At 51.7% G+C, this 235,279-nt stretch overlaps 2 protein-coding genes across 17 annotated transcripts; both read right to left on the bottom strand.

The window, feature by feature from the left end:
• Positions 1-44,038: 44,038 nt before the first annotated feature.
• Positions 44,039-192,289, bottom strand: GTF2IRD1 (GTF2I repeat domain containing 1). 16 transcript variants are annotated; one of them, XM_001150523.8, is made up of 27 exons: positions 191,986-192,289; positions 137,811-137,939; positions 133,042-133,183; positions 130,410-130,565; positions 127,658-127,841; positions 126,260-126,570; positions 124,702-124,791; positions 121,846-121,929; positions 116,234-116,417; positions 111,021-111,046; positions 109,886-109,994; positions 107,970-108,007; positions 107,383-107,463; positions 106,177-106,266; positions 101,334-101,381; positions 100,341-100,406; positions 98,866-99,049; positions 90,921-90,970; positions 90,650-90,706; positions 88,422-88,505; positions 87,114-87,297; positions 86,503-86,531; positions 56,582-56,659; positions 55,494-55,686; positions 51,613-51,650; positions 45,472-45,608; positions 44,039-44,281 (listed from the first exon to the last, which is right to left on the bottom strand). In XM_001150523.8, exons 2-27 carry the CDS (start codon positions 137,931-137,933, stop codon positions 44,213-44,215), a joined length of 2,835 nt encoding a protein of 944 aa, XP_001150523.4. In that variant the 5' UTR covers positions 137,934-137,939; positions 191,986-192,289; the 3' UTR covers positions 44,039-44,212. The 16 variants fall into 16 exon arrangements, with proteins under 16 accessions (XP_001150523.4, XP_001150464.4, XP_054511754.2 ...); XM_001150464.8 differs by having other exon boundaries at positions 90,650-90,751; positions 191,986-192,256; XM_054655779.2 differs by lacking the exon at positions 191,986-192,289 and adding an exon at positions 191,651-191,784.
• On the bottom strand, positions 112,867-113,555 carry LOC100609507 (uncharacterized). The gene is given in 2 exon segments (XM_063814511.1): positions 112,867-113,004; positions 113,006-113,555. Coding segments are annotated over 2 exon segments (516 nt in total). The 5' UTR covers positions 113,461-113,555; the 3' UTR covers positions 112,867-112,943.
• Positions 192,290-235,279: the final 42,990 nt, after the last annotated feature.

Genomic DNA, 235,279 nt, shown 5'->3' on the forward strand with positions numbered 1-235,279 from the left:
GCAGAGGCGCGATCTCGGCCCACTGCAACCTCTGCCTCCCAGGTTCACGCCATTCTCCTGCCTCAGCCTCCCAAGTAGCTGGGACTACAGGTGCCCGCCACCACGCCCGGCTAATTTTTTTATATTTTTAGTGTAGACGGGGTTTCACCGTGTTAGCCAGGATGGTCTCGATCTCCTGACCTCGTGATCCGCCCGCCTGGGCCTCCCAAAGTGCTGGGATTACAGGCTTGAGCCACTGCGCCTGGACGATTTTTTTTTTTTTTTTTTTTTTTTGAGATTGAGTTTTGCTGTTCTTGCCCAGGCTGGAGTGCAATGACATGATCTCAGCTCACTGCAACCTCTGCTACCCGGGTTCTAACGATTCTCTTGCCTCAGCCTCCCGAGTTAGCTGGGATCACAGGCATGCACCACCTGGCTTGGCTAATTTTTTTATTTTTAGTAGAGACGGGGTTTCACCATGTTGGCCAGGCTGATATCGAACCCCTGACCTCAAGTCATCTGCCTGCCTCAGCCTCCCAAAGTGTTGGGATTACAGGCGTGAGCCACCGCGCCCGGCCATGAATATGATTTTTAAAAGGGGGAGTGTACTCTCTTAGTCCTCTAGTACCTGTAATCAAAGACATCCTTTCAGGAAACAAACAAACAAAAACCTGTACTGGCACACACACATCCTTTTAATGTGTATAAAAATGAGATCATACTATGCATATTTTTCTAACCAGTCCCCTAATGATGGACATTTAAGTTGTTTCTTATATTTTTGCAATGTTAAGTGGCTTGGCATTCTCTTATATCTTTTTTTTTTTTTTTAAGACGGAGTCTCACTGTGTCACCCAGTCTGGAGTGCAGTGGCACAATCTCAGCTCATGGCAACCTCTGCCTCCTGAGTTCAAGCAATTCTTGTGCCGTAGCCTCTTGAGTAGCTGAGATTACAGGCATCCGCCACCACACCCAGCTAATTTTTGTATTTTCGTAGAGATAGGGTTTTGCCATGTTGGCCAGGCTAGTCTCAAACTCCTGGGCTCAAGTGATCCTTCCACCTCAGCCTCCCAAAGTGCTGGGATTACAGGGGTGAGCCACGGCATCTGGCAATGAGTATATCTTTTTTTTTTTTTTTTTTTTTTTTTGAGAGGGAGTCTTGCTCTGTTGCACAGGCTCGAGTGCAGTGGCATGATCTCAGCTCACTGCAAGCTCCGCCTCCCAGGTTCACTCCATTCTCCTGCCTCAGCCTCCCGAGTAGCCGGGACTACAGGTGCCTGCCAGCACGCCCAGCTAATTTTGTTTTTGTATTTTTAGTAGAGACGGGGTTTCACTGTGTTAGCCAGGCTGGTCTCAATCTCCTGACCTCGTGATCCGCCCGCCTCGGCCTCCCAAAGTGTGGGGATTACAGGCGTGAGCCACCGCACCCGGCCATCCATGAGTATATCTTTAAAGCAAATTCTTAGCATCAACATTATCAAAGGATCTGTGCACCTAAAATTTTGATACACATTGCCAATTTTCTTTCCAAAAAGATTGGACCACTGTACAATGAACAGGGTATGAAAATGTCCATATTGGCCCAGCGCGGTAGCTCACACCTGTAATCCCAGCACTTTGAGAGGCCGAGACAGGCGGATCACGAGGTCGAGCGTTAGAGACCAGCCCGGCCAACATGATGAAACTTTGTCTCTACTAAAAATGCAAAAATCAGCCAGGTGTGTTGGTGGGTGCCTGTAATCCCAGCCACTCGGGAGGCTGAGGCAGAAGAATTGCTTGAACCCAGGAGGCAGAGTTTGCAGTGAGTCAATATCATGCTGTTGCACTCCAGCCTAGGTGACAGAGCAAGGCTCTGTCTTAAAAAAAAAAAGAAAAGAAAAGAGAATGTCCATATCCTCCATACCTTCCCATTTCTGGGGGAAAGCAGCATTTTATAGCAATTCTGACATGTACATTAATTGTGAGCAAAGTTGGGCATCTTTTTATATTTTTATTAACCATTTGCATTTCTGTTTCTGCGAACAATATCCATGATGTCTTTTGCATTTCACAATTTGGTCTTTTGCTTTTTTTGTTTGTTTTTTGAGACCGAGTTTTGCTCTGTCGCCCACGTTGGAGTGCAATGGTGTGATCTCAGCTCACCACAACCTCTGCCTCCTGGGTTCAAGCAATTCTCCTGCCTCAGCCTCCCGAGTAGCTGGGATTACAGGCATGTGCCACCACGCCTGGCTGATTTTGTGTTTTTACTAGAGACTGGGTTTCTCCATGTTGGTCAGGCTGCTCTCGAATTCCCGACCCAGGTGATCCACCCACCTCGGCCTCCCAAAGTGCTGGGATTACAGGCGTGAGCCACCGCGCGCAGTCCAGGTCTTTTGCTTTTTTCCCTTACTCTCTTGTATAAGCGCTTTATAAATGAAAAAAGAAAGGCCCAATGCAGTGGTTCACACCTATAATCCCAGAACTTTGGGAGGCCGAGGTGGGTGGATCACCTGAGGTCAGGAGCTTGAGACCAGCCTGGTGAAACCCCATCTCTACTAAAAATAGGAATATTAGCTGGGTGTGATGGTGCATGCCTGTAATCCTAGCTACTTGGGAGGCTGAGGCAGGAGAATCGCTTGAGCCTGGGAGGCAGAGGCTGCAGTGAGCTGAGGTTGCACCACTGCACTCAGCCTGGGTGATAGAACAAGACCCTATCTTTAAAAAAGCCTTTTGTTTGTTATGTGTAGCTGTTTGTCTTTTGACTTTTTGTGGCTTTTTTTTTTTGAGACAGAGTCTCGTTTTGTTGTCCAGGCTAGAGTGCAGTGGCGTGATCTCAGCTCACTGTAAACTCTGCCTCTTGGGTTCAAGCAATTCTCCTGCCTCAGCCTCCCGAGTAGCTGGGATTACAGGCGCCTGCCACCACGCCCAGCTAATTTTGTATTTTTTTTTAGTAGAAATGGGGTTTCACCATGTTGGCCAGGTTGGTCTCGAACTCGTGACCTCAGGTGATCCTCCCACCTCCACCTCCCAAAGTGCTGGGATTACAGGCATGAGCCATCGTGCCCGGCCTTTTTTTGTATCGTTATACTGAAGTTTCATTTTTACATAGTGAAACTTACCAATTTTTTTCTTTTTCTGTTTTTTGAGACAGAGTCTCACTCTGTTGCCCAGGCTGGAGTACAATTTTTTTTTTTCTTAATGTCTTCGGTGTTAAAAATCAACAGTGAGAAATGCCCTCCCCACCCCAATAATTAGTCTCTCTCTCTCTCTCTCTCTCTCTCTCTCTCTCTCTTCCAACACCGAGATCTTTTTCTCTCTCCTGCGTCAGCCTGGCTGTCCAGGGCTATCCTTTTCACGGTGGCTTTAGGGCTGTCCCTCCTGGCCCCAAGCCCTTGCGCCTGCTGTGGCCTTTGGTGGCCTGTGGGCACCTTCCCCCGCCGCTGCCCTCCTCTGAATGGCCACCTCCCAGGGCTCCCTGGCAGCACAGACACTGGTCACTTCCCCTGCAGCCCCAGGCCCTCGGTTTCCAGGTGGCAGAAGTCCTCCTCCGCCCTGCACTCAGAGCCGTGCCCTTCCCCACTGGTTCTGAAATCCCACAAGTATGTGGGGCAAGGGAGTGTTCGGGAGGGTACCCCAGTATGAGGAGGTGGGGGACAGGACCGATGACATTGCTAAATCCTAATGCAATCCCTTCCCTGGGTAGCTGCCGCCCTATGGGGATTTCCATGCATGCAGTTGGCAGACGGAGAGAACGTAAACAGCTTAGAACGAAAGCTCTGTTAAGTCCAGCTGACAATTCTGTTTCCCCTTATAAACTGTGCATGGGGGAAAGGTGCTCTAGTTTTATAGTTCAGTCTGTAGGAGCTTGGTTAGCATGAGTTACCTCCGTAATCCCGATCTCAGTCGTGTTGAGCCAGCCAGCCTGCCTCCATGCGCAACCACAGGGCACTGGAGTAAACCGTGAAAAGGTTTCCCTTTAACTTAATCTCATTCTAACTAGTTGAAGAAAAAGTCTCAGTTTGGTGTGGATTTGTTTTCCTTTTTGCAAAATATACATGACATGAAATTTGCCATTTTAACCTTTTTTTTTTTTTGAGACGGTGTCTCGCTCTGTCACCCACGCTGGAGTGCAATGGCGTGATCTCAGCTCACTGCAACCTCTGCCTCCAGGGTTTAAGCGATTCTCTTGCCTCAGCCTCCTGAGTAGCTGGGATTATAGGTGCAAGCCACCATGCCCAGCTAATTTTTGTATTTTTAGTAGCAATGGGATTTCACCATGTTGGCCAAGCTGGTCTCGAGCTCCTGACCTCATGATCCGCCCACCTCGGCCTCCCAAAGTGCTGGGATTACAGGCGTGAGTCACCGCGCCCGGTCCCTAATTCTTTTTTTTTTTTTAATTAAAAAAATATTTTTCTAGCCTGGCCAACATGGTAAAACCCCGTCTCTACTAAAAATGCAGAAATTAGCCGGGCATGGTGGTGCACACCTGTAATACCAGCTATTTGAGAGGCTGAGACAGGAGAATCGCTTGAACCCGGAGGTGGAGGTTGCAGTGAGCTGAGATCACGCCACTGTACTCCAGAGTGAGACTCTGTCTCAAAAAAAAAAAAAAAAAAATTGAGATGGGGTCTTACTATGTTGCCCAGACTGGTCTTGATATCCTGGCCTCAAGCAATCCTCCGACTTCAGCCTCCCAAAGTGCTGGGATTACAGGCGTGAGCCACCATGCCCAGCCTCACATGACATTTTTCTTTTTCTTTTTTCTTTTTTTTTTTTGAGACAAAGTCTCTCTCACTCTGTCACCCAGGCTGCAGTGCAGTGCCTCAACCTCCCAAGTAGCTGGGACTGTAGTCCCACCTACAATTCCACCACGCCTGGCTAATTTTTGTATTTTTAGTAGAGACGGGATTTTACTATGTTGGCTAAGCTGGTCTCAAGCTCCTGACCTCAAGCAATCCTCCCACCTCGGCCTTTCAAAGTGCTGGGATTACAGGCGTGAGTCACTGTGCCCAGCCTCGCATGGTAATTTTATATTTAACTTTTTGAGGAACCATCAAAGTACCACAGTGGCTGCATGATTTTTCCACTCCCACCAGCAATGCGCTAGGGTTCCAGTGTCTCCACATCCTTGTCAATACTTATTTTCTGCTTTTGCTTTTTCCTGTCTGATTGCTATGGGTATGAAAGATATCTCACTGTAATTCTGATTTGCATTACCCTAATAACAGACGAAGTGGAGCATCTTTTGCTCATTGGTCATGTGTGTTTCTTGCCCATTTTGTGAAGGTTGCTTGTCTTTTTATTATTCAGTTATCATAGTTTGTTTGTTTGTTTTGAGAGACAGGGTCTCACTCTCTCTCCCATGCTAGAGAGCACTGATGTGATCACAGCTCACTGTAGCCTTGCCCTGGGCTCAAGCACTCCTCCTGCCTCAGCCTCCCAAGTAGCTGAGATTATAGGTTGCCTGCCACAATGCCCAGCTAATTTTTGTATTTTTAACAGGGACGGGGTTTCACCATGTTGGCCAGGCTGGTCTCGAACTCCTGACCTCAGGGGATCCGCCTGCCTTGGTCTCCCAAAGTGCTGGGACTACAGGCATGAGCGGCCACACCTGGCTTGATAATAGATTTAATTCTTATAAAAACCTATATTGCCCGGCGCAGTGGCTCACGCCTGTAATCCCAGCACTTTGGGAGGCTGAGGTGGGCAGATCATGAGGTCAGGAGATCAAGACTATCCTGGCTAACACGGTGAAACCCTGTCTCTACTAAAAATACAAAAAATTAGCCGGGCGTGGTGGCAGGTGCCTGTAGTCCCAGCTACTCAAGAGGCTGAGGCAGGATAATGGCGTGAACCCGGAAGGCGGAGCTTGCAGTCAGCCGAGATCGTGCCACTGCACTCCAGCCTAGGCGACAGAGGGAGACTCCGTCTCAAAAAAACAAACAAACAACAAACAAACAAACAAAAACCTATATCATGTTACTGAGGTAAGGTAAGAGGACTGCCTAAGGTCAGGAGTTAGAGGCTGCAGTGAGCCATGATTGCACCAGTATACTCCATCCTGGTGCTAGAAACCCTGTCTCAAAAGAAAAAAAAAAAATCTACTTGTGCATAAAAAATTTAAAGAGAGGAAAAAAAGAAACTAAAGTAAACTGGCCGGGCGCAGTGGCTCATGCCTGTAATCCCAGCACTTTGGGTGGCCGAGGCGGGCAGATCACGAGGTCAAGAGATTGAGACCATCCTGGCCAACATGGTAAAACCCCGTCTCTATTAAAAATATAAAAATTAGCTTGGCGTGGTGGTGGGTGCCTGTAGTCCCAGCTACTCGGGAGGCTGAGGCAGGAGAATCACTTGAACCCGGGAGGCGGAGGTTGCAGTGAGCTGAGATCATGTCTTTGCACTGTAGCCTGGGCAACAGAGTGAGACGCTGTCTCAAAAATAAATAAATAAATAAATAGAAACTAAAGTAAACTAAACTAAAATAATAAAATATAGGCTAGGCGTGGTGGCTCATGCTGTAATCCCAGCACTTTGGGAGGCAGAGGTGGGAGGATGGCTGGAGCCCAGGAGTTTGAGACCAGCCTGGACAACATAGGGAGATCCTGTCTCCACACACACAAAAAGTGCAAAAAAATTAAAACAGGTGTACTCATTTCCAAATTGCATTGTTCTGGGCCATACCATGAAGTAAAACATAAGGCACAATTTTATCTCTTCTACTAATGAATTGAAAAGTAGTAAACAAGCAACACTCCTCCCCAACTGAAAGCTTATACTTTGTTTCAAGCAAAGTGAAATGAGCTGTGAACCACCTCCTGACATACTGCAGACACAGGAAATTAAAGATTTTTAAAGAAACCTCACTAGGAAAGTTCATTCCCTGAAAATCAAGTTCTTTTTTTTTCTTTTCTTTTTTTTTGAGACAGAGTCTCACTCTGTCACCCAGGCTGGAGTACAGTGGTGAAATCTAGGCTCACTGCAGCCTCCAACTCCTGGGTTCAAGCAATTCTCGTGCCGCAGCCTCCTGAGTAGCTGGGATTACAGGCGTGCACCACCACGCCTGGCTAATTTTTGTATTTTTAGTAGAGACAGAGTTTCATCATGTTGGCCATGCTGGTCTTTTTTTTGAGATGGAGTCTCGCTCAGTCGCCCAGGGTGGAGTGCAATGGCGCAATCTCGGCTCACTGCAACCTCCGCCTCCTGGGTTCAAGCAATTATCCTGTCTCAGCCTCCTGAGTAGCTGGGACTACAGGCGCGTGCTACTACGCCGGGCTAATTTTTGTATCTTTAGTAGAGACAGGGTTTCACCGTGTTGGCCAGACTGGTCTCAAACTCCTGACCTCATGATCCGCCTGCCTCAGGCTCCCAATGTGCTGGGATTACTAGCGTGAGCCACCGTGCCCGGCCTGGCCATGCTAGGCTTAAACTTCCGGCCTCAAGTGATCCTCTTGCCTTGGCTTCTCAAAGGGATGGGAAAATCAAGTTTTGGCAAACAAAACGAACAAAACTTATTAGCAACAGATATCCGAATACATGAGAAATTTCAGCACTGTTCTAGGCACCAAGGAACCAGGAAAGCCATTACATTTAGAAGCTGACAGGGGGCCGGGTGCAGTGGCTCAATCCCAGCACTTTGGGAGGCCAAGGCGGGTGGATCATCTGAGGTCAGGAGTTTGAGACCAGCCTGGCCAACATGGTGAAACCCTTTCTCTACTGAAAATACAAAAATTAGCCGGGCGTGGTGGCGGATGTCTGTAATCCCAGCTACTTGGGAGGCTGAGGCAGGAGAATGGCTTGAACCTGGGAGACAGAGGTTGCAGTGAGCCAAGACCTCACCATTGCACTCCAACCTGGGCAATAAAAGTGAAACTCAGTTTCAAAAGAAAAAAAAAAAAGCAGCAGCAGCTGACAAGGAAACTTATGTTTGGTTCTTTACCCACATGTATGGGGGTTAGGTACTCCAAATGCGAATTTAAGTGAAAATGCAGGCTTGGTATGGTGCGCCTGTAATACCAGCACTTTGGGAGGCCAAGGCAGGAGAATCGCTTGAGGCCCGGAGTTCGAGACCAGCCTGGGCAAGATAGTGAGACCCCCCGACCTCTACAAAAAAATTTAAAAATTATCCAGGTGTCGTGGTGCACCCCTGTATTCCCACCTACTCAGAAGGTTGTGGTGGGAGGATCATCTGAGCCCAGGAGTTTGAGGCTGTGGTGAGCTATGATCACAGCACTGGAATCCAGCCTGGGTGACAGAGCGAGACCTTGTCTCAAAAAAAAAAAAAAAAAAAAAAGCAAACGATGCCAGCATAACCCTAGTTTTTTTGTTTTTTTGTTTTGAGACGGAGTTTCGCCCTGTTGCCCCAGCTGCAGTGCAGTGGCATAATCTCGGCTTGCTGCAACCTCTGTCTCCCAGGTTCAAGTGATTCTCCTGCCTCAGCCTCCTGAATAGCTGAGATTACAGGCACGTGCCACCATGCTAGGCTAATTTTTGTAGTTTTAGTAGAGACGAGGTTTCACCATGTTGGCCAGGATGATCTTGAACTCCTGGCCTCAGGTGATCTGCCCGCCTCAGCCTCCCAAAGTGCTGGGATTACAGACATGAGCCACCGCACCCGGCCCTCAACATAAGCCTAGTTAATAAAATCCACTAGATTTTGATAATAAAATACAAAAACAGCCGGGTGCAGTGGCTCACCCCTGTAATCCTGCCACTTTGGGAGGCCGAGGCAGGTGAATCACTTGACGTCTAGAATTCAAGACCAGTCTGGCCAGCATGGCGAAACCCCGTCTCTACTAAAAATACAAAAATTAGCCGGATGTCCCAGCTACTCGGGAGGTGGATGCATGAGAATCGCTTGAACCCAGGAGGCAGATGTTGCAGTGGGCTGAGATCACACCACTGCACTCCAGCCTGGGTGACAGAGACCCTGTCTCAAAAAAAAAAATAAATAAAAGATAATAACATAATAAAATAAAATAGAGAGACACAGCTGTGACTATTAGCCCACCAAAAAAGTACAAATCCATTGGCCCAATGAATCTTAGATCCATAGCTGGCCATCTATGAGATACGCTAAGGTGTCCTAGATTAGGACCCTCCAGAGCGGACGTGGAATGGGACGGGATAGGCACCTGCCGCACATACTGCGTGATCACCCAGACAGCAGTGGAGAGGAAGGGCAGCTTGTATTCACTCATTCATTCATTCATTCGTTCATTCATGTTTCCATCCAAAAAGCCCACTGTTTGTGAGTCTTCCTCTTATATAAGCTCACTAAGGGTAGGGACCGAGCCTCATTCATTGGCCTGGGGCATGCCTAGTGTGGAGCAAGTATTTGGTGTTTGTTGACTGAATGACTGAAGGTGAAGGGGACTTGAGTTGCCCAGGCACAGTGGCTCACACTTGTAATCTCAGCCCTTTAGGAAGCCAAGGCAGGAGGATCACTCGAGGCCAGGAATTTGACACCAGCCCAGGCGACATAGGGAGACCCCATCTCTACAAAAAAGAAAAATTTTAAAAATTAGCTGGTTCTGGTAGCTCATGCCTATAATCCCCACATTTTGGGAGGCTGAGGTGGGAGGACTGCTTGAGCCCAGGAGTTTGAGATCAGCCTGGGCCACATAGGGAGACCCTCTGTCTGCAAAAAATAAATTTTTAAGTTAGCTGGGTTTGGAGACACACACCCATGGCCCCAGCTACTCAGGAGGCTGAAGTGAGAGGATTGCTTGAGTGCAGGAGCTCGAGGCTGCTGTGAGCTATGATCACACCATCACACTCCAGCCTGGGCAACAGGCTGTCTCTAAATAAATTCCGTCAATAAATAAATAAATAAATAAACAAAGCGTGTAAAGGGCTGACACCATTGCTTGACAAGGATGCAAGGAATGTTTTATTGCTGTGTTTTAGGGAATGCGTTAGGTGCTTTGGGGATGCAGAGATAAAAATGGTACCATCTGTGACCTCAAGAAGTTTACAGACTTGTGGGAGGACAGCGTTGTGAACAGGTTATAATACAATCTGACTATGGCATCTGTAATAAGAGCCCAGAGGCCGGGCATGGTGGCTCCTGCCTGGAACACCAGCACTTTGAGAAGCTGAAGTGGGCAGATCACCTAAGATCAGGAGTTTGAGACCAGCCTGGCCAACATGGTGAAACTATGTCTCTACTAAAACACAAAAATTAGCTGGGCGTGGTAGCGGGCACCTGTAGTCTCAGCTACTTGGGAGGCTGAGACAGGAGAATCGCTTGAACCTGGGAGACAGAGGTTGCACTGAGCCGAGATCACGCCACTGCACTCCAGCCTCGGAGACAGAGTGAGACTCCGTCTCAAAAAAAAAAAGAAAAAGAAAAATAGTTTACAGACTTGTTGGGGGACAGAGTTGTAAACAGGTCATAATATAGTCTGACTAGGGCACCTGTCATAAGATCCCAAAGGCCGGGCATGGTGACTCATCGCTGTAATGCCAACACTTTGGGAGACCAAGGCAGGCGGATCCCTTGATGTCAGGAGTTTGAGACCAGCCTGGCCAACATGGTGAAACCCCGTCTCTACTAAAACTACAACAATTAGCCGGGTGTGTTGGCACATGCCTATAGTCCCAGCTACTCAGGAGGCTGAGGCAAGAGAATCACTTGAACCCGGGAGGCGGAGGTTGCAGTGAGCCGAGATTGTGCCACTGCACTCCAGCCTGGGCTACAGAGTGAGATTCTGTCTCAAAAAAAAAAGAGCCCAGAGGAGGTGGGGAGTGGGGGCATTTGAACAATGCATAGAACTTTCCTGGTGAAGAAGGTGGAGGGTAGGGGGTAAGGAGGCAAAGAGAAGGGCTTGTGCAGAGATCTACTGTGTCAAGGTGCACAGGGTGCAGAGGGAATGGCACACAGCCAGCGCTGGCCGGGGCGCAGGGGAAGGTGCAGCTCTGTCTGGAGAGTCTGTGGTCTGATCACAATGGGCCCTCTGTGCCAGTTGACTGGTTTGTGCTGAACACGTTGGCCAAGATGCCTGTCATTCCAGCCTCCGCTTCCAGGCGAAATTACACCACCCACTCAGGGAAGCTGGACTAAGCTGCTGCTGCTTTTTTTTTTTTTTTTTTTAACAACTTTATTCAAGTATTTTATTTACACAGAATAAAATGCATTCGTTTTTATGTGTTTACTTAAAGGAGCCTTAGCAAATATTTTCACTCACCCGTGTCACCCCCACCATAATCAAGATACAGGGCTGGGTGCGGTGGCTCATGCCTGTAATCCCAGCACTTTGGGAGGCCGAGGCAGGCAGATCATCTGAGGTCAGGAGTTTGAGCCCAGCCTGGCCAACATGGTGAAACCCTGTCTCTACTAAAAATACAAAAATTAGCCGGGCGTGCTGGCGCATGCCGTGCCTGAAATCCCAGCTACTCAGGAGGCTGAGGCAGGAGAATGGCTTGAACCCAGGAGGTGGAAGTTGCAGTAAGCCGAGATCGCAACACTGCACTCCAGCCTGGGCGACAGAGTGAGACTCCGTCAAAAAAAAAGATATGGAACACTTCCATTGCTCTAGAAAGTTTCCTGTGCCCCTCTTCATTAGTTAATTTTCTTCACCACCCACCACCCCAGGCCCTGGCAATCACTGACCTGCTTGCCTGCTTACTTTCTTCTTTTTTTTCTTTTTTAGACAGGGTATTGCTCTGCAGCCCAGGCTGGAGCGTAGTGGCAAGATGTCAGCTCACTGCAACCCTGACATCCCAAGCTCAAGTGATCCTCCCACCTCAGCCTACTGAGTAGCTGGGACTATTTTTTTTTTTTTTTTTTGAGATGGAGTCTCACTCTGTTGCCCAGGCTGGAGTGCAGTGGCACGATCTCGGCTCACTGCAAGCTCCGCCTCCCAGGTTCATGCCATTCTCCTGCCTCAGCCTCCCGAGTAGCTGGGACTACAGGTGCCTGTCACCACACCCGGCTAATTTTTTGTATTTTTAGTAGAGACAGGGTTTCACCATGTTAGCCAGGATGGTCTCGATCTCCTGACCTCGTGATCTACCCGCCTCGGCCTGCCGAAGTGCTGGGATTACAGGTGTGAGCCACCACGCCCAGCCAATTTTTTGTATTTGAGAGTCAGGAGTTCAAGACCAGCCTGGACAACATGGTGAAACCCTGTCTCTACTAAAGATATAAAAATTAGCCAGGAGGGCTGGGCATGGTGGCTCATGCCTGTAATCCCAGCACTTTGGGAGGCCGAGGCGGGTGGATCACCTGAGGTCAGGAGTTTGTGACCAGCCTGGCCAACATGGTGAAACCCCATCTCTCCTAAAAATACAAAAATTAGCTGGGTGTGGTGGCGGGTGCCTGTAATCCCAGCTACTCGGGAGGCTAAGGCAGGAGAATCACTTGAGCCTGGGAGATGGAGGCTGCAGTGAGCTGAGATCGTGCCAGTGCACTCCAGCCTGGGTGACTCTGCCAAACACACTAAAATAAAATAAAAAATTTTAAAAATATAATAATACAACTTTTTATAGGCCAGGCGTGGTGGCTCACGTCTGTAATCCCAGCACTTTGGGAGGCCGAGGCAGGCAGATCATGAGGTCGGGAGATCGAGACCATCCTGGCTAACACGGTGAAACCCCGTCTCTACTAAAAAATATAAAAAAATTAGCCGGGCATGGTGGCGGGCACCTGTAGTCTCAGCTACTTGGGAGGCTGAGGCAGGAGAATGGCGTGAACCCGGGAGGCGGAGCTTGCAGTGAGCCGAGATCATGCCACTGCACTCCAGCCTGGGCGACAGAGAGAGACTCCGTCTCAAAAAAAAAAAAAAAAAGAGAAAAATAAGAGAAAATTAAATACAAATTAAGCAGGAGAGAGGAGAGGGACTAATACTGTATATAAAATAATGCAACTTTTTTTTTTTATTAAAAAAAGGACACTTAGTCCAATGGCCAGTACTGGTTCCCACTCTGGCCCTGATACCAGCAGGGCAACCAGCCACGCCTTCCAGCCCAGAGCAAAGTTTTCAGAAGATAAGAACTCTGTGGTTTTCAGCAAGGAGACAATAAGAAGTTGTTCCTAATTGGCTTCCTGTCGCAGTCCTCAGGGCACCTGCTGGTTCCAGCCTGGATCCAGCCTACCTTGACCTTCGCCAGTTGGCACCGATGTGCAGATAACCAGTGAAGCCCAAGAGCAAATCCTCAAATCCAGACCTGCAGAATGGGACGAGTCTTGTGTGAAATTCTCAGGCGAGAGCTCTGAGCCCCAAGGCCTCCTTCGCACACCCCGGCCCTGGGTCTGATCTGGTTTCACGACCTGTTTCAGCTCCACGCTGTGCCGTGAGAACCCTCTCTGCAGGTCCCTACTTGAACTTGAAAGACTTTGACCCTTCCCAGTGGCCACAAGCACATCTCACTCTGCTGTCCAGGCTGGAGTGCAGTGGCGTGATCTCGGTTCACTACAACCTCTGCCTCCCAGGTTCAAGCAATTCTCCTGCCTCGGCCTCCCAAGTAGTTGGGATTATAGGCACGTACCATCACACCCAGCTAATTTTTTTGTATTTTTAGTTGAGATGGGGTTTCACCATGTTGGCCAGGCTGGTCTTGAACTCCTGACCTCAGGTGATCCACCCGCCTCGGCCTCCCAAAGTGCTGGGATTACAGGAGTGAGCCACCGCGCCCAGCCTAATTTTTGTATTTTTTAGTTTTATTTAAAAAAATTTTTTTTTGAGGTGCAATCTCGTTCTGTTGCCCAGGCCAGACTCCAGTGGCACAATCTCAGCCCACTGCAACCTCTGCCTCCCAGGTTCAAGCGATTCTCCTGCCTCAGCCTCCTGAGTAGCTGGGATTACAGGCACGCGCCACTATGCCTGCCTAATTTTTGTGTTTTTAATAGAGATGGTGTTTCACCATGTTGATCAGGATGATCTCAAACTCCTGCCCTCGTGATCTACCTGCCTAGGCCCCCCCCAAAGTGCTGGGATTACAGGCGTGAGCCACTGCGCCTGGCCCACAAGCATATCTTTCTCTTCTGCTCATCCAGATGAAAAAAAACTGGAGCAGCCGTTTTGCAAAACAGGCCTTCAGTGGCCCCCACAGTTGGATTTTGTCCTGAGCTCAGTTCTATAGGAAGTGTGTGTGTATATGTGTGAATGTGTGTGTATATGTGTGAATGTGTGTATGCATGTGTGAATGTGTGTATGTATGAGTGTGTGTGTGTGTGTGTGTGTGTGGTTTACGTACTTATTGCTAAGCTTCGAATTTTCAGATTTCTGCTTTCTGGCTGTGAATTTGATACAACACAATTATGGTTAAAAATATTTCCTGGCTGAGCACGATGGCTCATGCCTTTAATCCCAACCCTTTGGCAGGTCGAGGTGAGAGGATTGCTTGAGGCCAGGCATTTGAGACCAGTCTGGGCAACATAGTGAGACCCTCCATCTCTACACAAAATTTTTAAAAATTAGCTGGGGATGGTGGCATGTATCTGTAGTCCCAGCTACTCTGGAGCCTGAGGTGGGAGCATCGCTTGAGACCTGTAGACTGAGGCTGCTGTGAGCTGTGATTGCACCACTGCACTCTAGCCTGGGCAACAGAATGAGACCCTCTCTCTCTCTCTATCTCGAAACAAAAAAAAAGGCCAAATCCCAGCACTGTGGGAGGCCGAGGCAGGCGGATCACGAGGTCAGGAGATCAAGACCATCCTGGCTAACATGGTGAAACCCCATCTCTACTAAAAATACAAAAAAAGTAGCCGGGTGTGGTGGGGGGCGCCTATAGTCCCAGCTACTCTGGAGGCTGAGGCAGGAGAATGGCATGAACCTGGGAGGTGGAGCTTGCAGTGAGCCGAGATCGTGCCACTGCACTCCAGCCTGGGCACTGCACTCCAGCCTGGCCGACACAGTGAGACTCCATCTCAAAAAAAAAAAAAATAATTTGCTTGCACAAAAAGACAAATACTGTGTGATTCCACTTATATAAGAAGTACCTAGAATAGTCACGTTCATAGAGACAGAAAGTCTCTGGTGGTTGCCAAGGGGTAACGGGAAGGAGGATGGGGAGTTGTTCAATGGGTATAGAGTTTCAGTTTTGCAAGACGAAATGAGTTCTGAGGGTCGGTTGCACAACAGTGTGAATGCACTTAAAGCTACTGAACTGTACACTTAGAAATGAGTAAGATGGGCCGAGTGCGGTGGCTCACGCCTGTAATCCCAGCACTTTGGGAGGCCGGGGTGGGTGGCTCACGACGTCAGAAGATAACCATCCTGGCTAACACGGTAAAACCCCATCTCTACTAAAAATACAAAAAATTAGCCAGGTGTGGTGGCATGCACCTGTAGTCCCAGTTACTCGGGAGGTTGAGGAAGGAGAATCGCTTGAACCTGGGAGGCAGAGATTGCAGTGAGCCGAGATTGCGCCACTGCACTCCAGCCTGGGTGACAGAGCAAGACTCCATCTCAAAAAAAAAGAAATGATTAAGATGATTAATTTTACATGTATTTTACTATAATAAAAAAATTTTTTTAATTGTATGGTGTACAAGAGCATATGATTATTTTGCGGTTTTGTAAGACCTAATTAATAGTGGATAGTGGATGGCTTTTTTTTTAGAGTCTCGCTCTGTTGCCCAGGCTGGAGTGCAGTGGCACAATCTCAGCTCACAATCTCAGCTTGAACCGTCTCCCGGGTTCAAGCGGTTCTCCTGCCTCAGCCTCCTCAATAGCTGGGATTACAGGCATGCGCCACCACGCCCAGCTAATTTTTATATTTTTAGTAGAGTCTCACTCTGTCGCCCAGGCTGGAGTGCAGTGGCACGATCTCAGCTCACTGCAACCTCCGCTGCCTGGGTTCAAGCAATTCTCCTGCCTCAGCCTCTTGAGTAACTGGGATTTCACCATGTTGGCCAGGCTGGCCTGGCACTCCTGACCTCAAGTGATCTGCCTGCCTCAGATTCCCAAAGTGCTGGGATTACAAGAGTGAGCCACAGCACCTGGCCAATGGTGAATGGCTTTGTAAATAGGGATAGTGGTCAAACCCAAGGACTTTGCAGGCACAGAGTATGAATTATAAGTTAGGATGGTCATAGATGTGGTTATGATGATATAATAATGGTGCTACAGATACACAGTGTGGCCTTGGAACTAGTGGACGTGTGATCCCTAATAGGGAAATACCTGGCCCATAGCAGCCTGAGTTTTGCTACCAGTGACTTCCCCTTGGTTTCCAAGGCAGCACAACAGAGGGCTCCTGTTTTTGGGGTGAAGTTCAGTGTATGTTTACTTTATTTATTTATTTATTTTTTGAGACAGAGTCTCACTCTATTACCTAGGCAGGAGTGCAGTGGCTTGATCTCGGCTCACTGCAACCTCTGCCTCTCGGACTCAAGCAAACCTCTCACCTTAGCCTCCCAAGCAGCTGGGACCACAGGCACGAGCCACTACACCTGGCTAATTTTTGAATTTCTTGTGAAGATAAGATTTTGCTATGTTGCCCAGGCTGCTCTCGAACTCCTGAGCTCAAGCGATCCTCCCTCCTTAGCCTCCCAAAGTGTTGGGATTACAGGCCACTGTGCCCGATCTACAGAATAGTTTGTTTTACATTTGAACTTAGCCAAAAGGCCGAGAAGTGATGAGAATAGTTTTTGTTTGTTTGTTTGTTTGTTTGTTTGTTTTTGAGACAGAGTCTCGCTCTGTCGCCCATACTGGAGTGTTGTGGCATGATCTCGGCTCACTGCAAGCTCCACCTCCTGGGTTCACGCCATTCTCCTGCCTCAGCCTCCTGAGTAGCTGGGACTACAGGCACCTGCCACCATGCCCGGCTAATTTTTTGTATGTTTTTTTTAGTAGAGACGGGGTTTCACCGTGTTAGCCAGGATGGTCTCGATCTCCTGACCTCTTGATCCGCCCACCTCAGCCTCCCAAAGTGCTGGGATTACAGGCGTGAGCCACCACATCCAGCGAGAATAGTTTTAATTTAAGGCTTATTTTGAAAAATTCTGAGTTCAGTTCAAATGTACACAGATATTTCGCAGAAAAAGGTAATGTTAGAGATGTTTTTGTTTGTTTGAGACAGGGTCTTGTTCTGTTGCTCAGGCTTCAGGGCAATGGTACAGTCACGGCTCACTGAAGCCTCGATTTCCTGGGCTCAAGTGATCCTCCCACCTTCGTGTCCTGACTAGCTACAAGTGCCTGCCTCCACACCTGGCTAATTTTTCGTATTTTTTGTAGAGTGGGTTTTTACCATGTTGCAATCCTGCTGGTCTCAAACGCTTGGCCTCAAGCAATCCACCCACCTTGGCCTCCCAAAGTGCTGGGATTACAGGCATGAGCCACAGCACCTGGTGTCCGGCCTAGAGAAAATTATTATTTACTCTTTTTTTTTTTTTTGGAGACAGAGTCTCGCTCTGTCGCCCAGGCTGGAGTGCAGTGGCACGATCTTGGCTCACTGCAACCTCCGCTGCCTGGGTTCAAGCGATTCTCCTGCCTCAGTCTCTCGAGTAGCTGGGATTACAGGCGCCCACCACCACATCCGACTAATTTTTGTGTTTTTAGTAGAAAGGGGGTTTTACTATGTTGACCAGGCTGGTCTCGAACTCCTGACCTTAAGTGATCCACCCCTGCCCTCAGCCTCCCAAAGTGTTGGGATTACAGGCATGAACCCACCACGCCTGGCTAGAGAAACTTATTCTTGATAATTCAGATGGCATGGAGAACATTTCTGGAACACTCACATTTGAAGATTCCTTATTAATGAATGCCTCTGACTTAAAACTAACCAAAAACCAGTACTATTTTCTTTTTTCTTTTTTTTTTTTTTTTTTTGAGACAGAGTCTCGCTCTGTCGCCCAGGCTGGAGTGAAGTGGCGTGATCTTGGCTCACTGCAAGCTCCGCCTCCCGGGTTCACACCATTCTCCTGCCTCAGCCTCCTGAGTAGCTGGGATTACAGGCATGCACTACCACGCCCAACTAATGTTGTATTTTAAGCAGAGACCGGATTGCTCCATGTTGGTCAGGCTGGTCTCGAACTCCTGACCTCAGGTGATCCACCCGCCTTGGCCTCCCAAAGTGCTGGGATTACAGGTGTGAGCCACCATGCCCGGCCAAAAACAAGTAATATTTTCATTACAGAAGTTTAATAAGCTTAGTTGCAACCGATAAATTGCCTAATTAGTTAAAAAAAAAAAAAAATCCCCCAAAACCCAAACTTCTGAATTTAAGCATCATTTTTGGGAAGAGACACGGAAGAGGAAAGGGAAAGGAGAAAGGTGCTGAAGTAATGTATTTGAGTAGTCATCTAATGGTTTTGGTTATGTGGACGTTTGTTTCAGGAGTGTCCCTCTAATTATATTAAATTAAAGATCTCGCAAATTATGGGTCACAGATAACCACTTTCAATGTTGAAAAACTCCATAACATTGCTAGTTAAAATGCTGCAATCATACCAGAATGAAAGTATGCCCATTTAACTCCATGAGGGCAGACAGTTTCATACCCCAGGGATCTGTGAGGTTGAATTTGAAGCAGCTGTTTAACAGATTCATTTCAGCAAAAGCTTTGGTTTCTTGGCTGGCAGTAGCCTTAGCACGAAAACCACGTGACCTCCCAGGGTATGGCAGAGTCCTTTCAAGGACGTTCAGAGAGAGGGTTTATGAAGTGGTGGCTTCAAGCCCATGCCCCACCCCGGAGGGATTGTTGCAATGGCCCTGGGGTGGGGCGAAGCCTCCCCGGGGTCTCTGATCTGCAGCCAGGGATGAGAACCAGCCAATGAATTGATTGAGAAGAGGATGAGGACTTTGGTTTTTACTTCCTTTGTCTCTCTGGTATGGGAGACAGGCAAAAAGTAGGAGGAGAGAAAAGCTGGTGGGTAAAAATATTTAGGTGACTTGATAAATACCTGATCTAACTGCAGCCGACGTGTGCGGCACGGAAAATTTTTTCAAGTATTTTCATGGATATTTTTTCTCCTCTTTGCATTCCCAAATCCTCTAAGTAGGTATTGTTGTCATTATGTTTGTGCTTGAAAAAACCGGCTTAGAGAGATCAGGTGAGGAGCCCAGCTGGTAAGAGGCTGAGGCTGGACTCAGGCTGTCCTAATCCATCCACACTCCTTTGTTCTCAGCCTGAAAACAAGTCTCTTCTGTAAGGGCCCATCCATTCCACGTTTTGCTCTCTGCTGTAATTTACTTAGCTTGATTCTTTTCTTCTTATTATTATTACGGTGTAAATTGAGATCAGTGTAATCCCTGAGAAAATGGAAATTAACAGGGCAGCCAGCCTCAGAGTGGAAAGTAAAGGACAACGAACTCAATCGGTCTGAAGCATGAAACACTTCCATGTGCCACAATCACTTACCGCTTGCTTCATTTTGTCTGGCAGGACTAAAATTAAATACTGCTTTCCAGTAGCTGGAGTGGAAATTGAATTTTGCATCTTTCCTTAGACTGTTTGGAAATGGACTTGAAAGATAGAAGAACCTCAGTTGGCATTAATTGGTAGAAAATACTGTTAAGAAAAGAGTGACACTTAAAAAGACTTTAAATATTTTTAAATTGTTCCGGCCGAGGTGGCTCATGCTTGTAATCCCAGCACTTTGGGAGGCCGAGGCAGGCGGATCACTTAAGGTCAGGAATTTGAGACCAGCCTGGGAAATACGGCGAAATCTCCCATCTCCACACACAAAAAATACAAAAATTAGCCAGTTATGGTGGTGTGCAGCTGTAGTTCCAGCTACTTGGGAGGCTGAGTGGGGAGGAGGCGGAGCCCCAGAGGCGGAGGTTGCACTGAGTTGAGATTGACCCACTGCACTCCACCCTGGGTGACAGAGCAAGACTCTGTCTCAAAAACAAAAAAAAAACCAAAAAAAAAAAAACCCAAAAAAAAAAAACTGTCTAAAAAAACAAAAAATATATATATGTATATATGTATTTTTGAGATGGAGTCTTGCTCTGTGGCCCAGGCTGGAGTGCAGTGGTGCAATCTCGGCCCACTGCAACTTCCTCCTCCTAGGTGCAGTGATTCTCCTGCCTCAGCCTCCTGAGTAGCTGGGATTACAGGAGTGTGCCACCACACCTGGCCAATTTTTGCATTTTTAGTAGAGACGGGGTTTCATCATGTTGACCAGGCTGGTCTTGAACTCCTAACCTCAAGGGATTCACCCGCCTCGGCCTCCCAAAGTGCTGGGATTACAGGCATGAGCCATTGTGCCTGGCCTTTATATATATATTTTGAATCATAGGTTTTATTTAAACAGACAAATCCAAGTGTATGAAAGAGACCTCTGTGGTGGAGAAAGAAAAGGCAAGCAAAGCAAAACAAAGCAAAGAAAAGAAAGAGAAAGAAAGAAGAAAGAAAAAGAAGGAAGGGAGGGAGGGAGGAAAGAAGAAAGGAAGGACGAAAGGAAAGAAAGAAGGAAGGAAGGAAGGAAGAGAGGGAGGGAGGGAGGGAGTGGGTGGATCACCAGAGCTCAGGAGTTTGAGACCAATCCAGCCAACATAGTGAAACCCCGTCTCTACTAAAAATACAAAAAGTAGCCGGTCGTGGTGGTGGGCGCTTGTAATCCCAGCTACTTGGGAGGCTGAGGCAGGAGAATTGCTTGAACCCAGGAGGCAGAGGTTGCAGTGAGCTGAGATTGTGCTATTGCACTCCAGCCTGGGCAACAAGAGCGAGACTCTGTCTCAAAAAAAAAAAAAGAAAAAAAAAAGAAGAGAAAGGAGGAAGGAAGGGAGGGAGGGAGGGAGGGAGGGAAGGAGGGAAAAAAGAAAGGAAAGAAAGAAAATCTAATTGAGAGGCCAAACTGGGAGGATCTCTTGAGGCCAAGAGTTTGAGACCAGCCTGGGCAACAGAGCAAGACTCCATCTTTACAAAAAAAATAAAAAGAAAATTAGCTGGACATGGTGGCTTGCATGTGTAATCCCAGCTACTTGGAGGACTGAGGCAGGAGGATTGCTGGAGCACAGGAGGTCAAGGTTGCAGTGAGCTATAATCACAGGACTGCACTCCAGCCTGGGTGACACAGCGAGACCTTGTCTCTAAAAAAAAAAAAAAAAAAGAAAGAAAATATAAATTTCAAACAAGATCATTTTTCACAAATACTTGAAGAACTGCTGCCACCTCATGGAAAATTTTTATAAACTTCCAGTTTAGGCAAGAATCCACATTCGCTGTCTTCCAGAGTGTTCCTCTAGTCAACAACGTTGTGTAAAGTTCCCTTAGATCACCATTGTGTAAAGTTCCCTTATTTCCCCTGGGAATCATTGGCCTGAAACTGCAGTTTTATCATCGTGGGTCAGTTTGAAAGTGGTTAGAATATTCTAACAATGTGCTTAGAAATAAAAAAAAATTTTTCTTTTTTTTTTTTTTTAATTGAGATGGAGTCTTGCTCTGTCACCCAGGCTGGAGTGCCGTGGTGAGATCTCGGCTCATTGCAATCTCTGCCTCCTGGGTTCAACTGATTCTTGTGCCTCAGCCTCCCAAGTAGCTGGGATTACAGGTGTGAGCCACCATGCCCAGCTAATTTTTTTTTGGAGACAGAGTCTTGCTCTGTTGCCCAGTCTAGAGTGCAGTGGCATGATCTTGGCTCACTGCAAACCCTGTCTCCTGGGTTCAAGTGATTCTCTTGCCTCAGCTTCCTGAGTAGCTGGGATTACAGGCTCCTGCCACTGCGTGTGGCTAAGTTTTGTATTTTTAGTAAAGATGGAGTTTCACCATGTTGGCCAGGCTGGTCTTGAACTCCTGACCTCGTGATCCAGCCACCTCAGCCTCCCAAAGTGCTGGGATTACAGGCATGAGCCACTGCGCCTGGCATGCCTGGCTAATTTTTGTATTTTAAATAGAGACGGGGTTTCACCATGTTGGCCGGGCTGGTCTCGAACTCCTGACCTCAGATGATCCACCTGCCTCGGCTCCCAAAGTGCTGGGGTTACAGGCATGAGCCACTGCACCCGGCCCAAGATTTCTTTTTATTTTATTTTTTAAGTATAGAGACCAGGGTCTCACTATGTTGCCTAGGCTGGTCTTGAACTCTTGGCCTCAAGTGATCTTCCCACTTGATTTTCCCACCACACTCAGCCTCTTTTTTCTTTTTCTTTCAATTTAATTAATTTTTTTTTGAGACAGGGTCTCACTCTGTTGCCCAGGCTGGAGTGCAGTGGGGCCATCATAGTTTATTGCAGCCTCAATCTCCTGGGCTCAAGTGATCCTCCCACCTCAGCCTCCAGAGTAGCTGGGACTTTGGGCATGTGCCACTTCACCTGGATAATTTTTAAATTTTTTGTAGAGGCAAGGTCTCCCTATGTTGCCCAGGCTAATCTCAAATTCCTGGGCTCAAGCAATCCTCCTGCGTTGGTCGCCCAAAGTGCTGGGATTAATTAAAAAAAGAAATAGTATTTCTGTTGTAATTCAAATTGGCAAAGAGGAGCTAAGGATTATGAAAATTGTTCTTTACAGAACTTCATCTCTGTTATTTATTTTATTTTATTTTTTGAGACGGAGTCTCACTCTGTCTCCCAGGCTGGAGTGCGGTGGCGCGATTTCGGCTCACTGAAACCTCTGCCTCCCGGGTTCAAGCCATTCTCCTGCCTCAGCCTCCCGAGTAGCTGAGATTACAGGCACCCACCACCACACCCACCCAGCTAATTTTTTTTTTTTTTTTTTTGGTATTTTTAGTAGAGATGGGGTTTCACCATGTTGGCCAGGCTGGTCTCAAACTCCTGACCTCTAGTGATCTGCCTGCCTCAGCCTCCCAAAGTGTTGGGATTACAGGCGTGAGCCACTACACTTGGCTCATCTCTGTTATTTTAAGAACATTTCAGTAACAAACATACTGCCACATGCCAGACAGGATATTTCATGCCTGTGTTCTTTCACGCACACCTGAAAAAACCTTCCTACGGCTGAATTCCAGATAATTCTTGTTTCTTTTTTTTTTTTTTTTTTTTTGGAGACAGATAAAAATAGTCTCTCTGTCACCCCGGCTGGAGGACAGTGGTGTAATCTTGGCTTACTGCAACCTCCGCCTCCTGGGTTCAAGCAATTCTCCTGCCTCAGCCTCCCGAGTAGCTGGGACTACAGGCGCCCACCACCACGCCCAGCTCATTTTTGTGTTTTTAGCGGAGATGAGGTCTCGCCATATTGCGCGGGTTGGTTTCGAACTCCTGACCTCAGGTGATCCACCTGCCTTGGCTTCCCAAAGTCCTGGGATTACAGGCGTGAACCACCGCGCCTGGTGGAGAATTCTTTTTTTCAAGGCTCAGCTAAGGATAGGCTCTTCCTTGGAAATGTCCTTCAACTCATCCTGGCAGGGTGGGCTGTGTTCTCCTCTTTGTTTCTGCAGGATTTAGTGCCTGCTGCTAGGGTCGTATTTATTATTACCGTATTTACTGATGTAGCACCGTATCAGTTTTTTGGTAATAATTGCGTGTGTGTGTTTTATTATTATTATTGTTATTTTGAGACAGAGTCTCACTCTGCCGCCCAGGCTGGAGCACAGTGGCACAACCTCAGTTCACTGCAACCTCTGCCTCCCAGGTTCAAGTGATCCTCTGGCTCCAGCCTCCCGAGTAGCTGGGATTACAGGAATGCGCCACCATGCCTGGCCATCCTTTTTAAAGAAGTTTACTATTAGCCAGGCATGGTGGTGCGCGCCTAAAATCCCAGCTACCCGGGAGCCTGAAGCACGAGAATCGCTTGAACCAGGGAAGCCGACGTTGCAGTGAGCTGAGATTGCGCCACTGTGCTCTAGCCTGGGCAACAGAGTGAGACCTTGTCTGAACACACACAAAAAAGTAGTTTATTGTCTTGCAGGTCTGGAGGCCAGAGCCCAAAAGTGAACATGTCAGCAGGGTTGATTCCCTGTGCAGGCTGTGTTAAGTGGGTGATGATGACAAGGATGATGGTGAGAATCTGTCCCATGCCTCTGTCCTAGGGTCTGGTGGTTTCCTGGCAACCTTTGGCATTCGTCAGCTGGTAGATGCATTGCTCCAAACATGCGCCTTCACATGGTGTTCTTGCTGAGTCTCCCCACCTAGTCTTCCTTTTGCCTCTGTGTCCAAATTTTCTCCTGTTTTGCTTTCTTTCTGAGAGAGGATCTTGCTCTGTTGCCCAGGCTGGAGTGCAGTGGCGTGATCATAGCTCACTTCAGCCTCCAACTTGTGGGCTCAAGAGATCCTCCTGTCTCAGCCTCCTGAGTAGGTGGAAACACAGGGATGTGCCACTGCGGCTGGCTAATTAAAAAAAAATTTTTTTTTTGTAGAGATGGAGTCTTGCTGTGTTGCCCAGGCTAGGCTTGAACTCCTGGCCTCAAACAGCCCTCCTCCCTCAGCCTCCTAAAGTGCTGGGATCACAGGCATGAGCCACTGTGCCTAGCCTGTAGATGCCCTTTATCAGGTTGGAAAATGATAACTTACGCTTAATAGTAATTTTTCTCCTCTCCTCTCCTCTTCTCTCCTTCCCTCTCCTTTCCTCCCCTCTCCTCCCCTCCCCTCCGCCCCCCCTTCTTTTTTCTTTTTTCTTTTTTTGAGACAAGGTCTTGCTCTGTCACCCAGGCTGGAGTGCAGTGGTGTGATCTTGGCTCACTGCAACCTCCACCTCCCAGGCTGAAGAGATTCTCTTGCCTCGGTCTCTGAATAGCTGGGACTAGAGGCACGTGCCACCACGCCCAGCTAATTTTTGTATTTCTTTTTTTTTTTTTTTAATTTTTGTATTTTTTGTAGAGATGGGGTTTCACCATGTTGCCCAGGCTGGTCTCGAAATTCCTGAACTTGGGTGATCCGCCCGCCTCGGCTTCCCAAAGTGCTGGGGTTACAAGTGTGAGCCAACATGCCTGGCCGATAATTTTCATATAAGGTCATTTGAACAGTGTTTGGCACAGAATAAGCCATGAGGAATATTTGTTGTCATCATCATCATTGTCATCAACATCCACTTAACCATCTCCTACTGTGGAACATTTAGATATTCCCGCTATTTGATTATTATAAATAGCCCAGTGATGAACATCTGTGCTGATCAATGTGTCCTTTTAAAACCAAACAGGGGGCCGGGCACGGTGGCTCACACCTGTAATCCCAGCACTTTGGGAGGCCCAGGCAGGTGGATCACCTGAGGTCAGGAGTTCCAGACCAGGCTGGCCAACACGGCAAAACCCCATCTCTACTAAAAATACAAAAATTAGTCAGGCGTGATGGTGCATGCCTGTAATCCCAGCTACTCGGGAGGCTGAGGCAGGAGAATCACTTGAACGTGGGAGATGGAAGTTGCAGTGAGCTGAAACTGCGCCACTGTGCTCCAGCCTGGGCGACAGAGCGAGGCTCTATTTAAAAAAACAAAAAACGCTGGGTGCGGTGGCTCATGCCTGTAATCCCAACACTTTGGGAGGCCGAGGTGGGTGGATCACCTGAGGTCGAGAGTTCAAGAACAGCCTGACCAACATGGAGAAACCCCACCTCTACTAAAAATACAAAATTAGCCGGGCTTGGTGGCACATGCCTGTAATCCCAGCTAGTCAGGAGGCTGAGGCAGGAGAATCGCTTGAACCCGGGAGGCAGAGGTTGTGGTGAGCTGAGATTGCACCATTGCACACTCCAGCCTGGGCAACGAGAGCGAAACTTCGTCTCAAAAAAAAAAAAAAAATTATGCTTTGAAAGACACCATCAAGAAAGTGAGAAGAAAATCTCAGAACAGGGAACCATTTTTACAAATCATATATCTGATCCAGGACTGTATCTAGAATATGTAAAGAACTATAACTCAATAGTAAAAAGACAAGGATTGCCGGGCGCAGTGGCTCTCGCCTACCATCCCAGCATTTTGGGAGGCTGAGGCGCGCAGATCACGAGGTCAGGAGTTTGAGACTAGCCTGACCAACATGGTGAAACCCCGTCTCTACTAAAAATACAAAAATTAGCCAGGCACGGTGGCAGGAGCCTGTAATCCAGCTACTCGAGAGGGACAGGGAAGGATCCTAATGCTAAGAGAAAAAAAAAAAAGAAAGAATGAGGGGACTGCATGGAGAGCTTTTTTTTTTTTTTTTGAGACAGAGTCACGCTCTGTTGCCCAGGCTGGAATGCAGTGGCACAATCTCGGCTCACTGCAACCTCTGCCTCCCAGACTCAAATGATTCTTGTGCCTCAGCCTACCAAGTAGCTGGGACTACAGGCAGCTGTCACCACGCCTGGCTAATTTTTTTTTTTTTTTTTGAGACTGAGTCTTGCTCTATTGCCCAGGCTATAGTGCAGTAGTGTGACCTTGGCTCACTGTAACCTCTGCCTTCTGGGTTCAAGCAATTCTCATGCCTCAGCCTCCCGAGTAGCTGGGATTACAGGCGCCCTCCACCACGTCTGGCTAATTTTTGTATTTTTAGTAGAGATGGGGTTTCACCATGTTGGCCAGGCTAGTCTCGAACTCCTGACCTCAGGTGATCCGCCGGCCTTGGCCTGCCAAAGTGCTGGGATTACAGGCATGAGCCACTTCACCCGGCCCATGCCTGGCTAATTTTTTTGGGGGGATGGAGTTTCTCTCTTATCGCCCAGGCTGGAGTGCAATGGCGCGATCTCGGCTCACTGCAACCTCTGGCTCCCGGGTTCAAGCGACTCTCCAGCCTCAGCCTTCCAAGTAGCTGGGATTATAGGCGCCCACCATCACGCCTGGCCAATTTTTTTTTTTTTTTTTTTTTAGTAGAGACGAGGTTTTACCACGTCGACCAGGCTGGTCTCAAACTCCTGACTTCAGGTGATCTACCCACCTCGGCCTCCCAAAGTGCTGGATTACATGCATGACCCACCTCGCCCGGCTGCCTGGCTAATTTTTATATTTTTAGTAGAGACGGGGTTTGCCCATGTTGGCCAGGCTGGTCTCAAACTCCTGACCTCAGGTGATCCATCCGCCTCAACCTCCCAAAGTGCTGGGATTATAGTCGTAAGCCACCGCGCCCAGCCTCCATGGAGAGCTTTTTTTTGTCGACGATGTTAGGGCCACTGCAGCCAGTATCACCTGTAGGCAGCCCCTGCAGATCCCTGAGTGGCTGCTGGCACAGGGGAGAGAACAGGTGCGGGGCTCAGCAGGGACTAACTCTCTGTCTAAAGGAGAAGGCAGAAATTCTGCCCCCTTGGATCTTGGAGATCTGTTTATGGGTCTGTATCTGCCTGCTAGCCAGCTGCTCGGGGGCCCAGGAGTCTCACTCCTCTCCCAGGGCCTGACCTTTGCAGACAGAGGGAGTGCTGGGAACTAGTGCGATGAACGACAGCACCTGGGACACCGGGGCCTGTGAATCTTCAGCGAGGAGGTGCCCTGGAGCTCAGGGAATCCCAACCACTTCCCGGGGATGACCTACAGGGAGGTGGGAAGTTGGTGGCTGAACCAGTATTAGCACCTAAGTGTCTCACACAGCCTGGCCCTCTCTCCTGGGGCATCTGTGTCTGGGCCTGCGGGAGGAGGCCCCTCAATTGCTCAGGCACACGGAGTGATTTCTTTCTTTAGGGGGTAATTTGTTCTTTTGTTCCCTCTCCTTCTCCTTCTCTTTCCTTTCTGAGAAATCTGATTAGAACTTTGAAAGCTGAGCCGTTTTAGGATCAGGTTGCCACATTTAGCAAATAAAAATAGGGGATGCTGTGTTGAATTTGAATTTCAGATAAACAACAAATAATTCTTGAGTGCAATCATGTTCCTTGCAATATATGGACATAACTTACACTAAAACAATTATTTGTTGTTCATCTGAAATTCACATTTGACTAGGCTTCTTGTATTTTTTTTGGCAACCCTACTTTCGGAGCCATGATTCTGTTAACAATTGCTTTTTTTTTTTTTTGGAGCTGGAGTCTCACTCTGTCTCCCAGGCTGGAGTGCAGTGGCATGATCTTGGCTCACTGCTACCTCCGCCTCCCAGGTCCAAGTTATTCTCCTGCCTCAGCCTCCCAAGTAGTTGGGACCACAGGTGTGTACCACCACGCCCAGCTAATTTTTGTATTTTGAGATGAAATTTCACCATGTTGGCATTTAATCAATTCTTTTTTTTTTTTTTTTTTTTTTATGAGACGGAGTCTTGCCCTGTTGCCCAGGCTGGAGTGCAATGGCGCGATCTCGGCTCACTGCAACCTCTGCCTCCTGGGTTCAAGCGATTCTCCTGCCTCAGCCTCCTGAGTAGCTGGGATTGCAGGCACCCACCACCAGGCCCAGCTAATTTTTGTATTTTTAGTAGAGACGAGGTTTCACCATGTTGGTCAGGCTGGTCTAGAACTCCTGACCTCGTGATCTGCCCGCCTCGGCCTCCCAAAGTGCCGGGATTACAGGCGTGAGCCACCGCACCCAGCGCGATTTTACCATGTTAGACAGGCTGGTCTCAAACTCCTGACCTCAAATGATCTGCCACCCGCCTTAACCTCCCAAAGTGCTGGCATTACAGGTGTGAGCCACTGCGCCCGACCCGTGTTAGCAATTTCACTTGGTCCCTGTGCAGAAGCTGCAAAGAGAAGACTTTTACTGGGTCAGAAAGGAGGAGGGGGCACAGGAGTCAGTCCAGGTTTCAGGAATTTGGCCCCAAAAGGCAGGAGAACCTCTTGAGGACAGGAGTTTGAAACCAGCCTGGGAAGCATAGTGAGACCCCATTTCTACAAAAATAAAAATTAGCCGGGCATGGTAGCGTGTGCCTGTGGTCCCAGCTACTCAGGAGGCTGAGGCAGGAGAATCATGGATCACTTGAGCCTGGGAGGTCGAGGCTGCAGTGAGCTGTGATTACGCCACTGCGCCTCCACCTGGGTGTTAGAGCAAGGCCCTGTCTCTAAAAACAGAAAAAAAAAAAAAAAAAAAAAAAAGCAGAGAGAGAAAAGAAAGAAACCCTTCTCTCTGCTGGCTCCCCCAGAACCTAGCTGGGTCCTGCAAAACTAACCCCACTGCCATTTCCCTCTGCCATCTCTCCTTTGAACAATCCCCATGGATCTCTGCTTGGTCCCAGCCTGTCTGAGTTTCCAAGAACAGAAGCAATGATGGCACCTGCTGCAAGATGTTGAGAGATAAATGAGGAAGCCGCTCAGACAGCCAGAAAGACAGGAAACCCTTGGCTGCCTCGAGAGAGGAAATAGGAGCAGGGTGGCAGGGGTGTGGGAGGGGGTTTGGGCCAGCAGCACTGTGATCCCCACCCCCGTCCCCACCACGTGGCTTCACAGGGCAGGCGCCATGAAGGCTCTGAGCAGCAAAGAGCTGCTGACCAAGAAGACATGGATCATGTGCAAGCATGGCCACATGGTTTTGTTTGTTACTGGGCACACGCCTGGCTCCTGTGTGCCCCAGCCCAGCTCAGCTGCATGTAAGGTGGGATCCAGCCACCATCTCAGAGCCCCAGAGCAGGGCGGGTAACTGGGTCTGCTCATGAGAGCCAGGGCACACCTCTGGGGAGCCTGGGGCCAGCGCAACATGCCACAGCTGTCACTCTGCTCCTCTGCCAGGCTGCACTTGCCCCTCTGGGTCTCATGTCCCCAGGCAGGGCCCTGCCGGTCTCCTGGATGCCTGCTGCATTAGGCTAATGGAACTGGAGCCTGACCCTTTGCACCAAGGAATTTGGAGCAACTCTGAATCTGGTGGCCTGGGCTCAAACTGGAAAACTCCACCGAACCTTCCATGTCCTCAGTCTCCCTAGGCCTGCACCTACCACACTCTGCCACCACGCCCGGCTAATTTTGTATTTTTAGTAGAGACTGAGTTTCGCCGTTGGGAGGCTCAGGCAGGAGAATCGCTTGAACTTGGGAGGCAAAGGTTGCAGTGAGCGGAGATCACACCACTGCACTCCAGCCTGGGTGACAGAGTGAGATTCTACCTCAAAATAATTAATTAATTAATTAATTAAAAAATAGAAACCTCATAATCTCTCCATTGTCTCTAATCTTATCCCTTGATATTGACTATCAATGTTAATGGCAAGATATGTATCCTTCAGCATCTTTATGCTCATGTAAGTGATCACACATACACACGTAATTTTTCTACCTTTTCTCTTTTATTTATTTTTATGAAACAGAGTCTTGCTCTGTGGTTCAGGCTGGAGTACAGTGGCACGATCATAGCTCACAGCACCCTCTACCCGCTGTGCTCAAGTGATCCTCCAGCCTCAGCCTCTGGAGTAGCTGGGACCACAGGCATGCACCACCACGGCTGGCTAATTTTCTAGCTTAATGAAAATGGAGCATATGGTGATCAGTCAGGATTGCATTCAGCTCCTGCAAACCGTGGCTTAAATAAGAAATGAGTTTCACTTTTCTTGGGTGACAGCAGCTCAGGGTTAGATGGTGCAGTCTGCAGCAGCTGCTGAAACACACACTCTCTCTCCTTATGCGCCCTATTTCCAGAGTGTCACTTTGGTTCCCACGGTCATAGATGGCTTCTGCCTTCTAGGCGCTGAGTGCATGGTCGGGGCGAGAGAAGACAAAGGGAAAGAGACATGTATCAGCCAACTCTGATTCAAAGCACAATATGTGCTATGGGAAAACAATAGTTGGCCATGCATGGTGGCTCACGCCTGTAATCCCAGTGCTTTGGGAGGCTAAGGCAGGAGGATCGCTTGAGGTCAGGAGTTCAAGGCTGCAGTGAGCTATGATCATGCCACCAAACTCCAGCTTGAGTGACAGAATGAGACCTTGTCTAAAAACAAACAAACCAAAAAACGCTCATTGATTTTTGCCTGATTAGAAGTGTAATATGTGCTAATTTTAGAAAAATGTAAAAAAAAAAAAGAAAAAGGAAAAAGAAAAGTATACAAAGAGAAAAGCATGAGGAAAAAATAAAAACACTCATAATCCCACTACTGAAAGATAATTACTACTTATATTTCTACACTCCCTTCCACTCTTTCTTCTACGCTTGCTTTTTTTTTGAGATGAAGTCTTGCTCTCTTGCCCAGGCTGGAGTACAATGGCTCAATCTCAGCTCACTGTAACCTCTACCTCCCAGGGTCAAGCAATTCTCATGCCTCAACCTCTCCATTAGCTGGGATTACAAGCATGTGCCACCAGGCCTGGCTAATTTTTGTATTTTTTTAAAAATTAATTATTTATTTTTTGAGACAGAGTCTCAAATTTTTTCTTTTTCTTTTTCTTTTCTTTTCTTTTTTTTTTTAATAGAGACGGGTTTCGCCATGTTGGCCAGGCTGGTTTTGAACTTCTGACCTCAAGTGATCCACCTGCCTCAGCCTCCCAAAATGTTGGGATTATAGATGTAAACCACTGCGCCCGGCCCCAAACAGAAACTCTTTACCCATTAAACGCTAACTCTCCATATCCCCTTCTCCTGATCCCTAGTAGCCTTTATTCTATTTTCTGTCTGTGTGAATTTACCTTTTCTAGATATATCACATAAGTGAGATTATACAATTGTTCCTTTTTTTTTTGAGACGGAGTTTTACTCTTGTCACCCAGGCTGGAGTGTAGTGGCTTGATCTTGGCTCACTGCAACCTCTGCCTCCCGGGTTCAAGTGATTTTCCTGTCTCACCTTCCCAAGTAGCTGGGATTACAGTTGCCTGCCACCATGCCCGGCTAATTTTTTTTTTTTTTTTTTTTTTTGTATTTTTAGTAGAGACGGTATTTCACTGTGTTGGCCAGGCTGGTCTCGAACTCCTGACCTCAGGTGATCCACCCGCCTCGGCTTCCCAAAGTGTTGGGATTACAGGCGTGAGCCACTGTGCCCGGCCATTGAATTGTTCTTGATGGCTTATTTCCCTTAGCAATGGGCTTATGGCCTCCTGGGAAGACAACGTGGTCACTTTTACTTCCTGGCCCTGACAGCCAACCCAAGTATCTTAGTCCATATGGGTTGTTACAACAAAAATACCATACACTGGGGGGTGACTTATAAACAACAAGCATTTTCTTCTTACAGTTCTTTTTTTTTTTTGAGACAGAGTCTCGCCTTGTCACCCAGGCTGGAGTTCAGTGGCTCAGTCTTGGCTCACTGCAACCTCTGCCTCCCAGGTGCAAGCGATTCTCCTGCCTCAGCCTCTCGAGTAGCTGGCACTACAGGTGTGTGCCACCACACCCAGCTAATTTTGTTGTATTTTAGTAGAGACAGGGTTTCACCCTGTTGGCCAGGCTGGTCTTGAACTCCTGACCTCAAGTGATCTGCCCGCCTTGGCCTCCCTAAGTGCTGGGATTACAGACGTGAGCCATTGCACCTGGCCGGTTTCTGACAGTTCTGGAAGCTGGGAAGTCCGAGGTCAAAGTGCTGGCAGATTTGGTGTCTGGTAAGGGAACCGTTTCTCATAGATGGTCCCTTCTCACATGTCCTCATATGGTGGAATGGGCAAACAAGCTTAAACAGGTCCCTTTTATAAGGGCACTAATCCCATTCATGAAGGCTTCACCCTCACCACCTTATCTCCTCCCAAAGGCCCCACCAGTTTAAGAAAATTTTTATGTTAGAGATGGGGTCGGCCGGATGAGGTGGCTCATGCCTGTAATCCCAGCACTTTGGGAGGTTGAGGCAGGTGGATCATGAGGTCAGGAGTTTGAGACTAGCCTGGCCAACATGGTGAAACCCCGTCTCTACTAAAAACACAAAAATTAGCCTGGCGAGGTGGCAGGCACTTGTAATCCCAGCAACTCGAGAGGCTGAAGCAGGAGAATCGCTTGAACCCGGGAGGGGGAGGTTGCAGTGAGCCAAGATGGTGCCACTGTCCTCTAGCCTGGGTGACAGAGCAAGACTCCATATCCAAAAACAAATAAATAAAATAAAATAAAATAAAAATACAAAAATTAGCCAGGCATGGTGGTGCATGCCTGTAGTTCCAGCTACTTGGGAGGCTGAGGCAGGAGAATTGCTTGAACCCAGGAGGCGGGTGCCAAGATCACACCACTGCACTCTGGCCTGGGTGACAGAGTGAGACTCTGTTCTCAGCATGAAGCCTGAAGGCTATGAAGAAGAAAAGAGCATTCTGGGCCAGGGGTGGTGGCTCACACCTGGAATCCTAGCACTTTGGGAGGCCAAGGCAGGAGGATCCCTTGAGGCCAGGAGTTAGAGACCAGACTGGGCAACATAGTGAGACTCCTGTCTACAAAACATTAAAAAAAATTAGCTGTGGCCAGGCGTGGTGGCTCATGCCTGTAATTCCAGCACTTTGGGAAGCTGAGGCAGGCAGATCACTTGAGGTCAGGAGTTTGAGACCAGCCTGGCCAACATGGTGAAATCCTGTCTCTACTAAAAATGCAAGAATTAGGTGGGCGTGGTGATAGGTGTCTGTAATCCCAGCTACTTGGGAGGCTGAGGCAGGAGAATTGCTTGAACCTGGGAGGTGGAGGTCACAGTAAGCCAAGATTACGCCACTGCACTCCAGCCTGGGTGACAGAGTGAGAGTGAGACTCTGTCTTAAAAAAAAAAAAAAAAAAAAAAAAGGCTGGGTGCGATGGCTCACGCCTGTAATCCCAGCACTTTGGGAGGCTGAGGCAGGAGGATCACCTGAGGTCAGGAGTTCAAGACCAGCCTGGCCAACATGGTGAAACCCCGTCTCTACTAAAAATGCAAAAATTAGCCAGGTGTGGTGGCGGGTGCCTGTAATCCCAGCTACTCGGGAGGCTGAGGCAGGAGAATCACTTGAACCTGGGAGGCGGAGGTTGCAGTGAACTGAGATCGTGCCATTGCACTCCAGCCTGGACAACAAGAGTGAAACTCCATTAAAAAAAAAATCTGGGCACAGTGATGTGTGTCTGTAGTCTCAGCTACTTGGAAGGCTGAGGTGGGAGGATGGCTTGAGCCCAGGAGGTTGAGGCTGCAATGAGCTATGATGGCCCCACTGCACTCCAGTCTGGGCAACTGAGTGAGACCCTGTCACACACACACAAAAAAAGGAAGAATAAAAAAAGAAAAGAAAAAAAGAAAAGAACATTCTTTTTGCTCGGGAGGCATTTAGACGGTATCATGAGCTTGTGTTTCAAGCTGTGTGTTCAATAAACCATTTCTGCAGGGACAATGACACATTGTGTGACATGCTCTGAGAGTGCCTGCTGGGCCTGGGCCGCTGGGGGAGGCTGCAAGGGACAGAAGACATTTCAGCTGGATCGTGGCCAGGCAAAGGAAAGGCAAGAACCAGCCAGGCAAAAGGCCTGGAAGTGTGAGAGGCTCTAGAATGATCTGAGACTGGTGAGTGGGGGAGGTGGCCTGGTTTGGCTGGAACCCAAGGCTCCCTGGGGGACAGGGAAGAAGTGAGCTATTGGGGCCAGGTCTATGATGCCAGACTCACGCCTGTGGGTTTCCTCCTGGAGGCAGTGGAGGCTTGAATGGCTGTGCTTAAGCAGGAACGGGCAGGTCAGAGCTGGGGAGGAGAATGTCTTCTTACTGCTTCGTTTTATTTTTCAAGTGCCAACTTCTTAGTATCTGTGAGTCAAGCACTGTGCTATTATTGGGATTGTGGCAACACCTCTAATTGACAGGTTTTTTTTTTTTTTTTTGGTATGTGTTTTTGAGACAAAGTCTTGCTCTGCTATCCAGACTGGAATGCAATGATGCGATCATGGCTTACCGCGGCCTCGACCTCCCAGGCTCAAGTGATCCTCCTGCTTCAGCCTCCCGAGTAGCTGGGATTACAGGCACACACCACCACGCCTGGCTCATTTATTTTTTGTAGAGATGGGATTTGGCTACATTGCCCAGACTGCTCTTGAACTGCTGGCCTCAAGGAATCCTCCTTCCCACCTTGGGCTCCTGAAGTGCTGAGATTACAGGTGGGAGCCACGGCACCCAGCCCTAATTAACGGTTCTTTTTTGCCAGGTGCAGTGGTTCCCGCCTGTAATCCCAACAGTTTGAGAGGCCGAGGCAGGCAGATCACTTGAGGTCAGGAGTTCGAGACCAGCCTGGCTAACATGATTAAACGCTCTCTCTACTAAAAATAGAAAAATTAGCCAGGTGGGGTGGTGGGTGCCTGTAGTTTCAGCTACTCGGGAGGCTGAGACAGGAGAATCCCTTGAACCCAGGAGGCGGAGGTTGCAGTGAGTGGAGATTGCACTACTGCACTCCAGCCTAGGCAACAAGGCGAGACCTCTGTCTCAAAACAACAAACATATGAACAAACAAATCCCCACAAAAAGTTTTGTTTTGTTATTTATTTATTTATTTATTTTTATTTTATTTTATTTTTTTGAAATGGAGTCTTGCTCTGTCACCCAGGCTGGAATGCAGTGGCGCGATCTCGGCTCGCTGCAAGCTCTGCCTCCTGGGTTCACTCCATTCTCCTGCCTCAGCCTCCCAAGTAGCTGGGACTACAGGTGCCCGCCACCACGCCCAGCTTATTTTTTGTATTTTTAGTAGAGACGGGGGTTTCACCCTGTTAGCCAGGATGGTCTCGATCTCCTGACCTCGTGATCCACCCGCCTTGGTCTCCCGAAGTGCTGGGATTACAGGCGTGAGCCACTGCACCTGGCCTGTTTTGTTTTTTAAAAGCAGGCTGAGCACAGAGGTTCATGCCTGTACTCCCAGCATTTTGGGAGGCCGAGGCGAGAGGATCGCTTAAGTCAAGGAGTTTGAGACCAGCCTGCAACATAGTGAGACCCTGTCTCTACTAAAAAAAAAAATTAAAAAGTGTGTGTGCCTGTGTGTATGTGTGTGTACACAATGTGTGTGTGTGAGTGTGTGTGCGTGTGCGCGTATTTCTCTGATCTTTCCAGCTGAGATCTTTCTTGATGTCCCTTTCCTGTGCAGGGGAGGTCTGGTCTGAGCAAACCTGACTCGTCGGGACCCATTTCTGTTCTTCTTTTCTTCTTCTTTTTTTTTTTTTTTTGAGACGGAATCTTGCTCTGTCGCCCAGGCTGGAGTGCAGTGGCACGATCTCAGCTCACTGCAAGCTCCGCCTCCCGGGTTCCCACCATTCTCCTGCCTCAGCCTCCCGAGTAGCTGGGACTACAGGCGCCTGCCACCGGCTAATTTTTTGTATTTTTAGTAGAGACGGGGTTTCACCATGTTAGCCAGGATGGTCTCAATCTCCTGACCTCATGATCTGCCAGCCTTGGCCTCTCAAAGTGCTGGGATTACAGGCGTGAGCCACCGTGCCCGGCCCTCTGTTTTTCTTTTCAAATGTACCTCTGTCACTCTCTTTCAAACACATTAGGGAAACCGAAAGAGAAGCTCTGCCCAGCCCCAAGTTGCGGGGTTCGCCTGGGGCAGTGCTCAGCGGCCTGAGTCAGTCTGGCGGTCTCTGAGGCCAAGCCTGGTGCTTCATCTTTTCTAGTTGTGTAACCCTGGACTCAGCCCTTCATCTTTCTGAACCTCAGATTCTTCATTTGTGAAATGAAGAAATAATATTTACTTTGCAAGGCTGTGAGGATTAACAGAGCACATAAAAGTTCTTGCGTAATGGGCCGGGCATGGTGGCTCATGCCTGTAATCCCAGCACTTTGGGAGGCTGAGGTGGGCGGATCCCTTGAGGTCAGGAGTTTGAGATCAGCCTGCCCAATATGGTGAAACCCTGTCTCTACTAAAAATACAAAAATTAGCCGGGCGTGGTGGCGGGTGCCTGTAATCCCAGCTACTCGAGAAGCTGAGGCAGGAGAATCGCTTGAACCTGGGAGGTGGAGGTTGCAGTGAGATGAGATTGTGCCACTGTACTCCAGCCTGGGTGATAGAGCAAGACACCGTCTCAAAAATAAATAAATAAATAAATAAATAAATAAATAAATATAGGATTTCTATGGAGTTCCAATTTATGACCAGAAATAGAGAAAGCAAATTCTACTGATGGAGGCACAAGTCATAGTTCCCCTACAGATGGATTCTGGGGCTGAGGTTGGGGGAAGGAGGTTACTGGAATCACTGGAGCAGGAGGATTTAAAGAGTTAAGGCAGGCCTGGCGTGGTGGCTCTTGCCTGTAATCACAGCACTTTGGGAGGCTGAGGCAGGCAGATCACCTGAGGTCAGGAGTTCGAGACCAGCCTGACCAACATGGAGAAACCCCCATCTCTACTAAAAAATACAAAATTAGCCGGGCGTGGTGGCACATACCTGTAATCCCAGCTACTCGGGAGGCTGAGGCGGGAGAATCACTTGAACCTGGGAGGTGGAGGTTGCTGTGAGCCAAGATTGCACCATTGCACTCCAGCCTGGGCAACAAGAGTGAAACTCCGTCTCAAAAAAAAAAAAAAGAGTTAAGGCAGCTGGGTGCAGTGGCATGTGCCTGTAATTCTAGTGCTTTGGGAGGCTGTGGAAGGAGGATCACTTCAGTCTGGGAACTGGAGGCTGCAGTGAGCTAGGAGCGCGCCACTGCACTCCAGCTGGGTGACAGAGTGAGACCCTGTCTCAAAAAAAAAAAAAAAAAAAAAAAAAAAAGATTTAAGGGCCCTCTTATTTTCCAGGAGACCGGTGTAGTTTATATTCTTTCATCCAACTCGCTCACATTTAGTGAGTACCTTGTATGTCCTGGACGTAGGCGCTAGGATAGAACGGTGGATAAAATGGACACAGTCCTTGACATCATAAAGCATAAAGCAGGCAGAGAAGCAGAAAATAATGACAGAAAAAATAAGTTATTGTAGGCTGGGTGCAGTGGCTCACGCCTGTAATCCCAGCACTTTGGATGGCTGAGACAGGTGGATCACTTGAGGTCAGGAGTTCAAGACCAGCCTGGCCAACATGGTGAAACACTGTCTCTACTAAAAATACAAAAATTAGCCAGGCGTGGTGGCGCAAGCCTGTTATCCCAGCTGCTTAGGGGTCTGACGCAGGAGAATCACTTGACCCTGGGAGACGGAGGTTGCAGTGAGCCAAGATCCCGATACTGCACCCCAGCCTGGGTGACAGAATAGACTCCACCTCAAAAAAAAAAAAAAAAAGAAAAGAAAAGAAAAGAAAAGAACGAATGATACTTGATATTAATAAAATGATATTTATTTACTTGAGATAGGGTCTTGCTCTGTCGCCCAGGCTGGAGTACAGTGGCACAATTATAGCTCACTGCAGCCTTGAATCCCTGGGCTCAGGTGAGCCTCCCACCTTGGTCTCCTTAGTAGCTGGTACTACAGGTGCCCACCATCATGCCCAGCCATGAGTTTTAGGAAGATGATGAAATTTAAAAATTACAGGGCAGTGGCCAAGTGCAATGGCTCACACCTGTAATCCCAGCATTTTGGGAGTCCCAAGTGAGAGGATCCCTTGAGGCCAGGAGTTTAAGACCAGCCTGGGCAACATAGTGAACTTCTGTCTTTACAATAAGAAAAATTAGCTGGGCATGGTGGCATGTGCCTGTAGTCCCAGCCAGTTGGGAGGCTGAGGCGGGGGGATCACTTGAGCCCAGGAGTTCCAGGCTTCAGTGAGCTATGATCGAGCCACTGCATTCCAGCCTGGGCCACACAAAGAGACCTTGTCTCTTTTTTTTTTTTTTTTTTGAGATGGAGTATTGCTCTCTCACCCAGGCTGGAGTGCAGTGGCACGATCTCAGCTCACTGCAAGCTCCGCCTCCTGGGTTCACACCATTCTCCTGCCTCAGCCACCTGAGTAGCTGGGACTACAGGTGCCCGGCTAATTTTTTGTATTTTTTTTAGTAGAGACGGGGTTTTACCATGCTAGCCAGTATGGTCTTGATCTCCTGACCTTGTGATCCGCCCACCTCGGCCTCCCAAGGTGCTGGGATTACAGGTGTGAGCCACCGCACCCGGCCTTTTTTTTTTTTTTTTTGAGATGGAGTTTTGCTCTGTTGCCCAGGCTGGCGTGTGCAGCGGTGCAATCTCCACTCACTGCAACCTCCACCTTCTGGTTTCAAGCGATTCTCCTGCCTCAGCCTCCCAAGTAGCTGGGATTACAGGCATCCATCACCACGCCCAGCTAATTTTTGTATTTTTAGTAGAGACGGGGTTTCACTATGTTGGCCAGGCTGGTCTTGAACTCTTGACCTCGTGATCTGCCCGCCTCAGCCTCCCAAAGTGCTGGGATTACAGGTGTGAGCCATCTCGACCGGCCGAGACCCTGTCTTTTAGAAAAAAAAAAAAGTAATAATTAATAATGAAGATAAATAACGCTTTGGTTCCTTAAAAAGAGGTACCTCGCAGGGCCGTTGGAAGCACCAGCCAGGAGAGCTCAGGACCAACCCTCCCCTGAGTGTACCAAGCCAGGCACCTGGGCGGTGCGGGAGGGTGGCCCGAGGGGAGCAGGTGCCCCGTCTCGTTTTGTGGCCCGTCCCTGCGCCAATTATTGCTTTATTACTGTTTTCAGTCAGATATAATTCCAGCATTTTCTATAATCTTGATCTTTTCATTGATACCAGATTTTTGTACAATGATTTGTATATAAAATGACTGTGTACCCACCAGAATACATTCCCCGGCAATTAGAACGTTTAAGATGCAGCTCCTAACCGTCCTTCATTTATTACTTTTGAAAGTGTTTTGTGATTTTTTTGGGGATGTGTTTACAAATCCAATAACAATTCTCATTTAGAGTTGCAAAACACGAAGCCATTTCGAACCGAGACAGATGGCAGCTAAATGAAGTTTAATTAAAGAATGAGTGCTTTGAATCAAATCACTTTTTAAAAAGTACAGTACACTGAGATTCTGGAGAGGTTGCATAAACAGCATCTGGGCGCTTCTGCGAGGAAAACAGTCAGTAAGGCTTTCCCATCGGATAAGGGGCTGGGCGGGCGCAGGGTGGGCGAAGGGAAAAGCGGCCCTTTGCACAAGACCTCTGTCCTCTGCCTGGACACACCTCCCAAAGCCCAGGCCTCCAGGGACTGGGGGAAACTCACAGGAGGCAACTTCTTGCTTCAAACGCTTTGGCTTGGAGCAGGGGAAGGGGGTGGGAGAGGGGTCCCCACTTCTGCCCTTTCTTTAAGACATAGGGTCTCGCTGTGTTGCCCAGGCTGGAGTGCAGCGGCTCAATCCTCTGCTTTTAGGGAAGCGGGAGGATACGAGGGTTTGCTGCACCGACCCACTTAATTGCACGCCATCTGCACAGTGAGCCTGAAAGAGAACAGATGGGGAGCTTCGCGGGCCTTTGCGCGGATGAAAGAGGATCGGGTTCCCCGGCCCGCCCTACCCCCGGGCTCTGCGCCCTCTCCATGCACGGGATGGCAGTGCCCGCGGGCACAGTCTCAGCCCCGCCGCTCCCGGCCAGGGCAGGAGCCACTTCCGGCTCTGGCCGCGGATCTGAGCGGTGGAGCGGGGGCGGCGGGTCTAGACGACCGACAGGCGCCAGCGGGCGGTGGCGGGCGGGAGGGGGCGCCAGGTGGGCCGGGCCCGGGGGACGGAACGGTGGGACAGAAGGCTGGGGACCCGACACCCTGCGATGCGCCTGGAACGTCGCACCTAGATGCTTGCACTTGGTGCAAGGAAAGCAAAACAGATTTTAAATCCAGAGTCACAGGATCGGGGGTGGGGGATGGGTTACAGGACGGGAGGGTTGAAGGCAAGGTGGCAGCTGCAAGGACTCTTCAGATCATCTTGACTTCATAGGCAGTTTCTGCTTGGAGGTGGTGGCCAGTTGAGGAGGTCACCCCTGCCCCCATCCTGGAGTGGAAAAAGTGGGCCCGGCCCAGGGCAGGGGCTGAGGGTGGAGTGGAGGCGCCTGGTGGCACTGGGAGCCACTAGGAGGTGGGAGGGAGGAAGGTGAGGCTGGCAGCTGACTGGGTGGGGGGTTTGCACCAGCGGAGAGGGGGTGGCTGTGCCAGGCACGTGGTTTCTAGCGTCTTTCCAGGAGGAAGCGTGGTCTGGAAGGCTGGGATGGGGCCTTCCTCCCAGCTCTGGGCATGGATGGGACTGACCCTGAGGGCTGGAAGAAGCCCTGGACTAAAGTTTTGACCATTTCCTCAGCTGATTCAGAACTCAGTCCCTCCAAGCCACAGGCCTCATTCTGGGCCCTGGGTGGACGGTTAGAGCCAGATCCTGGGACCACCCTGACCCCTGACTCTCCAGAACCCCTCGTCCACCCGACTGGCTGACCCTCTAGTTATATTCTCCACCTGGCCCAAACCACTGCCATCTCTCTCTCTCTCTTTTTTTGAGATGGAGTCTCGCTCTGTTGCCCAGGCTGGAGTGCAGTGGTGCGATCTCAGCTCACTGCCAACCTCTGCCTCTTGGGTTCAAGAGATTCTCCTGCCTCAGCCTCCAGAGTAGTTGGGATTACAGGTGTCCACCACCATGCCCAGCTAATTTTTGTATTTTTAGTAGAGACAGGGTTTCACTATGTTGGCCAGGCTGGTCTCGAACTCCTGGCCTCAGGTGATCCACCCACCTCAGCCTCCCAAAGTGCTGGGATTATAGGCATGAGCCACTACGCCTGGCCTCTACTGCTATCTTCTGTTGGAGCCTCCCAGGTGGTCTTCCGATTTATTCCTCCCTTCCTTCTCCGACGTCTCTCAGCGGGCAGGGGCACCCTTCCAAAATGCAGACCTAGGCCTGGCTCTCCCCCAGGTACTTCCTGCTGTGGGTCTCATTTGCCTTCTGGAAATTGCCTTGGCCCGGCTTATGAGGCCTTCCACGTGGGTCGGTGAGAAAAAGTACGCAGCTCTGTCCCAGAGTGCATGGCTGGGCAGATGTAACCCAGGCTGGATGTCCGCCTCTGCCCACCACTTCAGCCCGGCACCATGTGTAGGAGACACCTGCTTAGCGTCCTTGGGAACCCTAAGTCCACACCTGCCCTGACATGTCACCTCCAGCCACCCTGTGTCTGCTCTGGTGACACCTTCTTATTCCTGGAACGTACCCAGTCCCTGTCCAGCTCCGTTTTTGCCCACATCGCTCTCGTCTTAAACACCCACCTACCTCAGCCCTCCTCTCTTTGTCCCCCCAAAGCCTCACTTGCTCTTCAAGCCTCAGCTTCAAGGACTCTTCCTACTTTCTGCACTAGGTGAGGCCCCCTGCTTTGTTTTTTCAGAGGCAGGGTCTTGCTCTGTTGCCCATGCTCAAGAGCAGTGGTGCAATCACGGCTCACTGCAGTGTCAAACTCTTGGTCTCAAACAATCCTGCCTCAGCCTCCAGAGTAGCTGGGACCACAGGCACACACCACCATACCCAGCTAATTAACATTTTTTAGAGAAAGGGTTCCACTATGTTGTCTAGGCTGGTCTTGAACTCCTGGCCTCAAGCGATCCTCCCACCTTGGCCTCCCAAAGCACTGGGATTACAGGCCTGAGCCACCGCACCAGCCTTACTCTGTTTTGTACTCCCTGGCAGCTGCCTCCCCAATTAGGACACTCAGCTGCTTGGCCTCCCCAGCCAGAAGGGCAGGGCTCAGTAAATATGTGTCACCCAATAAGCAGGGACTGGGTGCCAGGCCTTGGATGCCTGCCACGCTCTTGTGACTTGTCTTTCTGCCTTCAGTGTTGTCCCTTCCTTCAACTTCCCACCTGCCCCTAAAGTGGTCTTTCTGAGACACAGCTGGGACTCCATCACTCTGCTTGTCAGGTATCCAGAGCTCTATCCAAAATCATCCCAGGCCGGGCATGGTGGCTCACGCCTCTAATCCCAGCACTCTGGGAGGCTGAGGCAGGAGGATGGCTTGAGCCCAGGAATTTGAAGCCAGCCTGGGCAACATAACCCAAGACCCCATCTCTACAAAAAAATCAAAAAATTAGCTGGGTGTGGTGGCTCACACCTGTAGTCCCAGCTACTCTGGAGGCTGAGGCAGGAGGATTACTTGAGCCCAGGAGTTTGAGGCTGCAGGAAGATATGATCGTGCCGCTGCATTCCAGCCTGGGGACACAGAAAGAACTTGCCTCTGAAAAAAGAAAACTTGTCCTGCCCCCACCCCACCCCCCCTTTTTTTGAGATGGAGTTTCATTCTTGTTGCCCAGGCTGGAGTGCAATGGTAGTCTCGGCTCACTGCAACTTCTGCCTCCTGGGTCCAAGCAATTCTCCTGCCTCTGCCTTCCAAGTAGCTGGAATTACAGTTGCGCGCCACCACACCTGGCTAATTTTTTTGTATTTTTAGTAGAGATAGGGTTTCATCATGTTGGCTGGGCTGGTCTTGAACTCCTGACCTCAGGCGATCTGCACACCTTGGCCTCTCAATGTGCTGGGATTACAGGCGTGAGCCACCGCACCTGGTCTCCAAACCCCTTTTTGAAGAAGCCTCCCATCCAGCCACAGTGCTTCACTGGGATGGGCCCCTCCCTCTCTGACATTTACCATATTTAACACTTTTTTTTTTTTTTGAGACAGGGTCTTGCTTTGTCGCCCAGGCTGGAGTGCAGTGGTGTAATCATGACTCACTACAGCCTCAACCATCTTTACTCAAGCAATCCTCCTCCTGCCTCAGCCTCCTGAGTAGCTGGACTCCAGGCGTGTGCACCACCACGCCTGGCTAATTTTTGTGTTTTTGTTTTGTTTTTTTGAGACGGACTTTTGTTCTTCTTGCCCCAGCTGCAGTGCAATGGCGTGGTCTCAGCTCACTACAACCTCTGCCTCCCAGGTTCAAGTGATTCTCCTACCTCAGCCTCCTGAGTAGCTGGGATTACAGGCTCCCGCCACCACACCTGGCTAATTTTTGCATTTTTAGTAGAGATGGGGTTTCACCATGTTGGCCAGGCTGGTCTCGAACTCCTGACCTCAGGTGATCCACCCGCCTCGGCCTCCCAAAGTGCTGGGATTACAGGCATGAGCCATCATGCCCGGCCTCATTTTTGCATTTTTGTACAGACGGGGTCTCCTTATGTTGCCCAGGCTAGTCTCAAACTCCTGACTTCAGGTGATTCACCCGCCTCAGCCTCCCAGAGTGCTGGGATTACAGGTGTAAGCCACATTTAACATTTTCTAGAGAAAGGGTTCTACTATGTTGCCTAGGCTCATCTCAAACTCCTGGTCTCAAGCAATCCTCCCACCTTGGCCTCCCAAAGCATCAGTATTACAGGCCAATGAGGTCGAACTCCTGACCTCAAGCAATCCACCCCAAGCAATCCACCCACCTCGACATCCCAAAGTGCTGGGATTCCAGGCGTGAGCCACCACGCCCGGCCCCGTGGCACATTTTCCTTCCGTGGCTTTTCTTCTTGAGGTCACGTGCTCCCAGGAGCACAGAGAGCTCTGGGGTCTTCCTGGACACTACCTCTGCTGTGATGAAGAAGGAGGGCCTTGGCAGGCCACCTGAGCTGCGTTTCCTGACTCTGTCCCCGGTGACAGCTGCGGCCACAATCCAAAAGAGAACATGAAACAGTGACCGTAAAAGTAAAGGCAACACTCTTTTTTTTTTTTTTTTCTTTTTTTACTTATTTAAAAAGGCCTTGGTGGCAGGAATATAGTGTAAAAATCATTGGAAAAACTAAAAGGCATCGATACATATCCGAATATACATTTTGTACATAAATTACATTTCCTTTAGTCTTTCTGAGTGAGGTCCTGATTCAGTACTGAGGTCTAGTAATTAAGAGGTCCCGGGAGCTGCACGTTCAGGCCGGCATAGTCCACCATGTACATTGGCCATTGCTAGAGAGAGGGACAAAGGGACTGGATTAGGACTCCAGGTGATGCGGAACAAACCCAAAATGCTTAGTTCTGCTTTTGGAAGAGCTTTCTCAGAGGCTATTTATTTATATTTTTTATTTTTTTGAGATGGAGTTTCACTCTTCTGCCCAGGCTGGAGTGCAGTGATGCAATCTCGGCTCACTGCAACCTTGGCCCCACGGGTTCAAGCGAGTCTCCTGCCTCAGCCTCCCGAGTAGCTGGGATTATAGGCGCCCGCCACCATGCCCGGCTAATTTTTCTATTTTTAGTAGAGACGGGGTTTTGCCATGTTGGCCAGGCTGGTCTCGAACTCCTGAGCCTCAAGTGATCCTCCTGCCTCGGCCTCCCAAAGTGCTAGGATTACAGGCGTGAGCCACCACACCCAGCCTATTTATTTTTGAGATGGAGTCTCGTTCTCTTGCCCAGGCTGGAGTGCAATGGGACGATCTTGGCTCACTGCAGCCTCAATCCCCTTGGGCTCAAATGATCCTCCTGCCCCAGCCTCCCAAGTAGCTGCGACCACAGGCACGTGCCACCATGCCTGGCTAATTTTTTTTTTTTTCTGAGACAGTGTTTCACTCTTGTTGCCCAGGCTGCAGTGCAATGGCGTGACCTCGGCTCATTGCAACCTCTGCCTCCCAGGTTCAAGCGATTCTCCTATCTCAGCCTTCCAAGTAGCTGGGATTACAGGCATAAGCCACTATGCCCCACTATGCCCGGCTAATTTTGTATTTTTAGTAGAGATGGGGTTTCCCCGTGTTGGTCAGGCTGGTCTCGAACTCCTGACCTCAGGTGATCCACCCGACTTGACCTGCCAAAGTGCTGGGATTACAGGCGTGAGCCACTGCACCCGCCAGCCAGTGACATGTCTTTTCATGTCTCCAGCTCTGGTGCGGCTGAAGGGTGTGGGCAGGTGGACCTCAGCCGGCCCATCTGCCCAGCGAGGATGTGAATTCCTGCCTGAGTGCCTGTGAGTACCCCACGAGAAGGATGGGCTACCTCTTGGGTGAGACAGGTGGATGCATCTATAACCCCCAAGGCCGGAAGTTCCCCCCTCAAAGCCCAGTGCCTCCCCGTCCCCTGGGCCCACATCCCAGAGTAGACGGCCCTGCCCGACAGAGGGGTGAGGGCCACAGAGATGAGTGCCGGAGTCCAAATCGGTGCAACTTTACCACGAGTGAGATCTGGTTGGCCGATGCCACTGAATCCGGGTTAGAGGACGAGGAAGAGGAAGACGAGGAGGAAGAGGAGACGGAATTTCCTTCCGAGACCCGCTTTCTCTTGCGCTTGGGAATGCTGCTGTCTTTGGCTGGAAGGAGGGGAAAAGGCTGTTGACACTGGAAGCTGAGGCTTTTCTGTCTCAGCCTCCTGAGCTCCCTGGAAAAGTGCTCTGTCTTAAGGTTTCGAGTCCCCCTTTCAGGATTTCAGGCTCCTGATCCCCTGGGGGTCAGGGCCCACCTGTCCAGAGCCCACATGTCCAGCCTCCTTCCCAAAGCAAGCCCGAGGGCCCACTCTCCCCGGCCTCCTGCTCTTGCTGGCCTGCCTGCCTTTGCTAACACCGTATCCTCATCCCCATGTGTCCCTCCTCCTCCCCAGCAAGCTCACCCCTTAGGCCCTAGGTCCTCTCTCTTTCTGGTTTTTTTTTTTTGAGATGGAGTCTCGCTCTGTCACCCAGCCTGGAGTCCAGTGGCGTGATCTTGGCTCATTGCAACCTTTGCCTTCTGGGTTCAAGCGATTCTAGTGCCTGAGCCTCCCAAGTAGCTGGGGTTATAGGTGTCTGCCACCACGCCCAGCTAATTTTTTTGTATTTTGAGTAGAGATGGGGTTTCACCATGTTGGGCAGGCAGCTCTTGAACTCCTGACCTCAAGTGATCCATCCACCTCGGCCTCCCAAAGTGCTGGGATTATAGGCATGAGCCATCGAACCTGGCCTATATTGTTTTTTAGGGTCTCACTCTGTTGCCCAGGCTGGAGTGCAGTGGTGCAATCGTAGCTCACTGCAGCCTCCAAGTCCTGGGCTCAAGCAATCCTCCCACCTCAGGTTCCCGAGTAGCTGGGACTATAGGTGCGCGCCACCATGCCTGGCTAACTTTTTGTATTTCTGCATCATTATGTTGCCCAGGCTGGTCTCCAATTCCCAACCTCAAGCAATCCTCCTGCCTCAGCCTCCCCAAATGCTGAGATTACAGGCATGAGCCACCGTGCCTGGCTCATGGCAACAATATTAATTGCATTCTCAGTTTCTGAGTATTTTCTGGGTGCTGGGCACTGTGCTAAATGCTTTGCACATTGTCTCCTGGGATCCTCCCAGCAACCCTCCAAGATCCTATTCACATTTCACTCACGAGCACCCGAAGGGGCAGGGCTGTTAAAGGACTTTCTCCAAGGCCAAGTCTGCGTGGCTCCAGAGGCCACATTCTTTCCTGGGCTCTTTAAGGCTGTGAGGGGATGTGGGGACCCAGGAGAGGCTCTGGGAGTTCTGGGGAGGCTGGGACTGTAGGCTAGGTTGTCCAGGGAGGGTATAAAGAGGACCTGGGGCCAGGCGCAGTGGCTCACACTGGTAATCCCAGCACTTTGGGAGACCAAGGTGGGTGGATTGACTGAGGTCAGGAGTTCGAGACCAGCCTGGGCAACATGGTGAAGGTGAAACCCTGTCTCTACCAAAATACAAAAAAATTGTATTGCTATGGTTATCACTAATGTATGGTGGTCCTGAGTGGAGAGTTCACAGGTCCAAGTAGACAGGCAGTGCCCCAGTGAAAGAAACTCTGGTTTAGAATCAGAAGTCCTAAGTTCAAATTTCACTGTGGCCACTTACTATTATCACTGTGTGAATCTGGGAAAACTGATGAACCTCTCTGAGTCAAATGGGGAAACCAGTGTGATGTGAGACTCAAAAAACACCGCATGCATAAAAGAACCCAGCACCTAGTTCAGCACGGAGCAGGGGTCAGCAGGTGTTTTGTGGTTGCTGGATTAACTTGAGGTGAAGATGTAAGACTTTGAGCAGCACGTCCTGATTGGATGGATTACTGCATGGAAACCTCGCCCAGCCCAATAAAGAAGGGCTTTTATTGTCTTTTTGAGACAAGGTCTCACTCTGTCACCCATGCTGGAGTGCAGTGGTGTGGTCTTGGCTCACTGCAACCTCCACCTCCCAAGCTCAAGTGATCCTCCTGCCTCAGCCTCCCTACAGGTGCACACCACCCTGCCTGGCTAATTTTTTGTAGAGACGGGGTCTCTGTATGTTGCCCAGTCTGGTCTTGAACTCTTGGGCTCAAAGAATTCTCCTGCTTCAGCCTCCCAAAGTGCTGGGATTACAGGCGTGAGCCACTGCACTCAGCCCACCGGAAGGGTCTTAATGACACAGAGTAAGGGCAGGCTGGGTCCATGGGGCAAATGTCTCTTCAACTGGTGGAGAAGTCAGAAACTGGGGGTCTGTGGTGAGGCATAGAGACCCTGGGAAAGAGAAGACCCTGGAGGCAGGAGGAGCCCAGGCTATGAGTCAGAGGGATTTTTGTGGGAGATTCCACATGAAAAAGAAGTCAGAGGCTGCCCCACCCTCTGTCTCAGACTGGTCCATGGGCTGTGGCCATCCTTGAGTCACCATGAGAGATGGCCACATTGGAGGGAGTGGTGGATGTGGGTGACAGTATCCACCCTCTGGGCATCTGTCCCAAATCCTCCTGAGGCTTTCATGTGGCCTTCTGTGTCTCTGCCATGTTTTGTTTTGTTTTTTTTTGAGACAGAGCCTGGCTGTGTTCCCCAGGCTGAAGTACAGTAGCGTGATCTCAGCTCACTGCAACCGCCGCTTCCTGGGTTCAAGCAATTCTCCTGCCTCAGCCTCCTGAGCGGCTGGGATTACAGGCGCCCACCACCACCCCCGGCTAATTTTTTTTTTTTTTTGGATTTTAGTAGAGACAAGGTTTCACCATGTTGGCCAGGCTGGTCTTGAACTCCTGACCTCAGGTGATCCACCTGCCTCCCTGCCTCAGCCTCCCAAAGTGTTGGGATTACAGGCGTGAGCCACCGCGACTGGCCTCGTCTCTGCCTTTGACCTGAGAGTAAACCAAATCGCCTCCAGATCCGTGTGTTCAGTGCCAGACCTGACCCTTGTAACTGGCTCTTTTTTTTTGGAAACAGGGTCTCACTCTGTCGCCCAGGCTGGAGCGCAGTGGCACAATCATAGCTCACTGCAGCCTCCACCTTCCGGCCTCAAGCACTCCTCCTGCCTCATCCTCTTGACTACCTGGGACAACAGGTACGCGCCACCATGCTGGCTAATTTTTAATTTTTTTGCAGAGACGGAGGGAGGGTCTCACTTTATGGCCCAGGCTTGTGACCAGCTCTTGATGGAAGGAGGTGGCTTCTAGCTGGGCTGTGCCACCCCAGGCTGTGGAGTTCCAGGTGAACCTGGTCCTGACAGGAGTCAGGGCCTTGGGTCTCAGGTAAGGTTGTGGCGTGGACTTGCTGAATCCTATCACTGTCCCTGTTGAGCAGCCATACTGGGCCGTGTGGCCCACGGTGGTCTATGGTTCAGATGGGTGGTCCTGAGAGCAGGGTCTACACAGCGTCTGACTCACTATGTGGCCTGGGCAAGTCCCTGGGCATCTCTGTGCCTCAGCTTCCCAGCTGTACAATGAGGTGGGGTAAGATTAGATCAGTATTTTTTCTTCTTCTTTTTTATTTCTTAGGAGACGGGGTCTCGGCCAGGCACAGTAGCTCACGCCTGTAATCCCAGCACTTTGGGATGCTGGGGTGGGAGGATCACTTGAGGTCAGGTGTTTGAGACCAGCCCGGCCAACATGGTGAAACCTCACCTCTACTAAAAATACAAAAAATTAGCTGGGTGTGGTGGTGCATGCCTGAAGTCCCAGCTACTCGGGAGGCTAAGGCATGAGAATTGCTTGAACTCAGGAGGCGGAGGTTGCAGTGAGCCAAGATCCAAAGATTGACTCCAGCCTGAGTGACAGAGCGAGACTCTGTCTTGAGAAAAAAAAAAAAAAAAAAAAAAAAGGCCGGTAGCAGTGGCTTACGCCTGTAATCCCAGCACTTTGGGGGGCCGAGGCAGGTAGATCATGAGGTCAGGAGTTCGAGACCAGCCTGGCCAATATGGAGAAACCCCGTCTCTACTAAAAATACAAAAAAAATAGCTGGGCGTGGTGGCAGGCGCCTGTAATCCCAGCTACTTGGGAAACTGAGGCAGGAGAATCACTTGAACCTGGGAGTCGGAGGTTGCAGTGAGCCGAGATCGCGCCACTGCACTCCAGCCTGGGCGACAGAGCGAGACTCTGTCTCGGAAAAAAAAAAAAAAGAGATGGGGTCTCATTCTGTCATCCAGGCAGGATGGCATAATCATAGCTCACTGCAGCCTTAAACTCTTGGGCTCAAGTGATCCTCCAGCCTCAGCCTCCTGGGTAGCTGGGACTACAAGTGCCTACTACCATGCCTGGCTAATTTTTAGAAAAACCTTTTTGGTCCACAGCCATACCACCCTGAATGCACCCGATCTTGCCTGATCTCAGAACTGAAGCAGGGTCGGGCCTGGTTAGTACTTGGATGGGAGAAAAAACTTTTTGTAGAGACAAGATCTCACTATGTTGCCCAGGTTGGTTTCAAACTCCTGGACTCAAGCAATCCTCCCACTTAGGCCTCCCAAACTGCTGGGATTAGAGGCGTGAGCCACCACACCTGGCCAATCAGTGTTTCTTTTTCTTTTTCTTTTCGAGACAGAGTCTTGCTCTGTCACCCAGCCTGGAGTGCAGTGGTGTGATCTCGACTCACTGCAACCTCTGCCTCCTGGGCTAAAGTGATTCTCCCACCTCAGACTCCCAAGTAGCTGGGACTGCAGGCGTGCACCACCATGCCAGGCTAATTTTTTTTTTCTTTTTCTTTTTTTTTTTTTTTTGAGACAGAGTCTTGCTCTGTTGCCCAGGCTGGAGTGCAGTGGCATAATCTTGGCTCACTGCAACCTCTGTCTCCTAGGTTCAAGCGATCCTCCTACCTCAGCCCCCAAGTAGCTGGGATTACAGGCACGTGCCACCATGCCTGGCTAATTTTTGTATTTTTAGTAGAGACAGGGTTTAGCATGTTGACCAGGCTGGTCTGGAACTCTTGACCTCAGGTGATCCACCCACCTCAGCCTTCCAAAGTGCTGGGATTACACGCGTGAGCCACCGCGCCCGGCCCTGATTTTTCTATTTTCAGTTGAGATGGGGTTTCACCATGTTGGCCAGTCTGGACTCGAACTCCTGATCTCAAGTGATATGCCTGCCTCGGCCTCCCAAAGTGCTGGGATTACAGGTGTGAGCCTCTGCGCCCGGCCCAATCAGTGTTTCTTAATCGGGTGCACATCATAGTCACCCGGGAGTACTTTCTCCCAAGTCCCATCATACACCTTAATCAGAACCATCATGCCAGGCGGCCCCCAGGTGCCTAGTGAAAGGTTCTGTATACCCTGCAGATGCCAGCAGAACAGAGGGGGTCCGGCCAGTCTCGGGCAGTGCCTGCCTGCCTCACCACTGTTGGTCACGTGCTACCCCTCTGCTACCCAGGAGGACTCCATGATCCTCCCTGAGGCCCAGCCTGCCTCTTGTCCTTCTAGCTGACCTCGTACACTCATTGGTGCTACGGCAAGGCCTCCCCTCTGCAGGGCACCTGCAGGTTTCTGGAGGCCTCTTGGGGATACCTGGCTCTGTTCATGGAGACCTCAGGCTCCCTGGGGAGGCCCCAGAGTGGAGAGGGGCTATATTTTTCTCAAGGTGGTCAGCCATCTATTGCATGCCCACCTGGACCACATCTATTTCTGCCTTTAAAAAATTTTTTTATGAAATTTTTTTTTTTTTAGAGACAGGGTCTCGCTCCGTTGCTCAGGCTGGAGTGCGGTGGTACAATCATAACTCATTGCAGCCTCCAACTCCTGGTGTCTCTGCTTTTTTCTTTCTTTTTTTTTTTTTTTCGAGATGGAGTCTTGCTCTGTCACCCAGGCTGGAGTGCAGGGGCGCGATCTCAGTTCACTGCAACCTCTGCCTCCCGGGTTCACACAATTCTCCTGCCTCAGTCCCCTGAGTAGCTGGGATTACAGGTGCCCACGACCATGCCCAGCTAATTGTTGCATTTTTAGTAGAGACGGGGTTTCACCATGTTGCTCAGGCTGGTCTTGAACTCCTGACCTCAAGTGATCTGCCTGCCTCGGCCTCCCAAAGTGCTGGGATTACAGGCATGAGCCACTGCGCCCGGCTCTACCTTTTTTCAAATGGAACAGTCTCTAGTCCCCCCGGGGCAGAAGGGTGGCTTCTTCACCTCTGACTCACCTGGCACCTTGGCATCATTGCAGATTTCTGCAAAGGGTCTGAAAAAGAAAGAAATGAGGTGGCAGTTAGAAAATGAGGTTTTCCCCTCCTTTATTTTTTTGAGATGGAGTCTCACTCGGTTGCCCAGGCTGAAGTGCAGTGGCGCAATTTCAGCTCACTGCAGCCTCCACCTCCTGGGTTCACGCCATTCTCCTGTCTCAGCCTCCCGAGTAGCTGGGACTACAGGCGCCCGCCACCACGCCCGGCTAAGTTTTATATTTTTAGTAGAGACGGGGTTTCACCATGTTGGCCAGGTTGGTCTTGAACTCCTGACCTCAGGTGATCTGCCTGCCTCCACCTCCCAAAGTGCTGGGATACAGGCATGAGCCATCGCGCCCGGAGAATCCAGGTGTCTGGCTGTTTTCCCCTCCTTCTCACCTGCTCCCTGAGATATGCTGCTGCTGCTGCTGGGGGAGCCTGGTAAGACCCAAATAAAAATGGGGGGCACACCGTCCCAACAGAGCATCCCCCATATAGGCCCTGGATGATGGGCCTGTGCTGGCAAATCTTTCCTCTGGGTCTGCTGTCCTCATCTATAAAGCGAGGATGTTGTCTGACCAAATGATCAGAAATGTGTGCCCAGATTTATGCAAGTGGATATTCATCACAGCATTATTATCAATTATTATTTTTGAGACAGAGTCTCACTCTTTTGCCCAGGCTGGAGTTCGGTGGTGCCATCCTAGCTCACTGCAGCCTCGAACTCCTGGGCTCAATCGATCCTCCTGCCTCAGCCTCCCAGTAGCTGGGAAGGCAGGTGCACACCACCACGCTCGGCTAATTTTTATTTTTATTAATTAATTTTTTTTTTTGAGACGGAGTCTTGCTCTGTTGTCCAGGCTGGTGTGCTGTGGCATGGTCTCAGCTCACTGCAACCTCCACCTCCTGGGTTCAAGCGATTGTCCTGCCTCAGCCTCTCGAGTAGCTGGGATTACAGGCGTGTACCACCATGCCTGGCTAATTTTTTGTATTTTTAGTAGAGATGGGATTTCACTATGTTGGCCAGGCTGGTCTCGAACTCCTGACCTCGTGAACCGCCCGCCTTGGCCTCCCAAAGTGCTGGGATTACAAGCGCGAGCCACCACGCCCAGCCTATTTTTATTTTTTGAGACAGAGTCTTACTCTGTCGCCCAGGCTGGAGTGCAGTGGTGCAATCTTGGCTCACTGCAACCTCTGCCTTCTGGGTTCAAGCAATTCTCCTGTCTTAGCCTCCTGAGTAGCTGGGACTACAGGCACATGCCACCACACTTGGCTAATTTTTTTTTTTTTTTTTTTTGAGATGGAGTCTCGCTCTGTCATCCAGGCTGGAGTGCAGTGACACTATCTTGGCTCACTGCAAGCTCCGCCTCCCAGGTTCACGCCATTCTCCTGCCTCAGCCTCCCCAGTAGCTGGAACAACAGGTGCCCTCCGCCACGCCCGGCTAGTTTTTTGTATTTTTAGTGGAGACGGGGTTTCACCATGTTAGCCAGGATGGTCTTGATCTCCTGACCTTGTGATCCGCCAGCCTTGGCCTCCCAAAGTGCTGGGATTACAGGCGTGAGCCACCAGGCCTGGCCGTTTTCCTGCATTTTCTAGTTGTTACTTCAGGGGGTGAACTGTCTGTGGGAGAAAGGAAACCTCCACTTTTTGATTTTGAACAATTTGTTTTTTTTTGACACACGCAAATATTATCGTAATTTTAAAAAAACATGTAGGCCAGGCACAGTGGCTCATGTTTGTAATCCCAGTACTTTGGGAGGCCAAGGTGGGCGGATCACTTAAGGTCAGGAGTTCCAGACCAGCCTGGCCAACATGGTGAAAACCTGTCTCTACAAAAATACAAAAATTAGCCAGGTGTGGTGGCGGGCACCTGTGATCCCAGCTATTCGGGAGGCTGAGGCACAAGAATTGCTTGAATCCAGGAGGCAGAGGTTACAGTGAGCCAAGATGACGGCACTGCACTCCAGCCAGGGCGACAGAGCAAGACCTCATCTCAAAAAAACGAAGAAACAAAACACATAATATAACATTGAAGGCGGGCCGGGTACGGTGGCTCAAGCTTGTAATCCCAGCACTTTAGGAGGCTGAGGTGGGCAGATCACCTGAGGTCGGGAGTTCGAGACCAGCCTGACCAACGTGGAGAAACCCTGTCTCTATTAAAAATACAAAATTAGCTGGGGTGGTGGCACATGCCTGTAATCCCAGCTACTCGGGAGGGTGAGGCAGGAGAATTGCTTGAATCTGGGAGGTGGAGGTTGCAGTGAGCTGAGATCGTGACATTGCACTCTAGCCTGAGTAACAAGAGCAAAACTCCATCTTAAAAAAAAAAAAAGAAAGAAAGAAATACACCACAGGCCAGGTGTGGTGGCTGACCCCCATAATCCCAGCACTTTGAAAGGCCGACATGGGAGGATGGCTTGAGCCCAGGAGTTCGAGACTAGCCTGTGCAATACAAAAAAAAAGGGGGGGGCTGGGTGTGGTGACTCATGCCTGTAATCCCAGCACTTTGGGAGGCTGAGGTAGGTGGATCACCTGAGGTCAGGAGTTTGAGACCAGCCCGACCAATATGGTGAAACCCCATCTCTACTAAAAATACAAAAAAAAAAATTAGCCAGGTGTGGTAGCGTGTGCCTGTAGTGCCAGCTACTTGAGAGACTGAGACAGGAGAATTGCTTGAACCTGGGCGGTGGAGGTTGCAGTGAGCTGAGATCACACCACTGCATTCCAGCCTGTGTGACAGAACGAGAGTCCATCTCAAAAAGAAAGTAATAATATATTAATAAAATAATAATTTAAAAATATAAAGAAATGCATCACAGTGTTGACTTTCAGTAGGAGAGTTACAGCTATCTTCTTTTCTTCTATCTTTTTGTATTTTCCAGGTTGCTGTGTGTATTATTCTGAAAATAATCAAATAATCTATTGTATTAAAAAAAAAAAAACTGGGCCGCCCAGGTTTGGGTGTGGTGGCTCACACCTGTAACCCCAGCACTTTGGGAGGCCGAGGTGGGAGGATCACTTGAGCTTAGGAGTTCAAGACCATCCTGGGCAATACAGTGAGACCCTGTTGAGGCTGCACTGGGCCATGATCATAACTCTGTACTCCTGCCTGGGCAACAGAGTGAGACCCTGTCTCAAAACAAAAACCAAAACCCAAAAGATTGTAAGGATATACAGTATAATAGTAATAACGCAGGCTGGGTGCAGTGGCTCACGCCTGTAATCCCAGCACTTTGGGAGGCTGAGGCGGGCAGATCACTTCAGGTCAGGAGTTCGAGACCAGCCTGGCCAACATGGTGAAACTCCATCTCTACCAAAAAATACAAAAATTAGCCGGTGTGATGGTGCACACCTGTAATCCCAGCTACTTGGGAGGCTGAGGCACGAGAATCGGTTGAACTCAGGAGGTGAAGCGTGCAGTGAGCTGAGATCGTGCCACTGCACTCCAGACTGGGTGACAGAGCAAGACTCTGTCTCAAAAAAAAAAAAAAAAAAAAGAGAATCACTGAGACTATGCAATTATAATTATCCTAAAATATATAATAAATATTCATATTTAAATATAAACATATTTATATTTAAATGTTAAAAATCAGAATTGTATAGTCAGAAAAAGTCAGATTTAATTAAAACATGTTTTGTTTTTGTTTTTTCCCCAGAGAACAAATGTAATATCTAAAAAAAAATCTTTAAAAATAAGTAAATGTCCATGACTGTTGAAGTTGTATGTTTCAGGAGAAAGAGGCAGGAACTATTACAGTACACCTGGGTCTGGATCCCAGCTGACCCACCGTGACCTTGACTTTCACCCTCCCCATGGCCTCGCCCTCTCTGTTCCCCGTTCCAGAGGCCGGGCACTCACTGGAGCTGGTTAATGATGACCATGCGGACATGCTCTCGGGCCTTCAGGATCTTCTCCAGCCGGTGGATGTCGTACGTGTTGGGGTTCCGGAAGGGGATGTCATCAGGCAGACCCGTGACCTCCACGGCGTCTGGGCTGTCCCGGATTAGTTTATAAGGGACCAGCACCGGCCGGTTCAGGCCCAGGGCCTCACCTAGAGGGCACAGGAAGTCACAGTGAGGAAAGATGTCTCCTGTCAATGGCAAAGCCCTCTAGGGAAAGGGCTGGAGTCTGGTCTGCCCTAGCCCAGCAGCCATCACACCCAGAGAGTTTAAAAATCAAGACCCTGGCGGGCGCAGTGGCTCACGCCTGTAATCCCAGCACTTTGGGAGGCTGAGGCAGGAGGATCACGAGGTCAGGAGATCGAGACCATCCTGGCTAACACGGTAAAACCTCGTCTCTACTAAAAAAATACAAAAAAATTAGCCGGGCGTGGTGGCGGGCACCTGTAGTCCCAGCTACTTGTGAGGCTGAGGCAGGAGAATGGCGTGAGCCCAGGAGGTGGAGCTTGCAGTGAGTGGAGATCCCGCCACTGCACTCCAGCCTGGGCGACAGAGCGAGACTCTGTCTCCAAAAAAAAAAAATCAAGACCTACAGGCTGGGCATGGTGGCTCACACCTGTAATCCTGGCACTTTGGGAGGCCAAGGCAGGAGGATCGCTTGAACCCAGAAGATCAAGACCAGTCTGGGCAACATAGTGAAACCTTGTCTCTACTAAAAATAGAAAAATTAGCCGGAAGTGTTGCTGCATGCTTGTAGTCCCAGCTACTTGGGAGGCTGAGGCAGGAGGATCACCTAAGCCCAGGAGGTGGAGGCTGCAGTGAGCGGAGATACGCCACTGTACTCCAGCTTGGGCAACAGAGTGAGACCCTGTTTAAAAAAAAAAAAATCAACATACACAAAACGTGGGTCATGGGCAGAGCAGCCATGTCCCCAGGGAGCAGGCAGCCAGCTGGGGGCTCCTGAAAGCCAGGCTGGCTGCAGAGGGAGGCCCCCCACCACCCCCGGGAGGAGGGCTTGGTGTGCTGACCCTGACCACAGGCACTGACCGTATTTCTCGTTGAAGAGTTCCTTCACCTGCTCCCGCAGGATCACCTTCTCCCCGAGTCTGTTGGCGTCATCTTCATCTACAAGAGGAAGACAAGGGGGCATGAGAGTTGGCACCAGCTTAGCCACTGGACCTGCTGCTTCTCCCACCAGATGTCCCTGATCTGCCAAAACATTACATTCTCTGCAGGGCCGACCCACTCCTATATAGCTGTTTTTTTTTTTTTTCTTTTGAGACAGAGTCTCGCTCTGTTGCCCAGGCTGGAGTGCAGTGGCATAATCTCAGCTCACTGCAACCTCCGCCTTCTGGGTTCAAGCGAATTCTCCTGCCTCACCATCCCAAGTAGCTGGGATCACAGGCACGTGCCACCATGCCCAGCTAATTTTTGTATTTTTAGTAGAGATGGGGTTTCACCATGTTGCCCAGGCTGGTCTCAAACTCCTGGGCTCAGGTGATCCACCCGCCTCAGCCTCCCAAAGTGCTGGGATTACAGGTGTGAGCCACTGTGCCTGGCTGCAGCTGGTTTCTAGCATCAGTTGTTGGTCTGTCCATCCATCCATTTTTCTTTTTTTGAGACACGGTCTTGCTCTGTCACCCAGGCTGGAAGGCAGCAGTGGATCATAGATAGCTCACGGCAGCCTCCAACTCCCAGGCTCAAGTGATCCTCCCGCCTCAGCCTCCTGAGTAGCTGGGAATAAAGATGTGTGCCACCATGCCTAATTTTTTAAACTTTTTGTACAGATGGAGTCTCGCTATGTTTCCCAGGCTGAAGTGATCCTCTTGCTGGCCTCAAGTGATCCTCTTGCTTTGCCCTCCCAAAGTTCAGGAATTACAGATGTGAGCCACGGTGGCCAGCCCATCCCACATTTTTTTATCAGTGTCCCCAGCGCAGGCCCTGTGTTGGGCACAAAACAACCTAAAGAGAAGAGGCAGGGCTGCTTCCCTGAGGGGCTCCCAGCCAGAGGGGGTGTCATCTGGTCACTAAAGTACAACAGGACACACTTAGGAGACAAGGGGCATGAATGAGGGTGCCCACCCTGTGTGGGCAAGTCTGGGGAGACCTCCCCCAGGAGAGGATGCTTGAATGGGCTCTCAAGGCCTGACATGGTGGCTCATGCCTATAATCCCAGCACTTTGGGAGGCAGAGGCAGGCAGATTACTTGAGGCCAGGAGTTCGAGACCATTCCGGCCAACATGGTGAAACCCCGTCTGTACTAAAAATACAAAAAGATTAGCTGGGCATGTGGCAGGCACCTGTAGTCCCAGCTACTCAGGAGGGTGAGGTAGGAGAATCGCTTGAGCCTGGGAGGTGGAGGTTGCAGTGAGCAGAGATCACGTCACTGTAGTCCAGCCCGGGAGACAGAGACCTATCTCAAACAAAAATGAAAACAAACAAACAAACAAAAAATGGGCTCCAAAAAGGCAGGTAGGAGTTTGTGAAGGACGGAGTGGCAGTGGGAAGCCACCGGGACAGAAGGACCAGCCATGCATAGGCACTCACTCAAGTGTGAAAGATCTCGTGTTGGCTGGGTGCGGTGGCTCACGCCTGTAACCCCAGCACTGAGGGAGGCTGAGATGGGCAGATCACCAGAGGTCAGGAGTTCGAGACCACCCTGGCCAACATAGCGAAACCCCGTCTCTACTAAAAATACAAAAATTAACCGAGTGTGGTGGCGGGCACCTGTAATCCCAACTACTCAAGAGATTGAGACAGGAGAACTGCTTGAACCCGGGAGGCGGAGGTTGCAGTGAGCTGAGATCGCGCCACTGCACTCCAGCCTGGGCAACAAGAGCGAAACTCCGTCTCAAAAAAAAAAAAAAAAAAAAAAAAGAAAAGAAAAGAAAAAAAGAAAAAGATCCCATGTCCTGGAAGTGGCTGAACTTTGGGGTGGTACAGGGGAGATGACTGATGGGCCTAGTGGGGTCCATGCACAGGGGCCGGTGTGACTGTGCTGGGTTGTTGGAAATCCCCTGACCGCTTGCTGACCAAGGTCTGTGAATGGGAAACAGACTGTGTCTGGGAGTGTGGGGGCCGTGCATTCTCCCTGCTCACTGCCCAGGTAACCGTCACGGCCTATCTGCTGCTTGAGCCCTGGTGTGCTCTGCTCTCCCCTCCCTGTAGCCTAGAGGAGCTGCTGGAGTCAGTTAGCCCTGGAGATGGGGCCTGAGCTGGGCTGTAAGGCTGAGGGGAGGTTGGGCTGGAGATGGGGTCTGGGGCAGAGCTCTGCAGCAGCCTGTGGGCTTGTGCCAGGGTTGAGGACGGGGCTGGGATTGCAGGAAGGGTGGTTTGCATGTCCAACAGGAAATCTCCTCTCTGAGAAGCGTGGGGTCACATGGGCTGGGCCTCTTGGGGCAGGCGGGTTCGGTAAGGGTGAGATGTTGTGGGGTGGAGCTAGAAGCAGGCAGGGAGCCAGGGCTGGATGATTCAGGGCAGAGCAGACTGATGGGTCTTTGGAGCAAAATGACTCCTGTTTTTTTTTCTTTTTGTTTTTCCAAGACAGAGTCTCACTCTGTTGCCCAGGCTGGAGTGCAGTGGCACGGTCTCGGTTCACTGCAACCTTTGCCTCCCAGGTTCAAGCCATTCTCCTGCGTCAGCCTCCTGAGAGCTGGGACTACAGGCGCCTGCCACAAGGTCCGGTTAATTTTTGTATTTTTAGTAGAGATGGGGTTTTGCCATATTGGCCAGGGTGGTCTCGAACTCCTGAGCTCAGGTGATCTGCCTGCTTCGGTCTCCCAAAGTGCTGGGATTACAGGCGTGAGCCACTGTGCCCGGCCTGACTCCTGTTTTTTGAGACAGGGTCTCACCCTGTTTCCCAGGTTGGAGTACAGTGGTGCCATCATAGCTCACTGCAGCCTTGAACTCTTTGGCTCAAGCAATCCTCCCCACTCAGCCTCTCAAGTAGCTGGGGCTCCAGGCATGAATCACCATGCCAGACTTAAGTTTTTAAAAAATTTTTTGTAGAGAGAGTCTCTCTCTGTTGCACAGGCTGTTCTCGAACTCCTAAGCTCAAGCGATCCTCCTGTCCGCAGCCTCCGAAAGTGCTGGGATTACAGTTGTGAGCCACTGTGTCTGGCTCTTTTAATCTTGAAAACTCTGGGAAGAGCTCACTTCTGTTTAGGAGGCTGCCTTGGGAACTGCATCTCCTGGCCTGGTGCTCTGTGCTGCTTAGAGTCTGCTGACCCCGTCTGGGTGGCTTGGCCTCCCGTGCGCAAGCTGCCAGAATGGAGGCCCTGTTCCCCATGTGGGGGTTGCCCCAAAGAGCAGGGAGCTTCCCACAGGACAGAGGCTGGGCACCTGCTTGGCCTGGTTCCTCCTTTTCCCAGGGCTCCAACACCCACCACCTCAGGTCCTCCCAAACCCTGCAGGTCCCTGGCCTGGTCCATCCACACCCACACTCAGCAATCTCCGCACATCTCTGAGTTGCTGATCTGTCTTCAGGCACGGCCCGCCAGCCACCCTGCGTGCCCAGAGACACTGCAAACATCAGCCACTCCAGACAACGTCCTCCTCCCGTGTCCCTATCTCGTGGAGTAATGCCTCTAATTCAGCCACACCAAGACCCCACGCTCCACATCCCCTAGAACCCTCGTCTTCTCCTGTGACCCAACACGGGCCTTCCTTTCAGGACTAGGATGTGGGAAGAATCAAGGCCACCCTTGTCCAAATCCGTGCAGACAACAGTGATGGAGTCCTGGGCCCAAGGACCAGCTCCTAGAGCCTGCAGGGAAGCAACAGCACATTCCATCTGTCCCCATGCCACTGAGGAATCTTTGGTGGCAGGATTCTCAGCAGGCATGGCCATGCATGCACAGAACAGAGAAAGGATGGCCTGGATCACACACATCACTGTGTGCAGATGCTTTCCTAGACACTGCAGCCAAAGACACAGAGGCTCAGAGAGGTAAAGAAACTTGCCCAAGGTCACATAGCCTCTAAGCACCAGGAGTACTCTGTGTCGACCCCAAAGCCCTGGTCTTTCCACTCTACCATGAGCCCTGGGTTTCCTGAGGTCTCAGATTCCTCTACAGTTTCTTTCTTTTTCTTTTTTTTTTTGGAAGAGTCTTGCTCTGTCACCCAGGCTGGACTGGAGTGCAGTGGTGCGATCTTGCCTCACTGCAACCTCTGCCTGCTGGGTTCAAGTGATTCTCCTGCCTCAGCCTCCCGAGTATCTGGGATTACAGGCACACACCATCACACCTGGCTGATTTTTGTATTTTTAGTAGAGATGGGGTTTCACCATGTTACTCAGGCTGGTCTCCAACTCCTGGCCTCAGGTGATTCGCCCACCTCGGCCTCCCAAAGTGCTGGGATTACAGACGTGAACCACCATGCCCAGCCTCCCCTACAGTAGCTGTAGAAAGAAGGCTTAATCTTTAAGATAGTTTCCTCTAATCTGTTGCTCTCAGCCCACAATGCCACACCTCTGTCTTCTCCTGTGTCGGGACAGAGCGAGACTCAAAAGTCAGAGCTCTACGAAACCTGCAGGACAGAAAGAAGCTTAGCAGGCCTCTCAAAGACGAGGCCCAGACCGGGCACGGTGACTCACGCCTATAATCCCAGCACTCTCAGAGGCCGAGGCAGGTGGATCACTTGAGGTCAGGAGTTCCAGACCAGCCTGGCCAACATGGCGAAACCCCGTCTCTACTAAAAATACAAAAAATTACCTGGGCGTGGTGGTGCATGCCTGTAATCCCAGTTACTCAGGAGGCTGAAGCAGGAGAATCCCTTGAACTGGGAGGTGGAGGTTGCAGTGAGCTGAGATCGCGCCACTGCACTCCAGCCTAGGCGACAGAGCAAGACTCCGTCTCAAAAAAAAAAAAAAAAAAACCAAACAGGCTGGGCGCGGTGGCTCACATCTGTAATCCCAGCACTTTGGGAGGCCGAGGTGGGTGGATCACCTGAGCTCAGAAGTTCGAGACCAGCCTGTCCAACGTGGTGAAACCCCGTCTCAACTAAAAATACAAAAATTAGCCAGGCGTGGTGGCAGGTGCCTGTAATCCCAGCTACTCCGGGGGCCGAGGCAGGAGAATCGCTTAAACCTGGGAGGCGGAGGTTACAGAGAGCCAAGATCGCGCCATCGTACTCCAGCCTGGGGGACAAGAGCGAGACTTCATCTCAAAACAACAACAACACACAAAAAACCCAAACAAACAAAAAACATGGGACCCCAAACTTACTATGCCAAAGGGAAATGTTAAGCTTGGGAACTGAGTCACGCAATAGCCTTTTGTTCCTAAACAGATGGCTGCAAGATAGAAGGCCACCTAGCTCCCCTGGTGGCCTCCCTCACCCTGGCCATGTAAATTCACAGCTTATCTTCACAGGCAGGGGACAAAGATAAGAATAGAAATCATTGCTCTGTCTACCCAAGACAAATGCCTATATGACTTCCTCTACTCTATTTACTTTATCTTATGTAAAAGGCAGATTTACTGAGCACAGGATAAATACATCATTAACTATTCCTCTTCCCCCTTTATTTTTTTATTTTTCGAGACAGAGTCTCCCTGTTTTCCAGGCTGGAGTGCAGTGGCATGATTTTGGCTCACTGCAACCTCCGCCTACCGGGTTCGAGTGATTCTCGTGCCTCAGCCTCCAGAGTAGCTGGGATTACAGGTACCCGCCACCACACCTGGCTAATTTTTTGTATTTTTAGTAGAGATGGGGTTTTGTTATGCTGCCCAGGCCAGTCTCGAACTCCTGACCTCAGGTGATCCACCTGGCTTGGCCTCCCAAAGTGCTGGGATTACAAGTGTGAGCCACCGTACCCAGGCCCTCTTTCCCCTTTAAATACCAAAGTCCTCAAAACTCTGGAAAAAAGCACAGGCCACAGACCCTATTGCAGCTTGAGTCTCTTTTTCCTGGCTGTGTCCTCCACCATGGCAAAATAAATCTTTAAATTGATTGAGACCTGTTTCAGGCACTTTTGGTTTACATGGCCCACGGGAGTCTATAGCAGGGATCCTGACCCAGCTGGGAGTCAGGGAGGACTTCCCAGAGGAGGTGACCACCACACGGGGCCCAAAGCTCCAAGGATGTGGGCTCATCTGCACGCTGGGGCTCATCACACGGACCTCCAAGGCAGTTGTGAGCGGCGAGTAAGACACAAGGAAACTTGTAGTATCCTGTGATTTCAGGTGCTCAACATGCTTTAGCCAATCAGGAAACTTCCCCTCTTCCTTCCAAGTCTTGCCTGGTCTGGGAAGAAGTGCAACCCTAAACCAGGCTGCAGCTAACCAGGAGTGACACTACGGGGCAGTCGATAGGACACTATGGCAATTCTATATGGGGCACAGGTCCCAGGCGGTGGACCAGAAGTGGTGGGAGTGTGCATGTCAGGAAAGTGGGGCCGGGCTGGCTGAGGGGGCTGGCAGTTTGGGGAGGTGTCCTGACCACCTCCGGAGTGTGGGAGGGGTGGAGTGGGGCTAAATGCCTTTGTCAATAACACCAAGAACTGGCCGGATGTAGTGGCTCATGCCTGTAATCCCAGCAATTTGGGAGACTGAGGCCGCGAGTTTGCAACCAGCCTGGGCAACATGGCAAGACCCTGTCTCCACAAAAAAAAAAAAAAAAAAAGAGAAAAAAAGAAAAATTAGCTGGGCATGGTGGTGTGTGCCTGTAATCCCAGATACTTGGGAGGCTGAGGTGGGAGGATTGCTTGAGCCTGGAAGGTCAATGTTGCAGTAAGCCATGATTGCACCACTGCACTCCAGCCTGGGTGACTGAGCTAGATCCTGTTTCAAACAAACAACCAAACAAAAATTAAAAAATAAAAAACAAGCTTGGCACATACTACGTGCAGACACTGTGCAAGGCCCACAATATACCTTGTCTGTGGGATTCTCTAGCTCAGTCAACATCAAGCTCAGGAAGAACACTGATTTTTCTCTGTAGCTGTTCTTGCATTTTCCTACCTCTTTCTTTTTATTTAATTTAGAGTAAAGAGAATTACGTGGTGTTTTTTTTTTGGTAGAGACAGGGTCTTGCTGTCATTCAGGCTGGAGTGCAGTAGCTGGGACTACAGGTGTGGGCTACCACACCCAGCTAATTTTTCCATCTTTTGTAGAGATGGGATCTTGCTATGTTGCCCAGGCTACTTTTTTTTAAATCGTGAGTTTTTGAAGGAAATGGAGTAGGGGAGGCTCTGGTGGGAGCTGGATTGGACAAGCCCCTGCTTGAATGCCTGCATACAGTGGGGAAAAGGGGGATCCCCAGGGCCAGGGATGGGGAAAGTCCCTGGCTCATCAGACTGGAAGGCAATCTTGATTCTAATCCCTAATGCTGTGTGGTGTATGGAAAGTCACTCAACCTCTCTGAGCCTGTTTCCACATTCCTCAACTGGGACTCTGGGCCTGCTGGATCTAATCTCACATATCAAAAAGCACTACAGGCTGGGCACAGTGGCTCATGCCTGTCATCCCAGCACTTTGGAAGGCTGAAGTGGGAGGATTGCTTGAGGCCAGGAGTTCAAGACCAGTCTGGGCAACAGAGGGAAACCCTGTTTCTACCAAAAAAAAAGAAAAAATGCTGGGCATGGTGGTGCACACCTGTAGTCCCATCCCAGATCTTCTGGGAACTGTGAGTGCACCAGAGGCAGCTCCTTGGGCACATAAGTGACTCACTGTCTGGGAGGGAACCTGAACCACAGGTGAAGACCGACTCCCCTGTCCCCTGCCGTGTCTGGGGACCTGACACTGGGTTTGTGTCTGTGCTCTAGCCGTGCCCTGCAGGGGAAAGGGCAACGTCTCGATCTGAACAGATATTCCTGTTGGGCTCTGAGGTGTGCAGGCTGGCACCAGTCTTGCCCGACAGGAATTGTGGCCCCTGCTGCAACCGAGACAGCTCGCCCACGCACCCTGGTTAGCCCCGAGGGAGAATGCTAAGATCCTTGCTAACCCAGATGGCCCAGCCAAGCTTTATTTATTTATTTATTTATTTTTTGAGTTGAGATGGTCTGGCTCTGTTGCCCAGGCTGGAGCGCAGTGGAGCAATCTCAGCTCACTGTAACCTCCGCCTCCTGAGCTGAAGCCATCCTCCATCCTCAGCCTCCTGAGTAGCTGGTGCTACAGGTGTGTGCCACTATGTCTGTCTACTTTTTGTGTTATTTGTAGAGACAAGGTCTCACTATGTTGCCCAGGCTGGTCTTCAATTCCTAAGCTCAAGCAATCCACCCACCTTGGCCTTCCAAAGTGCTGAGATACAGGCGTGAGCCATCGTGCCCAGACCAGCTGAGCATCTCGGAGAGCTGCAGGTGGGGTCATGAGTCCTCTTTCCCAACAGAGCCAGGCTCCTGCCACCACCACCAGGTCGCCACCAGGGAGTTCCCCAAGGACTGCTGTGGGCAGTGGTGGCCTCGGCCTCAGGTGGGGCAGGGCAGCTCCAGCATGCCCGGTCACCTTTGAGTCTAATCTGCTCACGGGAAAAACACGGATCAGAGAATCGCCTCAGAGAGCTGCTGAGGACACTGCGGGGGCAGGAGCAATACCGGGCCCTGCGAGGCCAGGGTCACAAGCCCAGTGGTCTACCCAAGACTGATTGCCTGGGTTCAAATCCCAGCTCTGCTATCAGCTCGCGACCCTGGGCAAGTCCCTGAACCACTCGATGTCCTCATCTGTAAAGCAGCAATGGGCCGGGCATGCGGTGGCTCATGCCTTTCATCCCAACACTTTGAGAGGCCAATGTGGGTGGATCAGCTGAGGTCAGGAGTTCAAGACCAGCCTGGCCAACATGGTGAAACCTCATCTCTACTACTACTAAAAAAAAATTAGCCGGGCATAGTGGCGGGTGCCTGTAATCCCAGCTACTTGGGAGGCTGAGGCAGGAGAATCACTTGAACCCGGGAGGCGGAGGTTGCAGTGAGCCGAGATGGTGCCACTGCACTCCAGCCTGGGCAACAAGAGCAAAACTCTGTCTCCCCCCAACCCCCCCCAGAAAAGGGGGTTTAGTTTACCGTCCGGAACACCAAGTCAGCAAACCTATTCTCGGGAGGACCTGCCTGAGCTCCCCTGAACCCAGGCTGGCTGTAAAGACACCCACAGTTGCAAACATTTCAGAGTGTTCTCTGTTTGGAAATGTCATAGTTAGGACTCAGTGTGTGTAGGGTTTCACCTTCATGTTTCTGCCCCCAGTGCTGTGCAGAAAGTCCTGCTGAAAGAACCCATCCCCGCAGCAGCGACCTCCTGCCCACTGCCCCTGGACAGTGACACCTTTGGTGGACAGGCCTTCCCTTGACATTTTTCCTGCCCCCTCCTGCTTATTCTGTTCTTCGGTCTCCTCTCTCTCTTTAACGCTGCCTGGACAACTCTCATCTTATCTTTACCAGTCTGCTGTCTGTTAGCCCAAGGAGTAACTGAAATTTGCCAAGGGGGAAAAAAAAGACAACCAAGCTCACTGAATCACAGCCATACTATGTACACAATTTCAAACCAACTGGCTCGGGTGATGCCTGGGCTGGCTCCACGGCTCTCTCCCGGGGCAAAGTGCAAGAGCCCTGGCCAGCCCTGACTCTCCCCGCCTAGTTAGAGGACTTCAGCTCAGACTGACGACCTCACGTTGGTAATTACGACCATTCACAGCAGGGAGATGCAGCCAGTGAAGGGCAAGGGCAGCTTAGAGGGGAGAGACTGTGATTTGTAGCAGAAGCATGGGATAATGGTCCTTCTCTCCCCTCCTGAACCACTTCACAGAGCCCCAACTCCCTGCCAGGCCCGGGCAGAGTTCACGGCTGCAGCGATTGCACCACTGCATTCCAGCCTGGGTGACAGAGCAAGACCCAGTCTCGAAAAAATAAAAAAGGTACATTCAGGTTCAGCTTTTAACCCCTCGTAGGGCCTGTGCACAGGTTTAGCAGGAATTCCATCAGCTCCATTTCATGGATGAGATAACTGAGGCCTGGAGAGAGGAGGGCCAAGCTGCAGCTGGGCAGAGACCTGTGGACCTGTGCCCAGGCCAGTGCTCATGAGCCTGTGGTTCTTCTGCCATCCCAGACCTGCACCTGGACACTGCGTGCAGGAGGGACCCTTAAGGCTTGACCCATTTTGATCCCCCTTTTCCCCACTGTATGCAGGCATTCAAGTAGGGGCTTGTCCAATCCATCCCCTACCACAGCCTGCCCTATCCAATTTCCTTCAAAAACTCATGATTTAAAAAAAAAATGTAGCCTGGGCAACATAGCAAGATCCCATCTCTATAAAAATGGAAAAATTAGCTGGGCATGGTGGCCCACACCTGTAGTCCCAGCTACTGGACTCTAGCCGGAATGACAGCAAGACACTGTCTCTACCAAAAACCCATTTTACAAAGGGAACTGTAGTTTTTTTTTTTTTTCTTAAGATGGAGTCTCGCTCTGTCGCTCAGGGTGGAGTGTGGTGGCGTGATCTGGGCTCACTGCAACCTCCGCCTCCCAGGTTCCAGCAATTCTCCTGCCTTAGCCTCCTAAGTAGCTGAGACTACCAGCACGAGCCACCACGCTTGGTTAATTTTTGTATTTTTAGTAGAGACGGGGTTTCATCATGTTGGTCAGGCTGGTCTTGAACTCCTGACCTCAGGTGATCCGCCTGCCTCGGTCTCCCAAAGTGCTGGGATTACAGGCATGAGCCACTGCGCCTGGCCTTCTTCCTCTTCCTTTTCAAAAAAAAAATTTTTTTAGAGATGTAGTCTCATTTTGTCACCCATGCAGTAGTGCGATCCTAGCTCACTGCAGCCTTGACCTCATCCTCCTGCCGCAGTCTCCTGAGTACATGGGCCTACAGGTGCATACCACCACGTCTGGCTAATTTTAAAATTTTTGTAGAGACAGGATCTTGCTATGTTGCCCAGGTTGATCTCAAACTCCTGGCTTCAAGCAGTTCTTCCACCTCAGCCTCCCAAAGTGTTGGAATTACAGGGGCGAGTCACCAGGCTGGGCCTTAAACTTTTTAACAGATCTATGCTTCTCCTCCTCTGCTTTTTTTTTTTTTTTGAGACAGGATCTCGCTCTGTTGCCCAGGCTGGAGTGCAGTGGCATGATTTCAGCTCACTGCAACCTCTGCCTCCTGGGCTGAAGCGATCCTCCCGCCTCAGCCTCTTGAGTAGCAAGCATGCCACCATGCCTGGCTAATTTTTTTGTATTTTTAGTAGAGATGGGGTCTTGCCATGTTGTCCAGGCTGGTCTCAAACTCCTGAGCTCAAGGGATCCTCCTGTCGTGGCCTGCCACAGTGCTGGGTTTACAGGCATGAGCCATCGTGCCCGGCTATAAGTGTTAATTGCATTCTTAGTAACAGCAAAACAATGGAAGCAGCCCAATCCCCAAGGAGAGGAGAGAGAGGAATTGCATCATGGTAAAATTCCACTCAATGGAAGATTATAGAGCCATGAGAACTAAGAGGCTACAGCTACACACTTCAGCATTATGTCAACCAAAGCTAAGTGGAAAACAGCAAGTCCCAGACTCTATTCAATAACACGCCTTTGTCATAAAAGTAAAATTATAGGCTGGGCGCGGTGGCTCATGCCTGTAATCCCAGCATTTTGGGAGGCTGAGGCGGGTGGATCATGAGGTCAGGAGATGGAGACCATCCTGGCTAACACAGTGAAACCCCGTCTCTACAAAAAATTAGCTGGGCGTGGTGGCGGGCACCTATAGTCCCAGCTACTAGGAAGGCTGAGTGAGGCAGGAGAATCACTTGAACCCGGGAGGTGGAGGTTGCAGTGAGCCAAGATCACACTACTTCACTCCAGCCTGGGCGACAGAGCGAGACTCCATCTCAAAAAAAAGAAAGTAAAATTATAAGCAAAATGAAATAATTTTTGTTTAGGCAAACATTACATGCAATAAAATAATTTTTAAAAAATTAACCCGTGAGCCTGGCGTGGTGGCTCACACCTATAATCTCAGCACTTTGGGAGGCCGAGGCAGGAGGATCACTTGAGGGCAGGAGTTGGAGACCAGCCTTGGGTAACATAGAGAGACTCTGTCTACAAAAAATTTAAAAGTAGCTGGTGCAGTGGCACCCAGCTATAGTCCCAGCTACTCGGGAGGCTGATGCGGGAGGATTGTTTGAGCCCAGGAGTTGGAGGCTACAGTGAGCTATGTGATAGTGTCACTGCACTCCAGCCTATCTCTACAAAAGTAAAAAATAAAATATGAGCTGGACATGGTAGCACGTGTGCTTGTAGTCCTAGCCACTCGAGGGGCTGAGGTGGTAAGGATGGTTTGAGCCTAGAAGGTCCAGGCTGCAGTAAGCTATGACTGTGCCACTGCACTCCTGCCTGGGCAAGAGGGAGACTGTCTTAAAAAAAAAAAAATTAAAAAAGAAATCAACCAGTGAAAAATGATTATATCATGGAGGAGAACAGGCATAGAAGACAGTTTTGGAAATTTGAATAAAGACCATGTATTAGATGACAGGGAATTATTAAGTTGTATAAGTACGATGATGCTATTGTGAGTATGTAAGATAACAGTGTTTTCTTAGGAGATGTGCATTGAAACATTTAGGCACGAAGAGTCAAGATGTTTGCACCTTACTTCAAATAGAGAAAAAGAAAGAGAAATTATGTGTGTGTGCGTGTGTGTGAGAGAGAGAAAGCAGGGAAAATTGGCAATATGCTAAGAATTACTGAACCCAGCTGGGCGCGGTGGCTCACGCCTGTAATCCCACCACTTTGGGAGGCTGAGGCGGGTGGATCGCTTGAGGCCAGGAGTTCAAGACCAGTCTGGCCAACATGGCGAAATCCCGTCTCTACTAAAAATACAAAAAATTAGCTGGGATAGGTGGTGCGCGCTTGTAGTCACAGCTACTCAGGAGGCTGAGGCAGGAGAATTGCTTGAACTCAGGAGGCAGAGCTTGCAGTGAGCTGAGATTGCGCCACTGCACTCCAGCCTGGGCGACAGGGCAAGACTCCATCTCAAAACAAACAAACAAACAAACAAACAAAATGCCCAACCCATCACGGGCACTTGGTAACTCAGAGAATCCGAGCTCTTCTGTGCCAGGCACTGCTCTTTGATCTTTGCATGGATTCATTCATTTAATCCTTAAAACAGGGGGCCGTGCTCAGTGGCTCACACCTGTAATCCCAGCACTTTGGAAGGCCAAAGTGGGCAGATCACTTGAGGTCAGGAGTTTGAGACCAGCCTGGGCAACATGGTGAAACCCTGTCTCTACTACAAATACAAAAATTAGCCGGGCATGTTGGCACATGCCTGTAATCCCAGCTACTCAGGAAGCTGAGGCAGGAGAATTGCTTGAACCTGGAAGGCGGAGGTTGCAGTGAGCTGAGATCGCGCCACTGCACTCCAGCCTGAAGACTCTGTCTCAAAAAAAAAAAAAAAAAAAAGACAAGGAAATAGATTTTCCCCTAGAGCCTCCAGAAGGATCAGCCCTGCTGACATTTTTTTTTTTTTTCTTTTCTTGTAGCCCAGGCTGGAGTGCAATGGCACGATCTCAGCTCACTGCAAACTCCGCCTCCTGGGTTCAAGGGATTCTCTTGCCTCAGCCTCCCGAGTAGCTGGGATTACAAGTGCGCACCACCACACCTGGCTAATTTTTGTATTTTTAGTAGAGATGGGGTTTTACCACGTTGGCCAGGCTGGTCTCGAACTCCTGATCTCAAGTGATTCGCCCGCCTCTGCCTCCCGAAGTGCTAGGATTACAGTCGTGAGCCACTGCACCTGGCCCCTGACACCTTGACATTAGCCTTGGAAGACTCATTTCAGACTTCTGACCTCCAAAACTGTAAGGCAATAAATTTGTGTTGTTTTAAGCCACTACGTTTAGGTAATTTATTTATTTTTTTGAGACAGGGTCTCACTCTGTTTCCCACGCTGGAGTTCAGTGGCACAATCGTGGCTCACTGCAGCCTGACCTCCTGAGCTCAAGTCATCCTCCCACCTCAGCCTCCCTAGTAGCTGGGACCACAGGTGTGCACTACGTGCAGCTATTTTTTTTTTTTTAGAGCTGGGGTCTTGCTATGTTGCCCAGGCTTGTCTCGAACTCCTGGGCTCAAGTGACCCTTCTGTCTCAGCCTTCCAGAGTGATGGCGTGAGCCACTGCACCCGGCCTGTTTTAAGGCTTGAAATACCAGTTATAAATTCATGATTCCCCAAATCATATCTCAAGCCTGGACTGCTCCCCTGAGCCCCAACTTGCTTCCAACTTTGACTGGATGAGACCCCAGATTGAACATGCCTGATCCGCCACCTCCTGCCCCACCAGCTTCTCCTGCATCTTCCCTGTCTCCACCCACAGCACCTCCGTCCTTCCCCAAGTTCAGCCTGAACCTCCGAAGTCAAAGTCAGCTCCTCATTTTCTCACAGCTTATATCAGCACATTCTGTTGGCTTCAGCCAACTCACCTAAGAGTGGGTGACTCACCACCCCACTGCCGCCACAGGCGTCGCCTGGATTATTACAACCTCCTTATGTCTCTCCACCCTTGTCTGTCCTCAAGCCAGCAACCAGAGGGATTCTGTTAAAACAAGCTGGATCCTGTTACCCTCTGCTCAGAACTGCACCGACTCTAAGCTCACTCTGAGCAAAAGTCAAAATCCTTATCTGGCCATGTACCATCTTCCCTGTCCATCTCCATCTCATCTCTCACTTCCCCTGACCTTCCTCCGATACCTTGGCAGGTGACCTCAGGGGCTTTGCAGCTGCTGTTCTCTCTGCCTGCAATGCTGTTCCCTGCTGCCCCTTCAGGCCTTTAAAACTAAGGCCTCCTTCTGGTCATCACCTAAATAATGTTGCAATCTCCTAAAAATAAATACAATTGCTCCCATGGTTTACGCTTTGCAGATTTTCTGTTTATCCCTCCGCCCCACCATGTAAGCTCCGTGAGGCTGGGTTTTTTTGTTTTTTGTATTTTGAGACGGAGTTTCGCTCTTGTTGCCCAAGCTGGAGTGCAATGGCGCAATCTCGGCTCACTGCAACTTCCGCCTCCCGGGTTCAAGCGATTCTCCTGCCTCAGCCTCCCAAGTAGCTGAGATTATAGGTGTGTGTCATGATGCTGGGCTAATTTTTTGTATTTTTAGTAGAAACGGAGTTTCACCATATTAGCCAGGCTGGTCTCGAACTCCTGACCTTAGGTGATCCGCCCACCTCAGCCTCCCAAAGTGCTGGGATTACAGACGTGAACCACTGCACTCAGCCAGGTTTTTTTTTTTTTTTTTAATCAGTGTTGATTAAAAGTCCAGCATAGGCCGGGCTCGGTGGCTCACATCTGTAATCCCAGTACTTTGGAAGTTAGAGGTGTGTGGATTACTTGAGCCCAGGAGTTCCAGACCAGCCTGGGAAACATGGCAAAACCCCGTCTCTACAAAAAAATACAAAAATTAGCCTGGCACGGTGGTGCACGCCTCCAGTCCCAGCTACTTGGGAGGCTGAGGCAGGAGGATCACTTGAGCTTAGGGAGGTCGAGGATGCAGTGAGCCGTGATCGTGCTACTGCACTCCAGCCTGAGTGACAGAGAGAGACCCTGCCTTAAAAAAAATAAATAAATAAATAAAAATTCCAGTATCTAGGCCCGGTGTAGTGGCTCACGCCTGTAATCCCAGCACTTTGGGAAACCAAGGCGGTGAGATCCCTTGAAGCCAGGAGTTCTAGACCAGCCTGGGCAATGAAGCAAGATGCTGTCCTACAAAAATATTAAATAAGAATAATGAGGCCGGGCTCAGTGGCTCACACCAGTAATCCCAGCACTTTGGGAGGTCGAGGCAGGTGGATCACCTGAGGTCAGGAGTTCGAGACCAGCCTGGCCAACATGGTGAAATCCAGTCTCTACTAAAAAAAAAAAAAAAAAAAAAAATTAGCTTGGTGTGGTGGTGCATGCCTGTAATCCCAGCTGCTCAGGAGGCTAAGGCAGGAGAATTGCTTGAACCCGGGAGGCGGAGGTTGCAGTGAGCTGAGATTGCACTGCTGCACTCCAGCCTGGGCAATAAGAGCGCAACTCTGTCTCAAAGACAAAACAAAACAGAAACAAACAAAAAGAATAATGAAATAATAATAAAAGACCAGTATCTGGCACAGTGCTGGCCCCAGTGAGACACCTGGGCCTGTGCACAAATGAGTGACTGCACCTGCGCCCCCAAGGCCTCTGTTGGGGCCACACAAAGTCCGCTGTGGGTGGTGCTGAGCCCTCTCCATGACGCGAAGGTTCTTAGAGGGCTAGGCCTGCATGGCCCCCCACCTCCACCTCCCTCCTCTTTTGTCACCACACCCCTCCCCACAAGGCTGGAAGGATCGGGTACACCCAGTAAACCACATGTGCTGAGCCATGGTTACCGCCCTGCCCCTGCTCTACTTCTATGGCTCAGACACACGCATCAGCTTCTGTTCTGCACAAGGTGCCTGGCGACCGCTCGGTGCTGATCTCATTCCAGCCCAAATAAAGGTGCTGGTTGCTCTTGTCAGCTTGGGTGGTCTTCGCTGGGGAAAGGGTTTCTGGGAGGCTTTCTGGGATGTTGCAAAAGACTCTAAAGGCACCCCCAACCCTGCTCCCTTTCGGGTCTGGAAAGCCCGTCTATTTTAAATTTAAATTTTTTTTTTTTTTTTGAGAGAAGGTCTTGCTCTGTTGCCCAGGCTGGTGGGCAGTGGCACGATCACGGCTCACCACAGCCTCAACCTCCTGGGCTCAAGTGAGCCTCTTGCCTTAACCTCCTGAGTAGCTGGGACTACAGGCATGTGCCCTCCTGCCTGGCTCATTTTTTGTCAAGATGGGATTTTGCCATGTTGCCCAGGCTGGTCTCGAACTCCAGGATTGCTCAAGCAATCCGCCTGCCTCAACTTCCCACAGTGCTGGGATGACAAGTGTAAGCAACTGTACCCAGCCTGGAAGCCCGTCTAATAAAGGCTAAAAACCTTGGAGTTCCCTTCCCCGACGTGTGGAAGGTTGGGGGGCAGAATGGTGTTGCAATGACCCCAGCTAAGTCCCCACCAGCCAGAAAAGGGCAGGGTCTCCCCAACATGCCATCATTTCATGGCCCACTCTGCCACTTCAGAAGAAAGGAGGCGTCGGGCCAACTCTGGGCCCGGCAGTAGGGCGTCTCGTCTGCCCACAAAGGCCTCCAAGCCCCGCCCCGCAGATGCCAGCTCTCCCTGGGAAGGCAGAAGGGAGATCATTACTGAACCCTAATTAACAAAGACAAGCAGAGATAATTCAGTGGAGAAACATGTGGCTGGCGCTGGAATTGTGATATCTTTAGAAACTTGAGAAAGGGTGGCTTTATTTTGAGCTTTCAAGAGCAAAAGAGCTCTCAAGAGCTCAAGACAGAGTTGGAAGGGTGGAGAGGGGGTGGGGAAGGCCGAGAGAGGGAGGCAGGGGCCAGAGGGTGTGTGACTGTGTGTGACTGGCGACAAGGAAATGACTCTCAGGTCTTGGGCAGCAGAAGGGAGGATCATGGAGGATGTCCTTGTTCTGTATCACGTCAAAGAAATGGAGACCCAAAGACAGTTAACTCATCCAAGATCAAAGACAGTAAGTTAACTTATCTAAAATCAGAGACAAGCAAGTTAACTTATCCAAGATCAGAGATAGTAAGTTGACTTATCTAGATCAGAGATGGTAAGTTAACTTATCCAAGATCACAGGTAGCAAGTTAACTTATCCAAGATCAGAGATAGCAAGTTAACTTATCCAAGATCAGAGATAGTAGGTTAACTTATCCAAGATCACACAGCTCAGAAGTGATGGTACTTCTTCCTGAGAAGGCAAAAAGGGACCTGTTCCTGTGCCTGCCGCTCTTCAGTCCCTCCCCATGTCCACCCCAGTACCCTCTGCAGAGGTCAGTCCTACACTAGCATCCAGGCCTGGCTCAGGTCATCCTCTCCAGGAAGCCCATCCCACCATAGCACCCACTGGGTGACAGGAGACCCCACAGAAGAGAGAGGCTTAGCAGGAGATCAAAGAGGACAATGACAAGTGGTGCTACTGTATTTGAGGCTTCTGGCTTTTCTCCACTTGTACCCCCTGAAAAGGGATCACAGCCCTCTGGCAGGCATTTCACCCACAGCTGAGCTTCTCAAAATGGGCCTCAAACAATTCTGGTGGGGGTGAGAGGTGAATGTAAGTGGAATGATCTTCCTCGGTGGCATGTAATTTTTTTTTTTTGAGACAAGGTCTCACTCTGTTGCCCAGGCTGGAGTACAATGACAAAATCATAGCCCACTACAGCCTCCAACTCCCAGGGTCAAGGGATCCTCCCACCTCAGCCTCCTGAGTAGCTGGGACTATAGGCACATGCCACCATGCCCGGCTAATTTTTTATTTTTTGTCGAGACAGGATCTCTTTATGTTTCCCAGGCTGGTTTCGAACTCCTGGATGCAAGTGACCCTCCTGCCTTGGCCTCCCAAAGTGCTGGGATTACAGGCGTGAGCCACTGTGCCCAGCTAGCAGCATGTAATTTGACATAGTTCCTTAAACTGAGATGAAAGTGGAACGTTTACAGAGGAGACGATGTGGGGATGTCCTAGATAAAACTGGAGCCCGCCAAGAGCTTGGCCCCGACCAGTGGGGCTGTACGGGTTCCTCCGCTATGGGGACGTCAGCAGAAGAGCTTACCAGGGCCAGGCCTGAAGGGCCCTGTCCATGCTGCAAAGCCAGGCCTCCGAGGCTGTCCCCGCTCCATCCTGGCCAGTCTCTCTGCCTCACCACCTCCCACTCATGACAGCCCATCCCTCCTTCTCACCTGGTCATGCACTCCAGGGTGGCCCCAGGGGAGGCAGACGTGGCGTGGGCAATTCTTCCCATTTTACAAGTAGGGAAACTGAGGCCCAGGTAGGCAAGCCTGACTTGCTGGAGTCACACAGGAAGTTGGCAGCTCTGCCACATCCCTGGGGTCTGGAGCCCCTGCTCTGGGGAAGGAGAGGTGGGGCGCTGCCTTCCCACAGTCCCCTCAAGCTGGTAGGGACGGCTGTACCCCCAGGGTGAGAGGAGAACTAAAATGAGCGGAAGCTGGCCTGGGTCCGGGGAGAGCCCTCGTGTTTGCCCAAAAGGGAACTGGAGAAGGGTGGCTGGGCCCATACGCAGGGAGGAGCTGTGGGGAGCTGGTGGCGGGGCAGCAAAGAGAAGTGGATTTGGTGGGTAGAGGGGCTCCTCCTTGGTTTTAGTCCTCCCCACAGCCCCTCCAAAACCGGCAGGGCTCTCCTGTCCCTTTCTCCTCTCCTGCAGCAAGCCCTATAGGAAGCGGCCTCTCTAGTGAGTGGCAGCTCAACCTCTGCTTAAATGCCTCCAGTGACGGGGAGTTCACTACCTTCCAAAGCTTTTAAAAAATGTTAACCACTGCTATTCAAGAACAATTCTAGAATTTTTTTTTGAAAGACAAGGTCTCATTCTGTCTCGCAGGCTAGAGTGCAGTGGTGTGATCACAGCTCACTGCAGCGTTGACTTCCTGGGCTCAAGCGATCCTCCCTCCTCAGCCTCCCGAGTACCTGAGACTACAGATGTGTGCCACCACACTGGCTCAATGTTTTCATTTTTTGTAGAGACAGGGTCTCACTATGTTGCCCAGGCTGGTCTCCTGGCTTCAAGCAATCCTCCTGCCTTGGCCTCCCAAAGTGCTGGGATTACAGGCAATGAGCCACTGTGTCTGGCTTTTTTTTTTTTTTTTTTTTTTTGAGACAGAGTCTTGCTCTGTCACCCAGGCTGGAGTGCAGTGGTGTGATCTCAGCTCATTGCAATCTCTGCGTCTCAGGTTCAAGCGATTCTCCTGCCTCAAGCTCCCGAGTAGCTGGGATTACAGGCGTCCGCCACCATGCCTGGCTAATTTTTGTATTTTTTGGTGGAGACAGGGTCTCACCATGTTGGCCAGGTTGGTTTTGAACTCCCGACCTCAGGTGATCTACCCGCCTCAGCCTCCCAAAGTCCTGGGATTACAGGCTGAGCCACCGCGCCCGGCCCTGCTGTTGCTTCTGAGGTTTGAAAACCGCTGCCTCAATGCTCCTGACTCAGCTCTTCTTACCCAAAGGTTCCCCCACCTCGTCTACTCTGTTCCTGCACATTCGCCCTTTCCTCCGACGCCCCGGGCAGGTGTCTCTCTGCCAGCTCCACGCTTCTGAGAGGCCCCCAGCCTGCCTGCCACCCTGCCTGCACTAAATACCACTCAGGTTTCACTATGGGCCCCTGGATGTGTCTCACAAGCCCACAGACCCAGCCTTAGAGACGAGCACCACCATCACCCTTCTGGAACCTTCCGCCCTCTTCACACCCTGCTGCTGCCTCTAGATCCTAACCCCATCCATCGTGGGGCCCAGCTGCCCACTGCCTGGGTTCAGACCTTCTCAACACTCCCTGGCTTCTCTGCCCTAGTTTTGCCTTCTCTAATCCACCCTTGGTGGGTGGAAATATGGTTACCATGGTAACCTGAAGACAGCGCAAATCTGATCGTATCATTACAATGACTGGAAAAACTGCCAGTGCCACAAAATAAAGCTCAAGTTACTAGCTTTGCAGGCTAGGCCCTTTACCATTCCGGCAGCATTTTTGGGGGCTATTCTCCATCCCCCACTCACTGCACAACCCCACCTGGCCACCCCAGGCTCAGGCCGCAGAACAGCATAGACCAGGGAGTGGCTTTGGCCTCATGCTAACTACCTGATTTTTGTCTGTTTCAGGCTGTTTGCTCAGTTACAAAATGGGAAGGAAGGACAACAGCACCCACCTCACAGGCTAAGCGTCTAAGAGGCTGTGTGTGAAAAGCCCACAGCACAGGGTCTGGCACGCGTGGACGTGCGGGATGGGAGGAGGGGATTTCCCAGCTCCTAATCTCTGCAGGGACTGGCCCCTGGCCTAGGGAACACCAGCTCCCCAGGGAGGGGGAGCTTTCCCTGACCCCCCGATGTGTGGCAGGCAGAGGAGAGTGAGCTACTTCTGGGAGGGGAGTTGGGGGAAAGGGCAAGTTAGTCTTTACTGAGGGTGGCAGTGAGCTGGCATTTTGGTCTCACCTCAGCTGCAGAAACCCACCCTGCTCCCGTCTTATTTCCTGGGGATTTCAGCTGTGTGCAGGCACAGATGCGTCATCCAAGTGCCCCACACGTACCTTGACCTCTTCTCCTCCCTCTGGCCAGTCCTGAACCTCTTGGTGATCCATGGCGGCACCTCTGTGTCCTACATCCTTCTCTGGCCATCTCCTTCCCTCCTTCCAGCCCTCCCTCTAGAAACCTGACCCCAACTGTCCTTCATCCCCATGGGGACATTTAGTCCACTGACTCATCACCCTCCCCTGTCCCTCCCTGAGAGAAGGAGCAGGCAGAGAGGAGCTTGCATGAGCCTTCAGCAACCCTCTTCCACCCATCCTGTTTCTTTCTTTTTCTTCTTCTTCTTTTTTTTTTGAGACGGAGTCTCGCTCCGTCGCCCAGGCTGGAGTGCAGTGGCACAATCTCGGCTCACTGCAAGCTCCGCCTCCCGGGTTCATGCCATTCTCCTGACTCAGCCTCCCAAGTAGCTGGGACTACAGGTGCCAGCCATCACGCCCAGCTAATTTTTTGTATTTTTAGTAGAGACAGGGTTTCACTGTGTTAGCCAGGATGGTCTTGATCTCCTGACCTTGTGATCTGCCCGCCTGGGCCTCCCAAAGTGCTGGGATTATAGGCGTGAGCCACCACGCCCGGCCCTTTCTCCTTTTTTTTTTTTTTTAAATAGAGATGCAGTCTTGCTATGTGGCTGGTCTCAAACTCCTGGGCTCAAGTGATCCTCCTGCCTCGGCCTCCCAAAGTGCTGGATTACAGGCGTGAGCCACCATACCCGGCTCCGTTCCCTTTCTAAGCAGGGTGCTCCTTTTCTTGCCATTCCCCCCATCCTCCTTCCTCTCCCCCAGCTCACTTCCCTCTCTACTGAATCTGCTGAAGATCATGCAGCTGCTGTTCCTACCTCTAAAACCCTCTCTTGGCTGGGTGTGGTGGGTCATATATGTAATCCCAGCACTTTGGGAGGCTGAGGCGGGTGGATCATTTGAGGTCAGGAGTTTGACACTGGCTTGGCCAACATGGTGAAACCCCATCTCTACTAAAAAATACAAAAAATAGTCGGGCGTGATAGCACGTGCCTGTAATCCCAGCTACTCGGGAGGCTGAGGCAGGAGAATCACTTGAACCCGGGAGGCAGAGGTTGCAGTGAGCCGAGATCACTCCACTGCACTCCAGCCTGGGCAATAGAGCGAGACTCTGTCCCCTCCCTCCACCAAAAAAATAAAGCCCTCTCTGCAGCCATTCCACTCTCAACTCTTGTTCATTCTCTCCTGCCCTCTAAAAGGTGATCCTTTTAGACCTGACCCCCCCGATGTGTGGCAGGCAGACGAGAGCAAGCTACTTCTGGGAGGGGAGTTGGGGGAAAGGGCAAGTTAGTCTTTACTGAGGGTGGCAGTGAGCTGGCACTTTGGTGCTTGGTCCTTGGCAGATTCAATCACTTGCCTTTCTCATTGTCTCCTGAGCCCACTATTCCACTCTGGTCCCCACCACTTCCCCCAAAATTGCTCTGAACCATCCCACTGCAACCTGTTGCTTAGCACCTCCGTCTACTCTCAGGCATTAGGACTGACCTCCCAGCAGAGGCTGGTGCAACCAATCACCCCCTTTAGTAAGTTTCTCCCTGGGCTTCACCTGCGGGCTTTCCACCTCTCTCTCCTTTTTTTTTTCTTTTTTATTTTTGAGACAGGGTCTCGCTGTGTCGCCGGGTTGGAGTGCTGTGTTGCAATCTCAGTTCACTGCAACCTCTGCCTCCCTGGTTCAAGCGATTCTCCTGCCTCAGGCTCCCAAGTAGCTGGGATTACAGGCACGTGCCACCATGCCCAGCGAATTTTTGTATTTTTAGTAGAGACGGGGTTTCACCATGCTGGCCAGGATGGTCTTGATCTCCTGACCTTGTGATCCGCCTGCCTCAGCCTCCCAAAGTGCTAGGATTACAGGCGTGAGCCACTGCGCCTGGCCCTCCATACATTTTTGTTGTACAAATAAATGAACCCAAAGGATTAACTACAAGCCTAAAGGTTTACACAGGCAGGACCAGTGTAATAGCTGCTGGTAGCCAGGAGGGGACAGCAAAGAGCCACCGTGTGTGGATGAGACCAGAGGGGTGGTGGGAAAGAGGGCGTGGCTGCAACCCACTTCAGGGACACACAACAAGCCCTAGGCTAGTGGTAGAGCCTGCCCTGGGTTCCGAAATATAATAAAATGGTAAAGATTTAGGTTCAAATCTCTGCCACACTGCTGTGTGACCTTGAGAAAGCTGCTTAATCTCTCTGAGCCTCAGTCCCCTCCAATAAGGCCAGCTACTTGGGGAGATGATGTGGTAACGTGAGTGGGCTTTGTAACCGGCAAATCGTAAGTGTGACGTGGTCAGGCGTGGTGGCTCACACCTGTAATCCCAGCACTTTGGGAAGCCGAGGCGGGTGGATCGCCTGAGGTCAGGAGTTCGAGACCAGCCTGGCCAACATGGCAAAACCCCGTCTCTACTAAAATAGGAAAATTAGCCTGGCATGGTGGCGGGCACCTGTAATCCCAGCTACTTGGGAGGCTGAGGCAGGAAAATTGCTTGAACTCGGGAGGCGGAGGTTACGGTGAGTTGAGATCACGCGACTGCAGTCCAGCCTGGGGGACAGAGCGAGACTCCGTCTCAAAAAAAAGTGTGACGTGAGTGTTAGGTGTCTGTGGTGTGAGGGGCTGCTCAAATGTCCATAATTGGGGGACAGGGTAGTTACATAACCATGATACAGCCTGAAGAGGGAACAGAGCTTTTTAAAGACATGGGAACATGTTTATGTTTTAAGGTTAAATGTGTAAATTTATAGAAAGAAGAACAGTGAGATGTAAAATTAATAAGCTTGGGGGGAAATCTGGAAGAAATGTATCATCATAAAAATGAACAGCCATCTGGGTTGTTAGATTTCTGTATTTTCCAAATTTCTACCATGGGAATATATTTGCATTTCTCTTTAGGGTGTGTATGTGTGTGTGTGTGTGTTTGTGTGTCTTTTAGAGAGAGGGTCTTACTCTGTCACTCAGGTTGAAGTGAGGTGATGTGAGCTTTGTGATCATAGCTCGCTGCAGCCTCAAACTCCTGGGCTCAAGTGACCCTCCTGCCTCAGCCTCCTGGGTAGCTGGGACTACAGGCAAGCGCCACCACCCACCACCATGCCCAGCTAATTAAAAAAAATTTTTTTTGTAGAGATGGGTTCTCACTATGCTGCCCAGGCTGATCTCCAACTCCTGGCTTCAAGCAATCCTCCTGCATTGGCCTCCCAAAGCGCTGGGATTACAGGCATGAGCCACCATGCCCGACCCCCTTTAGGTTTTTATGACCTACTAGAATGTTCTTCGGATGGAATATTACAGCAGCTACCTGGGTAGAGGGTTTCTCCCGCCTTAGTCACCACCGCTTCTTCCCAGCATATCCTGAACAGCCCCCGTTAGCTGTCCTGGGTTTTCTTTTTTCTTTCTTTTTTTGTGACCGGGTTGTGCTCTGTTGCCCAAGCTGGAGTGCAATGGCGCGATCTTGGCTCACTGCAACCTCTGCCTCCCAGGTTCAAGTGATTCTCCTGCCTTAGCCTCCCAAGTTGCTGGGATTACAGGCGTGCACCACCATGCCTGGCTAATTTTTGTATTTTTAGTAGAGTTGGGGTTTCACCATGTTGCCCAGGCTGGTCTCGAACTCCTGACTTTACGTGATCCACCCACCTTGGCCTCCCAAAGTGCTGGGATTACAGGCATGAGCCACTGTGCCTGGCAGTCTCCCTAATTTAATTCAGTGCCGCTGCAGGCAGGTGGGTGTGGCCTGGCTGGGCAGTATAGAGCTACCAGCTACCAATGGCGTTCAGCCCCCAGGGTCGAGCGTGGGTTGTCTCAGCCCCTTGCGGGCAGGGCTGGAGTTCCTTCTGGTATGAGTTCAGGGACCCAGTCCCCCCATCCCTCTGCAACCCGAGGCCCCCCACCAGGTCCCCTCCAGTTCAGTCTGGTGCCTTCTAGCACCCCTGGCCCCCAGAAACCCCTGGCCCACAGCTCCCTTGACCTGAGGCCTGAAATTCACCCACTGCCCTCTGAGGCTTGGTCCAAGTCCAAGTATGCCTTCCTCTCAAGCCAGACGCCTGCCCGCCACTCAGCATGTCAGAGCAGGCAGGGCCTCTAGATTTTAGTGGGGAAACTGAGGCACTGAAGGCAAATGTGATGTCCCCAGCTGGGAAAACATTAAAGACATTCTGGGCTTATCTCTCTCTCTCTCTTTTTAGAGACAAGACCTCACTCTGTCACACACACTGGAATTATGGCTCCCTGCAGCCTCCAACTCCTAGGCTCGAGGGATCCTCCCGCCTCAGCCTCCCGAGTAGCTGGGAATACAGTTGTTCGTCCCCACCATGTCTGGCTAATTTAAAAAAATGTCTTTGTAGGATGGGATCTTGCTGTGTTGCCCAGGCTGGTCTCAAACTCCTGGGCTCAAGTGATTTTCCCATCTTGGCCTCCCAAAATGCTGGGATTATAGGTATAAGCCACCACGTCTGGCCTGAGTCATCTCTTTTGACCCAGAACAAAACCAGTCCAGGAGTGGCTGTACTCTCACCCTACACTGGGGAGGCTCACAGCTCTAGGGTGCAGTGGGGCTCTTGCAATTTAATGACTGATTCATCTTCAAAAAAGCACAATCTCAGCCAGGTGCGGTGGCTCACGCCTGTAATCCCAACACTCTGGGAGGCTGAGGCGGGCTGATCACCTGAGGTCAGAAGTTTGAGATCAGCCTGGCCAACATGGTGAAACCCCGTCTCTACTCAAAATACAAAAATTAGCTGAGTGCCATGGTGCACACCTGTAATTCCAGCTACTAAGGAGGCTGAGGCAGGCGAATCGCTTGAACTTGGGAGGTGGAGGTTGCAGTGAGCCAAGATCGTGCCATTGCACTCCAGCCTGGGCAACAAGAAGAGAAACTCCATCTTAAAACAAAAAAACAAAACAAAACAAAAACAAAAAAGCACAATCTCTTTCAGAATTTTTACCTTCTCGAGGTGGTTCTGTTAGGAAAGGCTTCCATGGGAACCTTCAATAAGTGACCTAAAAAAATCTCAGAGCCATTCTTTTTATTTTTATTTTTTTCAGATGGCGTCATGCTCTGTCACCCAGGCTGGAGTGCAGTTGCACAATCTCAGCTCACTGCAACCTCCACCTCCTGGGCTCAAGCCATCCTCCTGCTTCGGCCTCCTGAGTAGCTGAGACTACAGGTGGGTGCCACCGTGCCTGGCTAATTTTTAATTTTTTTGTAGAGACGGGGTCTTGTTACGTTGCCCAGGCTGGACTCAAACTCTTGGCCGCAAGTGATCCTCCTACCCTGGCCTCCCAAAGTGCTAGGATTACAGGGGTGAACCACTGTTCCTGGTTTAGAGCCATTCTTTTTTTTTTTTTTCTGAGACGGAGTTTCACTCTTGTTGCCCAGGCTGGAGTGCAATGGCGTGATCTTGGCTCACTGCAACCTCCGCCTTCCAGTTTCAAGCGATTCTCCTGCCTCAGCCTCCCGAGTAGCTGGGATTAGAGGCACCCGCCACCATGCCCAGCTAATTTTTTATTTTTAGTAGAGACGGGGTTTCACCATGTTGGCCAGGCTGGTCTCGAACTCCTGACCTCGTGATCTGCCTACTTCGGCCTCCCAAAGTGCTGGAATTACAGGCGTGAGCCACAGCACCAGGCCCTAGAGCCATTCTTAACAGGGTTTGTCCCCCTGGAAAGTTCCCGAAGCCTCACCCTCCTGGGAATTCCCTGCTGGGTGCCACAGTCATCTCTTCACCACTCGGTTTTCACTCTCCCATCTTTGCACCGAGATCCCACTGTTAGGCCTTTTTCAAGCACGGACCTTCTCATGCTCAGTCTCTCTGCGGTGTGGAAGTGTCTACTGAGTGGGCCTCACAGAAGGTTCCAGGCCCTAGTGCAAGCTCAAGGGAAACGATGATCCAAAATGGACTCAGATAAAGTTTCTGCCACTCTGCATTAGGGGCTTTTGGTAGGAGTCCAGTTCAATTTTAGAAAAATAAAAATACATGTCTCGCACTTCTGAGTTTGCAGACTAAGGTCCATTCTGTATTTGCAAACGAGGACAAAAAGAAAGGCGGCTGAGCGCGGTGGCTCACGCCTGTAATCCCAGCACTTTGGGAGGTCAAGATGGGCGGATCACTTGAGGCTGGCCAGGAGTTCGAGACCAGCCTGGTCAACCAGCCTGGACTTTCACCGTGTTAGGGTGCCTACAAATACAAAAATTTAGCTGGATGCTGTGGCACACGCCTATAATCTCAGCTACTCAGGAGGCTGAGGCAGGAGAATCATTTGAACCTGGGAGGCGGAGGTTACAGTGAACCAAGATCACACCATTGCACTCTAGCCTGGGCAACAAGAGCTAAACTCCATCTCAAAAAAAAAAAAAAAAAAAAAAAAAAGAGGGCAATTGGTGGAAAATAGTCCTCCCAGCTAACCTAGCACTGCCCATCTTTTCCCATATTCAGATCACATGGCGAGGCAGGTGTGCTTGTCCATCTTAGCAGTAAGGAAGTGAAGGCTCAGATTCCCACGGCTAGTCAGGTGGGTACAGGGACTTGAACGAGGCGGCGCTTTCCCATGGCCCACATGCTGCCTAGGACCCTGAAGGCTGACTCCTGGGCACTGTCCCCAGCCACCTGCCTCTCTGCAACTATCTGCCACCCCTCCACCTGCCCTGGGACACCTGCCTCCAGATGAAGGGGTCTGCTATTTCCCCTGCCTCCCCCAGCAGACCCCAGCTTCCACTCCGATTCACCCTGGAACTGCCAGTGCTGGCCCAGGCCAGGCTTTGGGAACTGTGTGAGGGAGAGTTTGAGAAAAGCCCATTCTGGTGCAGGAGTAGCACTCAGTGACCTCTGGTGAACCCTCAGAGACTCCCAGGAGCCTGGACGTGTTCCCAGCCCAGCATGACTAGTGGCATGAGTAAGTGTGGAGCTGGTTCTCCAGGTGGATACCTGGCTTGGGTGCCAATGCCTGGAAAGGGCATGGCCCTATCCCTGAGGGCTGAGGCCACGGCCACCTGCTAGCCCTGGGACACAGAGTATTAATACATCACTCACACCGAGCCTCACTCTCCCCCTCTGTAAGGTGGGCTCTAGCGTCAACCTCCTAGCTATGAAGACTAAATGAGATGCCTCCTCTGTCTGCACTCTGCTGTAACCCTAGTTCCTAGAATACCGCCTTGTCCCAGCAGGACCTCCCGAAATATGTGTGAAAGGCACCCGCATAAAGCACCAGTGCAGGGCCAGAAACCCAGTGACCTCTCAGCCGGGTGTCCACTGGAGCCACACTCACTGCACTGTGCTGCTGCAGCTTCCACTGTCTCCACCTTTCCAACATCACTCTGCCCCTCCGAGAGCTCCGGAAACACACTTCTGGCATCCAGTGACCCCCCAACCCCTGCTGTTCACCCCGCCAAACCCACCCTCCTCTCTGCCTCTCAAAGTCCCATCTTCCCCTGAGGCCCAAGCAGGGCCATCCTTACTCCAGGAAACCCTCTCCAACTACCCCTCACCCTCCTGATCCCCCTTCTGGGGGTTCCCGTGGCCTGTCAGCAGCCGCCACATCACTGTACCCTAAGTTCTTTTTTTTGAGACAGTCTCGTCCCGTCGCCCAAGGTGGAGTGCAGTCACGCGATCTCAGCTCACTGCAACCTCTGCCTCCCGGGTTCAAGTGATTCTCCTGCCTCAGCCTCCCAAGTAGCTGGGATTACAGGTGTGTGCCACCACACCTGGCTAATTTTGGGATTTTAAATAGACATGGGGTTTCACCATGTTGGTCAGGCTGATCTCAAACTCCTGACCTCAAGTGATCCTCCTGCCTTGGCTTCCCAAAGTGCTGGGATTACAGGTGTGAGCCACCGTGCCTGGCCCGCCCTGGAGGCTCTGGCCAGCCCTTAGTGCTCGCCAAGTGGCATGTCGCCCCGCAGGGACAGCCCCTGCAAATCTGGGTTTGGGATCACCCCACAGGGACAGCCCCTGGAAATCTGGGTTTGGGAGGCCAGGACACAGTCCATGGTGGAGACAGAAGTGGATGGGTGCCTTAAAAAGGGTCAGGAGGTCGGGTGTGGTGGCTCATGCCTGTAATCCCAGCACTTTGGGAGGCCGAGGCAGGAGGATCACTTGAGGCCAGGAGTTTGAGACCAGCCTAGCCAATATGGTGAAACCCAGCTCTACTAAAAACACAAAAATTTAAGGCAGGGTAGGCGCCACCCACATCTTACCAACATGCTTGTGGTCCCCATGCAGACACCCCTCCTTCTGCGGTTAGGAACCCACTCGCCTCCAACCTCACCTATTCACTGAGGTCGACCAGACCCCCTTTATCAGGAGGAGCAGGTGCACTGACCCGGCCTGGCCCCTCCCTCCTGAACCCAGACTGGGTAAAACTCAGAAGTCACTGACGCCACCACCCCTTTCTCTGCCCCAGGATCTGGGGCCACATTCAAGCTTAGCATTCCTCCATCTACCTGGGGCAGGCGCCCAGGTAAGGTGGCTAAACAGAAGGGCAGAGGCCTAGGCCGGGCGCAGTGGCTCACGCCTGTAATCCCAATGCTTTGGGAGGCCGAGGTGGGTGGATCACTTGAGGTCAGGAGTTTGAGACCAGCCCTGGCCAACATGGTGAAACCCCGTCTCTACCAAAAATACAAAAAATAGCCAGGTATGGTGACAATTGCCTGTAATCCCAGCTACTCAGGAGTCTGAGGCAGGAGAATTGCTTGAACCCAGGAGGTGGAGGTTGCAGTGAACCGAGATGAAGCCACTGCACTCCAGCCTGGGTGACAGAGAAGGACTGTGCCTCAGAAAAAAAAAAAAAGAAAGGCAGGGGCCTGGCTTCTGTTCCCAGACCCCAGAACCTGCGCCCCACAGCAGGCTTAGCTCCAGTCCCCAGCACCATGATCGGGCCCTATTCCCAGTGCCCCCTCCACAGCCAGTGCCTCTTACCAGGCTTTGGGATGAGTCCTTGGAAAGGCCTAGAAGAGAAACAGAGGCAGGGGTGTCATGGGGAGGGCCTGGGGGATGAGGAAGACACCCCTGGGATTCAGTGGCCTCGGTCTCCCCTGGGAGCACCCCAGACCTACAGCAGCAGAATCTGCATTTTAACAAGCTGCCCTGGGGCTCTGTGTGCGCGGGACACTGAGACAATGTGGCAGGGTGCTGGCATTGGCAGTGTCACTCTGCAGGACGCAGACCTGGGCCTTGTGCAGGCTTTGCCCTGGCTGGCCCCGGGACCTTGGGCAAATCCCTCTGATGGGGGCTGAATACCTTTCCCGGGGGCTGGGGGTGCAGTGAGCGGGTGTTGCTGAACAGGTTGAAGATGCCCTCAAAGGCTGCTCTTGCCATGGGGGGGTGACCAGTCCCACTTCTGAAGGGCTCCCTGCACTTGGGCTGGCCTGCAGTCCCTCTCCAACCACCCCCAGGACCCAGGATGGTGCCAGGAGAGCCACCTTGTCCAGGGGGGAGGGCAGGACCTAGGGAAAGGCGAAGGATTTGCAGGTGCAAGCTCCCATCTGAGCTAGTCCTGCCTCTTCACCCTCACCCTTCCCGCTGAGTACCTGGTGACTGTGAACTTGATCTTGTCAGCCACAGCAAGAATCCTCTCCAGGTTCTGGGAGCCGAAGGTACAGGGCTTTCGGAACGGGATTCCTGGGGGCAGCCCCTCGATGATCACGGAGCCGGGGTTACTCTTGATCCGCTTGTAGGGGACCTGGACCGGGTACTTGATGCCCAAGGCTTCCCCTGTGGGCGAGAGGCAGGGTCCTGCCCGTCAGGAGTGAGAGGCAGCGTGGGGTGTGTGTACATGGGATTGCAGGGTTGTGATGGAAAGACATGCGTGCAGGAGAGTGAATGGTATGAGAAAGCTCTTATGTAGTGTAGCACTGTGGAAAGGTATAGGCATTACAATCTGAGCTGTTTGATCAGAACATAAAAAAAAGGCCAGCATGGTGGCTTATGCCCATAATCCCAGCATTTTGGGGGACCAAGGCAGGAGGATCTCTTAAGTCTAAGAGTTCGAGATCAGCCTGGGCAACACAGCAAGACCCTGTCTTTACTAAAAATTTCTAAAAACTAGTTGGGCATGGTAGTGCCCGGTGGGGTGTAGTTCCAGCCACTTGGGAGGCTGAGGCAGGAGGATTGCTTGAGCCCAGGAGTTTGAGGCTGTAGTGAACCATGATCACGCCACTGTACTCCAGCATGGGTGACAGAGTGAGACCCTGTCTCAAAAAAAAAAAAAAAAAAAGAAACGAAAGAAAAAGCCACACCAATATGCTCCCATGTCATATGCTCCATTTTTTTTTTTTTTTTGAGACAGAGTTTCGCTTTTGTTGCCTAGGCTGGAATGCAATGGCACGATCTCAGCTCACTGCAACCTCCCCCTCCCAGGCTCGAGCGATTCTCCTGCTTCAGCTTCCTGAGTAGCTGGGACCACAGGTGTGCACCACTGCACCTGGCTAATTTCTTTTTTGTGTTTTTGGTAGAGATGGGGTTTTGCCATGTTGCCCAGGCTGGCCTCGAACTCCTGAGCTCAAGTGATCCACCCGCCTCAGCCTCCAAAAGTGCTGGGATTACAGGCAGGAGCCACTGCGCCGGGCCCTTGTCTATTAAATTCTGGGTGTAGTTGTTGAAAGTGTATCTCACCTCATTGGTCTGCAAGGCTCGTGAGTACAGGGACTGTGTCTGTTTTATTCACAGCAATATCCCCAGTGCCTGAGACAGTGCCTGGCACGTAGTATATGCTCAAGAAGTACATGTAAAGGGGTGAATTGTTTCCCCAGAAATGCCCTCGGCTGGAACTGGGAAGCCTCCCACTTCTCTGTGCACAGCAGCTGCGTGTCCCTCCCCGGGGGTTCTGCACTGCTTACCGTATTTCTTATTGAAAAGGTCCTGGACCTGCTCCCTTAGTGTGTTGGCGATGTCGATCCGTGAGAGCCTCGCGTCATAATTTTCTGCAAAGCGCAAAACGATTATGGGTTTGGGCTGTTGAGTGAAAAAGCACTTGGTGACTTTTAAGGAAGATGATTTTCTAATTATGGGGAACTCCTTCTCCGGCAATTAAAGGATCTTTGGAGTGGGCCCCTCAGGTCCTTCAGCACCGACATGTTGATGGAGATGTGTTTTTTTTCAGAAGGACATGCACTGTTGCCACAACAGTGATGAGTTGGAAATTAAGTTAATTGATGACATTTGAAAACCACCAAACCAATAAATAAGCCCCGGAGGGGAGGGACACCATAGAGTACGGAGAGTCCTGTGCCCTGGGCTGGCAGGCAGGGGGCGGGGGCTTCATGAAGTCACTAGGGGGCTGGAGACAAGCGAGGGAATGGAAGCCCAGCTGATCTAGCAGATGGAGGAGGATGGGCAGTCCCCACAGACACAGGGGATGGGCCTGGCAGCTCCCAGTGGAACCTCCACCTCCCTGGCTCAGGCGATTCTCCTGCTTCAGCCTTCTGAGTAGCTGGGACCACAGGCGTGCACCACCGCACCTGGCTAATTTCTTTTTTGTGTTTTTGGTAGAGATGGGGTTTCGCCATGTTGCCCAGGCTGGCCTCGAACCCCCAAGCTCAAGTGATCTGCCTGCCTCAGCCTCCAAAAGTGCTGGGATTACAGGAATGAGCCACCAAGACACCCTCACCCAGAAAGTGTTCATTAAAAACGCCCAAGTGTGACCGGGCGCGGCGGCTCATGCCTGTAACCCCAGCATTTTGGGAAGCTGAGGCAGGAGGATCACCTGAGGGCAGGAGTTGGAAACCAGCCTGGCCAACGTGGTGAAACCCTATCTCTACTAAAAATACAAAAATTAGCCAGGCATGGTGGTGCGTACCTGTAATCCCAGCTACTCAGGAGGCTGAGGCAAGAGAACCCCTTGAACCTGGGAGGTGGAGGTTGTAGTGAGCCAAGATCGCACCACTGCACTCCAGCCTGGGTGACAGAGCAAGACTCTGTCTCAAAAAAAAAAAAAAAAAAAAAAAAGCTGGGTGCAGTGGTTCATGCCTGTAATCCCAACACTTTGGGAGGCTGAGGTGGGCAGATCATCTGAGGTCAGGAGCTCGAGACCAGCCTGTCCAACATGGTGAAACCCCATCTCTACTAAAAAAATACAAAAATTAGCCGGGTGTGGTGGCACATGCCTATAATCCCAGCTACTTGGGAGCCTGAGGCAGGAGAATTGCTTGAACCTGGGAAGGGGAGGTTGCAGTGGGCTGAGATCACGCCATTGCACTCCAGCCTGGGCAACAAGAGTAAAACTCCATCCAAACAAACAAACAAAGACAAGTGCCAGCATGTGCTGGAGGGATCCCAGACCACCATCTCTCTCTCTCTTTCTTTTTTTTTGAGACAGGGTCTTGCTCTGTCACCCAGGCTGGAGTGCAGTGGCATGATCTCGGCTCACTGCAACCTCCGCCTCCCAGGTTCAAGCGATTCTCCCGCCTTAGCCTCCCTAGTAGCTGGGATCACAGGTGCACGCCACCTCGCCCAACTAATTCTTGTATTTTTTTGGTAGACACGGGGTTTCACCATGTTGGCCAGGCTGGTCTTGAACTCCTGGCCTCAAGTGATCCACCTGCCTCGGCCGCCCAAAGTGCTGGGATTACAGGCGTGAGCCACTGCACTCGGCCCCTGATTTCTTTTCTTAAAAATAGACATAGAGACGGGTTCTATGTTGTCCAGGCTTGTCTCGAGCTCCCAGCCTCAAGCGATCCTCCCACCTTGACCTTCCCAAGTGCTGAGATTACAGGCGTGAGGTGCTGCGTCTGGCTCCTATTCTGATTTCAAAGCACTAAGACCACAGCTGATTGCTGAAAAAGGAGTGGGCGTGTCAGCTACCTCTGGGGGTGGGGCAGGGAGGGGGCAGGCAGGCTTCTGGGCTCCCCCCCACCGTCCACCTGTAGGCACCCCCTCTCCCCTGGAGTCTCTAACACAGAGCTGGCAGGGTACAGCCGGGCCTGGGCTGCCAACCTGGCTTGCCTGGTCCCTTAGGCCCTGAAGTTGGGGGCCAGCTCCTCCCCACTTCCACCCTGGCCCTCCAAACCCAAACCAGGTCAAGGTCCTGGTGCTGGGACAACAGACCTCCCTGTGAGCTCAACCTTACCTTGAAAGCCCTGTCTCTTCAGGCTCTCGTCCACCAGAGGGTCCCCGGAATCCCTCTCTGGGGGCAGGGCAGGGGGAGAGAAGCCAAGTGAGGAGGCAGTTCCTGGGACCCAAGATGGCATCGTTAGGGGAAACCCAATGCGGGGGTGTGGGGAGAATGCCAGGGCCAGGATGGGAGCAGGACAGAGGCAGCAGGAGGAGGGGCTGGTGGCAGAGGCCTGGGGCCCTCCCTTGCCCGCCCACACCATGGCCCACGACCCCGCGCTGGGTACCTTGACTATCCACGATGGGCTCTTTGACTCCCTCAGTGAGCAGCTCGGGCCTGGAAAACACAAGCGGGGCTATCACAGAGGTCCCTCCAAGCATCTCTGGGACTGCTCAGCCCTCCTCTCTGGGCCTCAGTCTGCACATTCCTGCAATGGACCCTTCTGGCTACGCATAGTTCAGGCCTGGAGTCCCTGCCACCCCACATGTGGAATCTGGGGGGCTGCGCTGGGCTTGAAGGATCCAGCTGGGAGTGAGACCCGCCCAGTCCTGAACAGGTCCATCTGATATCTCACTCCTGCTCCAGGGACATTGCACGATTGTCACTGCCTGGGATTGGAGCAGGTGGCCTCAGGGGGCCTCCCGTGGAGCTGGTTTAAAGTGTAGAAACAAGGTCAGGTGCAGTAGCTCATGCCTGTAATCCCAGCATTTTGGGAGGCCGAGGAGGGCAGATCACTTGAGGTCAGGAGTCTGAGACCAGCCTGGCCAACATGGTGAAACCCGTCTCTACTAAAAATACAAAAATTAGCTAGGCGTGGTGGCAGGCGCCTATAATCCCAGCTACTTGGGAGGCTGAGGGAGGGGAATCGCTTGAACCTGGGAGGCAGAGGTTGCAGTGAGCTGAGATAGCGCCACTGCACTCCAGCCTGGGTGACAGAGTAAGACTCCGTCTCAAAATGAAAGAAAAGAGTAGAAACAGTCGGGGCCCACTACGAAGCAAGAACTCCAAGCTTCTGGAAAGGTCTGAGATCTACGGCTCACGTCTGAGAGCTGCTGTGTTACTGCAGTCGGAAGCGCCAGCGACCAAGCCCAGCTTTGTATTATGCTAATGTCTTTAGCTCCACAGACTCCAGAAAGCCCTGCTCAGCCATGAGTCAACCTTCTTTATCATACAGCACTGCTTCTGAAGGCCCCATCTTCAGCACAACTTGTCCTGTTAGAGCAAGCCTGTTGTGGGGCTGGGGTTTGTGGTGGGTAGAGGACACTAGGAGAATCATGCTGGCCAGACAGGGGCTGTTAGGGGATGGCAGGGTAGGCCATGGAGCAGAGAGGTAATGAGCTCTCTGGAGAGGTAATGGGCCTGGAGAGGTAATGAGCTCTCTGTCACAGGGGTAATCAAGCAGCAACTCCGAGGAGTCTCTGCCTGGGAGTGAGCCCAAAGGCCAAACTCTCAGGGAGGGCACCCCTGGGGTCCTCAGTAGATGAGGATTTGGTGCCCGCTCTGGCGGTGGGCATCTCTTAGGCTTCTGTACAGTGCCAGGCACAGAGCTGGGGTCACGGGGCCAGGGCTGGGAGGGGAAGCATAGCCCTGCCTTGAACCACAGTCTCAGGAGCTAGAAAAGGCTTCGGACTGCATTTAGGCCCCTCCTCTTTATGGGAGAACTCAGGTTCTGAAAGGGGAAGTGACTTCCCAGCAGTAACCTTAGAGAGGCAGAAGCTGGGCAGAGCCCCTGAGTCCCAGGCCAGAGTAGCGACAGTGCTTCCCCTTAAATAGCACAGCCGGCTGCCAAGGCCACAGGGAGTAACAGGAGGAGCTGGCCTCAAACCCACCAGACGGCCTCTCCCATCGGCCACTGCGCTAACCTGTCTCCCTTTCCAAATGACAGGTGGAGAAAGCCATCGTGACTTTAAAAAATGCTCAAGGCTGGGTGCGGTGGCTCAACCTGTAATCCCAGCACTTTGGGAGGCTGAGGCAGGGGCATCGCTTTGAGCCCAGGAGTTGGAGACCAGCTTGGGCAACATAGCGAGACCCCTTCTCTACAAAAAATGTAAAAATTAGCCAGGTGTGGTGGCGTGCCCCTGCAGTCCCAGCTATTCAGGAGGCTGAAGCAGGATTGCTTGAGCCCAGGAGTTTAAGGCTGCAGTGAGTTATGATTGTGCCACTAAACTCCAGCCTGGGCTAAAGAAAGACTTGTCTCTTAAAACAAATGCTCACGGCCAGGCATGGTGGCTCACGCCTGTAATCCCAGTTACTCGGGAGGCTGAGGCAGGAGAATCGTTTAAACCTGGAAGGTGGAGGCTACAGTGAGCCGAGACAGCAGCACTGTACTCCAGCCTGGAGCGAGACTCTGTCTCAAAAAAACCCCACAAAAGGCCAGGCATGGTGGCTCACGCCTCTAATCCCAGCACTTTGGGAGGCCAAGGTGGATGGATCACTTGAGGTCAGGAGTTCGAGACCAGCCTGACCAACATGGTGAAACCCCGTCTCTACTAAAAATACAAAATTTAGCCAGGCGTAGTGACATGCGCCTGTTATCCCAGCTACTCAGGAGGCTGAGGCCGGGGAATCGCTGGAACCCAGGAGGCGGAGGTTGCAGTGAGCTGAGATGGTGCCACTGCACTCCAGCCTAGGCAATAGAGTGAGTGAGACTCTGTCTCAAAAAATAGAAAACAAACAAACAACAACAAAAAAACCAACCCACCAAAAACAAAAAACCAATGCTCATGAGCACAAGGTGTCTCTGCACAAAGCCATAAAAAATGTCATTCATGAGGACTTGCTGTTGAATTGGCACCTGACCTCAAGCTGCCCGGGTGCCCCTGGTTTACGGTTTGAGGGAATAGGCATAGAAAGCAAAAACAAAAATAAAAACAAACCAGAATGAGACCCTGTCTCTTAAGACTTTTTAAAAAATAAAATAAAATTCAAACTCTTTAAGCTGGCCCAAAATCCATGTGATCTGGCCCCTGCTACCTTTTTATTTATTTATTTTGAGACAGAGTTTTGCTCTTGTCGCCCAGGCTGGAGTGCAGGGGCGCGATCTCAGCTCACTGCAACCTCTGTCTCCTGGGTTTAAGCAATTCTCCTGCCTCAGTCTCCTGAGTAGCTGGAATTACAGGCCCCCCTCACCATGCCTGGCTAATTTTTGAATTTTTAGAAATGGGATGTCACCATGTTGGGCAGGCTGGTCTCGAACTTCTGACCTCAGGTGATCCACCCTCCTCAACCCCCACAAAGTGCTGGGATTACAGGCGTGAGCCACCTCTCCTGGCCTATTTTTCTTTTTTATAGAGATAGGGTCTCACCATGTTGCCTAGGCTGGTCTCAAACTCCTGAGCTCAAGCAATCCTCCTGCCTCAGCCTCCCAAAATGCTAGGATTACAGGTGTGGGCCACACGCCTGGTCCCCTGCTACCTCTTGGGCCTCAACCTCACCATCCTTCCCTCACTCACCCTGTACCAGCTGCAAGGGCACCTTGTGAGCTTTCAAACACCCAAGCACGTTGTTGCCTCAGGGACTTTGCATGACTTTTTCTCTGTCCCAACAGTCTTTATTTATTTATTTATTTATTTATTTATTTATTTATTTATTTTTTGAGACAGAGTCACCCAGGCTGGAGTGCAATGGCACAATCTCGGTTCACTGAAACCTCCACCTCCCAGGTTCAAGTGATTCTCCTGCCTCAGCCTCCTGAGTAGCTGGGATTACAGGCACGCCCCACCACACCCGGCTAATTTTTGCATTTTTAGTAGAGATGGGGTTTCACTATGTTGGTCAGGCTGGTCTCGAACTCCTGAGCTCGTGATCTGCCTGCCTCAGCCTCCCAAAGTGCTGGGATTACAGGTGTGAGCCACCACGCCTGGCCTGCTCCCACACTCTTTATGCACCTGGCTGGCCCTCTCCCTTCACTGGGTCACCGCTTCAATGTCACCTTCTTATCCAGGTTCCTCCTGTCCCTCTCTCCCCCTCACTCTGCATTATATCCTGTCACAGCAGTTATCTCTACCTGACATGACATTTTGATTTTGTCTGGGTGACATCGGCAACTCCAGGGCAGGACTTGGTGGCATTTACTGCTGGGCAGCAAGCCTGGGACCTGGCAGGCACCCAGGATGGTTTTTTAATTTGTTTGTCTCTTTGTGTTTTATTTATTTATAAACCCTATATTTATTTATTTTGAGAAGGAGTCTCGCTCTGTCGCCCAGGCTGGAGTGCAGTGATGTGATCTCAGCTCACTGCAACCTCCACCTCCCAGGTTCAAGTGATTCTTGAGCCTCAGCCACCCGAGGAGCTGGGACTACAGGTGTGCACCACCACGCCCAGCTAATGTGTGGTACCTTTAGTAGAGATGGTGTTTCACCATGTTGGCCAGGCTGATTTCAAACTCTGGAACTCAAGTGATCCATCTGCCTTGGCCTCTCAAAGTGCTGGGATTACAGGTGTGAGCCACCATGCCCCGGCCTCTCTTTGTATTTTTAAAGGGACGAGGTCTTGCTCTGTCACCCAGACTGGAGTGCAGTAATGCCATCATAGCTCACTGCAGCCTGGACCCTCTGTGCTTAAGCTATTCTTCCGCCTTCCGCCTCAGCCTCCCAAGTATCTGGGACTACAGACACACACCACTGCACCTGGCTAATTTTTTAATTTTAAAAATAAAATAGAGATGGGGTTGCTATGTTGACCAGACTGGTCTCGAACTCCTGGCCTCAAGCGACCCTCCTGTTTTGTCCTCTCAAAGTGCTGGGATTACAGGTGTGAGAATTTTTAAAATTTTTTGTAGAGATGGGGTCTTGATACATTGCCCAGGCTGCTCTCAAATTCCTGGGCTCAAGCGATCCTCCTATCTGGGCCTCCCAAGGTGTTGGGATTACAGACGTGAGCCATCACGCCTGGACGGAATGTATTTTTAAAAAAATTTAAAAAAAAATTTTTCGAGACAGGGTCTTACTCTGTCACCCAGGCTGGAGTGCAGTGGTGCAATCATGGCTCACTGCAGCCTCGACCTCCTGGCTCAAGCGATCCTCCCACCTCAGCCTCCCAAGTAGCTGGGACTACAGGTGCACACCACCAAGCCTGGCTAATTTTTTTTTTTTTTTCCCTAGAGATGGGGTTTCACCACATTGCTCAGGCTGAGAATTTGTTGAAAGAAGCCCTCCTTCAACCAGTACAGTACTATACATGTATATAGTAGAGCCAATTACTGTACTATAATTACACATATTCTCTTGTGAATCTTTATTTCCCTGTTTTCACACATCTGATGGGCTATATGTCTATCATGAGTTTATCCTTAAACCACCTGAAATGTGATCTTCCCTTTTTATTTTTTTGAGACAAGAGTGTTACTGTCCCCCAGGCTGAAATGCAGGAGTGAGATCTCGGCTCACTGCAACCTCCGCCTCTCGGGTTCAAGTGATTCTCCTCTTTGCCTCTTGAGTAGCTGGGATTACAGGTGCATGCCACCATGCCTGGCTAATTTTTTTTTTGAGATGGAGTTTTGCTCTTGTTGCCCAGGCTGGAGTGCAACGGCGTGATCTCGGCTCACTGCAACTTCTGCCTCCTGGGTTCAAGCCAATTCTCCTGCCTCAGCCTCCAGAGTAGCTGGGATTACAGGCACCCGCTACCACGCCTGGCTAATTTTGTATTTTTTAGTAGAGATGGGGTTTCTCCATAGTGGTCAGACTGGTCTCAAACTCCCAACCTCAGGTGATCTGCCTAACTTGGCCTTTCAAAGTGCTGGGATTACAGGCGTGAGCCACCGCGCCCGGCCTTAATTTTTGTATTTTCAGTAGTCCTGATCTCAAGTGATCTGCCCACCTCAGCCTCCCAAAGTGCTAGGATTACAGGCATGAGCCACCATGCCTGGCTCAATCTTCCTTTTAATATGTCCAGACATACCGGGCATGTGGCTGCATTCATCCTGGCCTGCTGAAGCCTTTGCTTCTACTGCACGAATCATGACTCTTGCTCTCCAGCCCTGTTGCATAGCTTTTTGCTATCTGCTCTTTGTGTGTCATGGAGCAGCAGCCTCCCTCCTGGCATAGAGCAGGCCCTGCAGTAGAGCTCCCTGTCCCAGTGGATCTCCTCGCCACTGTATGAAAAATGACGCTGTGAGTCTCCCAGTTTGAGAACCATCTATTCTCCTGGAGGAACAAACCCTTAAGAGTCTCTTCTTTCTTGCCACTTTCAACCAAACCAAGCCTATTTTTTTTTTTTTTTTTTTTTTTTTTTTGAGACAGAGTCTTGCTCTGTTGCCCAGGCCGGAGTGTAGTGGTGCGATCTCAGCTTAGTGCAACCTCCGCCTCCCGGGTTCAAGTGATTCTTGTGCCTCAGTCTCCTGATGACAGGGAGATTACAGCTGGGATTACAGGTGTGAGCCACCACGCCTGGCTAATCTGTGTATTTTTAGTAGAGATGGGATCTCACCATGTTGGCCAGGCTGGTCTCGAACTCCTGACTTCAAGTGATCTGCCTACCTTGGCCTCCCAAAGTGCTGGGATTACAGGCATGAGCCATCGTGCCCAGCCGTAAACCAAGCCTAAATATGTGCTATTACAGTAACACAGAAGTAACAAACACAAAATGGAAATATGATCCTCCCATTCCGTTTTTTTTTTTTTTTTTTTTTTGAGGAAGAGTCTTGCTCTGTTACCCAGGCTGGAGTGCAGTGGTGCAATCATAGCTCACTGGAGCCTCCAAACCCCTCCTGGGCTTAAGTGATCCTCCCACCTCAGCCTCCTGAGTAGCTGAGATTACAGGTGTGCACCATCATGCCCAGCTAATTTAAAATTTTTTTGTAGAGATGGGGTCTTGTTATGTTGCCCATGCTAGTCTTGAACTCCTGGCCTCAAGTGATCCTTCTGCTTCAGCCTCCTGAGTAGCTGAGACTACAGGCATGTGCTGCCACACCAGAGTTAAAAAAAAAAAAAATTATAGTGACACAGTCTTGCCATGTTGCCCAGGCTGGTCTTGAACTCTTGGGCTCAAGCAATCCTCCCACCTCAGCTTCCCAAAGTGCTGGGATTATAGGCATGAGCCACTGTTCCTGAAATCCCCCAACCACATTTTTACTCAATAACTGCCACCACCTTCTCCAAAGGGACTTTTTTTTTTTTTTTTGAGACGAAGTCTCGCTCTGTTGCCCAGACTGGAGTGCAGTGGCACAATCTCCGCTCACTGCAAGCTCCACCTCCCAGGTTCATGCCATTCACCTGCCTCAGCCTCCTGAGTAGCTGGGACTACAGGCACCCACCACCATGCCTGACTAATTTTTTGTATTTTTTTTTTTTTAGTAGAGACGGGGTTTCACCGTGTTAGCCAGGATGGTCTCGATCTCCTGACCTCGTGATCCATCCGCCTCAGCCTCCCAAAGTGCTGGGATTACAGGCGTGAGCCACCGCGCCCAGGCCCAAAGGGACTGTTTATCCCAGCTGGGCACACAGGGTATATCCATGGGTGCTGTCCCGGGCCCTCATTGGCAAAAACACAACATGCTCAAGGAAACAGAAACAGCCTGTAGAAGCCACTGCTGGTCTTTCCCATTCTGGGACGACAGGGCATTGCTCGCAGCCCCCGGCCCAGGACACCAACACGCCAGCCTGGAGAACCCGTGAGCTGATGGGACGTTCCCATTCTGCATCTGGGCAAACTGAACACTGCTCTCCTGAGACTGCGAGAGGGCTTTGGGTCTGGCAGGCCTGGGGAGCCTCATGTCTGCCAACTGCAGCCAAACCCCATCTAACACCTTGCTGTCAAAAAAAAAAAAGAGAGAGAGAAAAGAAAGGCCTGGTGCCGTGGCTCACGCCTGTAATCCCAGCACTTTGGGAGGCTGAGGTGGCCGGATCACTTGAGGTCGGTAGTTCAAGACCAGCCTGGCCAACATGGTGAAACCCTGTCTCCACTAAAAATACAAAAATTAGCCGGGCGCGGTGGCGCGCACCTGTAGTCTCAGCTACTCAAGGGGCTGAGGCAGGAGACTCGCTTGAAGCCAGAGCGGAGGTTGCAGTGAGCCAAGTTCGTACCACTGTACTCCAGCCTGGGAGACAGTGAGACTCTGTCTCAAAAAAAAAAAAAAAAAAAAAAAAAGGCTGGGCATGGTGGCACACACCTGTGGTCCCAACTATTCAGGTGGCTGAGGCACAAGAATCGCCTGATGGCAATTTGGTGCTGCTCCTGCCCCTGGGTGCTGAGCAGGCCCGGTGCTGTCTCCCGTGGACCTGGTCGGGCCTTACCTCTTGATGACAAACTGGATGCTGTTGCTGGCCTCCAGAATCTTCCGGAGCTTGGCGATCCCGAAGCAGTTGGGCCTGCGGAGGGAGATGCCTTCAGGCAGTCCCACCACAAACAGCTCCTCCGGGTGCATCAGAAACTTGGAGTACGGCACCTTGACGGGCTCCGAGATGCCAATGGCCTTGGCTGCAGAGACATGGCTGCTGTAGGGCCACCTGGTGCCACAGGGCCAGGAGCCTCAACCCCTGTGTCCCGTGCCTGTGTCGGGGGGCAAAGCTGCCAGAGCCCTTTTGAGGGCCTGCCAGCTTTCCTGGGATGTGGAAAGAGTGGCCCCCCAGCCTGCAGGAAAGGAACCTGGAGTTCAGAGGGGACGTGACTTGTCTGAGGTCACAGAGCCACTGAACAGCAGAGCCAGGGGATAGGAACTCAACCCAGGGTTACCCCAAGGCCCACGCTGGGTCCATGCCCTCATGCCCAGGCAGTACAGAAGCCACCACTAATGGCTGCTGAGATTCGGCATTGCTTCCCCCTAAGTCCATTGGGCCTCGCCCTTCCAGTAAGGCCCCCCGAGTGTCCCTCCTGCCACCATAAGCAACCCCACACGCTGCTGTGGCACAATACCACGCCTTCGAACGAACCCGATCTCTGCCACTGAGTAGTGTGGGGCCTTGGATGAGTCACACCCCTTTACCAGGCCTCAGTTCTCCTCATCTGTAAAGTGGGTCTTAGGACACGGGGATTTTGTGAGATGGGATACAAGAACACAGGGGGCCGGGTGCAGTGGCTCACACCTATAATCCCTGCACTTTGGGAGGCCAAGGTGGCTAGATCGCTTGAGGTCAGGAGTTCAAGACCAGCCTGGCCAACATGGTGAAGCCCTGTCTCTATTAAAACTACAAAAATTAGCCGGGTATGGTGGCAGGTGCCTGTAATCCCAGCTACTCGGGAGGGTGAGGCAGGATAATTTCTTGAACCCAGGAAGCGCAGGTTGCAGTGAGCTGATATTGCGCCACCACACCCCAGCCTGGGCAACAGAGTGAGACTCCGCCTCAAAAAAAAAAAAAGAAAGAAAAACATGGGGAAGCACCTAGCCTCATGCCCGGCACACCACTGAGGTTATCTTATCTTATTCTTATTATGAGTCTTCTTGAGGACCCTGGATGAGGGTGAGGGCGGAGGGATGAGGGTGAGGGCGGAGGGCTGAGGACTGGCGACATTACAGGGGAGGGAGTGGCCTCTCCAACCTGCGACTGAGGCAGAGTGTGAGTGAGTGAGCCAGGGAGCCTGAGTGACAGCCTCTCTAGTGTCCCCATCCTCATGATGGGTCCCAGCTCCTCCCTTCCCTCTCTCCCTTGTCCCTGCCCAGAGAACAGCTGGGATGGGAACAGGCAAGGGGATGCGACCAAAGCCCTTCTGCAAACAGGGCGGCTGGAGGGGGGCCGGGATGCCCCCAGACCCTGTCCCACTTCTTGCTCACCGTATCGTGTGTTGAAGAGCAGCTCCACCTGCTTCCGCAGGGGCCGGATCACGTCACCGTGGCTGTCTGGAAGGCAAAAGGCAGTCTGTTGAGGCTGGTTGGTGGCAGCTTCTCGGCTGATGTTCCTGCTCTGCTGGTACCAACATTGGCCCTGTGGTGGGATCTTGGAATGGGAGAAGGCTGGGGCTGGGGCGGTGGGTAACTTATTTCCTCAGAAATGGCACACGCAGACAGGTCCACAATTCCTGGGCTCACATTCTTGTTTGCGAAATCAAATCTAGGGCACCGCCAGCCTGAATGAAGATTTGGAAGGTTCTGTGGACTAGGAGTGACCATGGGTCTTTCTAGGTATGTGACTGAGTGTAGCATGTGATAGAACTAGTAGGTACCCACTAAGCCTGCAAATTGAGCAGGCTGCCACCAGGTGGCAGCGGAACTGTGTTAAGACTCATGGTTCCTCCTGCCAGGCTGGGTTTGGGGAAGTGACAATTCTCACTCATTCCATTCCAGGATACTACAGAGATGAAACAGACCCACCCTCACCCTGGCCTCCCTCTCTCTCTGTCCTACTTCCATTCTCAGCAGGGAGGGAATTCTCACGTTCCTGAGAATGGGCGTGTCTGCTGGACACAAAGCAAATTTTGTGCTTTCAGGCCTCTAATCTACTTGCTCAGATAGAGGAGGCTCAGTTCCCAGTCTTAAAACCTTTGCGCAAAGCAGCAGGGTGTGTAATAAAAACAAAGGCTTGCAATTTTCCTTAGCAGTGGGAACTGCTCTCACCTTTGACCAGGAACCTCCTGGTTCTAGAAGACAAATCCTTAAATCTCCTCCCATATCAGGCAGCCCACAGGATTCCCACCCCCACACCAGGGTGCTGGAGAGAGATGAGGTGGAGAGAACGAAGAGACCCAGAGGCCAAGGGGAGGTGGACGGCAGGGGAAGAGAGATGGGGTGGGGGTGGGCGTAAAATGTCAGGGGTAGACAGGGCCTCACCCTCCACAGGCCTCTCCTCGGGCCGCGCGTCCTCACTCAGACCTTTGTCTAAAAGAGAACAGAGGATGCCGGGAAGCCACATTCATCATCTCCTAAGCCATGCACTGCCGACGTCAGGCCAGATAGCTGGGGAATGGCAGGCCAGGGGGCCCCAACTCTGAAGCATGGCACCCACTCCAATGGGATCAGGGACCCCGATTCCATACAGGTGCCTACCCTGGCCTTCACACGAAAGCAGGCTGAGATCATTTTGCATGCACCTCCCAAGCTAGTCTGTTCTAGACACTGAGGACACGTGGGAACAAGACAAAGTCCTCGGCTGGGCACGGTGGCTCACGCCTGTAATCCCAGCACTTTGGGAGGCCAAGGTGGGTGGATTACTTGAGGCCAGGAGTTTGAGACCAGCTTGGCCAACATGGGGAAATGCTGTCTCTACTAAAAATACAAAAATTGGCTGGGCATGGTGGCGCATGCCTGTAATCCCAGCTACTCGGGAGGCTGAGGCAGGAGAATCGCCTGAACCTAGGAGGCGGAGGTTGCAGCGAGGTCATGCTATTGCACTCCAGCCTGGGCAACAGAGTGAGACTCCGTCTCAAAAACAAACAAACAAACAAACAAAAAAACTTCCAGGTGAGAATACAAGGGACAATTTGTTTAAAATAGTCATCACATGAATTAGCACATAGATAAAAACATACAAAGGGAAGATGCTAGGAATACTAGTGGTTGCCTGAGGAGGATGTGACTGGAGCTTTTTCCTGGGTCTTGCTCTGTTGCCCAGGATGGAGTGCAGTGGAGCAATCACAGCTCACTACAGCCTCAACCTCTTGGGCTCAAGCTATCCTCCCTCCTCGGCCACCTGAATAGCTGGGACTACAGGTAGGTACCACCACATCCAGCTAATTGTATTTTTTATTTTTGTAGAGATGGGGTCTTGCTATGCTCCCCAGGCTGGTTGTAAACTCCTGGGATCAAACGATCCACCCGCCTCAGTCTCCTCAATAGCTGGAACTAGGGGCATGTACCACCACGGCTGGCTACTTTTTAAAATTTTTTGTAGAGACAGGGTTTCGCCATGTTGTCCAAGCTGGTCTCGAACTCCTGGGCTCAAGCGATCCTCCCACCTTGGCCTCCCAAAGTGCTAGGATTACAGACATGAGCCACTGCACCTGCTCAATGTATTACACAGTTCTGTATCATTTAACTGTTTCATATCAAATATGTGTAAACAGAAAAAGCACACACATGCAAAATCCACTAATCCATGGTGGTCCTGGACATCTCAGAATTTTCTTTTTTTGTTGTTGTTTTGTACTTTTTGAGACAGAGTCTCACTCTGTCACCCAGGCTGGAGTGCAGTGGTGCAGTCTCAGCTCACTGCAACCTCCACCTCCCGGGTTCAAGCGATTCTCCTGCCTCAGCCTCCTGAGTAGCTGGGATTACAGATGTGACTACCATCAGAATTTTCTTTTTCTTTTTTTTTCTTTTTCTAGACAGAGTTTCGCTCTTGTCACCCAGGCTGAAGTGCAATGGTGCGATCTTGGCTCACTGCAACCTCTGCCTCCTGGGTTCAAGTGATTCTCCTGCTTCAGCCTCCCAAATAGCTGGGATAACAGGTGCGCACCACCATGCCCAGCTAATTTTGTATTTTTAGTGGAGACGGGGTTTCGCCATGTTGGGCAGGCTGGTCTCGAACTCCTGATCTCAGGTGATCCACCCGCCTTGGCCTCCCAAAGTGCTGGGATTATAAGTGTGAGCCACCACACCCAGCCAGAATTTTCTTAATTCATCAGGTTTGACTGGGGTGCCTGGGAAGGAGCCCTGCATGGGAAACATGTTTTCCAGCCCAAGGCTGTGTGACCTTGGGGAGGTGGATGAGCCTTGCTGAGCCTGTGTTCTGCTCTGTGAAACAAACAGCAATGATGCTGTGCTCATCCAAGGCCCCCAACCCCTGCAGTGCCACCCAGCCTCTGGCTGTGAGTGCTGCATGGAGGCTTCTATGGTGTTTTCTAAGGCCACTGCAAACCCAGCTGGGCACCGTGCCAATTCCTTAGCCGCCACGCCATGCTGTCATCTTAGCCTGAGCTTGGCGTCAACCAAACTCTCTGGATAGCTACGCCACAGACTGCTGTCAAGTCTGGTCATGCCCAGTTTGTGCTGGACAAATCATATTTTTTTCTTCATTACCAAAGTATTAGAAGTGCATCATAACTGATGTAGAAAATTAAAAACGCAAATCATTTTGCCTAACACTGCTACTGTTTTGCTCTACCCTTGTTCGTCCCCAGTGATTACGTTTGCAACACAGTTGTAAGCAAAGCACAATCAATTTTTCCTCTTTTGCTTAGTGTTACATCCTAAGCATCCTGCCTTGTTGCCTATTTTTGTTTGTTTGTTTTGAGATAGAATTTCACTCTGTTGCCCAGGCTGGAGTGCAGTGGCGTGATCTCGGCTGCAAACTCCGCCTCCCAAGGTTCAAGCGGTTTTCCTGCCTCAGTGTCCCAAGTAGCTGGGACTGCAGGTGCCTGCCACCGTGCCCAGCTAATTTTGTTTTGGTCTTTTTAGCAGAGATGGGGTTTCACTAGGTTGGCCAGGCTGATCTTGAACTCCTGGCCTCAGGTGATCTGCCTGCCTCAGCCTCCCAAAGTGCTAGGATTATGCAATTCTTCATGCCCAGCCTATTTTTGTTTTTTTTTTTTGAGATGGTGTCTTGCTGTAGCACCCAGACTGGAGTGCAGTGGCACCATCATAGCCCACTGCAGGCTCCAACTCCTGGGCTCAATGGATCCTCCTGCCTCAGCCTCCTGAGTAGATGGGACTACACATAGGTCCTACCGTGCCTGTCTAATTTTTATCTATCTATCTATCTATCTATCTATCTATCTATCTATCTATCTATTTAGTTATTTTGAGGCAGAGTTTTGCTCTGTCGTCCAGGCTGGAGTGCAATGGCAAAATCTTGGCTCATTGCAACCTCTGCCTCCTGGGTTCAAGTGATTCTCCTGCTTCAGCCTCCTGAGTAGCTGGGACTACAGGCATGCGCCACCATGCCCAGCTAATTTTTGTATTTTTAGTAGAGAAGGGGGTTTCATCATGCTGGCCAGGCTGGTTTTGAACTCTGACCTCAAGTGATCTGCCCGCCTCAGCCTCCCAAAATGGTGAATTACAGTTGTAAGCCAATGCACCTGACCTATTTATTCATTTTAAGATAGGGTCTTACTCAGTGGCACCATCACGGCTCACCACAGCCTCAACCTCCTGGGCTCAATCAATCCTCCCACCTCAGCCTCCCAAGTAGCTGGAACTACAGGCACACACCACCACACCCAACTAATTTCTGTATTTTTTGTAGAGATAGGGTTTCACCATGTTGCCCAGGCTGGTCTCAAGCTCCTGGGCTAAGGCAATCCTCCTGCCTTGGCCTCCCAAAGTGTTGAGATTATAGCTGTGAGACACTGTGTCAGTCAATTAAAAAAAAAATCTTGTAGAGATGGAGTCTTGCTATGTTGCCCAGGCTGGTCTCGAACTCCTGGCCTCAAGCAGTACCCTCGCCTTGGCCTCCCAAAGTGCTGGAATTACAGGCGTGAGCCACCTCACCCTGCCTATTTTACTTATTTGCTTACTGTTTATCTCTCCACACGAGGATGTGTACCCCAGCAGGTAGGGACACTTGTTTGGTCCACTGCTTTTTCCCCAGCCCCTTACGCAGGACCTAGTACATAGCAAGTGCTCAATAAATATTTGTTGAGGCAAGGTGTGGTGGCTCACGCCTGTAATCCCAGCACTTTGGGAGGCTGAGGCAGGAGGATCATTTGAGGTCAGGAGTTCGAGACCTGCCTGACCATCATGGTGAAACCCCGTCTCTACCAAAAATACAAAAAAATTAGCCAGGCGTGGTGGCGGGCGCCTGTAATCCCAGCTACTCAGGAGAACTGCTTGAAGCCGGGAGGTGGAGGTTGCAGTGAGCTGAGATCGCGCCACTGCACTCCAGTCTGGGTGACAGAGTGAGGCTCCATCTCAAAAAATTTAAGAGATGGGTCTCTCTATGTTGCCCAGGCTGATCTTGAACTCCCGGCCTCAAGTAATCCCCTCACCTTGGGTTCCCAAAGTGCTGGGATTACAGGCATGAGCCACCTTAGCCTGCCTATTTTACTTATTTGCTTACTATCCATCTATCTCTTCACATGAGGATGTGCACCCCAGGAGGTGGGGACTTCTGCTTGGTTCACTGCTTTGTCTCCAGCCCCTTACACAGGACCTGGTACACAACAGATGCTCAATAAATAGTTGTTGGATAAATGGACAAATTAATTCCAACAGGTGGCTCCTGGGAAGGACGCTGGGCCTTGTTATAAATGGAGCCTATGGCCAGGCACAGTGGCTCACGCCTGTAATCCCAGCACTTTGGGAGGCTGAGGCAGGTGGATCACCTGAGGTCGGGAGTTCAAGACCAGCCTGACCAACATAGCGAAAGCCCGCCTCTACTAAAAATACAAAATTAGCTAGGCGTGGTGGCACATGCCTGTAATTCCAGCTACTCAGGAGGCTGAGGCAGGAGAATCACTTGAACCTGGGAGGCAGAGGTTGCAGTGAGCCGAGATCGTGCCACTGCACTCCAGCCTGGGCAACAAGAGTGAAACTCCGTCTCTAAATAAATAAATAGAGCCTACTTGAGGTTTCCAAAAGGAACCCAGCCTTGGATTGGGGTCAGGCATATATTGGGTTTCCTCTACTAGAGACGGCTGACACCAAGAAACACCTGGGGCCTGCCTGGCCCACCCCTTTCCGTTTGCTCCCTGGGGAGATGAGTCCTAAGCACCACCAGCCCAGGTCCATTTCTTACCTGTCAGCATCTCCATCCCATAACCAGAATCCTCCGATGGCAGGTGCCCAGGCATCGAGTCTGTCATTTCCTCAGAGGTTGGCGAGGGGTCTGAGACAAAACTCCGAATGACACGGGTGTCTTCTGCCTGTCATACTCCTGTCACAGTCCCTCAGGGCCCACCCAGCCCAGTCTCCCCACAGACAAGGGTCCTTTTCTTTCTGTCTCTTTTTTTTTTTTGGTTTGAGATGGAGTCTCACTCTGTCGTCCAGGCAGGAGTGCAGTGGCGCCATCTTGGCTCACTATAACCTCCGCCTCCCGGGTTCAAGCGATTCTTCTGCCTCAGCCTCCTGAGTAGCTGGGACTACAGGCGTGAGCCACCATGCCTGGCTTATTTTTGTATTTTTAGTAGAGATGGGGTTTCACTATGTTGGCCAGGCTGGTCTCTAACTCCTGACCTCAGGTGATGTGCCCGCCTCGGCCTCCCAAAGTGCTGGGATTACAGACGTGAGCCACTGCGCCCAGTCATTTCTTTTTTTTTGAGATAGGGTCTCGCTCTGTTGCCCAGGCTGGAGTGCAGTGGTGGGATGACTGCTCACTGCAGCCTCCAACTCTTGGGCTCAAGTGATCCTCCTGCCTCAGCCTCCTGAGAAGCTACACCGACAGGCACACACCACCACATCTGGCTAATGTTTTGTATTTTTCGTGGAGATGTGGGTGTTGCTATGCTGCCCAGGCTGGTCTTGAACTCCTGGCCTCAAGCCATCCTCCCGTGTCAGCCACCCAAAATGCCAGGATTACAAGCATGAGCCACTGTGCCCAGCACCCTCTTGGCTTCTAACAGTCACCCCGTACTGAGGCTCCAGCGCCCAAATCTACCCTCTCCTCTGAAGATGTGGAAAATGAGGCTTGGCAGGGGGTAGGGTCAAACTCAGAGCCTCTCACACCCATGGCTTTTTCTTCTGTCCAGCCTCACAAATCCCAGGGGAGCCAAGCCAGGGAGGTGAAGTTTTGAGGGGACCTTCTGGAAGGTCAGAGCTGAGAACACTGATTCACAACGCAGGGACAGATGTGGCCAGAAAAAGCATTCACAGTACCCCAATGGCTCTCAGAATCCACGGAGAGAAACAGCAGCCTGGAGGCCACTTCTTCACCAGGGCAGACCCTCAGGAAGCTAACGGTCCGGCCCTGATTTCTGCAGGGGGTGCTCAGATGCCCGTCCCTTACCTGGGACGGTGACCTGAATGATGTCCAGATCCTCTGGCTCAATTTTGATCGGCCTCAGCCCGCCCAGCTCCCCGGAGGTTCCTGCAAGGAGGAAAGGAAGAATCCTGTCAAGTCTGGCATGATCCCGACTGGGCAGAGTGACTCTTTCCAGAACATTCTGGTGTCTGTAACTTGTTAGTGAGGCCCTACCTAGGACAAGTCATGTCAGCCCCCTGGCTCCGCCCAAACTGGAATTGGAGGTCAGGGGAGCCCTCAGGCCAGGCTTAGGGGCTCTGATTTACAGACCCGGTGACTGAGGCCCCCCAGAGGGGAGGCTGCTGGTCCAAGAACCTGCAGCCTGGGTCTGGGCATCGACAGGAGGCAGTGGTGATGCCAGCACCCAGCTCTCCATGTCACCGACCCCAGTAAGCTCCCAGCATGCCTTGCACCTCAGCTCTGCGAGGCCTAGTGGAGGCAGGTGGGCAGAGGAGGCTCGTTAGCACTCCAGGCTCATGGGCTGAGTTGAGCTCCTCCCCAAGGCTGCCGGGTAGGGCTGGTGGTTGCCCTCCCGGCCCACCACACACACAGCGGGCCCTGTTCCTTCTCACCTGGCCCGCAGTCTTCAGACATGCTGCCCTTGTCTGACCTGTGAAGGGAAGCAGGAAATGACACCTGTCAGCCAAGTCCAGGGCCACCCTGCCCCAGCCTTGCCCCTCCAGACAGTCAGGGCCCACCGCGGGTGCCACTGCAGAAGGCATCCCTGTCCCCATCGGCCCCTGGCCCTCCAGGATGGTGCTCCCCACCTCCACCAGGAAGACAGATTCCCCGTGTCTTGTCTCCAGGGACCACAATCTCCAGGGGTGGCCGAGCCAGGCACCTGCTCACTCTCCTGGGGTGAACCATCTGGGGATCCCCCTTCCTCACCATCTGGGAGCTCTGGGGCTCCTGGGCTTGGCACACTGGGGGTTTGATCACTGCTTGTGGGGGACTGAGACCTGCAGGGCCTGGAAAGGGTTAAAAATCTGGGGAAGGGGCTGGGGAATGAAGGTGGCAGGAACCCTGGGACAGATGATTTGGTTAATTCCCTCCCTCCCAGGGAACTGCAGGGAGAGGCCTGATATGATGTGGGGATTCTGGGATAAACGGCCCACCCCTGCCCCTAAGAGGTCAGAATGTGCTTGGGGGGTGTTGGTGGATGGTAACCAAGCTGAGTGCTGGGGCCAGGGTCTGGTGGGCACTCAGGACAGGCATCAGACCTGGTGTTGGTATGTATGTATGCATGTAGGTAGGTGTGTATGCATGTAGTAGGTATGTATGCATGTAGTAGGTATGTATGCATGTAGTAGGTATGTATACATGCATCCATGTTTTTTTTTTTTTTTTTCTTTGAGACGGAGTCTTGTTCTGTTGCCCAGGCTGGAGTGCAGTGGCACAATCTTGGCTCACTGCAACCTCCGCTTCCAGGGTTCAAGCGATTCTCCTGCCTCAACCTCCCGAGTGGCTGGGACTACAGGCATGCACCGCTGCGCCTGGCTAATTTTTTTTGTATTTTTAGTAGAGACGGGGTTTTGCCATGTTGGCCAGGTTGGTTTCGAACTCCTGACCTCAGGTGATCTGCCTGGCTCAGCCTCGCAAAGTGCTGGGATTACAGGCGTGAGCCATCATGCCCAGCTGCATGTTTGTATTTTTGAAACAAGGTCTTTACTCTGTTGCCCAGGCTAGAGTGCAGTGGTGCGATCATAGCTCACTGCAGCCTTTACCTCCCAGGCTCAAGCAATCCTCCCATCTCAGCCTCCCAAGTAGCTGGGACCACAGGTACCAGCCACCACGCCCAGCTAACTTTTTATTTTTTGTAGAGACAAGGGTCTCACTATGTTGCCCAAGCTGGTCTCAAACTCCTGGGATCAAGAGATCCACCCACCTCGGCCTCCCAAAGCGCTGGGATTACAGGAGTGAGCCACCAAGTCCGGCCTGGTGTGGGCATGTATTTATTTTGAGATAGAGTCTTGCTCTGTCACCCAGACTGGAGTACAGTAGTGCAATCTCAGCTCACTGCAACCTCTCCCTCCCAGGTTCAAGCCATTCTCTTGCCTCAGCCTCCCGAGTAGCTGGGATTACACATGCACACCACCACACCTGGCTAATTTTGTTTTTAGTAGAGATGGGGTTTCACCATGTTGCCCAGGCTGGTCTCGAACTCCTGACCTCAAGAGATCCGCCCGCCTCGGCCTCCCAAAGTGCTGGGATTACAGATGTGAGCCACCACGCCTGGCCTAGTGTGGGCATTTAGAGGCTTCTGAGAGAGGTGACATCTGGCTAGATGTTGGGGGCGGGAGAGTTCTCTAGGTGAGAGTTCTCTAGGCAGAGGGAAGTAGGTGGAGTCTGTTTTCCCTTGCCCTCCCTTTGCACCTTCGAGGGGTGGTGGTGTGGTGGGAGCCGCCCTGGGTACCCCCTTGCAGGTAACACTGCCTCAGCCCAAAGCAGGGCTGGCCGTGGGCCTCCGGGGCCAGGGGCGGGGCCTCACCGAGCATTCCCAGCAAGGTCAAGGACGGTGGCCCTAGAGACCTCTGCAGAGGTGTCCTCTGGCGGGCTGGCTGGCTCCAGCTTCGTGGTGTCTTTGGTAAACTTGTTCCCTGTGGGGAGAGTCAGGGAGGTCAGGGTGAAGGCCCTCTGGCCTCCTCTTGCTGCAGAGCCCCTGGGTAAAGGTCTGTGTGTGAAGCTGGGGGAATCCCGGGGATAGGGCCTGGCCTCTGCCTGTCCTTGTGGGCACCACGTCCAGCCAACAGCCAGGAACGTGTCCTGGGGAGAGACTCTGACGCCAGAAGGAGGAACAGCAGCCCTAGTGCCAGAGGTGGCCAGAGATTTGGGAGAGCAAGGGGCAGGAGGAATGGGAGGCAGCAACCAGAGATGGTTCTCCTGCCCTCCAACACACTATGGGGGCTGAGCCCTCAGAAAAGGGCCGGGGCTTCCCCACGGCTGCATCACAAGCCCAGGCTCTCATGTCATCGTGCCAGGAGCCCAGAGGAAGGCGCCCTTATCCTCATCTCACAGACGTGGACACTGAAGCCCACAAGACCTTGCCCAAAGTCACACAGCTGGTGGGAGGCGGGACCGGAACTGGGGTGCCAGGATCACCCCAAGAACTGTGATGCTTTTGCTACCCCGGGAAGAGCCCACATCTTCCTCCTGGGACAGGTGTGCTGGCCCACGGGCCACTGCATGGGCTCTGGAGTCACACTGCTGGGCATGCAGCAGGGACCCGTGCTCACCAGCTGGGCTTCCGTTCCTCTGTCTGCACGTGAGAGTAGGAGTGGAGCCACCTTCATAGGATTGTTGGAATCAGATTAAAATAAAATATGCTGGCAGCTTCAAAGAGAGCCTGGCACAGGCTCAGGTTCACCAACCTGGCACCGGTTAGCGTCCAGCTTTAGTACTCTCTGTCCAGGGCATTTGAAGCTGGGAGGGGTTGTCCTGACAGTCTATCAGCACCTAGAAGCCTGGGACCCATTTCTGTCCCAGGACACAGAAGCCACAGCCCAGCCTCCCTCCCTGCCTGAGGGGAGGCGCTCAGGAGGACCAAGTCCAGGGTGGTGGCAGCTCGGGTTCTGTTGGGGAACCAATCTGGAAACTTCAGAATGGACTAGATGGTCCCCACATACCTGTGAAAATTCGCTCATCAAACATCCTGGGGAGAGAAGAGAGACAGGCATGAGAACAGTGCAGGCTGGAGGACTCTCCCAGGGCTCGGGGAGATGCCTCCAGTCCCCTTTGGTGACGGTCACTGAGTGACACATGCACAGCTACAGACCTGGGCACCCGGCAGACATGCAGGCAGGAGAGGGCATGTCTGGAACCTCAGAACATCCCAAACCGTTTATTTTTATTTTTATTTTTGGAGACAGAGTCTCACTTTGTCGCCCAGGCTGGAGTGCAGTGGTGCGATCTCGGCTCACGGCAACCTCCGCCTCCAGGGTTCAAGCGATTCTTCTGCCTCAGCCTCCTGAGTAGCTGGGACTACAGACGTGCACCACCATGCCCTGCTAATTGTTGTACTTTAATCTAATTAATTAATTAACTTTTTTTTTGAGATGGAGTCTTGCTCTGTGGCCCAGGCTGGAGTGCAGTGGCGCCATCTCAGCAGGCGAGTGGGGTCTCTCAGCGTGAAAACAGAAGTCATCGTCAGCCTCGCTCCCCCAGCTCTGCCTCCCATGACTGGCGTTTTTGGTTCTGTTCTAATTTCCCGCTGGGTTCCCCATGAACCTCCGCCTCCCGGCTTCAAGGGATTCTCCTCCCTCAGCCTCCTGAGTAGCTGGGATTACAGGCGTGTGCAACCACACCCAGCTAATTTCTGTATTTTTAGTAGAGATGGGGTTTCACCATGTTGGCCAGGCTGGTCTCGAACTCCTGACCTGAGGTGATCCACCTGCCTCAGCCTCCCAAAGTGCTGGGATTACAGGCGTGACCCACGGCACCCAGCCTATCCCAAACCATTTTTGCAGTTAGGGAAAGCATGGGCCAACCCCTGGGGCGGTCTTGGAGGGTCTAATCTGCTCACAACTCCCTGGGGGCCTCTTCTGGCCCCAGGTGAGTGACTCAAGCCCATTTCCCACCAGCACCTACTCTGAATGACTTGTTCGTTTATCCTGAGGGCTTTTGCCCAACTTCTCCTGCATCTTACTCAGTGACAGGCACAGGACGGCACAGAGCAGAGCTGCCAACCGATCGTGGCAGCACAAGGTGAACCGTGGGATCCTTTTTTTTTTTTTTGAGTTGGGGTCTTGCTCTATCACCCAGGCCGGAGTGCAGTGGTGCAATCGTAGCTCACTGCAGACTCGAACTCCTGGGTTCAAGCGATCCTCCTACCTCAACCTCCCAAGTAGCTGGTACTATAGGCATGCGCCACCAATGCCAGCTAAGTTTTAAATTTTTCTGTAGAGACAGGGTCTTACTGTGTTGTCCACGTTGAACTCCTGACCTCAAGTGATCCTCCTGCCTCAGCCTCCCAGAGCGCTAGGATTACAGACAAGAGCCACTGTGCCTGGCCTCGTGGGACCCTTCACAGGTGTCTTAGAAATCAAGGGGGCCCAAGCAGTGAGCGGCCAGCCATTCCCTTAGGGAGGGAAGCAGGAGAGACTTTGCAGGAGAGAGAGCAGTGAGCTAGGTGAGGTGACTGGAGGCTGGAGGTGGAGGTGCACGGCCTTCAGTGCTGTCCTCAGGCACCTGGCCTCTACCCTGTGGGCAACAGGTGCCCCAATGGTCATGACAAGGTCAGATTATCAGAGAATGTATTGGAGGAGGGGAGGCTGGGCGCCCAGGGGCCCATTTAGGGACCCAAGTCATCCAGGTAAGATGCATGGAACCAGCCGGGCGTGGCGGCTCAAGCCTATAATCCCAGCACTTTGGGAGGCCCAGGCAGGTGGATCACCTGAGGTCAGGAGTTTGAGACCAGCCTGGCCAACATGGTGAAACCCCGTCTCTACTAAAAATACAAAAACTAGCCAGGTGTGGTGGTGCATGCTTGTAATCCCAGCTACTTGGGAGGCTGAGGCAGGAGAATTGCTTGAACCTGAGAGGCAGAGGTTTCAGTGAGCCGACATAGCACCACTGCACTCCAGCCTGGGCAATAGAGTGAGACTCCATCTTAAAAAAAAAAAAAATGATGCAGGGAACCTCTAGCCAGGAAAATGAGGATGAAATAAAGGTCTGAGAGTCTGAGAGGGCGGGGCTGGGCTCACACACTCTCCTGCCTCCAGGACTGGAGTTCTGGCATTCTTTCCCTTCTAACCTCAGCCCCACCAGGGTGGTGCCTGGTGGTGGATCAGGGGCCCTCAGGCAGCTGATTATGGAGGTACAGCTTCCCTGCCATGGAGTGGCTGGACCACGGACAGAGCCTTGGGCTCTAGGGGGAATGTAGGAGGAAAGAAGGGATGTCCCAGCCTGCATACCTGACAATGTCCAAGGGAGGACCCAGCAGGAAATTAAAACAGAGGCAAAAACACCAGTCCTGGGAGGCAGAGCTGGGGATGCGAGGCTGACGGTGGCTTCTGTTTTCACGCTGGAGGCCCCACTCCCCTGCCACTCCTGAAGGCCCCCACACATCTGGATCCACAGGCCCAGAGGCAGCCTCAGGGAATAATTTTGGGGGAAAACTGGCTTCCTTTCTGAGGCCTGCTTCCTCAGCTCCACCCAGTGATGGAGACACAGTCAGCATTGGTTGTCGTTTTATTATTGTTTTCAGAGACAGGGTCTGGCTCTGTCGCCCAGGCTGGAGTGCAGTGGCGTGATCATAGCTCACTGCAGCCTCCAATTCCTGGGCTCAAGTGATCCTCCTCCGTCAGCCTCCTCAGTAGCTAGGACTACAGGTGCATACCACCAGGCCTGGCTATTTATTTTATTTTTTGTAGAGATAGGGTCTCACTATATTGCCCAGGTTGGTCTCAAACTCCTGGCCTCAAGCGATCCTCCTGTCTCAGCCTTTCCAAGTGCTAGGATTACAAGTGTAAGCCACTGTGCCCAGCCTGCAGTTTTATTATTTACAGTTTTATTTATTTATCAGGGAGAACAGGGTCGGGGAGATGTGGGTTCGAGACAGCATCAGGGACTTACACCATTCCCTGGGGGGGGCATTGGGGGTGGAGGCAGATGTCAGGGAGCGGTCAGATGCCCTCACGGGCTGCCCGGACTGGAAGGCCCACATGATAGGCACTGACCAAGGGGTCGCTAGCCAGCCTCTAAGCACAGTTCTGAGTTCTAGAAATCTTCTCCAGATACTTTCTCCTCCTAAGTTCTGGCTTAGCTAGAACCAATATATCTGCCCCTGAGGTGTGAACCCACAGCCCTGGGGGATTCTATTGTATCCCAGTAGGAATACAGACATGAGAAGTAGGAGGCCAGAACTTGGCATGAGTTGGGTTTGGGGCAGAGGTGGGGGGCAGAGAGCTGTACCACCAATAACAAGACCCTCAGGCCTTGTAGAAAGCACTTCTGACTCCCAGATGGTGCATACCCTGCAGATACCTGGGCCAGGGCAGAGACTCTACCTCCTGGCTCCCCCCACTTTTTTTTTTCTTTTTGGAGATGGGGTCTTGCTATGTTGGCCAGGCTGGTCTTGAACTCCTAGGCTCAAGTGATCCGCCCACCTTGGCCTCCTAAAGTGCTGGGATTACAGGCCGTAAGCCACCGTGCTCAGCCCCTGGCTCCTTTTTAAGCCCTCTTCTCTCCTGACTCACTTTTGCCAGGATGATCTCAGATGGTTAAATGATGAGGCTGGGGTGTGTAATAGAAAAAAGTGTACTTGGAGGCTCTGAAGCTGTAGCCACTGTTCTAAGCATTTCATCCACATCTGGTAATTTACTCTCCGATCAACACTATGAGGCATGGACAATTATCAGGCCTGGTTATTCTATGTTTAATTTATTTATTTAGAGATGGATTCTCGCTGTCACCCAGGCTGGAGTGCAGTTGTGCCATCTTGGCTCACTGCAATCTCTGTCGCCCGAATTCAAGCCATTCTCATGCCTCAGCCTCCCGAGTAGCTGGGACTACAGGCGTGCGCCACCACACCTGGCTAATTTTTGTATTTTTAGTAGAGACAGAGTTTCACCATGTTGGCCGGGCTGGTCTCAAACTCCTGACCTCAGGTGATCCACTCATCCTGGCCTCCCAAAGTGCTAGGATTACAGGCATAATCCAGGCCACCATGCCTGGCCTATTTTTTATTTTTTGAGATGGGGTGTCACTCTGTCACCCAGGCTGGAGTGCAGTGGCACGATCATAGCTCACTGCAGTCTCGAACTCCTGTGGCCAAGTGATCCTCCCATCTCAGCCTCCAAGTAGCTGGGACTACAGGCACCTGCCACCATGCCTGGCTAAATTTTTAAATATTTTGCAGAGATGGGGTCTCGCCATGTTGCCTGGGCTGGTATCAGGCCTGGTTTATGTAAATGAGGCACAGAGTGGTTAAGTAACTTGCCCAAGGACACCCAGGTAGGAAATGTCTTCAGGTGCACCGATGCACTTAATGATGTTTTAATTCACAAGGGAAATAAGGACAATGAAAAAACACCTCATGCTTATTAAACATCTGCTACATGTCAGGTGTGTTTCATCCACTTTTTCATTTTATGTTAGGAAAACTTGGGTCGGGGGGGCCATCATTGTCCCTTCCCCCCACCCCTGCCGCCTTTTTTCTTTTTTTCTTTTTTTTTAAGAAACAGGGCCTTGCTCTGACACTCAGGCTATGCAGGCCTGGGCAATATAGCAAGATCCCATCTCTACTCAAAAAAAAAAAAAAAAAATTACAAAGTGCCTGATTAGGCCAGACACCGTGCCTGCATTTTCCATTCAATCCTCAAAAGGCCCAGAAGGAATAGGCCACACAGCTACGCAAGGAGCTATAACAGAATTCTCTCTCAGACTCGTCTGATTCTCTGTGTTAAGTTAGAGAACCCATTCATTCTGCCCCTGCCCCATCATTGCCTCCCCAGGCCCCTGCTTAGCCCACATGCCCCAAAACCTGGAGCCCAAGCCAAGCCCGGAGCAGAAGGCCAGACCCCTACGCCCACCCGCACCTCTCTTTTTTGAGACAGAGTCTCACTTTGTCACCCAGGCTGGAGTGCAGTGGCATGATCTTGGCTCATTGCAACCTCTGCCTCCCGGGTTCAAGAGATTCTCCTGCCTCAGCGTCCCAAGTAGCTGGGATTACAGGCACCCACCACCACACCTGGCTAATTTTTGTATGTTAATAGAGACGGGGTTTTGCCATGTTGACCAGGCTGGTCTCGAACTCCTGGCCTCAAGCGATCTGCCTGCCTTGGCCTCCCAAAGTGCTGGGATTACAGGCATGAGCCACTGCACCCAGCCCCACCCGCACCTCTTAATGATGAAGTGGATACTATGGCGCTCCTCCAGGATCCGCTTCAGCTTGGGGACTCCGTAAGTGCAGGGGCGCTTGAAGGGGATCTTGTCCGGGATGCCCACGATCTCCACAGCCTCCGGGTCACAGGCAATCTTCCGGTAGGGCACGGGGACCATGTGGTCCAGGCCCAGGGCTTCCGCTGGAAAGACAACCAAACAGCAAGGCTGAGTGTTAGACAGGCTGCTGGACACACAGGACCCGGGAGATGCGGTCCCCATCACCTCCCACCGTCCCCACTCCACTCTGGCCATGTAGCGGCCAGAGGGATCCTGCAGAAATATCAAAATCATATCACTTTTCTGTTAGGAAATTGGCTGGGCTGGGTGCGGTGACTCATGCCTGTAATTCCAGCACTCCGGGAGGCTGAGGTGGACAGATGGCTTGAGCCCAGGAGTTCAAGACCAGCCTGGACAACACAGCAAGACCCCATCTCTGCAGAAAGTAAAATACAAAAAGCTAGGTGTGGTGGTGTACGCCTGTGGTCCCAGCTACTCGGGAGGCTGAGATGGGAGAATCACTTGAGCCTAGGAGTTCGAAGCTGCAGTGAGCCAAGATCATGCCACTGCACTCCAGCCTGGGCAACAGAGTGAGACCCTGTCTCAAAAAATAAAAATAAAAAATGTCCAGTGGCTCCCATCTCATTTGGTGACAGCCAAAGTCCTACGTATGTGACTTCATCACCTCTGACCTCATCTGCCCCCTTCATGCCTCTGTGTGCTCCCCCTACCCCTGCCGCCCCCTTGGTGCTTCCCCTACAGGCCAGGAGCATACACTCGGTTCAATGCCTTTGTACCTGCTCTTCTGTCTGCTCAGATCCCTTTCTCCTAGAGATCCATAAACATCCATCCATCAGTCCATCCATCCATCCATCCATCCATCCATCCATCTGCCCATTCATCCATCCATCCTTTCATCCATCCATCCATCCTTTCATCCATCCATCCATCCATCCATCCACCCACCCGGCTGTCCATCCATCTGCCCATCCATCCATCCATCCATCCATCCATCCATCCACCCATCTTTCCTTCCCTCCCTCCCTCCCTCCTTTCAGGTGTTTGCTCAAATAGCACTTTGGCAGCCTAACACAGCCTCCTCCATCCCTCATTCCCTCCCCTGCTGTGTCTGTCATCCACTGGTCATCACCTGACACTACATCCACACTCATCTCTGTGTACTGTCTAGAAAGGAAGCTGCATAAGAACAGGGGTTTTGGCCAGGTGCAGTGGCTCATGCCTGTCATCCCAGCACTTTGGAAGGCTACAGTGGTTGGGAAATGCTTGAGCCCAGGAGTTCAAGACCAGCCTGGGCAACACAGTAAGAAGCCATCTCTATAAAAATACAAAAAATTAGCCGGGCTTGGGCCTGTAGTCCCAGCTACTTGGCAGGCTGAGGCTGGAGGATCGCTTGAGTCCAGGAGTTCGAAGATGCAGTGAGCTGTGATTGCACCACTACACTCCAGCCTGGGTGACAGAGCGAGACTGTCTGAAAAAGAGTAGGGGTTTTGTTTTCTGCCTTGCCACTGTGACCTCAATGGCGCTGGGCACACACTAAGTGCTTTCTGCGTAGTGAATATACAAATGGCTAAAGGAAGTGCCCAAGCTTGAGGTTAGCTCCTGGCAGGCGAGTAGTTGCACAGGTGAGCACAGGTGTGTGCCTTCTTCCAGGGAGGAGCTTGGCACGCCCTTCATTCACCAGCGCCATAAACAAGACACACCCCAGAAGCTGACGGCTCTGCCAACAGCCAAGCAGACAGAATCCAGGCTCATGCCCAGGCTACTTGCTCTGTTTTCCCAGACTTGTGCCATTTCAGTCATTCACTTCGACCCCAGCTACACGTTTTCATTCATTCATTCATCAAATACTTTTTTTTTTTTTCCCTGATGGAGTCTTGCTCTGTTGCCCAGGCTGGAGTGCAGCAGCACAATCTTGGCTCACTGCAAACTCCCTGACTGGGTTCAAGCAATTCTCCTGCCTCAGCCTCCCGAGTAGCTGGGATTACAGGCGTGTGCCACCATGCCCAGCTAATTTTTGTATTTTTAGTAAAGTCAGGGTTTCACCATGTTGGCCAGGCTGGTTTTGAACTCCTGACCTCAGGTGATCCGCCTGCCTTGGCCTCCCAAAGTGCTGGGATTGAAGGAGTGAACCACAGTCCCCGGTCCCACACCAAATACTTTTTAAGCACCTACTATGTTCCTAATACAAGCTGGTACTTTCTTTCTTTCTTTTTCAGAGACAGGGTCTTGCTAACAGCCCAGGCTGAAGTGCAGCGGCATAATCATTGCTCACTGCAGCCTCGACTTCTGGCTAAAGTCATCCTCCTACCTCAGCCTTTTGAGTAGCTAGGACTACAGGCATGTGTTACCATGCCCAGCTATTTACTTTTTTATTTTTTGAAGAAACGGGGTCTTGCTATGTTGCCCAGACTGATCTTGAACTCCTGGGCTCAAGTGATCCTCTTGCCTCAGCTTCCCAAAGTGCTAAGATTACAGGCATGAGCCACCGCTCCTGGCCGTAAGCAAGTACTTTCACGGGTCACCCTTCCCCTGACCTGAGTATCCACTTCACTCTTGCCTCCCCGTATGACCATGGACGGGGCCTCGACACACTGTCCTCCCTCCAGGCTCCCATATCTCCTGGCTGTTCCTCAGGCCCCTCCCTGTCCTAGCCCTGCTTCTCTGGCCACACCATGCTTTATCTGTGTTCCTGTAAGTGCCAGCCCAGAGCTGGACCTCCCTCCAGCCCTGCTTGGGCCCTCCCTTGGGTGCCTCTGACACTGTTTTCCTGTTGATGCAGCGGCCCAGGTCTGCGTTGGCGGCTTTGGCATCCAGATCCCACTGAGATGTCACACTTAGCTCATTGTCAAACGAAACCTTCGAAATCTCAACAGCTGGCAAAGCATCTCTCCCCACTTCCCCCCCACCTCCCACATCAGCAGCCACCCCCAGCCCCAGCCCTTGAGCAATTGGTCCTTTGAGTGCCTGTGAATTTGTCTCTGTCTGGTTCATCTGGTTTATTGGGGCTTGTCTTTTCAGCAGTGGGGAGATTCAGTGGACAGAGGGCCAACCCCCCAACCCTGCTGTTGCCCCTTGGGAAGGGGCTGCCTTCATGCAGTGCCACCATGCACCCTCCTCAGCCCCTCACCTGGTCCCAGCATCATCCCGGAGGACATGTCCTCGAGACTTCCTGAAGCCTAATGTTTCCCCCAATTCTAATTTTTCTGTTTCTTCCTCCTTTGTACCACCCACACCGTCACTGGCCCAATTCACCCAGATTTGGTGGCTGGTAGAGCTGGGAGCAGGGTTTGCTCACCCACGATCTGTGGAATGCCTTGGGCTGCCAGACCCCGTCCCCACCACCCGTGGGGCCCCCAGTACTCCTGGGCAGCTGCCTTCTCTCCCACGCAGCTCCCAAGAGGGAGCTCCTGCTTTATGGGGAACAAGGTCTTGACCACTCCACACCCAACACTCTTTGGATGTGACTCAGGAACTGACATTTGGAAAAGGCTTGGCATTTTGGAAAGTCCAGAGCGTGGGACAGGCCAGAACACTGGCCTGGGCAGAACCCTCCCAAGGCAGGCAGAGCCGGCTCCTCCCTGGTTCCCCTCCCCCAACCTCCGCCTGGCTCACACCTGCCTGGGGCGGGGAGAGACTCAGGGGCAGGTGCAGACAGCCCTTTGCAGCTCTGAGGAGTGAGGAGGTGTGGCTGGGCCAGGGTGGCCACATCAAAGGTAGCTGGCTATCCCAGGCTCCTCACTAAGGCCTCCAGAGTCTTGTTCAGCCCCATGTCAATGTGGAAGGTCCAGCCCACACGCAGAGGCTGCCCCAGACGTGGTCACAAGACACCTCGTCCATGAAGCCACCCCTGACTTCCCAGCCTATTGAGACTGTTTCTTCCTTGGAATTATCCTCCCTTCTTTTTTTTCTTTTTAAATTCTTTCCTTAATGATTTTCTTTTCTTTTTTTGAGAGAAAGTCTCACTCTGTCACCCAGGCTGGAGTGCAGTGGCGTGATCTCAGCCCACTGCAACCTCTGCCTCCCGGGTTCAAGTGATTCTTCTGCCTCAGCCTCCCAAAGTAGCTAAGATTACAGGTGCATGCCACCATGCCACGCCCAGTTAATTTTTGTATTTTTGTAGAGACGGGGTTTCACCATGTTGGCCAGGCTGGTCTCGAACTCCTGAGCTCAAGTGATTCACCTGCCTCGGCCTCCCAAAGTGCTGGGATGACAGGCATGAGCCACAGCGCCTACCACTTGTGTTTTCTTTCCAGAGTGCGGTGGGCTGACATCTGCTATGAGCCTGACTCTGTCCTGGGTGCTAGGGACAAAGAGAGGGGTTGGGTGCAGTCCTGGCCCTCAGGGAGACAGCGGCAGGCAGGGGGCGTCAAGTTCCCAATGTGTCACAGATAGGGAACCATCAGGGTACCCAGGCCTACCTGGCCCAGGCTGGGGACCCAAAGGCTTCCTAGAGGAGGTGACTCCCAAGACGAGTCTCAAAGAACAATTAGGAATTTGTCCCTAAAATGTGAAAAGACTGTGACAGACAGAGGGCACAGCACAGGTAAAGCTAGGAGGTGGGAAATGGTGTGTTACTGTGGGGGACTTGCACATGAGGCCAACAGAGATTTTTCTGGGCCTTATGGATAGTTCCCCTGATGGGCAATCTGTTTTGTTTGTTTTTTTGTAGAGATAGGGTCCCGCTCTGTCACCCAGGCTGGAGTGCAGGGGTACAATCGTAGCTCACTGTAGCCTCAACCTTCTGGACTCAAGCAATCCTCCCACCTCAGCCTGCAAGTAGCTAAGACCACAGGTGTGTGGTTAATTTTTTAATTTTTAATTTGTATTTATTTATATTTTTTGAGACAGAGTCTCACTGTGTCACCAGGCTGAAGCGCAATGCCACGATCTCGACTCACTGCAACCTGCACCTCCTAGGTTCCAGTGATTCTGGTGCCTCAGGATCTGAGTAACTGGGATTACAGGTGTGTATTACCACACCCAGTTAATTTTTGTATTTTTAGTAGAGACAGGGTTCTAGCATGTTGGCCAGGCTGGCCTTGAACTCCTGACCTCAGGTGATCCGCCTGCCTCTGCCTCCCAAAGTGCTGGGATTACAGGCATGAGCCACTGCACCCAGCCTAGTTAAAAAATTTGTTTTTGTAGAGATGGGAGGTCTCACTGTGTTGGTCAGGCTGGTCTTGAACTCCCGGCCTCAGGTGATCCTCCCACCATGGCCTCCCAAAGTGCTGGGATGACAGGCATGAGCCACTGCACCCGGCCCCCAGATGGGTAATCTCTGCCCCCAACCTGTCCCGCTCCCCGCCACTGAGCCCAGGTCTGGGGCTTTGCCATCAGTTCCGCCCCCTGAAGAATCTGGAAGGGAAATATTGACACAACCACCCCCTACCCAGACAGGAGGAGCCCGCGACGGATGACATTAGCGGTGCCGGCGCGCGGGAGCCAGCATATGGCTCCCGCTGCCGTGTTGGGGAACACGAGTGATTGCCACGTAATGAGATGCACAACACGGCTGCTGGGGCCACACGGCGGGCCGCGCCGCCCACTCACCATATCTGCTGTTAAACAGGATCTGCACACACTCCCGGAGCGTGTTGATGTCCTCGGTTTCCTTTATGAAGGCGTCCCACTTCTCTATCAAAACACAGGAGGCACAAGTGAGCAGGGCCCCACGGGACGGTCACACGCCCTCCACCGGCCATGACCACCGGGCTTTCACCCCCAGAGCCCCCGAGGCCGGCCCCAGCCCCAAGTCCTTCCACCCTCTCCCACCTCGGACCATACACAAATTCAGGGTGCTCTGATGGTCCCCCGTCTGCCCATTCCTGCCCTAACATTTGTCTCTGGCCTCTCCCACAGGTGTGGTGTCAGAACAGGCTCAGCCTGTCCATCCCGAGCCCATCCTGCCCCAGACATACAGGAGGCTGGAAGAGCAGTCCCTTCAGCAGAAAAAGAGGTCGAGTCTTATGTTTTTTTTTTTTCTTTAGATGGTGACTCACTCTGTCACCCAGGCTGGAGTGCAGTGGCGTGGTCTCAGCTCACTGCAACCTCTGCCTCCCAGGTTCAAGCGATTCTCCTGCCTCAGCCTCCCGAGTAGCTGGGATTACAGGCACCTGCCACCACACCTGGCTAATTTTTGTATTTTTAGTAGAGATGGGGTTTCACCATGTTGGCCAGGCTGGTCTCGAACTCCTGACCTCAGGTGATCCACCTGCCTTGGCCTCCCAAAGTGCTGGGATTACAGGTGTGAGCCACCAAGTCCGGCCTGAGGTCGAGTATTTTATTTTTTAATTTAAATTTTTTAAAAAAAATAGAGACAGGGTCTCACTCTGTTGCCCAGGCTGGACTGCAGCGGCGCAATCATAGCTCACTGTAGCCTTGAACTCCTGGGCTCACGTGATCCCTCTGCCTCGGCCCCCCAGGCAGCTGGGATGACAGGTATGAGCCAACACTCCTGGCTGTGTTTTTTCTTTTTTTCTTTTTTACAGACAGGGTCTCACTCTGTTGCCCAGGCTGGAGTGCTGTGGTGTGATCATAGCTCACAGCAGCCTCCAACTCTTGGACTCAAACGATCCTCCCATTTCAGCCTCCTGAGTGGCTGCGACTACAGGTGACTACCACCATGTCTGGCTAAGGGCTGAGTCTTGATCTTGAGAATCTAACCCTTGTACCTCCTACATCTGAGGTCTCACTTAGCACTGGCCTTGTTGGCTTCCCCCAAACTCTCAGCTCTGCTGGTCTCTCTCTCAAAACCTCTGTCTTGATTGAATAATAACAAGTGATCATTGGTTCATTTATAATCAGTAAAAGTAACAACTTTAATTTGTTAAGTGCTTATCTGTGCTAAGTACTTTATATATATAATAATATCCTAATTAATTCCTTATGACAAGTTTTAAACAGAGATATTAGTCCCATTTTGCAGATAGGAAAACTGAGGCTCAAAGAAACTGAGTATCTTGCTTGTGATAACCCAGCGAGATTCTATCCCAGCTTGTGTCCCTGGCCCATGGGCCTGTCATGATGCTGTTCCATCTGGACATTCACATCTCCTCCCTGCCAGGGCTGGACCTTGTTTGGGGCAGTGACGGGCTGGGTTGTTGTTGCGGGGGAGGGTCCTCCATTCTGAACCCAGGGGACTGGGTTTTCTTTCTTTCTTAAAATTTTGTAGAGATGGGGTCTCACTAAGTTGCCCAGGCTGGTCTAGAACTTCTGGCCTCAAGCCATCCTCCCACCTTAGCCTCCCAAAGCACTGGGATTACAGGTGTGAGTCACCGCACCTGGCCTAGGACTGGGTTTTCTTACAGAACCTTTTCCTGGAGGTGAGGCTGAGGCCCTCAAAGCAAAACTGCTGGCAAGTCCTACTGCATTCCTTCTTGGTATAACTGAATCCCAAACTTTCCTACACTCAGGCCTTCTGTGTGATACTTTAAAAATCTGTCCATTTTTTTTTTTTTTTTAATATATCACTGCCTTTAAAAGGTGGAGTTTAATTCCTCTCCCACAGAGGGAAGGCTGGATCATGTTTCTGGCTTCTAACAGATAGAATATGACAGCAATTTCTAAGGATGGGTCATAAAAGCCATGTGGCTTCCTTGTTCCTCTCTTTTGGATCAATAACTCTGGAGGAAACCAGTGGCCATGTTGTGAGGATGCTCAAGCAGCCCCGTCAAGGCTAGCCCACATGGTGGGGAACTGAGGTCTCCTACCAACAGCCGTGTGAATGAGCTCAGAAGCGTCTCCTCCCGCTCCAGTTGAGCTCTTCGATGACAGCAGCCCCAGCCGACATTTTGACTGCATCCTCATGAAAGACCCTGACCGAGCACTGCCCAACTCGGCCAGTCCCGAATTCCCAACCCCCAGAAACTGTGAGGTAATAAACACTTGATGTTTTAAGCTCCATTTTGGGGTTATTTATTTTATTTTTTGTTACAACTTTTTTTAGAGATAGGGTCTAACTGTTGCCCAGGCTGGAGTGCAGTGGTGCGATCACAGCTCACTGCAGCCTCCAACTCCTGGGCTCAAGTGATCCTCCCACCACAGCCTCCCAAGTAGCTGGGACTACGGGTAGGCACCACCACATCCACTAATTTTTCTTATTTTTTGTAGAGACAGCATTTCGCTACATTGCCCAGGCTGGTCTCAAACTCCTGGTTTCAAGCAACCCTCCTGCCTCAGCCTCCCAAAGTGCTGGGATTACAGGCATGAGACACCATGCCTAGTTTGGGGTAGTTTATCACACAGCAATAGATAACTATTACACCCCAGTTTACTTGCAGCCCCTTGAGCAGAGCTGTTCCTCCTTTCTTTCACAAAGACCCAGGAGATACACTTCCATTTCAATAAGCACCACCTCCAACCTCAGATTCCCACTCAGGCCGGGGTGCTTCGTGGGCGCTGTCCTACCTGACTTGTCATGGACGATGGAGAAGAGAATGCGCTTGGAGGCATGGACGTTCTGGATGAGAGGCCCACCAGGCCCAGTGGGCTTCTGTCCTGGACAAGGGAGAGAAGGAAGAAGGTTCCAGGTGGGACCCAAGAGGGTTCCCCAGATCTGGCCCCAGTGCACAGGCCCTGGCTCTGGGGTAACAGCCTCATCTGCCAGGGACATCCAATAACTGATTCCTGTGATCACAAACTCAAGGCAAGGCCCCTGACCAGAGGTCTAAGACATTCTGCACCAGAATCTGCTAGCCGAAAGCCAGGTTAACAAGAAAGGGATGTCGGAGGTTACCTTTTCCAGGTAAGAACACTTGTTTTACATGTATAAGCTCGAAGCCCTGGTCAGCCCACATATTTGGGCTTTTTCCCCCTTATAATAATAATAATAATAATAATAATAATAATAATAATGAGTATATATAACTTACAAGCACCTACTACAGGCCAAGCATTAGACCCAAACGCTTTTTTTTTTTTTTTTTGGTAGAGATAGGATCTTGCTATGTTACCCAGGCTGGTCTCGAACTCCTGGGCTCAAGCAATCCTTCCACCTCAGCCTCCCAAAGAGCTGGAATTACAGGTATGCCTGGCAAGACCCAGCGCTTTAATTCAGCAACTCTCAAACTTGAGCACATTGGAACCACTTGGCAGAGTTATCCAAAAAGACTACTGGGTCCCATCCCCAAAACTTCAGATTCAGCAAGACTGCAGTGGTGCCTGAGAATATGCATTTCTAACCCTCTCTCAGGAGATGCTACTGCCACCGATCTGTCATTGAATCATGATAACACTTCTGGGAAGCAGGTACCACTAGCATCCCCATTTTATAGAGGAAGAAACTGAGGCTCAGAGAGTAGAGATTTGCCCCAGGATGCCTAGCCACTAAGTAGAGGAGCCAGGATATGAATCCAGGTGCTCCTCACCTGCAGTTGTTCCTTTTGTCCTGTCCACCCCAGGACCTACTTCCAGGACCTACTTCCCCCAGTGCCCTTAATCAGGCTGGGTATGCAGTGGGTGCTCATTCAATTGGAGTGGGTCCTCATGGAATGCATGGGGATGACTAGTATGCTTACTTCCTTTATAGCACGTGATGTGGATCTCCCACTTTTGACACCTGAAATATCGCTGGTGCTTTTTTTTGTTTGTTTTTTTGAGACAGAGCTGTGCTGTCACCCAGGCTGGAGTGCAGAGGTGTGCAATCATAGCTCAATGCAGCCTCAAACTCCTGGGCTCAGGTGATCCTCCTGCCTCAGCCTCCCGAGTAGCTGGGACCCAGGGAGTCCTTGCAGGCGTCCTCTTGGTCCAAGGCCAAGGACATCATTCACAGATGGCTGAGCAGAGACCCAAGGTCCAAGGGGGTCTCAGCCAGGACACCATCTGTCCAGTCCCACTCCCATGCCCAGACATGGCTCCTTCCAACCTAAGAGGGCCCAGGCATCCTGACCTGCCCTGGGAGGCTGTCCCTTGCATGAGTGACCTCTGTCCCACCCCCTAGACTTGGAGATCCCAGCAGCAATGTTACCACAACAGTCGGAGAAGTCTTGGGCACCGGTGGCCTTGGGCTCTGGCATGGGCCGACTCAGGCCCAGGTCGCTGGGGGCAAGGGGGCAGGAAGGTGCTTCCTGCTTGAGCTCTCGGATGGCGTGGTTGGGGAGCGCCGTGCTGTACAGGAAGCTGGCCATGGAGGAGGAGGTGGCGGTTGGGGGCAGGTCCTGGGGTGGCACCTTGGGGGCCTGGCCATGCAGGCCACAGTCCCGTGACCCCTTGGGTATCAGGGAGACACCATTCAGCTCCACCAGGGCCTTCGAGTCCCGCCCGCCATCCTCAAGTGGCCTGAGTAAAGGAGAGGACACATGGACAGCTTTGTACATCTGTTTCACACATTGCAGCTCTTCCCCCGAAAACCCCGCATCCCTGCCCTCTGCAGAACATAACAGCCCCATGAGGAGGGCAGGACAGGAGCTGCTCTTCCACTTCACAAGTGGGGATGCAGGCTCGGAGGTGGGAATGGTGTGCCCAGGGCCACAGAGCTAGGCCACCGGAGGACCTGGGCCCTGCCCCTCTGCTCCAATCCACTGTTCAGATCCCGCCAGGTGCGGTTGATTGCCTCCTGTTTCCCGCTGCACCCCTCCCCTTCCTGCCTCTGCATTGCCTGGGGCACTTAGCAGAGATGGGTTCAACCTTAAGCCCTCAGGTTGCCTTCTTGGCTCTCCTGACAACTGGTACTGCCTCAGACCAGCCTCAACAACCTAATCTCCCCTGGATCCCTAATTAACCCCAGATTTACAACCTGAGCAAGCACAGGACATGGTTCTCCCATTTCTGATACCTAAAATGCCATATTTTTTTTTTTAAGAGATGGGGTCTTGCTCTGTTGCCCATGCTGGAGTGCAGTGATGCAATCACAGCTCACTGCATCCTCAAACTCCTGGGCTCAAGCAAGCCTCCTGCCTCAGCCTCCTGAACAGCTGAGATGACAGGTGTGCACCACCACACCTGGGTAAATTTTTTTATTTTTATTTTTTGGCAGAGACAGGGTCTTGGTATGTTGCCCAGGCTGGTCTTGAACTCCTGGCCTCAAGTGATCCTCCCACCTCAGCCTCCCAAAGTGCTGAGATTATAGGCATGAGCTACTGTACCCGACCACTTTGGTGCTATTTTGTCCCAAGTCATGTCTCTTCAAGTCTCTCTGCAATGCAACTTCCCTGGGAAGACTTCAAGGCTTAATGACCTGGCTCAGATCCTGTTCTATGACTTCGCTTTCACTTCACCTCCACCATCAGACTGGGAGCTTTCACCACCAGGGTCCCCCACGGGCATCTCAAGTCCCTTCCCCTCTGGCTAAGTGGCCTCCAGCCCCCGGCCCTGACCCGGCCCTGGCCCAGCCCCGGCCCAGCCCCGGGCCGGCTACCTCACTCACCTCTTGAGCTTGAAGCGGATGCGGTGGCTGTGTTCCAGGATGGCCATGAGGGCCTTGGGGTCATACTCGGCTGGCCTTCGGAAGGCCAGGCCCTCGGGCAGCCCCTGCACGGCCAGCAGCCCTGGCTCCCTGAGCAGCCTCTCGTAGGGCAGTGGCACCACACTGGCCCTTCCCAGGGCCTCGCCTGTAGGGGAGAGTCCAGGAGAGGGGCCTGGTATGAGAGGGCAGCCAGGCTGGGGTCGGGGCTGCTGTGCCCCAGAGTGGGGGCAGTGCTGAGTGGCTCCCCTTGGTGCGGGGTTTCCATGGACCCCTCATAATTGCAGACTTTGTGCAGAATAACCGCCTACAGGCTGGGGGTGGATGGTGTGGACAAGGCCCAATTGTCTGCATCTGCGGGGCTGGGGCTCCCCCACCAAGCAGGTTCCCTGCTGCCCTCCCCGGCCAAGCCCCTCTCCACTCTGGGCACCTGGCTGGAGGGGAAATCGGGGACTACAAGGGCCCAGAGGACAGAGCAGAGGCAGACAATCCGGTAGGAGAAAAGAGGGCAGAAGAGATGGAGAAGTGGGGACTTGCATGAGCCAGGCTGCAAGGAAAAAGCTATAAGGGCTGGGCGTGGTGGCTCACGCCTGTCATCCCAGCATTTTGGGAGGCTGAGGAGGGAGGATCACTTGAGGCCAGGAGTTCGAGACCAGCCTGGCCAACATGATGAAACCCCGTCTCTACTAAAAATGCAAAAATTAGCCGGGTGTGGTGGTGCATGCCTGTAATCCCAGCTACTTGGGAGGCTGAGGCAGGAGAATCGCTTGAACCCGGGAGGTGGGTTGCAGTGAGCCGCTGCACTCCAGCCTGGGTAACAGAACGAGAATCCATCTCAAAAAAAAAAAAAAAAAAAAAAAAAAGGTGTAGGGAGGAAGGGAGAGAGACCGAGAGGGGGGAGAGAAAGTAAGAAGAAGAGGAAGTGGAGAGGGAGCAAAAATAGGGGATTGAGAAAAAGATGGGAGAGGCTGGGCGTGGTGGCTCACGCCTGTAATCCCAGCACTTTGGGAGGCCGAGGCAGGTGGATCACTTGAGGTCAGGAGTTTGAGACCAGCCTGGCCAACATGGTGAAACCCCGTCTCTACTAAAAATATAAAAATTATCCAGGTGTGGTGGCACGTGCCTGTAATCCCAGCTACTCAGGAGGCTGAGGCAGGAGAATTGCTTGAACCCAGGAGGGGGAGGTTGTAATGAGCCGAGATCATGCCATTGCACTCCAGCCTGGGCAACAGAGTGAAACTTCATCTCAAAACAACAACAACAACAACAACAACAACAACAACAACAACAACAAAAGACAGGAGAGAGGAGAAAGAGACAGACTGAGAAGACGCAGGAACAAAGATGGGGGCTCGGGGGCACAGAGGAGGGGAGGCAGGCTGGGGACTGAAGACTGGGCACTGGGATATCTGTTGTCACCTCCATGCTACAGCCCCCACCCTGAGCCAGAAAGAGGCCCATCCTCTCATAGCCTCCTTGAATTCTGCCCAAAGTGGACAAGGGGGGCCAGGGCAAGGCGGGCAGGGGCGCGGGGGGCTCTGTGCATGGGCCCTGCAGCTGGCAAAAGTGTCGACAGAGGCACAGCCAACCATGCGTGGCAAGTCCCCCATCCCCAGGGTGGCCAGTGTGACCACCCAGGGCCTCTGGGTACCCCTCCTTCTGACATAAGAACAGCAGAAGTTTCCTCACAGACCTTTGCTCCATAAAACCAAAGGCTACAGTAGGAGAAGGGATAAAGCCAAATCAGAAATGAATGAGGTGGGACCCTGAGCACCAAAGGGACCTGCCCGATGTTTCCCAGGGCATGTGAAGACCACCACTGGGGCCCTGAGGCCCTCTGCAACCTGACGCTTCCCAAGGGAGGCCAGGTCTCCTCTTCCTGCAGGAAAGACATGGCTGAGCAATCAGCCTTCACTTAGTCATTCAACAAACATTCTCCAAGCACCTGCTGTTGCTGGGCTCTGAACTGTAGGCTGGAGACAGCTAGAAACGGCAGACACAGCCCCTGACCCTGGAGAGCTCTTGGGCTGGAGAGGGGACAGGGCACTGTGGGTGCCAAGAGAGGGGCCTAAACCTACTGTGAGGGGGCTTCCAGGAGCAGAGCCTCAGTGCCACGCAGGTGTCTGCCAGACAGAGGAGGGGAAAGGCAGTCTCAAAAGATGTAACAGCGCGAAGTCCAGGGCATGTGAAATGCACCAGCGAGTGCTGGAGAACTGGAAGTGGTTCTGTAGGGAGGTCAGTAGGGCCCTGTCACCTAGTGGGAGAAGAAGGTGTGGAGGGGATGAGGATGGGTGTGTGGGCCCCTGTGCCATGCTCAGGGAGATGGGGAGCCCCCGAAGGCTGTGGAGAGAAGAGCTTCATTAATGATCAGACTTGTGCTTTGAGAAGATACCCTTGGTTGCAGGGCAGGTGTAGAGAGCTGGTCTGGAAGCAGGGAGACCGTGGCAAGCCTGGGGCTATTTCTAGGCGAGAGGTGGCAGTGACTTGAGCCAGGGCAGGGACAGTAGGGGTGGAGGTTTGGAAAATGGCTGGAGCAGAACATCTGTGTCTGGGAATGCAGAGATGAGGAAGGGCTGGGGTAGCCACTACCCCCATGCCTTGGGGTCCGGCTTTGCCCAGGGCCCATAGTGGGACAGGAGGGGGCCCCCTCTGCTGGGTGGGGACCGAGGCTCCCACCCTCCCTGGGGCCCCCAAATGGAATGAGGAAGGATCTTACTATAAAGAACATCAAACACCTCCTCTACCATCTTCCGCAGAAGGTACACATCTGAGCCATGTTCCAGGGAGGACCGAGGGAGGCTACGGCCTCCGCCCTCGCCCCGCTGCACCTTCTTGGGGTGCTCTGCCTCCGGATCCTTCCACGGGGGCCCTCCTGTGGGACACAGAGCATGCGAGGCCACAGTGAGCACCCGTCTCACCACCCGGCCTTCGAGCTGGGATGTCTCTGCCCTGTGCTGAGCCGCAGAGACTGGCACACAATGTGATACACAAGTGAATGAATGAATGAAGAATTAATGAGTGAGCAAGCCCTATTCCAACCACCCCACTGAGGGCCAGGGCTGGTCATCTCAGAGTTCCCAGTGCCTGGCCCAGGGCTGGGCCTCACCTCTGGTCACCTCTAATTTGCTGTGTGACCTTGGGTTAGTCCCTTCTCTCTCTGAGCCTCAGTCTGTGAATGTTCACGGGAGGCCAGCTATTCCAGCTCAGAACTGAGGTTTGATGAATGTTTCATCTGTGTCTATTTTTTTTTTTTTTTTTTTTGAGACAGAGTCTCGCTCTGTTGCCCAGGCTGGAGTGCAGTGGCACAAGCTTGGCTCACTACAACCTCCACCTCCAGGGTTCAAGTGATTCTCCTGCCTCAGCCTCCCGAGTAGCTGGGATTACAGGCGCCTGCCACCTTGCCCAGCTAATTTTTGTATTTTTAGTAGAGATGGGGTCTCACCATGTTGGCCAGGCTGGTCTCGAACTCCTGACCAAAGTGCTGGGATTACAGGTGTGAGCTACCGTGCCCGGCCCCATTCATGCCTTTCTGTGCTCTGACACGAACACTGTCTTGACCAATCTATGCCACCGTTTTCTGCTCTGCCGGAGGGAGAGAAAACCCTCCGGCAGAGGGTTGGGAGGCACCCCCCAACCCCTGCTCTAAGGAGGCCGTGGGTTGCAAACAGCAGGTTCATGCCAGGCTGGGCCAGGGTGGGGACCGGAGAGTGTTGGTGGATCCTTGGGGAATGTTCTAGAAGCTGCATTGGAAAGGAGATGAGAGGAGGGGCCTGCGGCCCCCTCCCAGCTTGGAGCCTATTCTCCTCTGGGATCTGCGGAGCTTGAAATAAACCAGCCGAGTTCCTGGTGCTATAAATAGCGGCTCTGCGTGGCTCTAGAAGGCAGGTGCACCGCCTCAGGCTCTGGGCGGCTGGGGTGCCACACGACCTGCTGCTGTCCACTCTACCCGGCCCAGTCCCCCATCCTGGCCCTGGAGAAGGTCTAGGCTCTGAGGGCTGAGGGGGGTAGGGGGCTGGCTGGGGATGCGGCTGCACCCCAGTAATGCTAGGCCCAGCGCTGGGGGATGCCCTTCCCTGAAACAGCTGATCTTAGGGGTGTGAGGTGAATACTAATAATAGTAGCAACAGCTGGTGTCTATTGAGTGTGAACCAAGTGCCAGACACTGCCCTAAGTGCTTGCAAGGTACCAATTCGTTTAACCCTCAGACCCACCCGTTCTCCCCTTTCACAGATGAGCGGGTTGAGGCACAGCAGTTGTGGACCCAGGCGGCCCGTTCTCTTAACCTCATGCTATACCATGGTTCTTTTGAGATGGGGACTCACTGTCACCCAGGCTGGAGTGCAGGGGTGCCATCGTAGCTCACTGTAGTCTTGAACTCCCAGGCTCAAGTGATCCTCCTGCCTCAGCCTCTCAAGCAGCTGGGACTGCAGGTGTACACCATAAAGCCTGGTTAATTTTTAAATTTTTTGTAGAGACAGAGGCCTTGCTATGTTGCCCAGCCTGGTCTCCAACTCCTGGGCTCAAGTGATCCTCCCATTTCAGCCTCCCGAAGTGCTAGGACTACAGACATGAGCCACTGCACCTGGCCTAAGATGTTAACCCTGACTATAGCCATGACAGTGCCTGCCCCCTCAGGTTGATGTCAGGGTAGGTGAGTTAGCATCAGAAAAGATGCTATGCACAGCAGGCATTCAATAAATCTTATTGGAACATGGCCAGGCATGGCGGCTCACATCTGTAATCCCAGCACTTTGGGAGGCTGAGGTGGGCGGGTCACCTGAGGTCAGGAGTTCGAGACCAGCCTGGCCAACAAGGTGAAACCCCGTCTCTACTAAAAATACAAAATTAGTTGGGCGTGGTGGTAGGTGCCTGTAATCCCAGCTGCTCGGGAAGCTGAGGCAGTAGAATCACTTGAACCTGGGAGGCAGAGGTTGCAGTGAGCCAAAATTGTGCCACTGCACTCCAGCCTGGGTGACAGGGCAAGACTCTGTCTCATTTAAAAAAAAAAAAAAAATTGTGTTGGCATAAGTGCATTTGGTCCTTGTGTTCAGGAATACATAGTTAAGAGGAAGAACTGAGCAGCAACCTTGGCCTTGGTGTCCCCATCTGGAAAAGGCAGATGGAAGTGGCTGGCTCTGGCCTACCCTGGGGTTCACCCAGCCAGTCTCTATCAACTCAGGGGCTGCCTCAATAACACCACATCGGGAATCTCAGACAACCTAGCTTGTTAGGTTCACTCCCCACACACCGCCACCCTGGCTAGACAGGGTTGGGGACCCAGAGATGGGCTAGAGCGCCTGCCCTCGGGAACTGGCGGGCCCGGCCCTCCGGAGCCCTGGGGTACTCACGGCAGAACCTGAGGAAGTCTGACTGTAGCTCCTTCCGGGCATTCAGGAACATTCTCCCCTTCTCTGTGCCCACCACAAAGGCGCTCTCATCATGCACGGCGACACAGGCCACCTCGGCGTTCAGTTTGGACAGCGCTGAGCACTGTGGGAAGGGCAGGCTGTGTGAGCGGAAGGGCTCCGCATACTCCGAACACCTCTAGTACCCACTTCGGGGGTGGGATGTGAGCTCCCAGCTGCCTCAGACCCCAGCAGCAGCTCCAGGGACAGACGGCCCCTCTACTGTTCTTGGTCTCAGATTCTGTAGTGGGACTGAATGAAATGGCCCTGCAGGGATTGGCGATGGGGGGCTGGAGGAGGACAAGTGTCCTCTGCTCCTCCCTCCAAGGTCCTCCTCCTTGGGGTAGGCCCCCCTTAGCCCCAGCCCCAGGGACAATGCCGTGCTGGGTTTTCTTGGCCCCTCTCAAGTCCTGGATGAGGAGGAGGTGGGAAGAACTGCAGGACAGGCGGGGATTGGACAGACTGGGGCTGCAATCCCACCTTGGCCGCTTCTGCTGTGGGACTTGAGCAAGTCACGTCCCTCCTCTGGGCTCCAGTTTCCACATCTGTTTTGTTTTGTTTTTTGAGACACAGTCTCACTCTGTCGCCCAGGCTGGAGTGCAGTGGCACAATCTTGGTTCACTGCAACCTCTGCCTCCCAGGTTCAAGCGATTCTCCTGCCTCAGCCTCCCGAGTAGCTGGGACTACAGGCGCCCGCCACCACGCCTTGCTAATTTTTGTATTATAAGTAGAGATGGGGTTTCACCATGTTGGCCAGGCTGGTCTCAAACTCCTGACCTCAGGTGATCTGCCCGTCTCAGCCTCCCAAAGTGCTGGGATTACAGGCGTGAGCCACTCTGCGTGGCCAGTTTCCACGTCTATAGAATTGGGGACAAGCAGCCCAGTTCCACAGTGCCACTGGGCTTGGGTATGGGGATTCAATGGTTGGAGGAAAAAGATCTCTAAACTGGGACACCCTATATGGGTATACAGGCAGCTGGCTATCCTCATGGCCCCAGAGTCAAGGTCTGCAGCCCCATAGCCCAGAGGCCTTAATGTAGGGGGTCCCTACAACCAAGACCACCAGCATCTCAGGTCTCTGACCTACCCCACCAGGAAAACCCTGACTGTGAAGCCTGTGGCAGGCAGTTGTGCCTAATAAATGCTGGTTTTCATCTGAGTCAGGTAGTGCTGGCAGCTATAAAGTCTGGCTTCCAAATGCAGTTCTGTGCTGCGTGGCCTGGGACAGGTAACCTCTCTGGGCCATAATCTTGCCTATTGTGCCAGCCCCAGCCTGGAGTCGCTCTGGTTAGGAAGGTGCACGCGGCGTGGGGCCAGGAGGCCTGTCCTCCAGGGTCCCTACTGGAAAATTAAAACACAGGGCATTCATTTTCTTCTAAGATGAAAACAAAAGCTTGCTGTTCCCTTTCTGCGCGGGAACACTGTAGACTATTAACAAAAAATAAAACAAATAAATCCAGCTGTTTCTCATCCATCACAGCTGAAAGAGCTGCTTCATCCCACAGTCACCGCTCAGCTGAAGATGCCGAGACCACGGCAGAAAACTCACCCACCTAAAGGCACCCAGAGCTGGTGGGGAAGAGGATCTGCGATTGGGGGCGGGTGACGAAGGCACATCCCTTCAGCCCACCCTCCCTACAGGTCACCAAAAGACCCTGGCATTTGGAGGAGGCTGGACTTAAGTTACTGCTAAGCAAATATCATTGTCACCCATGAGGGTCCCTCAGGAAACCCTTAAAAGGCCCAGGGACAGGGGAGCCTGTCTTGTTCGCACTGCTAGGATAACTATAGGGTCATGTGCTCCTCCAAGGAGGCTCTGAAACACTCACTAGACCACTGCTGCCAAGTAGAACTTTTTTTTTTTTTTTTTTTTTGAGACAAAGTCTTGCTCTGTCACCTAGGCTGGAGTGCAGTGGCACGACCTCGGCTCACTGTAACCTCTGCCTCCCAGGCTCAGGCGATTCTCCTGCCTCGGTCTCCCGAACAGCTAGGACCACAGGCATGCATCACCATGCCTGGCTAATTTTTGTATTTTCAGTAGAGATGGAGTTTCACCATGTTGGTCAGGCTGGTCTCAAACTCCTGGCCTCAAGTGATCTGCCCCACTCAGCCTCTCAGGGTGCTGGGATTATATGCGTGAGCCATTGCGCCTGGCCAACCCAGTGTAACTTTCTATGACTATGAAAACATTCTACCTCTGCACTGTCCAATCCGTAGACACCAGCCACTTCTGACTACTGAGCACGTAAAATGAGGCTGGTGCAACTGAACAACTGAGTTGTTTATTTCGTTTTAACGAATTCGAATTTAAATGAATCAGGGGCAGTGGCTCACACCTGTAATCCCAGCACTTTGGGAGGCTGAGGCAGGTGGATCACCTGAGGTCAGGAGTTTGAGACCAGCCTGGCCAACATGGTGAAACCCTGTCTCTACTAAAAATACAAAAAAATTAGCCAGGCGTGGTGGCGCACACCTGTAATCCCAGCTACTCGGGAGGCTGAGGCAGGAGAATCACTTGAGCCCAGGAGGCGGAGGTTGCAGTGAGCCAAGATCGCGCCATTGCACTCCAGCCTGGGTGACAGAGCAAAAGCCTATCTCCAAAAAAAAAAAAAAAAAAATTGCAAATAGCCACATGTCACTAGTGGCCATGGCATCGCCCATCACTGCCCACATCAGCCACACCTCCATCACTGCCAAGCTCACAGTACTTTGGGACACAGGGCTGAGCTCCTGGGGCCCCCTCCTCATGAAGGTCACTCTGCATAGGGGAGGGGTCATCATGGAGAGAGTGTGGCACCCAGCCCCTTTTCCAGGGGTGTCTCCCACCGCTGCCCCAAACACCACTTAAGCAGCCCTTGAGCCACCTACAGCAGGAACAGCTTGAAGGAGGTCCTTTATTTTTCGGGGAGACTTTGTACCCGGAAGTTCACTCTAAAAACTGGTCTTGCTGGGCCAGGCGCAGTGGCTCACGCCTGTAATCCCAGCACTTTGAGAGGCTGAGGTGGGCGGATCACGAGGTCAAGAGATTGTGACCATCCTGGCCAACATGGTGAAACTCGGTCTCTACTAAAAGTACAAAAATTATCTGGCCACGTGTGGTGGTGGGGGCCTGTAGTCCCAGCTACTGGGGAGGCTGAGGCAGGAGAATTGCTTGAACCTGGGAGGCGGAGGTTGCAGTGAGTCAAGATCACACCACTGCACTCCAGCCTGGCGACAGAGCAAAACTCCGTCTCAAAAACAAAACAAAACAAAAAAAACTGGTCATGCTGTGTGACTTTGGGCAAGGTACTACCCTCTCTGTGCTTCATCATCCTAAAATGCAGGGGCGCAGCTAACTGATGTTAGACAGATTTTTAATTTTATTTTTATTTAAAAAAATTTTTTTAATTGAGAGAGTCTCCTCTGTTGCCCAGGCTGGAGTGCAGTGGCACGATCTCGGTTCGCTGCAACCTCTGCCTCCCAGGTTCAAGCAATTCTCCTGCCTCATCCTCCTGAGTAGGCAGGATTACAGGAATGTGCCACCATGCCAGTCTAATTTTTTTATTTTTATTTATTTTTTTTGAGACGGAGTCCCCCTCTGTTGCCCAGGCGGGAGTGCAGTGGTGCTATCTCTTCTCACTGCAACCTCCACTTCCAGGGTTCAAGTGATTCTCCTGCCTCAGCCTCCCGAGTAGCTGGGATTACAGGCATGTGCCACCAGGCCCAGCTAATTTTTGTATTTTTACTAGAGATGGGATTTTGCCATGTTGGCCAGGCTGGTCTCGAACTCCTGACCCCAAGTGATCCACCCGCCTCGGCCCCTAAAAGTGCTGGGATTACTTGCGTGAGCCACCGTGCTGGGCCAGATTTTTTTTTTTAACACTTCCATCACAGAACTTCCCCCCAGGAAAAGGCTAGAGGAAAATGGTATTATGATGTCCTCATTTGGGATAAATTGCTATAGGTCTAGGTATGTAGGCAATAGCACCAGGGGAGTGATGTATTATACAAAGCCCGGTTTCTCTCTTCCTGCCCGAGATGCAGTTAGAACTCTTGCTTTAACGTTGGGGATTACATCTTTCTAGTGAATGGCTCCCCACACATTATCCCCCAGGTCACCTGCTAGGAGATAGGCACGTGGTTCATCCCAGGGACAAAGTGGGAATGGCAAGAGGGGTGAAGGGACAAGGGGACGAGGGCGGAGAGCCAGTGTTTATTCCAGGGCTAGATTTTTTTTTTTTTTTTTAAGACGGAGTCTTGCCCTGTCACCCAGGCTGGAGTACAATGGCACGACCTCGGCTCACTGCAACCTCCACCTCCCAGGTTCAAGCAATTCTCCTGCCTCAGCCTCCCAAGTAGCTGGGATTACAGGCGCATGCCACCACGCCCAGCTAATTTTTTGTATCTTTAGTAGAGATGGGGTTTCACCATGTTGGCCAGGCTGGTCTCGAACCACTGACCTCGTGATCCACCGACCCCGGCCTCCCAAAGTGCTAGGATTACAGGCATGAGCCACTGTGCCCGGCCCCAGGGCTAGATTTTTAGGTACTGGATCTCGCTGAAGTCTCACATCTCACACCCTTGATGCAGGCATCGTGGCCCTAGCTGCAGTCAGATAAACTGAGGTTCAGGTCAGTGAAAGCTCCTTCGAGTGGCTGAGGTAGGACTTGAGCTACAAGGCAGGTGGGGACGCTCACCCTGTCCCCTCCTCTTGGGTGGGTGGGGACACTCACCATGGAGTCTAAGGCAGACACGAGGCTGGTGATGATCTCGTCTTTGCGGGTGAACGCGGAGTTCCAGCGGTCGGGTCCGCAGCCGTTGGTGGGGACGTCACAGCGCTTACCCAGCAAGGCCATGGTCGCCTGTGGGGAGGGAGGAGGCAGTGGTGGTGGGCACAAGGCAGGGGGCTTGGCTCATATGGTGGCTGCCCACCCCAATCCACCTGACCCCCGGACTCCCAAGACCGCCTCTGTATCCAGGGCTGACCTTCCCTGGGCCCAAGGGCTTTATGTGTGATGGGATTAGAGCCTGCACAGGCCTGGGCACAGGTGGCAGGATAACTCACACCTTGTGGCACACCCTCCTAAGTCTGCACACCCAAGCTGAGCCCAGCACCAGGACCAGTCTGTTGGACAGGCCCCAACTGCCACCTCTCCCAGCGTGTGCAATTCTGGCCACAGCCCTCCCTCGCTCACACACCCTCCATGGCTCCCTACTGCCCATATTAGCTCTCAACTCCTCAGCCTGGTATTCTAGTTACCTGGTCTCCTGTCCCTCACTCCAGTTCCCCCTCACACTCCATGCTCCAGGCCCTCTAAGCTGTGCCACTCCCAGATGTACCGATGTTCATGCTTCCCTAGTCTGTGCAGGTTCAGTTCCCCCTGCCTGAAGCACCCTTCCTGGTCCTGCCATCATCTGCTGGTTGTCCTTGAAGCTTTTTTTAATTTTAAATTTAATTTTATTTCGAGACAGAGTCTCACTCTGTTGCCCAGGCTATACTGCAGTGGCGCAATCTTGGCTCACTGCAACCTCCCCTTCCTGGGTTCGAGTGATTCTCCTGCCTCAGCCTCCCGGGTAGCTGGGATTACAGGTGCCACCACACGTCTGGCTAATTTTTGTATTTTTAGTAGAGATGGGGTTTCACCATGTTGGCCAGGCTGGTCTTGAACTCCTGGCCTCAGGTGATCTGCCCACCTCAGCCTCCCAAAGTGTTGGAAATACAGGCATAAGCCACTCACCCAGCCTCATCGAAGCTTTTAATTGTCCAACCTGCTTGCCCGCCTCCTGTACCCCCAACCTGAAGCCCAGCTGGGTCAGGAGCCGGTGATGTCCTCCCCTCCCTTCCGCATGCCTCTGAGCTCTGCCGTCACATTTCTGCATCAAGCCACATGCTCCCGAGGCCAATGCCACCCCCGCCGAGGCCTTCCAGCCTCAGTTTCCCTCCTAGCCAGGAGACTTGGCATCAGGGGTATAGAAAGATACAGCAGGGCCTAGGCTGCTTTGTCTCAGGTCAGGGGCTCCCCAGGGCAGGACTGTGTCCTGTTGCAATGGGGTTCCTGGGGGACAGAGCTGCATCCTCCCCCTCAAGTCCAGGGCCCCCAGTTGTGGGTCCCCATGGCATGGCACAGGCTTCCTGGGTATGACAGTGCCCAGCTGGGCACCCATGAGATGCAAAGATCAGCCTCCTTTGGCTCCTGGTTCTACCCTGCCCCTCTCCTTCTTGACCCAGGGGGCACCCACAGGCTGCCCCAGTGCCAGGGCCTGCCCTCAAGGCAGCTGTCCCTGCACCAATCCAAGCAAAGAAGGCAGAGACTAGAGGCAGGGGCCTCTCGGTTCCCCTCTATGGGCTCAGTCCCGGTGCTCTCTGTGTGGCCCCTGCTGGGTGTCGATGGCAGAGAGCAGGGCTGCAGTTCCCAAGGGAGCCTGAAAACCTACCCTCTGTCTCCTACCTGCAGACAGGGAGTTTCTGCACCCAATGGGGGAGGAAGGCCCAGGCAGGAGGACCATGGGGCTGGCACCACAAAGGGCACCAGGCCTGGGGTGTCTTCTGCCGCCATGGGTGCCCCTGCCATCTGTAAGCTCTTTGAGGGCAGAAACCAGGTCTGCCTGCCACTGTTGCACCCCAGGACCCCGATCAGTGCCCAGTGTGCATAAGGCCCAAGGCGTGTGGTCCCAGCCACAGACAGGCCTTCCAGCAGGTCATGATATATGATCATTGGCCAATGACACAGAACAGGAGATGTGAGAGTGCATCACACTTCACAAGGCCAGAGGTGTCCAACCACAGGGACAGAAACATCCTGAGAAATGAGAGATGCATCAGAGCTCGGCTCTGGCCTCAGTTCTGGCTCTCCTCTGCTTTTTGGCTGTGGATAAATATTGATTTAAACAACTGGCCGGTGGGCGTTTGGCCAAAATGTATGTTGAGTTTGCTGCTAAATGTTTATAAAAGACATTTCTTCTTCTGGGTTGCAATTTTATAGAAGTTTGAAATCTGCTGTATTAAGGGATGCGGAGGGGATGACAGGCCATGGATGGGACACAGGCCTTGGATGACACCCGCTGATGAACCACGAGGTGGCCAGTGGCCACGGCTGGGGATGTTCCGTGGCAGGAAGCCCGCTTGAGGGTCTTGCATGCGACCGGACTTCATAAAAGATCCAGCTGAGAGGTCTGCCTGCCTGGGGGCTGGAAGGTGTCCCCCTCCCCCAAGCCATCCCCTGCAAGCCCGTCCCTTGAACCATTCCCAGAAAGGCCTTAGGGCTGCCAGCCTCCCAGCTGCTGAGGCCCAAATCGAATCAGGGCAAAGCAGGAGGCACCAGACAGCCATCTAGCCCTGGCCCCCCGGCTGCCCCAGACAGCGGCCGGCTCCTTCCGGTAAAGGCTCTAATCCATTTAGGAAGGAACCAGGGACTCCAGGAGGGAGGGACACAGAGAGGGAAGAGGGGCTGGGCTGTGGGCCATCCCCAGCTCCTTGTCTCGGTCATCTGGGCTTGTAGGACCCTCTGTCCCGAGCCACAGCCCAGGTGGGTGCACTTGGGGAGCATGGAGAGAGACGGCCACTCCCTGCAAAGGGCCTCAGATGGAGGGAGAGGCAGGTTCCACGTGCCTGGAGCAAGAATGCAGCGGGAGAAGCGGGGGAAGATGAGACCCAGGCCCACGTCTGCTAGGACCACCTCGGGTGAGTCCTGAAAGCCCGAGATTTTTCATTTGTAAAGTGGGAATGGTTCTAAACAGAAAATGAGGGCAGAGGCCGGGTGCGGTGGTTCACGCTTATAGTCCCAGCACTTTGGGAGGCCGAGGCGGGAGGACTGCTTGAGACAAGGAGCTCGAGGCTGTAGTGAGCTATGATGGCAACACTGCACTCCAGCCTGGGTGACACAGCAAGACCCTGCCTTTTAAATAAAAAATAAAAATTCTGATAGCAGGGCCAGGTGCAGTGGCTCATGTCTGTAATCCCAGCGCTTTGAGAGGGTGAAGCAGGCAGATCACTTGAGGTCAGGAGTTTGAGACCGGCCTGGACAACATGGTGAAACCCCGTCTCTACTAAAAATACAAAAATTAGCCTGGCCTGGTGGCGGGCGCCTGTAATCCCAGCTACTTGGGAGTCTGAGGCAGGAGAATCGCTGGAACCCCGGCGGTGGAGGTTGCAGTAAGCCGAGATGGCGCCACTGCATTCCAGCCTGGGCAACAGAGCAACACTCCATTAAAAAAAAAAAAAAAAAAAAGTAAAAATTCTGATGGCAGCATTGGCCCGCATGAGCTACTATCCTTCTTCCAGCATCACTCTATCTTAGAGACAAGAAAGGCACTAGCCCCAGGCCTCAGCCAGTGCACAGCGGGGAAGAAGGCTGTCTGTCTCCAGCCGTGCTGGTGTCCTTGCTGTCACCATGCGGTAGGAAGACCACGCTTCTCACATTCACAGGGATGCAGGGAACAGACCAGCTGCTCACACGCAGAGCTGACACACAGCCAACTGGGCCCAACTCGACATTCCTGGGTTTACACAGAAAGTTCCGTCTCCTGGGAAACCCCTCAGTCCCAGGCCACCTAGGATGGTTGGTCACACCGCAACGCAGGGAGCAATGGGAACAGGAGCCCAGATGCCTCTCTCAGCAGCCCAAAATGCAGACACTCGCAAGGAAGAGAAATATCCCAAATGTCCATCCTTTGGGTTCAAAAAGTCAACTTCCCTTAATAAGGTGAGAGACGCATCTGTTCAGAGCAGCAGTATTCACAATAGCAAAGACATGGAATCAACCCATGTGTCCATCAGCGGTAGAATGGGTAAAGAAAATGTGGTACATGCACACCATGGAATATTATGCAGCCATAAAAAAGAACAAAATCATGTCCTTTGCGGCAACATGGAAGTAGCTGGACATCATTATCCTACGCAAATTAACATAGAAACAGAAAACCAAATATCGAATGTTCTCACTTATAAGGGGAGCTAAATGTTGGGTACTCACGGACATAAAGATGGGAATGACAGACGCTGAGGCCTCCAAAAGCAGGGAGAGAGGGGAAAAGGAGGGGCTGAAAAACTACTTATTGGGTGCTATGCTCACTGCCTGGGTGACGAGACCACTTGTATCCCAAATCTCAGCATCGTACAATATACCTTTGTAACAAACCTGCACATGTACCCTGAGAATCTAAAATAAAAGTTAAAATTATTATTATTTTTGAGACAGTCTCACTGTCCCCCAGATTGGAGTACAGTGGTGTGATCTCGGCTCACTGCGGCCTCCGCCTCCCATGTCCAAGTGATTCTCCTGCCTCAGCCTCCCCCGTAGCTGGGATTACAGGTGCCCACCACCACGCCTGGCTAATGTTTGTATTTTTAGTAGAGACGGGGTTTCCCCATGTTGGCCAGGCTGGTCTCGAACTCCTGACCTCAAGTGATCCGCCCACCTTGGCCTCCCAAAGTGCTGGGATTACAGCCCGGCCTAAAAGCTGAAATTATTAAAGTAATAATAATAATGAGAGAGACATGAAGCCCCCAAAAGGCAGAGCTGGGATGGGTGGAGGGAAGTCCACTGGGAAGATCCCAGGTTACAGTCCGAGAATAGTGGAAGAGCGACTGTCACATCTGTCCCATCACCCAGCTCCCGATTTTGCTCCGCCCACCTGTGAAGCAAGGACGGCTGGTAGCTCAGCTGCTGCCAACACCTGCTGTTCAGTGCCCAGGCTCCTGTGCCCTACCTCATCAGAGGTGACCGCTCCCTGGGCAGCGGGGCCCTGGACACTGTATTTTTTTTTTTTTTTTGAGATGGAGTCTCACTCTATTGCCCAGAATGGAGTGCAGTGGCATGATTTCAGTTCATTGCAACCTCCACCTCCCAGGTTCAAGCGATTCTCCTGACTCAGCCTCCCAAGTAGCTGCGATTACAAGCGTGCGCCACCACACCCGGCTAATTTTTGTATTATTAGTAGAGACAGGGTTTCACCATGTTGGTCAGGCTGGTCTCGAACGCCTGACCTCAGGTGATCCGCCCGCCTCGGCCTCCCAGACTGCTGGGATTACAGGTGTGAGCCACCGCGCCCGGCCCTGGACACTGTATTTTTAAGTTCACAGGGGACTCTTACACCCAGCCAGGTGCAGGGCCTGGGTCATCTTCTAGGGATGTTCCCTATTCCAGACTCCAAGAAGCTCAGCTTCCCTGCCTGCCTGCCGCCTGCCCCGTCTTGCCAGGGACTCCTTGCCCAGACAGCAGCAGATTTGCCGGCCGCCAAGAGCTGGAGGCCTGCCCAGACCCTGAGCCAAAAATTAGCCAAGCACTCGTGGCCACGTCTGAATCAGTGCTGCCCTGACTCAAGGCAGGGCTGCCTCCAGGCTGGGGGACCCCCATAGAAGTCCGGCCCAGAGCGCCCACTTTCTAGCCAGCCCTGGGGCCAGGGTGACAGTGAACTAACAGAAATCCAGCTGTGATTTCCAATCCCAAACACCCTGCACCTGGCGCTCAGGGCCAGTTAGGAGGCTAGCAGAGAGTGAGCTAACAGGTGCGAGCCTATTCTGCAGCCCAAAGCCTGGATGTCTGGAAACAGGTGTTACAGGTTGTTCCCACTGGCTGGTTCTGACCGATTTACCCCAGTGAAGTGCAGCCTAGTGGGAGGTGGGAAAAGGGCATGTAGACAGAAGAACAAGGCTAAGACAAAGCTCCTGGCTCGGCCCATTTAAATAAACTCCCCTTCCTGGCCGGGCATGGTGGCTCACGCCTATAATTCCAGCACTCTGGGAGGCCAAGGTGGGAGGATGGCTTGAGGCCAGAAGTTCAAGACCAGCCTGGGAAACATGGCAAAATCCTGTCTCTACAAAAAATACAGAAATTAGCCGGGTGTATGCCTGTGGCGCCAGCTACTCGGGAGGCTGAGACGGGAGGATCACTTGAGCCAGGAGTTTGAGGCTGTAGTGAGCTATGATTGTGCCACTGTACTGCAGCCTGGGAGACAGAGCAAGACCCTGTCTCAAAACAACAACAAAGGCCAGGCGCGGTAGCTCACACCTGTAATCCCAGCATTTTGGGAGGCTGAGGTGGGTGGATCACTTGAGGTCAAGAGTTCAAGACCAGCTTGGCCAATATGGTGAAACCCCACCCCTACTAAAAATTTAAAAATTAGCCAGGCACTGTGGTAGGTGCCTGTAGTCCCAGCTACTCAGGTGGCTGAGACAGGAGAATCGCTTGAACCCAGGAGGTCGAGGTTGCAGTGAGCAGAGATCACGCCACTGCACTCCAGTGTGGGTGACAGAGTGAGACTCCTTTTCGAAAAAAGAAAAAACCAAAACAAACAAACAAACAAACCCCCCTCCCCCATCCACCACCTTAGATGCCCTTCACAGAGGGGACAGCCAAAGAGGACTGGAGCCAAAAAAGTAAGTGCCAAGGTGGCATGGAACTTGGAATCTGGCCCAGGGGCTCGGCCATGACTCTCGCTGGCATGGGCTCAGTAGAGCTCAAGTACTGCCCCCTCCGGAGGGAAGAGACGGAAGGAGTCACAGGGCTGTTTCCCAAATGCCGGGACCAGTTTAATTCTCACAAGCTCTCATTTTACGGAGGAGGAATTCCCACCTGAAGACCCCACCACAAGGATGTCGCAAAGCCGAAACCTGAGCTCAGGTCATACCAACTAAATCCGGGTTCCCATCACCCCACGACGCAGCCTTCAAGCCCCTTCCCCCGTGGAATGATGACACAGCGGTGGGCTCGGCTCTGCACTGCCCAACCCTGCCCGGCAGTGAACAGGGGAGACCACCCAGCTGGGACCCAGGGAAGAGGCAAAGAGGAGACCCCTCAGCAGGGTCCGTTTCTTCTGCCTGGGCTTGTCCTGCACCCAGGACCAATGTGGCCCTACAGGACAGCTAGAACCCTCCCCTCCTCTTCTCCCCAAGTGTCCCCAGAGCTTCAGAAAAGTCTGTGCTTAAAGGACGATTCAATGAAATAATTTTCTAAAAAGAGAATACATACATACATACATAAAGAAGCAGGAGTGTACCAGCCTGGGCAACATAGCAAGACCCCACCTCTACAAAAATAAAAAATATTAGCCAGGTGTGGTGGTCCACACCTGTGGTCCCAGCTACTCAGGAGGCTGAGGCAGGAGGATCACTTGAGCCCAGGAGTTCGAGGCTACAGAGAACTGTGATCGTGCCATTGCACTCCAGCCTGGGCGACAGAGCAAGACCCTGCCTCCAAAAATAAAAAATTTAAAAAAGGAAGCATCAATGTGTGTCTGTGTGTCAGAGCATGCAAATGCGACGGGTGTGTGTGTATGAGACAGAAAAGACCACACACGTGATGCAAAGAATGAGGACAGTAAAGAAAGGGACACACACACACACACATACACGAACAACCTCAGCCAGGGTGACACTGAGAGGCCTGGCCCGCTGGCTGGGGAGGGTCACTTGTCTGCACTGGCTTGGGGTTGAACCAAAAAAACAAATGTCACAGCTCTCCAACTGGCACACCCATCACCCCACCGAATTTTTTTTCTTTTTTTCTTTTTTTTTAACAAAACAGATAGGGTCTCACTATGTTTCCCAGGCTGGTCTCAAACTCCTGAGCCCAAGCGATCCACCCACCTTGGCCTCCCTCCCAAAGTGCTAGGATTACAGGCGAGAGCCACCACGTTAGGCCTACCAAATTTTCAGAAAAGCACCATGAGGTGGTTCTTCTAATCCATGTTACATCTGGGGAGGCTAAGGCTCGGGAGGGGAAGCGTGCTGCTCAAGGTCATTTGTGGCAGCGGTTCAAGGTCATTTGTGACACTTGATGGGTCGCCTGTGAGCCAGCTCAGCCCAAGCCCAAGCCCTTACACCATGCACCAGCATGTCCAGGCCTCTCAACAGCAGGGGCACACATGGGGGCTCCCTCAGCTGGGGGTCTCTCAGGCTTTTTTCACTCTCCACAAGTGGCAGGTTCATTCACTCATTCCTCTGTGTGTGCATTCATTCACTAATTCCTTGATGTGTACATTCATTCCTTGATGTGTACATTCATTCCTTTGTGTGTATTCATTCACTCATTCCTGTGTGTGTGCATTCATTGACTAATTCCTTGGTGTGTACATTCACTCATTCATTCCTTTGTGTGCATTCATTCATTCACTAATTACTTGGTGTGCACATTCATTCATTCTTTCTTTCGTGTGCATTCATTCACTCACTCATTCCTTGGTGTGAACACTCATTCATTCCTTGGTGTATGCATTCATTCATCCCTTGGTGTGTGCATTAATTCCTTTGTGTGTATGCATTCATTCATGTGTGCATTCATTCATTCATTTCTTGGTGTGTGCATTCATTCATTCCTTGGTGTGTGCATGCATTCCTTTGTGTACATTCATTAATTCCTTTGTGTGCATTCATTTATTCTTTAGTGTGTGCATTCATTCATCCATTCCTTGGTGTGTGCATTCATTCCTTTGTGTATATGCATTCATTCATTCCTTGACGTGTGCATTCATTCATTTCTCCCTTCCTTCCTTCTTTCCTTCCTTCCTTCTCTCTCTCCCTCCCCCACTCCCTTCTCTCCCTTCCTTCCTTCCTTCCCTCCCTCCCTTCCTTGCACACTTTTGAACCCTCAGGGTGATACTCATTCCCTGTGCTTATGGGCTCCCGCCTAGGTCATACTGGGTAAGAACAGTGAGGACACCTCCGCCGGGCCATTGGCTGGGACCTAGTCCAAGGTAGTGAGCTGTAAGTGGGGAGGGGCCACCCTGCAAGAGCTCAGCAGGAGCTGGAGGCCTGGTAGGTCGTGGCAAGGCTGGGAGTGGGAGGAACACAGCCTGGGTGCCTTCCCTGGCCTCCCCTCACCACCCCTACTCATTCACTCAACACCTACCAAGAGGCTGCTCTGTGCCAGGCTCCGCCTGTCCTCCTCCAGCTCACAGGGCCAGTGTGTCCAGAGAGAATTACAGGACCAGGCTGGGTGCGATGGCTCATGCCTGTAATCCCAGCAGTTTGGGAGGCAGAGGTGGGAGGATCACTTGAGGTCAGGAGTTTGAGACCAGCCTGGCCAACATGGTGAAACCCCATCTCTACTAAAAATACAAAAAATTAGCTGGGGGTGGTGGTACACGCCTATAGTCCCAGCTACTAGGGAGGCCGAGGCAGGAGAATTGCTAGAACCTGGGAGTTGGAGGTTGCAGTGAGCTGAGATCTTGCCACTGCACTCCAGCCTGGGTGAAAGAGTGAGAGTCCATCTTATTTAAAAAAAAAAAAAAAAAAAGAACTACAGGACCATGAAAGAAGGACAAGCAGAGAAGCTCGCGCAGGCACAGAGCTTGACACTGGGGAAAGGGGTTATCTATGTTTTATTTAAATGTTTTATTTACTTAGTTTTGGGGGAGGAGGGGCCTGACAAACAAGGCTTCCCTGAGTTGATGACTGTTGAGGTGGGTTTTCAAGAGTGAATAGGAGTTCTCTGGGTACAGGAGTGGAAGGATAATACCCTGTTGTTTCCACAGAGAGAAGCAAGGGAAGAAGCTTGGCTTAGAGATATACAACCTTTGCTCTATGAGTAAAGAGAAGTTTTGGACAGAATCAACGGAATAAAAAGGCAAACCACAGAATGGGCGAAAATATTTGTAAATAGTATATCGGTAAGCGATTAATATCCGGGATATGCAGACACCTCCTAAAACTCAACAACTAAGACTGGATGCAGTGGTTCACGCCTGTAATCCCAGCACTTTGGGAGGCCAAGGTGAGAGGATAACTTGAGGCCAGGAGCTCGAGACCAGCCTGGGCAACAGAGCGAGACATCATCTCCATTAATAATAATAATCCAATTAAAAAATAGGCAAATGACTTGAGTAAACCTTTCCCCTAAGAAGATATACAAATGGCCATAAAACAGATGAAAAGATGTCCAACATCACTAAAGATTAGCAAAATGCAAACCTAAACTCCACCTCACACCCACCAGGATACCTACTATAAAAAACACAAGAAGGCGGGGCGTGGTGGCTCATGCCTGTAATCCCAGCACTTTGGGAGGCCAAGGCAGGCGGATCATCTAAGGTCAGGAGTTCGAGACCAGCCTGACCAACATGGTGAAACCCATCTCCACTAAAATTACAAAAATTAGCCGGGCATGGTGGCACATGCCTGTAATCCCAGCTACTTGGGAGGCTGAGGCAGGAGAATTGCTTGAACCCAGGAGGCGGAGGTTGCAGTGAGCTGAGATCATGCCATTGCACTCCAGGTGGGACAACAAGAGTGAAACTCTGTCTAAAACAAAAACAAACAAACCAAACAAACAAAACCACACACAGGAAAAAAACAAGAGCTGGTGAGAACGTGGGGAAATTGGAACGCTGTGTGCTGCTGGTAGGGATGCAAAATGGTACAGGCACTGTGGAAAACAGCATGGCGGTTCCTCAAAAAATTAAAAATAGGACTACCAGCCAGGTCCAGTAGCTCAGGCCTGTAATCCCAGCACTTTGGGAGGCTGAGGCAGGAGGATTGCTTGAGCTCAGGAGTTCGAGACCAGCCTGGCAAGATCCCATCTCTACAGAAAATACAAAAATTAGCTGGGTGTGGTGGTGCACACCTGTAGTCCCAGCTACTTGGGAAGCTGAGGCGGGAGGATGGCTTGAGCCTGCGGAGGTCGGGGCTGCAGTGAGGTGTGACTGTGCAACTGCGCTCCACGTTTCTGCTCTTGCAAATAATGCTGCTATTAACATGAGTATGCAAATCACTTGGTAAACCTGTTTTCAATGATTTGGGGTATATACCCAGAGGTGGAACTGTTGAATTGTATAGTACTTCTGTTTTTATATTTTATTTTATTTTATTTAGAAAGGGTCTCACTCTGTTGCCCAGGCTGGATTGCAGTGGTGTGATCATAGCTCACTGCAGCCTCAAATTCCTGGGTTCAAGCCATCTTCCCACCTCAGCCTTCCAAGCAGCTGGGACTACAGGTGTGCACCGCCATGCCTGGCTAATTTTAAATTTTTTTGTAGAGATGGGGTCTTGCTATGTTGCCCAGGCTGGCCTTGAATGCCTGGCCTCAAACAATCCTCCCACCTCAGCCTCCCAACCTGCTGGGATTATAGGCATAAGCCACCATGCCTGGCCTTAATAGAATTTTTCAAAATGGGGGGAGGGGGGAAGAGAGGAAGTGTTTGGTTGTTCTCATTGTCCACTGTCGAGTGTCGTTCCTAAGACTAGAGAGGACACTCAGTGACCTTTGCTGGAATGGAGTGGAGAGAGGGAGGGGGCACCCAACAAGCACATCTCTGCCCCAGAGGTAAGTGTGAGCACTAGCAACTCAACACACACATGCATGCACACCCACACGCACACATACATGCACACCCACACGCACACCCACACACATGCACACCCACACCCACCCACACACATGCACACACACATGCACACCCACACGTGTACACCCCCAAACGCACACACCCACACATACATGCACACCCACACACGCACGCCCACATGAACACACACGCACACACCCACACATACGTGCACACCCACATGCACACCCACACACGCACACCCACATGAACACACATGCACACCCACACTCAAATGCATACACACATGCACACACATTGACACCCACACGCACACACACCCACATATATCACACATATATGCACACACATGCACCCACACACGCATGCACATACATGCACACCCCCACGCACACCCCCACCCCCACACACATGCACACCCACATACACACGCATACCCACTCACATGCATACACACATATGCAGACACCCACACACGCATGCACACCCACATGCAGACACCCCACACACATACGCACGCATAGCCACTCACATGCATACACACATACACGTACTTGTGCACACAATGCACTCACATATGCATGCACACTCACACATGCATACACACATATGCACACACATGCATGCAAACTCACATGCATGTCCACACATACAGACACATGTGTGCACACATGCACACTCACTCACACACACGCTAGTCCAAGTCCTCCTGGGGCCAGTCCCAGCACAGTCTGAATGCAGTGAAAACCTTCACAGAGAAGGTGGCTGGCCCCAGCCACAGTCGTGCTGGGACACAGAGACGCGCAGGGCATGACCTCACCCTCTAAAGGCTCACTGTCCCATCAGGAGTCACATCACAGATCAAGCTGAACCCGTCTTCCCTCCAGAGCCCCACACTCCAGTCTGCAGGCCCCTGGGTGGGCCTTGCACTCTCGCTCAGGCCTTTGCACCTGCTGTGCCCTTTTTAAGAAATGCCCTTCCCCGCTGCTGGCTCCCTCTTAGCTCTTGTGGGCTCGTCAACACCTCCTGTTGTGCCCCTCGGTTGGGCTCCCTCAGCCCCTCCTTCCCTCCTCCTCCAGGATGTGGAGGTGTCAGAGCCCCCATGCACTGGCTCCTGGAGAACAGGGCTGATTGCTTTCATCTGTGTGTGCCCGGGCCTGCTACACATAACAAGGCCTGGAAAGGCCTCCGAAGAGAGGGGCTGTTGATGCAAGTTTGGAAGAATCATGAGCCATGAAGAAGGTGAATGGCGAGGGATGGGGCAGTCCAGACAGAGGGGACAGCTCAGGCAAAGGCACTAAGGCACAAGGGAGCCCGATGGGGTGTGACGTCCGTGGTGGGGCTGGCAGGAGTGGAGCAGAACGCCGAAGTGCTCTTGGCACAGACTGCAGTCAGATTCTGGGGCTGTCCAGCGGTAAATGCTCTGAGACAGTCCTAGCCTCAGCCCAGAGCCTGGGCCTGGGCTCTGGAGGGCCCTGTCCCGCCCTTCCCAAAGGGGACACGCCCACCTGGAGCCTGCACCCACTCTCCCACCCCAGACACCTGGGTACTCAGACCCCTGGAATCCAGCTGGCAGATACACCCCCATTCTGGGGCCCCAGGGCCCTCTTCTCTGGTCCATCCTCCTGCAATGGTTTTAAATCTGACAATACATTCTTAGGCCAGGTGTGGTGGCTCATGCCTGTAATCCAGCACTTTGAGAGGCTGAGGCAGAAGGATTGCTCGAGGCCAGGAGTTCAAGACCAGACTGGGTAACATAGTGAGACCCCCATCTCTACAAAAAAATTTTAAAATTAGCTAGGCATGGTAGTGCATACCTGTAGTCCCAGCTACTGGGGAGGCTGAGGCAAGAGGACCACTTGAGCCCAGGAAGTGGAGGCTACAGTGAACTGTGATCACACCACTGCTCTCCAGCCTGAGTGACAGAGTGAGAACCCTGTCTCTAAAAAATAAATAAATAAGTTTTTTGGTTTTTTGTTTTTTTAAAATAGAAATGGGAGTTTCCCTATATTGCCCAGGCTGGTCTCGAACTCCTGGGCTCAAAGGATCTTCCCACCTCGGCCTCCCAAAGTGAAAAAAATAAATAAATAAGTTCTTAATACTTCTCCCAACAAGTGGTGTCATCTAATTCTCTCCTCTTGAATGTGATTTGAATAAAGACCCACTTTGAACCAACAGAATGTGTGGGCAGCGCCAACACGTGACCTCTGCAGCCAGGTCCCCAAAGGTGCTAGACTTCCCCCAGCCACTCACTCACTCTCAGACCCTTGCCCTGGACTCTGAGCTGACACGTGGGAAGCCCGACTATCCTGAGGCCACTGTGCTGGAGGGGCCGAGGGGCAGCAGAGAAGCCCAAGGGGCCCCAGCTGTTCCTCGGCTCAGGCCCCGGGCCAGCAAGTGAAACATCTTCAAAATGACCTCAAGCCCTGCTAACTTTTTATTTAGAGACGGGATCTTGCTCTGTTGCCCAGGCTGGAGTGCCGTGGTGCGATCGTAGCTCACTGCAGCCTCCAACTCCTGCCGGCAACCTTTTGACTGCAATTGTAGGAGAGATTGAGTAAGACCCATCTGGCTGAGCTCAGACAACTCTCACAATGTGAAGAGTAAAAGAAGAAATGACTGTTGTTTGACACTGCTAATGTTGGGCTATTGGTTTATGCAGTCCAAGATAAATAACGGATACACCCTGAGGGCACACCAGGCTGACGCTGCTGTACCCCCCAAGAGGGGGCAGCTGTTTGGGAGAGTGGACACGGCTTGAGTTCAGGAGTTCAAGACCAGCCTGGGTAATATGGCAAGACCCCATCTCAACAAAAAATAAAAAAATCAGCTGGGTGTGGTGGTGCATGCCTGTAGTCCCAGCTGCTTGGGAGGCTGAGATGGGAGGATCCCCTGAGCCCGGGAGGTCAAGGCTGCAGTGAGCCAAGATCACATCACTGCACTCCAGCCTAGATATATGGCTTAGGGAGTCCACATAAATGAGAATAAGGTCCCCTCAGAGGGGACAGAGCCGAGGTGGGTCAGCTGGGATCTTCCATTTGTCTCCTTTACCTGGCCGGCATCTATCACAGGAGAACCTGTCTACTAGAACGGCTGCTGGAGTTTGCCCTTAGAGACCCGAGATAGGCTCAAAAAAATGACCCCCAAAAGACAGCCATGTCCTAATCCCCGGAGCCTGTGTTACCTTGTATGGCAAAATCACTTTGCAGATGTGATTAAGGATCTTGAGGTAGGGGATTATTCTGGCTTACCCGGGTAGGCTCTAAATGCCATCACATGCATCCTTATAAGAAGAGGTCATGGCCGGGCGCGGTAGCTCATACCTGTAAGCCCAGCACTTTGGGAGGCCAAGGCAGGAGGATTGCTTGAGCCCAGGAGTTTGAGACCAGCCTGGGAAACATAGTGAGACCCCATCTCTACAAAAAATAAAAAAAAATTAGCTGGGTGTGGTGGAGCATGCCTGTAGTCCCAGTTACTCGGGAGGCTGAGATGGGAGGATCCCCTGAGCCCAGGAGGTCAAGGATGCTGTGAGCTGAGATCACATCACTGCCCTCCAGCCTGAGCAAGACAGTGAGACCCCTATCTCAAAAAAAAAAAAGAAGAAGAAGAAGAAGAAGAGGTCATGCCAGGCACAGTGGCTCATTCCTGTAATCTCAGTGCTTTGGGAGGCCAAGGCAGCAGGATCACTTCAAGTCAGGAGGACCACTTGAGGCTAAGAGCTTGAGACTAGCCTGAGCAACACAGCAAGACCCCAGCTCTACAAACATTTTTTAAAAATAGGGTAGAGGAAGACTGGACATCCATATAGAAGAGAAGTCCAAGTGAAGATGAAGTAGAGAGAGATTGGAAGATGCTGGCCTTGAAGACTGGAGTGATGCGGCCACAAGCCCAGTAGTGCTGGCAGCCCCCAGGAGCTAGAAGAGGCCAGGAACAGATTCCCCCCGAGAGCCTCTGGAGGGAGCATGGCACTGTCGGCACCTTGATTTTGGCCCAATGGTAATGATTTTGGACCTTTGGCCTCCAGAACTGTGAGAATAGAAATTTCTCTTGTTCTCATAAAAACATGGGCAAAGGACATGAACAGACACTTTTCAAAAGGAGATGTACATGCAGCCAACAATCTTATGAAAAAAGACTCAATCAACATCATTGATCATGAGTGAAATGCAAATCACAACCACAATGAGATATCATCTCACATCAGTCAGAATGGCTATTATTAAAGTCAAAAAATGACAGATGCTGGGCCAGGCGTGGTGGCTCACACCAGTAATCCCAGCACTTTTGGAGGCCAAGGCGGGCAGATCATGAGGTCAGGAGATCAAGACCATCCTGGCTAACATGGTGAAACTCAGTTTCCACTAAAAATACAAAAAATTAGCCAGGCGTGGTGGCAGGCACCTGTAGTCCCAGCTACTCGGGAGGCTGAGGGAGGAGAATGGCGTGAACCCGGGAGGCAGAGCTTGCAGTGAGCCGAGATCGCGCCACTGAACTCCAGCCTGGGCGACAGAGTGAGACTCTGTCTCAAAAAAAAAAAAAAAAAAAAAAAATTAGCCGGGAATGGTAGTGCGTGCCTGTAATCCCAGCTACTCGGGAGGCTGAGGCAGGAGAATTGCTTGAACCCAGGAAGTAGAGGTTGCAGTGAGCTGAGATTGCACCACTGCATTCCAGCCTGGACAACAGAGTAAGACTCCATCTCAAAACAAAAACAAAAACAAAAACAAACGAACAAAAAAATAACAGATGTTGGTGAGGTTGTGGAGAAAAAGGAACACTTATACACTGTTGTAAATTAGTTCAGCCATTGTGGAAGACAGTGTGGTGATTCCTCAAAAACCTAAAGACAGAAATACCATTGGACCCGGCAATCCCTTACTGGGTATATACCCAAAGGAACAGAAATCATTCTACAATAAAGACACATGCACACGTATGTTTACTGCAGCACTATTCACAACAGCAAAAACATGGAATCAACCTAAATGCCCGTCAATGATAGACTGGATAAAGAAAATGTGGTACATATACACCATGGAATACTATGCAGCCACAAAAAAGAACAAGATCATGTTCTTTGCAGGGACATGGATGGAGCTGGAGGCCATTATCCTTAGCAAACTAACACAAGAACGGAAAACCAAATACTGCATGTTCTCACTTATAAGTGGGAGCTGAACAATGAGAACACATGGACACAGAGAGGGGGGCAACACACACTGGGGCCTTTCAGAAGGTGGAGGGTGGGAGGAGGGAGAAGATCACAAGAAATAACTATTGGGTACTGGGCTTAATACCTGGGTGAAAAAAGAATCTGTACAACAAACCCCCATGACACAAGTTTACCTATGTTACAAACCTGCACTTGTACCCAAGAACCTTAAAGTAAAAAAAAAAAAAAAAAAGAATTTTTTTTTTCTCCCTCACTCTGTCACCCAGGCTGGAGTGCAGCAGTGGGATCTCAGCTCACTGCAACCTCCACCTCCAGGGTTCAGGCGATTCTCGTGCCTCAGCCTCCTGAGTAGCTGGGATTACAGGTGCCTGCCACCACGCCCATCTAATTTTTGTATTTTTAGTAGAGATGGGGTTTCACCATGTTGGCCAGAATGGTCTTGAACTCCTGACCTCATGATCTGCCCACTTTAGCCTTCCAAAGTGCTGGGATTACAGGCATGAGCCACCGCACTCGGCCTGAAATTTCTGTTGCTTTAAGGCACGAAGTCTGTGTGGCCCGTGTTACAGCAGCTTCAGGAAATTAACACTGGCTCCTTCACTGGCTGTACCCCACCTCACAAAGACAGTCCACATCCTCAGCCCCTTGGACACTCAGTCCTCAGCTCAGACCTCTGCAAAGCTCAGGCCTGGGTTTGCTGGAGAGCTCTTCAATCTCTTCCCCCTTGGAAGCGCCACTAGAAAGAGCCGGATTTTTCTGGACACCAGAGAAGCGTCTCTGTGATTCAAGTCTCACTGCCCTATGGACCAGCTGGGGCGTTGGAGCTGATGGAGAAAAAAAAAAAAAATACACCCAACCACGTAAAAGGCAAAGGCAGGCACACACCCCACCCAAACACGGCCCCCGCACCATCCGCTGCCATATGCTTGTTTCTTGAAAAAGAAGCTTGAGAGAACAAACAAAAAAGAAATTTCTCCCCTTCTGGAAGGCGGGGGGGGGGGGGGGTATCCTTTCTCCCCAGCAGCCTCAGCCTCCCTCTGAATACTCCCTCTCTAGTCCCAGAGACTCCCCAGTGGGGGTAGAGTGGCCTGGGGGTCCTGGATTCCTGCCTTCCCCCACCACCACTGTCACTGTAGCCGGGAAGAACACTGCCAGTCACAGCCCTGGCCTTCCATTCGTATCTGCTCAGGCCAGGCTCTGGGCTGGGCAGCGGGAGGGGGTCTTACACCCAGCCGCAGTGCAGTAGAAGGCAGTCTGGGGTCATGGTTAAGACACCTGGGGTCTCACTGGGCGCAGTGGCTCATGCCTGTAATCCCAGTGCTTTGGGAGGCTAAGGCAGGAGGATCAAGCCCAGGAGTTCAAGATCAGCCTGGGCAGCACAGTGAGACCCCATCTCTACAAAAAAACAAAAAAGTTAGCCAGGTGTGGTGGTGCGTGCCTGTTGTCCCAGCTACTCGGGGTGCTGAGGCAGGAGGATAGCTTGAGCCCGGGAGGTCAAGGCTGCAATGAGCTATGACTGCAGCACTGCAGTCCAACCCAGGGGACAGAGCTAGACTCTGTCACACACAAAAAAAAAAAAAAAAAAAAAAAAATCTGAGTTCCAGTCCTGGATCTGACCCCAAAAGCTGTCCTCCAAGTCCTCTGCCCCACTCCCTGCTAACAGAATCCCCCCGTTGTGTCCTGGTATCTAAAGATGGGACAAACTTTGCTGGGTTGTCCCAACAACCAGTGCTTGGGGCAGCTGGGCCCTCCCAGTCCCTGGGAGGAACTTTGGTGATTCTCCAAGGCTCAGAGCAAGGCACTCCTTTTCCCCTAGCTGGGACAGGTGTAAGGAGAGGCCCGAACCCAATTCTGGCCACTGAGACATGAGGGACTTCTAGGAGAGCTGTCCTTGCCCTTAGAAAGGAACTGAAACCAGGCCAGGAGTGGTGGCTCACACCTGTAATCTCAGCACTTTGGGAGGCCAAGGTGGGCAGATCACCTGAGGTCAGGAGTTTGAGACCAGCCTGGCCAACATGGCGAAACCCCGTCTCTACTAAAAATACAAAAATTAGCCAGGTGTGGTGGTACATGCCTGTAATCCCAGCTACTTGGGAGGCTGAGGCAGGAGAATCGCTTGAACCCGGGAGGCGGAGGTTGCAGTGAGCTGAGATCACACCATTGCACTCCAGCCTGGGCAACAGAGCAAGACTCCGTCTCAAATAAAAAAAGGGACTGAAACCAGGGATGTCCCCCTTCTCCTGCATGTGACACCCCCGACCATGACAGCCAACTAGAGACATGAAAAGAATCAGCCCGGGAGGTGAGGGTATCTGAGGATGGCAGGGTGAACTCGTGGAAGAACTTGGTCCTGTATGACCCCAGATCTGCCATCTCTAAGCTTTGGGTGAAACAGTAAAAGTCTTTTTTTTTCTTTTTGAGATGGAGTCTCACCCTGTTGCCCAGGCTGGAGTGCAGTGGCACGATCTTGGCTCACTGCAACTTCTGCCTCCTGGGTTCAAATGATTCTCCTGCCTCGGCCTCCTGAGTAGCTGGGATTACAGGAACCCACCATCACACCCGGCTAATTTTTGTATTTTTAGTAGAGACGGGGTTTTGTTATGTTGGCCAGGCTGGTCTTGAACTCCTGACCTCAGGTGATCCACCGCCTTGGCCTCCCAAAGTGCTGGGATTACAGGAATGAGCCACCGTGCCCAGGCAAAAGTCCATATTTCTTAAGGCACTCTTAGTAGAGGTTTCTTTTCTTCTTTCCTTTTTTTCCCCCCCAGGACTAGAGTTTCTTTTCTTCTCTCTCTCTCTCTTTTTTTTTTCTGTCACCCAGGCTGGAGTGCAGTGATGCAATCATAGCTAACTGCAGCCTCGATCTTGATCTCTCCTAGACTCAAGCAATCCTCCAGCCTCAGCCTCCCAAGTAGCTGGGACTACAGGCGCCTGCCACCACACCTGGCTCACTTAAAAAATCTTGTTAGAGACAGGGTCTCAGTATGTTGCCCAGGCTGGTTCTGAACTCCTGGTCTCAAGCAATCCTCCTTCCTTGGCCTCCCAAAGTGATGGGATTACAGGCGTGAGCCACCGTGCCCAGCCAGAGGTTTCTTTCATTTGCAGCTAAAAGCATCCTACTTAAGTCAGTCTTTACCAGTTGTAAAGTCACCCATTTGTTTTTGACTACAGGTCTATTTTACAATTTCCTTTCCAACTGCAGCTAAAGAGCCTACATCCGATTTTGATACCCAGAGCAAAATTTGAAGATTCTGAGTGTGCTACAATTCTTTATTTTGACACAGGGTCTCACTCTGTCTCTAGGCTGGAGTGAAGTGGGTGTGATCATAGCTCACTGCAGCCTCCAACTCCTGGGCTCAAGCGATCCTCCCGCCTCAGCCTCCTGAGTAGCTGGGACCACAGCGTGTGTCGCCACACCCAGCTAAGTTTTTATTTTTACTTTTTAGAGATAGGGTCTCACTGTGTTGCCCAGGCTGATCTTGAACTCCTGGCCTCAAGTGATCTTCTCACCTTGGGCTCCCAAAGTGCTAGATTATGAGTGTGAGCCACTGCACCCGGCTAACTTTATTTTTTATGCTGAGGGCTCCATCTCTAGTCCCACCACCCTCTTACCATGATGTTTGAGGAGGCACAATATTCTGAAAAAAATGGAAGTGATGGAAACAAAATGGAAAATTTGAAAAGATTAAAATATAAGTAATTCTTTAAAAAATGTCCTCTATATTTCTGAAGCATCTTTGTTAGTTTAAAATATAAAAATGCATTATGTATAAGTTGTTTTGTTCAACATTGCCACAGATTTGCTGTATCAAATTCAAAACTACAGTTTATTCAGAAGCCACCAATTTTAGATTTAATCACATTTTAAATGTTTAACATCTTTGTTACCAATGGAATTACAGTGTTTTGGGCTTTAAATAAGCTAGGCTTTCTTGTATATTTTTAAAAATTGTTTAAGTAATGTGGATAATTTATCTTTCTCTGGCTTTAAAAAAAATTTCCTAGAGATTGCAAAAACAGTCTACGGCCCCACCACCCTGAAAGAGCCTGATCTCATCTGATCTCAGAAGCTAAGCAGAGTCGGGTCTGGTTAGTTCTTAGATAGGAGACTGCAAAAAACAGGTGTTACACTTTGGGTGACTTAGTATTTCTTACAATATCAAGTAGAACTGGAAAGCTTTCATATTCAGAAAGGGAATAGAGACAAAGAGAGAAGTTATCCTGGCCAGGTGCAGTGGCTCACGCCTGTAATCCCAGCACTTTGGGAGGCCGAGGCGGTCGATAACCTGAGGTCCGGAGTTCAAGACCAGCCTGGCCAACATGGCGAAACCTCATCTCTATTAAAATACAAAAATTAGCCCTGCATGGTGTTGGGTGCCTGTAATTCTAGCTACTTGGGAGGCTGAGGCAGGGAGAATCATGTGAACCTGGGAGGCGGAGGTTGCAGTGAGCCAAGATCGCGCCACTGCACTCCCACCTGGGTGACAGAGACTCCATCTCAAAAGGAAAAAAGAAAAGAAAAGTTATCTTGTAATTCTCTCATCTACATCACTGAGTCCAACTTTTGAGAACTTTTGTCTAATGCGTCTCATTTCTTTGTTTTTAGAGACAGGGTCTTGCTATGTTGTCCAGGCTGGTTTCAAACTCCTGGGCTCAAGGGATCTTCCCCACGCCACCCTCAGTGTCCTGAGTAGCTGGGATTACAGGAGCACACAACCACGCTTGGCTATTTTTTTTCATTTTTTTTTGTAGAGACATGGTCTTGCTATGTTGCTCAGGCTGGTCCTGAACTCCTAGGCTCAAGCAATCCTCCTGCTTCAGCTTCCTGAGTAGCTGGGACTATAGGCATGAGCCACCATGCCCAGCTGAACGTGCTGGGATTGTGAGGCAGACAGATGCTGTGTGGCTGGTACCTCAATCCCCATATAACCAACTTCTCCCTTGCTCTCCTCTTCTGTAGGGGCCACAACACAAAATCCTCCCATTCCTATACTCTCTTGCAGCCAGAGATGACCACAAGACACAGTCTAACCAGTGAGGCATTCCCAAACAAAAGAGCAGAGTTTCCCTGGAAGCAGGCAATGGGGGGCTCAATCCCTTACTCCCTATGCCCTGCCTGGTGGCTGACATCCACTTTAGGCAGGATGACCAAAGCCCTCAGCCAGAGGAGAGAGAGAGAGATGGCGCAGGCCCCTCAGATGTGCCTGAGCAGCTGCCTGCAGCTGGACCACCCACCCATGCCTCCTGTTACACGAGACACCCCTCTCTCCTAAGCCTCTGTTTCTCAGGTTGCTTGCAACAAACACATTCCTAACAGAAATAGACTCCACGGCGGTGTGGGCGGATCACTTGAGGTCAGGAGTTCGAGACCAGCCTGGCCAACATGGTGAAACCACATCTCTACGTGGTGTTGGGCACCTATAATCCCAGCTACTCAGGAGGCTGAGGCAGGAGAACTGCTTGAACCTGGGAGGCGGAGGTTGCAGTGAGCCAAGATCATGCCACTGTACTCCAGCCTGGGTGACAGGGCAAGACTCCATCTCAAAAAAAGAAAGAAACAGATTCCATGGGAGGCATTTTCTTTTCTTTCTTCTTTTTTTTTAAAGACAGGGTCTCACTCTGTCACTGAGGCTGGAGTGCAGAGGCACGATCATAGCTCACTGCAGCCCCACCTTCCTGGACTCAAGCAATTCTCCTGCCTCAGGCTCACGAGTACCTGGGACTACATGATTGTGCCACCACACCCGGCTAATTTTTAAAAAAATTTTTAGTAGAGACAGAGTCTTGCTATGTTGCCCAGGCTGGTCTCAAACTCCTGCCCTCAAGTGATCCACCTGCCTCGGCCTCTCAAAGTGCCGGGATTATAGGTGTGAGCCACTGCTCCCAGCTGCATCTATTTTTTTTTTTTTTTCTTTGAGATGGAGTCTCGCTCTTTCACCCAGGCCGGACTGCAGTGGCACTAGCTCGGCTCACTGCAAGCTCCGCCTCCTGGGTTCACGCCATTCTCCTGCCTCAGCCTCCCGAGTAGCTGGGACTACAGGCGTCCGCCACCACGCCCAGCTAATTTTTTGTGTTTTTAGTAGAGACGGGGTTTCACCGTGTTAGCCAGGATGGTCTCGATCTCCTGACCTCGTGATCCGCCCGCCTCGGCCTCTCAAAGTACTGGGATTACAGGCGTGAGCCACTGCACCCAGCCAGCTGCATCTATTTTTAAAGGCCTCAGTCTCCAAGACTCATCTGATGAATTCCACTGTCCATCAATCCTGGCCATTGAGGAAAGTGTGTCCAAACATCCATTCCAGGTTTCTCCTGCAGCAGCCCCACTGCTGCCTCCCCTGGGGCATCTGTAGCTAGAGGATGCCTTGATGCACATCCCTCTGGCATGATCCCACTCACAAGCCTCTTTCCTGCACCCTAAGCCACCCAGCTCCGGGCCCTTGGTCAGAGGTGTCGGGAGGTGGCATGTCTCCCACCCACGCATCTGAGGCCAGAAGAAGTCTCAGTGGGATTCTGGAAGGAAGGACTCAAGCATTGGATAAGGGGTTGAAAGAGGCGATTTCTCAGATCCACTCCAGATTTGAGATCCCTCATTACAGCAATGTTGTTAATAAAACAGTAATAGTCTCAAAGACACACCTGTACAGCCATGTTCATAGGATCAGTATTCACAATAGCCAAAAGGCAGAAACCATCCCAGCGTCCGATGATGAATGGATAAAAAAAACACAGTCTATCCATACAATGGAATATTACTGAGCCTTAAAAAGGAAAGACAGGCTGGGTGCAGTGGCTCATGACTGTAATCCTAACATTTGGGAGGCTGAGGCGGGTGGATCACCTGAGGTCAGGAGTTTGAGACCAGCCTGGCCAACATGGTGAAATCTCATCTCTACTAAAAATACAAAAATTAGCTGGCTGTGGCGGCAGGTGCCTGTAATCACAGCTACTCGGGAGGCTGAGGCAGGAGAATTGCTTGAACCCGGAGGGTGGAGGTTGCAGTAAGCCAAGATCGCACCACTTCGCTCCAGCCTGGGTGGGTGAAAGAGTGAGACTCCAACTCAAAAAAAAAAGAAGGATGGCCGGGTGTGGTGGCTCATGCCTGTAATCTCAGTACTTTGGGAGGCTGAGGCAGGAGGATCACTTGAGCCTGGGAGGTAGAGGTTGCAGTGAGCTGAGGTCACACTACTGCACTCCAGCCTGGGTGACAGAGTGAGACCCTGTCTCAATTTAAAAATAAAAAAAGACCATCATGTTAGGCCCGGTGATGCATATACCATCTCTCCAAATCCTTGACTCCACGGCTTTGGTTCCTGAAGACCCAAGTCCAGGTTCATTGCCATTACGCTGACAGAGAATTTAGGGACACAGGCTTTCAGCCAACACAAGGGAACATTCCTAATGGGAAGAACTGTCCCAGAATGGAAGAACAAGCTGCTGTGTGGGCACTGAGTCTCCATCTCTGGGGGCTGCTCAGTGGAAGCTGCCCACTTATCAAGGCCTCTCAGAGGGTCTTTGCACCTGGGAGACTCTGGCTCTATCTACACGGCTCCTTCCTTCCACCAAGAAATCTGGCCTGGAGGTAATTCAGGCAGAGCAGAAGTGAGACAGTGCATTTTTGCTCCACTTAGAAATGAGCCAAGTTGGTAAATAAGATTTTTTTTTTTTTAAAGAGACAGAGTCTTGCTCTGCCACCCAGGCTGGAATGCAATGGCGTGATTATGGCTCACTGCACTCTCAAACTCCTGGACTCAAGCCATCTGCCGGCCTCAGCCTCCCGAGTAGCTCCCTGCTAATTTTTTAAAAAATGTTTTGTAAAGATGGAGTCTCGCTCTGTCACCCAGGCTGGAATGCAGTGGCGCGATCATGGCTCACTGCAGCCTCAAATTCCTGGACTCCAGCCATCCGCCTGCCTCAGCCTCCCAAGTAGCTGGGGTTACAGGTGCATGCTGCCATGCCTGGTTTTTAAAAATTTTTTTTGTAGAGACAGTCTTGTTCTGCCACCCAGCCTGGAGTGCAGTGGTGCAATCATAGCTCATTGCAGCCTCAAATTCCTGGGCTCAAGCGATTCTTTCCCTCAGCATCGCAAGTAGCTGGGACTGCAGACACATGCCACCATGCCCAGCTAATTAAAAAAAAATTTTTTTTTTTTTTTTAGAGATGGGGCCTTGCTATGTTGCCCAGGCTGGGCTCAAATTCTTGGGCTCAAGCAATCCTGCCTCAGTCTCCCAAAGTGCTGGGATTACAGGAATGAGCCACTGTGACCGGCCTAAATAAGATCTTAAGAGCAAACTTCAAACACTTTGGAAAACAACCTCTTAGCACTGAGAAGTATATGCTTAGCATCACAGCACTGAGCTAGATGGGCCCCTCATCTAACCACCTGCATGTCCATCTAGGGAAACCACGGCCCAGAGGGGTCAGACTGAACCCCAGATCTCTGCACACCCAACCCAGGCTCACAACATAATACAACTTGCTCTCCTGTGGGCTTAACAGCTACGCTGATTGCAAATTCTTTCCTATTCACCACAAAACATCCTTTAGGGAAATAAACTTTATTTCTTTGACGATGGGCAGTAATTCAGAGGTATCCGAATTTCAGCGCAAGACCTGATCTGTTTCCACGGTACATGTGTTTCCACTGACTCCTCCTGGGTGCCCCGTCTATTGGAAAAGGCATCAGACGTATGAGCAAACCACAAAGACACGCAACACCACGGCGGAATCTCGCAAGGATGATGAAAGAATCTGAGGTCACACGGTAGAATTCCATTTATGTAAGGTTCAAAAGGAGGCCACATTCTGAAGCCAGGAGATGGAACGGCGGTTATCGTGGTGGGTCAGGGAGAGTGGTAGTAACTGGAAGGGGGTGAGAGGGGCTTGTCAATGCTGTTTCTTGATCTGGGTGCTGGTTAACTGGGTAGTTTAGTGTGTGAACAGTTATCAAGGTGTTTCTCTTACAACAAATAACTTTGTTCTCAATGAAAAGTGTGCATAAGGCCAGAAACAGTGGCTCGCACCCGTAATCCCAGCACTTTGGGAGGCTGAGGCAGGAGGACCACTTTAGCCCAGAAATTTGAGACCAGCCTGGGCAACACAGAGAGACCCTGACTCTACAAAAAATTTAAAATTCAGCCATGTGTGGTGGCGCATGCCTGTCGTCCCAGCTACTCAGGAAGCTAAGGCAGGAAGATCACTTGATCCCATGAGGTTGAGGCTGCAGTGAGCCGAGATTGCATCACTGCACTCCAGCCTGGGATACAGAAGGAGGCCCGTCTCAAAAAAAAAAAAAAAAAAGTTTTAGGAGACATCAGGTATTGGGACACCCAGTCAGATGACAGAAAAAAAACAAACAAACAGCAAAACTGTCCCTTTTTAATCCTGCCCTGCAACTACAGATGGTACAGTTCCGCCTAGAGGCAGGGCTCCACCTCCAGCCTCCTCTGGCCCCCTCACCCCATGCTGTCACCAGGGCAGGGGCTGCAAGAGCCAGCTGGGAATGTCACTGGAGACAAAATCCCACACCTGTGGTCAAGCTCTTCCCAGCCCAGCAGCCATGAGTTTCACACTAAATCCCGGCCCACCCCACAGAAGGGCCCTGGGTGCACACAGTCCTCCCAGCCAAGCGATTTGGTGACGCTGTGACGTGTTTCAGGAAGTTCAATTTTAACTCTGTTCCCATCCTTCGCTCCAGGACTTATAATTCTATAAATTAATCCTGAGTTAATTATCCCAAATGCAAAGATTTACATGCAAAGATGTTTCCCCAAAGCTTTCACTTGGTACATCCACAGATACACACACCCACATATAAACAAGGAGTAGGTGCAGGCAACCCGATGCCCAGCAGAGGCTGATTCCAACACTGGACAGGATGACCTCAGGGGCATACACAGTGCAGCCCGGGATGCAAACTCCAGACCGTGCATCTCAGGGTGGAATCCATGCCTGACTTTGCTTCCCTCTACTTTTCTGTATTTTCTAAGTCACCTAAGGTAAGTATTGCTTTTACAATTTGGAAAGAAACAACGGAAACCTCATCCTTTAAAAACAAAAGCAGGCTGGGCGTGGTGGCTCGCTCCTGTAATCCCAACACTCTGGGAGCCAGAGAAGCAGGAGGATAGCCTGAGGCCAAGAGTTTGAGACCAGCCTGGGCAACGTCGCAAGACCCCATCTCTAACAAAAAATTTAAAATATGAGCCGGGCGTGGTGGCACGCGCCTGTCGTCACAGCTACTCAGAAAGCTGAGGTGGGAGGATGGCTTGAGCCCAGGAGTTCAAGAATGCATCGAGCTGGGATTGCGCCACTGCACTCCAGCCTGGGCGATAGAGCAAGACCTCATTTCTAAAAAAATTTTCCTTTTAAATAAAAAATAGAGCAAAACAAAAAGCAAAACCAACCATCCAACACAGCTGCTCCACCCCAGGACAGGAAAGTCGGCCCCAGGCCGGGGCAAAGGGGCAGTCCAGGAAGTACAGGGATTCATGCTGCCTTCCAAGGGGAAGTGAGGGAGCCGCCTGCCTCTTCCCTGGAGGGGCTGGGGGAAGCCGATCTGAGGCCTGGCCATGCGAAGCCCCATCTGCCCTTCATCTAGGCTTCTGGAAGGTAGGGCGTCCTTCCTCCACGTGGAGGACGGGATTTAGGAAAAGGGGCTGTCTCCTCTCAGCTCGGGCTGTGCATCAGGTACTAGGAGCACTCAAAGAGAGCCCCCAAACTCAGGTTTCTCCATTTCTCTCCCGTCCCCCGGGGCGGGCATGGAGGGACTCTGGCTCCGCCGCCGCCGGCAGTATGCGGGGTCCAGGCCGCCCCATGCCTGCTCTACCAGGAGGGGAGGCCAGGATCCGCCGGGCAGACGGCTCCGCGGTTCAGGTTTCCACCCTTGTTATTTAAAGCCTGAGCCTGGCTCCTGGCAGGCGGGCAGGGGCGGCCGCCTGCCTGCGTGACCAGGATGAGAAATCGCAGTCCTGACGCGGGCCTGCGTGCCTATGGCAACTGGCGTTGTGGCCTTGGAGACTAATCTCCGGGCTGTCAGCCGGCAGGGACTCTCCAGCAGGGCCACGGCTCCCTGCAAAGGCCCTTGGCTGGGGGATCGGACAAGGCTCTCTTCCAGTGGAGGAGGGGGCGCCTGCCCCTGCACTGGGGCCCCTGGCCAGGCTCACAGATCCACATGTTCCCACGGCCACAGCCTCCGTCACACACACACGTGGGGACAATCACAGGGGTGGGGACACAGCCACCAGCTCACAGGCACCAATACTCTCTCACACTGTGTCCCACACCGCACAGGGCCCAACAGCAGGTGCTCCTGCCCTTGAAGGATTCCCAGGCTGGCAGGGAAAATGACCAAAAAAATAGACTACTGGGAAAAAAAAAAAAAAAAAGATTAAAACACAGTGCAAGGATTTGAGCTGAGTGATGGTTACATGAGTATACAAGTGGGGGGAAAATTCATCACACGGGATGCTTAAGATTTATGTACTTGGGCCGGGTGCGATGGCTCACGACTGTAATCCCAGCACTTAGGGAGGCCGAGGCGGGCAGATCACTTGAGGTCAGGAGTTTGAGACCAGCCTGGCCAACATGGCAAAACCCCGTCTCTACTAAAAATACAAAAATTAGCTGGGCATGGTGGACGCGCCTATAAGCCACTCAGGAGGCTGAGACAGGAGAATTGTTTGAACCCAGGATGGGGACGTTGCAATGAGCCAAGACCACGCCACTCCAGCCTAGATGACAGAGCAGGACTCTGTCTCCAAAAAAAAAAAAAAAAAAAAAAAAGATTCATGTACTCATGTACTTTACTGGAAGTAAATTATGCTTCAGTGAAAGATAAAAATAAGTGGCATGGAAGAAGCCCAGGATGGCGGGTGAGGCAGTCAGGGTGGGGCTTCCTGGAGGAGGTGACACCTGAGCTGCCGGGAGCCTCCCAGGGGAGTTGGCGTTTGCAGGTGAGAAGGGGAGACGGGCACTGTGCCCAGGCCCTGCTCTTCTACAAGGGAGGCGCCTTCCCTGCCCCACCGCAGCACCCACCTCCCCTAGAAATAAATGCTGAATAAATAAAGACCTGTTTGAAGGAGTGCCAAATTACTGGCTGCCCAGGAAACCCAACCGCCAGCCTGGGCCGCCCACGTGTCCTGGTCGGGCCTGAGCGGGGCCAGAGGCTGTGGGAGTGGGTGGGTGGGTGGGGAACGAATCCAGCTCTGCATGGCTGGAGTGTGCAGGGCAGGGCAGGAAGTGGTGGGCAGAGACCAGCGTGGCCATTGGGGTGAGGCCAAGGACCTCGGAAGGTCAGCCTCGCTGCAGGGTGTGGGGGCAGGAGTGAGACGCGGGCAGTGTGGAGGATCCCAGGAAGATACGGCGGAGGAACTGTCGGGTCATGCTCGGAGTCGGGGAGCCAGGAGTTGCCAAGTCTCTGCGACAGCCCAGGCCAGAGACAGCCAGGCATGAAGCAGACAGCAGCAGGGGATGGAGGACAGGGCAGAGCTTTGGGACCAGGAGCTGGCGACAGGGGGTCCCAAGGGAGGCACCTGGAATGACCACCAGGTTTCTGATCCCAGGAGTTTGAGACCAGCCTGGGCAACATAGTGAGACCCCATCTCTACAATTTTTTTTTTTTTTAATTAGCCTAGTATGATAGCATGTGCCTGTAGTCCCAGCTACTCCAGAGGCTGGGGTGGGAGGGTTGCTTGGGCCCAGGAGGCAGAGGTTGCAGTGAGCCATGATCACGCTACTGCACTCCAGCCTGGACAATACAGCAAGACCCTATCTCAAAAAAAAAGGTGGGGCTGGTGGCTCATGCCTATAATCCCAGCATTTTGGGAGGCTGAGGTGGGTGGATCACTTGAGGCCAGGAGTTTGAGACCAGCCTGGCCAACATGGTGAAACCCCATCTCTACTAAAAGCATAAAAATTAGTTGGGCGTGGTGGCATTTGCCTGTAATCCCAGCTACTCAGGAGGATGAGGTGGGAGGATCGCTTGAGCCCAAGAGTTCTAGGCTACAGTGAGCTATGATCGCACCACTGCACTCCAGCCTGGGTGACAGAGCAAGACCCTGTCTCTAAACACACACACACACACAATGCTCAAACTTTCCTCTCCCCACTGAGCAAAAGGGTGATGGTAATTCTACTGCTCTCAGCTCTGTGAGAGCCCCACGTGAGAATGTGTGAACAGGGCCTGGCGCTAGGCCTGGGGACACCAAGTGCCCGCTCACTTAACAGCAGTGATGACGGGGATGATTGCTCAAGCTGACATCACCCGCCGAGCTGCTGTCCACCCCTGACATCAGATCCCGTGTTGCTCACAGTATATCTCTGTCCCTCCACGCATGGGGCGGTTGGGGAGTGCTGGGTGGGAAATGCAGGCTTGGCACCCAGCTAGGGGTCAGGGAACCCGGGCATTTGGTGCCCCCAGTTCTGGCTGAGCCCCGGCCGCTTATCTGAGCTCATGTGCATGGTGCAGAAGTATTTATTTGTTCTCAGGCAGGCATCTGAAAAGCGTGGGGGCTGGGTGTCAGGAGACGGTGGGAGGAAACCAGCTCTGGGGCGGTGCCAACCCCTGGGGCCAGGCAGTGCAGGGGGGGCCCTGGGATCCTGTCTCCCAAGAACCCTTCGCTTGCCAGACATAAACATGCCTTCTCAGAACAACACGGATGAGGAACATCAGGCCTTTTCTTGTCGGGAAAAGGCTGGACGGAAAAAAGCCCATTACTCGTGGGTGATCTAATCCTGGGGCGCTGGCTCACGGGGCCCCCACCCCTGCCCGCCTGAGCCGGCTCACTCCCCGACCTCTACCCACCCATGCCCCTGCAACCACTGAGCCAATGGGTGAGGACAGGTGTCCCAGGGCAGGCTATGCCCTGCAGTGGGCTGGGGAACGGCCCACCTGCTATGTAAAACCTCAGCACTAGCACTGCCCCTCCCTGGGCCTCAGTTTCTCCATCTGTCAATGGAGAACCTGGGCTAGAAGTTGTCTGAGGGCCTTGCCATCCTTGGCCCCAGATGGAAGGATCCCCATGCCCCCTCCCTTCCCTGGCATCTGGCCTCCCCACCTGCCCTGACCTACTCCAAAGCATTCATTATAGTCACCCCATTCCAGTCACCCAGCCCTGCCCCGCCCCGTCCCACCCCAAATGCCCTCTGGCCCTCCCCGCACCTCCTTTTTTTTTTTTGGAGACAAAAAAAAACTCTGTCGCCCAGGCTGGAGTGCAGTGGTGCGATCTTAGCTCACTGCAACCTCTGTCTCTCAGGTTCAAGTGATTCTCCTGCCTCAGCCTCTTGAGTAGCTGGGATTACAGGTGCGCACCGGCACGCGTGGCTAATTTTTGTATTTTTAGTAGAGATGGGGTTTCACCATGTTGGCCAGGCTGGTCTCAAACTCCTGGCCTCAAGTGATCCTCCCTCCTCAGCCTCCCAAAGTGCTGGGATTACAGGCGCGATCCACCACGCCCAGCCCCGTTCTTGCTTTAAACACTTGGATGCCCCATCTTCCAGAGCCCTTTCATCTTCTAGTCCCCATTCCAGAGGCTTCCCTATTTCCAGTCTTGGGCCTACCCACATCCTCAGCCCTTGTTCCCGTCTTTTAGATGCTGTGGGACGCTGACTAAGTGCTCATTTTCACCACACCTGTTAGGTCCCAGTCCCTGAACGGGGGTGAATCAGGCCCACTCCTTGCCCCGGAGCTCCTGGGTGAGGAAAGAGAAGCTAAAGTTTATAAACGGTGACCAAAGATCATCAGCTCCTCATGTGGGGAGTGACCAGGCGTGGGCACATCCAGGATGGATGGCTGGCATCGGCCCAGGAGCACTGGCCCCAAAGGCTGGGTGGCTGTTCAGTGGGGAAGACTGAGGCCAAGGTCAGCTTGGGCAAAGGCTAGAGGCAGGAGAGTACGGTGGGGAACCGATGAAATCTGGGAGGTTCAGAGGCAGGCGGATCACTTAAGGTCAGGAGTTTGAGATCAGCCTGGCCAACACAGTGAAACCCCATCTCTACTAAAAATAAAAAAATTAGCCGAGCCTGGTGGCGTGCACCTGTATCCCAGCTACTTGGGAGGCTGAGGCAGGAGAATCGCTTGAACCCGGGAGGCAGAGGTTGCAGTGAGCCGAGATCGCGCCGCTGCACTCCAGCCTGGGCGACAGAGTGAGACTCCGTCTCAAAAAAAAAAAAAAAAAAAAAAAGGAGGTTCAGAAGGCTTCCAAGCGGGCGTGGAAGAGGCAGACATCCACCAGGAACTTGGGCTTGCCAGGCCAGGCTGGGCTGAGCCATGATTTAGTAATAAAAATAACAACTAGCTGCCATCAGCCCCTTCTCTGGGGCTTGGGCGGGACCCACCAGGCACCACCAGCCCACACCTACGCCATCCCATTTTACAGACAGGAGTCCAGAGCATCGGGATTAGTTGACTTGTAAGTGTCCACACCATCCAACTGCAAAATAGTCACACCCCCATCCCTCACCACCACCAAGCATTGGAGAAGAGGCTGTTTTGTACAGGTGTCTATCCGTTATCGGGTACCTGGACCACACCTGCCACCTCCACGCACACAGACATCTCGGCAGATGCTCACCAATGGGTGCCGCCAGCCCATTCATTCATTCCACAAACACCAAAGCACCCACTGCAGGCCAATGTGTACTCCAGATCAGGAATGTCACCAGACAGGCAGGATCGGGCCACACAGTCCAGGAAGTCCCCCGTCACCCCGGCGGGTGACTACGCATCAGACGGGTGGCTCACGTTAATGGCCTGGTCCCTGAGGAATGGCACCCCTTGTTTTGTAGCTGGGTGTGCGCATGCACACACATCCGGCCCTTTCTCTGAACACCTGCATTACTTCCACCTCTGCCCTCACCTGTCAGAAAAGCCTGGCCACCTTCATCCAACCTGGGCTTGCCCGAGCCTCTGGCCAGGTGGTGCAGTTTCATGAAGCGGCCCCTCCCCTTCCAAAACCCAGGGACAGAGCAACTTGGAGGAGTCCAGCCCGGGCCACACCCTCCCCTCCCTAGGGTACAGCAACAGATGGCAGGGCAGCCCCTCACCAAAACCCTGTAGTCTCAGGAACGCACATGGGGCCAGGACCCAGGGGGTCTGGGTCTAGTGGAGGCTCAGCCTCGAGTGGCTGTGTGATGCTGGAGAACTTCCTTCCCCTCTCTGGGCCCCAGTACCCTCCAATGAAGACATAATAACACCCTGTCCCTTCCTCACAAAGTAGAGGTGGGAGGTGAGAGTCAGGCCCAATGAACAAGGGTTGAGTATCATTTTTCTTTTCTTTCTTTCTTTTTTTAAGAGACAGGGTCTCTTGCTCTGTCACCCAGCCTATGATCGCAATGGCGTGATCATAGCTCACTGCAGCCTCCAACTCCTGGGTTCAAGTGATCCTTCTGCCTCAGACTCCCAAGTAGCTGGGACTAAAGGTGTGTGCCATCATGTCCAGCTACTTATTTTATTTTTTGTAGAGATGGAGTCTTGCTATGTTGCCCTGGCTGGTCTCAAACTCTTAGCCTCAAGTGATTGTCCCAAATCCTTCCTGAGTATCTGGGACTACAGGCACACACCACCATACCTGGCTAATTTTATTTTATTTTATTTTTTTTGTAGAGATGGAGTCTTGCTATGTTGCCAAGGCTGGTCTCAAACTCCTGGACTCAAGCAGTCTTCCCGCCTCAACCTCCCAAAGTGTTGGGATTACAGGCCCGAGCCACTGCTCCCAGCCAGATCCCTTTCCCTCAAAACCCCACCTGGGCCTCAGGGCTAGCTGGGCCTGGGATGACATTTCTGAGAAATCACAGTTGCGTTGCAGCCATCAGTGGCAGGAGCTGTGCTGCTGATGGGCATCTCGCAACCCACCTCAGCAACACTACAAACACAACAGTACTCTCCCCATTTTATGGATGAGGACGTAGAGGCTCAGAAAGGCTGAGCAACTTGCCCAAGGTCACACAGCACAAAGAGTCAGGGGCCAGCTTCAAAGTGAAGTCTGCTGGGATCTGGAGTAAACATGGCCCTGCACCCCTACAATGTCCCCTGCACAGCCCCCCAGGCATGGCTCACTGTCAACCACAATCCAGTCCCACTGTCCAGATGAGTGATTCACACACAAATATTTGCACCACGATGGAAGTGGCTCTCCCATCGGCTCATTATTTATTCCAAACACATCTTTTCTGCCTTCGCTGCTAGAAGCAGAGGGGTTTCCCCACCAGGGGGGCTACAGTGAGACCTGAGGTGGGCTTCCTGCAGGCATTGTGAGTCCTGAAAACCAGAGGGGACCCCATAGGTAAGAAAATATCGTTTTCTTTTGAGACAGAGTCTCACTTCATTGCCCAGGCTGGAATGCAGTGGCATGACCTCGGCTCAGTGGTTGAACTCACCTCCCGGGTTCAAGCAATTCTCCTGCCTCAGCCTCCCAAATAGCTAGGATTACAGGCGCCCATCAGCATGCCCAGTTAATTTTTTTTTGTTTTTTTTTTTTTGTATTTTTAGTAGAGATGGGGTTTCGCCATGTTGGCCAGCCTGGTCTCGAACTCCTGACCTCAGGTGATCCACCCACCTCGGCCTCCCAAAGTGCTGGGATTACAGGTGTGAGCCACCGCGCCCAGCCTTAATTTTTGTATTTTTAGTACAGACGGGGTTTCATCAAGTTGGTCAGGCTGGTCTCGAACTCCTGACCTCAGGTGATCCGCCCAGCTCAGTGTGAGCCACTGCACCCAGCTGAAGATATCGTTTTCTGAGCCAAAAATAGGGCAGTGGGCAAGTGTCCTGTGCTACCAAGGTTGCGGGCTGTCCAGGATGGTGGGTGGGTTATGGACGGTTCCTGGAAGTGGGCAGGCTCACCACCCAGACCCCAGACTCCAGGAGGTTCAGTCTGCCTCCCCTCATCTGCAGGAGTGGGCACTAAACCAAGAAAACGGGAGCAATGAATCATGGGGTTCACAGCCAATAAGAATCCCCAAAGCCGTGCGCAGTGGCTCATGCCTGTAATCCCAACATTTTGGGAGGCCAAAGTGAGAGGATTACTTGAAGCCAAGAGTTTGAGGCTGCAGTGAGCTATGACTCTTCCACTGTACTCCAGCTTGGGCGACAGAGGAAGACCCTGTCTCAAAAAAAAAAAAAAAAAAAAAAGCCCTGAGCTGCCACCATGCAACCTCCACGCCCATCCTCACAGAAGTTTCCAGAGCTCTTGGCAGCCCCAGGCTGGTGGACACAGCAATACCAGAATAAACCAGGGGGCGGGACTACGTCCCTGAGACTGGGTTCCTCCCTTGGGAAGGGACACGGGCCAAGATCTCTTCCCTGCCCCCACCAGGTTCTCCTGGGGTCCTTCCCTTAGGAAGCTCTTCTGGTTGTCATCCCAACCAGGCTGACCCCAATTCTGCATTTGCTGGGATCTACCTGAACACATCTTGAGGCTTGGGGGTTATTCCAGGTGATGTCAGGAGCTCCAAAGAGCAGAAACCAGTGGTCTGTTCTCCTGTCTGTCCCTGGGGGGCCATCAACCATTCTCACAGCTCCCCATAATCAACCACTTGCCAGCCTTCACCGCACTCTCTCCTCTCCTCCGCTGCGGTGTTGCAGATGCTCTGACCACTCTCCCTTCCCTACCCACCTCTGCCCTGTCCAGGGTACGCTGCAGCAAAGCCTCCCACCAGCTGTGGGGCCAGCTTGGGCCTGTCCAGCCTCCCGAACCAGGAGCAGGAGACAAGGGAGGCTCCAGAGGCATCTGCAGGAGGGCAAGGAGGCCCAGACCAAGAGTCATGGATGTGGATTGATTGATTGATTATTTATTTATTTATTTATTTATTTATTTACTGAGGCAGAGTTTCGCTCTTGTTGCCCAGGCTGGAGGGCAGTGGTGCGATCTCGGCTCACTGCAATCTCTGCCTCCTGGGTTCAAGCAGTTCTCATGTCTCAGCCTCACAAGTAGCTGGGATTACAGGCACCCCCTGCCATGCCTGGCTAAATTTTTTTTTGTATTTTTAATAGAGATGGGGTTTCACCACATTGCCCAGGCTGCTCTTGAACTCCCAACCTCAAGTGATCCTCCTGCCTCGGCCTCCCAAAGTGCTGGGATTACAGGCATGAGCCACTGTGCCCGGCCAGATGTGGTTTTAGATCTTGATCCTCATAACTCTAGAACCTTAGTCAAGTGTCTTCCCAGCCCTGGGCCTCAGTTTCCCCATCTGAAAAAGAGAAGAGGCCAGTATATTCTGAGGTTCCCTCCAGTTCTAACATTCTATGGCTCCCTCCATCCAAGAAGCTCGGGAAACCCCAAGAGGGGTTAGGATGTCCAAGGAAGGGGAAAGAGGGGGGCCCCACTGCAGCACCTGGCCCCGGCCCTACGCACAACTCAGGTTGGCCAACTTGACAGACCAAAACTCACTATTGGTAGAAGGGATGGTGGCACCAACTAGAACAAATGAGATGGTGAACTCCAAATGGATTTACTCTGGAAAGGCCAGTTCCAGTCCAGGCCCCTTTTTACCTGGAGTGTAATATACATGCAATAAAATTCATTCTTTCTGACATACAGTTCTATGAGTGTTCTGTTTTGTTTGTTTGTTTGTTTGTTGTTGAGACAGAGTCTCACTCTGTCGCCCAGGCTGGAGAGCAGTGGCACCATCTCGGCTCACTGTAGACTCCGCCTCCCGGATTCAAGCAATTCTCCTGCCTCAGCCTACTGAGCAACTGGGATTACAGGCACCCGCCACCATGCCTGGCTAATTTTTGTAATTTTAGTAGAGACGGAGTTTCACCACATTGGCCAGGATGGTCATCTCCTGACCTCATGATCTGCCCGCCTTGGCCTCCCAAAGTGTTGGGATTACAGACGTCAGCCACCGCACCCGGCCGTTTTTTTTGTTTTTGTTTTTTTTTGTTTTTTGTTTTTTTAATATTTCAAAAAGATAGAGACAGGGGTCTTGCTATGTTACCCAGTCAACATAGTTTGGTCTCAAACTTCTGGGCTCAAACCACCCTCCCACCTCAGCCTCCTGAGTAGCTGGGAATACAAGTGCAAGCCACGGTGCCTGGCTAATTTTTAAATGTTTTTGTAGAGATGGGGTCTCGCTCTTTCACCCAGGCTAGAGTGCAGTGGCACAATTATAGCTCACCGCAGGCTTGAACTCCCAGCCTCAAGCAATTCTCCCGGCTCAGCCTCTCGAGTAGCTGGAACTACAGCTGTGTGCCACCACACCTGGCTAATTTTTTTGGCTGTCTAAGCTGGTCTCAGATTCCTGACCTCAAGCGATCCTCCTGCCTCAGTCTTCCAAAGTGCTGGGATTACAGGCATGAGCCACCGCCTCTGGCCATATTTCTATGAGTTTTCACAAATGCACACAGTCAGGTGACTGCCACCGTAATCAAAACGCATTTCAGTTCCATCTCCCCCAAAACTCTCCCACTCCCAGGCAAACCCTGTCTCTAATCCTGCATTTTCCAGAACATCATATGACTAGAACCAGAGGCCGGGCACGGTGGCTCACGCCTGTAATCCCAGCACTTTGGGAGGCCGAGGCGGGCAGATCACCTGAGGTCAGGAGTTTAAGACCAGCCTGGCCAGCATGGCGAAATCCCATCTCTACTAAAAATACAAAAAAAATTAACCAGGTGTGGTGGCACACCTGTTGTCCCAGCTACTTGGGAGGCTGAAGCAGGAGAATTGCTTGAACCCGGGAGGCGGAGGTTGCAGTGAGCCGAGATCACGCCATTGCACTCCAGCCTGGGCAACAGAGCAAGGCTCCATCTCGAAAAAAAAAACCCCACATATGAACAGAACCAGGTTGGAAGCGGCCTTTCCAGTCTGCTTCCTTCCCTTAGCACAATGCTCGTGAGGTTTCCCCGTGGTGGTGTGGTATCCATCATTCATCCTTTTTCACTGCTGACTAATATTCCACAGTATGGATGTTCCAGTTTGTTTATTTACTGGGCAGTTTGACATCTGAATTGTTTCCAGTTTAGGGCAATTATGAATAAAGCCACTATACATATTCCTCTTTAGGTTTTTATGTGAATTTGAGCTTTCATTTCTCATAGGTAAATACCTAGTCATATGGTAGGTGAAGGCTTAATGTTATAAATAAGCTATCAAAAACCCAGAGAGACAACCATTAGCAATTACCAGGGGCTGGAGTGGGGGGTGCTGGGGAATGGAGAGACTGCTAATGAGGTAACAGGCTTCTTTTCAGAGTGACAAAAATGAACGGACTTAGATGGTGGCGATGGTCACACAACTTCATGATGATACTAAAAATATTGCATAGCGTATTTTAAAATGGTGAATTTGGCCGTGTGTGGTGGCTTATGCTTATCTATCTCAGCACTTTGAGAGGCTGAGGTGGATGGATTGCTTGAGTCCAGGAGTTCAAGACCAGCCTGGGCAACACAGCTATAAGAGATACAAAAATTAGCCAGGCATGGTGGCACACACCTGTGGTCCCAGCTACTCGGGAGGCTGAGGCAGGAGAATAGCTGGAGCCTGGGAAATGGAGGTTGCAGTGAGCCATGACTGCACCGCTGCACTCCAGCCTGGCCAACAGAGCCTGGCCAACCCTATCTCTAAAAACACTAAATAAATAAAATGGTGAATTTTATGGTATAATGATATCATAATAAAGAATATGATAATTTTTATCTTTTTTGGTAGAGACAGGGCCTTGCTAATACATATGCCGTCTCTACCAAAAAAATATTTAAAAATTAGTCAGGGGTGGTGGCTTGGTGCCTGCAGTCCCAGCTACTTGGGAGGCTGAGGCAGGAGGATCCCTTGAACCCAGGAGTTTGAGGCTGCAGTGAGCCATGATCCCACCAAAGCACTCCAGCCTGGGTGACAGAGCAAGACCCTGTCTCAAAATAAAATAAAATAATAAAAAGTAGAAACACCCCATATGTCCATAACTGATGAACAGATAAATATGATCTATCCATTAAATGGAATATTATTTGGCCATAAAAAGAAAGGCACATTGACTCACGCTACAACGTGGATGAACCTTGAACACATTATACTCACTGAGAAAAGGCCAGACTCGAAAGACCACATATTACATGATTCCATCTACAAGAAACGCCCAGAATAGGCAAATCTACAGAGATGGAAAGTAAATTAGTGGTTGCCAGGGGATGGGGGAGGAGGGAATGAGGGCTGACTGCTTAATGGGGGGAGATTCTTAGGATGATAAAAATGCTCTGAAATTAGACAGTGATGAATACTGCACAATTCTGTGAATATATTTAAAAAAAAAACTGAATTATACACTTTAAAGGAATAGTTTTAAAATAAACTTACAAAAAAAAAAGAAAATCCAACATGGTAGAGAAGAACAGAATCAAGTCCCTGGAGACATCACTGAACCCTGAAAAGCATCACCACGCTCCTACCCCAGCCTCCAAATACCTACTCACAAGTACCCATCCCAGCCTCCAAATACCTACTCATAAGTACCCATCCTATCCTCCAAATACCTTCCATATTTTTTTTTTTTTTTGAGATGGAGTCTCGCTCTGTCGTCCAGGCTGGAGTGCAGTGGCTTGATCTCGGTTCACTGCAAGCTCCACCTCCTGGGTTCACGCCATTCTCCTGCCTCAGCCTCCCGAGTAGCTGGGACTACAGGCGCCCACCATCACGCCCGGCTAATTTTTTTGTATTTTTAGTAGAGACGGGGTTTCACCATGTTAGCCAGGATGGTCTCGCTCTCCTGACCTCATGATCTGCCTGCCTTGGCCTCCCAAAGTGCTGGGATTACAGGCGTGAGCCACCGCGCCCGGCCCTTCCATATTTTCTTATGAGGAATAAATAAACTCCTTTTTGTTTAACTGTCAGGTTTAATATCTAAAGTCTGCCAGGCTATATATATATATATATATATATATATATATATATATACACACACACACACATATATACACACACACACACACACACACACACACACACATATATATATAGTTTTTTTTTTTTTGGAGACGGAGTCTCGCTGCTCTGTCGCCAGGCTGGAGTGCAGTAGCACAGTCTTGGCTCACTGCAACCTCTGCCTCCGAGGTTCAAGTGATTCTCCTGTCTCAGCCTCCCAAGTAGCTGGGATTACAGGCACGTGCCACCACGCCCGGCTAATTTTTTGTATTTTTAGTAGAGATGGGGTTTCACCACGTTGGCCAGGCTGGTCTTGAACTCCTGACCTTGTGATCTGCGCGTCTCAGCCTCCCAAAGCGCTGGGATTACAGGAGTGAGCCACTGCGGCCTCGCTGGGTTTTTTTTTTTTTTTTTTTTAATTATTTTTATGTTTTGTAGAGACAGGGTCTCACTACATTGCCCAGGCTGGTCTCAAACTCCTAAGCTCAAGCAATCTGCCCATCTCGGCCTTCCGAAGTGCTAAAATTACATACCTGAGCTGCTGCACCTGACCCGGCTTAATATTTAGATATTTGCTATATTTACAGTTGGGTGTTTAATTACCTGTAGCCAAATGCAGCCCTAAATGACAGGGGACAGTCCCCTCTTTACCACTAACCAGGACTCGGGGAGCTGTGTACACTGGGGAGTAAAGCTCCAGGCTGGCAGTCAGTATTCAGCAGAACGTCAAGTAATCAGGCCTCGTCACCGCCGGTGGCCTCAGGAATGTCACATACATGTGCATATACACACCCATGCGTGCACACAAGCATGTGTGTCTAAATAGCCCAGAGGCGGATCACCTGAGGACAGGAGTTCAAGACGAGTCTGGTCCAACATGGTGAAACCCCGTCTCTACTAAAAATACAAAAATTAGCTGGGAGCAGTGGCAGGCGCCTGTAATCCCAGCTACTCAGGAGACTGAGGCAGGAGAATCGCTTGAAACCAGGAGTCAGAGGTTGCAGTGAGTCGAGATCAAACCACTGCACTCCAGCCTGGGTGACAGAGCGAGATTCTGACTCAAAAAATAAAAATTAAAAATTAAATACAAAATAAAATACAAAAATTAGCTAGGTGTGGTAGTGCATGCCTGTAATCCCAGCTACTCGGGAAGCTGAGGCAGGCAAATCGCTTGAACCTGGGAGGCGGAGGTTGCAGTGAGCCAAGATCACGCCACTGCACTCCAGCCTGGGCGACAGAGCAAGACTCTATCTCAACAACAAAACAAAATAAATAAATAAATAAATAAATAGTCCAGAGGATTAACTGTTCTGGCACTCCACACTTGTGCTGTCTGTACACATCAGCTGCCTTTCCTGGAGGGAAACGCCCCAAATTGGGCTGTACTCGGCTCAGAGAGACAAGCTGCCCCCACTGCCATCGCCACTGCCCTCCAGATGCCTCTGAACGCCACAGCCAGGCCGGCAGAAGCGGCTCCTGGGATGGGTAGAGGAGCGCCAACGAGAGCTGGGATTGAAGGATGGAGAGGGGCCGGGCATGGGGGCTCACCCCCGTAATCCCAGCATTTTGGGAGGCTGAGGCGGGTGGATCACTTGAGGTCAGGAGTTTGAGACCAGCCTGGCCAACATGATGAAACCCCATCTCTACTAAAAATACAAAAACTAGCCGGGTGTGTTGGCAGGTGCATGTAGTCCCAGCTACTAGGGAGGGCTAAGGCAGAATTGCTTTAACCCATGAGGCGGAGGTTGCAGTGAGCCGAGATCATGCCACTGCACTCCAGCCTGGGCAATGGAGCGAGACCCTGTCTCCAAAAAAAAAAAAAAGAAAAAGGGTGGAGGAGGCCCCCACCCTTCATGGGCCCCCACCCCGAGCTTGCTTCTAATTCACTTGACAAGGTTGCACAGGATGCCCACTCCGCAACAGGCAGGGTGCTAAGAAGGTCAGGGATGCGGAGGACAACATGATGATGGGGCCGTGACCCACTGGAAGTCACACTCTGTCTGTGAAGGTGACAGACAAGCACGAGGGCAATTATAGTCTTGTTTGTGATGCGGGCTGTGGCTGGGGACACAGACAAGAGGCACCTAACGTGACCTGGAGAGGGAGATGAGGTCAGGGAAGCTTTGCAGAGAGAAGTGACAACCCAGCTGAGACCTGCAACGAGAAATCAGCCCAGGGACACAGCCAGGGAGCATTACGCACGCTCTAGGGGAGAGGCAGCAGCGTTCCAGGAAGCGAGACGGAGCACAGTACATTTTAGAAACGATGAGGCTCATCGTGGCTGGCACAGAGAGACACAGGCAGGGCCTGGCCATGCCTAGTCTGCAGCTTTTCCAGGAGCCACGGGAACCCCTGAGCTGCCTGGGAGTGAGGCCATCAGATACAGATCTTCACCTGGAGCCAATGCAGCAGCCCCACCGTCACATCCTGTCTCTGGCCCCACACTTCTGTCCAAATCACCGTCCTCCAGGGCCATGCAGAAAGCCACTTCTGCAGGCTGCCATCAAACACACCTGGGAGTGGCATTGTCTCCCGTCCCCTAAGCAGCCACAGGTATCCCCCGCCCCAGAACAGGGCCTGGCCTCTAACAAGCGGGATGGCTGACTGTGACCTTGAGGGGCTAAGGGGTCGGCAGGCCGAGGGGACCAACCAGTTCTACCTTTGAGGTTTTCCCAGTTTGCAGAAGCAGAAACCGAGGCATGCTGGCCGGGTGCAGTGGCTCACGCCTATAATCCCAACACATTGGGAGGCCAAGGCGGGTGGATCACTTGAGGCCAGGAGTTCAAGACCAGCCTGGGCAACATGGTGAAACCCTGTCTCTACTAAAAATACAAAAAATTAGCCAGGCATGGTGGCGGGCGCCTGTGATCCCAGCTACTCGGGAGGCTGAGGCAGGAGACTCGCTTGAACCCAGGAGGTAGAGGTTGCAGTGAGCCAAGATCCTGCCACTGCACTCCAGCCTGGGCAACAGAGCAAGACTCTGTCTCAAAAAAAATAAATAAATTGAGGCATGCCACACCCCACACCCCACACCCCAGGGACAGAGGGGGTGTGTCCCAGACAGGCAGAAAATAAGAACAGATCTTGGAATGATGGGGTCCAAGGTTCACTGTCTGGGGGAGTGGGGCTCCCACAGGGCCAGCTTCTGGGGTCATCACGTGACAAGCTGACAAAGTGTTCTTCACTGACATGGCAGCTAGCTCTCTGCAACTGAATACACTGATTTTCCCAAGAACCTGGCAATACTATATAAGAAAACTATCCTTGTTTTTTCAGATGAGGCTCAGAGAGGTACAGTCACTTGCCTGTGGTCACACAGCAGCTCAGCAGTCAGGCTGGGATTTGAACCTAGGTGTGTCTGGCTTCAAAGACCCTGATGGTTCCACTGCACCCTGCTGTGAAGTGAGGGAGCCCTGGCCTCTGACCCAGGGCCACCAAGAGCATCTCTCCTTTGGATATGCTGAGAAAAGAATATCTCAGGAAGCTGGTGGCCCGGGGCAGGTGGGGAGGTGGACCAGGATCAAAGAGGGAGGATGTGGTTTGCCCACCTGCCCAGAGGGCTGCACCCACAGCTGGCAGCCAGGGTGTGCACTGGGAGCAGGGGTAACCACCTCCTTCCCCAAAGCCCTGCCTCTCCCCACCTGGCCTCACTGCAAGAAGCAGCCATGCCTGAAAAACCAGCTCCTGGATAAACATGAGAGAGACATCAGACTGAGGGAGTCACAAGACCCCTTGGAGCTGCCAGGACCACCCTGGAGCCAGGTGGGTGGGCGGTGGGTCTTGTCTGCTGCAAGGAGCCACCCAGGAGCACCCAAGGGCCTTCCTTCCTGCACAGGGCTAACCTCTTTCCAGGCTACCCACCGAGTGCTGGCCCCAGGGTCAAGCCTTTGAGGACTTTGGGGAACCCGGTAGGGGTGGGAGGCAAGGGTGGGGTACAGGGGAAAGGTACTTGGGGCAACCTTCATTAGAGAGGGGCCACAACGATTTCACAAATAACAAATTAAATAACAAAGTAAAAACCAGCTGGGCGCGGTGGCTCGTGCTCATGTCTGTAATCCCAGCACTTTGGGAGGCTGAGGCAGGTGGATCACTCGAGGTCAGGGGTTCAAGACCAGCCTGGCCAACATGGCGAAACCCTGTCTCTACTAAAAACACAAAAATTAGCCAGGTGTGGTGGCAGGTGCCTGTAATCCCAGCTATTCGGGAGGCTGAGGCGGGAGAATTGCCTGAACCCAGGAGGAGGGGGGCTGCAATGAGCCGTGATCACACCACTACACTCCAGCCTGGGTGACAGAAGGAGACTCTGTCTCAAAAACAAACAAATAACAACAACAAAAACAACAAAGTAAAAACCCCCCAAATCTCTCAAGACACCCACGCAAGACATGTGATCACCCAGGAAGGTCTATCTCCTTAGGAAGCCAAGAGCCCTGGGAAACTCATGGATTTGCCAATGGGAAACTGACAAACTCTTGCTGGGGTCCCCTGCTTCATTCATGCCCACCTGGCAACCCTGTGGAGGTACTTGCTGTGGTTCCATTTTCTAGAGGGTCAAACTGAGGCTCAGCCTCAGGCAAGTGACAGGCTGGAGTTCGTAAACCACCATAATCTAGGCTCTGGCCACAAAAACATTCACCAGAATAGCCACTGTTCACACAGGGCTGACCTCAGGCAGCAGTGGATTCCAAACATTTAGCAACCAGAACTGTATTTAGAGCTCTAACAGGTAACTCTGGTAAAAGTGGTCCTAGGGCAGGGCGCGGTGGCTCACACCTGTAATTCCAGCACTCTGGGAGGCCAAGATGGGTGGATCATTTGAGGTCAGGAGTTCGAAACCAGCCTGGACAACATGGTGAAACTTCGCCTCTACTAAAAATACAAAAATTAGTCGGGTCTGGTGGCACGCACCTGTGATCCCAGCTACTCGAGAAGCTGAGGCAGGAGAATCACCTGAACCCGGGAGGCGGAGGTTGTAGTGAGCCATGATCACGCCACTGCACTCCAGCCTGGGCGACAGAGTGAGACTCTGTCTCAAAAAAAAAAAAAAAAAAAAAAAAGTGGTCCTACTCTGGCCCAAAGGGGCACAGGAGGCTTGAGCCTCACATGTCCCCACCACCCGCTCCTTGGTGGCCCATGGGGCCCTCCAGGGCTCTGTGGTAATCCACACGCTCACATTACCCTCAGCTGAGTCTCATAGCCCTGCAAACCTAGTGTTCTGTTCTCCCACTTAAAGATGAACAGGCAGGGCGCAGTGGCTCACCCCTCTAATCCCAGCACTTGGGAAGCTGAGGTTGGGGGATCACTTGAACACAGGAGTTCGAGACCAGCCTGGGCGACATGGCGAGACCCCCATCTCTACAAAATAAAAAAATTAGCTGGGTGTAGTGGCAAGTGCCTCCAAGCCCAGCTACTTAGGAGGCTGAAGTGGGAGAATCACTTGAGCCTAGGAGTTCAAGACTGCAGCAAGCTATGATTGCACCACTGCACTCCAGCCTGGGTGACAGAACGAGACCCTGTCTCAAAATAATAATAAGAACAGATGAACAAACCAAAGCCCAGAGATGTGACATCACTCGGCCAGCCCTGTTCCGTTTGATCCTAACTCCTGCTCCTGCCTGCAACAGCGGCTTCACCACCCTCCTTCCCTACCCTCAGAAGTCCTGCTCTTATTTCAGGCAAACATGAAACTTCTACCCCAAGCAAAACAGCTGCAGGAGTGAAGACCAGAGATGCACCACAAGGAACCCCAGACTCTCACAGGGTGGGGATACATAAGATGATGGGCAAGACACCCCAGGGCACAGACAGCTCCCCTCCCTGGCACCGCCCTCAACCTCCAGCTGTCCTGGCCCCGTAGCCTCAATTACTCCAGAGCCCACCTGGATGGCGGCGGGAGGATCGCATGGGGCCAGAGGCCCGGAGGGCAGCGGCAGGCAGGTGTAATTTCATCGCGGGGCTCACAGTATGAGTCACCAGAAACAGAAGATGAAATTCCAGCTCTGAGGGCAGAGATGAGCAGCTCCCCCGGCTTGGGGTCAGCTCTTGATGTGGGGGGTGGGTAGTGATGGGGTGCAGGCCACAGGCCCCCCGCCAGCCAGATGGTGCCTTTGTGAAAATGAGAAAGAGGAACCACCTTCTTCTGGGGGGTCCCGAGCTGATGCAGGGCCGGCCAAGCCGGTTTGCTAGATTTCCCTAGAGAGGAGAGTGGCTAGAGGTATGTGGCATATCCACACCATGGAACACTACTCAGGGACCAGAAGGGACCAGCTACCCGTGTACCCAGCAATGCCGTAAATGCATTATGCTGTGTGAAGCCAGATTCAGAGGCTGTGGACTGTAGGATTCCATTTATGTGACATTGTACAAATGGAAAACTATATACAGAAGACAGATCAGTGGTTGCTGGGGTCGGGACAAGAGACAAGGATGAACAAACGGGCTTCAAAAACTTTTAGGGGTTACAGGATTGTTCTAACTCCTGGGGTCAAGCAATCCTCCTGCCTTAGCCTCCCAAGTAGCTGGGGCTACAGGCACACATCACCACACCCGGCTAATTTTTTTTTAAGAGACGGGGTGTTGCTATGTTGCCCAGGCTGGTCTCAAATTCTTGGCCTCAAGTGATCCTCCCGCCGCAGCCTCCTGAGTAGCTGGGGCTACGGGCATGAGCCACCTCGCCTGGCTAATTTTTGTACTTCTTGTAGAGATGGAGGTTTCACTATGTTGTCTAGGCTAGTCTCAAACTCCTGGCCTCAAGCCATCCTCCCGCCTCAGCCTCCCAAAGCGCTGTTCTATGTCTTGACGGGGGTTGGACGACATAAGGGTGTGAGCCAGGCAAGTTCCTGGTATAGCATAGCCTTCACTCCTCAACGATATTTTTAATAAAATATAAAGTGGGGCCGGACACAGTGGCTCACGCCTGTAATCCCAGCACTCTGGGAGGTCAAGGTGGGCGGATCACTTGAGATCAGGAGTTCAAAACCAGCCTGGCTAAGATGGCAAAACCCCATCTCTACTAAAAATACAAAAATTGGCTGGGCGAGGTGGCATGCACCCATAATCCCAGCTACTCAGGAGGCTGAGGCAAGAGAATTGCTTGAACCCGGGAGGCAGAGGTTGCAGCGAGCCGAGATCGCGCCACTGCACTCCAGCCTGGGTGACAGGGTGAGACTCCATCTTAAATAAATAAATTAAATTAAATGTAAAGTGGGCCCTTCTCATGTGCCAGCCGGGGGCTGGGGACCAGGACCTAATGAGACTCCCTCAGGCCTGACGCCTCTGCAAGGTCCTCACTGGCTGGCGTAACAACAGATGGATAGACTAAAAGATACGGACTTGCTTTAATGGTGGTTCTGCCAGTAGCCAGAAAATGCACCTTGAGACCCTGCTAGACCCCAGCCAGCAAAGAGGCCTATCCTCGGCCAACCATCTAAGACACAAACAGCCTGGAGGGTCTCCCCTCTGCCACGGGGAACAGGAGGGGAAAGGGCTAAGCTGCCCCCTGCTTACCTACCCTCCCCAACCATGCAGCCTCTTCTGCATCCTCAAGTGCCCAGGACCGCAAGCCCTCAAGCCAGGCCCTCCCACCCTGTCTCCACCACAGACCTGCCCCCGGGGGTCCCACACACCCATGCTGTGGCATCCCCACGGGGTCACACCAAGTCCCTTGGACTACAGCACCACCCTGGGACCCAGGCAGGTTGGGGAGAGCCATCTCCCTTTTACATCCAAGAAAACTGCCCAGGCGGGCGGAAGGTGGACGTGGACCCCATGACCCCGGCCCCTTACTTTCCCCCCATTCCCCCCACTCCAGAGGCTGCAGCTCAGGTGCTGGGAACCTGCCTCAGGTGGCAGCATGGCAAAGGTGCAGGAATTCCCAGCAGCCTCCGTGCTGTGGGGTCAGCCCCTCAAGTCCATAACCGCCCCCGTGGCGGGGTCTCCCAGCTTTGAAAGGTAGCCATTGCAGACACTTTCCCAGCACTCAGGCCTTGCCAATCCTACATGAAAATCTTACTTGGTGTATAATAGGGTGTTTCCAGCAATTTCCCACCCCCTCCTCCCAGCATCTCTAAATATACGGACCACATTGGCCAGAAATCCCTGAAGACAAGGACTTCCCAAACTGGGGATCCCTGGGTACCCCTCAGGCCACCTAGACTACACCCTCCATGCCACCCAGGCCAGTAGGAGATCTAGAGCCTCGAGCCACAGGCTGGAGGAGGCCTGACCAAGGACATTAGAAGGATACTGCCTGTAATCCCAGCACTTTGGGAAGCTGAGGTGGGAGGATCGCTTGAGGCCAGGAGCTTGAGACCAGCCTGGGCAACATCGCAAGACCCCATCTCTAAAAAAAAAAAAAATTTTTTTTAATTAGCTAGGTGCAGAGGCTGAGGTGGGAGGATCACATTGAGCCCAGGAGTTGGAGGTTGCAGTGAGGTAGGATCACGCCACTGCACTCCAGCCTGGGAAACAGAGTGAGACACTGTCTCAAAAAATAGAATAAAATAAAAATGAAAAAGGACCCTGCTGGTTGGGTACAGTGGCTCACTTCTGTAATTCCAGCACTTTGAGATCACTTGAACTCAGGAACTGGGCAACATGGCGAAACCCCATCTCCACCAAAAATACAAAAAATTAGCCGGGCACGGTGGCGTGTGCCTGTGGTCCCACCTACTTGGGAGACTGAGCCAGAAGGATCGCTTGAGCCGGGGAGGGAGAAGCTGCAGTGAGCCGAGATTGTGCCACTGCACTCCAGCCTGGGTGACAGAGTGAGACCTCATTTCAATACAAATTAAAAAAAAAAAAAGCCAAGATTCAGTGAATCAGCTCCACTCGATTCAAACTCGCTCCAGATCATCCCCGGGGCCTCCACTGAGCCCTGATCCCAACTCCAGGGTCAGCCACACACACCTCTGGCCCCTCCCCAAACCCCATCCATCTCACCGCCCCAGAGGCAGCAGTTGTAGGGTTGGCAGATAAAATGCAAGACCTCCAGTTCAGTCTGAACTACAGATCAACAACAGGTAACTTTTAGCTAGAAGTTCATCCCAAATATTGCATTAGTCCTTGCTTGTCTGAAATCCAATTTTAGCTGGGCATCCTTATTTTTATTTGCTAAATCTGGCAACCTGAAGCAGGTGGTCCTGAAAGAGGGTGACAGGTGGGCACACAAATAGCTCTGGGTAAGCCAGGCCCCAGCTCAGGGGCGAGAGAGTTCTGTTCACTGCCTGAGACACTCCCTAAGACCGTGTAAGATAAAGTACATCCTCACCCATTTCACCTATCTTATTCAGGACACCTATCTTATCTTTTTTTTTTTTTTTTTTTTTTTTTTGAGACAGAGTTTCACTCTTGTCGCCCAGGCTGGAGTGCAATGGTACGATCTCAGCTCACGGCAACCTTCACCTCTTAGGTTCAAGCAATTCTCTTGCCTCAGCCTTCCGAGCAGTTGGGATTACAGGCGCCCGCCACTACGCCTGGCTAATTTTTGTATTTTTAGTAGAGATGGGGTTTCACCGTGTTGGCCAGGCTAGTCAAACTCCTGACCTCAGGTGATCCGCCCGCCTCGGTCTCCCAAAGTGCAAAGTGCTGGGGATTACAGGCATGAGCCACTGCACCCGGCCCTAACTTATCTTAAATGGGCAAATTTCCAGGGCATGAACCCAGGTTCCTACAGACCTGGCCCCTTTCTGCACGACCCTCCATACTCATGAAGCCACAAACCTAGGTGCAGATTGGCCCAGAGAGAAGGGAATGGGACCGAGAATGGATCAGTTCCACAGGACAAGTGGAGAGAGAGCTACCAAAATAGGGTGGGTGAAGAAGTGATGATGAGGCCGGGCCTGGGGGCTCACACCTGTAATCCCAGCACTTTGGGAGGCCAAGGAGGGCCAATCACTTGAGGTCAGGGGTTCAAGACCAGCCTGGCGAACAGGGTGAAACCCCGTCTCTACTAAAAATACAAAAATTAGCCAGGTGTGGTGGTGTACATCTGTAATCCCAGCTACTCGGGAGGCTGAGGCACGAGAATCACTTGAACCCGGGAGGTGGAAGTTGCAGTGAGTCGGGATCGTGCCATTGCACTCCGGCGTGGGCAACAGAGCAAGACTCCATCTCAAAAAAAAAAAAAAAGAAAAGGGGGTGATGGACCAGGGGGCTTTCCTGAAAAGCTTTCTGCCTCCAAAACCCACATTACCACACCCCCTACAGGCCAAAGCCCCTCTGCCACACCTGGAGATACCTGACTGAGAACTTCCAAAGTAGGCCAAGAAAGTGACAGGGTCCTGCCTCCCTTCCGGAGTATGGAGCCTGGGTAGAAAGCACATGTTTCTATGAGATGGGGCTGAGGGGATTCCGAGAGGCCAGGCCCCTCCTGCCATATCTGGAGCCCCCAACATCTACACCTTGGAGACTGTTACCCCCTCACCAGCAATCACCTGTCACAACACACTGTCTTCTGGCCAGGTTCACGCATCTCCTTCTCCCCCAGAAACCATCCTTCCCACCACTCCACCTCTGCTATGAATTCCTTCAGGAAATTCCCTTCCAGTCACACTAAGGGTCCCTGTCCTAGCGGCCCCATATTATCCCGGAAGCCCCCCAATCAAAACTGAACTCACGACCGGGCGCAGTGTCTCATGCCTGCAATCCCAGCACTTTGGGAGGCAGAGGCGGGCAGATCACTTGAGGTCAGGAGTTCTAGACCAGACTGGCCAACATGATGAAACCCCATCTCTACTAAAAATACAAAAATTAGCCGGGCATGGTAGAGCATGCCTGTAATCCCGGCTACTTGAGGCAGGAGAATCGCTTGAACCCAGGAGGCAGAGGTTGCAGTGAGCCGAGATGGCGCCACTGCATGCCAGCCTGGGCGACAAAGTGAGACTCCCTCTCAAAAAAAAAAAAAACACCAAAACGTAACTCAGCATGGATTCCAAGCCCTGGGTCCTGCTCTGCTCCTCTGTTTATAAATTGGCCCTGCAGGTCTTCTTCCATGGGTGTCCCCTGAAGCCTCTGCAGGCCCCATGGAGCTGGGCATACACCCCTGGCTTGTCCCAAAGAACCTGGCTGTGACCCTGGCTGCCACGCATCTGAGAGAGAGATACTTACAAACGGCGAGAGTCAGAGAACTGAGAGATACAGAGAGGATGACATTGGGGAGCAAAGCCCCCAGGGTTAAGGTTGGGAGAAGACACAGGCTGGGGTAGTGGAGAGAGAGGGGGCCCCAGGAAGTTCAGGGAGAGACCCTGGGACTCCTACCAGGGTGGGGAACTTGCCCCAGAGATGAGCATTTAAGAAAAATAGGAGAGAGTCTGCTTAGCCATTTAGGTCAAGGCTCAAGAGCAGGATTTCATTCATTCATTCATTCAAACATGTAGCCATTTAACAAGTATTTGAGGAGCAAGCCTCCATCCCTTCCTGTCCCTAGTGCAATTGGGGAGAGAGATGTAAACATCTGAGTAAGATCAATGTTGGGACAAAGGAAGGAAAGGATGTTGGCTAGGCGCGGTGGTTCACTCCTGTCATCCCAGCACTTTGAGAGGCCAAGGTGTGAGGACTCCTCATGCCCAGGAGTTCGAAACCAGCCTGGGCAACATAGCAAGACCCCATCTCTACAAACAATAAAAAATTAGCCAGGTGTAGTGGCCCTTGTCTGCGGTCCCAGCTACTTGTGAGGCTGGGGTGGGAGGGTGGCTTGAGTCCAGGAGTTCGAGGCTGCAGTGAGCTGTGATCACACTACTGCACCCCAGCCTGGGCACAGAGCAAGACTGTCTCAAAAAAAGAAAAAAAGAAAAAAAAGAGAGGACATCATGGGGATATAAAGGTGGTACCATGGCCAGCCCTGAGGACAAGGAAGTCTTCAGCCCAAAGATACCACAGCCAAGCCAAGTCCTGAAGAAGGAGAGGAAAAGAGGCAAATTCTATAATCCTGACCCCCTACCCTAGCCAGGCAGGGCTAATAAAGGAAGCCCCCCAGCCTCCTCAGGGGAAAGGCAAGAAGAACCTTCGAGAGAAGAGGAACTGTCTGTGCAGAGGCCAGGGGTAGGAGGAAGCCAGGCCATTCAGGAAAACGGCAAGACTACAGAACTTTTTCTTTTTTTTTTTTTAGATGGAGTCTTGCTCTGTTGCCCAGGCTGGAGTACAGTGGTGCGGTCTTGGCTCACTGCAACCTCCACCTCCCGGGGTTCAAGCGATTCTCCTGCCTCAGCCTCCCGAGCAGCTGGGATTACAGATGCCTGCCACCACGCCTGGCTAGTTTTTTGTATTTTTAGTAGAGATGGGGTTTCACCATGTTGGCCAGGCTGGTCTCGAATTCCTGACCTCGTGATCCACCCACCTCGGCCTCCCAAAGTGCTGGGATTACAGGCGTGAGCCACTGCGCCCGGCCAGACTACAGGATTTATGAGTCGGCTGAGGAAGCAGTGAGTGGTCAGAGACTAGACCCTGAATGAGAATCATCTGGGAGCTGCAGTCTATGGTTCCAAGGTCATGCTTAGGATGTGAATGTCCCAAGCCATCACCCACCATCCACAAGACCCCAGGTCCAACAACCAAGCTGTCACCAAACCGTGGATGGCCTGGCCTCTGGAGTCAAGCAGGCTGCAAAAACAGCTACCTCCAAGACCCTAGATTACAGCTGCCACTCAGACTATTGCCAAACACCAAGTGCTGACGACTACCACCTCATCAGAAGGCTAGCCGGGCTCCCGGGAGGCTGCCTTCAATGAACAGATAAAAATTATTTGTGATTAGCATATTGCAAATAAATGACCCTTCTCCCAGCATCGAGAGAACAGTCCTTTTAAGTAGGTTTAGCGTGCCCCCTACAAAGCTGTCTTCAAGACCCAGTTTTACAACCATCGGCCTTAAGTTCTCGAACATTTTAAGAGTGCAGGCTCTGAGTGGCTGCGGAGTTTCAACCCTTCCTTCCTAGTTTCCTCTGTGGGGTCCTGTGGGACCCTCTGAGTTAGAACTGCCAATTTCTAGGTCACCCTCAGAACAGGCTGTGGAAGAACGAGGTGTGGACTTGAGCCTCCCACACCCCAGAGGCAGGATGGGGGTTCCGATACCCTGTCACCTTGGGGCCAAGCCTGTCCCTTGGTCCACAGGTGCCTGCTCAGAAGAGGTCAGAGTCTATCTCACACCCTCCTGGGCCCCAAATAGGGCGGTTCATGACGGCCACCTAACTACCTTATACCTAGCCCCTCCCTGCCAGCAGCCACCAGCCTCCAGCCACCTCCTCCTGCTTAGAATAAATAATCGATGCTGGTGCCCTTCCCCTCTGGAATGACACTGCTGAAATAAATGAGCTGCTTGGGGCACCTTCCAAGTCCCAAGGCCCCGGGCCAGTGCCAAGGAGTCAACAGTCCTGGCCACGGGGCAGCCAGACACACAGAGGCCGACCATGGCAGCGGCGCGCCAGGGTGGCTTCTAGACACCCCTCTCCTCTTCTAAGAGAAACCCCGGCAAATGCCCACTCCTCCAAAAACTGCGGGGGCCTGCCCTCCACTCCCACCCGCCAGGCCCAGGGCCATCCCGGGGTACCCCTTGGCACATTCTCCATCCAAGTGTCAGTGCTCCCCTCACAGGCCCTGCAGCGAAACCCCTATGTCCCAGCACCCTCGCTTCAGCTGGGATGGGGACACAGGAGATTCCCACCGCAGGACCTTGGTCCTGGGAGGTGGGGTCACTAGGCCAGACGCCAGAGCTCTAGCTCCCTCCAGCACTGCCAGGAGGGTGGAACGAACTCTCAGCGGCACAGCGACCCCCTTCCCTGGGCCCACGCCAGGCGAGGCAGGGTCTCACTCCCTGGCTGCTGGCCAGGGGTGAGGAGCCCAGGAGAGGTGTCAAGCCCATCATGCCCAGGGTACTTAGGATGGGGCGGGTGGGTGTTCAGCACCCTGTGGCCCCTCCTCCGTCCTCTCCACCCATCTGCAGGAACTCAGAGACCACCCACAGACCGAGTATCCCCAACTTACTCCTCTGAACCCTTTGTGCTCCCCCCACTGCCACCTTCTGAGTCCCCTCCACCCGGGATTCAGCGGCCACCACCACACAGGCCAGCCCCCTCCCCGGGGCCGGGGCGGGGGGTTCACAACAGGAACCACCCTGCTGGGGCAATCCTGGCTGGACTGGACTCCGCCTGGGAGTTGGGGGCGCGGGCCAGGGGCTGGCCCAGACCGGGAGAAGGTGGAGGGGGGGAAAGGCGGGGACCGCGGCCTTCCCAGCCCCCTCTGCTCCCACCCCGGCGCCCGCCACCGCGGGCAGCGCGACTGACCTCATTCGCCAACTGCAGCAGCCTGCGGGCGCCGGCCCGGGACGCCCCCCACCTCCAGAAGAGCCGGTGGCAAGGAGGGAGGGGGTGACAGCTCCCAGCTCCCGGCCCCTCCCGGGCAGGTGGGGGGCGGCCGTCCCTCCCCTCCCCCGGGCCCGAATTATAATCCCAGTCACGTGCCTCCCCGGGCACCCAAAAGCCGGCCCCAGCTCCTGTAACACCTTGAGAGGGGGAGGGGCGGGGACCCCCCCCGTAGGAGGCGGAGGGGATCGGGGGCGGGGGTGGGGGAGAAGGGGAGAAGGGCCTCGGTGCCCGCCCCCCGCAAAAGTTTCTCCTACCTTGGAGGATCCCCAAGCGCTCCTGCCAGCGGCGCCCCGGCCCCGGCCCGCGGCCAGGACTCAGCCTCCTGCCGCTGCCTCCTTAATTAATCCGGGAGAATGGGGGAAGGAGAGGCAGAGGGAGGCGAGGACGGCGGCGCGGCGAGGGCGGGGAGGGACGCGCGGGGAGGGGGCGCGGGGAGGGAATCGGCCGGCCGGGGGGCTGGCGCTCGGCGGCCCCCACCCCCGGCGCGGGCTGCGGCGGAGGGCGGGGCGGCGCGGGGAGCGGAGCGGAGAGCGGGAGCGCGGGGAGGCTCTTTGTTCTGTAATCCCAGTAAGATTGCCAGCCATTCGCCCCGGCCCTAATCCCAGCCCCGCGCAACACCACCCTCCATTGGCTGCCATTTACATACGGGATTAGCCCGCCCCGCGCCCCGCGCCCCTGCGCACCCCCCTTGCTACCCAGCGCCCCTGCGTCCCGGGGACCTGGGCACCGCGGTGGGGAGAGCGCGCCGCACCCCTCGGCCCCGGACCTGCGGGGAGGGGCGGTGGCGCCCTCGGTTCTCCCCCACCAGCGCCGGATTAGAAAAGCCTGGGCGCGCCCCCGTCTACCCCCACCGCTCCCCACCACCACTGGGAGAGCAGCCGGGCGCAGGGGGCTGAAGTTGGAGGGTCAAGGTCACCCAGCTGGAACGCGCGGAGGCCCTGAGTGTCCCGGCTGGTCACTCCCGCCTGGCCCGGGTTCTAGTCCTAAGGCTTGGGCCAGGTACCTCTTACAGCCTTTGTCCCCCTCCCACCCCTGAGATGTGCAGGAAGGCAGTGACAGGCCGAAAGTCGCAGCAGAGCCAACTGGACTCTTGGTCCCATCTTGTCTGATGGGACCTCCCTCTGATAGGCTTTTACCCCTGTCCCCCCAACCAGCTCCCGCCCCCCGCCCGCCCCGCTCCCACCAACCACACACACACCACAGCAGCGCTCCTACTGAATCAGTGCGCACGCCTCCCATCCGGCCCCAAAGCCATAAATCCTAATTCAGCGCAAGGAACACAGTCCTTCCCCCACGTGGTGCCCTGAGCCCTGAACTAGGCCTTGGCTAGACTGGGCATGGCAGGGAGGGAGGGACTCACCCCAGGCAGGCCCCAACCCCAGGGAGCTTCTGGCTTAGAAGGACAGCCAAACATAGATCGAGAATCTCCCAGGTCCTGGCAAAACCCACAAGGTCTCCCCACAGCCTCCTGGCCAAACTGCCTTTGCAAAGATTAGGACAGTGACAGAAGTTTAGCGTGGCTGACTCCATCTTGCTTCCAGCCTCACGCGCTGGCTGTCCTCACTCATTCCGGGGCATAGGCCAAGCTAACCGGGGGAGGAATTTAGTTTATAGTTCAACTTTGAAACAAGGATGATAATAGTTACTCCTTAAACCTAACCTGCTTTTTATACAAGAGACCAAAACCACCTTTGTAAAACTAACGAAAGGCCGTGAGATTAGGATTATGGGAGGGGCCTGGACGCTGCTAAAACCTACGCATCGTTTTTATAATCTGACTGCTCAGGAGTCATGTGGCGAGAGATCACAAGATTTGTGAGTTCCCCACTTCCTCCTATAGATAGCATCTCTATTGTGGAAACTGAGATTGGTCTTTGGAGATGTTTTTCAGACTTTCGCATTCGGGCAACCGACTGACTCACCTGGACCTGTGTGACTCATGACTCAGCCCATCCTGTGGCCCCCACTCAGAGACCGACTCAGTGCATAAGGACCGTTTGCCACACCCCTGTGATTTCATCTGCAACCAATCAGTAGTACCCATTCCCTGGGCCCTTGCCCACCAAATTATCCATAAAAACCCTAGCCTCTGAGTTCTTGGGGAGATTTATTTGAGTAATAACTCCAGTCCTACTGCTTGGCTAGCTCTGCATTAATAAGACGCTTTTGGCTGGGCTCAGTGGCTCATGCCTGTAATCCCAGCACTTTGGGAGGCCAAGGTGGGTGGATTGCTTGAGGTCAGGAGTTCAAGACCAGCATGGCCAACACAGCGAAACCCGGTCACTAAAAATACAAAAATTAGCCGGGTGTGGTGGTGCATGCCTGTAATCCCAGCTACTCAGAAGGCTGACGCATGAGAATCACTGGAACCCAGGAGGTGGAGGCTGCAGTGAGCCAAGATTCAGCCACTGCACTCCAGCCTGGGTGACAGAGTGAGACTCTGTTTCAAAAATTAGGCCAGGCACGGTGGCTGGCTCACGCCTGTAATCCTAACACTTTGGGAGGCCGAGGCAGGTGGATCACTTGAGGTCAGGCATTCAAGATCAGCCTGGCCAACATGGTGAAACCCTGTCTCTACTAAAAACACAAAAATTAGCCGGGCGTGGTGGCAGGCACCTGTGATCCCAGCTGCTTAGGAGGCTGAGGCATAAGAATCGCTTGAACCTGGGAGGCAGAGGTTGCAGTGAGCCAAGATCGCACCACTGCACTCCAGCCTGGGCGACAGAGTAAGACTGTCTAAAAAATTTTAAAAATTAAGAAACATAAAACTATTTCTCGCTGTAATACCATGGTCTCAGTGAATTCTTCCTGTGCAGCGGCAGGAACACCCGTCAGACAATTACACTGGGGTCTCTTCTGGACACACACCAGGAACTTGGTGAGGGTTAACTTTGGCTGACCAGGTCTCCTATAGGAAACCCACAAACCCATCAGACTGAGAGCTCCTCCCAGGCAGGCCACATCTGCAGTGCCCAGCACAAGTCAGGGCGCAGAGGGGCCCTCATGCCCACAGAGGATGTTGGGCAGTGTCAGGGTTGGGAATGAAGTCACCAATGCTCCCTCCATCCCTCACCACCCTCCTGTTGTAAGGAGGTCTGGGACATCTCAAGGCACCCTCCTGTGTGGCCCTCTGAGACCCAGGTCCTCTCCCACCCTGCCTCTTTCTCTTTTTCTTTTCTTTTTTTTTTGAGACGGAGCCTCGCCCTGTCACCCAAGCTGGAGTGCAATGGCATGATCTCGGCTCACTGCAACCTCCGCCTCCCAGTTTCAAGCGATTCTCCTGCCTCAGCCTGCCGAGTAGCTGGGATCACAGGCATGCGCCACCACGCTGGGCTAATTTATTTTTTAATCTTTAGTATAGACAGGGTTTCACCATGTTGGCCAGGCTGGTCTCAAACTCCTGACCTCGTGATCTGCCCGCCTCGGCCTCCCAAAGTGCTGGGATTACAGGTGTGAGCCACCGCACCTGGCCCCTGCCTCTTTGTCTAATCACCTGCATGACCTTGAGCAAGTCAGTTTTCCTCTGTGAGTCTCCACTTCCCTCCTCCTGCAGCTTCTCATTGGACCACGGTGTGGCCCCCATGGTAGATAACACTGGTGATTGGCCCCTGCTTGTCAAGCATCTCCTAGGTGCTGGGTTGGTTGCATTTAAGTTCTCTAAGCCTTGCGCTAAGCCTGCCAGGTGGGTACTATTGGCCTCATGTTACAGTGGGGTAAAGTCACGTACTTAAAGACATGCAGCCCTGGCCGGGCGCAGTGGCTCATGCCTGTAATCCCAGCACTTTGGGATGCCGAGGTGGGTGGATCACCTGAGGTCAGGAGTTCGAGACCAGCCTGGCCAACATGGCAAAACCCCATCTCTACTAAAAATACAAAAAAATTAGCTGGGCGTGGTGGTGCACACCTGTAGTCCCAGCTACTTAGGAGGCTGAGGCAGGAGGATTGCTTGAGCCCAGGAGTTGGAGGCTGCAATGAACTATGATTGTGCCACTGCACTCCAGTCTGGGTGACAGAGTGAGACTCTGTCTCCCCACCCCACCAAAAAAAAAAAAACACAAAAAAACAAAAACATGTGGCCCTGTGAGTGGAGCTGCTGGGTCTGGGCGAAAGGATAGAGCTGCCGCGCACTGACTCGTTGTACCCCCATGATGTCTGCACCGGCCCGTGCAGTGTCAGGGCTAGGGCATGCCCTCCGTGGGCCCAGTTGGTTTGAAGGCCGAATGTTTCCCTGACCCCAAGTCCTACACCCCAGGGCTTGGAGGAACTGAGGCTTGGTAGGGAAGCATCAGTGTATGCTCAATACTGCCCTCTGCAGGTAGAATCTGGAACAGGGGTGATTCAAGGGGCGTGCTCCCTGCAGCCTCTGGGAGACCTCTCTGCTCCCTGAGAGCCAAACAGCCAGCATGACCCCAGCCTCACCCAGGCAGAGAGCAGGGGGCAGTGTGGTACAACACTGGCACGTCCAGCCCCCGCTCGGCCACATCTGGGAATGACATCTGGCTCCACATGTGCCGTGCATCCTAGGCCAAGTCAACCAGCCTCTCTGGGCTTCAGCTTCCTCATCTGTAAAATGCAGCTAAGATAGAACTGGCTTCGTAAGATCGCTGTGAGGGTCAAATGACACACAATGCAGGAAAAATGTCTTGAGTGGTGTCTGGTGCATAGTAAGCGATCAAGGATAGTTCTTGATTGTTTTATTGGTTGGTTTCATCTAGTAACTAAGTCCAATTCAGAGTTTTAGCTTGAATTGCTCTTCCTAAGGACAAGGTCAAGATCACTCACGTTGTTGTCGAGTTCAGTTCCTTCTCCTGAGAAGGACAACAACGGCTCCCTTCACTGAGAGAGGAATTTAGTGGAAAAATGTTCTGTTACTGTAACCCACTGTAGCAAACACTGCCGGGCACAGTGGCTTAAGCACTTTAGGAGGCTGAGGCAGGAGGATTGCTTGAGCCCAGGAGTTTGAGACCAGCTTAGGCAACATAGTGACACTCTGTCTCTAAGAAAGAGAGAGAGAGAGAGAGAGAAAAAAGAGGGAGGGAGAAAGAAAAAGAGAGGAAGGGAAGGAGGAAGGAAGGAAGGAAAGAGAGAAAAAGAAAGAAGGAAGAAAGAAAGAGAGAGAGGAGGAAGGAAGGAAAGAAAGAAAGAAGAGGGAGGGGAGGGAGGGGTCAGGAGGGGAGGGAAGGGAAAGAGAAGTGAAGAGACGAGAAGAGAAAAGAGAAGAGAAGAGATGAGAAGGGAAGAAAAGAGAGGTGAGATTCTGGCCAGATGCAGTGGCTCATACCTGCAATCCCAGCACTGTAGGAGGCCAAGACAGGAGGATCATTTGAGCACAGGAGTTTGAAAACAGCCTAGGCAACATAGTGAGAACTTGTCAAAAAAAGAAATGAAGGAAAGAAGGAAGGGAGGGAGGGAGGGAGGGAGGGGAGACAGAAAAGAAGGAAAGAAAGAGAGGAAAGGAAAGGTAAGGTAAGGTGGTTTTGGACTGGCTCTCACCTGTAATCCCAACACTTTAGGAGGCCAAGGCGGAAGAATCACTTAACATCAGCCTGGGCAACATAGCGAGTCCTCATCTCTACAAAAAATTTTAAAATTAGCCAGGTGTAGTACTGCATGCCTGTAGTCTCAGCTATTTAGGAGGCTGAAGTGACAGGATGGCTTGAGCTTGGGGAAGTCAAGGCTGCAGTGACAGTGAGCTGTGATTGCACTACTGTGCTCCAGCCTGGGTGACAGAGCAAGACTCTGTCTCAAAAAAAAAAAAAAAAAAAAAAGAGAAATTCTTGCCAGTGGCTTGTCCCCATCCATAGAAGTTTTTCCTTTTGTCAAGCCCCCTGACTGCAAAGAACCCCACATCGCCAGACTCCAATCACCTCTGCCCCTCACAGGCCCCAGCTCTTCTCCTGTGGGCCCTGGCCAGGTTCCCCCTACTAGGCAGATATGGAAACTGAGGCCCCTCTCACGCCTTCCTCTCCGCTGCCTCGCAGTCACAGAACTGAGGCCTGGTAAAGCTTTTGCCATCCACACTCTTGTTCACTGAACCTTACTGAGGACCCTCTGGCCGGTGGGCGGGACTATCCCATTTCACAGATGGGAATGCAGGATGCAGGTCATTTGCAGAAGTGAGTGTGTACCTGGGCATCCTAAGGAACTCCTAAGGCACGAGCTGGCCACTTCCTCCTGGCCCGGTGCAGAACTGGCCACCAGAAAGCAATGCCCATATGAACCTAGCCTTCAGCTCCCCTGGCATTCGGGCTCACGGCTGGATCCCTGACCTCCTATAAGCGTCACTTTATTTCCCCCCAATCCTGGACCACTTCTCCCCTCCTCTCACTTGGTTCCTTGAAGGAAACATGCCAAGGGGACCTGGGAGCAGGTAGAGGGACCACCCCATCATCTCCAACAAGATAACCGTTCTCTGCACCTGGGGGCAACGTCAGAGGAAACCTGGGTTTTGCTGCCCCAGATGTGATCACAGAGGACCAAAGGTGAGGATGGTGAACCCAGTGCCCTCCAGGGGGGCAAACTGCAGGACCGCAAAAGCAGGCCAAACCCACAGCAGCCCAGGAGTGTGTGGAGGCAGCGTGTGGCCCTCAAGGCTCCTGGCCGGACACCTGCCATTCCTTTTTCCTGTCTCCCTGGCTTTCCCTGTCTTTTCAGGATGACAAGTTTATCTGATACATTGCTATTTATTCTTTTTTTTTTTTTTTTTTGAAACGGAGTCTTGCTCTGTCGCTCAGGCTGGAGTGCAGTGGCGCGATCTCAGTACTGCAAGCTCCACCTCCCAGGTTCACGCCATTCTCCTGCCTCAGCCTCTCCGAGTAACTGGGACTACAGGCGCCCGCCACCACGCCTGGCTGATTTTCTGTATTTTTAATAGAGACGGGGTTTCACAGTGGTCTCGATCTCCTGACCTTGTGATCCACCCGCCTCGGCCTCCCAAAGTGCTGGGATTACAAGGCTGAGCCACCGCGCCGAGTTGCTATTTATTCTTTAAAAATAAGACTTGAGGCTGGGAGTGGTGGCTCGTGCCTGTAAGCTCAGCACTTTGGGAGGCTGAGATGAGAGGATCACTTGAAGCCAGGAATTCACGACCAACCTGGGCAGCATAGTGAGACCCCCATCTCTAAAAAATAAATAAATAAATAAATAAATTCACTAGGCATGGTGGCGTATGCCTGTAGTCCCAGCTACTCGAGAGGCTGAGGCAGGAGGATTGCTTGAGCCCAGGATTTGAGGCTGCAGTGAGCTGTGATCACACCACTGCACTCTAGTCTGGGCAACAGAGTAAGATCCTACCTCAAAAAGAAAGGAAAAGACAACAAAAGAAAAGAAAATGCTAAAGTAGCAACTGACAATTATTCAATGCTGACTCTAATTTATTGCTGCTAAAAACTTTACATGAGGCCGGGTGTCGTGGCTCATGCCTATAATCCCAGCACTTTGGGAGGCCGAGGCTGGCAGATTGCAAGACAGAGTTTCACTCTGTCACCCAGGCTGGAGTGCTGTGGCGCGATCTCGGCTCCCTGCAACCTCCACCTCCCAGGTTCATGTGATTCTCCTGCTTCAGCCTCCCAAGTAGCTGGAACTACAGGCATACACCACCACGCCTGGCTAATTTTTGTTATTTTAGCAGAGATGGGGTTTCGCCATGTTGGCCAGGCTGGTCTTGAACTCCTGACCTCAGGTGATCCTCCTGCTGGGATTACAGGTGTGAGCCACCATGCCCAGCCCCAGAATGTTTTAAAAAGGAAAAAATTAGCTGGTCATGATGACACATACCTGTAGTCCCAGCCACTTGGAAGGCTGAGGTGGGAGGATTGCTTGAGCCCAGAGGTTCCAGGCTGCAGTGTGCTACCACTGCACTCCAGCCTAAGCAACAAAGCCAAACCTTGTCTCAATAAAATAATACATAAAATAAAATAGAAAATAAAATAAAACACAGTCCCCAGATTTTTCCAATGCACATTAAAGTTTGGGGTATGTGGACCTTCATGTTCTTGGAGGGCCATTTAAACACTGACATTTGTGCAGCACCAGCCCACAGCCATATCTACTGGGGACACGTCCCCTGAGCCATCAAGCTCCCAGCACCAGCTCCTTCGTCACCGGCTGCCCAGGCCCAGACCAGCAGCCAGGCCTGGCATCTGACTGGGCCACGCTGGCCCTGAGACATGATTCCACCAAAGCACCCTCTCTGTGCTGGGCATCACGTAGACCCAGTCCCTGCCCCTGGGAGCTCTGGGTCAGCAGGTGGGGTGCGTGCAGTGATGAAGGGGTTCTGGGCACGGGGGCCAGATAGGGCACCCTATTCAGCTTGGGGAGGGAGTGGGGGATGCCGAGGCCACGTCCCTCCAGCCCTATGGGAATAAAGAACCAACTCAATATGCTGCCCTCCCCTCCACACCAGAGACCCACTGGGCCAGGAGTTTCAGCACATGCTAGAATATTTCTTTTTTTTTTTTTTTTTTTGAGACAGGGTTTCACTCTGTCGCCCAGGCTGGAGGGCGGTGGCACGATCTCAGCTCGCTGCAACCTCTGCCTCCCTGGTTCAAGCAATTCTCCTGCCTCAGCCTCCGGAGTAGCTGGGGATTACAGGTGCCTGCCACCATGCCCGGCTAATTTTTGTATTTTTAGTAGAGACAGGGTTTCACCATGTTGGCCAGGCTGGTCTCAAACTTCTGACCTGAAGTGATCCTCCTGCCTCAGTCTCGCAAAGTACTGAGATTACAGATGTGAGCCACTGCGCCCGGCCTTCTAGAATATTTATTTCCGAGGGCCAGGCATGGTGGCTTATGCCTGTGATCCTAGAACTTTGGATCCAAACCTTTGCTTTCCATTAGTGAATGAGAGTGGCCTTTGCACGATGTTTTTGCGTTCACTCTGCCTCTACCCAGGTCCTCCTCGGCCTTCCTGACCGCCTCCCCAGGCTGCTCCACCAAGCCTTAGCTCCTCTATTGCTCAGGCTGGAATGCAGTGGCACGATCATGGCTCACTGCACCCTTGACCTCCTGGGGTCAAGCGATCCTACTGCCTCAGCCTCTCTAATAGCTGGGACTACAAGTACACACCACCACATCCAGCTAATTATTTTATTTTTTGTAAAGATGGGGCCTCACCATGTTGCACAGGCTGGTATCAAACTCCTGGCCTCAAGCGATCCTCCTGCCTTGGCCTCCCAAAGTGCTGGGATTACAGGTGTGAGCCACCGCGCCCAACCCCAGTGAAAATTTTATGTTGCTTGAGTGCCTATTTGATCCCTGTCTGATTCACCTGTTAAACTCTAAGCTCCATGTGGGGGCAGATTTGAGGAGTCTGTGAGCACCTTGGTGTCCCCTGTGCCCAGCACCAACTATGGTAAACTCTGCAAACGTTTGCTGCATGAACAAATGCATGAATGAATGAGTGAAAACAGTCTTCATCAGTCTGCTGTCGGGTGACTCGTTGGTCTATTTTTCTCTGTTTCTCTCCACCTGTTTGTTGCTGTCTTTTATGTAGTCCTCTCATGATGTAAGATGTAGCAGGGTGGCTGGGTACAGTGGCTCATGCCTCCAATCCCAGCACTTTGGGAGGCCGAGGCAGGAGGATCACTTGAGCCCAGGAGTTTGAGACCAGCCTGGGCAACATGGTGAAACCCCATCTCTACTAAAAATACAAGAATTAGCTGGGCATGGTGGTACGTACTTGTAATCTCAGCTACTTGGGGGGCTGAGGGAGGATGGCTTGAGCCTGGGAGGTGGAGGCTGCAGTGAGCCAAGATCACAACATGGCACTCCAGCCTGGACAATAAATCCGGACCTTGTCTCCAAAGAAAAAAAATTTAAAAAGATGTAGGGGATATAGAGGGGGTTCTGTTTCTAGTCCCTTGTTTCTGCCTTGGCCTCTGATCCTTCCTGTGCAGCCCTCTTGCTTCCAATCTCTCTGCCTTTGTCTGTCTGTCTACATCAGCTCTCTGTCATTCCCTGACCTCCATCTCTGACCCTGTATCTCTCCCAGCTACCTCAGATCTGTTGTCTCTCTCTGTCTCTGGTCTGTGTCTCTCCTGGGGTATCTCTGAGCTTCTCTCTCCATTTCGGTTAGTTCTGCCGTCTCTGTCTCTCTGTCTCTGGGGGTCTCCATATTCCCTGCTTTCTATCTGCCCCCATCCCGCGTCTGTGGCTCCGTCGCCTCTGCCTCTCGGCGTCCCTGCGCCCGGTACCACTGCCTCATTCTTCTCCGATTCTCCTCCGCTGCAATCTTTAAAGAACAGAGAGAGGCATGTAATTGAGCTGGGGCCGTCTCCATGGTTGCAGCTGTGGAGTAACTGAAAGATCAATTTGGAACGACCGTCTCCGCAATAATTGCACCTTAATAGTTTGTGTGAGGCATAGCGGGGCTCCGTGAGAGGTGGTCAGGACAGCCCCGGGACCCTGGCAGGAAAAGGCCCACCTGGAGTCACGGTCAGTATCCCTGGGCCGGACCTCAGGAGGGAATACTTGGCCAGAAGCAGGAGGGGCCAGGAGGGGCTGAGTGGAAAGGGAGGCCAGTCTCACTCCCACACCCTCCCAGAGGTGTCTCCGCCGCCTGCTCCTACCCGCTGCGGCTTGATCCTGTTTATAATTTATGCTTATGATCAGGATTATCAGCAATAATGATAACATGATTATAATTGCCAAGCTGCCTGGCTCAATTGCAGCGCTGTTGGTAAATATTGTGATAGGAAGTAGCGTGAGGTCACTGCCTCTCAGAGCTTGAAGGAGGGGGTGGAGACAGGAGTGCCGTGTGCCTGGGGTCCTGTGGCCCTGTGGCTCCTCCGCTGCTCCCAGCCTGACTCTCCACCCTGCTCCAAAGGATTCTTTCTTTCTTTCTTTCTTTTTTGTCTGGGCGCGGTGGCTCATGCCTGTAATCCCAGCACTTTGGGAGCCCGAGGCAGGCAGATCACCTGAGGTCAGGAGTTCAAGACCAGCCTGGCTAACATGGTGAACCCCCGTCTCTACTAAAAATACAAAAATTAGGCCAGGCGCAGTGGCTCACGCCTGTAATCCCAGCACTTTGGGAGGCCGAGGTGGGTGGATCACAAGGTCAGGAGATCGAGACCATCCTGGCTAACACAGTGAAACCCCATCTCTACTAAAAATACAAAAATTAGCCAGGCGTGGTGGCAGTCGCCTGTAGCCCCAGCTACTCAGGAGGCTGAGGCAGGAGAATGGCAAGAACCCGGGAGGCGGAGCTTGCAGTGAGCCCAGATCGCGCCACTGCACTCCAGCCTGGGTGACAGAGTGAGACTCCGTCTTAAAAAAAAAAAAAAAATACAAAAATTAGCCAGGCACGGTGGCACATGCCTATAGTCTCAGCTACTGGGGAAGCTGAGGCAGGAGAATCACTTTAACCCGGGAAGTGGAGATTGCAGTGAGCCCAGATAGCGCCACTGCACTCCAGCCTGGGCGACAGCGTGAGACTATCTCAAAAAAAATAAATAAATAAAATAAAGTAATTTAAAAAAGAAAATTTTTTATTTTTTAAATTTTTTTTTAGAGATGAGGTCTTGCTTTATTGCCCAGGCTGGTCTCAAACTCTTGGGCTCAAGCAGTCCTCGCAATCACAGCTCACAGCAGCCTCAACCTTCTAGGCTAAAGCCATCCTCCCACCCCAGTCCCCTGAGCAGCTGAGACCACATGCATGCCATCACGCCCAGCTAATTTTTGTATTTTTTGTAGTGATGGGGTCTCGCTATGTTGCCCAAGTTGGTCTTGGCCTCCTGGCCTCAAGCAATCCTCCTGCCTTGGCCTCCCAAAGTGCTGGGATTACAGGCGTGAGCCACAGTGCCCAGCCAGCCCAGGCTGGTCTTGACCTCCTAGACTCAAGTGATCCTCCCTCCTTGGCCTCCCAAAGTCCTGGGATTGCAGGCATGAGCCAACCGTGCTTGGCCAGACACCCTTATTCTGTTTTTTGGTTTTTTTTTTTTGTTGTTTTTTTTTTGAGACAGAGTCTCACTCTGTTGCCCAGGCTGGAGTGCAGTGGCACGATCTCGACTCTCTGCAACCTTTGCCTCCTGGGTTCAAGCGATTCTCCTGCCTCAGCCTCCAGAGTAGCTGGGACTACAGGCACACACCACCATGCCCTGCTAATTTTTGTATTTTTAGTAAAGACAGGGTTTCACCATATTGGCCGGGCTGGTCTCCAACTCCTGACCTCAAATGATCCACCCGCCTCGACCTCCCAAAGTGCTGGGATTACAGGCATGAGCCACTGCACCTGGCTACTCCCCTGTTTTATAGCTGGGGACACTGAGTCTTAGAGAGACTCGCCGAGACTCACAGAGCAGCAAGTGGTGGGGCAGGAATCTGTCCAGGGCCCGTCTGTGGCAACTTCCCAGCCTTCCTGGGACAGGATGGAGCCCGACAGGGCCCCCAGTCCCTGACGTGCTGCATTATTCATAAACCCGACATTCCCCCAGGGGTAAACATTCAGAAGGAGCGTTTCAAATCCACTTTCCTGCTCTGAAAATAAATAAATGAGCAGAGAATGCAGGCTCACATGGAGGCGGTGGGGCCGTGACTTCTCAGAGCCCCGGGAAAGCTCGCAGACTACCTGTTTCTGATCCCTCAGCTGAGGCCCCCAGCCCAGGGACAGCCTACCCCCTACCCTCCCAGGTGACCCTGGCCCTGAGGACTTAGCCCAACCTGGGGATCCTCCAGGAACTAGGAAGCTGGTCAGGACTACAGGGACCACCTCAGCTCCTCGCAGGGGTGGACAGACACTTAAGTGGTGTTTGTGTGGCTTAAAATGTTTTTTAGAGACAGAATCTCGCTCCGTCACCCCAGCTGAAATGCAGTGGCGAAATCATAGCTCACTGCAACCTCAAACTCCTGGGCTCAAGTGATCTTCCCACCTCAGCCTCCTGAGTAGCTGGTACTACAGGCATGCATCCCCACGCCTGGCTAATTTACAAATTTTTTTAGGGACAGGGTCTGGCTATGTTGCCCAGGCTGGTCTTGAAGTCCTGGCCTCAAGTGATCCTCTTGTCTCAGCCTCCCAAAGTGTTGAGATTACAGGCATGAGCCACTGCTTCCAATCCAAAAAATAAAATTTTTTGAGACAGGGTCTCAATTCGGGTACCTAGTGGAGTGTAGTGGCGCGATCACAGCTCACTGCAGCCTCAACCTCTCAGGCTTAAGCCATCCTCCCACCCCAATCTCCTGAGCAGCCAGGACCATATGCACACCACCATGACCAGCTTTTTGTATTTTTTGCAGAGATGGGGGTCTCACCATGTTGCCCAGGCTGGTCTTGAACTCCTGGCCTCAAGCAATCCTCCTGCCTTGGCCTCCCAAAATGCTGGGATTGCGGGCATAAGCCACCATGCCTGGTCAAAACAAAATTTTTTTTAAAGAGGCACAAGGCTCCTGTCTCTATGATCTGGAAGTTGTCCCCACAGCCCCCCTGTCCCTGAGCTGCCTGCCTCTCTCCACCAGCCCCTTGAGAGGTGCATGTGACAGAGAAGGCCTCTGCAGTGACATAACTAGAGTGTAGAAGGGGACTCCTGAGAAAAGGAGAAAGGAAACTTTTGGGGGAGGGACCTTGGGAATGCCCAGGCAGTCATGGGACCAGAGGGTGCATCAAAGATGAAAGTGTTAATTTAGGCCAAGCGCGGTGGCTCATGCCTGTAATCCCAGCACTTTGGGAGGCCAAGGTGGGCAGATCACCTGAGGTCAGGAGCACGACCTGGCCCCGGCCCCAGACCCCTGTATCTTAAGTGGCCCAGGGGGAAAGCATTCCAGGAACCTGAGAGGACAGACATAGCGGATGTCTAGATCTCAGCCTGGGGACCTGCTGAGCCAGGGCTTAGGGGTTAGGCAGACTGTGCTCCAGGGTCAAACTGGAAGCTCAAGTGCAGATACACTCAGCTCACCAAGTCTCAGTGGAGTGGACCTGCCCCCACTGGTCAGCTCATCAGGCTTAGCACCCCACTACAGTATCTGCCTAGAGCGGGGCCTCTTTTCTCTCCTTCCTTCCTTCTTTCTTTCTTTCTCTTTCTTTCTTTCTTCTTTCTTTCTTTCTTTTTCTTTCCTTCCTTCCTTTCTTTCTTTCCTTCTTTCTTTCTTTCCTTTCTTTTCTCTCTTTCTGTCTCTTTCTCTCTTTCTTTCCAGATGGGGTCTTGCTTTTTTGCCAGGCTGAATTGCAATGGCACAATCTCGGCTCACTGCAATCTCCGCCTCCCAGGTTTAAGCAATTCTCCTGCCTCAGCCTCCCAAGTAGCTGGGGCTATAGGTGCACGCCACCACACCCAGCTAATTTTTTGGAATTTTTAGTAAAAACGAGGTTTCACCATGTTGGCTAGGATGGTCTTGAACTCCTGACCTTGTGATCTGCCCACCACAGCCTTCCAAAGTTCTGGGATTATAGGCATGAGCCACTGGGCCCAGCCGAGCAGGGCCACTTTGTAATTTGTTCAGAAGCTTGCCCTGGATCTCCAGTCCCCCGACTGCTGGGACCTCCTTAGAAGTGCTCCACAATTCTTTTGGACCTCTGGGTCTCCTGCTCAAGCTCCCTGAAAGCAACATTCAGCTCTGAGAAACAGTCTGTCTAGGTCTTCTCCATCTGAAGCCCTGTGGGACCTGGCGGTTCCTGTCACCTCTGATGACTGAAATTATCTCTCTCCAACTTCTCATACCCTTCCAGCTGGGTGCCCCCATGAGGGCAGAGCTCTGGTCTGTCTTGTTCTCTGATCTATGTCTCGCTTCTAAAACACTGCCTGAAGAAGCTCAATAGATTTTTCAATAGATTTTGAGACAGCTTTGCTCTATTGCCCTGGGTGGAGGGCAGTGGCATAATCTCGGCTCACTGCAACCTCTGCCTCCTGGGTTCAAGCGATTCTCCTGCCTCAGCCTCCCAAGTAGCTGGGATTACAGGCGTGCACCACCAAGCTTGGCTAATTTTTGTATTTTTAGTAGAGACGGAGTTTCGCCATGTTGGCCAGGCTGGTCTCGAACTCCCGAACTCAAGAAATCCACCTGCCTCGGCCTCCCAGAGTGCTGGGATTACAAGCGTGAGCCACCACACCCAGCCAAGTTCAATAGATTTTTTTTTTTTTTTTTGAGACAGAGTTTTTGCCCAGGCTGGAGTGCAATGGCATGATCTCGGCTCACTGCAACCTCTGCCTCCCGGGTTCAAGCAATTCTCCTGCCTCAGCCTCCCAAGTAGCTGGGATTACAGGCATGCGTCACCACACCCAGCTAATTTTGTATTTTTAGTAGAAACAGGGTTTCTCCATGTTGGTCAGGCTGGTCTCGAACTCCTGACCTCAGGTGATCTGCCTGCCTCAGCCTCCCAAAGTGCTGGAATTACAGGCGTGAGCCACCATGCCCGGCTCAATAGATTTTTATTGGTTAAATGAGGGGTGGTGTGTGGGCCTATCTACGGCCTTGCTATGATGTGAATGATGGTATCCCCTCCAGAATTCAAGTTGAACATCTCCATTGTAGTGGTATTAGGAGGTGGGGCCTTTTGGGGTAAGTGATTGAGAGCTTTATCCTTGTGAACTCATGAGGGCTCTACCCTTGTGAATGAATTAGTGCCTTACAAAGGGGCTGGAAAGAACTAGTGTAGGCCCTTTATTGCCCGTCCAGCTCTTCTGCTATGTGAGGACATGGTGTTCAAGGCACCATCTTAGAAGAAAAGACTGGGGCCCTCCCCAGACACTAAACCTGCTGGTGCCTTAATCTTTGCATTCCCAGCTTGCAGACTATTAGAAATAAATTTCTATTATTTATATAGATTATCCAGTCTCAGGTATTTTATTATAGCAGTACAAACAGAGTGAGACAGGAATTGGTACCAGGAGTCAGGTGTTTGTATAACCAAAAACTAAAAATGTGAAAGCAGCTTTGAAACTGGCTAATAGGTAGAGGCTGGTCTGTAAAGGGCTATTCTGGTGAAGGCTCAGAAGAAAAGGAAAGCTGCAGGGACAGCCTTAATGTTTTTAGAGATTTCTTATGTGGTCATAATCAGAAGGTGGTAAAAATGTGGATGGTAAAGGCAATTCTGATGAGGTCTTAAACAGAAATGAGAAATATTTTATTGGAAACCAGAGAAAAGGTCATCCTTGTTACAAAATGGCAAAGAACTTAGCTGAATTTTGTTCATGTCCTAGTACTTTGTGGAAAGTAGAATTTAAGAGCGATGAACTAATATATTTGTTGGAGGAAATCTCTGAGCAAAGTGTTCAGGGTGCTACATGGTTGCTCTTAACTGCTGATAGTAAAATGCAACAAGAGAGAGATTAACTAAAGACAGAATTTATAATAAAAAGGGAGGCAGAATAAAGATTTGAAAAATTCTCAGACTGGCCAGGTTGTAAAAGTGTGTTTAAGACAAAATACCCGGTGGCTCACGCCTGTAATCCCAGCACTTTGGGAGGCTGAGGCAGGTGGATCATGAGGTCAGGAGTTTGAGACCAGCCTGACCAACATAGTGAAACCCCGTCTCTACCAAAAATAGAAAAATTAGCCAGGTGTGATGGTGTGCACCTCTAATCCCAGCTACTCAGGAGGCCGAGGCAGGAGAAACGCTTGAACCCGGGAGGCGGAGGTTGCAGTGAGCTGAGATCACGCCATCGCACTCCAGCCTGGATGACAGAGCGAGACTCCATCTCAAAAAAAAAAAAAAGGGAGAGAGAGAAAAAATACCGAGGGTAATAAGAAGATTAATAAGAGGCCGAGCACGATGGCTCACACCTGTAATCCCAGCACTTTGGGAGGCCAAGGCAGGTGGATCACTTGAGCCCAGGAGTTTGAGACCAGCCTGGGCAACATGGCAAAACTCTGTCTCCACTAAAAATACAAAAATTAGCAGGGTGTGGTGGCTCATGCCTGTAATCCCAGCTACTCAGGAGGCTGAGGCACAAGAATTGCTTCAGCCTGGGAGGTGGAGGTTGCAGTGAGCCAAGATTGCACCACTACACTCCAGCCTAGGCAACAGAGTGAGACTCTGTCTCAAAAAAAAAAAAATTATCCAGGTGTGGTGGCACACGCCTATAGTGCCACCTGCTCTGGAGGCTGAGCTGGGAGGATTGCTTGAGCCCAGGATTTCAAGACCAGCTTGGGCAACATGGTGTGACTTCATCTCTACCAAAAAAAAAAAATTTAGTTGGGCATGGTGGCATGTTCTTGTGGTCTCAGCCACTCGAGGCCAGAGGATTACTTAAGCCCAGGAGGCTGAGTCTGCAGTGAGCTATGCTAGCACCACTGCAATCCAGCCTGGGCGACAGAGCAGGAAAATTTAATGTTGTTTGCCCTGTTGGGTTTGGGACTTACTTAGGATCTATTATCCTTTCCTTCTTTCCTTATTCTATTTTTTTTTCAATCCTTTCCTTCTTTCCTACTTCCCCCTTTCGGAATGGAAACATCTGTCCTGTACCTGGCCCACTGTTGTCTTTTGGAAGCACTTTATTTGTTTGATTTCATAGACTCAGCAGGAGGCATATTGATGCCTCAGGATGAAACACACCCTAGAGTCTTACCCATATCTGAGGTAGATAATATTTAGATGAGACTTTGGACTTGGACTTTAAAGTTGATGCTAGAAACAGTTAAGGCTTTTCAGGGCTACTGGGATAAAATGAGTAGTATGTTTGTTTGTTTGTTTTGTTTTGTTTTGAGACAAGGTCTTACTCTGTTGCCCACGTTAAAGTGCAGTGGCGCAATTGTGGCTCACTGCAGCCTCGACTTCCTGGGCTTAGGTGATCCTCCCACCTTGGCCTCCCAAAGTGCTGGGATTACAGACGTGAGCCATTGTGCCCGGCTGGAATGAATGTATGTCATATGTGAACGTGAAAAGGACATGAGTTTTGGGGGCCCAGGAGCAGAATGCTATGATTTCAATGATGATGTCTCTTCCAAAATTCATGTTGAGACTTACTCATTGTGGTGGTGGTATTGAGAGGTGGGGTGTTTTTGGGAAGTAATTAGGTCATGAGAGCATGAGCCTACAGATTGGTGCCTTATAAAAGGGCTGGAGGGAACTAGCTTAGGACCCTTTGCCTTTCCACCTTCTGCCATGTGTGAGCAGAGTTCATCCCCCATGCAGGATGCAGCCAAAAGGTGCCATCTTGGAAGCAGAGACTAGGGCCCTCCCCAGGCAGTGAACCTGCTGGCTACTTGATCTTGGCCTTCCCAGCCTCTAGAACCATGAGAAAATAAATTTCTGTTCTTTATAAATTCCCCAGTTTCAGGTATTTTGTCTTTTAAAATATTTTTTATTTTGTGTTTTTATTTTTATGGTTTTTCTTAATATAATTCTTTTTTTTTTTTTGAGATGGGTGTCTCACTCTGTCACCCAGGCTGGTGTGCAGTGGCATGATCTCAGCTCACTGCAACCTCCCACTCCCGGGTTCAAGGGATCCTCCCACCTCAGCCTCCCAAGTAGCTGGGACTACAGGCATGCACCACCATGCCGGGCTAATTTTTGTATTTTGGTGGAGACAGGTTTCACCATGTTGCCCAGGCTGGTCTCAAACTCCCGGGTCCAAGGGATCCGCCATCTTGGCCTCCCAAAGTGCTGAGATTACAGGTGTGAGCCACTGTGCCCAGCCTCAGGTATTTTGTCACAGCGGCACAAACAGCCTGAACTCAGAGCGCTAGAGAGGCATGATCTTCCACGGGTCACTGGGGGCTGGTCCTGGAGATGCTATTGGGCAGATATACATGTCAGCACCAGCCAGCACTCAGAGAACCCTGAGGGTCTTAGACAGTGGCCACCTTGGTAGGTGTCCTCCCTGCCTTCTTGTCTGCCCGGCAATGCTCTGTTCGCCTCTGCGGGCTCACCTCCCAGGTTACTGCCTCCAGGAAGGAGCCCCTGATCTCAGGCTGGTCAGGTGCCTGTCTGGGCCTCCCAAGCCGACAGTGCTTTGAAACCATCTGCCTTCCCACTGGACCATGAGGTTCTCCAGCAGGGGCCCTGTCTGAGGGCTCTCTGAGTCCCTGCACCCAGCATATGACCTGACCCAGAGTCTGAGGCTGCCAGGGCTTTGCTGGAACAAGTGGCTAAAGGCAGGAGCTGTGAGAGGCAGGCGAAGGGGCTGGGGGCTCAGGAGGGACACCAGGGCATCAGCTCCTGCTGTCTACTTGGGAGAAACAACCCAGAAGGCCCAGAGAGATGTTGCTGTCCAGGAGCTGTCTCCACTGCCGGCTGGCTCAGCTTCCTCCTCGGAATAACTTAGAAAGAGTCAGTGTTCTCCCCGTCTCTATTTAAACATTAAAAATTAGGCCGCGTGCGGTGGCTCACACCTGTAATCCTAGCACTTTGGGAGGCCGAGGCAGGGGGATCACCTGAGGTCAGGAGTTCGAGACCAGCCTGGGCAACATGGTGAAACCCCATCTCTACTAAAAATCCAAAAATTAGCTGGGTGTGGTGGTGGGCACTTATAATTCCAGCTACTCGGGAGGCTGAGGCAGGAGAATTGCTTGAACCCGGGAGGCGGAGGTTGCGGTGAGCCAAGATTGAGTCACAGCACTCCCGCCTGGGTGACAAGCATAGGACTCTGTCTCAAAACAAAAACAACAACAAAAAATTAGGCCCAACCCCTGGGAATACTTACCAGCCCCACTCACCTTCCTGGGCTGGCCTCTTGGAAGCCCCGGGGTTCTACAGGCTCAGGTTCCCAGCTGCCTTGGCCCTCACATGCTTGGTGTTACCCGGCTGGGCTCCCCAACTGGGCCACCACTGGGAAAGGTGCTGGGTTAGATGGAGTCACCCCTGTGTGTGACCCATTTCTGTGGACCCCACCTGCCCTGTGTACATCTGCATATATGATGCAGTCACGGCATTTTCTGCCTATCACCTTCTCTGCCCAAACCTCAGTTTCTTTATTCATTTGTTTATTTAGAGATAGGGTCTTACTCTGTTACCCAGGCTGGAGTAAAGTGGCTCGATCACAGCTCGCTGTAGCCTCCACCTCTTAGGCTCAAATGATCCTCCCACCTCAGCCTCCTGAGTGGCTGGGACTACAAGCATGTGCCCAGCCAATTTTATTTATTTATTTTTTGTAGAGATGGAGAGTCACTAGGTTGCCCAGGCTGGTCTCGAAATTCTGGGCTCAAGCGATCCTCCCGCAATGGCCTCCCAAAGTGCTGGGATTACTTACAGACGTGAGCCCTGCACCCGGTCCTCAAACTTTCGTTTCCTATACTCAGGATGGGGATGGTTGTGCCATCTGGGGAGCGTCAGGTGGGCCAGCCACAAGGCCAGGAGAACGAGATTCCTCTGTAAAGAGGACAGAGCCCTTCCTCCTCAGCCAGCCTCAGCTCTGCCGCTCACACGTCTGGGCTCCCTGGTGCCCGGGATCCCAGCCTGCCGGAAATGTAGCAGAAAATTTGCCACCTCTTTACTACGAGTCCCAGGACAGGGTAGGTCTGGGGGCAAGAGGCCCCTCTTTATTCTAGTTTGCCAAGAACTGAATAAAGAAGAAAAAGAAAACCACCCGGCCGGGCGTGGTGGCTCATGCCTATTGTCCCAGCACTTTGGGAGGCTGAGGCAGAGGTCGAGGCTTGTGGATCACTTGAGATCAGGAGTTTGAGACCAGCCTGGCCAACATGGCGAAACCCCGTCTCTACTAAAAATACAAAAATTAGCGGCCGGGCATGGTGGCTCATGCCTGTAATCCCAGCACTTTGGGAGTCCGAGGTGGGTGGATCACGAGGTCAGGAGATGGAGACCATCCCAACTAACATGGTGAAACCCCGTCTCTACTAAAAATACAAAAAAATTAGCTGGGCGGGGTGGCAGGTGCCTGTAGTCCCAGCTACTTGAGAGGCTGAAGCAGGAGAATGGCTTGAACCTGGGAGGCAGAGCTTGCAGTGAGCCGAGATCGCGCCACTGTACCAGCCTGGGCAACAGAGCGAGACTCCGTCTCTAAAAAAAAAAAAAAAAAAAAAAAAAATTAGCCAGGCATGGTGGCAGGTGCCCTGTAATCCCATCTACTCAGGAGGCTGAGGCAGGAGAAGCGCTTGAACCCGGGAGGCAGAGGTTGCAGTGAGCCGAGATTGCGCCATTGCACTCCAGCCTGGGTGACAGAGCAAGACTCTGTCTCAAAAACAAAACAAAACAAAAACAAAAACAACAAGAAGAAAAAGAAAACCACTGAAGACATGCTTCTCTTTCCCTACCCCGAATGGTGCAGCTCCAGGGCCAGGGTTGGCTACATCACTGCAAGAGGAAAGTGTGGGGCACATTGTTCAAAAAGCAGGAAAAATGTGTCCTCGAAGGTGCTAAAATACAAAACTTCTTCCTTTCATCCTTGGGCTGACTCTCTCTTGACATCATGATTTTGAAAAAAATTGCTATTTGCCATTTAATGTCATTCTTAATACAGAAACATTAAAATGCTAAATGATTAGTCTTTTACTATTTCATTCTTTACCATTTATCTTTATATCGTTCAATGCTGGCTTTAAATGTAGCTATAAGAGCATTTTACTCGTGAGCAGAATCGCCGAATCTACACAATTCATATTGTGCCTCGTGTGCAAATAATGTATTTCTTTCTTTTTTTTTTTTTTTTTTGAGACAGAGTCTGGCTCTGTCACACAGGCTCCCTCTGCCTCCCAGGTTCAAGTGATTCTCCTGCCTCGGCCTCCTGAGTAGCTGGGACTACAAGCGTGTGCCTCCATGCCCAGCTAATTTTTGTATTTTTAGTAGAGACGGGGTTTCACCATGTTGGCCAGTCGGGTCTTGAACTCCTGACCTCAGGTGATCCACCTGCCTCAGCCTCCCAAAGGGCTGGGATTATAGGCTTGAGCCACCGTGCCCTGCTCAGTTTTATTTTTATTTTTTTAGAGACGGAGTCTCACTTTGTCGCCCAGGCTGGAGTGCAGTGGCATACTCTCAGCTCACTGTAACCTCTGCCTCCCAGGTTCAAGCAATTTTCGTGCCTCAGCCTCCCGAGTAGCTGGGATTACAGGTGTGCGCCGCTACGCATGACTAATTTTTTTGTATGTTTAGTAGAGATGGGGGTTTCACCATGGTGGCCAGGCTGGTCTCAAACTCCTGACCTCAGGTGATCCATCTGCCTCAGCCTCCCAAAGTGCTTGGATTACAGGCATGAGACACTGCGCCCGGCCAAGTTCTGGTTTGAATAGAAACTTAGGGCCTTCAGGCCAATTGCAGTGGCTCATGCCTGTAATCCCAGCACTTTGAGAGGCTGAGGTGGGAGGGTCGCTTCAGGCCAGGAGTTTGAGACCAGCCTTGGCACCATAGAGAGACCCCATCTGTACAAAATATACAAAAAATTAGCTGAGTGTGGTGGCATGTGCCTGTAGAACCAGCTGCTCAGGAGGCTGAGATTCGAGGATCACTTGAGCCCAGGAGTTCAAGTCTGCAGTGAGCCATGATCGCGCCACTGCTCTCCAGCCTAGGTGACAGAGCAAGACCGTATCTCAATAATAATAATAATAAATAAATAAATAAAAATTAAAAGTAAGGTCTTCAAGGCTGTCAATGGCCTCTTTTTTTTTCAGTTTGTTTTTTTGAGACAGAGTCTCACCCTGTAGTGCAGTGGCACGATCTCAGCTTACTGCAACCTCCACCTCCTGGATTCAAGCAATTCTTGTGCCTCAGGCTCCCAAGTAGCTGGGATTATAGGTGCGCACCACCACCCCTGGCTAATTTTTGTATTTTTAGTAGAGAAGGGGTTTCGTCATGTTGGCCAGGCTGGTTTTGAACTCCTGACCTCAAGTGATCCCCCACCTTGGCCTCCCAAGGTGCTGGCATTACAGGCATGGATGGCCTCTTGATAGAACGTGTTTACCTACTACCTGTTTTGAGTCACAGGCCCAAGCTTCTGCATTAGGAGCCTGTTTGCTGTCCCTCTCCTCTTCCTGCCTGGAAATCAAGCGGCTGCCCCACTCCTGCTACTTATAAGCTGTGCCACCTCGGGTGGCCACCTCCCCTCTCAGAGCCGCAGTTTCCCTGGAGTGATAGCAGTGGTTGCTGAGGGCTGCCTGACCCCCTTGTGAGCTTGCCGTCTGTCAGGCCACAGAAGCAGAGTCCTCTCCCCTCCGCCACTTTGCCACACTTGGGGACGTTTAGGGAACTATGGGTGCTCAGGGTCCTGTAGGTGGCACTGGCCCTGGCCCTGGGGCAGCCCGGCCCCCTTTCTGGGGTGGGGTGATGGCGTGAATCCCAAAGTGTATTTTTTTTTCCTACCCAGCTGGAGTTTCCGCTGACACAGCCGTGTTTTCAGCGCTGGCATTGTGCTTGTATTTAGGTCAGGCCTATTTTAATGCCGCTGGGGACTTGTGCCGGGCTGAGACTGCCTTCCAGGGTTGACACAGAGGAGTGCTGGGCTGCTGAGGGTTTGGAGAGGATGGATGGATGAAGGGAGGAGGGAGGCAGGTGAGGAGGGAGACAGGAAGTGGCAGGTGGCCTTGACCCCCAAATCCTGGCCTATCTGGGGCCCCTGCACCCTCTCCCTTTCTATTTTCTTTCTTTTTTTTTTTTTTGAGACAGAATCTCAGTCTGTCACCCAGGCTGGAGCGCAGTGGCGCAATCTCGGCTCACTGCAACCTCCTCCTCCCGGGTCCACACGATTCTCCTGCTTCAGCCTCCCGAGTAGCTGGGATTACAAGCGCCCACCACTACGCCTGGCTAATTTTTTTTTTTTTTTTTTTTTTGTATTTTTAGTAGAGATGAGGTTTTACCACATCAGCCAGGCTGGTCTCAAACTCCTGACCTCAGGTGATTCACCCGCCTCGGCTTCCCAAAGTGCTGGGATTTCAGGCGTGAGCCATCACGCCCGGCCACACCCCTCCCTTTCTGGCAAGGATCCCCACCCCCACATATACACACTTAGTCTGGTGGGAGGAGAGTCCTACACTGGGCCTCAGGGGACATGGTCGACATTCCTCCAATGTGTGATTTTGCAAGCGATGCTCTCTCCTGCCTCGGTTTCCCCATTTGTCCAAGGAAGGGTTGCTTTGATGACGCAGCCCAGCTCCTCTGGGACTTTGAGAGCACAGGCTGCCAGGCATGGTGGCTCACACCTGTAATCCCAGCACTTTGGGAGGCTGAAGCAGGAAGACTGCTTGAGGCCAGGAGTTTGAGACCACCCTGCACCACATAGCGAGACCGCATCTCTACTAAGAAATTAGCTGGGCATGGCCAGGCATAGTGGCTCATGCCTGTAATCCCAGCAATTTGGGAGGCCAAGGTGGGCAGATCACCTGAGGTCAGGAGTTCGAGACCAGCCTGCTCAATATGGAGTCACCCTGTCTCCACTAAAAATACAAAAAATTAGCAGGACATGGTGGTGGGTGCCTGTAATCCCAGCTACTCGGAAGGCTGAGTCAGGAGAATCACTAGAACCCAGGAGGTGGAGGTTGCAGTGAGCCAAGATCGTACCAGTGCACTCCAGCCTGGGCAACAAGAGTGAAACTCCATCTCAAAAAAAAAAAATTAGCCGGGCGTGATGGCATGTCGTTGTAGTCCTAGCTACTCAGGAGGTGGAGGCAGGAGAATCGCTTCAGCCCAGGAGTTCGAGGCTGTAGTGAGCTTTGATTGTGCCACTGCACTCCAGCCTGGGTGACAGAGCAAGATCCCGTCCTAAAAAATAAATAAATAAATATAACAAAAATAAAAAGAGCCCAGGCTGGTATCCCAGCACTGCCCCTTGCCAGCTGTGTGACCCCATCAAATTACAAAACCTCTCTGTACCCTAATGCCCTTAGCTGCAAAATGGGGATAAAAATAGAATCCATCTCACAAGGCTTTCGGGAGTGAGATGACATCAGGCATGTAGCAATGGTATGTGGCCCCCTGCTTGGAACTCGGGAAGTGCTGGTTGAGAAGCATTTAGTGGCGTCGATGTTATTTTCATCACAATTCGTCCTCCCCAAGGTGCCCCGCGCCTGCCAGCCCATGCTCAGCCCAGGTCTCAGAGCCGAGGAGCCCGGGTGCTCATTGATATTCTGGCCACCAGCATCCTTACCGGGCCTGAGTAAACCTAACCCGCGTCTATCGCCAGATCTGGTAATTAATACCCTTGACGGTTTTTATTGGAATGAAGCAGGATCTGTGCGTGACTTGGTTTTTAATTAATAACCAGCCTCCCTCCACACGTCCCTCCCGTCCCCCAAGCGCCCTTGAGGACAGGATGAGGTGTGGGCAGGGGCGGGGGGGTAAGTCACCAGGGCCTGGTTCAGTTGTCTCTGAAGGGAAGGTGCAGGGCAGGGCACGGGGAGGCAGCCCTGGGGTCATTTGCCATCAGATGCCCCAGACATTGGGCAGGATGGAGGAGCTGGTTCTCAGCTGGGCTAGGTCCAGTGATGTTCTGAACACAGTTTCTGACCTCAGGGAACACGTAGTCTAAGACATCCAAACGCACAGACACCTAAATCCCAAGAGCATGTGCTACAGGAGAAGCCTCAGGAAGGTGCTGGAGAAACAGCAAACCCAGGGCAGGCGCAGTGGCTCACATCTGTAATCCCCACATTTTGGGAGGCCGAGGTGGGTGAATCACTTGAGGTCGGGTGTTCAACACCAGCTTGGCCAACATGGTGAAAACCTGTTTCTACTAAAAATACAAAATATATATGTATATAAAACAAAAAATAATTAGCTGGGCATGGTGGTGCATGCCTGTGATCCCAGCTACTTGGCAGGCTGAGGCAGGAGAGTTGCTTGAACCCGGGAGGCAGAAGTTGCAGTGAGCCGAGATAGCGCCACTGCACTCTAGCCTGGGTGACAGAGTGAGACTCTGTCTCAAAATAAATAAATAAATAAATAAATAAATAAATAAATATAAAAATTAGCCAGGTATGGTGGTGCATGCCTGTAATTCCAGCCACTTGGGAGGCTGAGGCAGGAGAATCGCTTGAACCTGGGAGGTGGAGGTTGCAGTGAGCCAAGACTGCACCACTGCACTCCAGACTGGGTGACAGAGCGAGACTCCATCTAAAAAACAACAGAAAAAAAAAAAAAAAAGCAAAGCCAGGCAACCAGCTTGGCCTGGAGACATCAGAAAGTGCCTTTGAGCCGGGGCTTGAAAGATGATGTCGCTGTTCTGGTGACAAAGAGGAGCTGCTGTTCTAGGCGGCAGGAATGGCCTGTGCTAAGGCTCAGAGTCAGGGTGAGGCTGGGGGATCCGAAGGGAGGTGCTGGCAGATGGAGCTCCTGGTAACAGTGAGATGTGGTAGGAGATGAGACTAAGAGACCCAGCAGGACAGGCCTTAAGTGCAGGACTAAGAGGCCTGGCTTTATCCTGAGGGCAATGGGGAGCCTTAGCAGGTTATATACAGAGGACTGACATGGTCATATCTGATTTAAAAATTTTTTTAAATATTTTTATATGAGACAGGGCCTTGCTCTGTCACCCGGGCTGGATGCAGTGGTGTGATCTCAGCTCATTGAAGCCTCCACCTCCTAGGCTCAAGTGATCCTCTGGCCTCAGACTCCCGAGTAGCTGAGAATACACATACTTACTACCACACCCGGCTAATTGTTGTATTTTATTTTGTAGAGACAGGGGGTCTCTGTTGCCCAGGCTGGTCTTGAATTCCTGGGCTCAAGTGATCCTCCCGAAGTGCTGGGATTACAGGTGTCAGCTACCAATCTGATTGTTAGATTTGTTGCTTGGGTGTCCACAGTGTGAAAGGGCCGTACCACAGGAACTAGAGCGGGCAGGAGTGCAGTGGGGGTCACAGGCTGTTAGAGCCAGGGTCCATGCTCAGGCTCCAAGGCCTGATGACCCTTCAGGGGCCCAGGAGCCTGGACCTCATAGGACAAAGGGCCTGGCATCCTCTCTCCAATCCCAAACTTAACTCCTTCCTCTAGACATTTTTTTTTTGAGACAGAGTCTCGCTCTGTTGCCCAGGCTGGAGTGCAGTGGCACAATCTCAGCTCACCGCAACCTCTGCCTCCCAGATTCAAGTGATTCTCCCGCCTCAGCCTCCTGAGTAGCCTCCTGAATAGCCGGGATTACAGGCACGCGCCACCACACCCAGCTAATTTTTAGGAGGGACAGGGTTTTGCCCAGGCTGGTCTCCAACTCCCAGGTTCAAGCGATCCACCCATCTCTGTCTCCCTAAGTGCTGGGATTACAGGTGTGAGCCACCGCGCCCAGCCCCTCTTGCTATTTTTAACGTAGCCACCTTGTTGAGGTCCAAATGAGCATTTCCAATCCGGGCTCCTTTGCATAATTTCCCTCAATTAACATTTCTGAGGTGCCAAAGAAGACAGCAACTCCCACCTCCCCAGGTTGGGACCCCCCCACCTCCCCGCCACCAACCCTGGGAGGAACCCGGCTTCTCGGGAGAAGGGCACACTCCCTTCGTTCCGGAGGCTCAGTCGCAGGCACAGCTTGTGGAGCCTGATTGAGCCCAGGAAAATTGCTTGAACCCGGGAGGTGGAGGTTGCAGTGAGCTGAGATCTCGCCACTGCACTCCCACCTGGGCAAAAGAGCAAGACTCTGTCTCAAAAAAGAAAAAAACAAAACAAAAACAGCAAAGCCAGAAGCAACCAGCTTGGCCTGGAGGCACCAGAAAGTGCCTTTGAGCCAGGGCTTGAAAGATGATGTAAAGCCGGGCGCAGTGGCTCACGCCTGTAATCCCAGCACTTTGGGAGACTGAGGTGGGCAGATCACGAGGTCAGGAGTTCGAGACCAGCCTGGCCAATATGGCGAAACCCCATCTCTACTATAAATACAAAAAAAGTTAGCCAGGCGTGGTGGTGCGTGCCTGTAGTCCCAGCCACTCAGGAGGCTGAGGCAGGAGAATTGCTTGAACCTGGGAGGCAGAGGTTGCAGTGAGCCAAGATTGCGCCACTGTACTCTAGCCGGGGCAACAGAGTGAGACACTGTCTCAAAAAAAAAAAAAAAAAAAAAAGAAAGATGATGTAGCTGTCCTGGTGACCTTTGCCTCTCTGGGCCTCCGTTTCCCTATCAGTGAATTAAGGGGGCTGGGTGGTGTGATCACTACAGAGCTTTGCTCACCTCTGGCTCAGAAACCACACATGATCTCCTTAGCCCCACAACAAATGTGTAAGGGTAAAGTGCATGATGAGCACATTTAACAGATGAGGACATGGAGACTCAGAGAAGGGGAGACATTTGCCCAAGGCCATTCAGGGCTTCAGTGCTGGAATTAGACCTGGTCCCTGTATCTCACACAGCAGGATCATGTAGGCTTTACGAGCTCCTGGAGTATTTGGGGAGAGCAGATCCTCACGGGAGTACAAGAAGAGGAAAAGTGGGGCAAGCCAGGGCCATGGTCCCTGAGGGCTGGGGCCACCAGGAAACATTTCCATTCTGTTCTCCAGATCTCAGCCTCAACCTGCCTCCTCCAGGAAGTCATCCTAGATTTCTTGCTTCTCTGAGCTACTTCCTCCCTTCCTGTCTCCATTGACCACATGACTTGAGCCTCTCAGGTGGTTCCCTTCTCCTAGGAAGCTCCCATCTCCCTCCCTGGACTGTGGCTTCATCAAGAGTTAGTATGGAGGCTGGGCGCAGTGGCTCATGCCTGTAATCCCAGCACTTTGGGAAGCCAAGGTGGGAGGATTGCTTGAGCCCAGGAGTTCCAGACCAGCCTGTGCAACATAGCGAGACCCCCATCTCAATTAAAAGAAAAAAAAAAAAAAGAAGTTGCCGGGCACGGCAGCTCACTCCTGTAATCCCAGCACTTTGGGAGGCCGAGGCGGGTAGATCGCTTGAGGTCAGGAGTTCGCGACCAGCCTGGCCAACATGGTGAAATCCCGTCTCTACAAAAAAAAATCAGCTGGGCATGGTGATGCATGCCTGTAATCTCAGCTACTCGGGAGGCTGAGTCACAAGAATTGCTTGAACTCGAGAGGTGGAGTTTGCAGTGAGCTGAGATCGAGCCACTGCACTCCAGCCTGGGTGACAAAGTGAGACTCCGTTTCAAGAAAAAAAACAAAAAAGAGTTAGGATGGACTTCCTTCCTTCCTTCCTTCCCTCCCTCCCTTCCTTCCTTCTTCCTCCTTCCCTTCTTCCCTCTTTCCCTCCCTCCCTCTTTTTTTTCTTCTTTCTCTCTCTTTTTCTTGACAAAGTCTTGCTCTGTCACCCAGGCTGTAGTGCAGTGGTGCAATCTCAGCTTACTGCAGCCTCGACCTCCTAGGCTCAAGTGATCCTCCCACCTCGGCCTCCCAAGTAGCTGGGACTAGTGGTGGACACCACCATGCATGCCTAATTTTTTATTTTTTGTAGATACGGGTCTCACTATGTTGCCCAGGCTGGTCTCGAACTCCGGGCCTCAAGTGATCCTCTCACCTTGGCCTCCCAAAGTGCTTGGATGACAGGTTTAAGCCATTGCACCCAGCCAAGTCCCTTTCTTTCTCAGCCCCTGTGCCTCCTAGTCCCATATGTGGCCTGGCACAGAGCTGGGCAAACAGGACTGGCAGTCCCTGAATACCTGCATTTCCTTTTTTTAAAAAATTATTATTATCATTATTATTATTTAGATACAGGGTCCTGCTATGTTGCCCAGGCTGGTGTCAAACTCCTGAACTCAAGCGATCCTCCCATCTCAGCCTCCCAAAGTGCTGGGATTACAGATTATAGGAGGACCTTAATAACTCCACATGTGCTGGACACAGGCATGATGCCTGGCCAGTGGGCACTGACACAGGTCACCTTTCCTCAGCAGGGCTGGGCACTCCCAGAGGGCAGGGACTGTGTTGTCTTCCCTATGTGACCCACGACTCCTTCCCCGGGAGTTCCCTGTGTGGGGCTGAAGTGACTGTTGGTGCTCCATAAGGCACCTGGGGATCTGAAGTCACTTTGCTTCTGAGGTCCATGTCTCCGCTAGCATCACATAGAGCACCTGCTTCGGGCAGGGCACAGTGGCAGACCCTGGGCACAGAGGAAACAGATCTGTTCTCTCGGAGGGAGTCTGGCTGAATGCCGGGGGAACCTCAACCACTGGGGGGTGGAGTTGCCAACCAAACACATCCCAGCTACAAGCCTGAGGCATCCCGTCCCCACCCTCATGGAGGATTCCCAGCCAGACCCATCCCCAGCTGCCCCCAAAGTTCACCTGCTCATAAACGCACTCTTTATGATTGTTTGTTTTTGTTTTTTTTGAGACAGAGTCTCACTCTGTCGGCCAGGCTGGAGTGCAGTGGCACAGTCTAGGCTCACTGCAACCTCCGTCTCCCTGGTTCAAGTAATTCTCCTGCCTCAGCCTCCTGAGTAGCTGGGATTACAGGCACCCACCACCACGCCCAGCTAATTTTTGTATTTTCAGTAGAGATGGGATTTCGCCATGTTAGCCAGGCTGGTCTCAAACTGCTGACCTCAGGTGATCCAACTGCCTCGGCCCTCCCAAAGTGCTGGGATTACAGGCACGAGCCACCATGCCCAGCCCATAAACGCACTCTTTATTTTTATTTATTATTATTATTATTATTTTTGAGATGGAGTCTTGCTCTGTCGCCCAGGCTTGGCACGATCTCGGCTCACAGCAGCCTCTGCCTCCCGGGTTCAAGCGATTCTCCTGCCTCAGCCTCCCAAGTAGCTGGGATTACAGGCATGCACCATTAGGCCTGGCTAATTTTTTGTATTTTTAGTAGAGATGGGGTTTCACCATGTTGACCAGGCTGGTCTCAAATTCCTGACCTCAGACGATCTGCCCACCTTGGCCTCCCAATGTACTGGGATTACAGGCATGAGCCACTGCGCCCAGCCTTTATTTTTTTTAATTTTTATTTATTAGTATTACTATTTTTTGAGACAGGGTCTCACTCTGCCACCCGGGCTGGAGTGCAGTGGTGTGATCACAGCTCACTGTAGCCTCAACCTCCCAGGCTCAGGCGATCCTCCTGTCTCAGCCTCCTGAGTGGCTGGGACCACAGGTGTGAGCCACCACACCCAGGTAATTTTTAAAATTTTTAATAGAGATGGGTTCTCACTGTGTTGCCCAGGCTGGTCTTGAACTCCTGAGCTCAAACGAATTCTCCCGCCTCGGCCTCCCAAAGTGCAGGGATTACAGGTGTGAGCCACCATGCTTGGTCATAAATGCCCTCTTTAGTGGCTTCTTCCCCGTCCCACTCCTCACAGGTGTCCTGGGATCACCTCCCAAACCACGGCACCCAAATTCTCTGGCTCTGCTTTTGGGGAATCCAAACCAAGATGGCAGAATTTCCTATTTCTCTGAGAACAGCAAACTTGAACGGGGTTTTGGAGAGGTGGATTCGTCACAGTTTGCCACGGAATGTCACACTTCTCCTTGAATAGGGAGCCGAGTGGCTGCTCTGAGCCACTCAACACACTGCCCAGTCCTTCTCTCCCTTTACCTCTGCCCTTTCTTCTCCAAAGCCCTCCCTCAGCCAGGTGCAGTGGCTCATGCCTCTAATCCCAGCTACTCGGGAGGCTGAGGTGGGAAGATTGCCTGGGGCCAGGCATTTGAGACCAGCCTGGACAATAGAACAAGACCCCATCTCTACAGGAAGTTAAAAAATTATAAGGCCGGGCGTGGTGGCTCACACCTGTAATGCCAGCACTTTGGGAGGCCGAGGTGGGTGGATCACGAGGTCAAGAGATCAAGACCGTCCTAGCCAACATGGTGAAACCCTGTCTCTACTAAAAATGTAAAAATTAGATGGGCGTGGTGGCGTGCACCTGTAGTCCCAGCTACTCGGGAGGCTGAGGCAGAAGAATCGCTTGAACCTGGGAGTCGGAGGTCGCAGTGAGCCAAGACTGCGCCACTGCACTCCAGCCTGACAACAGAGCTGGAGTGCAGAATAAAAAATTATACATATAACTTTTTTTTTCGTAGAGACCGGGGTCTTGCTATGTCTCCCAGGCTGGCTTTGAACTCCTGGGCTCAAACAATCCTCCCACCTCAGCCTCCCAAAACACTGGGATTACAGGCATGAGCCACAGCACCTGGCCAAAAAATTTAAAAATTAGCTGTGTGTGGTGGTGCATGCTTGTAGTCCCAGCTACTCAAGAGGCTGAGGCAGGAGGATCGCTTAAGCCCGGGAGGTCGAGGCTGCAGAGTGATGATTACACCATAGCACTCAAGCCTGGCGACAGAGTGAGAGCCTGTCTCTAAAAAAAAACAAAAACAACAACAACAACACACAAACAGGGGTGGCCACATAGAGTTTTGTGAGGATTGAATGAATGCCTGGAAGGTTAAAAAGTAATCACTGAGGAAAAAAAAGGACTTTCAGGCTCAGGATATGAAAGAGCCAGGCCAAGCATGGTGGCTCACGGCTGTAATCCCAGCACTCTGGGAGGCCAAGGAGGGCGGATCACTTGAGGTCAGGAGTTGGAGCCCAGCCTGGCCAACAAGGTGAAACCCCACCTCTACTAACAATACAAAAATCAGCTGGGCATGGTGGCGCATGCCTGTATTCTCAGCTATGTGGGAGGCTGAGGCAGGAGAATTGCTTGAACCCAGGAGGCAGAGGTTGCAGTGAGCCAAGATCACTCCACTGCACTCCAGCATGGGCGATGGAGTGAGACTGTGTCTCAAAAAAAAAAAAAAAAAAAAGCCAGCAAAGATTTAAAATCAAGAGTTTTCTTTATAATCATGAAAAATAGTTCAGATAAAAGAAATTAAAAGACTAGCAGCACCAATAAGATGAATACCTTATAAACGAGAGGGCTAATGTGTATTACAAAGTTAAAATCAGCAAATACAAAATTAAAATGAAAAGCTATGAAGTTGGTCTTAAAAGTTACTCTCCACAAGAGATAAAAGTTAAGAGGTTTAAAATAATGATAAAGTGACAAAATAAATGTGATTTAAGAAGATAGATGATCAATGCCTCAGGTCTGGGATTAAAAGATTAAAAATACAAACATTAAAGACGTAAGTCTGAGAAGATGGAGATGACCACCCACGAGACGGAGAGACGGTGCAGAGAAGGGGACCGCAGATGAAGAACTGGCATTAGGGAGAAAGAATATCTTGTTTCTTTTCTTTTCTTCTTTTTTCTTTAAGAAGATACTGGGGGTCAGGCAGGGCGTGATGGCTCGTGCCTGTAATCCCAGCACTTTGGGAGGCCGAGACAGGGGGATCACGAGGTCAAGGGATTGAGACCATCTTGGCCAACATGGTGAAACCCTGTCTCTACTAAAAATACAAAAAAATTAGCTGGGTGTGGTGGCGCGCACCTGTAGTCCCAGCTACTCAGGAGGCTGAGGCAGGAGAATCAGTTGAACTCAGGAGGCAGAGGTTGCAGTGAGCCAAGGGCCAAGGTCACGCCACTGCACTCCAGCCTGGCGACAGAGCAAGACTCTGTCCAAAAAATCCCCAAAAAGATACAGTGTCTCACTATGTTGCCCAGACTGATCTCCAGCTCCTGGGCTCAAGTGAGCCTCCTGCTTCAGCCTCCCAGAGTGCTAGGATTACAGGCATGAGCCACCGCACCTGGCCCATATTTATTTTCTGAACAACAGATAAACTTTCAAGTAAAGAGGACTGAAATAAAAGAAAGAAAGAAGGAAGGAAAGAAAGAATGAACGAAAGAAAGAAAGAAAGAAAGAAAGACCGCTTTATTTATTTATTTATCATTTATTTATTTGAGACAGGGTCTCGCTCTGTCATCCAGGCTGGAGGGCAGTGGCATGATCATGGCTCACTGCAGCCTCGGCCTCCTGGACTCAGGTGATCCTCCCACGTCAGCCTCCCCAGTAGCTGGGATTACAGACATGTGCCGCCATGCCTGGGGTTTCACCATGTTGCCCAGGCTGGTCTCGAACTCCTAAGCTCAAGCAATCCTCCCGCCTCGACCTCCCAAAGTGCCAGATTACAGGTGTGAGCCACCATGTCCAGTACAGAAAAGTTGTTTTAAAGAAAACAATTCTGGGTGGATCACCTGAGGTTAGGAGTTGAGACCAGCCTAACCAACATGGTGAAACCCTGACTCTACTAAAAATACAAAATTAGCTGGGCGTGGTGGCGCATGCCTGTAATCCCAGCTACTTGGGAGGCTGAGGCAGGAGAATCGCTTGAACACGGGAAGCAGAGGTTGCAGTGAACAGAGATTGCGCCACTGCACTCCAGCTTGGGTGACAGAGCGGGACTCCACTTCAAAATAAAGAAGGAAAAAGAAAGAAAGAAAGAGACAAAGGAAGGGAGGAAAGAGAAAGAAAGAAAGAGAGAGAAAGAGAGAAAGAAAGAGAAAGAGAAAGAAAAAGAAAGAAAGAAAGAAGGAGGGAAAGAAAAAGAAAGAAAGAAGGAAAGAAAGAAAGTGGGTGGGCAGAAAGGAAGGAGGCAGGGAGGGAGGAAGGAAGGAAGAAGAGAAGAAGGGAGGGAGGGAAGGAGGGAGGGAGGGAAGGAAGGAAGGAAATCAATTAATTAATAGAGTTACTAAAAAATATTGAATAAATAAATGAAGAAAACAATAGCCAAAAGCTTGAACATTTCGGATCAAGATGGTCAAATAAACTCAAATTACAAAAAAAAAAAACAAAAAAAAACAAAAATGAGGACAATTAGATGACTTGGAAAGGGTACAGAAAGAGGACAGTTTGTCAGGATGCGGGGGCAACCTGGCAGTGTCTGGAGCTCTGGGAGAGCAGTTAAGGCGGAGCGCAAGATTGAAGATGGAAGTTTGTGCAGTGGTGGAATTGATCAATCCATCTGACAGCCACTCGTGGGCACCTACTGTGTGCCACGCCCTGGGCTGAGAGTCAGAGATGTGGGGGTGGCAGTGGTGGCTCATGCCTGTAATCCCAGCAATCTAGGAGGCTGAGACAGGCCAATCGTTTGAGCGCAAGAGTTCGAGACCAGCCTGGGCAACATGGCAAAACCCCATCTCTCTAAAAATACAAACAATTAGCTGGGCATGGTGGTGCACACCTGTAGTCCCAGCTACTTGGAAGGCTGAGGCAGGAGGACGGCTTGAGCCCGGAGATGAAGGCTGCAGTGAGCTGATTGCACCACTGCACTCCAGCCTGGGCAACAGAGTGAGACCCTGTCTCACACACACACAAGGAAAAAAACACACAAAAATTTCAGTTAGGAGGACTAAGTTCAAGAGATCCAAGTACAACATGGTGGCTATCCTTGATAACAATGTGTTCTAAACTTGCAAAGTACCAAGACAGTGGATTTTAAGCGTTCTCAGCACACTCCCCACAAAAAGACAAATGAGGTAATGCATATGCTAATTAGCTTGATGTAGCTGGTCCACACTTTATACATATTTCAAAACATCATATTGCACACTATAAATAGATACAATTTTTGTCAATTTAAAAAAAGAGGTTAGAGATATGTTGCGGTGCACACAGAGCACTCCCCTCTAGGGAGAGAGGTGTGAACCAAGTCCCCGATGGGCGCGTCTCTGCAGGCCGTGAAGAAAAAGTGTGTGTGTGTGCATGTGTGTATGTGTGCACAAGTGTGGATGTATATGCATGTATATGCGTGTATGTGTATGTGTATGTATATTGTTTGTGTGTATATATGTGCATGTTTGTGTATGTGAGTATACATCTCTTTGTGTGTAACGTGTATGTGCGTGTGTACCTGTGTACATGTGTATATGTGTACATGTATGTGTGTCTGTGTGTATGTGTATTTGTGCATGTGTACATGTGTCTGTAGTGTTTGTGTGTCTATGTGTATGTACGTGTTTGTGTATGTGTATGAGTTTTTGTGTATGTGCACGTATTTGTATGTGTCTGTGTACGTGTCTATAGTGTTTGTGTATGTATGTGTTTGTGTATGTATATGTGTATGCATGTGTGTATGTGTGTACATGTATATGTGTGTACGTGTGTGCATGTTTTTATGTGTCTCTGTGTGCGTGTATATATATATGATGTGTACATGTATGTGTGTCTCTGTATGTGTGTATGTATCTGTGTGTGTGTGCGCATGCATGTGTGTGGGTCACTTGGAAAGGCCTGGGGGTGTGGGGTTGGAGGCAGGATCTGAGGCCTGAGCTGGGGGTGGGGGACAGGGCCCAGAGTGTGATGAATATGATGGACCCCAGGCTGCGGACCCGGTGCGGGGCTGTGAAGGTGCTCCTGGTGAACTCCAGGCTTGGGGCTGCTGGGAAACTGAGGCACAGCTGTGCGTGGGGCCAGCTGGAAATTGTGGCAGCGGGAGAGGGTGGCTGGGAGGGGGTCTAGACGGGGCTGGAGCCACCCTGGAGGCAGCAAGTCCTTCCCTCTGCTGGTAGCTCCAGAGAAAGGGCCCAAAGCCTTACCCAAGGTTCCAGAGAAGCTTCTAGAAGTGAGCATCCTGGTTATTCGTCCTATACCATGTTCCTTCTGAATTTACACTGGACCCCAACTTCAGTCTCAAAACACTTCCCAGCCTCTCTTGGGGAGTGGGAGCAGGACCAGGGTGACTGCCCAGCTGAGGTTGGCAAGGGGGACGTGATGGGAGGGTTCAGGACTGAGAAGGTAGGCCAGGGTCAGCTCTGTGGAGGGAGCCCAGCCTGCGGGGAGGGGAGGCAGTGCTGTGCGGGAGGAGGGAGGCCAGGACAGTCCTGGCCCGGCACGGTCCCAGAGAGGGAATGAATGTCCACGCCCTGGCCGGCCTCTCTCCCAGGGATGGAAGTGTGGACACACACGGATACTCACAGAGAGGCCTGAACCAAGTCTGGGAGGCAACAGGGACAGGGAGCTCTGGGACTAGGAGCCGGGACACCTGGGTCGCTGTTGTTGCTCCCACGTGCAAAGCTGGCCTGTGTCTCCAGCCTTGCAGCCCTAAAGCCCAGTCTGGACAGAGGGTGGAATGGACAAGCCGCAGTGAGAGGGCCGAGGGTGACACCTGCTGGTGAATGGGAGGCATCACAGGCAAGACTTGGCTGGTGGGTCTCTTGCCGCCCAGGGGTGCGTGGTGTCACCCACCCTCCAGCCTCCCCTCCTGTTCTTCACCCCAGGACCCCACAAAAGGAGAAGGCAAATGTTTCCCGATCAGACCTGGAGGGTTTGATCAATGTCTCCCTCTCAGGCAGAGCAAAGAGAAGTGGGGCAAGAGAAGTCCCAGTTTATTTTTTTGAGACGGGGTCTTGCTCTGTCATCCAGGCTGGAGTGCAGCGGGGCTCACTGCAACCTCCGCCTCCTGGGCTCAAGCCATTCTCCTGCCTCAGCCTCCCAAGTAGCTGGGATTACAGGCGCCTGCCGCCACGCCCAGCTAATTTTTGTATTTTTAGTAGAGATGGGTTTTCACCCTGTTAGCTAGGCTGGTCTAGAACTCCTGACCTCAAATGATCTGCCTGCCTTGGCCTCCCAAAGTGCTGGAATTACAGGCATGAGCCACTGTGCCTGGCTAATTTTTGTATGTTTAGTAGAGACAAGGTTTCACCATGTTGGCCAGGCTGGTCTCAAATTCCTGACCTCAGGTGATCTGCCCGCCTCGGCCTCCCAAAGTGCTGGGATTACAGGCGTGAGCCACCGCGCCTGGCCTAGAAGTCCCGGTTTCTGAGCTTCCCTCAACACGAGACAGACACTGTGTTGGAGGGGGAGGGTTGCAGCAGTGGTTGTCGCCATAACCCCATGCCATGGAGATGCCTTCCAAAGGCCAGTGCTGTGAACCTTGGGGCGGAAGGGTCATGAGGACACCCCGCCCCCTGCTTCAGACCACAGTGGTTCAATCCCCATCCCCAAAACACTGATGCTCCAAGCTTTATTTAATTTTCCCAAAGCTGGACCCAGGGCCACATCCCAGGAGTGACCCAGAGAAGGATGTCCCCCCAACCCCTACCCAAACCATGATTCCCAAGATGTTCAGCTGTGACCCCTGCCTGGGGCTTATGCTACCACTTTATAGATGAGAAAACTGAAGCTGGGGAGGGAAGGGCTCTGCCCAGGGCCACAGGCTGGTTACTGCCCAAGTCAGAGTTGGAACTTGGGTCTCAGCTGCTGCAAGGTGCTGCCTTTTTTTTTTTTTTTTTTTTTTCTGAGACAGGGTCTTGCTCTGTTGCCCAGGCTGGAGTGCAGTGGCACAATCATAGCTCACTGCAACCTCGACCTCCCAGGCTCAAGCAATCCTTCTGCCTCAGCCTCCTGAATAGCTGGGACTACAGAGTGTGCCACTGTGCTTGGCCAGTTAAAAAAATATATATATATATAGGCTGGGCGCGGTGGCTCATGCCTGTAATCCTTGCACTTTGGGAGGCAGAGGCAGGTGGATCACCTGAGGTCAGGAGTTCGAGACCAGCCTGGCCAACATGATGAAACCCCCCCTCTACTAAAAATACGAAAAAATTAGTTGGGCGTGGTGGTGGGCGCCTGTAATCCCAGCAACTCAGGAGGCTGAGGCAGGAGAATCGCTTGAACCCGGGAGGCGGAGGTTACAGTGAGCCAAGAACGCACCACTGCACTGCAGCCTGGGCAACAAAAAATTTATATATATAAAATATTTAAAAATATATAAATATATATATAATATTTTAAAAATATAAATATATAAATATTTAAAAATATATAAATATATATATATTTTTGGTAGAGATGGGACTCTCACTATGTTGTCCAGGATTGTCTCAAACTCCTGGCCTCAAGCGATCCTCCCATCTCTGCCTTCCAAAGTGCTGGGATTACAGGTGTGAGCCAGCACACCTGGCTGATACTGCCTCTTGATCACAAATCTACAGTCCTGTGAGTTCTAAGGCGGTACTAGGCAATTCACCTACATCAGAATTTATAAAAGGAGGCCCCAGCTGTTGGTGATGAGAAAAAATGAGCGAGGAGAATTGCTTTAGAGCACTGTCTTAACCTCACACTATTGAGGCTCTAGGTGGGATAATTCTTTGTTCCGGGGCTCTGTCCTATGCATTGTAGGGTATTTAGCAGCATCCCTGGCCTCTGTTCCCTACATGCAGGTAGCATGCCCCCGTTGTGACCACCAATAACGTCTCTAGACATTGCTAAATGTCCCCTAGGGGGCAAGTATCCCCGATTGAGAACTACAGGTTTGGACAGAGCTGTGTGGCGAATCCCACCTTCCAGGCGAGGGTGGGGTTGCCATCCCCCAGCTGAAGCCTCATAGGCGGGGTGGGCCTCCTTGGAGAGCTTGTTATCCCTCCCTGGCAGTGGATGGGTGCCTAAGATTTTAGGTCCTGAATTGAGGCTATGTTTGCGATTCTTTTTTTTTTTTTGGAAACAGGGTCTTGCTCTGTTGCCCAGGCTGGAGTGCAATGGCATGGTTATAACTCACTGCAGCCTTGAACTCCTGGGCTCAAGTGATCCTCCTGCCTCAGCCTCCCTAGTAGCTGGGACCACAGGCATGTAGCACCATGCCCAGCTTTTTTTTTTTTAGATTTTGGGGTCTGGCTATGCTGCCCAGGCTGGTCTTGAACCCCGACCTCAAGCGATCCTTCCACCTCTGCCTCCCAAAGTGCTGGGATTATAGGCATGAGCCACCGCATCCAGCCTCACCCACTTTTTGATAGCATGATGAAGTGGAAGGGCCTGTCCAAGTTTTTCTCCAGTAACAGGGGCAGGTCAACCCCTACTTGGAGAGGTTTAAGGACAAATTGGGAGAGAAAAATAAAGTTGCTGTTAAGACTATGCCCTGTGAATCCTGCTTGGATCTTTGCCTTTGGCATTCTGCCAATTATATTTTATATAATGTGCGTAGATGTGTATTTCCTTTTATTTTTATTTATTTATTTATTTATTTTTGAGATGGAGTCTGTCTCTGTCACCCAGGCTGGAGTGCAGTGGCACAGTCTCGGCTCACTGCAACTTCCACCTCCCGGGTTCAAGCGATTCTCCTGCTTCAGCCTCCCAAGTAGCTGGGAGTATAGGTGGTGCCACCACATTGGCTAATTTTTGTATTTTTAGTAGAGACGGGGTTTCACCGTGTTGGCCAGGCTGGTCTCGAACTCTGGACCTCAGGTGATCCGCCTGCCTCAGCCTCCCAAAGTGCTGGGATTACAGGCGTGAGCCACTGTACCTGGCCTGGATTTCTTTTTATTTATAATATTTGGAGTTCTTTTTTTTTTTTTTTTTTTTTTTGAGATGGGAGTCTCACTTTGTCACCCATGCTGGAGTGCAATGGTGCGATCTCGGCTCACTACAACCTCTGCCTCCTGGGTTCAAGAGATTCTCCTGCCTCAGCCTCCCGAGTTGCTGGGATTACAGGTTCCCACCACCAAGTCTGGCTAATTTTTGTATTTTTAGTAGAGACAGGTTTTCACCATGTTGGCCAGGCTGGTCTTGAACTCCTGACCTCAAGCGATCTGCCTGCCTCAGCCTCCCAAAGTGCTGGGATTACAGGCATGAGCCACCGTGCCTGGCCTGGATTTCTTTGTAATTTGCATTCACATCTTTCATCAATTCTGGAAGTTTCTCAGCTGTTTCCTCTTTAAATAATGCTTTTCTTCAATTCTATTTTCTTTGCCACCCGATTAGACCTATGTTAGGCTTTTTATTTTATTAATTTTTTTGAGATGGAGTCTCACTCTGTCGCCCAGGCTGGAGTGCAGTGGCATGATCTCGGCTCACTGCAAGCTCTGCCTCCTGGGTTCACACCATTCTCCTGCCTCAGCCTCCCGAGTAGCTGGGACTATAGGTGCGCGCCACCACGCCTGGCTAATTTTTTGTATTTTTTAGTAGAGACGGGGTTTCACCATGTTAGCCAGGATGGTCTCAATCTCCTGACCTCATGATCCACCTGCCTCGGCCTCCCAAAGTGCTGGGATTCCAGGCATGAGCCACCGCGCCCGGCCAAAACTTTTTATTTTCTTTGTGTGTTATTTATTCAACAAATATTTGTTGAGCATGATTCCAGGCACAAGTCTAGGCATTTGGAATATGTAAGCTCCCCGTGTGGTTTACATTCTAGATTCTTTTATTTTTAATGTTTTTATTTAGAGACAAGGCTTCACTCTGTTGCCCAGGCTGCAGTGAGTTGACATGATTATAGCTCACTGCAGCCTCCAATTCCTGGGCTTAAGCGATCCTCCAACCTCAGCTTCCAGAGTAGCTGGGACTATAGGCATGTGCCACCATGCCTGGCTAATTAAAAAACAAACAAACAAACAAACAAACAAAAAAACGCATTTGTTTATAGAGACGGGATCTTGCTATGTTGCCCAGGCTGATCTATAACTCCTGTGCTCAAGTGATCCTCCCATCTCAGCTTCCCAAAGTGCTGGGATTACAAGTGTGAGCCACTGGGCCCAGCCATCATGCTAATTTTTTTGCATAGCTCACACTAAATAAAGATCATCACCATATCCGGGTTTCTTCTATCCATAATGCTTACAATTTTCAAATGTCTGAGATGTCATGTCTTCTAGATTTTCCTGGAAGAATATTTTCTTTTTCAAAAAAAGGTCTTGTTCTGTCACCAAGGCTGGAGTGCAGTGACACGATCATAACTCATTGCAGCCTCCAATTCCTGGGCTCAAATGATCCTCCTGCCTCAGCCTTGCTAGTAGCAGGGACTACAAGTGCACACCACCATCCCCAGCTAATAGTTTTATTTTTTTGTAGAGATGGGGTCTCACCATGTTGCACAGGCTGGTCTCAAACTCCTGGACTCAAGTGATCCTCCCACCTTGTCCTCTCAAAGCACTGAGATTACAGGCATGAGCCACTGCACCCACCCCTGGGAGAATATTTCATAAGAGGGTGCTTTATCTGGGTATTTTTCACTGTGGAACCTCAAGCAGGGTCTGGGGTCTGGGCTGTCTTGTAATTTTCTTTTTCTTTCTTTCTTTCTTTTTTTTTTTTTGGAGACACAGTCTCACCCGGTCACCCAGGCTGGAGTGCAGTGGCAAGAACTCAGCTCATTGCAACCTCGCCTCCCGAGTTCAAGTAATTCTTCTGCCTCAGCCTCCAGAGTAGCTGGGACTACAGATGTGCACCACCACCCCCAGATAATTTTTGTATTATTAGTAGAGACAGGGTTTCGCCATGTTGACCAGGCTGTTCTCGAACTCCTGACCTCAAGTGATCCGCCTGCCTTGGCCTCCCAAAGTGCTGGGTTTACAGGCATGAGCCTCCCCGCCCGGACAGTCTTGTCATTTTCTTCAGCCTCAGATGTCAGAATCATAGTGGAGGCGAGGGATAATAGCAGATAAGAGCACTCTCCAACCTTCACTCATCCCTTTACTAATTCCTTACAGCACAGTGGAACTGCTGGTGAGAAAACAGGAACAGATCGGAGCCCCAATCCAGGCTGATCTTGCTGAACCACAGACCCAGCCAGCTGTTGCTGGCCCCCTAGATCCACATTCAATCCCCTACTGTTTTTTTTTTAAAAAGTTTCACTTTTTTTTTTTTTTGTATTTGAGACAGAGTCTCACTCTGTCACCCAGGCTGAAGGGCAGTGGCACAACCTTGGCTTAATGCAAACTCCGCCCCCCGGGTTCAAGTGATTCTCGTGCCTCAGCCTCCTGAGTAGGTGCGATTACAGGTACCCGCCACTACGCCCAGCTATTTTTTTTTTTTTTTTTTTTTTTGTATTTTTAGTAGAGACGGGGTTTTGCCATGTTGGCCAGGGTGGTCTTGAACTCCTGGCCTCCAGTGATCCACCTGCCTCAGCCTCCCAAAATGCTGCGATTACAGGCGTGAGCTGCTCCCGGCCCCCGTACAACTTTTAAATCAAGTGACATCAAACAGATTCATTCACCCTCTGCCCACACCCTGCAGTCTAGTGCAGTTGCTCAAACAGTTCTTGGTAGGTTTTTCCTACTTTATTCTGTTAACATGATAAATTGCACTGATTGAGTTTTTTCCCTGAAATTATTTGAACCATTAAAAATATTCATTTATTACTGTTCCAAATTGTATTCCTAATACACTTTGGTGTTATTGTTATTTTTATTTATTATTATTATTATTATTATTATTATTATTTTGAGATGAAGTCTCGCTCTTGTCCCCCAGGCTGGAGTGCAATGGCGTGATCTCAGCTCACTGCAACCTCCGCCTCCCAGGTTCAAGCAATTCTCCTGCCTCAGCCTCCCGAGTAGCTGGGATTACAGGTGCCTGTCACCACGCCCAGCTAATTTTTGTATTTTTAGTAGAGACGGGTTTCACCATGTTGGCCAGGCTGGTCTCAAACTCCTGATCTCAGGTGATCTGCCCGCCTTGGCCTCCCAAAGTGTTGGGATTACAGGTGTGAGCCACCATGCCCGGCCTTTGATGTTATTATTAACAAATAATAATTTTTCATACTGGTATATATGTGAAACCATGGCAACTATCATAATGTAATTTTTTTTTTTTGAGACAGGGTCTCGCTCTGTTGCCCAGGCTGGAGCAGTGATGAAATCATGGCTCACTACAGCCTTTAACTCCTGGGCTCAAGCTATCCTCTCATTTTGGCCTCCCAAAGTGCTGGGATTACAGGTGTGTGCCACCATACCCGGCTAGATTTTCCTTTCCTCCTTCCATCCCTCTCTCCTTCCCTCTCTCCTTCCTTTCCTCCCTCCCTCATTTTCCTTTTCTTTCTCTTTCTCTCCTTCTCTCTTTCTTTTAGACAAGGTCTCACTCTGTTGCCCAGGCTGGAGTGCAGCGGTATGATCACAGCTCACTGCAGCCTCAATCTCCCACACTCAGGTGATCCTCCCATCTCAGCCTCCAAAGTAGTTGGGCATACACCACAGGCATGCACCACCACACCTGGCTCATTTTTTCCCCCC

The sequence above is a fragment of the Pan troglodytes genome, chromosome 6 (genome assembly GCF_028858775.2).
Source record: "Pan troglodytes isolate AG18354 chromosome 6, NHGRI_mPanTro3-v2.0_pri, whole genome shotgun sequence".
Classification (NCBI taxonomy): domain Eukaryota; kingdom Metazoa; phylum Chordata; class Mammalia; order Primates; family Hominidae; genus Pan; species Pan troglodytes.

What these genes read in the sequence shown, in the direction of transcription:
- GTF2IRD1 (XM_009453292.4), bottom strand. Translation starts at nt 137,933, where the DNA reads ATGGCCTTGCTGGGTAAGCGCTGTGACGTCCCCACCAACGGCTGCGGA. An exon ending in TGGGATGGAGATGCTGACAG is followed by an intron (nt 101,382 to 106,176) that starts GTAAGAAATGGA and finishes GTTCTCTTTTAG; the next exon opens with ACAAAGGTCTGAGTGAGGAC. An exon ending in CCTTTTCAATAAGAAATACG is followed by an intron (nt 87,298 to 88,421) that starts GTAAGCAGTGCA and finishes TCTCGCCCACAG; the next exon opens with GGGAAGCCTTGGGCATCAAG.